The sequence below is a fragment of the Rousettus aegyptiacus genome, unplaced genomic scaffold, assembly GCF_014176215.1.
Source record: "Rousettus aegyptiacus isolate mRouAeg1 unplaced genomic scaffold, mRouAeg1.p scaffold_m13_p_17, whole genome shotgun sequence".
NCBI classification, from domain to species: domain Eukaryota; kingdom Metazoa; phylum Chordata; class Mammalia; order Chiroptera; family Pteropodidae; genus Rousettus; species Rousettus aegyptiacus.
This window is the reverse complement of record NW_023416292.1, coordinates 24921164-25186822: the sequence shown is the minus strand read 5'-3', so window position 1 is coordinate 25186822 and position 265659 is coordinate 24921164. Positions and strand designations below refer to the sequence as shown.

General features: G+C 55.6%; 14 protein-coding genes, 2 non-coding genes and 1 pseudogene across 53 annotated transcripts; 7 read left to right on the top strand and 10 right to left on the bottom strand.

Moving 5' to 3' along the window:
• Window positions 1–6353: 6353 nt before the first annotated feature.
• On the bottom strand, window positions 6354–12298 carry FAM189B (family with sequence similarity 189 member B). 3 transcript variants are annotated; one of them, XM_036234831.1, is made up of 12 exons: window positions 11354–12296; window positions 11100–11156; window positions 10793–10903; window positions 10570–10689; window positions 10325–10432; window positions 9576–9751; window positions 9362–9461; window positions 8951–9020; window positions 8166–8714; window positions 7531–7599; window positions 7184–7404; window positions 6354–7091 (listed from the first exon to the last, which is right to left on the bottom strand). In XM_036234831.1, exons 1-12 carry the CDS (start codon window positions 11576–11578, stop codon window positions 6918–6920), a joined length of 1980 nt encoding a protein of 659 aa, XP_036090724.1. In that variant the 5' UTR covers window positions 11579–12296; the 3' UTR covers window positions 6354–6917. The 3 variants fall into 3 exon arrangements, with proteins under 3 accessions (XP_036090724.1, XP_016021754.2, XP_036090725.1); XM_016166268.2 differs by having other exon boundaries at window positions 7184–7437; window positions 11354–12292; XM_036234832.1 differs by lacking the exon at window positions 11100–11156 and having other exon boundaries at window positions 7184–7437; window positions 11354–12298.
• Window positions 12299–12686: 388 nt separating this feature from the next.
• Window positions 12687–17065, bottom strand: SCAMP3 (secretory carrier membrane protein 3). Its single transcript, XM_016166281.2, has 9 exons — window positions 16802–17065; window positions 16373–16450; window positions 15613–15735; window positions 15407–15527; window positions 14837–14965; window positions 14227–14386; window positions 14021–14122; window positions 13390–13507; window positions 12687–13149 (listed from the first exon to the last, which is right to left on the bottom strand). Exons 1-9 carry the CDS (start codon window positions 16865–16867, stop codon window positions 13003–13005), a joined length of 1044 nt encoding a protein of 347 aa, XP_016021767.1. The 5' UTR covers window positions 16868–17065; the 3' UTR covers window positions 12687–13002.
• Window positions 17066–17516: 451 nt separating this feature from the next.
• CLK2 (CDC like kinase 2) lies at window positions 17517–27172 on the bottom strand. Of its 4 annotated transcripts, none has more exons than XR_001599567.2 (13): window positions 25613–25798; window positions 23880–24049; window positions 23059–23284; window positions 22312–22399; window positions 21897–21963; window positions 21624–21740; window positions 20718–20884; window positions 19884–19978; window positions 19207–19336; window positions 19038–19120; window positions 18844–18923; window positions 18571–18742; window positions 17517–18032 (listed from the first exon to the last, which is right to left on the bottom strand). XR_001599567.2 is itself a non-coding variant. In XM_016166279.2 (13 exons), the coding sequence occupies exons 2-13, from the start codon at window positions 24047–24049 to the stop codon at window positions 17847–17849; spliced, it is 1500 nt and encodes a 499-aa protein (XP_016021765.1). In that variant the 5' UTR covers window positions 27112–27172; the 3' UTR covers window positions 17517–17846. The 4 variants fall into 4 exon arrangements, 3 of the variants coding, with proteins under 3 accessions (XP_016021765.1, XP_016021766.1, XP_016021764.1); XM_016166279.2 differs by lacking the exon at window positions 25613–25798 and adding an exon at window positions 27112–27172 and having other exon boundaries at window positions 18571–18661; XM_016166280.2 differs by having other exon boundaries at window positions 18571–18661; window positions 22312–22396; window positions 25613–25911.
• Window positions 27173–27474: 302 nt separating this feature from the next.
• HCN3 (hyperpolarization activated cyclic nucleotide gated potassium channel 3) lies at window positions 27475–36759 on the top strand. Its single transcript, XM_016166156.2, has 8 exons — window positions 27475–27891; window positions 30660–31089; window positions 31932–32093; window positions 32466–32684; window positions 33090–33236; window positions 33608–33848; window positions 34667–34831; window positions 35237–36759. The coding sequence occupies exons 1-8, from the start codon at window positions 27608–27610 to the stop codon at window positions 35935–35937; spliced, it is 2349 nt and encodes a 782-aa protein (XP_016021642.2). The 5' UTR covers window positions 27475–27607; the 3' UTR covers window positions 35938–36759.
• PKLR (pyruvate kinase L/R) lies at window positions 36433–44899 on the bottom strand. 6 transcript variants are annotated; one of them, XM_036234824.1, is made up of 11 exons: window positions 44702–44899; window positions 43543–43725; window positions 41586–41677; window positions 41362–41493; window positions 40980–41166; window positions 40365–40635; window positions 40104–40254; window positions 39659–39811; window positions 39404–39570; window positions 38579–38802; window positions 36433–38011 (listed from the first exon to the last, which is right to left on the bottom strand). In XM_036234824.1, exons 1-11 carry the CDS (start codon window positions 44796–44798, stop codon window positions 37905–37907), a joined length of 1764 nt encoding a protein of 587 aa, XP_036090717.1. In that variant the 5' UTR covers window positions 44799–44899; the 3' UTR covers window positions 36433–37904. The 6 variants fall into 6 exon arrangements, with proteins under 6 accessions (XP_036090717.1, XP_016021643.1, XP_036090718.1 ...); XM_016166157.2 differs by having other exon boundaries at window positions 38579–38760; window positions 44702–44798; XM_036234825.1 differs by lacking the exon at window positions 44702–44899 and adding an exon at window positions 44295–44668.
• Window positions 44900–51705: 6806 nt separating this feature from the next.
• On the top strand, window positions 51706–59660 carry FDPS (farnesyl diphosphate synthase). Of its 2 annotated transcripts, XM_016166162.2 has the most exons (12): window positions 51706–51854; window positions 52366–52468; window positions 52667–52881; window positions 52961–53120; window positions 54176–54316; window positions 57236–57316; window positions 57416–57538; window positions 57881–57969; window positions 58067–58139; window positions 58658–58735; window positions 58825–58959; window positions 59411–59660. In XM_016166162.2, the coding sequence occupies exons 3-12, from the start codon at window positions 52703–52705 to the stop codon at window positions 59609–59611; spliced, it is 1260 nt and encodes a 419-aa protein (XP_016021648.1). In that variant the 5' UTR covers window positions 51706–51854; window positions 52366–52468; window positions 52667–52702; the 3' UTR covers window positions 59612–59660. The 2 variants fall into 2 exon arrangements, with proteins under 2 accessions (XP_016021648.1, XP_016021649.1); XM_016166163.2 differs by lacking the exon at window positions 52667–52881 and having other exon boundaries at window positions 51708–51854.
• Window positions 59661–60372: 712 nt separating this feature from the next.
• RUSC1 (RUN and SH3 domain containing 1) lies at window positions 60373–68903 on the top strand. Of its 3 annotated transcripts, XM_016166154.2 has the most exons (11): window positions 60373–60460; window positions 61105–62529; window positions 62804–63214; window positions 64203–64301; window positions 64437–64513; window positions 64621–64795; window positions 64883–64988; window positions 65170–65216; window positions 65763–66309; window positions 66831–66959; window positions 68230–68903. In XM_016166154.2, the coding sequence occupies exons 2-11, from the start codon at window positions 61191–61193 to the stop codon at window positions 68396–68398; spliced, it is 3099 nt and encodes a 1032-aa protein (XP_016021640.2). In that variant the 5' UTR covers window positions 60373–60460; window positions 61105–61190; the 3' UTR covers window positions 68399–68903. The 3 variants fall into 3 exon arrangements, with proteins under 3 accessions (XP_016021640.2, XP_036090715.1, XP_036090716.1); XM_036234822.1 differs by lacking the exons at window positions 60373–60460; window positions 62804–63214 and having other exon boundaries at window positions 60947–62529; XM_036234823.1 differs by lacking the exons at window positions 60373–60460; window positions 61105–62529; window positions 62804–63214 and adding an exon at window positions 63549–63935.
• Window positions 68904–70659: 1756 nt separating this feature from the next.
• On the bottom strand, window positions 70660–154333 carry ASH1L (ASH1 like histone lysine methyltransferase). Of its 10 annotated transcripts, none has more exons than XM_016166148.2 (29): window positions 154074–154333; window positions 144068–144587; window positions 129074–133613; window positions 119434–119583; window positions 114616–115354; window positions 112144–112323; window positions 109641–109735; window positions 103630–103734; window positions 101107–101180; window positions 99587–99632; window positions 99362–99470; window positions 95295–95501; window positions 95023–95169; window positions 87596–87704; window positions 87005–87169; window positions 86756–86850; window positions 85043–85200; window positions 84405–84557; window positions 82951–83005; window positions 82740–82872; window positions 81561–81809; window positions 80343–80429; window positions 79535–79625; window positions 78957–79095; window positions 78690–78862; window positions 76228–76394; window positions 74416–74456; window positions 73341–73642; window positions 70660–73062 (listed from the first exon to the last, which is right to left on the bottom strand). In XM_016166148.2, the coding sequence occupies exons 2-29, from the start codon at window positions 144485–144487 to the stop codon at window positions 72971–72973; spliced, it is 9021 nt and encodes a 3006-aa protein (XP_016021634.2). In that variant the 5' UTR covers window positions 144488–144587; window positions 154074–154333; the 3' UTR covers window positions 70660–72970. The 10 variants fall into 10 exon arrangements, 9 of the variants coding, with proteins under 9 accessions (XP_016021634.2, XP_036090710.1, XP_016021633.2 ...); XM_036234817.1 differs by having other exon boundaries at window positions 154080–154097; XM_016166147.2 differs by lacking the exon at window positions 154074–154333 and adding an exon at window positions 153203–153516.
• Window positions 154334–155088: 755 nt separating this feature from the next.
• On the top strand, window positions 155089–173442 carry DAP3 (death associated protein 3). 3 transcript variants are annotated; one of them, XM_016166164.2, is made up of 14 exons: window positions 155090–155230; window positions 158408–158465; window positions 161912–161964; window positions 165294–165416; window positions 166583–166684; window positions 168407–168515; window positions 168670–168762; window positions 169189–169319; window positions 169925–170005; window positions 170099–170257; window positions 170724–170783; window positions 171190–171279; window positions 172350–172467; window positions 173154–173442. In XM_016166164.2, the coding sequence occupies exons 3-14, from the start codon at window positions 161923–161925 to the stop codon at window positions 173237–173239; spliced, it is 1194 nt and encodes a 397-aa protein (XP_016021650.2). In that variant the 5' UTR covers window positions 155090–155230; window positions 158408–158465; window positions 161912–161922; the 3' UTR covers window positions 173240–173442. The 3 variants fall into 3 exon arrangements, with proteins under 3 accessions (XP_016021653.2, XP_016021650.2, XP_016021652.2); XM_016166166.2 differs by lacking the exon at window positions 155090–155230 and adding an exon at window positions 155441–155614; XM_016166167.2 differs by lacking the exon at window positions 166583–166684 and having other exon boundaries at window positions 155089–155230.
• Window positions 173443–179850: 6408 nt separating this feature from the next.
• Window positions 179851–183792, top strand: MSTO1 (misato mitochondrial distribution and morphology regulator 1). Of its 2 annotated transcripts, none has more exons than XM_016166212.2 (14): window positions 179851–179991; window positions 180105–180240; window positions 180680–180749; window positions 180832–180910; window positions 181160–181214; window positions 181301–181439; window positions 181583–181700; window positions 181771–181905; window positions 182005–182157; window positions 182374–182505; window positions 182575–182759; window positions 182968–183072; window positions 183152–183261; window positions 183534–183792. In XM_016166212.2, the coding sequence occupies exons 1-14, from the start codon at window positions 179908–179910 to the stop codon at window positions 183746–183748; spliced, it is 1716 nt and encodes a 571-aa protein (XP_016021698.2). In that variant the 5' UTR covers window positions 179851–179907; the 3' UTR covers window positions 183749–183792. The 2 variants fall into 2 exon arrangements, with proteins under 2 accessions (XP_016021698.2, XP_036090722.1); XM_036234829.1 differs by having other exon boundaries at window positions 182965–183072.
• Window positions 183401–220550, bottom strand: LOC107521487 (GON-4-like protein). 7 transcript variants are annotated; one of them, XM_016166208.2, is made up of 32 exons: window positions 220478–220550; window positions 218281–218784; window positions 214887–215072; window positions 213545–213738; window positions 212843–212917; window positions 212621–212671; window positions 210310–210360; window positions 209900–209995; window positions 208918–209037; window positions 208231–208401; window positions 205239–205431; window positions 203599–203700; window positions 201372–201412; window positions 200723–200826; window positions 198350–198548; window positions 197799–197885; window positions 196720–196888; window positions 195205–195349; window positions 193914–194064; window positions 192878–192994; window positions 190878–192572; window positions 190153–190408; window positions 189471–189652; window positions 188507–188704; window positions 187534–187677; window positions 186977–187120; window positions 186773–186892; window positions 186502–186615; window positions 185879–186092; window positions 184800–185430; window positions 184625–184727; window positions 183401–184270 (listed from the first exon to the last, which is right to left on the bottom strand). In XM_016166208.2, the coding sequence occupies exons 2-32, from the start codon at window positions 218756–218758 to the stop codon at window positions 184121–184123; spliced, it is 6681 nt and encodes a 2226-aa protein (XP_016021694.2). In that variant the 5' UTR covers window positions 218759–218784; window positions 220478–220550; the 3' UTR covers window positions 183401–184120. The 7 variants fall into 7 exon arrangements, with proteins under 7 accessions (XP_016021694.2, XP_016021692.2, XP_016021693.2 ...); XM_016166206.2 differs by having other exon boundaries at window positions 184625–184693; XM_016166207.2 differs by lacking the exon at window positions 220478–220550 and adding an exon at window positions 219534–220011 and having other exon boundaries at window positions 184625–184693.
• On the top strand, window positions 194640–194758 carry LOC118613195. Its single transcript, XR_004955340.1, has one exon. It is a non-coding gene; the product is annotated as a 5S ribosomal RNA (ribosomal RNA).
• Window positions 211017–211134, bottom strand: LOC118613123 (annotated as a pseudogene).
• A 1822-nt stretch (window positions 220551–222372) lies between the features above and the next one.
• SYT11 (synaptotagmin 11) lies at window positions 222373–236210 on the top strand. Of its 2 annotated transcripts, none has more exons than XM_016166301.2 (4): window positions 222373–222406; window positions 226871–227697; window positions 232695–232818; window positions 233243–236210. In XM_016166301.2, exons 1-4 carry the CDS (start codon window positions 222373–222375, stop codon window positions 233551–233553), a joined length of 1296 nt encoding a protein of 431 aa, XP_016021787.1. In that variant the 3' UTR covers window positions 233554–236210. The 2 variants fall into 2 exon arrangements, with proteins under 2 accessions (XP_016021787.1, XP_036090708.1); XM_036234815.1 differs by lacking the exon at window positions 222373–222406 and adding an exon at window positions 222477–222658.
• A 2467-nt stretch (window positions 236211–238677) lies between these two features.
• On the bottom strand, window positions 238678–246571 carry RIT1 (Ras like without CAAX 1). Of its 4 annotated transcripts, none has more exons than XM_036234816.1 (5): window positions 246335–246571; window positions 246113–246169; window positions 243763–243836; window positions 243351–243542; window positions 238678–238885 (listed from the first exon to the last, which is right to left on the bottom strand). In XM_036234816.1, the coding sequence occupies exons 1-5, from the start codon at window positions 246420–246422 to the stop codon at window positions 238871–238873; spliced, it is 426 nt and encodes a 141-aa protein (XP_036090709.1). In that variant the 5' UTR covers window positions 246423–246571; the 3' UTR covers window positions 238678–238870. The 4 variants fall into 4 exon arrangements, with proteins under 4 accessions (XP_036090709.1, XP_016021760.1, XP_016021759.1 ...); XM_016166273.2 differs by lacking the exon at window positions 238678–238885 and adding an exon at window positions 241810–242267 and having other exon boundaries at window positions 246335–246564; XM_016166277.2 differs by lacking the exon at window positions 238678–238885 and adding an exon at window positions 242487–243177.
• Window positions 246572–247657: 1086 nt separating this feature from the next.
• Window positions 247658–261923, bottom strand: KHDC4 (KH domain containing 4, pre-mRNA splicing factor). Of its 3 annotated transcripts, none has more exons than XM_016166269.2 (14): window positions 261813–261923; window positions 261124–261340; window positions 258435–258563; window positions 258026–258105; window positions 256885–256937; window positions 256451–256614; window positions 255477–255688; window positions 254919–254979; window positions 253637–253694; window positions 253150–253403; window positions 251573–251734; window positions 250563–250675; window positions 249830–249921; window positions 247658–248944 (listed from the first exon to the last, which is right to left on the bottom strand). In XM_016166269.2, exons 1-14 carry the CDS (start codon window positions 261848–261850, stop codon window positions 248745–248747), a joined length of 1833 nt encoding a protein of 610 aa, XP_016021755.1. In that variant the 5' UTR covers window positions 261851–261923; the 3' UTR covers window positions 247658–248744. The 3 variants fall into 3 exon arrangements, 2 of the variants coding, with proteins under 2 accessions (XP_016021755.1, XP_016021756.1); XR_001599566.2 differs by having other exon boundaries at window positions 248887–248944; window positions 250563–250647; XM_016166270.2 differs by having other exon boundaries at window positions 248827–249921; window positions 250563–250647.
• LOC118613235 lies at window positions 256025–256153 on the bottom strand. The gene has a single exon (XR_004955364.1).
• Window positions 261924–265659: the final 3736 nt, after the last annotated feature.

The following is a 265659-nucleotide window of genomic DNA, read 5'->3' as shown; positions in this document are numbered from 1 at the left end:
GGGGCAGAGATGATGAAGGCAGTCCTCATCCTGCAGAGGGGTGACGCAGGGGATTCAGACGCCTAGGTTATTATAGATAAAGGCAAAGGGTGACGAGTGTGCCTCGAGGGACGCTCCACGGTGGGGGGTTATCCTGGAAGGCTTCAGGGAGGAGAAGGCAGACAGTAAGCAGCAAAGCACAAGGAGGGCGAAGTGGGCTGAAGGGAGGAGGTGGTCCGCACGGCGCCCCCCAGCCCCTGGCTTCCGGCCAGATGCGGTGCGATACCTGCTTTTCGTTTCTCATGGGACAGGGAGGCTGTGGAAAGCAGCTGGGCGGCCGGATGGGTTGCGCAAGGCCGATCCCCAGTGGGTGTGAGAAGGGGGTGTCGCCGCTCTTGCAGCATCGCGCGCATGGGCCCCGTCACTCATGCCCTGGTGGGAGTGGCGCCCACAAGCAGGCCCTGCCAGACTCCTGCCTCCCAGCCTGTTCCGCCACCCGCCAAACACAGGTGACACCGAACCTCGCGGGGTAGTCACGCCCGGCGCAGAGGATGTGCTCGGCAACGACTTGTTTGTTGTGCCCTTTTGTTTTTCGTGTATCGTCTCAGTGAGTGTTTCTGGATACGCTCCAGGTAGAATGGATAATGTCTCCTTCCAGCTTCCCGAAGCGCTTAGCAGCGTCTCTGAGGCCAGCCGGGCGGGAAACCTGGCTCCCCGCACCTGCTGGCTGGTCGACCTTCAGGAAACAGCTCCATAGCTCTAAGCCTCTGTTTCTCTGAGTGAGGGGAGTGACGGCTCCTACCTCACAGTATTGTCGTGAGGTCTAAACACAATAGCGTGTGTGTCTCGTGCGCTGCTGGGCACTAAATATGACAGCAAGTCAAGCCTGTGTTTACAGAGTTCTGTCAAGGAACATCTTACTCATCGCCCGCAGTTGGCCTGACACGGGGCGGGGAGGTGACAAGCTGTTGCACCACAGGGAACCATCATCACTGTGTCAGTATCTGCCCCATCCAGACTTCCTGTTTTTCCAGGAAATGTGGCACAGAGCGTGTTCCTGGGAGCAGGGCAGCTGACATTTGTGCCTTACTTCCCTCTAGTTCATTCATGCCACAAATATTCCTTAAACGCTTGCCCCTGCCTGCTCAGCTGGGCCCTCTCCCAGTCCTTCTCTGCAGGAACAGTTTGTGAGTCTTGTTTCTTCCTTTTACCCCTCACTTTGTCGAAATCTTTCGGAGTGGACGCCATCACACCTGGTCAATGCCATCTGAAGAGATGATCCGTTTTGAAGGACTTCACCGAGATAATTTACAAGTTTCAAGGGCAAACATCCTTGAGATTTTTATATTTTGTTTTCTAGATGAAGTTGGTTATTAAGGGCTAATATTTGTTGAGTATTCTATGCAACTTTGTGTGCATTAGGCCCTTACCCCACTCTCCCTCACTCTCAGAAGGCAGATTCTGTTATTTTCCGCATTTTAGAAACAAGGAACCTAAGACTCCAAAATGTCAATCAGTTGCCCAAGGCCCTTGGCTACTCGGTGGCAGGGCTTGGGTTCGTATCCAGAGTCCTGTGACACACATCGCATATTCCATGGGTACCTCCGGTGTGCCAAATATGCTGGGCACTGCTTATTTTCAAAAGCTGCTGTGTTTGCTTTGTGGTTTTAAAATTGACACTCGTTTTTTTACAGAGGGTTCAGATGCAGGCCACGTTGGCTTCTGAAGTGCTGACTACATGGCAACATTTCTAGGTTCACGTTTTCCAAAGGCATCGGCCGGGGGCATACCGCTTCGATAACGAGAGGAAACCCAGAAGTCCCAGGTTCAGCGAGAATGGTTGATTTTCAGCTGGGGAGGGGTGGCTGTGCCTCTGTCCCTGGCACCCACTGTCCCCACCCTCGAGACCTCAGCCCTACGGCCTGAGCAGCCTCTTTTCACAACAAGCATTTTTTAACATACTCTTTACTCTCCTGAAATGAACGCATAGATAACGTGACTTACCTACATCCATAATTGAAAAGAATCAATCCTCACAGTTGCCTTAACTGGAATATAAAGGAAAAATAATTGGGCTCTTTTTTTTATGACAAAATATGTTTTCAATAAGTAATGCTCAGGCATGATTACCTAGGAGATGTGATGTACCTAGTCCTTGCACTAACCTACACGGAATAAATTAGGATTTAATAGAAGCAAATGAATTAATAAATAATTTCGATATGTAATTTTCACATCATGTTCATAATACATAATTATCATTGTGCTGCAAAAAATAAAACATATGATAAATAGAAATTTTCCAAGCCAGTTGTTATGAAGAAGAGTCAGTATATCCCACGTATCTATACATTCAATATTGATTCTGAGCCTCAGCATTCAATGAGGACAAGGATAGTCTTTTTTAACAGTTTCTGAGACAAGTAGATATCCATTTGCATGAAGAAAAACTTAGACCCTTACTTCACTCCATAATCAAAAATCAAAGCAGAATAGGTCCTAGACCTAAACGTGGAAGCAAAAACTATAAAACTCCTGGAAGAAAGGACAGGAGTAAATCCTGGGGACCTTGGATCAGGCGCTGGTTTCATCTTTCTCTTTATTTGTTTTTAAGCAACAATCAACATTTATTATCTCACCTAGTTTCCATGGGTCAGGAATTCAGGAGTGGCTTAGCTGGACCGTTCGGATTTGAGGTTTCTTGTGAGATTGTAGTCAAGATGCTGGCCAGGGCTGCAGGCATCTGTAGGCTCGACTGCGCTGAGGATCTGCTTCCAAGATGGGCCACCAGTGAACGCAGCTGGTGAGGAGGAGCTGGCTGTTGGCAGAGGCCTCAGTTCCTCGCCATGTGACCTTATCCACGGGGCTGCTTGAGCATCCTCACGACGTGGCAGCTGGATCCTCCAGAGTGAGTGATCTCAGAGACGGCCAAGCAGAAGCCGCAATGTCCTCGCCGCGGGAGTCGTCCGTCACCATTTCTACAATATCCCATTGGCTGTGCAGCTCTTCCCTACACAGTGTGGCGAGGGGTCCACACTAGGTGTGCACACCAGGAGTGGGGTGGAGATCCCCTGGGGCCAGCAGGAGGCAACCTACCATGGTTTGCCCTCTGGCCCTCAATAAGTCATGTCCCTCCCAGGGTTCCCCAAACCTCATCGTATTATAGCTACGGTCCAGAATCTCACCAGGCGACGGTCTCTTACATATGATTCCAAAACGCGAGGGACAGAAGAAGAGAAAGACTCAACTTAAGCAAAGGGAAGAGTGCTTGTGCTTCAGAGGAGGAGATCGAGAAAGTCAAAAGACAACCCACAGAACGGGGAGAAAATCTTTGCAAACCCTGCATTGAAACTTCACAACTAAAGATCTTAGATACCTGGAAATACTCTACATTGAGTAAGTAGATTGGTGCAATAACCTCAAGACAATGTATTTTATTTAAGCTTCCTTCTCTACAATGATCTTCTAAATTATTAGGTTCCCCACCCTCCCCCCCAAAAAAAAAGTTCTCATAAATCTTTTCTGCATTATAAAGTCCTGTTGGTTTGTATTCAATTTTACATTGGCATATGTTGTCGAGGGGAAATTTCCGAAGTCAAGCAGAATGCGAGACGATTCTTCCTTGTGCAGGACTGTCCTGCGTGTTACAGAACCGTCTACCTTTCTGTCCTCCATCCGTGAAATCCTCGAGCCTCCCAATCCGGTTTCCACTAAAGACACACTTTCCAAAACGTCCCCTAGGGGGCGACAAGAACCGCTGCCCTGGGGAGGCACCTCAAACACCTGGGTCTCGCTGCACGGCCACTAGGGGCGTTCCAGGTAGGTGGCCACAAAGGCGTTCCTCGGTCCCCTTTGCACAGCACTTTTAAAACACTTAGCTGAACACCAAGGGAGGAGGACGGGAATAACCGCGTCCCGGTTCTGGCGGCCCCGGGCCGGGCTGCGGGCTCAGCTCTGATAGCGAAGTCCCGCCCTGGGGACTGGCCAGTGCCCTGTCACAGGCTGCTTGCCAAGGAGGCCTCGGAGCAACTCGCCTAGGAGGACGCCCCCTCCCAGTCCCCCTGTCACCTCTGGCCCAACCACAGAGAGACGCTTTCTCATTCCCTGAACAGCACAGTAAGTGCTCAAAAAGTACTGACCAGACGAAGGAGGGAGCCGGCCTCTCGCTCCACCGCCGTCCTGCCTCCGAGTCCTCGCACAGGCTCTTCCCTCGGTCTGCGGCCCTGGACACCTCCACGTCGCCTGCTCAATGCCTAATTCATCTTTCAGAACTCGCCGGGGGCGTCATTCTCTCCCTCCACACGCACCTGTCCTGTAGCTCTTATCACGTGCACTAATTGCACAAGCGGCGTGACGTCCGTTAGGGCGCCCAGCGGCCTACCTCGCCGGCCTGCGGACCGACCGTCAGGTGCGCAAGCCCAGCCGGCCATGGACCAGTCTGTCCCGGCTCCCGGCGCTACCGGGCTCTGGTCCGGGGCTCACCGAACGTTTGTCGAATGACTGAAGGATAAATGACACAGACCTCGTTCCCACTCCGCCCCTCGAAAAGCAAGCGGTGAGAGGAGGGCGCGAAGATGTTATCCCCTCTTCTTCGTTAGTAAATGACGACCGTCCCTACAAATGACAAGGACAGTGATGGAACGGTGACGCGCGAAGGTAGGCGGGGGAGAGTTAGGGTCCGAACGGTGCTGCACCCGCCACGCCTTCCGTGGGCGAAGCGACTGGGGCGAGGGCAAGCGCCACCGCACCGGGCTGCGCCCCGCGACACGCAGCCACGGGACGCGCACGGCCGGCGGGCGCGGCGGACCGTCAGGGCGCGCCGGATTGGTCTTCCTGAGGACGAACGGTTCCCGCTGACCAGCCGCAGCCCAGATGCGCCTCAAGCGGATCCAGGGGTCTCCTAGGAAGGAGGGCGAGGGGCGGGAAGCGCGCATGCGCCCCGCGCACGCCCGCCAGCCCGTCGTCATGGGTGGGGGGAGACTGAGCTCTGTCAGTGAGCCCGGCCCTCGGAAGCTGAGCGGGATTTCCTCCTCTGGGCACCTCAGGAGAGGGAACATTCAGTGCCCAGAAACTCCCCCGGCGGGAACCCCAATCTCCACCCCCTCCTACCTAATTTTGTCATCCTGGCCGCACCCCAACCTTCCCTGAGGCGGAGTCGTTACACGTTCAAGAAGCTTAGCAGACCCAGGCCACCTGCGGGCAGCGCCCTTCTCTCCTCCCTTCCCTCCTCGTAGGGCACCGCAGCTGTCCCCAAAATCATAGGGTCCCAGAGGTGCCTTCAAGGCCCTCCTCTGCCGCTTGAGTAACTTGAGTTTGTTGAGGACCTACTAAGTGTCAGACCCTCGTTGGGGTGCTCAACGAGACGGCGAGAATGGAACTATGACCCCAATTAGACGAAGGCAGTGGTCATAGGACAGGGCAATGAATGCCCGGCAAAGAGCAGGTGCAAAGGCTCTCGCGTCAGGCGGGCCAGGTCCGGTGGTGCCTGACCACAGTTTCGGGAGGGGCCTGGAGGCAATGCAAAGCCGTTAGGTCTGGGCGGAACCCTGGTGTGCCGTGATTTCGTTATCAGTTTGCTGAGTGGGGAATGGATTGTCAGGAAGAGGACAAATAGATCAGTCACTTCAGAGGCCAGCAGAGACTGGCGGCTTGAGCTGGCTAGCTGGCGAGGCCCGGGTTCAGGATAGGATCGGAAGTGTTGGATGACGGGCAAGAATAAATCGGGATGAGTCCCGAGCTTTAGGAATGTGCAACTGGGTGAGTGGTGGTACCACCCGAGGGGGAGCAGGCGCTGGGGGCAGGAATCGAGAGTTGAGTGGTGGCCATGTTAGGCTGAGATGCCCATTCCGTGCCCATTAGAGATGTCGGGTTGGAGGTCTGAGCCCACGGAGGGGTCGAGGAGGGAGTTATCCACCGACACATCGATGGCATTTAAAACCACGGGTCTCGGGAGAGACCTCTGCGGACCGACGGTGGGAGCAGCAAAGGCCCGAGGGGAGAGCTCCAGGGCCCCTGGTGCTCAGCAGTCCCGCAGAAGTGGCGAGAGCATAAAGAAGCAGGGGGAACCGGATATGTCTCCAAAAACAAGAAAGGTTTTGAAAAAGAGGAAAGACACTGATTTTCTGAGTAAACGCTTTAGAGGTCAAATGAGCTGCAGGCAGAGAAGTGGCCAGTGGGCCTGATGGCTCTTAGTTCCTGGGTGGTGCGTGGGGAGAGGAAGCAGGAGCCTGTGGGGGGCAGCGAGGGAGCCCAGGGAAGGGAGGGGGAGACGTGTTGCTGTGAAAAGGGGCAGAGGTAAGGAGCGGCAGCCGGAAGGAAGTGTCGGTGTCTTGCCCATGAGCGATGCTAGAACAGATTCCAGTGGGGCTAGAGAATGATCCCGAAGAGAAGGGGAAAACTGAGATTTATTGAAGGCGTACTTAGCGTGTTGAGAGCTTTACAAACATTCGTCCTCACAACAGATCAGGCGACTGAGGTTAAATAACTTGCCCAAGGTCATGCAGCGAGAGGGGCCGCCCGGATGTTTGACTCTCCGTCCTCACCGCCCAGGTGCACAGGCACACAGCCCCCTGTGCTGACACACCCGAAGCACGCCTTGCTTGGGCTGTCGCGCCCCCAGCAGGCCGGAGGGAGCCGCTCTCATGTGGGGGGCACACGACGCGGCTGTTTTCTCCTCTGATGCCGTGAGCAGCGGCCTCTCGGCCCACAGCCTGAACACCATGCATCACGGGAGAGAAGCGCTTCCAGGCCAGAGCAGCAGGGGCAAGCGGCAAGGGCCCCCAGAGGTGGGAGGGGAAGAGATACTTTTGGGGGTGTTCGGCGGGGTTCTTTTTGTGCCGGCCAGTGCGAGGGAATGCTGGGGGCTGCTGGTCCCAACCAGCTGGAGCCTGTGGCGCCGGCTTTCGTCCGGATCTGTCCCATGTGGCCAGAAGCCCAGGTCAGAGCCCGGTCTCCCGGCTGCCCCCGTTGAGGCTGAGGCTGTGGGGTCGGGCAGCTCGCTCCAGCCGGCGGCCAGACAGGAGGCGCCGCAGGGAGGCGCCGGAGCTCAGATCGCCACAGCTTCGAAGGTGGAGGCTCTCCCGGCCGGGCCGGCCCCACGGGCTCCGGGGTACCTGCAGCACACAGCAGCGGGAGTCCATGTGGTCCAGCCTGAAGCTCCAGGCTTTCCTGGGTATCTTCCCAGCCCCCCCACCCCGATGCCCACCTGCTTGTGTCCATGGGCTCCACTCCCACTGGGGTCTGGGGCCTTCTTGGACATCTGGAGGAAACGAGTGACCAGGCCCCGGCCTGGCCAGCCGCCCTTCAGGTCCCCCAGGGAGTGAGCAGGTGCAGGGCCTGAGGGCAGGGGGACCTTCTGGAAGGTGGGCACGGGACGCCGTTTCTCGGCTGAACGGGCACGTAGCAACTTGGGGGCAGGGCAGCGGGCTAGACGGGAGAGGCAAACTTCAGAGCAGAGCCCTGGGGAGAGAGAGGGTGGGTGGCAAGGGAGGTGCAGACAGGGCCAGGGGTCACGGCCCCACCCCCACCCCCAGGCACTAGCCACGGCCTGACCTGTGTCTGCGGAGGAAACAGAAGCAGCTTCTTCCTCAAGCACTTTGGTATAAAAGTCCCTGAAGCCAGCTGGGAGGAGAGAGGCAGGACTGAGAGGGGGAACTTGGGGGCCACCGCGCCCGGCCCACCACCATCCAGGGAGAACTCAAGTCCAGAGCAGCTTTCACGGCACCCTCCCCCGCAAGCAAGGGGCATTGTCTCTGCCCAGGGGTGGTACAGTGCGCCGGGCCGGGCCGGGCCGGGGTGGTCTCGTCCCAGCCGTGACCTTGCCCGGCCCGGCCCACAGTGGTGGGCGTGAGCACCCCCTGTGCCCTGCTAAGCTTTCGACTGCATGATGGCATTCCTCGGGTATCTGCGGTTGTGCTATGGCTACACCTGTTTTCCAGGTGAGAACCTGAGGCTCAGGACCCGGCCTAAGCCGGGAGCTGTGGAATTGCGTTCGAAAAACAAAGCCCCCTCTTTTAGCCAAGTGCAATGTGATGATGGTGCGTGTCCGGGTGAGCACTCGAGCAGTGTCTACCGCAGGATGACCGCACCCTCCCTTCCTCCCCGGGATCCCTAACTGTGTCCCAGGTCCTGGTGGGGAGCCGGCCGCTGATTCCCAGCGCCTCTCCTGCAGGGGCAGGGGTGCTCACCAGCGTCGCTGGAAGTGGGGATGCCTGGGTCGCTGTGGGACCGTGGCAGCAGCAGCAGCGGGGGCGGGGGAGCCGGGTGAGGAGGCCGGTACCCCGGCGGGGTGAGGGAACCTGAGCTGTCGCTGAAGCGGCGCGCCGGCGCTCGCGAGGGAGGGGCGGCGGCGGGCCGGCCGCCTCCCCGAGGGGCCCGCCGCCTCAGCTCTGGGAAGCAGGGGCCCACCCAGGGCGGCCAGCCCTCCAGCCGGTGGCAGCTGCGGGCAGCTGCGGGGGCACCCAGTGGGGGCGGGGCCTCGGGCGCCGAGCAGGAGTAGGAGCGGGCGGCCCTCGGGGGCCGCGGGGGCAGCGGGCTGTCCTCGAAGGGGCCGCGCAGGCCGCAGTCCAGGCTGAGGCAGTAGCCGGCGCGGCTGCGCTGGATGGAGCGGAAGAGCACGTAGTCCACGGAGCGCGCGGAGCCCTGCAGCTCCAGCAGGCACGAGTCCTCCGACGGGCTGGAGCCCCCGGGCAGGTCGCCGATGGCCGACAGCACCAGAGACCCGCTGTCCATGGACACTGTGGACGGCAGGGGGTGCTGGGTAGCCCTGGCCGAGCGCAGCCCAGCCTCTGCGGGACACGCACGATGCCGCCAGCCTCATCTCAAAGGAGACAGGTAAGTCCAGGGTTCCCAGAAGCCACCGCCCTGGCTCGTCCCTGCACCACCAGCTCGGCCTTAGCTCCCTTCTTTGCCCCCACCCAGCTCTGCTACCCAGGCAGCCGGCCCTTGTCCGCCGCGCCCACTTCCTGCTCACCATCTATGATGGAGGACACTCGATCGTACATGCAGGAGCTGTCATGAAGCTGAGGATCAAACAGAGTGGCCTGCGGAAGACACGAGGGTCCAGGGTCCAGCCCTACACCCCGATGAGGCCACCCCCATGGGCTGGACAGAGCTCTGGAGGCCTAGATTCCAGGCCAGCTTTGTCACTTTGTACAAGTCGCTTATGTGGGCCTCAGTTTCCACATCTACAAAACAGAAATAATATCTCATACCCCACCCACTTCACCAGGCTCTAGGGAAGATCTAAGCCGACGGTGGATGTGCTTGCTACATAGGGTCGTGAGGGCTATGACTGTCCCCGTCCGGTGCCTGCAGCTCACTCCTCGCTTGGCTTTGCAGGCTCTACCCCGGCTTCCTGGCCCGCACCAAGCCCGGTTCTCACCTGGCTGTCTCCGCGTAGCCCCATGACGGCCTCATAAGAAGGGGGGCAGTCGGTAGGGTACAGGGGCACGGGGCTGTCCATGGAGCCATTGTAGGTGATGCTGGCAGGATGGAGGAGAGGGTCAAAGCCTGGCCCGGAGCTACCCACCCGCCCGGCCCGGCCCCGCCGCCTGCCCCTTCCTTCGTTCCCGCAGCGGGACTCCGCTGGGCCTCACCTCTGCGCATCTGTTTCCGAGCTGCAGGTGTATTCTGGGGGATAGTAGGGAGGCGGTGGCACAGGCGGTACAAATTCCTCCAGGTCCAGCATGGTGTGTAGAAGAGGTGCTGGGGGCGAGGACGCACAGCCCAGAGGCCCCAGGGGGCCCGAGACTGAGCGCTCAGGGGCCAGTTGCTGGGGAGCGAGGGGAACTGTAAGCCCGGTTTCTGGGAATACCACTCCTCAGCGCCCCCATTCTTCCTCTCGCGTCTACATTTTCTGGCCCCGCCCCCTCCGAGAGGCTCAGTTCTGGCCCCTCCCTCAGCCAGAAGCAGCTCCTCCTCTCACCCTGTCCCCACCCAGGCTCCGCTCTGGCCCTGCCCATCTAGAAATTCCTCTTCTTTATGGCCCACCTGCACTCTCAGAATCACCACCTGCTCTCTGTCCCCATCAGAACATCGACCCTGTATTCCCACACCCACCTAGGACCTTCCTGACTCCGCCTAACTTCTAATCTCACGCTCTGACGTCCCCTCTCCTGGCCCCACAGTGGCATCACAGACTGCTCTTACTCTGTCACGCCCCTCCTCACCACCCTGGAGCCCCCCCCCCCCGACATCCCCACAGTAACGGACACGCCTGAAAGGCGACCCACGGCCCCTGGTGCTCAGAAGCCAGCGCTGTGGCCACCACCCCTTGAGCCGGGTCCTAGCACGCACACCCCTGCCTCCCATTATGCCTCTTTGGCCTTGACCCTGGTCCCCTCACCGTGTGCACAAGGTCCAGGGAGAAGATCTGGATGCAGCAAACAATAGCCGAGAGGGTACAGATGACGGCGGCGCAAATGGTGAGGCCGCAGACGCTGAAGAGCAGGTTCTGGGGACGGGAAGAAGGAAAAGGGTGTGAGACGGCCTGGGGCGGAGGGATCCCATGCACTCCAGGCCTGCGAGGACCCCGGGCGGGGAGGCACAGCAGGGGAGGGAGGAAGGGTGGAGGTGGGGGCGCACGCTCACCTTGAGGGCCCCTCGGGCTTCATCGCAGGTGGCGTTCGGGGCAACTTTCAGTTCCTGCCCTGAGTCGGGACAGGGCCGGAGGAGGGGGACAGGGGGGCAGCACACACAGACCTTTCCTTCCTGGTGGAGGTGGGCACGGCGAGGCAGCCCGAGTCAGGACAGACCCAGGTGTGCCGCACACCCCCCAGCCAGCTCTCCCCGGCTCGCCCCCCTCACGCCTCACCATGGAGCAGTCCCGGAAGTCTCGGGCCAGCTGCGCGTTCTTACAGGAGAGAATGGAGCCAGCCATGCTGAGCATGACACACAGCACCGAGAGCAAGGAGAAGAAGGAGATCTGCGGAGACAGGGCGCCGATCAGGGCCGGGGGCTCTGGAGCGCCCCTCTCCACGGAGGCCGCCACCCTCCTCCACACACGCGTGCATCCGGCTGGCGGGAACCGGAGAGCCAGGTCCCTTCTCTAGGGCATAAACGGGCACCCCCTCAGGTGCTGGGCACCTGTCTCCCTGCGGGCACCAGACCCTGGCACCTACCACTAGAGTGAATGGCCGCTTCCAGGACACAATGCCAACCACCCCAGAGAACGCCAGCTGGGGAAAGAGTGGGCACCGGCTCAGCCTGGCAGTGGAGGCACCCGAGTGAGCCCCTCGCCACGGGGTGCGCCCAGCCTTGTAAGGAGGGAGAGGACCAGGAGAGGGAGGAGAGGCCAGGGTTTGGACTGGCAGCTGGCGTGGAGGGGTGGGGCCCAAGGAGCCGCCCCCACCCAAAGACCGTGCACCCAACTCACCGAGAATCCAGCCCAAGATGGGCAGGACCTCTTGATGCTCTCGGTAGTGGTGACGGAGGAGGCCACCATGCTGAAGGTGACCACCAGGATGCCCAGGAGCACCTGGGCCAGCCCCAGCGTGAGCAGGGCCTGCAGCCAGGGGCGGTGGAGTCGGAGGTGGGTAAGGCCCCGAGTGCTGGGCCGGCTGGTGAGCGAGCGGCTGGAGTCACTGGGCGAGGGCATCATGCCTGCCGCCCGGCCGCCTGCGCCTCGCTCCGCACGCCCTGGCGCGCGGGAGCATCTCAGAGGCGCCCAAGGCCCCGTCCTTCCTCCTCTCCACCCGACTCGCTCTAGAGCCCACCCCCTGGCTGGGTCCCCTGGGACATGGCCCAGGGACTCCAGCTGGGGGGGGGCCCGAGGGAGGGGCGTCACGGAGGGGCCGCGGAGTGCTCCCTCGCCAGCAGGGGCACTGGACGGGCACCGTGCCCGGGACGGCGATGAGGACGCTGGGGCACAGGCTCATCGCATCTCCCTAGGGAAGCGGGGCGCCGAGAAGGGCCTGTCAGGGAGTGAGGAGAGGGCGGCGGTCGGAGCCCAGGGAAGGGCGGGGAGGGTAATGACGAGAAGGATGGGAAAGAAATCTAGAGAAGAGGGGAGGGATCGGCGTGGGTGACTCTGGAGACGCGGTCGGTGTGTCCGAGGAGCGTCCAGTGGGATCCGAGGCTGCCGGGTGGGGAGAGGCCACGGCGCCGCTGTCTCTCGGGTCGCCTGCCCCCCTCCCCTCCCCATCACGCTCCGCCCCCCAGCTCGGGCTGCAGCGGTCCAGGACTGGCGGGGATGGGATGGGACGGTGCGAGAGGAGGGGCGTGGTGGCGCGGTGCACCCCGGGACTTGTAGTCAGGGCCAGAGACCCTGCGGGAGGGGGAGGGCAGGAGCAAGCGACCGCGCTGGCAGGAGAACGGGATCTGCCCCTTAGGCGAGCTCTCTCCAGCCCCTGTGTCTCGGCGGACCCAGACCCGAGCTAACAACCCTTCCGGGGCCCACAGCCCCAGCCGGCCCCACCCAGCCCCTCAGGCTCCGGGGCCGCAGCGTTCCCAGTAGAGGCAGCGGCTCTTTCCCGGTCATTGGTGGCGAGGGGGGAGCAAGGCTCCCTGGCGGCTCGGGAATCCCACGCCCAACCGGGCGCTGCCCAGCACCGGGCTCTGCCGCCCCGCCCCGGCCAGCTCGCTGTGCACACTGCAGCCAGCTCAGGCCTGCTGTCCCGAGTTCGCACTCAGCTTCCACTAGGCCCCTCCTCGCTCTCCTTTCTCTTTCACAAGGCCTAGTTCCCTGTAAAAAATTCCAGAAACGGGAATTCGAGATCCAGTTCCACTTTCGTTTTATTTAAATAACCGAAGCAACAGCCTTGGCACAGCAGAGGGAAGTGGGCTGGGGCGTGTGAGAGGCGGCAGCGGTGTGGCCTGATTTGGCGGGGGGCGGTGAGGGTAGCAGTGACGGGGCCACAGTGCGCTCCTGCACCCCTGAGTCGGGTTCAGCAGTCACGGTTGTGGGGCTGGGGGCACTATAAAGGAGACATCAAGTAACGATGTCTCACCGAGTCCCAGAGACCGCAGGGATGGGGGCTAAGTCAGCTCCCTCGAGTGGCAGGGCCAGCGCATCCCAGGCAGGGGTCACGGGGTCCAGAAGGCATTTTCGGCAGCGCCGGAGGCTGCGTTGGCAGCTGCGGTTCGCACCGCAGGGCTGGAGAAGACACCGGCGGTGAATTCTTGCTGGGCCTTCTGGAAGCTGGCGCCGGTGCGGCGGTACAGGGAGTGGATCTGCAGGAGGGGGCGGAGACGTGCCCGGCGGTCCAGCCAGTCGCCCCGCCCCACTAGCCCCGCCCCTGCCCCCCTGCCTGCTGCTCCAGCCCCTCCTCCTGGGTGCCCCCCACCTCGAGGTCCATTAGCTCAGAACGCGCCCATCAGCCTGGCCGTCCCCCTCCTCCTGAATGTCCCCCCCAGGTCCCCCGGGGGACACATGATCTCACTCTCCCGGCCCCACCTCCGACGCTGCCCTACCCGCTTCAGCATCACGATCCCCAGCACAGCGATGCCAGTGAAGAACAGGGCCACCAGCAGCATGAGCACAGCCACGGCCGTGTTCGCCTTCAGCACCACCAGGGCGGAGATCCAGCCGCTGTCGGGAAGATCAAGCGCGTGGCGGTGACTGCGGCTGCTCGCAGCGGGCTCTGTGCTCCCAGCTCCTCCACTGCCTATGTCCCAAACGGCCCGTTCCGCCCTCCCCACACGGGCCGCTCCCCTGTCAGCCTCGCAGCTTTCCACGCACCACAATCCCAAACGACATCCACTTTCCTCGCCAGTTAATCCCAGCTTCTGAAACGTTAGCTCCTAGCCCCCTTCCAGACAGCTTCACTCCAAACAGACCCTTCTCTTCAACCAGGGTCATATATAACTCCTCCAGGAAGCCCTCTCAGATTGACTGACCATTTCCCCTTCAGTCTGCGCCTGTCTAGAGTTCTGCCTGGGCTCCCTACCCTAGAAGAATATCCTGTCTCTCTCAGGAGAGTATATCCTAGCACTTCCCGAGGATAAGAAAACACATTCCTTTTGCTGAACGGCCCCTTCCCCGGCACCCTGACTTGGCCTAGAGAGGGAGGAAGGGGTGAGGGTGGATGGCAGCCTTACGGACCTGAACCCCCAACCTGGGATGCCAATGGCCTGGAGAACAAAAAGCACATCCTGGGCGAAGAAAATGAAGAAGAAAACGAAGAAATTGAATGAACTGTCGCTCCTGCAAGGAGAAAAGTGTGTGGGGGGGAGCAGGAGAAGAATTAGGGCTGGGAGTCGGTAGTGGGGGTCCATCCAAGTTCCCCCATCAGCCCCCTCCCAACTTACCGAAAAGCCTTATACATGGGGCGGTACCAGCAGACGAAGGAGCAGGGCGTGAAGAGGAGAGCCCAGAGGATGGACAGCCCGAAGCCCGAACCATTGTTGGTCTCCACACAGAAGCTGGCCAGGCAGGCGAGGAAATTCAGGAGCAGAGCCAGAGTGCTGCCTGAGGGACAGGGACAGGACGATGGGTCCTTCTGGGTGCGGTGGAAGCTCCTTCCCTGCAAGCCCACTCACAGCCCTCACCAGATGTGGCAGAGTAAGGGAAGGGGGACAGCTTCCGCCTTCACGGAACCCTCAACTCAACAGGGGGGAAGAACAAGTAAATCTCAATCGTGTGTAATTTCCTTTGCAAAAATATTTAAAGGATTCAGAATCCATTTATGTGTGAGGACGAGGCAAAAGGGGAGAGGGTAGACGTACGTTTGCTAAAAGGCTGGAGAATAAGTTCTAAGTCCTATAAAAGGAGTTGCCCAGAAAGATCCTGGAGAAATTAGCCTTCACCTCGAATGCTAAACAAAAGTGAAACACCTAGTTCTAAGTGAGTCGGCTCCAGAACAGAAAAGAGGTACAAGCTGCTGCCTGTAGTCTTCCTCCAGAGCTCCTCACTACTCACACATCCAGAGGTAGTACATGGTGGACACTGTCTTCTGATACTCTTGGGGGATCTCCATGGAGATGTCCTGGAAAAAGCAGGGCTGAACTGGGCAGAAAGAAGGCAGAGGCGGCCAATTGTTCTGTCGAGCTGTAAGGCAGAGAGAGAGCAGGAGGACCCCGGAAGTGAGGCAGAGCCCAGGGTGGGAGTCACTCCCCCACCCTGCCACCCCCAGGTCTGCTCTTCTATCTCTAACCCGGGGTCCACGGAGACAAGGGAGAGGAGCAAGAATGATATTAAGTATCGCTGCCGCCGACTTGGAGCATTGTGCCAAGCACTTTGTCCAGATGGCCTTGTCTAACACCCACAACAGCCCTGTCACACAGGTACAAATGGGGTTCTCATTTTACAAGTTCGGACATGGAAGCACTCGGTATTCAGTGACTCGCCTGAGAGCTCCCGGTTCGTGAGCAACGGCGCCCAAGTTCAAACTCAGCAACCTGGCCCCAGCGCCCATGCTCTTGGGCTTTCCTCTTTTCGCTCCTTCAACACTGTCAGATGCCCGCCCGACCCGCACAGGGATCCACTCACGGGCCGTGCCCCCGAGGGCAGCGTGCTGCAGCTCCCGCTCCCTCCGGTCCAGCTCCTCCGCCTTCCGGTTAAGCTCCTCCTGCTTCTTCAGCAGCTCGGCTGTGGCTGCTGCAGCTGAAGCCTGCCCAGTACGAGCACAGGGAGATGTGAGTCCCAGGCACCAGGGCTGACCCCGCGCCCCAAGCACCACCCACACCCCCCTTTACCTGGGTGCTGTAGGAGCCATAGTTCTTGGGCTCCGTGGGGCTCAGCTTTCTCGAGGACTGCAAGGAGGGGGCCGAGGGTGGAGGCAACGGGGCAGAGGCAGGAGGCTCATAGGCTGGTGGTGGCTGTGGGGTTTAGCAAAAGCCTCAGAGATCATCTAGTCTCCCCCGCCCCCAAACACCGGACTCTGGAGTCTGCCTGAACACCTCCAGATCCAGAACTCACTAGCTAAGGCAGCAGCCCGGCTCTCAGTGAGCGGGTTCCTGTTTTTATCAGAGAACTAACTCCTCCCTCAGCGCCCTCCTGTCAAATTTCTCAGCCAGGACTCAGAGAACTCATCTGCTCTACCTACTCCCTTAACTTTTATTTGAAACTCTTACTATTCCCAATTGCAGCGGGACGAAGACATCCAGTCCCCCTCATTCCCTGCCTTCTAATCGCACACCTAAGCAGGGTCTTTTTCTCAACTCCAACCAGTTCCATACTTTATTTTCTTCAAAGAAGCCTCCGCAGACGAAGGTCAGGCCCTACCAGATACCAGACTCCAGGACCTCCCGGACCCACGTTCAGAGCTCCAACCGGATGAATGGTTGCCCCTGGTGTCTCCAGAAGGATCAGGCACCCCGGGCAGACTGACCTCTCTCGGAACACCGTGCGTCTCCCTTCCTTTGCGTGCAGAAAAGACCCCACTCCCGCACCCCGACAGCGGGCTTATTGGTGCCCCCTCCCCTTCCTCGCCCTCTGTGCTCTCCAGAACCTCACCTCTGGGATCTCAAAAGGGTTGTAGACGTCAAGGGTGGCATACTGCGGGCTGGGTCGGTGCTGGATCACAGCTGGGTCCTGCAGGCAGAGACCTGGGGGCTCAGCTGGCACCCGGTGCCTCTGGGGGACCTCACAGGGGCCTCTTCGAAATTGCCTGTGGCTCCAAGAACCGCACTGTGGGAGCTACGCTGTTGTCCCAACATTTGATCCAAATCCTTAAATCCACACTGCCAGGACCAGCTCCTTGCAGGGACAGAGCAGGCCCGACCCCCCCCCCCCCCCGAGTGCTCACTGGTCTGGAGTCGCCGTCACCCCCACGTGGCGGGCCTTCCACGGATCGAATGGCACAAATGGGAATACGAGTTAACCCCATCACCCAGGACCGAGAAAAGTCAACCCAATTGCCCACAGGAGGCCGGCGCAAGTCACCTGAAAGGGGTTGTCAAGTTCGCCGGACTCGGCGAACGGGTTCCCACCGTCTCTGTTGTGAGCCATATTTGCACCGCGGCCTAGGCCGCCCCTGCCCTCCACGCCCCTGCCGCGGCAGTGGCGGCGGCGGCTCTCGGCGCTCCCTCCGCTCGCCTCGGTCCGCCCCGCTTCTCTGTGCACAGATTGGCTGTACCCACCGGAAGGGTCACAAGGATCCCCGCAGCAGCAGCAGGTTGCGCCTGCGTCTGAGCTACAGGCAAAGCGGAAGTGCCCCACGTGACACCTTTAACCTAGTCCCGCTGGCCAAGCACCGCCCCTCTAACGAACTACACCTCCCAGCAGGCTGCGCGTCAGAATCCCAGGGCGTCCCAGCCTCCCGAGGTGCACGACGGAAGCCCGACAGGCCGTGGCGGCCTCCGGGGAGCGGGGTTGAGCATGTCTTCTCGGGTCGCGTTTCTGGCTCTCTCTGGGCCAGGCCTGACGGCTGCAGAAGCCGGACCTTTCCCAGCCGACATTACTCCGGTGAAAGGCGTGCCGCCTTATGACCCTTCAACTCCCAACCCGCAGGAAGTGTCATCCCCTCTTCGCCACCCTCCCGAATCGCCGGATACAGTGGGGGCATTAACTAGTTGATTCTGGAGGGTAAGACCTCAGAGAGGTCGCCAGTCTTCTCTCATCCCTCCGCCCAACACCCCCAAACCTCAAACTCCAGGGATGCAGGTCGAAGCACATCATTTTATTTCACAAAGACTGTACAAAATTCCTTATAAAACATGGGATGGATGCCACCTGGTTACCTCATTTTGCCCCCGACCAACTCAACTGCGAAGGGGCCAGTGAGGGTGGGAGAGCGTGGAATGGAACAGGACTGTACAAGGCAGGGTACAAGCTCCCGTATTTACACTATTTCACATATTCACAGATACATAGGGAGCCAGGAGGAAGGAGTGGGCCCCGGCTCTGTTCTCTTGTATAAAAAAGCACCAGTGTCCTGGACTGGACGCCCACTGCTGTCAGACATGCAGGGGGGCCCAGGGTCTGATCGTCACCGACTGATATCCCGACTGGAGTCCCACAACTTGGCGCTGGGTGGCTCGGCCCGGAGGCGGGCGAAGAAAGGGTGCTGAAGGGCTTCGCCCAAGGTCAGCCGCTTAGCAGGTTCATACTCTAGCATGCTTTCGATCAGATCGAAGAGCTGGTGGTGTTCCTCTGCCTCTGAGGTCAGATACCGCTGGTGGTGGAGGGCGGGAAAAAGGTGAGGCGCGGCGCCTTGCAAACCCCGCCTTCTTCTCCAAGGCCCTAGCTTCCAGCTGGGCGGGCCGAGGCTCTGCGGGCAACCATTATGGACGCTACCCTACCCCGGCCACAGGGCAGCCGAAGCGTCTGATCTTACGGCCTAACCCACCTTCCCCAGCCCAATTACTCCTTCACACTCTTTGAAAGTTCTTTCTTTCTACTTGTATATCCTTGTCAACTTCGCGAACCTTCTTTAGCTCCTCATTTTACTGTAGGTGCTTCAAAGGTAGTTTATTCTTTCCCGCCTGACCCAAGGAATCCAGGACATGGCTTTGACCTCTGGTGGGCTCAAGAAAGACATGGCCGTCTAACCTTCCCCCAGCAAAACCGCTCCCTCTTCTCTCTCTTCCATTAACCAAAGATGTCTTCTTTCAGTTTTCCTCCCCTTCTGTCCTAACCCTCTGCTCGTGAAAGGCATTCCAGAACACAACACCTCTGGGTGGAGGACACTACTGATTCCCAGCCTGGCTCACCCGCAGCGGTTTGCAGTTTTCTCGAACGTAGCGCCCGGCCGACGTGTTCTCATCCCAATCCAGGCGACCGCGATAAAAATATTTCTGCTTCCTAGAGGGGAAGGGGAGGTTGAGGAATCAGGAGGTTCCTCTCGGTGTGGGATAATTCCCTTATTCCCCCATCTGAGAGTAGCTGGGGGGAGGGAAGGTGTCAAAGAAAAAAGAGAACGACGTGATGTAGACCAATTTTGTGGAGAGGGAGGGAGAAGGGTGAGCCCCCCGCTCAAGGCTCACCTTGTCTTCCGCACCATCCGGGAAGGGATGGGGCCCAGGATCCGTTCCATCATGGCCAGGTGCTCTCTGTTGTCGTGGGTCTGGGGAGGAGAGCCGGGGTGGGGTTGCTGAGGGATCGCTGCCAGGTGGGCGGGCGGGCAGCACGGAGAGCCGGGAGCAGAATGCCGGTGGTCACCCGGGCACCCGCCACTTACCTGGAAGAGGGTGAAGCCAACATAGTACTCGAAGACGATGCAGCCTATGCTCCACACGTCACAGGGCTGAGACCAGCCCAACTCTGGGTATAAACGGGAGGGGAAGGCGTGATGAGGATTAGGGGGTGGCACCCTCACCCCACACCCGCCTGGGTAACTGCCCCCTTACCGAGGATGACCTCTGGCGCTCGGTAATGGCGAGTGGAGACGATGGTGCTGTGGTGTTCGTGGTCAAAGGTGGCGCTGCCGAAGTCCACCACCCGCACGGCCGTGCTCTTCACGCTGCGCTCGTCCCGCTTCTAGGCGCAAACAGGGAGGAGGTGACCCGCTGCACACAGGCCAAGACACCACCGCTCTTCTCTGAAGCGCCTCTGAGCCTTAAAAGAGCAACTGTGACCTCCTGCCTGCTCCCACACGTGCCGAGTCTCCTGCTGCAGCTGCCCCCTCGGCAGCGTGGGGCAGCCGCTGGGGTTGGGAATAACCACCGGACGGAGTCTCCGCATCTGGGGAAGGCGGGGAGGGGGCAGGGCGGGCCTCCTTGGGTGAGAGCTCCCGGCCTCGTTAGCCAGGACACTGATCTTTCCTTAAAGAAGCGGGGGACGTTCAAGCAAAACTTAGCATTTCTGCTCGACTGGAAAATTATCTGCAGTCCTTTCTCCAATTTCTTTCCAATCTAAGTCTTCCTAAATCTCCCCCTTAACGATCTACTCCGGCACCTGGTTTCACTCAGTCAGAGCAAGACGGGGAAAATGTGGGAGAAGAGTGCCAGGACAGCGGGGCTGAGAGAAGGGTGCGGGGGCACGGCGCCTGTCCCCGCCGGCCACGGGGAGGCCCTGCACGCCTTACCTTCTCCAGGTTGTAGGTGAGCTCATAGTCTGAATTCACAAACAGAATATTTTCAGGCTTGAGGTCCGTGTGTGTCAACTTGTTATCATGGAGGACTGCAGGGGAGAAGGCCAGGTCAGGGCTGGTCCAGGCAGCCCGGGCTAACTGGCCCCGGCTGTCCCCAGACTTGGTCACCTAGCTCAGAGCTGGTGAGGAGGCAGGTGCAGGTCACCAGGTTGCTTTGTGCTGTACAAATGAGCTTGGTCTAAGATGACCTGCGCTTAGTAACCTAAGGTATACGTAATTGTCGACTGTGCAGTTTGCTATGGCTTTATTTCTGCGCCGACTCTGACATGTGGGCGTATCTGACAGCCTGTGAACTCAACTCTGCAGAACTGTCACACCTCGAAGCCAAAAGCAGATCTACGTGCTGGTCTGGGTCCCTACCTGGCCCCTGGCTGCACTACTTCCTGCTCCCACCTGCTTCACCGGGCATGGAGAGCGTCTCAGCGCAGATGCACATAAACCTCCAGCCCGAGGCATTCCGCTGTCGCTTTGTGCTTGCTGCCTGCCTTACACTTTCCAAGGAAGGGGAACGAAGGGAAAGAGAGGCATTTAAATGCTCTGATTTCAGAGGCTTTGTTTTTCAGCTCCTGTCTGTCTGGATGTTGAGTGAGAGTGATCAGTGATGGCGAGGACATTAGTCACAGAGCTAAGTAAGAAAGGTGTCAGCTTGACAGTGAATCAAAGAACCACAGGTGAGCAAGCTGTTTAGGGGCTTCCCCAGCGCACAGCTGAGACAGAAGTCCGACGGGGGAGGCTGCCCCAGAGTCCGCCTTGGCCCGCCACACTCACACTTGACAGCCTGGCACAGCTGGAAGGCCATGTGGCGCACTTGGTGGATGGGGTAAGGCAGGTAGTTGTTGTCTTTGAGGAAATCGAAGGTGCTAAGGCCCAGAAGCTCAAAGGAGATACACATGTGACCATGGTAGTCAAACCAGTCAAACATCTGGACACAGAGGCTGAGAAGAGAGATGGGGGAAGGGGAATGTCTGATGAGCTCCCATCTGCCCACCACCCTCCGTCAAGGAGGGGCTGCACAGCGGTCAAGTCCACGCGCTTGCACACAAACTCGCCAGCCAGGGCTACCGCCAAAATCAGCTCGGCTAGAGAACGGCCTTTCTGGTAGACCCAAGGAGAGATGTACTACCTGCCAAGCCTTGGACCATTTTCCTGCAAAATTTTAAATCGTTAATTCTATCTGCTGAGGAGCTGGTGTGTGCCAGGCTCCAGCGTCGACCCTGAATTGTCAAACCCTCACTCCTAAATCCTGACCCTGCCTCCCCCTGCACGCGTCATCAGGTCCGTGCTGACGCTCCTTGTCCTTCCATGTCTCTGCTTGACGCTTTTTCTATATTTGGTCTATAAAACGTGTGTGAACAGAAATATTACACATAACGCCTGTGACCTCATCAGCATAATTCTAGGTACTGGAAGTTCAATTAACTTTTTGACAAAAATGTCGATTTTCAGGGTCATTCTGGAGGCAAATCCCTACCGAGGCAACCCTGGGCCAGAGCCAAACTGCAGAGCCATCTAACTGCCCTGAAAACAAGGGAGCTGGATTAGAGACCCTCCCTTCCGACTGTAACGTTCTCCTCCTCTAAGATGAGGCACAGAAGATGAAGGGAAGAGAAGGGCCAGGGCCCCCCCGGCGGGCGGGGGGGCCTCGCAGACCCCCGTGCTCCTCTGCCCGCTTACTTCTTGTTGTCCGGGTCCTTCTCGTTGATCTTCTCCAGCACGTTGATCTCGAGTCGAGCTGCTTCCTTATACTTCTCCACGTTCTTAATGATCTTCAGGGCCACTCGAGCCCCGCCCCTACGGGTCAGAAGAGGCTTTTGCTGGGTTCTTGAGAACGTCTCAAACTGAACGGGGCCAAGAGGCCCTATGTCCGGCTAATTGGCAACGAAGCCTGATGAGCCTCACTCCCTCTCTGCACCCCGCGGGCACGGAAGTGGGGTGACTGACAGTTACCTGCGATGGTCGACACACTGTACGACTCGGCCGAAGGTCCCCTCTCCCAGGGTGCTTACGATTTCATCTGAAATGAAAAAGAGCAGGGTCGGGGAGAGGGAGGGAGAGAAGGCGGGGGATGAGCTGAGTTGGAAGAAAACGGGGTACGGCGACCTGGGGTGAGATGAAGGAGGGGGACAGATGCAGATGGCCACAGGGGAAGCAAACCCCTGCGTGGCCCCCACCACCTTTAACCCAGGGGCCGTGAGAGCTGGGAGTGGGCGGCAGAGGTCAATTCTCAACAGCAACTCAAACCACCCAGATAAGCACCACCACTGAGAGAAGGCAAGAGAGGCCGTGGCTCGGGTTGGCTCGGGACGTTGGGATGGCTATGGGACCATTACAGGCTATAGGATTGTTACGATTTGGCTTGTACATCGCTCTTGTAGCCAGTCCCCGACGTGGTAGATGAGGTGGCCCTCAGCGTCGTCCTCTACACTCTTGGCTCTCCGGCTGCTGTGCTGCTGGCGGGGGGCGGGGGGGGTCGGAGCAAGCCAGGTGCCGGAGCGGGGGCCGGAGGGAGGCGGGGTGGGTGGTGGAGGGGCCACCGGTCACAGGTGCCCAGCCAGGGGGGACAGACGATGATGGGGGACAGTGGAAGGGAACACGTCAGATGCAGTAAGGCGGATCGGGGTGAGAAGAGAGAGCGGCGCATAACCCCAAGTCCCAAACCCGGAACGGGAACGAGGAGAGGCCCGGGCAGAACAGAGAAGTGGCGTCACTGCCAGCGTCACCCACACCCCCACGCTCCGCACGATGCCCTTCCAGGCACACACAGCTGTCCCCTGGCCCCCACCCAAGCCCACCTGCGGAGGGGGCCATGGAGCCCAGGACTCGGGGAGAAAGGCAGTGCACAGGCAGGACCCCGTGCGAGGGCACGGGCCTCTGGGGCAGGAGCTGCTCCCCGCCCGGCGAGGCCGGCATGCCAGAGAGGGCGCGGGGCCACGCGGGCTCTGTGCCCATCCGCCTCCAGAGCGGACTGCAGGGCCCTCCACGAGCCAGAGAGCGGAGGACTCGCGCCCGCCTCCAAGTCCGTGCCCGCTGCTCGGCTGAGTACAAGCACACTTCGCACGCACCGGGGTCCCGGAGGACTGGGGAGAGGAAGGGCCTGGCGGGCACTCACCGAGGACGAGCGGCTGAACGTCCGGCTGCGCCGCCGGCGCCGCCTGTGCCTCCTCCGGCTGCTGCGCTGGCTGCGGTAGCTGCTGTCCTCCCGGTGGTACTCGTAGGAATGGCGGTAGTCTGCGTCGTAGTACGCGTCGCCCCGATCCCGGCTGTAGTCATTGCGCCTGTAGCTGCCACAGTACCGCCGGTCGTACGCTCTCCGGTCTGACGAGCGGTCATCGTAGCTGCCATTGGATGATAAACACCCATTAGGCCACGCCACACGACGAGGTCCTCCCTCAGTGAGGACCCAGTGTTGCTGGAAAGACTGCTCTCGGACACTCATCAGGTCACCGAGAGGACCAGGAGCTGGAGAGGCGAGGACCAGGCACAGAGCGGGGTGACCGCCTGCGCAGCGGCACGGCCTCTGAAGGGACGGCTGCAGGAGCGCGCCCCTGGGAAGAGCCACTGCACGCCTGGGCCTGCCCTGACGTCCAGCCTTGCTCCACACTGTCCCTCACCCATCCCTCCCACTGAACACGCCGCTAAGTTCCTGAGACCACGCAGAAGTAACCCTCTCTCATCCAGAGGCTCAGTGGCCACCTGCGGCCCGTCTGCGTTCCCTCTGCTTGCGCGTCCCGTTCTGCGGAAGACCCCCCGAATCGCACCTCCCGCCCCGCCCCGTACTGTGCTCTGCCTCCGTGACGTCACTGCACACCACGGTGCCGGTGCCTCATCTTGCCCTCCACCCTGACCATCCCCTCCACCCAGCTGCTTAGCAGGTAACCGATCGATGTCTGGCGAACGGACGGGGGAGCGCGCGCCGAGGCCAGGCCTCACCTCCGGGAACGGACGTGGTAGCTGTCTTCCCGCCGACGCCGCCGTGTCCGGTCACTGCTACTGGACCAGGAGCGGCTTCTTCGTCTCTTATGCTTTCGGCTCCGGTAGTGCTCATGGTAACTGCCCCGGCTGCCTCGCTCTGAGGAGCGGTACCTTCGAGGGTGAGGCATCTGGAAGCGAAGGAAAAGCAGAAATAGTGGGGACCGCCTCCCCCGAGGGCGGGCTGCTCCGCAGGGGCTAGGGTGCGTTCTGGTCCTGCGTTCTTTCCCCTTCTCCCGCCCACAGCCACCTCGGTCTGCCTCCTTAATGGAGTATACATGCCCTGATCACCTCTGGCTGCAAACTCTAGGGAGCCGCCCTTCGCCCCTCGATCCCTGAGTGACGCCCCACTCAGCGCGCTGCCCTGCTCTGACTTTCCTCGGACGCGGCTCCAGGACCTTCAGGCCTGGGCCACGGCTCACTGCAAGTGAGATGGTGCGACCGGCGGAGGCGGCTCAGCCCAGGCTGGGGTCTGAGGCAGATCTGTGCCATCTGAGTTCCTCACAACTCGAGAGAACAAAGCTTCAGCACACGCTATTCCGACAAATGTTTCACAGTTCTTAAGGGTGTTTCCTATCTTTCCAAGGAGACCATCCGTGTCCTGAGGGCAGGAATCCTGTTGACCAGGTTTCCACGCACAGTAGTTCACAGGGATCATAAGCAAGGCCTAGGGACCTGGATCTAGCCCTGTGAACTGTCCTAATCATCCCTCACATCTCTGCCCAAAGTCCCCTTGAGAGCTTTTTATACAGGAAGCCCCAAGCTGCAGTCGGCTTCCCATCTTGCCCCTCCCCTTTTATGCTTAAGAAGCACAGGATAACTGGTTTTTAATTAACATCAGCACTACCTGGCTAAGAGCCAGCCACCTTCTAGTTATTGAAATCGGAATGGCATGGCGCAGAAATCCTTTTCCTTCACGGAAAAAAATCAGAAGGAAATCACTGTCACAGTCCAGGAAGGTGAGGACAGGAGGGCAGAATGGAATAAAATAGGCCCAGAGACAGAGAAGTATTGGAGGTGGGGGCAGGGGGTGGGTAGGATTCAATGTGGAAAGGCAAATGATTCTGACATCCGCCCCCCCCCCCCCGCCACTTCTTCCCAAACCCCTCAAATAGAGGAGGCTGATATTTGATTCATTCCTGGCCGAGCAGGGCCTGCAGGAAACCACAAAGATGAAAGCACAAGATTCTCCCAGGTAATCCAACCTTAACGCAGCCACTTAAATGTCACCTCACCACATACCGAACTGACACCAAAGTTCCCCGCAGGCCTTCCCCCGCACGGCACCTCCAGTCTACAACCTTTCTCGCTCAGAAGATCCAGAACTATTTTCTGGAGTCAAATTAATTCCATATCCTCCAAGTGACACGGGGGTGTCTTCTCCCTCGCCAGCCTTGGTCCAACTTTGACATCTGCTCTTCCTCGTCCCCGGAACCACTCCTATCCCTACTCCATCACGCCTTCTACTCTGGTCCCTCCCAAGTTTCCGGTAGGTCTTCTCGGATACATCTGAGGCAAGCCGATCTTCTTGCACCCCAACTCCCTGCTGCTCACCTCAGCCGCCCCGCAGGTCTTCGACCCTCCTCCTCCCAATCTCGCCCCGGCCCCGTGCCCCCAGTTCGACCCTACGCGCGCCCGCCCCGCGGTCGCCATCTTCCCGCGCGACCCCGCGGCCCACCAGCCCGCGCGCTCACCGTTCTGGCGGCGAGGCCCGTGCGCTTGTCCCACAGGAAGTCCGTGATGGCGGCGGCACTGCGGCCGGAGTCCCGGCACCCCCGCGGCAACGAAGTGCGGCTCCACCCCCCCGACCCGAGACCCTAGGACCTCCCGCCTCGTTCCCGGGCTCCGCTCCAGTCCCGCCCGCCCCGGCTCCGTCCCCGCCCCCAGGATCCGCTGGGCGCCGCTCGCACCGCCCCCGCCCGGGGCCCGATCCCAGCTGGGGCTCCGGCTCTGGCCTCTCCGATCCGCCGCCGCCACCGTGAGCGAGCACGTACGCACGCACGCACGCACGCACGTCCTGCGTCGCTTCCCAGTCACCCCGGGGCTCCGCCCCCGGGCCGCGCGAGCAGCCGCGTCCTCGGCGAGCTCGCGGGCGGCCGCCAGCGAGGGTTGAGGCGGTTCCGGGGGCGGAAGTTCGCGGCGATGGAGAGGGAGTCGCTGGGGCTCAGACCCGCCTCCTGTCTTTTCCTGCCCCTCCTCAATCTCGTGCCCTCCGCACGAGGCTTCCCTGGCTTACTTAGTTAACTTGGAGGTTTAAATGAAAGGCTTCTCATCTAGGGAGTGTCGCCGCTCCACAGCCCTTCGAGGCTTGGCCGGTGAGACCTGATTCTCCAAGGCAGCCTGTAAATGTCCAGTGCTTAGAGCAGTTCGGCTGCCTAAGCACGGCAAAGAGGGACTCCTGCCTTTTCTCCTAAACGAAAGCTGTGTACATGTGCGGTCGAGGGCAAGGCCGGGAAGGGAAGGTTTGAGAAAGGGAGGGATGGAGACTCGGGTGCCGAAAAAGGGGAAATCACAGTAAGAGCTGTACGTTACCTACTTACACATAACACGAGAAGCGTAAGTCGAGAGAATTGAAAAAAGAGAGAGGGGAGCTTGAGACAAAACGGGCAGAGCTAGAGACGCTGTAGAAGGAACTGAGGAGTAGATAAAAAAGAACCTGAGGATAACTAGGTTAAAGTCAGAATATCAGGGGAGCTGGTTAGAGGCTTGTCAGATGGAGGTTAGATCGGTTAACCAGAGATGGTTTAGGAAAAGTGTCCTAAAACAGAGGAGCCAGGGTAATGAAGGCGCTGAGAGGACAGTGGTGAGTTCACTTCCTCCTCCAAGAACATTATGTGTCCAGCACCGTTCCAGGTGCCAGGCTCCTGTCCCTAAGCTCTAAAGTCCGGTGGCAGAGAAAGACCTGTGGACAGCCAATGGTGGCCTTATGGTTGGTTATGGACACTGTTGGAAAGCTCTAGACTAACTCCCGCCTGGGGAAAGGAGATTCGAAATGTGTCTCTAGGTTTCCTGAACTAGCTGTTGTATCCTCAGCGTCCGCTCTGTGACGGCGAGTCCTTCGGTGAAGGTGGGCGGTGAAATACGAGGGCGAGCAGTATGGAGAGCCGAAGAAACGGCCAGAGAGTGCTGACAGGAGAAGGAAGAATGCGGAAAGCGAGAGAGGGGAGCGAGAGTCTCCAAAGCCATGCCTCACCTCTTACATTGGACCCCAGTCCCTCGCCCTCCTTAGTCTCACCAGCTACAACCCGCGTCCGGTTTTCCCGCCACTTTCAGGCGGCTCCACCCCCCTGGCACACCGCGAATAAAAGCTCGTCAACGCTGGCCACGCCCGCTCCGCGGCTCGCGCGGCGTTTCCCCGCCTTCCCCCACTGCACTTGCGGGCCCGCCCCTGTGCGCGAAGCCGCCTCCGTGGCTCCGCCCCGGCGGGAAGGCCCTCGGCCCGCCCCGCCCCCGCCCGCCCGGCCCGGCTTGCGCGCGGCCCTCGCCAGGGGGCGCAGCGCAACCCGCCGGCCGCCCGCGGGAGAGTCTCTGGCACACACCCCCCTCTGCCCCGCGCGCCCGCAGTTGCCAGCCGACTACGCCTCCGCTCCGAGCCCCGGGGCTGCGCGGGCTCCGACTCTGGGAGGGGCGGGGGTCCCGGATGGCCGCGGCAGGGTCTAGGAGGCCAAGCGTGTAAGCGGTGGGGCGTCATGGAGGCGGAGCCGCGGCCGACGGCGGGGGCCGGCGATGGGGCGACCCCTGGGCTGGAGGCGGCGCCTCCCACTGCCCCAGCGACTGCGACTGCGACCTCGGGTCCGATCCCCGGGTCCGGATCCGGACTCGAGCCCAAAAGGAGGCAGCTTGGGACTCTGCTCCAGCCCACGGTCAACAAGTTCTCCCTTCGCGTGTTCGGCAGCCACAAAGCAGTGGAAATCGAGCAGGAGCGGGTGAAGTCAGCGGGGGCCTGGATTATCCACCCCTACAGCGACTTCCGGTACTGGGGGCCCGGCAGGGAGGGCGAGTGGCACAGATCTCACCCCCACGGCCGCGACACGGGGACTGGGCCCTCCTCACCCTCCACGGTCACTTCATTTCCCACCCAGGGGTCCCTGGATGGGGATAGAGAGTCACTTCCACCAACCTAGCCTGGGAATCTCAAAGACTTCTCAGGCTGGGGGCGACGGAAGGGACAAGCAGACACCAGAGACCGGGACTTCCCGTTTCAGGAACCCGGCACCCCACCTGGACCACAGGGACTACTGGAGTTCGGGATTCTTGCCTCCTCCAGTACTGCTTGCTGGCGACCTGGGAAATTATGTCATATTCCGAGGCTCGGGGTCAGCCCAAGGCAGAAACCGAGATCCGCTATTTCCCATCCACCCCACCCCCTACTCTTACCCCCAGCACTGCCGAGTTCAGCAAGGCAGGCTCCCGGGGAAACAGGGACGCCGGGGAGGGGGGCCTGGAAGGACAGCGGTTCTGGTCGCTGTCCCTGGTGCTGAAGGCGGGGTGGGTTTGGGACTCATAGCGATTGAGGCAGGAACGCAAGGGCACGGCCACCGCCCAGGTGACTCCCAGATTGAAAAGGGACGAGGTTGGGGGCGGGGCCACTTCACAGTCCCCATCAGGCTGTACCTCTACATCAAGGTCGCTAGGGGAGGAGAGAAGCCCTGTCCTTGGGGGGACAGGAAGGACAGCTTTCGGAGGAGGAGAGGATACGTGCAAAGCACCTACCCTGGGAAGCGAAATGAGCAGGAAGGATGAGGTGTGAATCGGGAGTCTGGAAACACAGTCGGAGCCTAGACATCACCCGGAATCCACAGACGAGCACATTCCCTAAACGTCCCTTTCTCCCGTTGTTTCTCCCGCTCCCATCCTCTTTACTGCCTCATTCCCACCCCGCCATGCACCTTTTCTAGTCTCCTGTGGCTCTTCCTCCCCTCCCCCATTTCACCCTTCAATGTACCCCCAGAAGACATGTCTCCCCCTTATTACTGTGCTGCTTCTCCGTCCTATCTAATGCATCACCCGCCAGGCTTGTGACTGCCTGTGAGTCAGGCAGTGAAGATGCTCTCTGGCTAGGCGGGCCCTCCTTCCCTCTCCTCTCCTCTTCCCGCTCACGGCACCGGACCCCTCCAGTGGTCCAGGAGGGAGAGGAAGACAGCTCGATGGTTCATTGTGGATTGGAAGCACATAGTCTGAGGGGGCTGCCTGGAGGCCTGGACTTGGGGACCACCAAGCTCCTTTCAGGACCTGAAAGAATTGATTTTGCAGTCAGAGTCAGAGTGGCTGGGTCCTGGGTGGATGCTGTGATGAGATGTGTCCTGGAAGTAAAAGTTCGGACCCTCAGATTATCCAGTGATTTTTTTTATGAGTGAGGGCTTTGTCTAGCTCCCTCCTGACCTCTCCTTTCCACAGCTTCCATGATAGCAGCATGGCTCTCCCCCTGCACATGCCCCCGGGCTCAGCCAGAGTCCCAGCGGGTGCAGGGAGGTTAGGGGAGGAGAGGCCTGGCTGCTCAGGACCTCCTCTGCAACTCCTCTGTATGTGCAGCCCTGTCCGAGGTGCTGTGGGGTGAGCATCCCTGAGAAGCGCAGTTCAGATGGGAGGCGGGGGAGGCCACCCGCACCCTGGGATGCAGATGAGCAGATCTCAGCAGGTTAAACAGGAACCATGGGCCCAGCCATGCTGGGGAGGGCGTGACGTCCCAGACTAGAAATGGGCGGATCGCTGAGATGGGAGAGGCAGCAAGCGCTTCAGAAATCTCGGGACGAGGAGTGGGTGAGTCATATACCAACTAGTCACATCCATTGTCTCCGTGCATATTTTTCAACAACCCCGTGAGATTAGCACAGGGGACTTTATTTTAAACTTTAAAAATATTTAATAATAGTGACATAAAATATATACATAGTAAGGATATTACATGTTCGTTACATATATTAAGATATGTATGTATTAGAGATACACACAATAGGGATATACATATAGTGGGGATATGTATTAGGTGTAGACACTAGATACAGAGTATGTGTATCTATATAGTAGACAGAGAGTAGTATAGTATATAGTGAACCGTATATTAATGCGTATATACGTATATACTTGAAAGAGTAATTCTGCAGCACGCTCCCACGTGACCACTGTCCGGGCCAGTGGAGACGGTGTTGCCGGCGCCCCAGAAGCCTCGCTCTGCCCTCGCCTTCCTTCCCCACACTCACGCTCACACTCGTTGCCTTGCTCCTCTCCGTAGTTTCGCCACTTGCCTGTGAATCTCTAAATGACGCAGCTTGGTTCGGCTGTTTGTGAACTTTGTACAAGCGGAAACGTCCGGTGCCATGCTGCCGTTTCTCGCTTCTTTGGCTCAGCGCGAAACGTGTGAGACGCCCCCATCCAGCTGCCGTGCAGTGTTCCGGGGCGCAGATATATCACCATGTCTTCATCTCATGTGTCTACATTGTTCTACTGATGGACACTCAGATTGTTCCAGACGTAAGGCTGCGCTCCCTGTCCGCAGCTCCTCGAGTGTCCATATACCTAGGAATGGAATTGCTGGCAGTGCCGTGTTTAACTTTACTAGATAATGCCAAACCATTTCCTCAAAGGGTGGTCCCAGCTTACGCCGCCACCAGCTGGCTGTAAGTGGCCGTTCCCTGGTTCTGTATCCTCGCCCACTCTTGCCCACCTCAGACTGGCTCCTGTTTGTCTAGCGGCTGGAGAAATATCCCCGAGGTCTTACTCCCCATCCCGTCCACACCCTAGGTTTTACTGGGACCTGATCATGCTTCTGCTGATGGTGGGGAACCTCATCGTGCTGCCCGTGGGCATCACCTTCTTCAAGGAGGAGAACTCCCCGCCTTGGATCGTCTTCAACGTCCTCTCCGACACTTTCTTCCTGCTGGATCTGGTGCTCAACTTCCGCACCGGCATCGTGGTAGAGGAAGGCGCCGAGATCCTGCTGGCACCGCAAGCCATCCGCACGCGCTACCTGCGCACCTGGTTTCTGGTTGACCTCATCTCCTCCATCCCTGTGGATTACATCTTCCTGGTGGTGGAGCTGGAGCCACGGCTGGACGCCGAGGTCTACAAAACCGCGCGGGCCCTGCGGATCGTGCGCTTCACCAAGATCCTGAGCCTCCTGCGACTGCTCCGCCTCTCCCGCCTCATCCGCTACATTCACCAGTGGGAGGAGGTGGGGCGGGGAGGTGGGCGGGGCTCGCGGGCTAGCGCAGAAAGCGCTGCGGGTGGGGCTCCCCGAGACTTTACGAGGTAGGCGGGTGGGTGGGACCTCCGAAAGTGGGCTCTCTCCGAAGTCGGTGGGGGAGAAGCAGGAACAGGGCGAGGGTTCAGGGGACGGGTTAGTAGAGGGTTAGTAGACTCTGGGGGAAGAGGATGGGGGAGGGGGCTGGGAATTGCCCGGTGTGACAGCGGCTGGGCTGGAGGGCAGCAGAGTGTCGTGGTTCCGAGTGTGGACTCTGCAACCCCATCGCCTGTGGTCAGACCCCAGTTTTACTGTTTATACGGAGACTTGGTTTCCTCTTCTGCAAAACGAGAATGTTACATGTACTTGCGGACATGGGCTATAAGGATTAAAGGAGTTAACACTTAGAACAGTGCCGGCACAGAGTAAGTTCCCGGCAAATTACCTACTATCATTATTATTAGAGGGGAAGAGGGCTGCCATCATCAATCCTTACCCACATGCTCCGGGGACATGACGTTCGGAAAGTCCTCTCCTCTCTCCCAGGCCGTCGCCGGGCAGCTTGTGCAGCAGACCTTTCTGAGGTTCTGCTGTGACACTGTGTGGTTCTGGGCATGTAACTATTTTCCCATGTGTAAGAGGAGAGTCGTTACACAGCCCGCCTGTATTAACCGGATATGTGCGCTGGAAAGCTCTACAGATAATGGCCGTGTTTTTTTTAAATTCATGGGCTGGGGCCAGAGAGACGTTCAAAGCGAGAACCCGCCAGGCTGGGAGGGGAGGGGCCGGCAGGGGGGCTCCTGTCCACAGCCGCCCCTCCTCGGACTCCTCAGATCTTTCACATGACCTATGACCTGGCCAGTGCTGTGGTCCGCATCTTCAACCTCATCGGGATGATGCTGCTGCTGTGCCACTGGGACGGCTGCCTGCAGTTCCTGGTCCCCATGCTGCAGGACTTCCCTCCCGACTGCTGGGTCTCCATCAACCACATGGTGGTGAGAACGCCCACAGCCCCGCCCCTCCTGGGCCTGCTGAGGGCTCTTCTGCCCCAGTGGCTGGATGACTGCTGGGGGCAGAGGTGACCGAGAGAGGAAACAGGAGCGAAGAGGAGGGGAAGCGAGAGGGAGGAAAGGGACCCAGAGGACATGCTCGTGGGGTGGGGGGAGCAGACAGGGTAGGAAACCTGGGCCGGAACTGACGGCCCCAAGCTGCCGAAGAGCCCCCTTCTGCCTCGGGCCACGTGAGTGGCTCCCAGGAGGGAGGTCAGAAGCGAAGGGGGCAGGCGGAAGGAAGAAGGGAGAGGCGAAAGGGGGCAGGAGAAGGGGCGCTGGGGGCCCTCCGCCAGCCGTGCAATCCTCTGCCCGCAGAACCACTCGTGGGGCCGCCAGTATTCCCACGCCCTGTTCAAGGCCATGAGCCACATGCTGTGCATCGGCTACGGGCAGCAGGCGCCCGTGGGCATGCCCGACGTCTGGCTCACCATGCTCAGCATGATCGTGGGCGCCACCTGCTACGCCATGTTCATCGGCCATGCCACCGCCCTCATCCAGTCCCTGGACTCCTCCCGGCGTCAGTACCAGGAGAAGGTCAGCAGGGCCGGGAGCCGGGGCGGGGGGGGGGTGGTGGGGGGTGCTGGCTGCCGGCCGCGCGAGCCTGGCGCGTGCGCTGGCGGGTCTCGCATCCTTCCTGGCCCCCGCGCTTCGTCCCGTTCCCGTGTCTGTGCCGTCTCCTCGTCTGGACCCCTGCTTCTGTCCTCGGACCCCTCCTCTGGCCCCGTCCGGGTTTTCCCGTGACCGCGCTCACGTCCTCCTCGCACCCGCCGTGACCCTCGTGTCCTTCTGTGGCCCTGTGTGTCCTCTTCTGTCTCTGCGCCTCCCCGCCGGGGTGGGACCCATGCCTGCGGCCCTCCTGCGCATTCGCCTGCCTCCGCTGTTCCGGCCCCACGTCCGTCCCTGGGTCGCCTTGCTGCTGGCCACGGGCCGGCGCCGCAGTACAAGCAGGTGGAGCAGTACATGGCCTTCCACAAGCTGCCGGCCGACACCCGGCAGCGCATCCACGAGTACTATGAGCACCGCTACCAGGGCAAGATGTTCGACGAGGACAGCATCTTGGGCGAGCTGAGCGAGCCGCTGCGGGAGGTGGGGCCGGGCGGGCGGGGGCTTCCGGGGCACACTGCTGGGCAGCAGGCGCAGCTGCAGTGGGCAGGCCTGCAGAGGGCCCCGTGGGAGGCCAGGCCTTCGAGGCTTTTAGGGCCTGGGGTCTTTCTCGAAGGGCTATGGGTGTGCAGTGTCCACGGGAGGGGCTGCAGGGTCTCTGTTGGGGGGCGGTCCTTCCAGGCTCATGGGGGAGCTCTGAAGGCAAGGGCCGGGGGATGGTCCCAGGCCCACTGAAGCATCCCCGTCCTTGCAGATCATGACCCCAGGGGTGGGCCTGTGGAGACAGATGAGCTCGATGGGGGTCCCTCGGAGCAGGGGGCTCAGCCTGCCTGACAGGCCCCTCCCCTGCCCAGGAGATCATTAACTTCACCTGCCGGGGCTTGGTGGCCCACATGCCGCTGTTCGCACACGCGGACCCCGGCTTCGTCACCGCGGTGCTCAGCAAGCTGCGATTCGAGGTCTTCCAGCCGGGGGACCTCGTGGTGCGCGAGGGCTCCGTGGGCCGCAAGATGTACTTCATCCAGCACGGGCTGCTCAGCGTGCTGGCGCGCGGCGCCCGGGACACCCGCCTCACCGACGGATCCTACTTCGGGGGTCAGCAGGCCTCAAGGAGGGCGGCGGGGGGCGGGGGGCTGGAGCAGGGGACCGAGGGCAGCTGCCCCCTGGATCAGGGCCCCACCTGGCCATGCCGCGGAATCAGGGTTCCGGTCCCTCCCCAGGCTACTGAGTCCGAATCTCTGGGCCTGGGCCTGCACCTCTGTGTTTTAAAAAGCTTCTCCAGAGAGTCCAGTGCACAGCCCGGTGGGTAGTTTCTGGGCCAGTGGGGCTTTCAGAACCATAAGCAGTGAAATCCACGGATCGTACGAGGTGACGGACAGAGAGGAATAAAGCGCTGTGGCCCCGGGGGCTCGGGCTCGGCGGCTCCCAGCGGTGCGACTCCGGGACCCAGCCTGCGACAGTGGGGGCCGTTCTGCCAGCCGCTGCCCAAGGCGACCGAGGCTCACCTGATCTCTGTCCCCAAACTCCCCGCCAGCCTTTGGCGGCCCCGTCGTGCTGCCCGTTGCCTGAGCAACTGCGTTTCTCCTCTGGATTGTCCCCGGTGTTCAGTCAGCGGGGTGGGAGGGGCGGGCACGGAGTGGGGCGCTGCCCCAGGCCTGCCCCTGGGACAGAGAGGTGGGGCGGGATCAACTGGGACCCTGGGGCCCGCCAGACCGGCCTGCTCGTTAGCTTTGGTTTGGAGCTGCAGGTCTGGGGAGTGACAGTGCTTGGAGCATTTAGGGCCCCTGGGGTGGGTGAGTGATGGTTAGTTTCTGCCCGCTGGGGAGGCCTGTGGGAGCCGGTCAGCCACTGCGGGCCCTGCGAGAGGGCTTCCCGGGGACAGCGGCTCTGAGGGCCTCCTCCCTGTTGCGCAGAGATCTGCCTGCTGACTCGGGGCCGCCGCACGGCCAGCGTGCGGGCCGACACCTACTGCCGCCTCTACTCACTCAGCGTGGACCACTTCAACGCCGTGCTCGAGGAGTTCCCCACCATGCGCCGGGCCTTCGAGACGGTGGCCGTGGACCGGCTGCGCCGCATCGGTGAGGCCTGCCCCCCGCGGCACGTTGGGGCCAGCCGGGCCCGGCCCGGCCCCATGGCAAGGGGCTCCACGTCCCAGGGTCCCCACGTTTCCAGCGTCGATGGTCCATGTCACACCCGCGCCCACCCCAGGGCCAGCGAATGTCCCAGCAGGCCTTTCCACTCGGGCTCCCTGTCCTCATCGATGGGCACCCACCTCCTGCCGCTGGAGGCATTGCCCCCAGGCCCCATGCCCTGAGCCCTCCTTCCCCGAGTCCGCGGCCCCCACCGTCTCCGACACGCGCTCAGCCCCGACCTGTCGGATCGCCCCGCCTGCGCCCACCCCCGGACCTGACCCTCGCACTCTCGACGTCCATCCTTCATCCCGGACCCCTTCCCTGTGTTCACTCCTCGCTCCGGACGACCAGGCAAGAAGAATTCCGTGCTGCAGCGGAAGCGCTCCGAGCCGAGTCCGGGCAGCGGCGGGGGCCTCATGGAGCAGCACCTGGTGCAGCATGACCGGGACATGGCGCGGGGGGTTCGGGGCCTGGCCCCGGGCACAGGAGCTCGGCTCAGCGGAAAGCCGGTGCTGTGGGAGCCACTGGTGCACGCGCCCCTGCAGGCAGCCGCCGTGACCTCCAGCGTGGCCATTGCCCTGACCCACCAGCGGGGCTCCCTGCCCCTCTCCCCCGACTCGCCAGCCACCCTCCTGGCCCGCTCTGCCCGGCGCTCCGCAGGCTCCCCGGCCTCTCCACTGGTGCCTGTCCGAGCTGGCCCTCTGCTGGCCCAGGGGCCATGGGCATCCACCTCCCGCCTGCCAGCCCCACCTGCCCGAACCCTCCACGCCAGCCTGTCTCGGGCTGGGCGCTCCCAGGTGTCCCTGCTGGGCCCCCCCCCAGGAGGAGGCGGACGGCGACTGGGACCTCGGGGCCGCCCCCTCTCAGCCTCCCAGCCCTCCCTGCCCCAGCGGGCAGCAGGCGATGGCTCCCCGGGGCGTAAGAGCTCCGGAAGTGAACGCCTGCCCCCCTCAGGGCTCCTGGCCAAGCCTCCGGGGACAGTCCAGCCCCCCAGGCCACCAGCCCCTGAGCCAGCCCCTCCCCAGGGCCCCCAGCTCTCTGCCAACATGTGAAACCTTTAGTTGAGCTCTCAGGTGCAGTAGTACATGGCAGAAGGCTGTCGCCTCTCAGGGGGGCCTGGAATACTGCCCGGTGGGAACCCCTCTTGTCACTGCTGGGAAGACAGTTTCTGTCCTCCGCTCAGGCACCCCGCGGCCTCCTGCCCCATGCGCCCACTCATCGAGTGTACCGAGCGCCCACCGTGCTCAAGGCGCTGTAGTCTCCACTGCCAGATAGAAGTGACGCCAAGCCCAGTGACGAGGGCTTCCCCCCGGCCGTGGTCCTGCCAGGCGCGGGCTGCGGCCCATGACCCCACCTTATTAAGCACAAGGACTTGCCACCGCCATCACTGCCAAGTGACTAGATGTCCACTTCCCTGCCCATGACCCTGGCCCGCCACCTTCCCGTCCCCCTAAGCACAGCGGGGCGCTGCCAGCTAGCTGTGCCCCCACTGCTGTCAACAGACACCTTGGGTCCTCGACGTGGGTGCCCGCCTTTGCTGCCATGTGTGGACCCCCGTCTGCAACCCGAGTGGGAACACGTCTCCTGACAAGTTCCCTGCACTGTTTCTGTGGTAGGACTGTCTCCTTGTGAACTGGGTGCCACCTCCTCCCTGCCCAGTGAGGTCCCCCTTGAAGGGAGGGTTGGCACCTCCTTAGTGTGCCAGCCTTGATCCCCCCGGGTGGGCGGCAAGAGGCCACATCTTTAGTAGTCCGCCATGACGAGGGAACCGCTTGAGCTAGAGCCGACCCGAAGTGGTGCATCTTTAGGTGGCCTTTTTTCTTTCCTCCCTTCCTTATTTATTTATTCTTATTTATTCAGTCATTTAATAATTGTGTTTGATTTGCTAATCCTATTTATTATAACTTCATTTTCTTCACCCGTCCCTTTACCTGTCCCTCCCTTGGTCTCCTGGCCAGGAGACAGGCAGGGCAGGGCGGCCCCAAGCCAGCTCCCGCGGTCCGGGGGCTGCACTGGCCGAGGCGCAGGACCCTCCCCTCTCCGGTGGGGGCAGGGCAGGCCGCCTGAGGGTGGAGGGCTGTCCTTCCTCTTAGGATTTTTTCTCCAGGGAGATTGCAGTTGGTGCAGAGCAGGGGTGGCCCGGGGTCTCCGCACTGGGGAAGGGCAGGCTAGCCGGCTCCCCTGCCTTCTCAGGGACAAGAGAAACCCCTCAGCCCACCCCTGTCTCCGCGCCTACTCTACGGCATCAGAGAATGTGGGGCCGGGACCCTCAACCTCCTTTTCTCCTGGGCGGAGGGGGGGTGGTTCTGGGGTTCTGCGTGTGTGGGAGAAGTTTTATAATTGCTTCTAAACAGCTGGCTTTAAAACAAATAGAGACACTCGTGTTAGCTCCCGGTTTGTGTATGGGAGCAAAGTGGGGGTGGGGGAGTGACTGGCTGGTGGAAGGGGCGGCAGGGCGCCCCACTGGCGGCTCTGAGAGCAGCGGGGGGGGGGGGGGTGGCCTGCCGGCCAGCGGGGGCTACGAGGACAGGCCGAGGTGGGCTCGCCAGGCTGGCTGCGCCCCTGCCCCGCCCCCCCGGCTTCCCCCTCTCTTCGGGGATGCCCAGATTGCCGCAAAGGCCACATGTGAGCATCAGACTGCACGGATATGAAGCATGTGGAGAAGACAGGAGTGCCTGGCTCCCCTCCTCCCTGCCCCCAGGCGTGGGAAGCCTAGGGAAATAGAATTAACCAGTAAGCTGGGATTAAAGGCTTGGAGCATCTTAGGGTCCAGCTGAGTGCGCTGGGCGCAGGCATCGTACAACTGGCGTGCGGGATGACCAGGGCTTAAATGGACACAGACTTTCAGGCCTGTGTGAGATGGAGAGGGGGAAGGGGCCCCCTGGTGTGGGGTTAGATGGCAGACGCGGCCTTGGCTAGGGAGGATGGACAGTAGGGAAGACAGACGAAGGGAGAGGGGCGGAGGGGAGTGGGGGGAGGGATGGGGTCCAGAGCTGGCTGGGGCTGAGGGGGGAGCGCCTCAGGATATGCTCAGCACCCGCATGATGTTGGTATAGCCAGAACCAGGTCGCCAGCCTGTCACCACGATCACCAGGTCCCCGACATGGAGGAAGCCACGGAGCTTTCCTGAGGGAGGGGAAGGCGACGGTCAGCCACTGAGGGACCCAGGCCAGCCCTACGATGAGGACCAGCCACCACCCTCTGCCTCAAGGCCACCCTGTAGGGAGCGAGGGGCCTGGGGCAAGCCACAGATGGCGCCACAGGGACTCTGACCAGCCTGGGAGAGCCGCGGTATGCCCGTGGGTGGCGTGGGGCGCGTTGCTAAGCAGCAGGAATGTCCACCTGCGTTGCTATGCCGACAGGAAGAGGTGGGGTACTATCGCAGTCAGTCTTAAATTAGATTTATGTTCCAGCTGTGCAGACGGGTCCCCCTTTCTCCTTCCACCCCCCGCGCTTCACGCGCTGCCGACTGCAGCCGCCTGGTGCAGGCAGCAGCTGGGCTGACGAAGGGGACGGCCCTGCCCTCTCTCTGGCCGCCCTCCTCCCTCAGCACGTCCCACAGAGGCCAAACCATCTCTGAGTCCTAGTGAGCCTCACAGAGAAAACGGGACCACAGCAGAGAGCCGAGGCCCTTTGCGCCGGGGCTCACGATGTCACCCAGGGCCGGCCCGGGAGGACGCCGAGGCGGCTCACCACTTTCGATGCCAAACTGGACCCGGCGGTCCACATCGTCCGCCCAGATGGCCTCTGGAGGTTCACGGTACAGCAAGGGGAAGACCCCTCGGCACAGGTGGGCCTGGCGGGCGGCCTGGGCGGAGCGGGTAACAGCAATGACAGCTGCTCGAGGTCGGTACCGAGATAGGAGCTGGGCAGAGCTGAAGGAGAAGGAAAAGACCCGGGAAACCAGAGTTTGGGTTCTGGTTCCGGGTGTCACCAACAGGCTGTGTGACCCAAGCTGGGTAAGTCATCACATTTCTCTGGGCCTTGGTTTTCCTCGCCTGTGAAGTGGGTATGAGAATGACTGCCCTTCTCACCACACGAGGACGATATGAGACAATACGGACACATCGAACGAGACGGTGAGGAAAAACCACCCTGAGGAACATCAAACCCCTCTGTGGAGGGGCCCCGGCCAATCCTCACGAGCCCATGAAGGCTCGGGACCTGGGCGACGTCCCACGGTGTCATCTCAGACCAAAGACTTGAACTCAGGCCTCTGGGCCCTTCCGCAAGCCCTCAGCAGAGGCTCCGCGGGCTGACTGCAGAGGACTTAACTTGCCTCTGGGCCCTGGGAGCCCAAGTGGCCTAGTGACCACTGCTCCCGGGGTGGCACCCCCCATGGCCCCCCACGGGGTTCTTGGCACGCCCTAGGGTCCGCCTCTCCGGACTTCCGGGTCTCACAGCTACCTCTCCTGTTGCCCCAGAACCACACTCTTCATCCCTGATGACAAGACAAAACCCAAGCCTGTGGCCCGCCCCAGCCCTCAGGCCTCTCTGGGTATCGCCAGGCCCCCTCACCGGCCAGTGGTGGTCAGCACGACGATGGCCGCAGCACAGCACTTGAAGGCAGCCTCGACGGCGCCGATGGCGGTGACCTCAGTGGGGTCGCGGCTCAGGGGCGCAGCGCGGCGCAGCTCCTCAAACAGCTGTCGGTGGTACACTGCGGCCTCCGCCTCCCGCGCGATCTGCCGGCGCACAGGTCAGGCCGGGCCCGGGGCGGGGCCTGGCGCGGGGCGCTGCCCCGCCTCTCTGCCCCGCATCCCAAGCCCCTACCGCGTGCTGCATCATCACGGCCTCCACCGGGAAGCTGCCCTTGGCGGTCTCGCCCGACAACATGATGCAGTCGGCCCCGTCCAGCACGGCGTTGGCCACGTCGCTGGTCTCTGCCCGCGTCGGCCGGGGCTTAGTGATCATGCTCTCCAGCATCTGGGAGACATCTGGATGTCACACTCTGATCGGGGACCCTGCCCAAGCTACTTCTCTGGCATCCCACGTGCTCAGAGTGCCCTGAAAACCAGGGTCGCAGTCACAAACTGTGTGACCTGGGTAGTTCAGTCTCTTCGTCTGAAAATGGGGGTCACAGTTGCTCTTCCTAACGTCACTGTTTGAGGATCCAATCCTGGACAGCAAAACGTGCTATGGACTAAGGGTAGGTATTCAACCTCCGGCGGCCCCACACCCGCAGAGTGCCCCGGCCCTCTCCAGGCTCACTCCAGACCTGGGTGGCGCAGACAACCGGCTTGCCCGCCAAGTTGCAACGCCCGATCATCATCTTCTGAGCCAGGAAGACCTTCTCGGCTGGGATCTCAATGCCCAGGTCACCCCGGGCCACCATGATGCCGTCGCTCACATCCAGGATTTCATCGAACCTGGGCGGTTGGGGAGTCAGGGCTGGCGAAGGGCCGGGAGATGCCAGGGAGAGGGGACGGGAGAACAGGAGGGGTGACGGGGCTGGTTGGGGACAAAGGCCAAGCCTCACTTCTTCACGCCTTCGTGGTTCTCGATTTTGCTAATGATCTTGATGGCTTGTCCTTCCGGCCCCAGCGCAGCCCGGACTGCGACCACATCGCTGGCTTTCCGCACAAAGGAGGCAAAGACGATGTCCACGCCATGCTCTACCCCGAAGCGCAGGTCCCGGGCGTCTTGCTCGGACAGCCCGGGCAGGTCCACCTGGGCGCCAGGCAAGTTCACGCCCTTCCGGCTGCCCAGCATGCCGCCATTCTTCACCTCCGTTTCCAGCCCCTTTGGGCCTGCGGACACGGAGAGAGCAAGCCTAGGTCAGGGGCGAGGCCAGAGGCAGAGTCGCAGCCGAGAGAACAGGGCGTTGGGCCCCCAAGAGATCCGGATCCACGTCCGCTCGGTTTCTCCGCCCCAGGTCTGGGCCCCGCACTACATGGGCACCAGGCGGACGCCTGTGGAAGAAACGACTCCCCGCCGAGGCCAGGGGGGCCCGGGAGTGTGGATGTCGGGGGCTCCTGGGACGCGCGGGGAGGGACGCCGGCCGGGAGGGCGGCGCTGGGTCTAAGGGCGAACGCGGGAGCCGCGGAGAGGGCGCGCAGCCGCGCGCGCGGCGGGGCCGGAGGCGCGTCCGCACCGATTTTCTTGACCGCCAGGGAGATGAGCCCGTCGTCGATGTAGATGTGGCCGCCCACCGGCACGACCCGGACGATGTTGGGGTAGTCCACCCACACGGTGCCCGCGTCCCCCCGTGTCCGGAACGCCGGGTCCACGGTCACCAGCACCTGGGAGCCCTTCACCAGCTCCACTTCCGCCTCGGGGCCCTGGGGGCGGAGCCACGAGTCTGCACTCGGCCCCGCCCATGCTCCGCCCCCCAAGTCACCCGTGCGCCCAGCCCCGGCCCGCTGCTCCGCCCCCCGAGTCACCGCTCGGTCGCCGCCCAGTTCCCCGGGCACCGCTCCGCCCCGCGGGCCGCTGCTTCACGTCCTGCTGCCCCTGCACGGCCCGGCCGGCCTCACCCCCAGCAAGACGCCGGTGCGGATCTCCGGTCCTTTGGTGTCCAGAGCGATGGCCACGGGTCGGTAGCCGAGCGGGGAAGCTGCAAAGCTCTCCACTGCCTCCCGGATGTTGGCGATGGACTCGGCGTGGTACTGGAGACGGAACCGAGCCGGGGTTTCAGGGGAAGGCGGCCCGGACCCCAGGCATCTTCCAGCCCCGCGGCCCCCGCGGCCCCTCCGCGAACCTCGTGCGAGCCGTGCGAGAAGTTGAGTCGCGCAATGTTCATCCCGGCCTTAATCATCTCCTTGAGGAGCTCCACAGAGCGCGACGCTGGCCCTGGAACCAGATACCCCGCTCAGACGCCTTTCTCTCCAAACACGAGAGCCAACCAAATCCGGCACCCCCTTCAGAGACGCCCACGCCGCAGAGGTCCTGGTACCTCGCCTTGTCCCCAATGCAGTCCCTGCTCATGGCTCAGGAACAATGTTCCCCTCTGCGCCAACGCCTGCCTCCCTGGGGCTTGGAGGGGCGTCAGCAGCAATGTCACTGCTGCATGTAGGGGTGACGCCAGCGAGTGACGGGGTAAGGCAGGGGACTGGGCCCAGGTGAGGGCGGTTGGGGTTGGGGGCCATAAGCCCGATAGGCCTCATACTGACTGAGGAGAGCCGAGTCCTTCCCCTTCCCGGCTCTGCCAACCCGTCAGCGGTCAGCTGTGGAACTGAGAGCCAGCTGGCCAAGCTGCGCTGCCCCTACTGAAGCCCGCCCACCTGCCCAAGGACTGAGATGCAGCCGCTGCCTCCAGCCCTCTGCGCCGGGGCGTCTTCCTTTCTGTGGGATCACTCGCAGCTGCCTGTGAGCCCGCTTTAGCTCGTTCATCGTACATTCTCCCCAGTTCTGCCTCCAGCCACAGTCCTGCTTCTTTGCGGCAGAGCTCTTTGCAAGAGGGATGTGCACTTGCCGTCTCCAGTCCCCACCCACATTCTCCTTCAGGGGTCTCCGGCCAGGGGTGGCCCCCAGCTCCCTACTGCGTCTGCTCTGTCAAGATCACCAAGAATCGATGCGTTCTTGCTAAGTCTAGAGGCCAGCGCTTGGTCCACCTGTCAGCTGGCCCATCGGCAGCTCGCAGCTCGGCACACGTCTCCCTGACATTCCTTCTTGGCTCCCAGGATACCGCTGACACTTGGCCCCTGGCTCTCCTTAGCCTCTCTTGCTCCTCCCTCCCCTTAGCATGGCACATCCCATTCTCTCCTGTCACGTCACCTTCACTCCCTTGGTGGTCTCTGTCTAGCAGCTTCCAATGCCACCTATATGCCGACAATTTATGTCGCCAATTTCGTATCCCAAACCTGTATCTCCAATGCAGAGCGCTGTCCCGAATGCAGAGCGCCAGTGTCTGACTGTCCACTCCACATGGCACACGGACGTCCCGGACGCATCTCACATGCAGCTGGCCCCAAACGGACCTCCCTGAAGCCTCCACCGTCCCTCCCACTCAGCCGATAGTGCGCCCTTCCAGCGCCTCACGCCAAGGCCTGGGGGCCGCCCTCGACTCCTCTTCCCCCTCGCCCCGCCCCACATCCAGTCCACCAGGAAAATGTCGGCTCTGCCTTCCAGATCCATTCGAACCGGATCACCTTCACCACCCCACGGCCGCCACCTGGCCCGAGCCAGGAACGCAGCCCGCCGCGCTGCGTGTGCCCCGCCCCCCCCCCTCCGGCTCGGTGGCTTCCGGCCACCCCAGCCTCCCTGACCTGGGCCCTCGCGCTAACTGCACTCTCGTCCCCAAACATCTGCGGGCCTCATTCTCTTATCTTCAAGTTGTTGGCTCAGGTCTCATATTCTCAGGAATGTCGCCTGGGACTGCGACCTGCCTCCCGCGCTGGCCTCGGGTGCCCTTCCCCACGCTCTACTGTTCTCTTGTCCCCCTGGTACTCATCCCTCTCTGACTTGCTTAACAAGTTATCGTGTTATTAGTTATCGTCCCACCCAGCTAGGTTGTCAGCTCCTCAAGGGTAGGGATCTCTGTCTGCTTATTTCACCGCTCTGCGCCCAGGGCCCAAAACCTTATCTACCACAAGCGCTCAACAGACATTTGCTGAATAAACGACTCTGTCAAACACAGAGAAGTCCCAAAGGATGAGGAAGCACCCCGAGAAACGCCCGAGAGGCCCTGTGACGCCGCGGGGCCAGCCGGCGCTTGCCGATGGTGGCGATGATGCTGGTGCTGCACGTGGCCACGGGCTCCGAGTCGATGTCCAGCAGGCAGAGGTGCTCCAGGAAGGTGTCCGCCATCGCGGCCGGCAGCTGCTGCTGCTGGAAGGCGGCGGCGCCCAGCTCCTGGGTCACCTGGGCCACGCTGGCCCGCCGCAGGTAGCCCGCTGGCCCTGCAGGAGAAGGGGGCTGCATGGACGCCTGCCTCCGCCCCCCCCCCCCCCCGCCTCAACCCCGCACCGGGCCGCGCGCCGCAGCGCCCCGGCTTCCGGCGAGCCCGCGCTCGGGGCTGGGCATGCGCACACGGCATCTCATGGAGCGCTGCGTGCTCTGCGGCCACCCCGCTGCGCAGACGGGGAAACAGGCTGCGAAAGCGAATACTGCCGGGTACCCCGTGGCTTCTCAGTGGGGGAGCTGGGAGCCAGGCCCAGCTCTGACTAACTCTAGGCTCAAGTTCTTGACCATTCGGCCACCCGGCCCCTGGCAACCCCTGACCCCGCGCCCTTCAGCCGCTGACCTTCCTTGGCCTCAGCCCCTCCATGCCCGGTCCACAGCGGCTCCTCGTTATCCAGGAAGCTTCCAGTTCCCCTTCCTCAGGGTCCCCTTTTTTCCCACCCAGTTGCTGGCTTCTCCACCCCTTCCTCTGAGTTTCCTTCCCCTGCCCCCCGCCCCCCGCCCCCCGCTACTCCAGGTCCTGGGGTCCCTGCAGCTTGGACCAGCCCGGAGCAGCCACCCTGCGTACTCTGCATGCCGCCGCCGCCTGCCTCCGGGGGTCCGCTCCACGCTGTCAGCGCGTCAGAGGCATGCGCCCCGGCTGGGCTGCGACCTGCCTCCCGCGCCTACTGGTTAAAGTGTCACCAACGTCTCCCCTGTCACTGGAAGCCCAGGCACTGGGGTCAGAGTCCAGGAACCACCACGGGAGTACCCTGTGGGTCCCAAGCTACAGGCTCCCCTCTGCCCTGCTCGCAGGGGCTGGGAGGAGAGGCCCAGACCAGAGTCCACACCGAGTCCATACAGGGGAGACGGGGCGCGGACACGACGCCCCAGCCCCGCCAGCAGCACACATGCATCTGCTGCACCCTTCACCCCACTGCTGAATTCTGCCCTCGTGTCCCCCTCTCCTCGCTGGCTTCTGTTGACCTTTCTTACCTCCCGGAGCCCCGATCAGGAAGGACTTTGCCAAGTCCCTAGAGAGCCATGAGGAAAGCTGCGGGGCTTGTGTCTTCTCGTCCTCCTGGGTCGACATGCTTCTCGTCCTCCTGGGGCTGCCGGCTTGGGGAGAGAGGGGCGAGGATGACCAAACTGCTGGTCTTATCGCAGGGAGACAGAGAGAAGAAAGGGGACACACCCCGCAGGCCGCCCCTGGCCCCGCGCGGAGCCCCTCCCCCAGCCCTGCCGCCTCCCCCCTGCTGGCCGCATTCATTCCTCCTCCCCTCCCCATTTTTCCTGATAATTTTTTTGATCCATTCACACTGTTTGGTCATCACCCCGAACAGAGATTTTTTGCCAGTGATGTGGCCCCTTCTTCTTCGCACCGACTGAAGTCAGCCAGGGATGACTCTGGGAAGCGGGGAATGGGGGGTGGGGATCCGCGGGGAGCACTGTGACGGGGGCTCTGGCAGCGTCGCCGTCATCCCAGCGTTGGCTTCCACCTGCTCGCTGACCACTCTCTGTGCCAGGCCCTGAGGGTACGGAGGTGGGCCGCTCAGCCCAGGCCTCTGTCCTTCCTATTGTAAATGGAATTTACCACGTGGTGGGCAGGCCGACTACCAACGAGCAGCAAACAGATCGTGACCTCGGCGGGAGGTGATGGACCAGGATAGTGGCAGTGAGGAGGGAGGGGGTGACGGATCTGAGATGTGTTTTGATGAGCAGACAGGGTAGAGAGATGGAGTGATGCGGGGACAGGGGGACGGGGCTTCGCCTCCTGTGGGATGGCGCTGGGGAGTCCGGCTTGGGCAGCTGGGCACACGGCAGTGCCCCTCACAGAGACGAGGGAGGGAACAGGGTTGCCCCAGTTTTACATGGGCCAAGGGTGAGATGCCAATCGATGGTTCACTGCGACTGGCTCCGATCCCTGATGCTTCCTACACATCCTCTCCCCTTGTCACCCAGAAGGAAGGGGGTTGACAGCCTGCTCTGCAGGGGAGGGGACTGAAGTGGGCAGGGTGAACTGGCCTCTTCTGTGGCCCCTGCAGCCTTTTCTCCACCCTTCTTCACTCCGCCGTGAGGCCAGGAGGCTGAGGGCCTTGCCCCGTGGCTCTGGGGCCTGGCTGGTGGGAAGGGCACCAAGGGCTGAGACAGGAGAGGGCGGCTGGGCATTTACCTGCCCCTGCCCCCATCCCCTGGGGGCAGAAACTAAGCCCTCTGTTACTGTGCTAGAGGTGATACCCTGTTCCCTGAATTTCACCCATATGCTGCCCACGCTTTGTCCACAGTCCCGTTATGAAACACTTTGCAGATGATCTAGTTTGAGGAGCCCTTGCTTTCCCGATGGACCTTGCCTGGTCCACTTATCTGGAGCTGAGGATCCCGCCGGTGGTGAAGTGGGGATTCGGGCCCGCGGAGTGTGGCCCCAGAGCCTGAGCGGTAAGCACTGGCTCTTTCCTGTCAGACTGATCCCTGGAGGAGACGAGAGAAGCCTCAGACTCTGAGTGGAGAAGAAAACAGAAACCGAGAAGAACTTCCCAGGGCGGGATGAGCTTGGGGTTCCAGGCACGGTATACAGAAGGCAGAACTAATAAAGATGGATGACAGTTACAGCCAGAGGAACGCGACAGACTTCAGGGACTGGGGGACTCAAGCCTCAGGGTTTGGGGGTGAGGAGGGGACACGAGATGTTTAAGGCTGGCCTGGGCATTTTGCACTGATTCCAGAACCGGCCAGGAGGACAAGCATCCCAGAGGTTCAAGTCCCGAGTGGATGACAGGAAGTGGGGTCAGTTGCCCCAAGCGGCCCCTGTCCTCTCCAGCCGGGGTGACGGAAGGTTTGACCCGAGATCGATCTGGCTGACCCTGCGTCCACAAGCGACCACGTGAAGGAGTGTGCACTTTGTCACAGGGCCAGGCAGTGGGAGGCCCGTGGGTGAGAGACTCAGAGAGGGAGGACGGAAGGCAGCTCCTGGGGCGAGGTCGCTCCCACGCTCCGCACACACACACACTCTCGTGCCCTCAGACACGCACAGAGCCACGCACGTGACTCCAAACACGCATGGACACGGACGCCAGCACGGAGCGGGCCTGGGCCGCGTGCCCTGCCTTGTTGGACTTGTGGTCACCAAGGCCGCGTCTCTGCCCACACTGGGGAGGGACAGGAAAGCTAGCCCTGGTTCCCTTCAAAGTTCAATCGACGACGTCGGGCGGGTGACAGAGCAGTGCCAGGACACAGAAGGGCCCCAGGGGAACCGGGCCTTGGGGAGGAGGAGGTCAGGGGGGCTTCACAGAGGAGGTGACACAGAGTCCCAGCGCTGGGACACACGCAAGTGCTCACTGACACCCTGTTCCACTCAGGCACACCCAGCGTCTGACCCTCACGCACACGGCCCACGCGCCACCAGCACACGCGCATGCAACGGACAAATGGCACAGACACACCGACTGTCACACTTTTTCTCAGCGGCACGCGCACGCGCGCCCGTGCTCTCACACGCGCACTCAAGGTCCAGGTTTGTCCTCCGGCCAAGGCCGCTGGACGCTGCCGACCAGCGAGCACCGCGCGCGGCCCCGGGGACAGCGCCGCCGGCCGCCTGCGAGGGGCGCCCGAGAGCCGCCGGCCGCCGGAGGGCGAGGCCGGGGCCTCTGGGCCGGGGGGCGACGCGCGAGCCAGGCCTGGGTGGAGAGCCGGTCGCGGCGTCAGCTCCGTCGCCTGCGCCCCGAGATTAGGCACCTCGCGCCGGCGCCGGCCGATAAGGCGCGCGGACGTGCGGCGAGCGCTGCCCCGGCGCGCGGGGCGCTCGCCGTTTGTCCCCGAGCCGCCTGGCGCCGCCTCTGCCTCCCCCACTCGGAGCGTCGCTGGGGCCCTGCGTCTGTATTTCCGAAAGTCCCATAGCATTCGCTCGAAATGCGATCGCACTTATTCGAACAGGTGTTTGCAGAGCCCCCCGCTCAGAGGCACAGGGTGCGGCCGGAGGGTTTCTCGGTTCCCAGATCCTCAGCGCCGCCCCAGCCCCTCGCACGCAAGTTGTCAGATGTTCGATTTTTCTATGAATTCTCCCAGAAATTGACAAGGCAGGAACAAATAATGCAGGACCCCCCCTTTCTAACGCGAAGGCAGGCAGGGGGCCGTGCCCCCGGTCTGTGTCTCCACCCCCGCCCCGACAGCCCCCCACTACTTGCTGACCAAGAGAGGCCTCAGTTTCCCTCGCAGCTTTCACAGGGGGTCTCTTTCTTTTTAAAGAAGTCGTGGTGAAATCTACAAGTAAGATTTGCCATTTTACCCGTTTTTTCAGTGTCCTGTTCAGTGGCATCAGGTACAGTCACAGTGTTGGGCAGCCTTCGCCCCCGGCCGTTTCATGGACCCAAACAGAAACCGTTCCCTTTAAATGGCAGCCGCTGCCCCCCGCCCGCCGGTTCCTGCTCCCCACCCTCAACCCCTGGACCCCGTCTTCCACTCCTTGTCCTCACCGCCACCTACCACGGCCTCTGCCTTGGCTCCTCGGTGGCCTAGACTTCGGAGTCTTCACGGCTGAGGCTCCCCCTGCAGCGGTCCCTCTGGAGAGCGGGTCTGAGCATCCTGCTCTGGCCCAGGACGCTGCTGACTCGCTGGGGTCTGCAGGCACCCTACCATCTGGGCCCAGATGGCCTCTCCAGCCGGCTCCACCCTTTCTCCAGCCCGCAGCCCATCCAGCCCCCTCGCACCTCCTAAACATGGCTTGCTGTTGCCCAGCGCCCTGCACACTGTCCCCTGCTTCCCCGGCCCCTGCCGGCTTGTCCCTACCTCCTCTGTCAAAAGAGATTTCCAGTCGGCCATCTTGTCTGGAGCCATTTTGAGAAGCCATTGTGAGGCACTGAAGACGTCACGTAGCTAAAAGCCATGCTATGGCTGACGAGTTTAAAACAATGGTCACCTTGGTAAGCCTCATAAAGTCACCTTTTAAGGTAATGGAATGTTATACTACCATAGAAATGAGAACATGTAGGATCTCAGGTAAGTGACAAGCATTGTCATAGATATGTATGGCATGCTTTGCTATGGTAATGTGGTGATTGATTATGGTATTCAAGAATCACATAAAAAGGCTATGCTAAATAAACTCGGGGCTGCAGCTCTGACTGTATGCCCTCCCGGAAAGATCTTTCCCGTCTTCTCTTTTTTCCCTTAGGCTTCGCCCCCCTCTTTCAGGTACTGATCGACTTTAGCCGGCTGGCTCCGGCACCATCTGGACTTCGCTTTCTCTCTGGCATCATGAGACGGGCTTTCTTGTCTTCTTCTTCTGTTCAGTTAAATTTAAAACACACATCAATGGCCCCTAAAGCTATGAAGTTTGTAGCCACTAAAAGTGGGCCAAATGGGCCTGTGTGCCTCCTGATATGACATGACGGGAAGTGCACCATCAAGGAGAATTTTGATTCTAACGTGGCCTCAAACCTCACTACCCGTTATGTAGAGAATGGAGGAGAGAGCAGATCGAAAACTTCCTGAATGTGAGAGATTCTACGGTTTCATGAACACTTAAATGCAGAGGAGGAACCGTTCATTCTAAAATGATTTAAGACAAACACCAACCCCATGCAATGTGTGGACCTGATCTGGACACCGACTGGGACAAATCAATTGCAAAATACATTTTTGAGATGACCCAGGGAATTCGAACGTGGATTGGGCATTATGTAATATTCAAGCAATTCTGTTAATTCTGTGCGTTGTGTTAAAAAAAAAATCTCTTATCTATTCAAGATACGTTCTGAGGTGTTTGTGGCTATAATGATATTCATATTGGGGTTTCGATTTAAAATATTCCAGCAAGGAAAGAGTGTGGTGATTGGTGTGGGAAGAAAGTTAGGGCAGATAGTTTAATAAAATCAGATGGACAAAATGTTGACAGTCGTGAAGGCTGGGCAACTGATACACGGGGGGTCCTTAGACCATTTCTCTACTTCTGGGTATGCTGTAGAAAACATCAGAATGAATTCCATACGAGGTGATTATTGGGTTAAACCCTGTGCCGGGTGAAACACAATGATGATGTGTCCCTCTTCTCAAGTTTCAAGTGGGTGGGCAAGAAATCAGGCCCTGCCACCCTTGTCTGGGGATCCTGCCAAGAGTACTTAAATTCATGTAGACAAAGTAGAATGGTGGTCGCCAGCCCGAAAAAGCATCGTATCTACCTGGAGAACTAGAGGGAAGTCCCGGAAAGTGTTGCGACGTAGTAAATTATGACCCAGGTGAAGTGGCCTGACATGGCTATCTCTGGGCAGGTTTGACTTTGCCAGGACAGTCCTCCTCTGTCTTGGGAGTAAAGTCAGTAAGTGGAAAATAGGAGCCTCAAAGGAAGTTAAAGATCAGGTCATCGGAACCTCAGTCGCTAGGAAACGTAGGAAACGTCTTCGGGAAAAGCGCAAAGCTGAAAAACAGGCAATTCTGACTCCACGTTCCCAGACCTACCCTGCAAAGCCCCACAATGCCATGTCACCCCTTCCTTTCCCACTTGGTCCTGTGTAGCTGGCCAGAGGCACCTACGCATGGCTGCGGCTCTGCGTGGGCTAAGGTCATTCGGGAGAAAAACCCAGAGTGGAATTTTGTAGAAGGGGTCACAAGGAGGAGGATGGAGACCAGAGCCCAGGGTGGGACAATCCTCCATGAGTGGCCTGTTTATTTGAGGCGCGCAGAGCATTTTTCTCTGAGTTTTATTCTCTGTCGAGTCACTTGCATTTGAACGTTTTACTTTCGCGCCCACGTGATCTCAGTGAACTGTCACCAGGAATTTTCCCTGTTGGCTCGGATACTTGGGTTCAAGCTTTTCAAGGTCTAAGCCGCAGAATCTATTTTACCTGGCTTTCAGTCTGCACACTTTTCACAACTGACACCCCTGTGGCGCTTGTGGACCTTTCCCCTAAATCTGCCTCTTCCTTTCTTTGCCACATGTCAAGGTCCGAGGTGCTGCTTTCTTCCTCCGCTCCATGGCTGGTACGTGGGGGCGTGAAGAGAAAAAGGGGAACAAAGGTGTACAGGTAAGGGACATTCAGAGGTGTCGTGGGAAGCCCAGAGCAGACCAGAGAGCGAGCGACCCTTTGAGGAAGGGGGAGGACACTAACGGGGGCGTGTGGAGGCCGGGGCGAGGGGCACAGCCTGCTCTGCCAGGGCTGACGGGGGACAACTCCAGGAGAGAGGGGCTCCTAGCCGTTTCAGTGGCCAGCTGGCTTGTCTTTTGTGGTCTGAGAAAGTCAGGGTCAGCAGCCAGCCGGCTCAGCCCAGGAGAGGAGGGCCGTCAGGAGGTCTGGAAAGGCTCTCAGGCCCAGCCCAGCCCCCACTTTCTTGTGGTTTTCTATATATAGGATCATATCATCTGTGAAATACAGATATTTTAACTTCTTTTCCAATTCGGCTGTTTTAAAATTTCTTTTTGTCTTGTAACTGACTAAAACTTTTAGGATGTTGAAATAGTACTGGTAGCACCACTTATTTTTAAACAATAATTTTTTTCTTGTCCCATAATGATGACATCCATTTGTGTTGTAAGTCGTTCAGCCTTTCAGGCAACCTTTCCCTAAGGGTCAAAGTACTGTGACCCACGTTAGCAGAGAAAGAGCCAACGGGGTGAAGCCCCGGTGGGCTCAGTCGCGTGCGCGTAGGGCTGAGGCTTCCAGATGATGCTCTGAGTACTTTACATACATGATCTCATGGTGTCATCCTCAGTGAACGGATCAGGGAAGCCAGTTTCGAGAAAGATAACGAAAACCAAATTTTTACGAAAGGTGATAGCCAGGAACCACAGTGGAGGGCATTCACAGCACCGCCGGAGAACAGCCCTTGCGGCCCCAGCGCCACCCCGCCCTCGGCCCGGCTTGGCTCCTTCAGGCTGACGAATGGGAGCGTCACACATTGGTCGTCCTTACGAGGCCTCATGCTCGTACGAGGGGAAGCAGCCAATCAGCGCGGCCTGGCCCCGCCCACCCAGCCTGCGCCCGGTGGCGTTGTCGGGGCCCTCCCGCTGCATGCCGGGAATTGCAGTCCGCTGAGGCCTTCCTGCTTCGGGCGAAAGAGGATTAAGAACTACTCGCCCCGGGTGGCTGAGCGCGGAGCCGTGAGTCTTTTAAGAATACCCAACCGGAAACCTGGACCGTGAGCCGGCATCCAGGCGCAGGTGAGAGAGGCGTGGATCGGGATGGGAGGCTGCGGGTGGGGTTTCGGCCTTACCTCTGTAGCACAGGGGGCCCGCCTGTTGCGTCAGAGTGCTCCCCGTGTTTGAGGTCGATGGGCCCTACTGACTGACCCTCAGGATGTGCGGAAACTCCCGAGCTCTGTCGTGAGCTTTCCAGGCATCCCTAAGATACCCGATCCCGGGTTACTCCTCTACAGCGCGCCCTCCTTCCTCGCCCGGCGTTGCTCTGGGGCTGTCTCCGCTGTCCTGGCGCCCAGTCTCAGCCCCAGGCTACATGGCCGTAGCACCCAGGGGTTCCGGCTCCATTTCTTCTCTTCTTGGGGCGAGCCTGCACCCCTTGCACCGCCTACGAGGGAAGACCTGGGTTCTAGACTTGGCGCTGCCGCTGCCGTCGTATCTTCCTACCTCCTAGAACCTCACTTTGACCTATAAAATAGGGCTATTTAAGGGTCCTCTCAGTCCCTAGCCCTGAGGTACTTTGCTCTTTCTCCAGGACTTGGAGGAAGAAGCTGAGAGTAGCAATCCCAGAGGCTTCCTGGAGTAGGAATTGGCCGGCGAGGATAACGTGAGGTGGCATTAAGTTCTAACCATCCATCGTAAGTGCGATCAGTGGTGGAGTCTCGGCCGCCCGGCTGTCCTTTTGGTTTGCTGCATTTCCTTTCTGTAAATGCTCTCTGGCTCAGTTCAGCAGAGGGTGGGGCCAGGGGCCAGAAGTAAAGGGGCTAGGGGTGTGCGTGTGGGGGTGACCTGGGGAGCTGCCACCGAGTATCTGCCTTTGGTGCTTGCCCCTGCAGGGAGTGCTTGGTGCTTCCTCCCTATGTCACCCCCACATGATGCCTCTGTCCCGCTGGCTGAGGTCTGTGGGGGTCTTCTTGCTGCCAGCCCCTTGCTGGGTGCACCGGGAGAGGTGGCTGGGTACCCTACGGCGGCCCTCCCTGTATGGGAGCTCATTCCTGGGGGCCTGGCCCAGTGCTGGCTGCTGGTGCCAAGTGTGGACAAAAGAGCCTCGGTGAGTGTGGTTGGTGGGTGTGGGCCTTGGGGAGGGCAGGGCCTGATCAGGTTTCTGACTTGTTCTCTTTTCTCCTCAGGGCACGTTACTCCTCCCTCAGGATGAATGGAGATCAGAAATTGGATGCTTTTGAGCAAGAAAAGCAGAATTTTCTCCAGGGTTTCCCAGAGATCGTCAAGGTGCTGACTGAGGACATAGGACACCCAGAGATAAAGGAGGCTATTGACCGGCTCAAGCAGGTGAGGGACCTGCACCTTACGAGTGAATCTTTGGTCACTCTGGGTATGCGTGGGATCCAGCTGTGGCTTTGGGGGGACTTCTGACAGGTGTAGGGGCAGGCTTTTACCTGGGTGACTCCAGGTCGGCTCTGGAAGGGCCTGTGCCCGGGCAGGTGAGCTTCCTCACCTATTGTCCTGCCTTGTGGTTCTGGAGGGCCACCCACGCTGCTTTGCATGGGTGGAGACCCCTGGGGGTGAAGGCCTTGCACCTCATAAGTCTTTTGTTGAGAAAGGAAATTAGGTGTCCAGAAATCATAAGGTGTCACCTTGGGGACAGGGTGAAGACAGTCAGATACCGGCCTGAGAGAAGCTAGTGGATCTTCAGAAACTCCTGCTGTGGGACAGGGGCCGTGGCTTCGGCACTTAAACTGCTTTTATTCTTTTGGGGTAATCCTCTTTTCTAAGCGCTGTCTCATTTGCCTGAGGGGAACCAGGGTAAAGGAGGTTCTACCCACATGGGGATTGAAAGGGAAGCCGGATTAGATCTGGTCCTTAGCAGGGAGGCGGCAGATGAGGGGTCCCAGCAGGAGACACCACTGGAACCGAGGGGAATGGGTACCCCAACCTGGGTCCCCTCCAAGCTCTCCTCTGACCAACTTGGTGGGAGGGGGACTTGTCTTTGATACAGTGAGAGGCTTTTCATCTGCAGACAGGTTGGGCTGTGGGTAGAAGGCGGTGGCTGGGAAAGGAGGCTGGGATTGGTTGTGAGGTCTAGGGGAGGGGGCATGGGCGGAGCCTGGGTGAGCCGGCCACGCCCACAGCTTGTGCAGATTTCCTGGGTTCAAGTTGGGAGCAGGGTTTAATGTGCGCTGCTAAACTTACCAAGGTACACATGCAGAGGGAGAGCCTGGGGTCCTTGGGGGCCATCCAGCTGTGCTGCAGGACTCGGGGGAGGGAACCAGGGAGTAGCCGTTCCCGGGGCTCCTTGGAGGAGGAGTAGGGGAGGGAAAGGAGAACTCAGAGTCCGGCTCTGCTCTGTGGGCCCTGACGTCCTGTGCCTTTGCTCTCACCTGCAGGTCCTGGAGTACAATGTCATCGGCGGCAAGTATCAGCGGGGCCTGACGGTGATGGCAACATACCGGGCGCTGGCCGAGCCGGGAAAGCTGGATGATGCGAGTTTCTATAGGGCCCTGGTAGTGGGCTGGTGTGTGGAGATGGTGAGAGCCATGCCGAAGGGCTGGGGAGGAGAGGTTCACCAGAGTGGGGTGCCCTGCATGGGGCCGGGTTAACAAATGCGGGGACCTCTCTTGACAGCAGGTACCTAGTTCACCTGCAGACTACCTGTGGGCCAGGGCCTTGGAACTAGGCACAGAGGTGTCAACAATCCGCTGAGCAGTGACAGTTTTTCCATAAGACTAGTCTTAAGCAGAGACTGAAGACAAGCAGCCCACTGATAGTTTTCGAAAATGTTTTAAAATTAAGTCTCCTAAATGTAACAAAGACGAGATTTCCCATAAAAGCCCAGATTTCTAGCATCACTTGGAAAATTGCCAGATCTGGGTGGGTCCAGATCCCCTGCAGCAGCAGTGGGCGGGTGGCCTCCAGTCGCGCCCCCGGCGCCCGGTGCTCTCCTGCCTGGGCCCGTCCTGCGTGGGCCCGTCTCGCGCCGCTGTGCTCTGCGTCCTGCGTTTCCTTGTCCCCTACACCCAGCTCGCTGGGCTCTTGAAGGTGTGTCTGCTGGCCTGGGCTAAGGGTTTCATTAGTGACAGGGGCACTGGGTGCTGGCAGGGGTGCCCGGCCCTGAAGTGGGCAGCAATGACTCTGGAAGGGAAGACGCTCAGGGCTTGCTGGATGGCGGGTGGCACTAAGGGGAGGGGCCTCCAGTCAGGGCGGGGTGAGGAGCGCAGTCGGCCATGCTGTGGTCTTGGTACCGGTGGAGCAGGCGGAGCTGTGCCCAGGGGGTGTTGCAAATGCCAGTCTGAAGCCTGCGAGATGGGGCTGGAGAATGGGATTCACTCCGAGGAGGTAAAGGACGATGACATCACCCAGGGATAGGGCTCTCTCTGTGACAGGGGTGTCCCTGTAGGGATCAGGAGGGGCTAAGGAGCCCATGAACATGGAGGCGACAGGCAAGGGCGGAGGAGGGGAGCAGAGCTGTGGGGCCATGGAAGGTGCGGACCGGAGGGCCAGCAGCTCACCTGTAGAATCAGCTGCACCTGGGTTCACCTGGGCATGTTTTTTAAAAACACGGCTAAAATGCTGTCACTGCTCCACGATGCCGTTTGAGTGCCCACCCTCGTTTTGACTTGGGTGATTTTAGTTATAATTTCCGCTTCTGTCTTCTCCTTCTACCCATGTCCTTCACCCTCTTATTTTTCCGTTTCACTATTTACCTCCTAAAAACAAGGATATTTGCCCATGTAACCACAACACCATTATCACCTCCGCCTTCGTCCCTTTGGGCTGTTAAACAAATACCAAGGAAGGGGTAGTTTATAAACAAAATAAGTTTGTTTCTCACAGTTCTGGAGGCTGAGAGTCCGAGGTCAAGGTACCAGCATGGTGGGGCGAGGGCCAGCTTTCTGGCTCGCAGCTGGTTCCCCACGTGGAAGACGTGGAGGACGTGGGTGAGGGCTCTGTGAGTTCCCTTTTCCCGAGGCCCTGCCTCCTGAGGGTTAGGGTTTCAATATTTGCATTTTTAAGTGTAGGCCTGTCACTAGGCAGGATGGCTCAAGGCTGCATGTGGGAGTGGACATCCCTCAGGTCACACTCAGGCGGGGTCCGCAAGGACACGGCACGGGCGTGTGGCTGGTCTCCGCTGTGGCCTTCCCACTGCAGCCCAGGCCCGGGAGGACCTGGAAGGACTGTCGAACAGCCCGCAGGCTCTTGAGGACTTGATCGGTGGCGCTCTGGCACTGATGTGGTTTTTTTTAACGCCTACAGCACCTGGTCCTCCTAGGGGGTCTTCCATCCAGGTACTCACCAGGCCCGACCCCGCTTAGCTTCCGAGTTCGGATGAGGTCGGCATGTCCAGGGCTCGCCTAATAAATAGAAAGTGCGGCTGGGCCAGAGTCACTTTGGCCAGAGGAGATTGTGGGGGCCACAGAGTGGGCACAGTCCCGGTGGAAACCAGAGGGCTTTGCAGTCACTCTTGGGAAAGGCAGCAGACCACTCCAAATAAACAGCGTCAGTAAAACATGTACTTCCGACGTGGAAGGCCCCACCCTACCCCAGGATGAGGCCAGAGGCCAAGGGACAGGCGGGTGCCTCCTTCCCCAGAGACTGGGTGAGCCTGGCCCTTTCCCAGCAGTCACACCTGAGCCGGGGGGCTGCGTCACGTGCTCTCTCTGAGCAGGGGGGCCCTAGGACACACACAGGTCAGGATGGGCGAAGATTCAAAACCATGTCTCGAAAAGCTGCTTCGAGGGGCCGGAGTGTGTAGCCCAACGGGGAGGAGTGCCATGGGGAAGGGCAGGGCGTGTCGTTCTTTTACTTGCCGATCAGAGGAACATTATGACACCCTGGCTCTGGGACAGGCGCCTGGCTGGACTCGGGAACACCGAGGGTGGCGTCCCTGCCTCCGAGTGGAGTCTCGTTGGGAACCAGCAGGGCCAGGCAGCGTCTGGCGGGTGGCATCAGCTCTTTGCCGACGTGTAAGGACGTCTAGAGGTGCCTGAGGCCCGTGGGTGAAAGTTCCCGGGAGTCAGACTGCAGTTCCGTCCATCAGGCCTGCACCCCCAAATGAGCTTCCTGAGGCAGGGCTCTGCTCCTGGACACTGGCGTGTGTACGCAGAGGGCCCGGGAACAGCATGGGGACAGCGTTCTGCTTCGTTAGTCATGCGAAGTCAAGTTGCCTGAGGAAATCTTACTTCTCGGGTCGTTGAGCGTGTGGGCAGGTGTGCAGCATGTGAAGGCTGACACCAGACGGTCCTGAGGCTGCTCGTCTGGGGATGTCAGAGAACAGGAGCGCTCTAGTCCCCTTTCACGTCTGGGCAGTGCGAGCCCAACGGCTCAGAACTGTCCTCGGCTTCCCTGCCCTGCTGTTCTTCCCTAGCTCTTAGCAATTCCCAAAAGCCTAGGGTGGGAGGGACAATTAGGAGGAGCCCCGAGGGTTTCATGCCATCTCCTCCTCCTAGCTCCAAAGCTTCTTTCTGGTGATAGACGACATCATGGACTCATCCATCACCCGACGGGGGCATCTCTGCTGGTACCGCAAGGTAAAGTGGGCGTGGGGCAGGCCACAGGGAGCGGTTGCCGGGAGCCTCCTGAGGCGTCCTAAGTGACAGGTTTTCCATTTTCCTCCGTGTCCCGGACAGCCAGACATTGGCTTGGGCGCCATCAACGATGGTCTTCTCTTGGAAGCGTGCATCTACCGCCTGCTGAAGCGGTACTGCCGGGAGCAGCCCTATTACCTGCACCTGGTGGAGCTGTTCCTACAGGTGCGCTACAGACCGCGGCTCAGTGCCCCCAGGTGCTCGCGGGAGCCGCGGCCTCCATCGGACATTCTCCCCGAAACCTCACTGGGTTTGCCCGGAAGAGGAAGAGAGTGAGGGGGGCGGTGCTGGCGGGAAGGGAGCTCCACCCCGGTGTGGCTGGAGCCGGTAGCGAGAAAGGACTGCGCATGCGTGCGTGCTGTAACCATGGGCCTTGAGTTCTGGGGCCGTCTCTTTCGCTGCCTCTTTGCCTGCCCAGTTGTCACTGGGGGTGGGATGTAGGGCCCAGGATTTCGGGGTTTCCTAGTCCTAGAGAAAGCCCAGCTCGTGGGCTGTCTTCCTGCTCAGACTACCTATCAGACTGAGATCGGACAGACCCTGGACATCACCGCAGGCCCCCCGGACAAGGTGGATCTCTCAAGATTCACTGAAAAGAGGTGAGGGACTGTGGGGACCACCCGGACGGTGGGGGGGGGTGTGTGTGTGTCCTGGCGGGCATTGCTCCTCTGAGGAGTCATCTTCCCCACCACTCAGGTATAAGAATATCGTCAAGTACAAGACGTCTTTCTATACTGCCTACCTTCCTGTAGCTGCAGCCATGTATATGGTAAGAGCCTCGCCTCCCCTCGCTGCCCACTGATGTGGCCTTTTGGACAGGAGGGGACAGGACAATCTGGTGTCTCCACTGAATGGCTGTGCGACCTTTCCTCAGCCGTAAGATGAGGGTGAACCCCCACCCCCCCAGACTGTAAGGGCTCATGAGGTGTGTGGCGGGGAAGTGGCCCTCCATCAGAGCGTGGGGAGGGCGAAGACTGGGTCCGCAGGTGCCCGTGGGGTCAGCTGTCCCCCTTGACCTTGCTTCTCCCAACTTGCCTTTTCACCTTGAGAGAACTTGGGAATGGCAAAAACATCAGAAAGAAGGATCAGGGCCCCCAGAATGCATCACTCTGCTGTGACTTGTAGGAAGGCCCAGCTGAAAAACAGTGGGGTAGAGCTTGGGCCACCTTGTCACGGAAGCCAGGTGCCTGTAGGGAGAGAGGATCTGGGGCCGCCCTCGGGCACGACCATGCGGGAGGAAGGTGGGGGTGCCTTGGCGCGGGGCTCACCGCCGCGCTTTCGCTGCAGGCGGGCATCGACGGCGAGAAGGAGCACGCCACTGCCAAGAAGATCCTGATGGAGTTGGGGGAGTTCTTCCAGATCCAGGTCGGAGGGCGCGGGGGCGCCAGCAAGGGGAGCGCTCCGTTCTCCCGCCCTGCCTCGGAGCATCTTCATTCCTCCTTTTCTGTGCCCAGGACGATTACCTTGACCTCTTTGGGGACTCCAGTGTGACAGGCAAGGTTGGCACTGACATCCAGGACAACAAGTGCAGCTGGCTGGTGGTGCAGTGTCTGCAGCGGGCCTCCCCGGAGCAGCGCCAGGTCCTGCAGGTGCCGAGGGGACTGCGGAGCCCGGGCCCGTGAGGGGGGGTAGAGCAGTGCTGCTCAAGTGGGGGCGATGTGCCCCCGGGACACCTGGCAGTGGCAGCAGACATTTTTTGTTGTCACAGCTTGATGTCTTGCCCTGGTGCCACTAGCGGGTGTCTGGTGGGCGGAGGCCAGGGGTGCAGCCGCACATCTTACAGTGCACACAGCAGCGCCGCACAGCAATGAATTATCTGCCCCCAATGGGCAGCGCCCAGGCTGACAGCCCTGGGGTGGAGGAGGCCGTGGGCAGGGTATCTGAGCACGTGGGATGGGGCAGGGGACCAAAGCTTAGACACCGATGGAAACTGGGGGCAGGACTCGCGTGAACGTCACTGGAAGTGTTGTGGGGCGTGGAGGGGACCTGCAGGCGCTGGAGACAAGCTGAGCCTGTGTTCCCGCCTGCCACGCCTTCCAGGAGAACTATGGGCAGAAGGAAGCCGAGAAGGTGGCCCGGGTCAAGGCGCTCTACGAGGAGATGGGCCTGCCGGCCGTGTTCGCACAGTACGAGGAGGACAGCTACCACCGCATCCGGGCTCTCATCGAGGACCTTGGCCCGCCCCTGCCCCCTGCCATCTTCCTGGACGTGGCACACAAGTTCTACAAGCGCAGGAAATGAGCCAGAGGCCGCGGCGCAGGAGATTCAATAAACGACACGAGTTCTTGCTCATTGTCCATGGTTCTTGGGAAGGGCGACCCTAACACAGCCCGTGTCAGCACAGGCTGACTGACAGAAACAACAATTGCGGTCTCATGGCGTATTTCTGCTCACAAAAATCATCACCAGTTCTAATTAAGACTCAAACACTTCTTAGAGTAGACGCTGAGGTCAGTGTGCGCTGTACGTGCACAGAGGAAGGTGACTAAGAGCCAGGTCGGTCGCTCACCCGCCTGGTGAGTGGCTGGAGCCCCACCGGGCAGCTCAAGGTGGGGAGCCCACCAGGGACAGGACCCCCACCAAGCGTGCACTCACCCACACCCCCTGACTGGGACAATGTAGACACCAGTTCACAGCACTGCACATCTGGGGTGTGGGAGGAAGCCAGTCCCTGGAGAAAACCACGCAAACAAGGGACCTGGCCAGAATCCTTTTTCTCCCTCACCCACGGTGTGAGGAGGAGGCCGGCGAGAGGGTGTTTCTCCCAGGCCGCTGTCCTGCAGCCCCGGGCTCCGCTCCAGCTCCCGCCGGCCAGGGTGGCGGCGGCTGCGTGGACACCAGGCTTGCTCCCGAGTCCCCTCGTACGGAAGGCTGAGGCGCGTGGAAAACTGCGGGACGGACCAGGGCGTTGGCAAGCAAGACGTCAAGCGCTGGGGGCCGGGTCTGAGCCACGCCACGCCCACGCGAGAAGGGGCGCGGCTGCGCAGCGCTGGCGGGTTGTCCCGGCGCCCCTCCCCTCCAGTCTGCGGGGACGGGCGGGGACCGGGGAGCCGCGGAGCCCGAGGCGGTAGCGGCTGCAGGAGGACCGTGGTGAGGAGGGCTCGGCACAGGGGTGTGGATGAATGGGGCGGGCTGGGGCGGGCGTGCGGGCGCGCAGGGTGGGTCTGGGGAGGGGGCAGTAAAAATGAATAGGGGCGGGGTGGTGGCTGAATGATAGACAAGCGTGGAGAGAATGGACCGACACAGCGGGGTCCCCGCAGGGTGGAGGCGCACCGAGGCTGGAGCCCCGCGGCCGGCCTTTCGGGATGCTCCATCCTTCCCCCCCACGCCCGGCCCTGCCCTGCGCTGGGCAGCGGGGCGCGCACCCGTCCGCTGCCCCTTTCGGAGCATTCGGGCGGGGGCCCCGTGGCCGCTGCTTCTGGCGGCGACTGCGGCAGAGACGACCCGGGTCCATTCTGAGCCGCATCCGTTTCCACGCCCCCGCACCTCCACCGAGATGCAGAGCGCAGCCGCATTCTCTGACCTCCCGCCCCGTTCCCGGGGGGTTACGGCCGACTCCACCTGCAAACACTGCAGAGGAAACTAGAGACCAGTGGATGGCCATTTGCATCTCATTTGAATATTGTCCTAGGAAGCCGGCGCCTTCCCAGGACTGCTCCAGCCGTCAGTCACCTCGGTGTCCTTTCCACGGCACGCACCCTCACTGGCTGGGGTTCACCATCCCTGTCTTCTAGGTCTGCATCTGCGGTTGCCAGGTAGGCGGATGTGAGAGGCCCGGCCCGCCTGATTCTCTAGAGGCCACCCCGTCGCCGCCAGCACCATGCTGTCCCCTCAGAGGGCTTTGCTCTGCAACCTCAACCACATCCACCTCCAGCACGTCTCTCTGGGCCTGCACTTGTCTCGCCGTCCTGAGCTCCGAGAGGGGCCCTTGAGCACATCCCCTCCCCCAGGGGATACCGGCGGCAAGGAGAGACGCGGCCCCTGCAGCGGGACCCTGGTGGACGCCAATTCTAACAGCCCAGCGGTGCCCTGCCGATGCTGCCAGGAGCACGGGCCGGGCCTAGAGACCCGGCAAGGCCCAGCTCAGGAGGACGAGGGGGCTGCCTCCCCCTCGGACCCAGGCTGCTCGTCCTCGCTCAGCTCCTGCTCTGATCTGAGCCCTGATGAGTCCCCCATCTCGGTCTACTCGCGCGACCTCCCTGGCGACGAAGATGTCCATCCGCAGCGCAGCATCATCCCCCCGGAGCAGGGCGCCCCACTGGCTTCCGGGGACCCTGGCACCTGCTCTCCCGACAGCTTCTGCTGCTCTCCCGATTCCTGTTCCGGAGCTTCCTCGCCGCCAGGCCCTGGCCTGGACTCCAACTGCAACGCCCTGACCACCTGCCAGGACCTCCCTTCCTCAGGGCTAGAGGAAGAGGACGAGGGTGGGGAGCTGGAGCCCCCCACCTCCGAGCTCCCAGAGGCGGATGAGGGGAAGATCGACGCCGACGCCGAGAAAACCGAACCCAGTTGGAAAATCAACCCCCTTTGGAAAATCGACACAGAGAACACTGAAGCTGGCTGGAAAATCACTGAGAACAATAACTCTGGTTGGAAAATCAACGGGAATACCAACTCTGGTAGGAAAACCAACACGGGAATAGCTGATTCCGGCCAGAAAACAGAGGCAGGGAAAGGTGATGGGGGATGGAGAAGTGACGTCAGCGAGGAGCCGGTGCCCCACCGGACAATCACGTCCTTCCACGAGCTGGCCCAGAAGCGCAAGCGGGGCCCGGGGCTGCCCCTCGTGCAGCAGGCCAAGAAAGACCGCAGTGACTGGCTCATCGTGTTCTCGCCGGACACTGAGCAGCCCCCCACCGCGTCTCTGGGCGGCTCCGCGGCGCCTGCCCGGGAAGTCACCACCTTCAAGGAACTTCGCTCGCGTAGCCGGGCCCCACCCCCGCCAGTCCCGCTCCGAGACCCACCAGCGGGCTGGGCCTTGGTCCCGCCCCGGCCCCCACCGCCACCCGTCCCGCCCCGGAGAAAGAAGAACCGACCTGGGCTGCAGCCCATAGCGGAGGGGCAGCCGGAGGAGGGCAGGGCGGCCAGCCCCGCGGCTGGCCAGGGGGCCTCCGCCGCGAAGGAGCGGGAGGAACCCGGCGCGCAGGCCGGCCTTGAGGGTAAGGGGCAGCAGGAGCAGGCGGGAGGAGGGCTGGGCCTCGGCCTCGCCCACGCCTCCAAAGCCTACAGCGCGGCCCGTCTCCCCTCCGCTCTGTGTCGCCCGTCCGCCTCGTCCCCTTCTACCAGGGAGCGCTCTGGGAAAGGGAAACCGGGTGGGTCGTTGGGCGACGGGACTAACTCTTTGCTCCCTCTTTCTCCCGCCCCTCCTTGCCTGGCTGCCGGTCCCGCTGCCCTCCTGCCCTTCCGCACCTACCCGGCCAACCCCGCCTGCAGCCCGTCCCCTCCTGCTCCCTCAGCCCCTGGTTTTCCGGTTCTCGGCCGACGGGCGCCCCCTGTTGGAGGGTGGGAGCGCGGGCGCAGCTGGGTCTCTGCTCCTGGCGCCTCTGGCCAGCTGGCCCGGCGCCGGGCTGCGGCTGCTGGGGGCGCCGAGTCCCCCAGAGGAGCAGCTGCTGCCTGTCCGCCTGTCCCCAGTGGGAGCCTATTCGCCTCCGGCTCGAGGGGCTCTCCCCTGCCTGGCCAGCCCCGAGCTGGCACTGCTGCTGTCCCCGCTCTTCCCCAGAAGTAGCACCTTCCCTGCCGCGGCTCCCCCACCCCGCCAGGTACCCGTCCCCCCGCTGCCACCGCCACCTCGTCCGCCGAAGGCCCCTCGCTGGACCAGGAGCCCGCCGCCTCCGCCCAGGCTACGTAAGACGGACACGGCCGGCTCCGCAGGCCACGCCCCAGGCGGCCGTCCCGCCCACTCCTAAGCCCCGCCCACACTTACGTTCCGGTGCTTTCCCGGGTTACCTGGCTCGGCCCCGCCCCTCGACCTGGGGCCGCCTCCTAGGAAGTACTGGGGAGCCTGTACTCGCTCCTGGGCAGAGGGGAGGCTGCTCCTGTCCCCTCCGCGCGTCCTGGCCCCTCTCTCTCGAGGCCCAGGCGTAGTGGACGCGGACCTGCCCAGCTTCCATACTGAGTTTAGGGCGGTCCAGCAAGTTTATTGTTAGAGACCTTGGATAACACCCTCTGTGGATTCCCTGGCCAGTGTGGTTTGGGCCCGACCTCCACGTCGGTCGGGAAGCGTGGAGGGTGAGGCTCCCGGAGCCTCTTGGCCGAAAAGGACCTGAGCACGCCGTCCCCACGAGGCCGGCCCCACGTGGGCCACGGGGGTGCCATCCACCGAGATGTTGCTGCGGGACCCGAGTTTCCCCTTCCCGGCGCCTTCTAGCCTCCCAGTCCCTGGGTCCCCTGTCCCCGTCTCTCCTCCCATTCCCGTCTGTCTGTCTTTCCATTGGTCTGGGTACCCCACGTGCTCCCCGGGTCTCCGTGGGCGGGACAAGGGCCTGGGGAGGGCACAGGGTGCCTCTCCCTTCCTTTGCCTGTCACCTCCCGATCTGGTGCGAGCAGGACTTCCGCGATCGAGGAGGTGGGATCTCGGCCCGGCCCCGAGGAAGGGAATGGGAACGGGGAAGGGCCGGCGGAGAGGGGCGGCGCGTGCTGGGATCGGGGCGGGACCTAACTACGGGGGCGCCGGGGTCGAGCTGACCCGTGCTCTACCCAGCCCTGTGTCCCCTCTCCCAAGACTGTTCAGGGGCGGGGGCGCTGCAGAGTCGCAGGAGGTGACCTGTGCAGAGAAGCCTGGAGTCCTGGGGTAACCCTTAGTAAGTGTCGCCGCATTCTTCCCTTCTCCCAGTCCGTAGTTCCTGGTCGTTCGCCGGCGTCTCCGGGGCCCAGCGACTGTGGATGGCAGAAGCCCAGAGTGGGACAGGCCAGCTCCAGGAGCAGAAAAAAGGTAGGTCGCCCTGCCTCAGGACCCCTGGCTTGGGCCCTCCTCTCTAAGGGTCAGATTGCATTAACCATCTCTAAGTCCCTTGGGTACACCGGGAAGCCACAGGGGGCTTGATGCTTCTCCATCCCCCCCCTCCAGGTCTCCTGATAGCCGTGAGCGCCTCAGTGGATAAAATCATCTCGCACTTTGGGGCGGCCCGGAACTTGGTTCAGAAGGTGAAGGTGTCTGTGGGAGGGTGTGGGGTGACATCTAGGGGCCAGAACAGTTGGCGGGGAGGGGACTGGCGGCATCTCTGGACCCAGGCCCCCTGCACTGCCTCCAGGCCCAGTTGGGGGATAGCCGGCTGAGCCCGGACGTGGGGCACCTGGTGCTGACCACCCTCTGCCCGGCCCTCCACGCCCTGGTGGCTGATGGACTGAAGCCTTTCAAGAAAGACCTCATCACTGGGCAGCGCAGGAGCAGCCCCTGGAGCGTGGTGGAGGCGTCTGTGAAGCCAGGTGCAGGGGAGCGCGTGGGACCAGGCGGGGACTGGGGCTGGGACTGTGGCAGGACTGGGGCGTGGCTGACAGTGCCCGTGTCCTCAGGCTGTGGCACTCAGTCCCTGGGCACGCTGTATAGCCAGGTCAGCCGCCTGGCCCCGCTGAGCAGCAGCCGGAGCCGCTTCCACGCCTTCATCCTGGGCCTCCTCAAGTGAGTGGCTCTCTTTCCGCCTCCCCCCCCCCCACCCTGGCCCCGCCGCCCCTCGCCTGGGCACCGCAGGGGTGTTGCAGGTGGGAAGGCTGGCCCTCTTCCAATCTCGTCTGCTGCCACCACCGGAGGGGGCTGGAGTCCTCCCCCTCCCTGAAGCTCCGCCCGCTCTTTCCTCCCCCAGCACAAAGCAGTTGGAACTGTGGTTTTCCAGTCTCCAGGAAGATGCAGGTCAGAGGCTCAAATGGGAGAGGATGGGGTTGCTAGGCTACAAGGCAGGAGCGGAAGGGAAGGGCTCGGTCTGCTGGTTCTCAGTGATGCCAGAATGATCTAAATCTTTACCCCTGATCTGCTTACAACTCTGTCAAGGAGTCCCATAGCAGGGAAAACCCAAATCCTCACTGTGACCTCCAAGGGCGTGATCCTCACTGTAACCTTCTCCCTTGTCCCCAGGACTGGGGCTTCCCCTGGTCCTGCAAGCCTTCCTTTCTGTTCCTTCCCTCTCCCTAAAGTGCCCCACCCACCCAGTTACTTTCATTCATTCTTGGGGCTCTCCTTCAGTGGGGTCCCATGCCCACTCTCAGACCAGGCTGACGCCCACCCCCATTTTGCTGCCACGGCCTCAGGTCCTCCCTTCCGTTGCTTGGCCCTTGTCACCATTCGTTCCCCACAGGTCTCCCACTCTAGGCCGCGGTTCGCCGCGGGCGGGGGCGTTTGGGCTGGAGCGGGGAGGGCTCGGCCCCAGGCAGGGGCTGATGGCCGCCGGCCCTTCCGCAGGCCTGCTGTCTGTGCTGTACCTGCCCACCGGATTCTTCTCCCTGGCCCGGGAAGGCTGCCCCTCCCTGTCCACGGAGCTGCTGCTGCTGCTGCAGCCGCTGTCGGTGCTGACCTTCCACCTGGACTTGCTCTTTGAGCATCACCACCTGCCCCTGCGGCACCCCCAGCCTCCCGCCGCGCCCCGCTCGCCTCCTGCCCTGCAGCAGACGGTGCAGGCCCTGCTGCACTGGGGGGGCCGGCTGGCCCAGAGCCTCCGCGGGGCTTCTGGGGAGAACCCCCCCAGCCCTTCGGCCCCCTCGGCCCCCCAAACAGCAGGCAGCTGGTGGGAGCAGCTGACCCAGGCCTCGCGGGTCTATGCCTCCGGAGGCGCTGAGGGCTTCTCCATTCCCCGGTGGGGCGCCAGGGGTCAGGGGTCTGCGGCCGGGGGCACCCAGGAGAGCTCACTGCCCACGGAGGACTCGGCACCTGGCAGAGGCGCCTGGCTGGGGAGGCTGTTTGGAGTGCCTGGGGGCCTCGCCGAAACTGAGAGTGGAGCTCTGAAGTCCAGGTAATGGGGTACCTGCTCCCCACCCTGACTCTGAGCCCCTCCCAGAGCCCCAGTCACCCCAATTTGAAACTTCAGAGTGAGCGTGGACGTTGGCTGTTGGTTTTTCTACAGCCAGGAGCTATTAAAACGGTAAACGCACTGTCGTGGGTGTGGACGTAGCTACGCGCTCTCCGCGGTGTGTCTGGCCCTCAGAGCCGCAAATGTCCACTCTCTGGTCCTCTGCTCGGCTCTGCCTGGGCTGGACCGTCCACTCCTTGGTGCCTCAGGCGCTCTCCAGTGGGTCTGTCCTGCCCACTGGCTCGTAGGTCCCTTCTGTGGTTTTTGGTGTTCGGGAATTTTGTTATCACCTCCCGAGTCACCCCAGAGGCCCCTGGGCCCCATGACCGACTCCTGACTGCTTTTAACGCACCGTGCAGCCCCTCAGCTTCTTCCTGCCTCCAAAGCCCTGGGCTCTTGGGGTCTCTTTCTGGAGGTGGGGCGACCTCTGCGACGCCCCCTCCCCCCCGCGTCCTTTCCTCCAGGAGACCATCGAGCTGGCTGCCTGCGACAGTGAGTGTGTTGGCTCTGGTGAAGCGGGGGGCACCTCCCGAGCCCCCCTGCTCTGCCGAGGAGCTTGAGGCCTCAGCCCCCAGCATGGCGCAGACGCACAGGTGAGGATCGGGGGTGCCGGGTGTGCGCGCGGCCTGCGCATGCGCGGCGCGGATGCGCCCGCGAGCTCGCGGTTCTGGCTTCCCAGAGCGGAGCGGGTAGTGTGGAAGGCCTCGGGCTGGAGGCGCTCCGTTGGCCCGTCCATCGGTAGCGGTGTGCCTGCCGCTTCTTGCTCTGTGAGGAGAGGGACCTTGGTTTTGGTCGTCATAAAGGCCGACCTGGGCACAGAGGTGCGCGCTGGCTGCACCGGGGAGGACCACGCTTCCCTTCCGCGGGGTTTCTCGCTCTGGCACCAGGGGCTTTTTTGGGCTCTGGCTCCCTTTGGCGTCTCTCATGCACTGAATTAGGCTTCTTGACGTTTCATTCACGCAGCAGTACTTTTCAGGTGCTTGCTGTGCTCCAGGCCTTACGCGGGGTGGGGCGGGGCACGGGGAGATCTGTCGGAGCCGCCTTCGAGGGGCTCGTGAAGTCCAGTGAAGACCCCAGTGAATAAACAAGCGGCTAAAATTCGGTGTGGTGGGCCCGGGGAGAGGAAGGCCGAGTCCATAGACAGGGCTTCTTCCCCAGGTTTGGGGACGCAGGGAAGGCCCAGTGACGGTGTGGGCTCCGCATGGGCTAGAAGGGACAGGGTACAAAGGCAGAGAGGCCCGGGGGCCACCAGGAGGAGCTGCGGGCACCTGCCATGGCAGTGCCTGGGCCGTCCGGGGGCTGGACCTCCACCGGGGCAGTGGGCGCCTCCACGGGGTCTGAGCAGGGTCTGGTCTTGTGACCTCCCTGCCTGTGTTTCCGAGGGCAGCGAGGATCACTGGCCGCTGTGTGTGTGTGGGGGGGGGGCCGCAGGGGGGGGGGCGGGGAGGTCACGAGATCCTGTGCCGGGCCTCAGGCCGTGGGGCAGGGGAGGAAGGTGTCCGGAGCAGCGGGAGGGACAGACAGCAAGCCCGTTGTGGTGACTGATAGAGTGAGACCCCTGGCGCTTGCGGTTCAGCAGTGCCCAGGACAGGAGGGGCTGGTGTGCAGGGTGCGCGTGAGCCACCGAGTTTGCACACGCTGGGTCCAGCACCAGAGAAGCACGAATCACATCTAGTGAGCTGCCGAAGGGTGGGCGTGCGGCTCACGAGGGCCGGGGCCCCGGCTGGCATCGGCGCGGCGGGAGCCAGCCCAGTGTCCCCTGAGCTGAACCAAGGGGACAGTCCGCACGGCGGAGCGGCGGCCCAGGGACAGCCGGGTGCCTCGCCTCGCCGCCCCCCAGCACAGTCCCCCGGCTCGCCACAGGGCCGTCCGCGCGCTCTGCGACCACCGCGCTGCAGAACCGGGCCAGCTGAGCTTCCGGCGTGGGGACGTGCTGCGCATCGTCTCCACCGTGGACGAGGACTGGGTCCGCTGTGCGCGCGGCGCAGCGGAGGGGCTGGTGCCCGTGGGCTACACCTCGCTCGTCCTCTAGGCCGGCCCCGCCCCCTGCGCCTGCCAGCTGCCAGCGGGGTGGCCTGTGAACACTGACCAGGTCAGCGGACCATCCCAGGAGCATCTTCCCTGTCGCAGAGCAAAACGACAGGCGCTTCCTGCCCTCTCCTGTTTCTGCTCTTATGTAAAACGAGCTTTCCTCCCGCGCCCACTTGTACGCTATGATCTGCTCTCCTTCCCAATATATGAAAGGAACCCCCCCCCACGCAGCCCCCTCCTCTTCCTCGTCTGCACAAGGGCCCCCTCCCCTCCCACCCCCTCCGACACGTGTTGTGGGCTCTGCCGGCCCATGCGCCTCGGCTCCGGGCCGGAAAGCCCTCTGGTGCCCTGTGTCCCTGTCCCCCCCCCCCCCCCCCCCCCCCCCCCCGTATCTATCATGTGCTCATGTTGCGCTGGGGGCCGGTGTCCGGAGGCCACTGGCGGGGGGGCCTGTGGTGTTGGTCTGCCTCTTTCCTCCTTTGTCCTAATAAAGTGCGGGAGTTGGATGTGTGTGTGTGCACGGGGGTCACTGCTGGACTCGGGACACAGGCTGCGGGGGAGGGGAGGGAGGCCCAGGTGTCCTCGCCGTCCCCAGAAGAATGAAGTGGCCCCTGCTTGCGCCTCTGTTCTGAGACCCGATGGCTGTTTTGTGAGACGGAGGCTGAGCCGCTGTGGGACAAGAGGGAAAAGACTCCAGTTGCCCTGGAAACGGCTCATTGGCTCCGCATCCCAGGCGATGGGCGGGAGCATGGGGGTGCCGCCCCCCCCCCCAGCTTTCCCTCTGTCATCACCACTCCGAGGTGGAGGACCGGTGGAAAGCATGCTGACACCTGTTACTTCGTCAGCATGACGAGTTCTCTTCAGCCTCCTGAAACGAGAGGGGCCAAGATGGTCTGGAGCTTCCAGGACACAGTGGTGGAAATCCCACCAATGACGGCCCAGCGTCAGGGGCCCAAAGGTGACAGGAGGAGAAGGCCGTCGTCATGACCGGGGGACGGCTGGGGCAGCTGGGCGCTGGGGCGAAGCGCCGGGAGTCTGACGTCTGCCTTCGCCTCTGGGGGCCAGGCCGGCGACAGGCGGGGCCAGGAGGGGAGGGACCTCGGGCCGAAGCTTCGCAGCCCAGGCCGCGCCGCGCTGCCTGGCATTTCTAAGAGCCGCACTGGCCTGCCCTGCGCCTCGCTTCGGCTTTGCTTCCGCCCGTGTCTGCCCGTCTCCCATCTTCCGCGACCTCCGCATCTCGGGCGTGTCCTGGGCTGACGCCTCCGGGAACTCCCAGCTGTGTTCGCTGGAGTCCTCAGACTCCGGCGTATGGCGTGTGACGTGTCGGCCGCTGCTAGTCACTGCTGCAAAGGAGGCCGGATTTTCACGATGTTTGCGGTTACGGAACAGGCACAGATGCGTCGAGCACACTCTGGGACGGACGCGTCACCACGTGCGGTCTGCAGGGCCCTCGTGTGGGCCGCAGCTTTCCGGGGCCCAGGAATGGCTTGTTTCCCACGGGGCGCCCTGCACTCCCCTTTCCGGACCGCGTCCCCAGGGCCCTGTCCCCGGGGCCCGGGTTCAGAGCGGTGGCTGTCCCAGTGAGGCGTTGCGGGCTCAGTGAGGCAGGTGCACCCAGACCGTGTCGCGGGACATCACAAAGTAGGCCGCACACTGCTGTGACATTGAGTGTAGCTCCGCCCTACTGCCTGGGACGGACAGCTGCAGTCCGGCGAGGTGCCCCGCCCGTCCTGACCCTCCCACCTGGGATGAAGGTAATGACTGGTGTGCCTTCACCGGCCCACGGACCGGGGGCAATCACCGGGGGCTCCGCGAGGGCTGACTAGCTCCGATCTCGGGCGAGTTCCTTCGCCGCTTCAGTTCCCACCCTGGTCAAGTGGGCTTCGACCCCTGAGAGGCCGCTCTGAAGACTGAGTGCATGCATGCATACACGTGACCTGCTTCCGATGGCAGCGGTCTACGTGGCGGGCTAAAAAATGGGGCCTGACGTTACTGCCAACCTGGAGGCTGCTTACGAGGAGCGTGTGCGGGACAGGGAGAGGCTCTTGGTGCTGATGGGGTGGGCAGACAGGCCCCGGCCAGGGCAACCCCACTACTGAGGAGATGGCTTTACCCAGCAGTCAATGGCGGGAGCCCACACAGGGGCCAGGATGCTGATGCTGAGGTTTTAAAAAGATCTCTCCGGAAGCAGGAGGGAGAAGATCCTGGAAGATAAACGGAGAATAGGAAAGGGGGAAAAATAGCAAGCTCACCACTCTGTAGTTAGGAAAAGTTTTTTCCATTTAATACTAGACTTTCAAGGATTGAGATGCAAGCTTTTTATGCAATTACATCCAATGTTAAAATTGGTAATACATAATTTACAAAGATTAACATCAAAACAATCATCTATTTAGATATGCTTTTGTAAAAAGGAAATATATTAGCAGCATTTATATTTTCCGCAATCACACAGCCTACAGACATGCAGACTAACTGTCTCTATTTGCAGTGATGTAGTGCTTTGCCCCGCATTTCAAACACCAAAACCCGCCTGGCAGCTAGGGGGTTCTTTTTATTTCGTTATTATAAAATAACCGAAAAATAAAAAAAGGCATTAATTTCTACACCAGTAAGAAAAAACAAGTTTTTGCACTTACCTAACATTTGATTGTCTAAAAAACATTTCAGTTTTTAGTCTTTCAACAAAAGAAAGATAAAATGACAGAGCGTAGTGTCTTTTGCTTCTGTTTTCGCATTTTACAAAGTTTTTTTTTCTTTTTTCGTCTTTTTTAAAATTTTAGTGTTTAACACTATTAAAGGAAATATTGAACTTTAAACTCTTTCTTGTCACTTTCCTGCTTTTGACTAAAAGGAGACCCCCAAAGTGCCCCTGCCCCGCCTCCCTCCCACCTGGCTCCCTGAAATGCAAACCAAAAGAAACCACGCCAACGGCTCGGACATGCGATTTTCCCAGCTCCACACGTGAGTATCTCATACCCAGGCCTCTCAGTAATGTACAGTGCTTCTCTACAGTAAGAAAATACTCCAAACTATTTTCTTAATTCTCTTTTTTCTTTAATAAAATATTTATTCTGCGTTTTCTCTGCTCGAGGGGATCTTCGGCATCCCCTGTTCTCTTTTGTTCTGTTTTTTTTTTTTTTTATTATTTTTTTAAATTATTTCCCTCAAGATAGACACAGAAAGGAGGAAAAGAAAAAAAGAGTCAATGGAATGGAAGGTGGTCAATGTCTCTACCCATCAGGTCAGAGCGCCGTCGTCATGGGGAAACGCAGTCGGGGCGGCGCTGGTCCAGAGCCGGGGGAGGGGACGGGGCTCGCGCTCTCGTATTGCTTACTGGTTGGGCGGCAGGTATATATACACATACACATACGTACATATGTACACGCACGCGGCTTGGCACATTGAAACCATCTTTCCTCTTATAAGAACATCTAAAACGTATATGCGTATGTATGTCTGAGAGAAAACAAAGCAAAGCCTTTTCGAATTTACTTTTAAAGAGACAGCATTGTCTGAACTTCCGGCCAAGAGAATGGGAAGGAAGGAAACACCCTGGATAGCCCCCTGACGCGAGGAAGTCATCAGGAGGGTGGAGGAGACGGGACTGGGGGTGGGGAGGACACACTGTCTCTTTAAGAGATGGACACTGAAAACTGTACAATTCAGAAAACAAGAGTAGTGTTTTCAATTGCTAATCTACACTCACAGCAAATACTCTGATAGGCGAATACTGTTCAACAGTCTATGTAGTGACTTTCGTTTGGCGGGGGTTAGAGTTCGTTTTTATGTAGGTTTTAAAATGATTTTCCTTTGAAATGAATCTCCATTCGCACAGCATAGCAGAGACACACTCGAACCACAGCGCATAAACCGCCCATGTGCCGGCGGGGGCCTGGCCTTCCGCTAGAAGAAATACGTCTGGCAGATTGTGAAGGTTAAAACAGGTGATTACAGTAAGTACTGTGCCCTTCTGACCCCATGGGGGCCTGCCCTATTCCATGATTCCGTTTTGGGGAGCAGAGGTAGGGAGGGGGCAGCAGTTACAAGTGCTTTGAGCTGTCAACTCATGTTTCGTTTTGACCTGTCAGCAAGAAGGGAGTGCGGCCCGTTGCTGTCGGGGGCCTGTGGGGAGGCCCGGCCACCGCTCGGGCTGCGGAGGACACACGGGGGCCAGGTCAATCCCTGTGGGTTCTGAGTTACACCTGGGTACAGGAAGCAGCTTCTGAGCAGTGCCTGTGGGGTCAGAGGATGGCACAAGACGCCCAGGCCGGGGGAGGGGCAGCGCTGCGCCGTACCGAAGGTCTCGGTCATTCCCTGCATGCTCCCCTCCTCCCCGCACCCCACGAGCCCTCAGGGTGGAGCAGGAGAGGAAAACGAGATGAGCCGAGCTGGTCAGACAGACCCTCCTCTTCCTCTCCCTTAGCTCCAAGGTTTACTAAGTACCTAATGTCACCAACATGGCCCCGTGCCCTTGCTGGACGGACCCGTGCCACCCCTGTCCACTCAGAGGACAGGAGGCAGGGCTGTACGCGCCGCGGGGTCCCAAGGCCGAGGCCCGCGTGGCTGAGGTTCACTTCCGGAAGCTACTTTCTGGGACGAACAGAGTGCGCCTTCGAAGCTTCCTGCCTGATCCTTCCTCCAGCAAGTAGGTTACGTCGATGGCTGAAAACAGAACCAAGAAGGCTCATCAGATGCCAGCTGCCCCCCTTGTTTCGGACTGAGTGCTAAAGCGGCGGCAGGCGTGTGGTGACCTCCTTCCTCGGCCCCAGGTCAGCAGGAGACCCTGTCACGCCCCGGCCGCACTGCCAGGACGACTGGACGGTGTCCTCTTAGGACCCTTTCCACGCCGGGCGAGTAGCGGCAAGTTGTTCCTCCCCTGCTCTCCCCTCCCCCTCGCCTCCCGTCCTCTCCGACCCCGACGGCAGCCGCACCCCTCTCACCGTTTTTCCCAGGGATTTTGTCCAGGAGGCTGAGCAGGATGTGGTTGAGCCGCTCCCGCTGGCTGTGCCGGCGCTCCTCCGGGGAGCAGGCTGGCTGCGGTTCTTGGTGCTGCTCCTCCGGCTTCCGGCCCCCCTCGCTGGTGTCGGCTCCGGCCCCATCCCGTTCCGGCTCCGCCGGGCTGGGCATCCCATCGGCTGCCTGCTCCTGGCTGGCCAGGACCTCTTCGATCAAGGGCAGGGCATCGTCCTCCTGGCCCAGGTCCTTCAGGGGAGGTTTTGCGCGCTCGGACTTCCAGGACGACCTGCCGGAAGGACGTGCAAACCTGGAGTCAGTCTGAGCAGGTCACTGGCGGCTGGAGGGGACGATGGGCCAAGGCCTCAGGACGGCTGTGACCAGAGCCCGGCAGTCAGCGCCGTGGCTCGGGGCTAGGGAACCTGTCTTGGTGCCCCCCTTGTTATTTCTGAATGAACCACCCCACCTCAGAGCGGGAACACCGCTCGGCTGGCTCTGACCGGCCGCTCCGTGGGCACGGAGAAGCCACGCATAGCCTGGCCGGCCGCTCCGTGGGCACGGAGAAGCCACGCACAGCCGTGCGACACCAACGGCCCGACGCGGGCGCATGCCGGGCGAGGTGCGCGTCTCCTGCACCTCTCTGCGCCGTTCACTGAGCGCTCTGCCTGCGGGGTGAGCTACTGATGGAGGAAAAGCACTTGCTGTGCCCCCGTTCAAGGGAAAAAGGACCCGAAGAGAAGCCTCCGTGCTTAATTCGAGAATGCCTCCCACGTATGGAAGGAGCCGGGCACGACGACCCGGCCGCCCTGCTGCCCCGCCGACCGCAGCCCCCGGGGTGACGCGCCCTGGGATCATGGGGAAGCCTGTAGAAACCTAAAGAAGGGGCTTTTCTGACTCTGTCCAAATCCTCTTCTTTTCCGCCTCCAATCCTTCAAACCTAAACCTGCCCTTGCCGCTGGCTCTACACTAGGCTCCTCCATGGGGAAGTCCGGGCCAGGGGGCAGCTGCGCGGGCAGGGGTGCCCTTGCTCCACGCGAGGACCCTCGCATCCCCGAGACTCACCGCCCTCCGTTCCTCTTGTAGTTGTCAGGGACATAGTGAGGCTGCAGAGAAGCAAAGGGAGCAGTTAGCATGTTGTAGGAGTGGGCGATGCTGGGCCAGATGATCTGGGGCCCACTCAGGGTTAGGGAGGTGGGGAGGGAATGCGGAAAAAATAGGGCTAGAGCGCTTCCAAGCCGGGTGACTGCGTTTACAGCCAGAAGCTCCGTAGGCCACGGTGGCAAAAGACAGGCTCACGACTCTTTTTGCTCCATCCCAACTTTTACGTAGTTAATGCTGGCGTTTCGAAGCTAATCAGTGAGCAGGTGACTGCGCAAGCAAGACCAGAGAACTCCAGATGAGAGGCAGGGCTTGCTGGTGGGCAAAACATGTTAAATAAACACTGTTTAGGAAAATCTGGAAATAATGGGGAAAACAGGGCCATGAGGCTTGCTTTCTGGTTAGACTTCCAAGCGTTTAAATTCCAACAGGCCCACTAGAGCAGACTCCAGGGTGAGGACCGCATCTCCCAGGGCTTCATCACAGCAAAGGGAAGGGTGACCAAGACCACTGTGGGCATCGCGAAATGATCTGAATCCTGTGCTTGCAATGATTTGAGAAATAATTACGCACAGGAGAAAGGCTGGTAATGAGCATGTCAACACGGTTACTTCCGGGGTGGTGGGATGACAGTCACGCGCCACCTGACGACAGGATACGCCTAAGGGATGCGCCGCCGGCCGCGGTCGTGCGAACGCCACAGCGCACGCGCACTGACCCCGCCACGCGGCCTGCGGCACCCCTGGGCGGTCAGGTCCCGCCCCTCCCGGGCTGCGGCCCGGGCGGCAGGTCACTGCGCTGGGCGCTGCAGGCAACTGGAATCCCACGGTGAGGTGTGTCTCTAGGCGCAGACAGGACGCAGTGAGGACCCGGCGGAAGGGCTGGAGGACGGTGCACCCGCGCGGGGCGCCGCCCACGCACGCGGCCGGCAGGCCCGGGGCTCGCTCTGGGGGCGCCAGTGCGCGAGTGCAGAGCGGACGTGACCGGAGCCTTCACACGCACTGCGCGCCTCGGCCACACTCGCTTCTCAACACGACGCGCGAGTCCACCGAGCACGACGCAGACGAAGCAGGCGGAGGCGCGGGGCGCACGGCCGGCGTCGCACGGCCCACCGTTCACGGCGGGCGCTTCCCGTCTGGGCGGACAGAGCGCGCCACGACAGCGGCCGCAGAGCGCGGCGGACGCGTGAGCGGGTGACAGTTCGCGGTCACGACCGCGCCCCGCGGGCCCCAACCGCGCGCGCTCCACGCCACGCGCCCGGCGGCCCAGGGTCTGCGCCGGCATCGCCCCGCGGCGTGGCCGCGAGCTGTGCTATCAGTCAGGGTGTCACTAGGCAGTGGACCTGCTCCAGCTGTGACAATCCTATGCGGCACGTGACTGTACACAATTTTTCTTCTTAATGCTTCTGTACCTTTCACCTTCTGGGTGAGAACGTCCTACATTTCAAATCCAGGGACAGAAAGAAAAGCAGCGAACTGTGCTTGCCACAGGTTTCGCGGGTTCTCGCCAGTCCTTCTCCGCACTTTGTAAAGTTACGGGTGTGGAACACAAAACAAACTCTAATGTGGAGCTCAAGGGCAAAAAACAGAGGTGAGAGAGAAAAAAGGAGGCAAACCTGACTGAAGTAGCATCAGGAAATGGAAAATTTCCTGAGACACAGCTCATGCCAGACTTTGCAGAATAAATGTGCTCATGGGGCTCAGACACCCCACAGAGGGCGAAGCGGTGGGGAGCCCCCGGGGAGCCGCGGCGGGGAGGGGCGGGGCGGGCACTTACGGAGAAGTCTCTCCTGGGGGTGAGCCTCTTGGGGAAGTGGTCGAAGGCGTAGGGCCTGGTGCACACGGGGTAGCGGTTCCGGTGGATCTTGTAGAACAGGTGCGCGGACTTGTCGAGCCGGTAGTCGCAGATGTACACGTCCTGCTCCCTCACGCCTTTGGGTCTCCCTGCGGGCCGAACACTGGGGAGTAAGCCTCCCATCTGCCCCTGCGTCCCCGAGCCACCCTGGGAGCACCACACGCCACCGGGGAGGGAGCACTCGGCCCCTCAGAGGGGAACAGTCAGCACGGCCCGCATCTGGTGGCTGGAGGACAAAGGGAAGTTCCCAGACGCCAGCGCCGGCAGGAGAAAGGGCGCCTGCGGGCCGCTGGGCGCACTGCGGGGCGGCAAGAAATCAGAGACGCAGGTCGTTTGAGCGCTGCGGGCATTCCCGAGGGGGGACTGAGGGAAACACAGAGCGGCCTGAGGGGGACGCTGGGAGAAAAGGGGCAGCGCAGACGAGCAGAGCACGAATGGGAATGCACGCTTCGGGCGGCAGCCGCGGCGCTGAACCGCGTCCACGTCGTCTGGACTCCGCTGCCGTGAGGCCGAGGGGAGGCGCCAGGTGACGAACTCAGCGACAGCCGACAGCCGACACGGACCGACCACCGCGAGCCACAGACGGGGCTGCGTGCCGTGGTGGATCACTCGTCGCGACGGCATCTCTCAGGTCGGCGCTACCCTGACTTTCACCGGGCTGAGCAGCCGGCCCCGGGCACGCGGGGGAGCGCGCTGCGGCCCGGACACGACGCCAGACCGTCCGACTCCACGGCCTGCACCGCTGACCCTGACGCTTACAAAACGACCGTGCTGCATTCGTTTATTGAATAACATCCGCCCCTCGATTGATGCGTTTTTTTTTTTTCTTTTTTGAATACACGGTAAATATTCCCATTTACGCAGACTTTTCATATGCGGTTTCCATTTACATGGTCTCATTTTTGCAGTTCTTTTTCATTTCTGTTACTGGCGATTACTCTTTCTAAAAAACAATAGCTTAACCCAGCAACGTACAAAGAACTAATACTTACTAACACAATTATCAATGATCTTCCTGTTCATCGGATGGAAAATAAAAAACCTTGGATAACAACTGATGTTTTCCGGGATTTTATAAGTATTTTACTGTAGAAGCTGAACATTGCGTGAAGGAAAAATGTCTTCCCTTTAAAATACTTTTACTTTTAGGTACTGCACCTGGTCACCCACATGATCTAGAGCATCCAAATCTACACGTTGTGTATTTGCCGCCAATACAACTTCTTCGATCCTACCTTTAAACCAAGTTATCATTTCTACCTTTATGATTAATTGTATTAAGTTTTAACGGTTCTTTCAATAAATCTGAAAATAACGAATCACAGTTACAGAAGCATGGAATAAACACATCATTTTAAGCAATTTCCAGGACACTGCTTCAGCTGTGAGTGCCGGCTGGAGAGTGGGGCGGCCAGAAGTGCTTGCCCCGGACACGCGGCTCCGAGGACTGCGGAAGGCGGCACTGGCTTTGCCAGCCCATTACATACGCTTCAGGAAGAAGGCTCTGACGGTTTGAATGTAGATGTTAATGAATTACTGGCTGATCATAAATTAACCAATAATAAATTCACTTAATATCTGAAGCCCATGCTGCTGAATAGATATGGCAGTGACCTTGAACCAGCTTCATTCACTGCAGGAAATACTTAAGAAGCTCTTCAATTGGCCACAAAACTTCAAATCTTGGTATTGATCCAAACATCCAAAGAGCCTTAAAATTTCGAACAGATTTTAAAAAATGTTTCAGTGAATTATCAAAGAATCGATGAAACTTTAGCAAAAGATGGGGCTGGGAAGAGAGCATCTCAAAGCGCGAGCGTAAACAATGAAGCCAAAGTTGTGCTTCCAGGTCTTTCCTGCGACGAAGACGGTGACTCTGTGCCAAGTGGAGAGAAGGCGACTGCTTTAGGCCACAGCGCAGACGCCGACAGCGAACAAAATCTACTTTTTTCTTCTGAATTTTCATGGGCATCACTTTGTGAAAATACCTGAAATAAGTATTTTGATACCGACCTATTTCTTTAGTTTTTTTTTTTTTTTTTTTTGGTCTGGTGGACTCTTTTTATGTGGTTTTCTTTCGTGTAAACAAAAAGATGGATGATCCATGTAAATCAGGGACAGACAAATGGAACTGATGATGGCCTTAAGGACCATGGAACGGGTGAGTGAAGGACCATCCGCCCACAAGCAGTAACAGTGCTAAGTATACAGTATTAAAAAATGCTAAAATAATAAAAAAAAAAGTATCACTGAGTACCGGCACAGTTCTCCGAAGCGTCACTGCTGGTCTTGGACAGCGCTTTACCAGACGAGCGAGGAGAAAGGCGTGGGCAGCGGCAGCTCGGTGACAGGAGAGCGCTCCTCGAGGAGCCCCAGCCACTTACCTTTGCAGTACGTGTACAGGTCCAGGACACAGCAGGTCCCCACCACAGCCTCCAAGGGAATGATCTCGTACAGCGGCACCCGGAACAGTTCATTGTGATAGAAACGGCGGGATGGAGAATGGTGGGTTTCGTGGGGCCGGAAATAATGGTGGCCGAAGGCGAAGCGCTCCTCTCTGAAAAAGGAGAACGGGAGAAGGTTGCGGCTCGACGGGCGAGGCCGGAGCATGCTCGGCGCCGCCAGGGGAGCGGCGGGCCCGCGGCACGTACTTCTCGTTCTTCCAGAGCTTCTCGATGCGGAAGATGTCGAGCTTGTCTCTGTTGACGTGGGACAGCAGTCGATAGGACTGACGGACGGGGTGGCCATCAGGGGTGCGCCGACTGTCCCTCATGAGATACACGCAGTCCCCTGGGAAGGCAGAGAACACGCGGGAGGCTGAACGAGTCCTGCGTGAGCGGTCGGGCCCCGCTGACCTGACCCAAGGTCTTAACGGCAGGAATGCACATCTACGACGGCACGACAGAGCTCCGGCCGGTTGCCGAAGGCACATGCTGAGCGCCTCCAGACTGTGACAGGGACACGGGGGGTGGGGGTGGGGTGTCTGTCCCCTGGAATCCTGGATGTCCTTCCCAGTCTTAAAACTTGCTTTGTAACACCCCGGGCTTTCCGAATCAGTTTTATTTGGTGGAAGGGAAAGGCGCATAGGCCTGAGGACCAAAGGACAGAAACCCCTTTATTCTGTCGCTCTCAGAGGCCACACAGGGACAGTAAATGCTATGTGGACAGCAGATACTGCCCGCCACTCAGAAAGTCGGCTGTGACATGAGGGCGAGCCCTGTGCACGCACCTTGACGCAGCAGCAGGTCGTCCCGCAGCAGACAGATGAAGTAGACGCAGCCGGGCTGGGCGTAGTGGGGCCGCGGGATCATGGGCACCTCCTGAGGGGAGCAGAGAGCTGGTGGGGCCGGGCTGGGGCCACACGGCCAGCCCGCGGCTCGCTATCCCAGGGGATGAGAACTGAGACCGCGAATTCGCGGCCGGTGCCGACGGATGGTGAGTCACGCTGACATCACAGGCATAAAAAAGACGAAAGCGCCTGGACTTTGACACTTGGGAAAGTGAAGGCAGAGGACAAAACGGACAGGCCGAGTGGCCCGGACTGGAGGCGGTGGCACCAGCCATGCGGCCGCCCTGCGGCACCTAGAGGGCATGTGCTGTGCGCGAAGGGGACTTGGTCGCCACGACTGGGGAGGCTCCGGCACTGGAGCCCCGGGGCCAGGAGACCAGCGCTCGGCAGCGCGTCCCTCGGGACGCCGAGCTGTCCACTCAGACGGTGCTGCCTGGACAGCGGCGACGTGTCCGGTACCACACGTGTGAACAGGACAGAGCCGAGATAAAAGCCCACACAATACCGTGGCGAGTCACACAGCCGCCGACCCTCCCGGAAAGCGGCCCGACTCAGAGCCCAGGGCCGCACGGGCTGCTCTGCGCACGGGGAGCCGGCGGCGCTGGAGAAAGTGGGCCGCGTGTGGCGCCGCTGTGCCCACGGCCCACGCCCCTCCACGCAGTGCTGAGAAACTGAGGCGGGGGGGGGGGCTGAGTGCCGCATCAAAGGGCGCCAGGGCACCGGCAGCGGGGCGGAGGGGCCGGCTTACCCGGTCCACGGGCCGCGGCTCGCAGCGCTCGCACAGGTAGTGCTCCACGTCGGCGTGCACGCCCATGCAGTCGCAGTGCTGCCACACCTGCGGGAAAGGCGCGTGTGTAGCCGGGGCGCCTCCGGCCTGCTGGCGCGCGGGGGACCACGAGCGAGCCAAGGGACAGGGCAAGCGGCAACGAGCCGAGGGCGGAGCGGGTGAGCGACAAACCAGAAATGGAAAACGGGAATCAGAGGAGAAGGACCTGTCTGGACGCGAGCACGGAGACTGGGTCACAGTGCACAGGTCTGGGCAAATGAAACGTGGGGACAAACGGAGAAGTGCAGAACGCACGAGCAAAGCACCGTGTCCTACTCGCCAACACCACACGGCAGGGACCCGGCTGCGGCCAGAGCCCGCGCCGTGACGCTCCTGCTCGCTCTCGCCTGGTCACATCCTCCCAACAGCCCTGTGTGCAGCTCCCTTTTCCTGCCAGGTAACGCGTTCAGACACCCAGTGGGGCTGCTCGGGTCCCGCCTGGGCTGCGCCCCCACCCCCCCCCCAGGAACTCTCTGCCCTGCACCCCCGGACCGGCGCGGTACAGAGCGCGGTCCTCAGATGCCTGTCGGCTAGCGCGCTGGCCTGCACCCTGCACCCCCTGACCCGCGCTGTGCGCGTCAAGAGCAGCGGAAGGCGGGCAGAGAGAACGGGAGGCAGAGGAAGAAGGGAAGGCGGCTTCTGGCCAAGACGGCGGAACAGGCGAACGCTGGGCTCGCCTCTTTTCACAACCGCGTCAAAATTAAAACTACAGAACAGACATCATTGGGTGTCGCCTGAAGTCTAGCCGAACGGAAGTCCTGCAACTGAGGACACACGGAAGAGGCCACCCTGAGACTGTGAGGCTCAAGGCTCTGAGACGGCCTCCGATGGACAACAAGCGCAGACGCCGCGCGCCGACAGGGCGCCCTGCCCACTCCCCGGAAAGCTCTTTGCGGCAGGTGGAAATGACACGACTGTCTGGAAACCAAGTGAAGAACAAAAGGAGGGAAAGGCAAAATGAAAGAGAGCGATGAGGAGGGAGCAGCACGATTTGGTGAAGGGTGAGGCAGAGCGGAGCCCACGGCAGAGGGCCACCTCACGCACGCCCACCGAGCGAAGCCGCAGGAGGCCCGGGCTGCCGCCCTGAATGTGGCCCCACGCCTGCCAGGGCCGGGCCCCGCTTCCCCTCCCGGACCTCACCATGCACTTGTCGCACTGGATCATGAGGCCTTCGTCCTTGTAGAGGCCACAGATGCAGCGGATGACATCGTCGTCCTTCTCGTGGCCGTTCTCCTTCTCAGAGACCGAGGTCTCGCTGCTGTCTGCCTCGCTCGCTGTCTCTCCCACAATCTCGTCGATTTGGGCCGCTGCCTCGTGCCGGGCGTTGTAATAGGCCTTCCGGAGGCGGCAGACGTCTCTCCCGATTGGGGATTTACGTCCGTAGTACTTCTGAAGAACGCAGAAGAAAGAAGCCATGTTTAGCCTTGTCGATATGGCTTACAAACATACCCGAAGAGGAAGCAGGGTTTGCTTAACCCTCCCACCTCGGTTAACGGATCTCCAGTGCCATCAAAAAACAGGGCCAGGCAGCTGAAAACAACTTAAACGGAACTAAAATGAATTAACGTCACGACCTGCACGGTAATTTTTTCCACTTGGTTTATTGTTCTGCCATTGGACTTCTTTCACGGGCCTTACTGTCCACTCGATAAAATACACAGGGACCAAGAATATGAATGTCCCAAGAATGACGCTGTAGAGAAGCTCTGCATTCGCCTGTGCCTTGCAGGTCTCAGGGACAGAGCTACGAGTTTAAATGCACACGGAAGCCGAGTTCCGGTAGGATTCGCCCCCTAATTCGCGACGGCTCTAGTTCTCCTCCCGCCGGTCTGTTTTCCTCATTCCTTGTCTTCAACCTCGATTCTTCCCTCACCTAGTAGCCTCCTTTACTCTTCCGACACCTGTCCCAGGTATTTCGAACTCACTGAGTTTCTTCTGTGCCGTACAACACTCCGCCCTCCCCTTCCAATCGGGTCAAACCCACCTTCTGAGTGTCACCCATTGCACACCTGCTCGCGAACACCCCCACTGCGGTCTGAAGACACGTTTATAACTGAACCTGTGTGTGATTTAAATGCAGTGAGATGTCCGTCCTGTGCAAGTTACTAAGGTTTAATACAAAATGAGGCTTTTACAAAAAGTGCTTTTTTGGGAATACGCTTTAACCTTCCATTTTTTGTCATATCATGTCTCTACTGCACGGGAGCCCACGATATTCAGCCTGCCGTAACCCTTAGGCTGAGGGCACTCGGAAAGGACCACGGACAGAGGAGGTGGCAGCCCCGGAAGCGCTCTGTCCGCAGAGGCGCTGGGAGCTACCTCGGCGTTCCGGAAGACCTTGAGCATGTCGGCGTCGAACGCCTCCACGGTTTTGTAGCAGCCGGTGAGGAGCTGCTTCTCTATAGTGGACAGGTCCAGGGGCTCGGCGATCTTCTCGTAGTAGTCGGCGTTCCTGGAACGCAAAGCCGGGGGTCAGTCCGGCACACAGCGCGTTTCTAAAATGCACATGGTTCCCACGCACGGAGCTTACTTTTTCTTTGGGGGGAGGTTCAGGAGCGGTGCCGCCAGCGCCTGTCGGGAGGAGTCTGCAAAAGAACGCACGTGTCAGCAGGGTGCTCGGGCGGCGAGCCCTGCGTCTCACCCCCCGATTAGAAGTTAGGGGGGAAAATCCAAGTCTTTCTGAGGCCTGCCTATGAAAAACGCAAGGATGTCCCAGAAACGTGGGCAGCTAACGGCAGGGACCGGAAGTCCTGAGTGATGAAGGACAGAGCGTCCTGCAGGCGACGTTGGCGGGTCACGGGGAGTGAGAGGTGGCAGTGGACTGAGGCAGCCGGGCCGCTCAGGGCAGATTCCGAGTCGACGAGTCTCGTTACGAACCCTAAACTGTCACTGTTCTCATCCAAAATGTGTTTCCTCAATCTTGTTACTATTATGCTGTTGTTTTGGATTCGACGCGACTCCAGATAATGAATAATTTAGTATTGTACCAGATAATGAATAATTTAGTATTGTAAATATTTTCTGGAATCCTTTTTCTTGTAACGGTTACTTTGTATTTACAAAAACAGAATTCATGTGCCGTGGGGCTACTTCTCACTCGCTACCTTACTTCCTTTCTAGCGACTTAAGATGTAGAGAGAAAAAGCCTGTTGCTTCCTGCCCAGGGTGCGGTGACATGTGGATGTGATCTGCGGTTTCTCACTGGGCAGGTGGGGCCAGCTGAGAAGGCACAGCGGGCTCTTTTGGGAATGTAAAGGCTATAGGTGTCACAAAACTTCATGTTTTAGGACAGGCTGGTCTTCGCTTTCATCTCTATTACCTTAGGTTAACTATAAAAAGCCACTAGAATGCAAGTATAAACAACAGACAGAAAGAAAAGGGAAAAAAATTTCTTCAGAAATTAGGGAAAGGAAGAAAGACCAGCCGAAGCTGATGGCAAAAAGCAGCATCATTTGTTAAACTCTCTCTCGTCTTAAATACCTCCAGATTTTTTTTTTGGTGGTAAAAAGTCACGTACATTACCAAGCCACCTGTCCAAAATGAACTCCCCTTCCCCACCTTCACCCTCTGCACACACCCAGAAGGGATATGGTAAAGGGGGTGAAGGTGCTTGCACAAAAACGCCTTTAGAGGAATTTTCTTGCAACTTTATTCCTGTTCCCTGATGCAGACCTTAGGGCCTGTGAACCCTCCAAATACGTGCAAAATTATGTACGTGCATTTTTGTAGGGAAAGGATCCACAGCTTTCACGCTCACAAATATCTGTCCAGAAAACTGATGTGTTAGATCTAGCGATGCAAACGCAACAGCCCCGAAGACCTCGACCGGTCCCGACTCTAAGCTCCGGTGTGAGGAGAACTGAGTAGCCTCCGGAACTCCTAGCCCTGAACGGCCGTTTGTTTTGGGTCCTGGATGCCTCCGGTGGGGGCAAGTGACACGAGTGTTTAGAACGGCCACGAAGAGCATCCGGGGGCCGCGGTCACCTTTGTAAGAGATGATGCCGTCGCAGATCTCCTTGAGGATCTGGGCCAGGCGGGCCGCCCGCGCCACCTCGACGTTCTCCTCTGCGGCCGCCAGCCGCCGCGTGCGCACAGACCGGGCTGTCTGCAGGGCGGAGAACTGGGTCATGAAGACGTCTGGAAGGGCAAAGTGACAATGAGCTTCAAGAAAAGAGGAGCTTGCGGCGGCTTCCTCTCTCCTTCCAGGAAACCGGGAAGCATGGCTGGCACCAGACAGGCAAGGCTGCGTCCCGGCCTCCCTGTCGCAGGCTGTGTGACCTTGGGCAAGCCACCTCACACTGTGTCTCGGTTTCTTAACTGTGAGGTGGCGCCTGCGGCGGGGCTTCCCTCGGGAGGTGCCCATGCGGGTTGAGGATCTGCTACGTATCCCGCATCGAGGGGCCTGCAGGCCACGGTGAGGCCCGGGCCCCTGGGGGAAGCGGGTTCCTTCTCCTTCCCAGAAGTAGGAGGAAGCCGAGAGCTGGGAGGGGCAGTTGCTGCCGACCGACACCTGTAGGACACCTGGTCGTGCGGATCTTAACTTGTCTGGCCCGGACTAAAAGGAGCCGGGGGAAGGCTGGCGGCGGCCGCGCTCAGGGCCCCCGGGCCGCCCGCGGGCCTACCGGACTTGATGTTGCCGTCGTCCCGGCAGATGCCGCTCCAGCGCGCGTACAGCGCCGCCGAGTGCACGCTGTCGCCCGCGCGCTTCACCTCCTCCTGCTTCTGCCGGATCTTCTCCCAGTTCCGGACCAGGAACACATGGTGCTTCAGCACGAAGTTCCTGCGAGGGGGAGGGAGGCGCGGCCCCGTCGCTCACTCCGCAAGCGCTCGCGCGCCTGCGCCGTGTGAGCCACGCGACGGCGCTATAAATGCTCAGACGGTGCACACTTGCCATCTTACGATTAAACAACGAAACGTGATTCAGTTTTGCATCTTGATTCCCCCCCCATAACGTTTCCTCATATTATTTACAAATACCTTCCAAATACAATTTAAAAACTGCAAAAATTTTAGCAATTGCAGCAGCCTGACTTGAAGGTGGAGCTTTATGGAGTGTTTGTACATCCTGGAGAGGAAGCGGCCAGGATGAAGGGCCGGCTTAGCATCCGTTAGGAGAAGGAACCGAACGGGCGAATGAGAGCAGAGGCCCTTAAGACGGGGGCGCGCCGGCACACCGCGCTGGCCGGCCCCTGGCGCGGCGCTCTGAACACGGGCGGCCCACGTGTCTCTCGACTGACCCTACACAATTCTGATGATTCCATAACTCGGTTTTCCCCCAGTACACATAAAAAACATGTGACCTTGAATAAATCTCAAACTATGGGCCTCAGTAAATGGAGATTACTTGTGACGTCACCTTTATAAACTATCAATGCCTGGGTTTCGCCTTCAAAAATTCTGGTTTAAGTGGTCTGGGTTGTGGCCTGGGCATGAGGAGTTTTTAAAAGTTCCTTAGGCAGAAAGTTAAAAAAAAAAAAAAAAAAAAAGTTCCTCAGGCTAAAGTAGAGAAACACTGGATTAAACCATCTGTTTTACTTAAGTTTAAAATGTCTATCACTCAAAGTAAAACAGGATAAAAGGGGCTAAAATTGTAGTAAAGTCACAAACAAGGATAAACTTTCTAAGATACTGGAGTGTGCAGTCAGGGGAGATGTCTACATCTTGAAGGACAAGATGTGTACGTTTACTTTGCTTCCGTCCGTCATGAACAAATCTTATCTGAAAACATGGAAGAGCAAAAATGGTCACTGAAGAGCCTTCTTATTGCTCTGTCACTGTGTTAACCAGGCAGACTCGGCACCTTCTCTGTGCCGTCAGCCCCTCCGGCAGGCTGGTGCAGCCCACGCGGCCCTTCTCCGAATGTTTTAGAAGCATTTTAAAAGTAACTTATGATTTTAAGTAATTTTAATACACAGGATTAAAACAAAACTAAATATACTGAAATGTAGTTTTCAGAATGTTAAAAAAAACCATGGAATTGGGACACAGAAACATGAATTTTTAAAACATGGTAAGATCTAGCTGTGGGTTTACGACGACAGTGGCCGAGGCAGAGATGAACGCAAGTGATATTCTGAGGTGTTTGTGAAACTGCAAACACTACACACACACGCTCGTTTTTGTGCCTACAGGTCACATCGGAAGGAAGGCTGAACTTCCGTTAGACATTAGGGAAAAGAGACATGATTCCCCCCATTTGAGTTCACAGACCCCCTGAGCCCCGCTCAAAGACGACCTGCACGTAAGAAACGGCTCAGCCCCACACACGCCTGGCCTCACACCGACACGCCAGCCACGTGCCGCAAAGCGCTCAGGAAAACGCGAAAGCTCTTCACCTCTCTCGATTGGACATTGGCTTCATCTGTAACTGGGGGGTCAATCTCGTTGGAGTGTTGACATTTTCACTGGGTTCCTCGGAGAGGTGGCCTCTCTGAAAAACAGATGGATCAAGCCGCAGGGGAAAAACCATCAGTCGGGTCCCCCCGGATCATGTGAGAGCCACTGTGAAGGCGCCACCCTTGCTAGTGCCCGTATTTCACACGCCTCCCGCGGCTCAACGAGAAAAGGCCGAGACGGTCACTCACCCTCTTCTTCAGCTTGTGCTTAGATTTCCTCTTCTCTTTGGACCGCGTGGACTTCCTGTGAGCGGCCACCGGCTGGCTGCCTCTGCTGCTGGCCAGGCCGTTCACGCGCTGGCTCTTGCCCCCGATGATGCCCCTGCACTTCTCAAAGCCGCACTTGCACAGTTGCTGTGAAGGGAGAGACGCTGTCAGCCTGCGGCCCCGGGGGCGCATCCCCCAGGATGCCCGCGCACCTGGACGCCCGCGGCACGCCCGAGTCCCGGAATTTCCACGCGGAGGAAAACACTGATAGAAAGCAAAATAAGCAAGCATGGGCCTCCACTGCAGCGGAAAAGAAAGAGCACACACCGGGAACCCGTCACCAGAGCAGGAAGGGACGGACTGGACGCTGAAGGGCGAGGGCGACCTCTTCCCGCAGAGTCCGAAAGAACGCGGGGCCTCTGTGCCCCTGACACGTGGCGTCAGGAGTGAAACACTGTCTTCCCCGAGGTGCTTCCCAGTGGCTCCAGTCAGTGACGGCTGCTGAAGGCCCGCGCCGCACAGAGCGACGTGACCCCCCCCGTCCGACCGCCCTCTTGGGTTTGTTATTCGTACCTGCTTTTCAACGTTGAAGGAATGGAAGTTGTAATCGTAGGTGAGTTCGGTCCCAGCGGGCATGTCCCTCAGAGCATACAGTCCGATCCGGTACACGCCGTTAACAGACCTGCAGACGGAGGCGCGGGCGGAGACTCAGCGCCGCGCCCGGCTCCCGGCCCGCCTGCTTCTGACCCCGGCTCGAGTCTCCCGGCCAAGCTCTCCACATTCCGTCTACCTTCCATTCCATTCCACCCAACGTGCTTAACGCCATCAGTTTTCTGGAACACGTGCCCTACGCGGTCCATTAGGATAGGTCATAGGGTTCCTGCTTGGGAGTCGGGGTCCCTCTAAAACAGGCTTCAGTCTCCTCACGATCTCCTCCAGCTCACCTAACCCTGTCCACTCCTGCCAGCTTCCGGCCCCCACTGCTGCGCGACTGCCTCTTCTGTTCTACTTCACACGAAGTTGTTAACGACCTTCTGCGCACTGTCCTGGATGCTTTATTCGGCGGTCCCCAACCTGTGTGGCACCAGGGACCGGCACTCCTGCGAGAATCTAAGGCCTGACGGTCTGAGGCGGAGCCGAGGCGGGGGAGCTGGCGCTGGGGAGCGGCCGCAGACACAGAGGCGGCTTCGCTCGCCCGCCCGCCGCTCATAGGCCGTGGACTGGTACCGGTACCGGTACCGGTCTGTGGCCCAGGGGTTGGGGACTCCTGCTTTAGATATACTAATTATGGCATTTTGTTGTACTAACTTATTTAATCCACCCAACTACCATGTAACAAAAGGTACTACTTACTGTTGGCTAGCACTACAACCCCCATTTTCTAAATGAGGCTGAGGCAGAGAGGGTAAGTAACCTGCCCACAGCCAACAGGGCCAACAGACGGGGACGTCAAGTTTCAAATCGAGGCCGTCTGGCTTCAGAAGCGGACTTGCCACGCCACACCGATGACAGGCCAGCTCACGAACCCTCACGAGCCCTATGAGACCGGCACTGCGAGTTCTATTTCATACGCGAGGTACTGGCGGCTTATAGGTTTCGTTCACGGTCACACACAGCTGCATTCAAAGCCAGGGGGTGAAGCCTAGGCTGCCTGATCCACGGCTGCCCCCCTCCCTCCTGCCTCCCTGACATGCGGGACGCACTGAGGGCTGGCCTGCATACTGCCCTAGCAAATGTCGATTTCTCTCACCTTCAGTTTTTGGTATTTTTTAAAAATTCACAAAGCATTTTGTCTATACATACAGTGGGTAGCAAACTATGGCAGACAACCTCACCCCATGTCTTTGTAAATTCTTATGGGCACACAGCTAGATCCCTAAGTTTGCTGATGCCTGGTCTACGCCACGGTATTTAAAATCGGACTCTATTCTGCACTGTATTACAATTTTGGAAGGAGGTATAACTTACATGGAGTGGAACACACAAATCTTAGCTGTACGGCGTGCTGAATTTCACAAATCTGTACACCCCGTCATCTCCCAGAAAGCCCGCTCTCTCCCGCATCAGCACCGTCCCCAAAAGCCCTGCCCCCACCCTGCTCCCTTCACAGACCAGTTTCACTTGTTTTGAACTTCAAACAAATGGAACCGCACAGAGCACACCAGAGTACGCACAATCCCACACCCATCTCCTCACCCAACACACCGCTGTGTAACGCTTCAGCACACAAACATAACACAATGTATATGCCTGTCCCACTGTGGGTAAACATTTGCGTTTACCCACCGTTTCTAGCTTTTGCTTAGAAACTGCTCACGTGAACACTCACACACGTCTTTTGAACATGATGCACTCCTCTGGTCAGGCATACGCTGCGGAGCGGGGCTGTGGGGCTCCTGGGCACATTGGGCTTTGGGAGGTGCTGGGGAACGTTTGGGAGAGTGGGTGCACCAACTCGCACCCCAGCCAGCGCCCGAGCCAACACGCTGAGTCGTCACTCTTTGATCACAGCCATTGTGGAGGGTTCGACTAATGCTTAGCAACAAGCACTCCTCTACATGCTGAGCGACCGTCCGGTTTCTCTCTCTCGTGCCTATGCTTCTACCTATTTAAGAAACGGGACCTTTTCTTATTGATTTGTAGATGCTGGATTTTATCCAGAAGCAAGGCCTTGGTCAGATGAACACACTGCAAGTATTTTCTGAATGGCTTGTTTTTACGCTCCAAATGTGATCCTCTGATGAACAAAGATGGTTAATTGCATCAACTCTGTCCCTTTACAGTGCTATTCACGCCCCGTTTAAGATACCTTTATGTCAAGTCTATGAACACATTTTGTATGTTTCCTTCTAGAAATCTGTTTTGACTGCGATATTTAGGTCTACGATCCACCTTCGATTACTTTTTGTGAGTGGACTGAGGTAGAAGCTAAACCGACTCAGCATTAGTTATTAAAAATCCATCCTTTCCTGATTTGCAGTGGAACCTGTCGTAACTCCGGTGACAAAACGTTTATAGGTGTTTGCCTGAACCTTCATCTATCAATCTATCCCAAGCAAATTCCTACTTGAATCAGTGAACCACTACAGTAAGTCTTGAAATTTGGTAAAGTCCGTAAGTTTTGTTTTTCTTCAAGATTATCGTGCCTTTATTAGGTCTTTTGCAACTGATGTTTTAGAGTCAGCTTGTTAATTTCCATAAAAATTGGATGTTGACTGGATTTGAATTTTATAGATCTACTTGGTAAGATCCGACATCTCAAAAATATTTTTAACCCATAAAAACGGCATATTTTTCAATTAATTTAGCCTCCCCCCCCATGTCTGGTGTTTTCCAGTATGGAGGTCCTACAAACTTTCGTTAGATTTATTCCTTAGGTGACTGTCTTTTAAATTTCACTTTCTACGTGGATGAGGGTAATATATTAAAATACATTAAGCATACTGATGTTATACACTAACCTTTCCACCTATCTTGCTAAAGTCTTATTTATAATAGTATATGGACTTTTATTTCCATGTATACAATCACGAAATCTGTAATGACAGCTTAATTTTTTCACTTCTAATCTTTACCTCCACCCCGCCCCCTTTCTTACTGCATTGGTTAGGACACCCAGCACAAACTGGAACAGGAATGCTGATAGTAAACATCCTTATAGGTTTATTAGAGTCCCTTTGGCAGGCTTAGTTCTCTTTGATTCCTAGTTTGCTGTGTTTTTATGACCAATAGTGTTAAATTTTGTCAAATGCTTTTTCTGCCCCTCATGTTATATGATTTTTTGCCTTTATTCTGTTAATGTAGTATAAATTAAACTGATTTTTCTGAATGTTAAACCAACCAGCCTTTAAATCCTGGAATAAACCCCACAAGGTCATATTAACCTTTTTATATATTGCGAGATCTGATTTGCTAATATTTTATTTAGGGTTTTTGTGTCTATGTTCATGGGAGATACTGGCCAATATGTCTTCTTTTAAAATCCTTGTTAGTTTTTGGATGAAGGCCATGCTGGCCTTATAAAATGGAAGCATTTATATAAGATTGGCAGTATAGGCATTATTTTTTTAAGTATGTGGAAAAATTACCAGTGAAGACATCTGAGTCTGGAGTTTCTTGTGTCAGAAAGTTTTAATCATAGATTCAATTTCTGTGGTAGATATTCAGATTTTCTATCTCATGTTGTTTTTGGAATTTGGCACACTTGTCAAAAATCATTTGACTGAATACGTGAGGGTTTATTCCAAAGCTCGCTCCATCCTGTCCCATGGGTCTACGCCTGCCTTCATGCCTACACCACATTATTTTGATTGCTGCTGGTTTGTAGTAAACTTTGAAATCAGGAAGTGAGGCCTCCAGTTTTTTTTTTTTTTTTTTCAGGACTATTCTGGCTATTAGGGGTCCTTTGAGATTCCACATGAACTTTGGAATGGGGTTTTCTGTATCTACCGAAAAAAAAAAAAAATGCCATTGAGATTTTGACAGGGGCTGTACTAAATTTGTAGACTGCCTGGGTAATGTTGACATTTAAACAATATTGTCTTCCAATCCACAGATATGGGATATTCGCATTCATTTATGTCTTTAATTTCTTTCAGCCATGTTTTGTCATTTTCATTGTATAATTCTTTCACCTCTATGGTTAATTCCTAAGTACATTGTTCTTTTTGGTTTTTTTAAATAAATTAAATAGTTTTTGCAATTTCCTTTTCAGATTGTTCACTGTTTGTGTATAGAAATGCAGCTGACTATTGTGTGTTGACTTGTTTCCTGTTACTGTGCTGGATTCGTGAGCTCTAAAGGCTTCTGTGTGTAGCCTTTAGTATTTTCAAAGTATAAGACCATACCATATGAGCACAGAGATGATTTTACTTCTTCCTTTCCAGGTAGGTTGCCCTCTGTATCTCTTTGTGGCTAGACTGTTCAATACCATGTTGAACAGGAGTGATGAAAGTAGGCTTCGCCGGGTTCTGATCTTAGAGAACAAGCGTTCCGTCTTTCATTACTGAGTATCATGTCCGCTGTGGGGTTTCCACATTTTAAACATTATTTTAAGGTCGCTTCCTTCTCTTTCTATTTAGTGGAGCGTTTGTATCATGACGGGGGCCCTCTACACATTCTGGCTGTGAACCCCTCAGCGGGTACACGACCTGCGCGGGTTTTCTCCTGGTCTGCAGACTGCCTTTTCGTTTCGCTGTTGGTTTCATTTGCTGTACAGAAGCCTAAGTCTGTTGTAGTTGCGCTTGTTTATTTTTGCATCTGCTGCCTTTGATTCTGGCGTCAAACCCAAACATCATGCCGAGACTCCCGTCGAAGAGTGTGTACCTCGTCACTGTGCTGTCAGCTTCCTATGTGCCTTCCGGGTTCCTTGTCCTTCACCGCCTGTATTTGTTTTCTATAGTAAACAGCTGATTTTTTGTAGTGTGATGTTTAAACTCCTTAATTTCCTCTTGTGTACATCTACAGATACTGTCTTTGTGGCTACCACAGGGATTACATTTAACATCTTAAAGCTGTCACATGTAATTTTAATTTATAGCAGCTTAACTTTAGTAATATAAAAACTCTGTTCCATTACAGCTGTCTCTACCCCCCCTTCTGGGTGTTAACGTCACAAAATTACATCTTTATATATTGTGTGCACGAAAATATAAACAAATAATTCTTTGAAATGCATTAGTTTCCTAAATTATGTAGAAAACAAGAGCCGGAGTTACAAACCAAAGTTACTAACATACTAGCTTTGATACTAATAATTGCATCTTTTCCTTCAAACGTGTTAGTTTCTTAAATCATGTAGAAAACCGAAAGTACAGTTACAAATCACGGTCACGCTAACGCTGGTTTTCAGAACTGCCTAGTGTTTACCGTTGTTGAGACCTTTGTTCTCCATCTGGCATCAAAGGACTATCTAGTGCCCTTTCATCTCACCTACAGGGCTGGGAGCCTTTCTTGCAGGGCACGTTTAGTGGTCGTAAACACCCTCAGCTTTTGTTGACCTGGAACATCTTCGTTTCCTCTTCAATTCTGAAGGGCAGTTTTGCCAGATATAGGAATCTGGGTTGACAGTTTTCCTTTCGGCAATTCAGATCTACTGGCCCACTCTCTTCTGGCCTCCAAAGTTTCTGATAAGAAATCTGTAATGTTTTTAAAAATCTCTTATATGTGATGATGTGCTTGTCTCTCTCTGCTCTCAAGATCTGCTCTTTTTGAAAATTTGATTATAATGAGTCTTTTGGTTTGTGTCTCTTGGGACTTCATCCTAATTAGAGTGTAGTGAACTTCTTGGATGTTTATCACCATGTCTTTCATCAAATTCGGGAAATTTTCAACCAGTATTTCTTTGAATACTGTTTTTTCCTCTGTTCTCCTCTGGGCACCCATGAAGCATACACTGGTTTGCCTGATGGTGTCACAGGGGTCCCTTAGGATAGATTTTCTTTTCTTCAATTTTTTTTACTTTCTGTTCTTCGGGCTTGGTAATTTCTATTGTCCTAATCTTCAAGTTCGCTGATTCTTTTCCCTGCTCAAATCTGCCGCTGAATCCCTCTAGTGAATTTTTCCTTTCAATTTTGTACTTTCTAGCTCCATTTTTTTTTTTTTAAGGCTATCTCTTTATTGACATTTCCATTTTGTTCACACATTGTTTTCATGACTTTCTCCACATCTTCCTTTAGTTCTCTGAGCAGCTTTAGGGCAGTTGTTTTATGTCTTTGTGTGATATATCTGCCATTGTCTTTTTTAGGGACAAATTCCGTTGAATTAATTTTTTTTTCCTTTGAATGGGCCATTCTTTCCTGTTTCTTTGTATTCCTTGTGATGTCAATTTGAACACTGAATGTTTGAATCTAATAATGTGGTAACTCTGGCAATCAGACTGTCCCCTTCCCCAAGGCTTGCTGCGCTTTGTTCCTGTTTTTGTTTCTTGTTTGTGGTTGCTGTAGGTTATCGCTGGGCCAAGGATCAGCCTGAGCTGTAAACTCAGTGTCTCCTTATGTCCTTTCTGAGCCTCTCCTTGGATATGCACAGCCATTTTGCATTTACCCCAAACATGCAGTTGTTTCTGAATGTTCTAGTCTTTACTGCCTGGCTCCTGGAAGGGGAAAAGTGAAACATGAAGGGGGGAAAAAGAAGACACTGGCCCTTGCGATTTCCTGTGGGTTGGTTACTTCGGCTGAAGGGAGAGGGGCTTCCGGCGGTGGCAGCAGACGTGACGACGGCTGCCTGCCACTTCTGTGCCTCTGTGATCAGAAGCAGGAACCGATGATCAGAACAGAGGTCCCTAGTGTTTGGAGCACAGGGTCCTTCTCACCCACCTGGCTCATGCAAGCTGCTCTAGGAATGCTCGGACAGCTGCTTGCCATCTGGCTAGGGGTGGAGGATGGGCAGCTGCTACTGCTCTGAGAACTCATACTGACTGAAACAAACGGCAATTCGTGATCTACGCCTTCCCCTGGAAGTTGCAAGCCTTCAAAAGACTTCGGAATTCCAAAACTGTTCATTAGTCAGATTGCGCTAACGCAACTGTCTAAGATGAGATAGATTTCTCGTGCTTCCTACTCCACCATCTTTCCAGAATTCTCTATCCTACTCTCCTTACTGAATTGTTTCTTACGTACTTTTTCCTTCTCAATTACATTCTAATCCACAGTACTTGTTTTTATTTCTCATTATGACAAATCCAAGTGTAATGAATATGCTGAAAAAAACTGATATGAGAAGAACCATGTAACACAGTGCCTGGGAGATACTAAGAAGTCAACAGATGCTGAGTATTATCATTATGCTATTATGTATGTAATTGCGATGTTCTGGGGGTGAGCAGTTAGGATGAAGTGAAGAGCGGGCAGCGGCTCCCTCTCGGCCTGGAGGGCCGGGTGTAACCGGGAGCTGCCCGAGCTGCTCCGTGCGAGCCGGCTGGCGTGAGAGAGATCAGTCCCTGGATGCCCTCGACTCCTGCTCTGCTGGGTTCTTGGCTTCCCCGTCCCCTGCTTTCTTACCATTTCTGCATCTCACAATTCGGGTCACAGCTGTGGTTGATGAATCGCGCCTCATTTCCCATGCGGTAACTGTCAATCACCATCCCACTGTCCAGGTTCAGACAATAGTGGTCGCTGTGATTATGATACTGCTCGATCATCCTGTTCCTGAGGAGGAGAGAAGTGATTGAAAGCCGCTTAATGATCGAGCTGACAGTCGCTGCGAGCCTTCCGCTGTCCACTCCGAGCTGGCCCCTCTGCCGTTTCCCGCGGAGCATCACGTCCCACTGTACCTGAACTCCTGCTCGCTGACAACCTCCCCTAGGTATTCAATGATGAACTGCCCCGCTTTTAGGGGTTCTTTGGTTCTGATTCCCCAACCTTTTTCTTCAGCTCGAAATCGTTCTAGACACTGCACCCACTCATGCCTCTGTATCCTCTGGTTACAGCACTGCTCACCACAGGGGCAAGTGTTGGGGGAACACTCAGCGAAGATCATTCTAGAAAGAAAAGGAATAACTATATTAATTAACACATGCCTTCATGAACCCAATTTATGTTTTACAAGAATCTTTTAAATGAATATATGAAATTATCTTAACAAGGTTAGACTGGTTAATAAGGTAATAATATATAACTTCAAATTTTAATAATGCTTAAAACTTCTAAGCCAAGTTGCAAACGCTGAGTGCTTCCTGTAAATGATTAAGCTAGCTGTCCACTTGGCATCCAGGTAAAGCCATCACACGCAGCTCTGTGCTCAGGGCAGCTGGACCGGCCCGCAAAGGGGATGGCAGTCCGTGGTCACACTGCACTCTTGTTGTGAAGTAGCTCATGGCCATCCACAGAGGTTTTGTTTAAATTGTGGTAAAAAACACATAATTTACCATCATGACCATTTTTAAGCGCACGAGTCAGCACACTCACACTGTTGTTTTATGGGAATTTCCCATCTCATCGCTGTGCACGACATTTCCATATTAGAAAAAAAGCATCTGCTGTCTATACGACCAGCTGAACAATTTATGATCTCTGGTGAATAAACAAGTAAAAAAGTCTGAACACAGTGATGAAAGCTGTTAGCTTACATCTTCTCGCTGTTTCCCTTTGTAAATTTCTAGATCTTTAATAGAAGCCACTTTGCTTTGGTGGGTGGTTTAGAATCCCAGTAAGGCTATGTAGCATGATTAGAACAAGGGAGGACTGAAAATATAATGGTAGAGCAAAATATCCCATTATGTTTATATGCATAACTCACAAATCCTGTAAAGAAAATATTTAACAGTATACAATTTAAAGTACTTCCAGAGTCCTTTGATTTCTTCTTCAAACAAATATCCTCATCTAAAGGGAAAACAGCACCTAGTGTCAAATCACATAATGAGGAGTTAGCAAAGTATCCACTGGACTGTTTTTCAACTTAAGACAATCAGCTTAACTTGCGAAAGAGACGCTGCCTTACTGTCAAATTCGCCACCTTTATTCTTTCTTTTGCCAGTTTCTTTGCTGCGAGAATCCTGTTGAACACCCCTCCTAAAACTGCCCTCTTTTGGGGGGCCTTCCAGATCTACGATAATGGATTTCCCATCTCTTCAACAATGACTCTTCTCCTTTTTTAAATACAGGAAGCCCTTTTCCCTGTCTATCTTCCGTGGCATATTCCTCATTCATCTTTTCTTTAGAAGCTCCTTCCTTTCGTGGTTTCAACTGTGACCCCCATTCGTAACACCCTGCTCGTGTTTTCATCACACCTCATAACACACACGCTACACTTGCGGTGAGTAAAAAAGAACTGAAATGCAAATACAATAGGAAGCTGCGGGGAAAAGACTTCGCTTTTTAAAAGCTTCTGCCAGAACCATCATTCAGCGACTGCTAAAAATCTAGTTTCTAGAGGTGAAGCACTGAAATGCAATCCGTTCGTTCTGACAACCAACGTAAGCCCTTTATTTCTTTATATAAAAAGTAGAACATGTTTCTATTCATTGTGCCTAAAAATCAAAATTGTAAATTTACCAAAGACCGAAAGCAGACGCTGCAAACTAAGATGTGAAGTCTCTCATTCGGCAATATAAATTTCCAGTACCTTTAACCAGATACTGCCCTTGAAAACGAGAGCCTCTCCCCCTCTGCGTGTGAGTCCAGACTGGGAGCGTCTTCCACACGGCGAGACTGAAGGGTGGCCCGCCACGGGGAGCGTGCTGGTGTGCCCGACTGCACGCACCTGGCCACACTGTTCCCTGTGCGCCGCGAGTTTCTACCTGAACGAAATGCACATCCCCTACGAACCGCGCCAGGTCAGGAAGGCGTCAACCTCGGAGGTAGTGCGCACACGGTATCAAGTTGGCAGCACTGTATCCGAGTATTTTTTTCTTATTTAGTTTTTTTTTTTTTTTTTTTTTCCTGAGAAAGGCAATGCTATGGGAAGGGTGAACGTGATGTCCATACTGACAAAATGATACAAGACAACCAATGCGATTACGTAGAGGTAAATACCCAGATTTCAATTTTTAAGTGACTAAAAGACTACTTATACATTAACGAGCGTGGGACAGCGGAAGAAACATGGCTTTTGAATCAGACCAATGTTCAGGCTGTTGCGTCACTCAGTGGTGTGTGACACGGAGCAATTTACCATCCAAATTCCAGGTTCCTACCGCCTGCCTCGGGGGTCTATGTGAGAGGGAGGACACGGTCACCCCGCAGGCGATGGGGCGTAGAGAACAGCACGTTAGCATCTGAGGAAACGTGCGCGCAAACAACCTTGCGAACATGTACTTCCACGGACTTCCAAAAATCAAGCCAGAAACACTGAAGTGCCGACGACCAAGCGAGACGTGAAGGCCCAGAGGAGGTGGGCCCGCGGGGACGCCCGTGGCGCCGGGCGCGCGCTCCAAGCGTCGGGAGAGGGAGCGGCGCAGAGCGCCCCGGCTCGGCCGCTCTCGGCGGGCAAACAGGGCAAACGCCGGCCGGGACCGCGACGTGCAGCAGGAGAGCGGCGGCCGCGGCGCGCCTGGGAACGACGAGCCGACGCGCGGCGGTGTCTGCGTAAAACGTCCGAGGAGACGACCTCGGCGCTCGGAACGCACCGTCTGTGTCGCTGGCCGTTACTGCCGTGTAACGCGCGTGCAACGACACAACACGAGCTCACGGCGACACCGCGCGCACAGAACGTCCCACGGCTGCCGGAGCGGCAGGCGCCGACGCGCGGGCTCCCTCGGCCGCCGGGCGGCTTCCGAGCCGAGGGACGCGGCGTCTTTGGCCAGGAAAACCACACGGAGCAGCAGGTGCTGGTGTGTTCACTGGTTCTTTCTTGCTGTACATTTGCTCATGTCACTAAAACCAACAAGCTACCTCCACTCCTTGTCCCTATCGGGAACTCCCACTGGGAAACCTCAGGGTCACGTTTAAATCGATGGGCCCAAATGGAAAGCGTCACCTTCATCCCGCGCCAGAGTCCCCCTTCCGTCCGACGGCCTCCCCCTCTCGTCGGCACCACTGACTCTGCGGTCACGGAGGCACCTGGCTCAACCTGGTCCGCCGCCCCCCCGCAGCGTGCTGCGCCCCTTCTCCTTGCTCGCTGCCGTCGCCCTGCTTCGCTCTCTCATTACGGATACTGTACACTAAAATCCAGGGAGTCTTCTAGAACCGCGCTTAATTCTTTCTGAACGCTGTCTCATATAACCCTCGCAGCCCCCAGCCCCCTCCCCATAAAAAAAAAAAAGGTATCGTTTTTGGTAGAGGGGATAAGTAACGAGTTTCCCCAGGGATCAGAAACGATAAAAGGACTTCGCCTGGGTGCGCACGACTAAGTCTCTTTCTTTTTCTGTTACTCTCTCACCCCGCGTCCGGTCCGAACATTCGTCCCCGCTCCCTGCCCTGATTCAGAGCTGATGCCCCGCTCCCGCGAGCTGCTCCTTAGCCCGCGGGAAGTAAACTTATGTGGAGTCGGAGGGCGGGAGCCTCATAATGGCATCAGTGCCTGCTAAGAAGACGGGGAGGGAGGCCTCCTCGCTCTCCCCTCATGAGCACGCGCCGGGGAAGGGCCACGTGAGCACAGAGAGAGGACAGCCGTCCATACATGAGCCAGGACGTGGGTCCTCACCGGGCCCCGAATCTAACACCATCTTGACCTTGGATTTCAGCCTCCTGAACCGTGAGAAATAAATTTCTGCCGTATTAGCCGCTCAGGTCCGTGGTATTCCGTTACGGCGGACTGAGCCAGTTGAAATGGCCCATCGTAATGTTTTCTGCATCTCTGCAGCATCCTGAGGAAGTCAGAGCCTACCTAACGCTTCCCCCAAATGACGCGTCCTGCGAGCCTGAAGGCCGACTGGCGCGGGCCAGCCGCGCACGGTACCTGTTGAGGCAGTCGTCCACGCAGCCCCTCCTGGCGGCGTCGTCGGGCCTCTTACAGTTGCACGTGGGGGCCTCGTAACCGGAAAGCGGCTTGACGTCGACGTACACATCTTGAGAGAAGACAGCAGAGAATAAGTTGTGAACACGCAGGATAATTTTTTAAGTGCTGGGCTAAGAAGAACACTGAAGGTATAGAGGCAGAAAAAATAGATCCCCAGTTACTCACTTGAACGGATTTTTTTATATAGTGGGACATCTGGCTTTTTGTACAGCTAGAAGAAAAAAAAAAGAAACATCTTGATATAGCATTTAACTTCAAATGCCAGACAGCAGCATTAATCACTGAAAACACGGGAACTCATCCACGTGTTCCGCCCACATGGAAGTGTCTGCAGGACCTTCTGGGCCGGATACGTGTGAGGGAAACTCTTGGCGTGATTGCTTTTTACCCTGAAATAAAAAGGTCACTTACTAGATCAGGGGAGAAAGAGAACTAGGTTCAACAGGAGAAATATAAACGTAAAATAGTTTAAAGAACATGCAGTTTGAATGCTGTGTCTCTCCAGCATGTTGGTGAAGAGACCAAGGAAAGCCACAGGGCCGACTGAAGCCACGCACCGGGAGAAACGCAGTCTACCTGCTGCTATAAATGAAAGGGAAAACTTGCTTGGAGTTTGTTTAGATGGCCCAGGTAGGCACGCGAAATTAAAAAGACGAGTGCCCTAGCTTTATCAGGGCGGGTGCTGTCGGAAAACACACCTCACATTTTAATTAAGGCAATTAATTTAGTGAAAGAAGACAGGACAGGCGGGAAAATGGAGCTGTCACATTGTAATCAAGAATGAACGAGGAAAAAAAAAATATATTAGAAGAGAGGCAGCCAGTGGGCCAGCGTTTCACCATAGAAGACGGTACAGACACCCGGCGACCTGGCCTGAGTTAGAGCGTCTGGATCTGTCAGGAGAATCCCACGGCCGCCCCTGTGTGAGCTCTGGGACCAACGCCTCAGACAGAGATCCGGTCACCAGAGCAGACAATGCGGGGGGAAATGGCCACCCTTCTGGCTTTCCCAGATTAACCTCTGGTGGAATTTTGGCAAGACGCAAGAGCTTATTCGCCTCATTTGCATGACTAGTTTTATTTCCCAATGGTTATTCTCAGTATAGGGTTTGGGGACTATAGCTTAATATAAAAATTACTGGGGGAAACTCTTCAATTAGGGAAGCAAGAGAAAAATAGCACCTTTCTATTTTTAGTTTCCAATATATTTAAAGATCTTTTAAAAGTAGAAGAGTGTTAAACATTTTCCCTGTTTCCTTTAGTAGAAAATTTTCTTTTGTACGTGAAAAATAAATTCCAAACTTATGAGAAGGAGCCAACAAAAATAAAGCCTGAAATTTCTTAGTGCTGCTGGCAGCACATCTAGATTCTCCGGAGACCTGCATCGAACAGGATTCTTACAGCACAGACTCTGCTACCAAAATAAAAGCCCGGAATCGCAGCGGAAGGCTGCCGAAGGAGGGCGGAGCTCACTGCTATTCTGAAGTATGAGTAAAGGCAAATAGGTCACATTAAATATGGATGCAAATTCATTTTTCCAGTCTCTAACCTTCACAGGGACACTCCTCTGCACCTTCGCAAATGAGAGCATAACAAGGAAGCAGAGAGAACGCCTCCCCCCCCCCCCCGCCCCCTCCCGCACCCCAGCGGAAGAGTGTGATGCACCTGGCCAGGTGCCTCGCCTACCTGATTGTGCTTCCACTGCCAGAGGATGTCGTAGGGGAGCTGGAAGTCGATTCTCTTCTGCCTCAGGTACTTCCCTGCAACCAGAAACACCATCGGTTCAGTATCCGCTCACACAAAGGGCCTCGGAGTCACAAGAGCTAATGTGCGCTGACTAGAAAGACAAAGATTGGACTTTTACGGATTTTTCCAGCACCCATTTTTAATTCTAGCTACTCTTTTCTATTGTGTAGTACACACTAAAGATACACACACACACACACACACACACACACAGAGGACTCGGAGGTGGACAATCTCTGCAGAAACAGTCCCCTGACAGTCATGCAGCTGGGCAACGAGCAAACCAAAGGAGAGCGCGACGCTCGAGGCAAAGAAAGTCGCTCACGGCTTTGCTGCTTTCCTTTTTAAGACGGTTCATTAAAATCTGACAAAAACTTGGCTTTTTTTGAAAAACAAGGGGGCTGACTGCAAAAAAGTCTGGCTTGTTTGTCCACAGTCTGCGTACTGGATCGCAGTGCCACTCACGGTAAGAACCACTTCCCCCTTGTCATTCTGTCTGCACGGTCCCCACCCTTCCCACAGAAAAGCCGCCGTGGCCATTCTGAGAGAAAGTGGCAGTGCCGGAGAGAAATGTGCGTCGTCGAGGGGTTATACACAACGATCGAACACACTGAAAAGAATCTGTTTGAAGTTCACTTAACGAAACACTAGTAGGACTCAAGGTTTGACTGTGCCGGCCTGAGGAAAGGGAGGTGAGACCCGGGAAGGCAGGGGAACTCTGATTTTTGCCCCGTTGGAAGAATGTCAGCTGCAGGAGGCCAGGGTCTTGTGTTTATGGGAGTTTTGCAAGCATCGTGAGAACCGTGAGACCCAAGAGTAGGCACTGAGCACACATCCCCTGCCCCGACGCGCGGATGACAGCGCTCACGCCGCGGCACGAGCTTCGCGGTGCTCCGCTGAGTGCTCCCTCTCGACCCCATTAGGCAACAGCTTCCCTTCCCTCCTCCCTGAATTCTGCTCTTCCTAAGCACACTATTTTTCTTTACTTTTTGATTGGTTTCCTGATTATTTTCCCTCGGTTTTACTGAGATATAATCGACATACGTCATTGTATGGGTTCAAGGCGTGCAGGGTGACGGTTTGACCTGCAAGTGCTGTGCAATGACGGCTGCTGTAAGATCGGTCAGCACCCACCATCTCTTACAGATACAATAAAAAGGAGAAAGCGAAAGAAGAAAGGAAATCTGTTTTTTTTTTTTTTTTTTTTTTTCCTGTGATGAGAACCCTTGGGACTTACTCTTGAGCAGTTCTGATTTTATCACTCTGAGTGTTAACCAGTCAGGCTGTGGACACCGCCCCAGTACCCGCTGACCTTGAACTGGAAGTTAACTTCTGACCACCTCTCTCCTATTCCCCCAACCCCAACCACAGGCTCTGGAAACCGCGAATCTGATCTTTTTCTGAGTTCGGTTTCTTTGTTTTGGATTCCACATTCATGTGAGATCATACACTGTTCGTCTTCCTGTCTGAGTTATTTCACTTAGCAAAATGCCCTAAAGGTCCATCCATGTTGTTGCAACTGGTAGGATTTTCTCCTTTTTCTTTCAAATGGATGATTAATATTCCATTGTATATAGACATCACAAATTCTTTATCCATTCATCCCTTGATGGACACTTAGGTTACTTCCATGTCTTGTCTTGGCTGCTATGAACATGGAACATAGGCATCTTTTGAGTTAGAGTTTTTGGTTCCTTTGGATATAATCCCAGAAGCGGAACTGATGAATCATATGGCAGTTCTGTTTAATTTTTTGAGGGCCCGCCACACTGTTTTCCGTAATGGCTGTACCAGGATAATTTCTTAAACACAACCGGCTCCTTCCTGCCTTTACACTCTCATGTGCCATTCCTGTCTGCTAAAACTGAATTCTGTACGCCAAAGTATGCCCCTTGCCTTGTCCTAAACCTTATCTGAGACTTTACCATAGCTACTATAAACAACTGCATCCAACCCTGATTGCTAGACCTGCTTGTTCCAATATAGCAGTTAATGTCATTAAAATTGTCAACCTCTTCCTCTGGTGTTTATACTTTTGGTGTAAATTCTTTATCACGTCATAAAGACATCGTCCCATTCATCACACATGTGCTAAGGAAGCAATATTCAGAATATATAAAGAACCCCTAAAGCTCAAGAACCAAAACACAAATGATTAAAAAATGGACAAGGACTTGAAGAGACTTGAACAGATTTCACTAAAGATATACACATGGCCAATAATACGGAAAGAGATGCTCAACGTCGCTAATTATTAGGGAACTGCAAATCAAAACCAGAATGAGTTTCCCACCCGTTAGGATGGCTATTATGAAAAAAAACAAAAACAAAAACAGAAAATGACAAGTATCATCAAGGATGTGGAGAAACTGAACCCTCAAGAACTGTCGGTGGGGATGTGAGATGGCGCAGCCACTGTGGAAAACAGTGTGGCAGCTCCCAAAAAATCAAACGTACACTTACCGTGCGATCCAGCAATTCCACTTCTGGGCATATACATAAAAAAATTGAAAGCAGGGTCCTCGACAGAGAATTGTAAACCAAGGTTCATAGCAGCATTATTCACAACTGCAAAAAGGTGGAAACAACAGAAATGTCCATCGACAGATGAATGAATAAACGGAACGAGGCGTGCGCGCGCATGTGGGTGCGCGCGCGCACACACAAATCCTATTCGACAGTAAAAGGAATGACATTCCCACACATGCACCGACAGGGAGAGCCTCAGAGACACTGTGCTAAGTGGAATAAGGCAGACGCGAAAGGACAAACACTGCAAGATTCCACTACATGAGGCATTTAAAACAGTGAAGCTCGTACGGATAGAAGAACGGTGGCTGCCGGGGGCTGGGGGGGACTGGGGGCACTATCACCCAGTGGGTACGGTGCTTCGGCTTGGGAAGGTGAAAAGTTTTGGAGGTGAGTGAGGGGGACGGCTGCACAGCAACGCGAAGGTCCTTAATGCCACTGAGTCTTACAAAAGCCATCTTTTCAAAATGGTCAAAATTCAAATGTTAAGTTATATATATTTTACCAAAAGTTAATAAAGTTGATAATATACCAAAGCCAGCGTACACTTTAAATTGTAGACTATGTGAATTGCGCCTCAATAATTTCTTAAAAACATATGTCGGAGTGGAACTGTTTTGCTTTATCCATCAAAACCTCTCTTAGAAGACCCGGAAGGAGAAAGACTATTGTCCACGTCCACGTCTGCTTCCTGCACTTCCCCGAGCTTCCTGACGTCCCAAGGCTCCTCACTGCTGTTCCGTCTAGAGAACTGCCCCAGCCCGCAGGGTGACTAAGTTTGCTGGAAGCTAGCTTAGTTATTCTTTGTCTTCGGATGCTTTCATTTCCTATTAATTCCTGAAGGACATTTTCACTGGGTATAAGATTCTGGTTTGACAGTTCTTCTCAGTATTTGAACAACGTGCCATTTCCATGGATTCAGATGAAAAATTTACTGTTGTTTGAATTTACCCCGATAGGTAAGGAGTCGTCTCTCTCATTGTTTTAAAACTGATTTGTCCCTGGCATGCGGAGGTTCGATTATCAAGTGTACTGGAACAGACTTCCGCGAGCACATCCTGTCTGGGCTTCACTCGCCTTCTCGAATTAGTGGGTTTACGTCTTCTCCCAAATCTGGGGAGTTTTCAGCCGTTCGTTTCATCTCTATCTCCTTTTCTTCCTTCAGAACTGAGAATACGACATTAGCTCTTTTTTCATGGTCGCACGGCCTCTGATTTTATTTTATTTTTATCTATTTTCTCCTTTGTTCAGATTAAGAAACAGTCCACCACCTAGTCACCGACCCTGCCTGCTTCTCCTTCATTCTGTCGGTTCTGTTCCTGAGCTTGTTCTTTCAGTTACTGCATCTTTCAATTCTAAAATTTCTATTTGGTTTTTCTTTAAATCTTTTATTATAAAAGCTGAGGCTTTTCTGTTTTTTCATGTTTCAAGCATGTTCATAATTATTTGCAACTTTTTAATCATAACTGCTTTAAAATCACTGTCAGATTTTAAAGCCTTAGTGTTGGCAAATATTAATGGCCTTTTCAATTCAGTTTGAGATCTCCCTGGTTCTTGGTGTGAAATACAATATTCAACTCAAACCCAGACATTTTTGTATTAGAAAATTCTGAATTTTTAAAAAGCTTTTATTCTTTTTCCAAAACTGCTCCACCGGATGGAGGGAGGAGGCTGCGGCATTGCCGGCTGGGGGACGGTGTGGGGAGCCATGCTGCTGCGGGGCGATGGTGAGACCCCGGACTCGTTGCTAGACCTCCTCTGAGATGCCTGATCAAAACGACTTAATTATAATACGCACTTCCAAGTCGACAGCTTTATCGAGGCTTAAGTCCCACGCCATGCAAGTCCTCCTTTAAGTATAGTATTCGATGGGCTTTAATATACAGAGCTGTGCAGTCATCACCATTGTGATGGTTAATTTAATGTGTCAACTTGGTTAGGTTACGGTACCGAGACATTTGGTCCAACGTTATTCTACACGTGTCTGTAGAGGTATTTTTTAGGTGAGACTAACATTTAAATGGACAGAGCTGAGGACAGCGGATTATCTTCGGCAGCACGGGCGGCGTTCGTCCCTTCAGGCGGGCGCCGTAACCGCAGACTGACCGGCCTCCCCGGAGGGGCCGAGGCGGCAGGACGCCTTCCGCTGCAGCGTCAACTCTTTCCTTGGTCGCCGAGCTGCTGGCCTACCCTGCAGACTGGGGACATGCCAGCGTCCACAACTGGCACGGGTCAAGTAACAGAAATCTCTCCGTGTCTGTTGCACTGGAGACCTGATGTAACCGCCATCTCAACATTTTCGTCATCCCCCAAAGAAGCCCTGTGCCCATCAACGGCCACTGCTCACTGTCCCCTACCCCCAGTCCCTGGAGACCTCACCCGGGTTTGCGCGGCTGTGTACTGTCCCGTCCTGCACACTCGCATGCGTGGACGCACAGCCCGGTGGCGTCCTGCGACCGTCCTCCTTCGCGGGCACAGCGGACTCACGCTCCAGCGTGCTGCTGCCCCTCTCTGTGCCCCGGCTCCTGCCAGCGACGCTCCCACCTGCGGCCGCGCGGCCTTCTGCCGCTGCGGTCACCCGCCCACGGGGACTTGGGCTGCTCCTCCCCTTTGGCTGTTATGAAACTGCCACTGTGAACATGTGTGTCTAAGTTTCGGATGGACGTTTTCATTTCTCTGGGGAACATACCTGAGGGCAGATTCTATGTTTCACTCTTTGAGGACCCTCCGCAACATCTTCCAAACAGGTTTAGGCCACTTCGCGCTCACTAGCGCAGCATGAGGGCTCCAATTTCTTGACATCTTGTTAACCCTTTAATTAAAACTGTCCTAGTGGGTGCGAGGTGGCACCTCGCTATGGTATTGTCCTTCTATCCCCCGAATGGCCATGATGCGGCATTTCTTTTCATAAGCTTATTGGCCATTCGTGTATCTTTTTTGGAGAAATGTCTCTATTCAAAGAGTTTACTCATTTAAAAATTGTGTTGTCTTTTTGTTATTGAGTTACAATGGTTTTTTATCTGCATGGATTTTTGGATACAAGTCTCTTACTTGGTGAATGACTTTCAAATGTTTCTCCCATTCCACGGGTGGTTGTTTCAGTTTCTCGATGGTGTTCTTCAAAGCACAAAAGTTTTAAATGTTGATGAAGTCCAATTTGTCTCTTTTTTTCTTTTGGTGCACATGACTTTGGTGTTGTATCTAAGAAATTATTGCCTAATCCAAGGTCACGAAGGTTTACTCCTTCGTTTTCTTCTCGGAGGTTTATGGTTTTAACTCTTGTATTTAGGTCCATGATCGATTTTGAGTTAATTTTGTACGTGGTGAGGCTGGAGACTCACTTCGCCTTTAGTATGGCCATATTCAGAACTATCGAGAAGATCACGCTTTCCTCGTTGAACTGTTATGGCACGCTTGCCAAAAATCAACTGACCATAAATAAGGGTACAAATACACATTTTGATAAAGCAATATTTATCATTAAAAAAGTAAAGTTTTACTTGAAATGTGGTTCTCTAATGACATAAATAAACTTGATTTCATTAAACAGTTAAAAATATTACTTTCCATTTACAGAATCTGACTCCATTAACGTCAGATGCATTTTTACTTTGCTTATACAACTATACCCAGAACTAAGATTGTAGAGACAGACGAACTGACTCAAAGTCGTGCTCCTGGTTGACATGATGGAACTGACCTGTTTAAAACAACTGACTGAACCTTGGCCGACCCTAATTATAAAATATTTGAAAATCAAAAATTGCACTGTCAGGAAAAAAATTCTATGCTGTTAACATGTTGACTTTAAGCCCTGTTTAATAGGGGAAAAAAGACACATTACTTAGATAGGGTTTCCATTCGTTATTCATTTTGCAAACCGCTGAATACAAATAAGTCTTACTGAGCGCTAACCTGGGGACTTAGAGATAAAATCTTTGCCTACATTAAGGGATTTCCATTCTGGACCTCTTAACCACTATTCGTGCAAGAGATGTGACAAAAATATTGGCCCACCGCCATTCTCCGTTTTCCCTTGGTGTTATAATGGACTCTTTCGTCCCCTTAAAGAGGGAGAGCTTCGCCCAAGACCTAAGCCAATTTCACATCTGGGACAAAACCAGTAAGACCAAATGGTCATGTTTTCCTTCGATGGGACTTTGAAATGACTTATTTTCAAAGCCTACTTATCATTAGTAGGTTCTAGGAAACAGCTAAATCTGCTGAGAATCTGCTTCCATTGCTGTGACCTCACTAGTAAAAACAAAAGGCTTTTTCAAAAGAACGTTGGCATTGAGCCCGGAGCACATGGAACTTACAGCTCACCTTTGTTCCACGAGGGCTCGCGGAGTGAGGTAGCTGAGAGCTAAGCCTTGCAACTCTGTGCTGAAGTTAAACTGCCCTCCAGCTACCCAGTGCGAACAACGAAAGCCACCTAATCCTCACTGCGGAGCTTGGCCAAGCCTGCAGCTTTGAACACCCTGCTGGCGCTGGGCCCTCTGGGGAGCGAAAGAGGAGGAGATGCCGTGCCACGGACAAGAGCCCCACAGTCAAGAGGGACGAGAGTGCCACGGTCGAGGGGTGCGGCATAAAGCGCAGGGTCAGCGTCTCCAAGCAACAAAGTTGTTCCTGAGGAAACACCTGTCACCTACCTTCAGCGACTTGTCCTAATTCCTCCTCCTTTTCTTTCACTTACACAATAAATAATTGCTGAAGTTCTATTATGTACCAGGCATTGGGAAATTGAAGAATAATAAAGACAAATGATCCCGTACTCCTGGGGCTTATGATATAATGGGTGAGACAGAATGAGTAAACAAATATAATAGTTATAGGTTATAGAAAGGATAACAAGGTCCTGTGACGTAAAGGAAGGAATCCTCTTTGGTGGGGAAATTGGGAAAACAATTTTAAAGAAGATGCTATTTACACTGGTGCTGACGCTAAGCTCACCCTGAAAGGATGAGAAGAAAACAAGACCTCATGGGGAGGGGGAAGGGGGGGTGCAGGCAACACGAACACTTAGCGCGGTGCCCTCTGGTGACAAGAGCATGGGCGGCCCGGGGTCTGAAGCCAGGCCTGCAACCGCCTGCGGGTGACTGAGGAGGGACCGCTGGGGACGGATACTGCGGAGATTCTTAACGTAGGGTTAAGGAGTCTGCTGCTGACCCCAATGGCAAGCCGCGGACAGGTGTTAAGTGTGTCCTGATGTAAGTCAAACACCTTTTCGCTCTTGCTGTCTGGAGAGCAGATAGGAGGTGCATAGGTGGGCTGGGAGGCCGGCTGGGAGGCCAGTGCCACAGCCCGCGCCGAGGCTAACGGCGTCGCGGGCCTGAGGGGCGGCAATGGACTCTGGGGAGAGCAGCATACGTTTCCAGGATGCAAATGACAGAACTTGGAGAGGGACAGGGTGAGGCGCTGAAAAAAGGGAGGTGTCTAGGATGGCTTCTAGGGACCTTTTACATATCTGACAAGCTTCAGGGCAGGAGCCCAGGAGGTATTAGTCCCCAAACGCTAAACGAGCCTTGACATTGCCTCCAAAAATCAACAGACAGAAAAGGCTTGCTCTGCTTTCAAGCAGATAAATGATCAAGAAAATGACTGGGCCTTGTCCCTTTGATATGTACACATCCAGACATCATCTCCCTCTCTGTGGCCAAAGGAAATGCCGGAAACGGAACGGATGAACAGCTGCGTCTTCCTGGATGACGTCCTTAGGGAATCAAACGCTACAGATATGTGTTGTTCACTGAAAGATTTACATCGTTTTGCCTCACAGACAGCAAAGAGTTTCCAGAATTCTTGGGAGTGAGTATAAATGCTAAAAGAAAGAGCACGACCCCACCGAAGACACAGAGATGACAACGAGAACAGCAAGGACGCTTCGCCCCAGCCGCAGAATCGGCCGGGGCCCTGGGCGGCGCGTGGCGCGCGCTGACACTCACCGACGTGGATGGGGGCGGGGAACAGCCCGTAGTCGTGCTCCCCCGGACAGTACTCCAGCTTCTCTTTCTTGAGTTGGATCAGTCGGCTCTTTGGGCTACGGTCAGAAAAGAATGAAAAGCCAGTCAGAGGCGGTGAAACTGCCTCCGGTGGGTAGTTACAGAAAACAGGCCCCTGTGTCAAGAGCTTCTGCTGTAACCGTGGCTTAAATCTTGAATGTATGTTTGGGGGAGACAGATGCCAAGTACTTTCAGATTTTTTTTTTTTAAATCTACATTTCTGGAAAAGCCTTTTAGAAGTTATACATAAGAATGAGCCTTGTTTGCATTCACCAATGGTTTTGCAAAAGAAACTTCAATTTCAGATTTGATATAATGATTACCTTGTACTTAGTTAACGATTTATAGTTCATAAAGTCCTTTCACATGTAATCATTTATATTCATCCTGTCAAGTAGTTACAAGGAAATGTTAGCTCCAGTTTATAGATTTGAAAACAGATGCTTTATGAGGTTAAGTGACTGATCTTAATTTCGGTTGCTGGCAAGGACACTTAAGATAGAAACCTCAGTGTCTTACTCAACTCCTACTCACTCACTATTCTTTCTTTTATTCCATGATGTTCCTGTAGGCTTACCTCTCATTCATTTACTGATTTGTGTCCCTAATGTTTGGTATGAGACAGTCTCAAGAGATTTCACAAGCACATAATAGACAGAGGAAAAAAGAAAAAAAGAAATGAAAAAAAAGAGAGAAGAGAAAAAGGCTTCAGGAGTGCCTCGTTTAGTCTACTCTGACTTTATTTTGGCTTAAAGTTCAAATAAGACAGGCAAGGCTGATACATTTCTTTTCTCTATGCATGACAAAACGCTGCCTTTAAAAACAAAAGCCTAACTCTGCTATATCTTTGCAGATGAGAAAATCTGAGGCACAGAGAAGGCAGGTACTTGTAGACCCTAAAGTTCTTAAACCTGAAGACTGTTCTTCCTAGTGGGTCGTTCGGTTATGTACCCGGCAGGTACGGACACTCAGGAAGTCCAGGTCATGTTCTGTGCTAAGAAACAGTGGTGAAGGAGACAGGTCACACTCTACTTGGGTACCCAAACAAAAAGAAGATAGGAAAAACAAGAAAATCAGAATACTAATAAATGCTAGGCAATAATTAAAATGTGATGAGTAGAGGATAATTTGGGAAGGTTTTTCTAAGGAAGTGACATTGAGCTAAGGTGTAAATGTCACCGAGATGTCGGTCACGAGGATCTGGGAAATGGAGAGAGAACAGGCAGAGGGACCGGAACGAGACTGGAAAGAAATAACGAACAGCAGCCGCCGCGGTCCAGGCGGAGTCAGCAGCCAGGTCACGTGCGATTTTTAAAGCAGTGGTGAGGAGTTTGGGAAACAGTCTCAAAGGAAGAAAGGAACATACTAGACTGTTCTACTCAGATCTAAAGACCACTCTTAGCTTTAAAAACTTAATTAAAATAATAATGATTGTGAACAGAGAGATGAAAATTTTAACCCAAGTTATATTTTTTCATCATCAAAGTTAAATACGTAGATTGAGACAACTACTGTGTTTGGAACCAAGCACTCTATGAATGAAAATGTGGTCTATATTAGATTCAAGATTTTCACAAGCTAATTAAACGGAGAACAGAAAAGTTTTAATTGAGCTAAAACAGAGAACAGAAAAGTTTTAATTGAGCTAAAACAGGAACAAGAATTGTCAATGTCTTCACTTTCTATAATGGTTTCATTCTCGGAGTAATTTTTGGTTAAATCTTTATAGATGATTTACAAACAACTCTACTTCCATTCATTACGTTATCGGTAATTATAATAGGTTAACCAAAGCCATTTACTGTTATCATCAAACGGTGGTTTCTGATTTTCTTCATAGAATTAATTGCCTAAAAAGCCAGAAGAAATATGAAAATGGCCTCAGTAAATGACTATCAGTTATGTGCCAGAAATGCCCTTCTCCTCCTTGCAAACTGCGTGTGCGTCTCTAAAACCCAACTCAACTATAATCTATGGAAGACTTCTTCCTCAGTGAGATAGCTAGTCTGTATCTCTTTGGGGCTTTACAACTTCTCAGAGTGCTTTTCAAGCTGTACTTTCCCCAAGAGAATATGAGGATTTTAAAAGTAAGGACTATTTTATTCATCTGGCAAAGTGTTTGGAACAGAGGAAGCATTCAGTTAGTTAATGAGGAATGAATTGCTGAAAATCAGCAGGATTGTTTTAGATACGTGTACAATGCCATTTTTCTCATTTTTAATCAACAAAGAGCACTGTCAGAATCCAAACCACACAAACGTAATCCTGCAAGAGGGAAGATCGTGGAAGATGTACTAGCCCTGAACGACACGGCGCTGTGCCACGAGGGCCGTGAGGGGTCTGTGATGGATTTGTACTTGTGCGCGCCACATTCATATCATGTTCTCCGTCGGAGTGTTTTTCAAAACAGGGCTTGAGATGCCAGCTGGCAGGTCCTGTGACTTACTCGGTAGTTTTGTAAACGTCGGAGTACAGCCCTGCTTTCTGATACTTCTTCTTCGGGGGACGTGGGGCCTTCTTTTCCCTCGGGGGGAGCGAGAGCACGGGCTGCACGGTGCCTTCAGGCTCGGGAGGTTGGCCTGGGGTTTCGGGAGGACTGGGAATCTCGACTGCTGCTTCAGCAAAGCTGCAAAGAGAAGTGTGAAGATAATCTTACGGTGAAAAAGATGTTTTCCTACAAACAACTGTCTATTTAAAAAAACATAACAGCAATTAATAAGAGATATGGAGACTTCCTCATCTGGGTATGCTGGAGTAACGGACCTGTCCTGACAGAAACCGACAGTAATGCCGTCAACTCTGGGATGTTTACAGGGACCGCACGGAATCTGTCGTCTCTTGGGGCACTACTGACACCTGTGTCTCTCTCTTCGTAAGCTCTTCAAACTTCATAATTTTGTGGAAAATAAGTGTTTAGCATGGCTGACCAGGACACCAGGATTCACTGGAACACAAAGGCTGATCTGAAACAAAACCTTTCCTCTGAAGCGCACTCTTAACGTGGCCCTTCGCCTGCCTGAGATGGGCGATCGAGGTGTCACGAACTGTCACGTTCGTACTACAGCGATGGCAGAAACTGTTCTCTCTGCGGGCATTTTAGAGCCTCAGTAATTAAAATGGAATAATGCTGACACCAAAACGGGTTGATGGGAACAGAATACCGAAATATAAAAACCCTCTAACACCCGAAGATATGTGAGAATTTCATATACAATAAAGGTATTATTTTCAAAAAGCAGGAAAAGGATAAATTAAGAAATAATGGTAGGCCGCCATTTAAAAACTCAAAAAGAGTAAATCTTTTTTAAAATTAATTTTCTTTTGCCTTTCCAAAAAAACAAACCAAAACAAAAAACATTTTACTAGAATCCACTGGGAGTATGCAACTACATACAACATAAAAACGGCCGGGCCATAAATACGACACTCACAGCTTACATGAAAGGAAATTTCAACTGATTTGAAGTCCTACATGTAAAAAATTAATATGTAATCCATCAAAGGAGAAGACTTAAATAAATTATGATATATTCTTAGCATGAAATAAGGCAATTCTGTATGTACTAAGCGCAAACTCTCCAAGACATATGAAGAGAAAAAGCTGCAAAAGTTAAGCCTGTCACATCGTCAATCACAAAGAATGGCTCTGCCTGTGCACGCATTTGTGCATGGGAAGGCAAAGTGTCACAGGGCACACCACGCCCTTCCACAGATCTGCCCCCGAGCAAAACAGGATTTGAGAAGAAATGAGATCTTGTGCAAAGAGACTCAATTTTTCAATCAGTAAATTTCAAGTTTCACTGATTTATTTACAAGCATGTATTATTATTCATGGAAAAATTTAAATCTCATATATTCTCTAGAAAAAAAGGGTGACAATTTTTTATTGATGTATGCATAGAGAGACATGAAAAACCTCTCTCTATAGGATTCGTCAAGCCACATGATATCGAAAAAGGAGGAATAACTGTTCTGTTGATGTACTGCAAAAAAATGTAAAGAAAATCAAATGTCAAATAACAAACAAGAAGTTTTAATATTCTTACTGTATACAATGAGCACTTAAAAATAGAAAAAAGTAGGTAAGGAACAGAAATACTAATCTTCAATATGCAAACAAATGCAAATTGAACAAGGAAGAAATAATATTCAGGAGATACATTTCACAGATGTCACACTGATAAAAATTAAAAAAGATAATTTCCAGGGTAGACAAGAGTGGAGTAAACAGTATACCACGATTACTGTATAACGTTAGTAAAGCATTAACAGGTGTGGCTTTCAGAAGGGCAATTTGACAATATATATCAATTTGACAATGCATGTTAAAAGACTTCAAAAGTACCTAGCAGCTTTAATTTGTATTTCTCTGTCTGTGAGAGAGACAGCAGGCTGTATTTGGTAGAGTTAAAACCATTTACAAATAGCCAATACTGTATTGCTTCATTTAAAAATATCAGATAAACCTTCGGGGAAAGAATCTGATTAAATACATAACAAAAGAATTAAATGGCCCTTTGTTTTGATGACTTTTGGCTTTCTAACATGCAAGAAGGCTCAAAACGTATTTGATAAGATGAAAACTTTCGAGCACAGCGAAGGCAGGACAGACGGCGTGACAGTAACAACGCCACTCGCTGGGCTCTATTCTGCGTGAAATGCATCCTCTCTCCAGGCCTTGATTTCCGTCTCTGTAAGGCGAGGGCTTGAACTGGATTGTTGCGGCCCCTTTGCGTCTTAGTTATTTATGATTCTGGACAGCTATGAACGAGAACACTTAAACAGAAGAGAAAAAAAGAGGCCTCACGCAGTGGAAGGTTTTGAGAGTAACTGAGTGATTCAGCTGCAGAGACATGTCACGTGCGTACGAAAGCTAGTCCCTCTGCTCGGGCAACGTGGCAGACAAGGAGGGCATTACCTTTCCGGATTCTCTGGCTCCTCCTGCTCCGGGAAGGGCTTCTGCTTCTTCTTGGTCTGTTCTTCCAACAGCCAGCTCTTCCGCTTCAGTCCCTTCTTGTGTTCTGGATTCAGGTTGACACTCTGAACAACGGCTTCGATGACGTCCGTGACGGTGTCAGGGCCAAGGTGGAGCGCTGCCCCCTCCTCGCCCGCACTCAGCTCCGGGCCACCGAACTGGGCTGCCTGGAGCGCCTGCATCGATACCACGGCCTGGAGCGGGCACTTCCGAGGCCGGCCGGGTCTGCGTTTCACGAAGTTGTTTCCTGTCCTGGCCTGTCTCTGAAGTTTCTTGGCTTTTAAGATTTTATTGACATGGTCCAGGTTCTTCTTCGTAGCCAAGATCTTGTCATAATTGCACATTTTCCGAGCCTGGCGCTGCATGGCTTCCACCATGCTTCTCTTGATGTGACGGGGGGAGCAGGTGCTTGGCAACTTTTCGGGAAGAAGCGAGATGCTACTGCCGCCGGCATCGCCGGGGGCCGCGGGCACGAGGAGGCCGTCCGGTTTCCCTAGGGTTCGCTCCTTGCCGTGGCTGTGGCCTGCGCTCGGGGAAGGCGGCACGGGGGCAGACGCGATCACGGCATCGACGTTCTTCTCCAGGGCCTCGTGGTCCTCGCGTCCCATCCGCTGCAGCAGGCTGTCCACAGACTCGTCCCCGGAAGCGACCAACCTCGGACTTCGAGCGGGAACTCCGTTCACTAAACAAGACAGAGCACACGTGGATGACAGCTGAACACAGCTGGTTATTTAAACACTTTGCACACAGGAGAGAGGACGGGGACCACTGCTGCACCCTCCCTAGCAAGGTCGGACAGCATGACACCCTGAGCGTCTGCCCTTCGCAGCAGGCTGGCAGTGTACAGCCAACACAACAAATCCAAAAGTAGCCTATATTTCCCTAATAACGTGGATTAAATAACAACAGCAGTTCTCACTCTCTGAAATGAGGAACAGAAAGAGCGAGTTTATTTCTTTAAAAATGAAGGTCCAGTTAAAGGACTTGAAGTTAAATCAATCTTGGATCTTGGATGAAGAGCTAAACTTTAAATGCAGATATTTCTAGTTCAGTGCTTTTTCTGATGTTTAAAAACAGAGAGAGTGAAACCCTTCTTGGGGAAAGCTTTAAAATCAGAATAGAAAACATCTGTATTAACTAGAAGACAGACAAGTTGACAGCGAGACAGAAACCAAGTGGTCTCGGACAAACCGTGTCGTCTCGGTGGCCCTGCGGTTGGTAACTGTTTCCTCAGGTGCCACCCGGCAACCGCCTGGCAAATTTTTATGACAATGACCAGCGTGGGAAACACTCAGCTTCCTCTGGCAAGCCACGTTAGTTTCACGGCATTATAAAATCGGATCGTCACAGGCCACCTCTCTAGATGCCCAGTTTATTACTAAGAATCACAGGTGATCCATTCCCAAAGTTAACTGAAGGCTTTCTTATCCGCATGACTTTAAAATGTGATGCTCTTCTAGACACTCCTTTCTGAGCCCCAGGCATTCTGGATTCCAATCTCAGACTACACTGAAATATTTCTCAAATTACCAATAACTTTCCTCCAATAGTATCCAACAGCCTTGTTTAAATTCAGTATGTTTTAAAACATCAAAATCTCAGCTATGCTTCACGTTATTACCCGTTACAACCCTTCCTCCACTGTCTGTCTGACGACGCACCCCGACCACGTTCCGGTCGCCTGGACCCCGCAGGTAAGGTGGCCTGTCGCGCAGCAGGGCAGGACCAGAACGCTGCCCCCCACCTTGCTCCGCTTCCCAGCGAGCGAGTGACACAGCAGCCCGAGCGAGCTTGTAAACGCGGACGTAATCAGGTTTCTGCCTCTGTTTAAAGCCCTTAAAAAGTTCATTACTACATAAAACAGCTTTGCAATGATCACATTTTCCTCCAGCTTCGCGTCATATTAGCACTCTATCTAGAACCCTTAATTGCAGTAATAATAAACTTAAATTCCTCAAACTCAACATCTTCCTTCTCCGACTCAGGTATCTGAAACATTGTTACCGTCGAGTGGAGAATGTTTGCTCACAAATTGACCTGCTTCATTACATCCGCTCTAAGGTTACAGTGGGAATGTCGCTTCCTTAAGGAGCACTTCCTAGGCCAGCCCTGCCCCGCCATGCTATTAAGAGCCACCATCGTAAGCAGCAATGGCTGAACCTCCCTTTGGAGAGATGGAGCTTTGCATGTGAATCCCGCCCGTCTCCTTTATTTGCTGCAAGTAAATGAAACTACCTAAAAACAAACAAAAAACCTGAAACCCCCAAACAAAACATAACCAACTCCTCCCGCCCCGTCGACATCACGAAGTCTGATGCTGTCACCAAATTCACTGTGTCTCCGGCAACCACAGCATCACCAATCAGTAAGCACAGAGCTGAAGCGTCAATCCCGGGCTCAGATTCCCAGGAATTAGTTTCGTCTCCTCCTTCCCTTCATCGGCCGCCCAGAGCTGCCGAATGCGTTCACTTCGCGAGTGTGATTTATCGCACGCGCTGAGTGTCGCCACCTTCCCGAACCCTCGCCCGACAACTGCTTTTTGGTGGCCTGCTGAGCAGTAGGTTGCAGATGGAAGACCGTATCTGGTAACTGTACAGAGGTGAAGTGTGGTATAAGATCAAGCGCGCTTTTCACGTGGACATTTTTCTGAGTTCTGACAAATTTACCACACACGCACCATCACGACCAAGACACAGAGCATCGCCGTCGCCCTCCAAGGGCCCGGGAGAAGCCGCTCCTCCGCCTGAGCACTGCGGAGCGAGTCTGCTTTGCTGCGACTTCATGCGAAACGGCAGGACGGGCCGCGCACAGCACACTCCCGGGCCGGTCTTGCCGACAGGAGCTTCGCACGCACTGCCTCCACCCTCACTATTCTGGGCAGTGGATCTAAGTAGCCTCAGTTTACACATGAGAAAGCTGTGGCTCAGTTTACACACCTGGCCCTAGAGGACACACTATCGCTGAAGCTGAATACACCAGATCTACCTCGAAACCCTGGTTTTCCTGCCGCGTCACGCCTCCTCCTCCCGCGGACAGCGTCCGGCCAAGCCCTGGCTGAGACACCTTCTAAGTCTCAATCCGAAGTTCACGAGGCTGTCTTGTTTAACTGCGTCACACCAGCGTGTCTGCCGAATCGTGGTCTGGGGACGCATCGACATCATTCCCTCCTCACTAGCTTCGAGAGCCCCCCCGGCAGCGGGCAGACGCCAAGCCCGCGGGCCGCGCCCGGCACGCCGCGGCCAACGCGGCGAAGGCGGCCAGCAAGCACGTCCGCGAGCGCCGCACCCACACGGCTCCACCGAGACGCCGGGCACTGACGAAGGAGTTACGTTTTCGGCCCATAAATCTCGACTGATCGCCTAACCAAAGACACCTGGATAGAAAGCTAAGACATAACGTGTCGCTTCCTTGGTTAAAACGTTCCGTGTTTCGACGTGTTACCAAGACTACGTGCCTGGTCCCCAGACTCGCACTCGCTCACTGTCGTGACGGCGGCCACACTGGCTCTTTTATTTAGCTCCTTGAACTCGCTGCTCTCCCCCTTACTTACATTCCTCCCACTACCTGAAAAAAACACTCCCATCTGCCCTGGTAACACTGATGAGTGAAAAATGATCTCTCACTCGCCGGTCCTCAGCAAAGACAGCAGACAGAGAGACACAGAGCATCCTCTCTCTCTTTTTTGGAAACACACATACTATCATCGGTGAAAATCGGGAAAACCACCTAAATCTATGAACCATGAAAAGTGGTCACACTGTAGGAGATCACACACATTTCGGCCCGCGAACGCTGCTAGCGGCAGAGTTCAGAAACGAGCATTCGCAGAGCTGCGTCTCACAGCCCCGCGGGCGCCTTCGTTTCCCCGCGGAGACCGTCTTCGCTGACCGACCTGTAACTCAGCACTCGCGACCTCCGTTCCTGGGTCTGCCCACTCTCATACCTCCTCATCTGGAACCACTCCCTGTGGACTGAAGGAGTCCCCACCCGCACCTGCGGTTCCAGCGACCTGCGGTCAATGGCAGTCTGAAAATACTACATGGAAAACTTCAGAAATAAACAGTTCACGAGTGCTACATTTCACGGTGTTATGAGCAGCAGGAAGAAGTCCTGTCCAGTCCCGCTCTGCCCCACGTGGTGTGGGAATCACCCCTTTGTCCTGAGTGTCCACGCCCGAAAGCCACCCAGGAGCTGGCTATGGGATCAGGTCAGCTGTCTCCACGCTGCGGCGCTGGCCTAGAGTCACCACGGCTCTGCTAAATAACGACCCCACGGCCCAGGAGCAGCGGTGCCAGTGGCTCGGATAAGCTGAAGGGAGGCCGCGAGGCACTTCCTTTAGGTGGAAAGGTGACAGTTCTCCACTTAACGGGGAGAAAAGCAACCCCGTGCTGAGGCTGCCAAGATCTATGGGCGACTGTGAGGGAGGAAGGGGGCTCGTGCTGGTCCTGCCGTCACTTTTCAAACCGGAAAAGCCGGGGCCGTGGGGTGGCGCGGGCTTAGGGATGATGGGGAAGGGGCCGCGTGTGTAGGTGGGCAGCACGAACCGGGACGGGTGTGTGGACAGGGGCCAGTCCTGCCCGGGGTGGCTGGTGTCCGCTGGCTGGACATGCAGGGGCGGAGGGCGGAGGCCCGCATGGCTTCGCTGCGCGCTGCACCCCCGCCCCCCCCCCCCGTGCTCTGCTCTGCCCTGCCCTGCAGCGCTATGTTGTGCGTCAACATCAACTCCCGCTCCTCTCCGAGGTCTATGGGACCCTCTCGTACGTCTGTTCACGAGTGACAGGCGAGTCTCCTCAAATGAGCAGCACGTGCCTGGGGAAGAAGTGCTCTCGGACGAAGACCTCTTCCGGGCAGGGCTGCAGTTTGTGCTCTCTGACGGCCGCTGGGAAGACTTATCTGAGGTTGGCTGGGAACCTAGGAAACAGGAAAAGAGAGAAATCACAGGACAATTTGAGTCTAAGAACCATGGTAAGTCATTCTGTCAGCACCTAATCACTCGGTGGTGGCCACTGCTGTTCCCGGGAATAACACGACCTTTCAGACAGTAGGACAGGCAGGAAGAGGCGATAAGCAGAGGGCAAACCACGCTAGCTGCCGGCGACAGAACCTCGCGGGCCCCAGACACGTCGTTTCCCCCGCTACGCCGACAGAAGGAAAACTGCTTTAGTGAAGAATGAACGGAGCGAAGGAGCCAGGCTGTCTGCAGTGCCACTAGGAGGCATACAGCTGAGGTATTTACTGATAAAAAACACGAACAACATTCTAATCCAATCTGGTCCTAATTACTGATTCTAACTGGTCACATTAAACTGACAAAACTTCCAGTGCTTAGGAATGAATGAGAGCAGGTCGAGCTGAGGGTTTCATTAAATAGAAGCAGAGATCAAAGTTCAAGAGTTGGACCTAAAACCCACGCGTCCTATGTCATCCTCAGAGATTACCTTTATAGTCTGTTTTTCCTCTGTAGCATTTTCCCGAAGAAGCGATTAAGGTACCCACGGAATAGAACGAGCCTCTTGAGAAGCTGTGCACTCAAGGTTCTTTGCTCACACACACAAAAGCTCATGAAAACAAAGAAACTCAATGTCCTTTTAAAAGGTCTCATACTTTTACCAAAACCCCAAATCGATGCAGCATAATGTAACACTTCTCTTACTCAAAAGCATGTCACTCAGGAAAGATTATTTTCCTGATAAATATTCCTGGTTCTGCTACTGGGTTCCTTATGATCTCAGAAGCCAGCTGTTCAGACTACATAATAAATATTCATTTCATGTTTGTCAAAAAACTAGTAGCACTCTCAAATACCTGCTTTTAACTTGAAAAACAGTGGGAACAAAAAGCTGCAGGCACAAAGGTGCAAGAACTCAAATACCTGAAGATGAGATTTTTAAGATCTGCCTCCGAGTGAGAGCTGACTTTGTAATGAAGTGACTAAATTCAGTGAGGGACAATCTGGGCACAGAACTGAACGGAGCGAGGTTTCTGACGCCTCCTCCTCGGAGGGGCAGTGAGCGACGACCCCATTTTCACAACGGGACGCCTGACGCCCACTGCCGTTAAGCACCGTCAGCACCGCTCGGGTGAGCCCGAAGACGCGGCGTCACCATTCCCGACGGAGTAAAAACAAGTTGGGCTCCTGGGAAAATGACGTCACGGCCGGAAATCCTACTTCTGTGATACGGAGCCAGCTAACGGCAGATCTCGCCGGGAAGCAAGCCCGCTTCCCAATGAAAGTTAAAAAGATACAAAGGGATTTCACGGCGGTACAATCAAGCCCCCCAGACTGGTCAGATCAGACTTCCATTGAAGAGCCAGATACCACGGACAAAATACCTAAGAAGTAAAAGCCCAGGCGTCACTGAAGACATAACTCTAAGTATTAATGCTCCAAAACGCAGAAGACCAGGAGAGCACGGTGGCCAGGCGGCGTGAGACCACGCCGAGCTCCAGCGCCACTCCCGGGACAAATGGCGGGGAGCGCTTCCTGTGCCGCCCCGCGGCCACCCACCACCACGTCCTGAGCACGGCGTGTGCGCCCGGGCCCAGGCACTGCAGCGGCGGGGGAGCTGAAGAAACTGCACGACAGTCTCTGCTCGCAGGCGCTTACTGAGGGTCTGTATGTCATCGGGCGTCACATTTCAGGTGGCACTTCCGCTGTCCACGCTTCAGCTCCGTCTTCAGTCTCTGGGCTACCTGGTAACCTTTCCCGAATGTCCTGGTCATCGTCAGGGAGGTCTCGAGGAAGGCTGCGACTGCACCTCTGAGCACCGGGATTCCCTGAGACTCGCCCTGCCCGGCCTCACCCGCCTCAGAGGGACAGAGGGTACGGGCACTTTCTTCTGAATAATTAAGTACTGCAGAAGTAAACAAAATATAAACAGGAATTCCTCGATTCACAAAACTATGGGGGAGACGATGTTTACTTCGCAGCAAGCCCTTCCTGAAGCTCGGGGCCGTTGCCGCCTCCGACAAGCACTGCCAAGCAGCCGGGAGCCTGGGCGCCGGTCTGCAGGGCGAAGCACGAACACAAAGGCAAGGACGAAAGCCCCAGTGGACGACGATGGTGGTAAGAAGCACGTGCCCCCTCCCAAAGGCCTAGACCTGGAAAGGTCAGAGCTTCGCAAAACGCTCCGTGTGGCCCCGTCACACAGCGGCCACGCTGCTTCTCCGCACGCGAGCGGCAGGAGCAGCGGTCCCGGATTAACCGCGCAAGCGGCACCTACGCTGTTGGCACTCGACGTCAACGTGAGTCGTGACACAAGCGTGCTTTTTCTTTGGTTAGAAAAGTCGAGGCCTTCGTGTAAAAAACGAGGCCGATTACTAGTAAGGAGAGAAACTGGAAAGAGAATATCACAGATTGGGATAACGACGGAAATGAAGAATTAAAAATGAACTTGGAGATGCGAGGGAGCCTGGCTTCTGTCTGGAGCGCAGACTCTCTGGGCTGAACCTGGCCATCACTCCACGAGCTTTTACAGATACAGGCAAGTTTTGAGGGAAACCTGTGTCAAATTAGATGAAAACGGAGAAAGATGGTACCTTTGTAGCACATCCATAAGATGAAATCGTGAATAAGAATGCCGGCAATTTGAGAAAATGAAAAAAGAACACACTGGAACTTAAAGGTAAAAAGGAACAGCACTGCATGTCCAGATGCCCGGGTGTGTGCGCAGGGGGCAAAGATGCCAGCGGCGAGAGGGAAGACCCCACAGATGAGAGTGTCCGGGGGGGGGGGGGGGCGTCACAAAGACAACATGGGAACAGAGACTCCCCCTAACTTCGCTGAAGCCCTGAGCAGCCCGGACTAAGAAACGGGAAATTTCCAAACGTAAATTAGCAAAAGAACATGGTGAATGGACAGCTGTTGGATCAAATGTGCATTTCTTCAGCCTAAATCCACTACTAAAAGTTTCATAACGTAGCATGAATTCTGGTCGCACCGTGCTGGGAGTTCAACGCTGAAGACCTAGGCCACCGGGGGAGCGGTCTGAACGAGCAGGCTGTTTGAGGGTTCTCACGCCAGAAGGATCTTTGGGTGAACGAAGGTAAAACAACGTAGGCCAGATTTGGAAGGGAACCATACAACGGTCCATTAGAAGACGGCATCAAAACAAATCATTTAAAACTAATTTCTAACATTCAAATCACTCCTTCCAACCAAAACTAAAGCAAGTTGCACAATTTAACACCAAACTATCAGGAAAGCTCTGGTCGAGATTTCCTGGTTCAAGCTATGGGTCCTGCGCCGGAGTCTGGGGCTCACAGGAGCCCAGGGGCTTCTGCCCAGCAAGGCCAGTGCTGGGGCGGGGAGCTGGGTCCGCGGTTAAAACGGCCGCTTCCAACTGGAGGAAACACACTTCCTGAAGGCGACGCCGTCCCTCTGACTCACCAGCTAACCGTGCTGACTCAGAGCCCATGCTGGCCATTTTTAAGCTGCAAAGTCTGTTTTCCTCCCTCTTAATTGGGCGATTGCTCATAATGCCCAAATCAGCTCACTCACTGCAATGGAATTCTTCTGGAAATTCCCAAAACTGTACTAACCACTACAATCAATTTTCCGATTTCATCCCCACACGTTCACACTTCACTTATGGGCAGAGCCTGCGTGCCGTGCTAGAGAAATTGTAAGAAATTAGAATCTGATTGATGCTGACATTCTTCAATTAAAAAGAAAACAAAACTCAGTATACTTTGGTTCAACCAGTATGCTTTTACAGTGAATACTTTTTTCAAACAAAATTTACCCCTAATTTATTCTTGGGGGACAAAAGAGTTATTATCGATACCAATAATAACGTCCCACTGTCTGCTTATTCTGTGATTTGTGACCTGTATGTGTAAAAATCCTCTGTGCTACTGCTCGCCCCATCTCTGAAATCGGTTCACAGGTCCTGGCATACGCCGCCAGCCGTGAGTTGAAAATCCCAAAACGCAGGCACGAAATACGACGCCAGAAGTCAGAAACGCCTTCTCACGAGGCTGCTGCCACGCCGACCTAACACAGAGACCTAACGAAATAGAATCGGCGAGTAGGGTTGGGTGAAGCCAGAGGCACCGGGCCTCACCTCGCGACGTGTCGTTCCTTACAATGTCACTCGCACATCAGGCTGGTTTCAGACCCCTGGTGTATGGCGGCTAACGTGGAGGACTCTGCCTTTGGATTTGGTTGTCCTGTCTCCTTAATCTCTGATCTGTGACAGTTTCTCAGTCTTTCCTGCTTTTTTAGGCCCTTGATACTTTTGAGGTATACCAGTCAGGTATTTTGTATGACATCCCCCCCCCCCCCCCCGCTTTTTAATGTTTCCTTATGGTGAGACTGGGGTTATGAGCTTTTGGAAAGAATTTCACAGGACTGAAGTTCCCTTCGAAGTGCTATCCCTGAGGGCACATGCTGCCTTCATGACTTCTCACTGGTGACGCTGACCTACTTGGTTACGGTGCTGTACGCAAGGCCTCTTTGCTATACTTACATTTTCCCCTTTCCGTCCTCTGTTCTTCGGAAGTAGGTCACTAGAGCCAGCCCATAACAAACCAGAGGAGAATCAAGCTCCACCTCCGCGAAGGGAAATCCCCGAACGCTGTCAGGACGATGCGTCCCTCTCGTCTGTCTACCCACCTACTTATTTATTTTGGCCTGGACTCACGGATATTCACCTGATTCTTTAGTTTACAATCCAATACTGTCATTTATTTTGTTGCTTACACTGTTCCAGCTTTGGCCAGCGAGAGCTGCTGTAGGCTAGCAATGCCCCGAAGGCAATGGACAACGTGGTAATACATCGCATAGTAAGCAGATTTTGGACATTTCAAGTTATATATGGAACACGTACAAGCGAAGACTGAGAAGTTCAATTTAAAATAACATGAAGCTTAACTGTGCTCTTTTTATACTCGGAGAAGAAAAACTACGTGACACTGAGATAACCAGACTGAGAAGACGCAATGATTTTCTTGACATTATAAGGGTAAAAATAATGAACCAGTCCGGAGCACTACAAGCTTTACAGCTGGAAGGATTTTAAGTGCCTCCCTTTCCTCATTTCCCTTCCACTCCTTAACCCCCGAAATCCAACATTTGCTACTGCACCAACGGCTCTTGGGTCACGAGAGACGGTCTGCCAAAGCGGTGTCTACTTCCAGTCGCCCCTGCCGGCTCTGCACACATGACGCCCCTGACCACGGGCCCTCAGGAAACCGCGTGTCCGCCCTCAGGGCGACCCACCAGCCCTCTCAGGGCTGCGACAGCCGCGTCTGGAACTTTGTGCTCAGGTTTGATTTCCCTCTCGTGCTACTGACCTGTCTCTGTCTGAACGGCGTAAAACCCAAACCCATTTTCCATCTGCGGCCTCCCCTTTTGCACGTGAGCTTCCACGGAATCACGTCACTGTGCCACCAACTGCCCGAGACGGGGCACCGTGAAGACGTCCTAAAACCTCCTTTACTGACCTCTCTTTAATACTTCTTCTGCACACCTCTCTCTAGCGCCACCTTAGTTAAAGCCCCCACATTATTCTGCTGGGACAATTTCCGAACCGGTGCCTCAGATCTTTCTCGAATCCATCTACAGAGTGGTCAACACAAGCTCAGCAGACCATTCCTCTGCTTTAAACCCTTAACCTCCCATTGCCTCCAGAGGAAACTCCAAGTCCTTGGTATCTTAGAGAAACAAGAGGCTTCACAACCCGCTGCTGTCTGTCCTTCCTGCCTCATCCCCTGGGCGCCACACCAGGCGGCTCCCAGTTTCCTAAGGGCGGCATCGGACCCAGAGAAGCTGACTTCCCTGTGGGAAAGTCTTCGACCCTCTATTCCTTGCACACTGAAATCAAAACATCTTCCTAGCCCCTTTTAAGCGAGTCCCTCTCTTCTGCGCTCACCAAAACGCACTGCAAATTTCTCAATTTTAGCAGCTCTCAGTAATTATTTATATACATGTCTCTGTTCTCTGCTGAACTGAAATTACTTAAGGGCAGAAATTACCTTATTCACGTTTGTATTCCTTGTACCTGGCAAACAGTGGACACGATTGCTGAAGTGGACAGCTATCATCGTAAGTTAAGATAAAAAAAAATCAAAGTTTTTCCTAAACAAGTTCTGACTTTCAAAGTGACCCAACAGAGACTGGACCTGTGCCTTTCTGAGCCCCAAAATCGAGCTCGCTTCATCCCATGTCCTGCACCTGGCCCCTCGGGTGACTTTCACAACCATGTGGGTGACACATCCGACCTGTCATCTCACCTCACCTCCACCTCAATTTCCCCACCTGTCGTGAGCGCCTTCTTACAACTCTTACATTAGGGACCGCAAACTAAAGTGTCCCTTGGAGCCAGATTCACTACTTAAAGAGCCGAACTGGGCCCTACGTGACACCCAGCGGCAGGCAGCCTGAGGACCGAGGCAAGCTGGAGGGTGGCTGTCCCAGCTAAAGTCGGAGGGGACAGGGCGCGGCCACCGAGACCCGGCCACCAACGTCACCCGGAACACGTGCACTGTTGTCGGATGTTCCAATTTTTTTTTTTAAAAAAGAGAAGCACAATTCTGAAATCTTATGTGAAATCTCCAGATTTAAAAATTTTAGTAATTTCTTAAACACTGCAGAGATCATCACAAAAGGTCACGTATCAGCCCGAGGCTGGTGGGTTTCAGCCACTGCCTTAGGAGCTGCAGCTCCTCAGAGCCGTCCGAGGCCCTCGCTCGACGTTCTCTCTGTGGGGACGTCACTCGTGGCAGCCGAGTGACAGGCGACTCACGACCAACGGTGTTTTTCACGGGGTTTCTGGAAAGTGCTCGAGCACCACTGATGAACAGGAGAGCGGGATGACGGGCAGCTGTGTTGTTCACGCGTGGCTTCTCAGGGCACACGCGCGCCTCGAAGCTCCCAGAGGGCGGCTGGACGAGACGTGCTAACACGCAGAAACGCAGGGAAACGCCCCGTCCGGCTGCTCGCCGCCGGCACCTGGGTGTTCTAGAGGCACCCCGAAGCTTCACGTGCTAAAAAGCAAACTTGCACGCTCCCCGAGTCTGCTCTTCCCGCCTTCTCTGTGTTTGGGGACAGCGCCACCATCTCTCAGACGTGCAGACACAAGTTCTGCCACCGCCTCCGTCTAAGTAACATCATCTCCTGCCGACTGGTTTCCTGTGACCATTTTTGTCCTCTACGATTCAATGTTCACGTGTGAGCCAGAACGATCTTTTAAAAATGCAGATCTAAAATCAATACTCCTGTGTCTTTTGCTCTTAGTATACAATCTAAAATCTTTAATGTGTGGTTTGGCTTCTTTCTTCCATCCAGCTCGCCCATCGCCTGCCTTCTGCCCTAAGGATCGCACGCTCTCGCGGTTTATTAAATACCTCAGGTCCCTCTCTGTTCGGGATCTGCAAACACGCTTGTCACTTTGTCCTCTGCTTGGGAAGCTAGTGGCTTCTTACCTTTCAAGTTCCAATTGTTTATCCTAAAGCCATAACTAGTAACTCCCATCTAAATAGGTAGCCCTTCCCCTCCCCTTAATTACCCACCCTCGCACTGTCACATGGACCCGATAGTATTTTTCTCCATTAGACGATCATGTATGTGGTCACAACTCTGCTGTTTATCTTTCTTCACTACACTGAAAGTTAATGAGCCCAAATCCCAGATCTTTACCCTCCACTGCGTGCCAGCTTGGAACAGCGCTAGATGCTACCGGTTCTCTGCACCCAGCCCCCTGCTGCGCCCCCTGCGGGCAGCCGCTGGAGGGCCGTTTCCAGGGAAGCCTGGCTGAGCTGGGTCCCCATGTCACATTCTCATGGAATCTGGCCTTTCTCCCTTTTAAAATACACCCGTATTAACAATCGTAATGACATCCAATGTATGACTCTGTTGTTCATTCCCCATCTCTCCCACTATAATAAGCTCCATGAGGCGCCACAGAGTAGAACGCCTGGCAGAGAGTTGATATTCAGACACTGGTACTGATTAAATTATTTGTCAAAAGTTTGTCGAGACGATTCTTAGACTTATTATGGTGATCACTAACTCTGTAAAGTATGTAATGTTGAATCGCCGTTATACACCTGAAACTGACAGTGTTATATGCCAACTATAATTAAAAATAAATTTAAAAAATAAAATCTAAAAAGAGTAATGAGGGAATTACATCCTATTTTCTCCAAGAATATTATAATTACGAATCATAATTTACTAATATAATTATAAATAAATTGCCTGTTTATTAAAAAAATATTAAAAATGTAAAAAAACTTTGTTTAATGAACATAATTAAAGTTTAGGATTTCCCCCCCCCCCTTTATTATATTGTTAAAAACTAAAAAATGCTCAGCTTCTCCACCAAGGTGGCTTTTATTTTTTAAAAGTTTATAAATAATGAAAATCAGGAACAAAAATTCTTATCTTTGAGGGGCTTATCATTTCCTCCAATGCATAGTTTTTAATCTTTAGGGAGAATAAAGTCAATTAACATCTGGGTGATTACTTTGTGCAAATCACTTTAACACTGTAATCTCATTTTCTTCTAATCACCCTACTAATCCCATTCTATAGGAAGGGATATTGAAGGAGCTTGAAGAGTTTACTTGGAGATCAGATGAAACGTATGGACTTTCTCCTGCAAAAATACACACAGGCATACAGACACGAAGTTAACTTACAGCGTCGGAGGTTTTGTGGACTTCCTAGAGTTAATTCGCAAACCTTAGGGTTGAGATCTTTAATAAAAAACTCCTGACTTAGAGATATCTTCTGAGTGGACGGGCAATGCTTCCTCTTTCTTGTTTGTTTTCTGTCCTCTTTTCGATTCTTAAAAGACACTTTTTAGACATTACGAATGCGTCACCTAGATTTGCTCCATGTCATCTCGTACCCAATTGAAGCAGCATTCGTAAAGCCACTTGAAGGCACTCTGCACAATGAAGTCCCTCTGAATTTTCAGTTAAATTTTATGAAGTCAGTAATTTGAATGCTTATATTTTTATTATGAAACATACGGAATGACATTTTCCTGTAACACAGAAGCATTTATAATTATTAGGTTAGTAATAATTATTAATTAGTATATACTAAAAATCCCCACAGCTACTAACAGATAGCAATGAGCCATTTCTTACTAAAGAAACTATGTAATAGCTGTTTTGCATAAGAAAGAGAAAGCATTTTCCCCAATTTCCGAAACATGCTACTTTTTTTTTTTAATATCTCTTCTCAAAATTCGAACTTAATGCCAAGACCTGCCTTAGCTCTCTTCTCACATCTATTGAAAACAAAAACTCTGAAGGCATTTCAAAACACGTACAAAAACGAAGACCAGGAGACCTATGAAAGTTCACATACACGCAGCCAGTGGGCAAAATAGCTGACTTTTCAGACACGGATGACACGAGTGACGGGGCGATGCGACAGCCCTCTTACCTGCCGAGGTGGCTACCGCCCTCTCGCTGGAAGGCAGGGGCTCCTTCCTGTGAGGCCGACTCAGGGAAGTGTCCTGTGCAGAAAACAGTCCGGGGCTGTCGGACACCTTCTTCCGGCCACCGGAGCTGGGGTTCGAGCCTCTGCAGCTGCCTATTGCACTTGTGAAGAGGTTTGTGTGCTCGTCGCTGCTGGCCCGATCGGGGCTGGGCGCGAACCCGCCGAGGGACAGACTCGGGGAACTTTCCGAGCAGTCGATCTGCAGCGGCGTCTGCAGGCCCAAGGCCAGCGGACTGGGCTCCGCCGGCTCCCGGTGGGCCCAGGGCTCCTCTCTGTTCATCAAGCCCTTGGCAGGAGAGAGGTGGGGGCAGGCCATGTGACACCGGTGCTTCTCCTTATGCTTGTACCTTTCCCCGACGGCGTCCTTTCCGAAGCGGTAGCGCTTCAAGGACTCCAGGACGGACCTGGAGGAGCCGGCGTCCACGGGGACCGGGGGCTGCTCCGAGGACCGGTGTTCCCTGTGCTTGTGGCGGTGCCTGTGCTTGTGCTCCACCATCCAGCCGTAGGCCACCTCGGGGGGGACGCTCGGGTAGGCGCTCATGGAGAGAAGGGGCGTCCGGCTGGTCGTGAGAAAGGCCTCCTGCCGAAGCAGCTTATGCTTCTTCTTGTGGTACTTGGCGGGGTTGAGCAGCAGGTGGCCGGCGTGCACGTAGGACGGAGGCGGGAGGGGAGCGCTGAACGACGGGGACGGGGGCGGCGGGTAGAGCGTGGGCGGGTACCTGCCGTAGTAGCCCAGCCCGAGGGGGGCGGCCGTGAGCGGCGAGGGCGAGTAAGGCATGCCGTAGGACGGGTAGAAGCCGGTGCCGGAGAGGGGGAAGCTGAGGCTGTGCACGAAGGGCATCTCGGCCATCGCCTCCCTCATCTTCGGGGGGCGCCCCCTCTTCTTCTTCAAGTCGGGCTTTCGAATGTAGTGCAGAGGGTCTAAGGGGAAAGAAGGGTGTGTGTAGAAGCTGTTGAAGTTGATTCGAAAAATAGTGGGCAGGAGGTCTCGGGGGATGAAATGGTGGCTCCTATGGGTGATTCGAATTTCACTTAGACGACTTATTAATTCCTCCAGGTCTGCAATAAAGCCTGGGTCCTGCCTGTTCCGGAGCTGGGGGTATTTCTTTTTCCGTCTTCGTTTCTGCCGCTTCACCTTGTCGTAGCTGAGGTAATCGTGACTCCTGCGCTTACATTTGTGTTTGTGTTTTTCTTTAAGACTGCTCAGGACCGTCGAGGGCTCGGGGGGAATCAGAGAGACGTGCTCGAAAGAATGCCTCCTCTTTTTCTGCCCACAGAATTTCTCTGCCCTGTCTGAAGTGCTGTTGTTATCTGTCCCGATCCCGCTGTCGCTGGGAATGGTCTCGTCGCTGTGGGACTCGCTGATGGGAGAAGGGGTGGCTTCCTTCAGAGACGTGAGCTCACTCAAGTGCGAAGGAGAATTCGGCAACAGAGTGGGAGGCGACAAGCGCCGCCTCCCCTTGGAGGCCTTCTTCATGGCAAGAGTCTGAATCATGCTGCCTGGCCTGGAGTGTAGATGCAAGTACGGCACTGAGCTGGGTTCCACGAAGCCCGCGTCACTGCTTACGGGGCTCTGGCCGCCGCTGGTCCCAGAGGACTGAGAGCAAATGGGAGACGGAAGGATCTCGGGGCTACTGGCAGACGAAGGCAGCAAAGGGGGAAGGATCTGTCCTAGCGCGGACCCGGCCGCCTGCTGAGCCGTCTGCTCGAGGACAGCGAGGCTGGCGGGGCTCCCAGAGAGAAGGCCGTTTAAGACGGTTTTTGGTTTGCGGCCCCTCCTCTTTCCTATGTAGATGGTCCCTTTCTTGCTGACGTTTATCTGCTGGCCCAGCGTCGAGCCGAACGTGGCGGCAAGGCTTGACACCGTGCTGTGGAGTTTGGATTGCACTTTCCCTTTATTACTTGGTTCTACGGAGCTTGAAAGAATCTGATTCAGCAGCTTCTTTCTCTTTAAAGTCTTCATTTTATTTATTTTGCGGATAATCGTTTTCATCAATTGTCCATTGTTCCTCTTCGTAATCTTTTTATCTGGTTCCATCTCGAGATCACTCATGCTACAGACAGCTGGCCTGTGCCTGTCGTCCAGATCGTCTGGATCCTGAAGTTGGTCCTCGCTCTCAAAGAAATCACTGCCACTTCTCTGGTTGTCACTTTCAGACTCCAGCTTGCTCGGACTTTCGGTGGCAACGAACGGAGCCACTGATAGGACGGGTGGCTTCATCTTGACGGGCGACCTCATTTGCCTCTTAGGTCTGCCTCTCTTTTTTGGAAAAGGAGACACAGACAGACTTTGTTTGAAGGAAGGAATTTCGATTTCCGGCTGTAAAATCGGGGGTTCCTGCTCCTCCTTAGACTGCAGAGAAAACACTTTAGACGCGGGGATTTTTAAGGTCCGTTTGGGTGGGCCCTCCAGCTGCGGCATCTCCTTAGACTTCGGTCTCCCTCTTTTGGGCTTATAAATATCAGACAGAAGGTCACTCGAGACGCACATACTGGAGGACAGCTTGTGCGTGGCGAAGGACTTACGCGACGCTTTCTCGCCGTCAGCCAAGAGAGCCAGGGACGGCGCCGCGGCCGTGCTCAGCTTCGGCAGCCGGCGCTTGAGGAAGGCGCGGTCCATGAAGGACGGCGGGCCAATGCCCTTCAGGAACTTGGCGGGCTCCGAGCTCCCGCCCGGCAGGGGGCCGCACGCGACGTTTTTAAAAAGCTCTGACCTTTCCAGTTCGAGGTCTTTGGGAGACCGGCATGAGCTTCTTGCCACCACTTTGGTCCACCGGGGCTTTCGTCCTTTCCTCTTCTTCAGTGGCTTGGACTGCAGACCGGCGCCCAGGCTCTCGGCTGCTTGGCAGTGCTTGTCGGAGGCGGTGACGGCCCCGAGCTTCAGGAAGGGCTTGCTGCTGAATAAGCTGGTGAAGTTGACGACCGAAGGGGTGACTGCGTGAATACTGGATTCGGAACCCAAACCTGGCTTTTTTCCCAGAGAAGAGCTTATTCGTGGGATGTCTATGTGAGTTGTTTTCGACTCACTTAGCTCTTTATCGAGTCCTTTACATTCGATGTTCATGCCGTGACCCACAGACCTGTGACTGAGGGTCAAGTGGGGACTTTCAGAAACAAATGGGGTCTTTCCGCCGGACTCTGACATTTCTTCCATCAGTTCTGCAGGCGGACTCAGAAGCAACGGGTTCGGAGCCAACTGTGAGGCAGCCTGGGGCGGACTCCTGGCCACGGGGTTCACGGCCACGGCGGGCGACGGCGGCGGGAGGGCGCCGTCTCCCGCCGCGAACGGGGCCTTGGCGGCGGCCGCGTCACCCACGCGGAAGTCCGGGGACGCACCGCGCACGGGCGGTGGCCTCTCGTGCTTCGCGGGCTCGTATGGGCCCCTGTCACCGGGCAAGAAGCTGTCCTGCTGAACACACGTCCCTTCAGTAAACATCTCTTTCTCCAAATTAATGATTTCTTTTCGAACCGAGAACTTATCCAGCACACTTTCCTTACTCTGCCGGAGAACACCCTTCTCGAAAGTTCTGCCGGCAGCGCAGTCCCTCAGGGCTTCAGGCACCTCCTGGCTTTCATGGCCGCCGCCGTGCGAAGCCTTGAGCGGGTCCTGGGCGGGGAGCAGCGCTTCGGCTTTCAGGGCAAGGGCGTCTTTGCCGAGCAGTCCCGCCACGGGACAGCCGACGAGCTTCTTGCTGACGTCCCTGCTGACGAAGCCCAGGGCTGGATGGGCCACCAGCTTCTTCGTGCAGTCCTTGGCCGCTAGGCCCGCGGCAGGGCCCAGCTTCTTGCCCAGGTCCTTGTTGACCAGTCCGACCACCGCGCCGAAGCCCAGCTTCTTGCCGGCATCCTTGCTCACCAGGCCGGGCACGATGCCGATGCCCAGCTTCTTCCCGGGATCCTTGCCCAGCAGGCCCACCGCAGTGACCGTCCCCGGCTTCCTGCCCACGTCCTTACTGACGAACACCGCCGTGGCGCCGGCCCCCAGCTTCTTCACCGAGTCCTTGCTGACCAGCCCCACCGCCGCATTGAACACCGGCTTCTTCCCGGGATCCTTGGCTGCCAGCCCCACGGCTGCGCTGACGGCGGGTTTTTTGATGAAGTCCTTCCGTATCATCCCGGCCACGGAGCCGACGCCTGCCTTCCGGATCAAATCCTTGCTAACCGACCCTGCGGCGCCGGAGCCTAACTTCTTCGGTTTCGTCTTGGAAGACTTGGAGGGAGGACAAGTTGCAATGAGTTGGGCCAACTTTTCCGTTACACTCGTTCCTCCATTAAGCAACGCTCTGTCCTTCAGATCAGGATCCCGGCTGCCGACGAGGGTAGATGATGTCGCGTTCATGTAATCTGTCATTTCTGAGCGGACTGGAGAGAGCTTCTTAGACAAAGGACTGTTTTCGCCCTGTGAATGAAGGTGGAGGCTGTCTGTAGACTGGCATTCAATGGCTGCAACGTCACCGGCTTTCTTGAACAACTTTGAAGGGTCCTAAAATTTGAATAAGAAACAGGTTTCAGAGGAAGTGAGCCTTATACCGATTTAATGTATTATTATGATCGAACAAATTAATTGATCACATGTCCGATGAGACAGGCAATAGTGCTTTTGAAAAAATTTAACTGAGCTAGAACAAATAATCCTAAAATTTATATGGAATCACAAAAAACCATGAACAGCCAAAGTAATCTTGAACAAAGCTGGAGATATTGTAACCTCTGATTTCAAACTTCACTATAAAAGCTATAATCGTCAAAGCAATATGGTTCTGGCATAAAAAGAGACATGTATGCTCAATTAATCTATGACAAAGGAGGCAAGAATATTCAATGGATAAACGACAATAATTCCCATAAGTCCTGTTGGGAAAACTGGATACTTGCAAAAACATGAAATTGGACTACTCTCTTATAGCATATGCAAAAACAAACTCAAAATGGATTAAAGACCTCAAAGAAACCATCGACAAAACAAAAAGACAACCTACTAGAGGGAATGTATTCGCAAATGATATATCTAAGAAGGGCTGATACCCAAAATATATAAGGAACTCGTACCACTCAATAACAACAAAAAAAACGATCCAATCAAAAAATGGGCAGAGCAGAGGAAAAGACGTTTCTCTAAAGAGGGACATACGATGGCCAACTGCACATGAAAAAATGCTCCACAGCACTACCCATCAGGAAACGCAAATCAAAACCACAAGGAGATACCGCCGCACACCAAGCAGATAGTTATTACCAAAAGGTCAACAAATACCACGTGCGGGTGAGGATGTGGCGAAAGGAAATCCTTGTGCACTGTTGGTGCACACACGGGGGCAGCCACTACGGAAAACAGCATGGTGATTCCTCAAAAAATGAAAAACAGATCCGCCATATTACCCAGAAAGTCTACTTCTGAGTATTTATATATATAAAAACACAAACATAAAAATATACATGGACCCCTGTGTTCACTGTACATTATTCACAACAGCCACGATATGGAAGCAAGCTAGGTGTCTATTGATGAATGAATAAAGAAGCTGTGGGACATATATACAACGGAATATTACTCAGCATGAAAAAAATGAATTCTTGTCTTTTACAATAACGTGGATGAACTTGCTGTATTATGCTAAAAGAAGTAACTCAGACAAAGGCAAATATCATATGGTTTCACTTCTATGCCGAACATAAAAAACCCAAATAAATAAAACAAATGAACCAACAGAACAAAACTAAAACAGACTCACAGAAACAGAGATCACACTGATTTTGCCAAAGGGGAGATGGGTGAAAAGGTGAAGCAGATTACATACAGTCAATAGTCCTGTGATACGTTCTCAGGGCGACAGACGGTTGTTACTAAGTGTGGCGATCACATTGTGAGGTACATAAACACCAAATCACCATATTGTACACCTGAAACTAATACAGTATTGTATACCAATTATATTTAAGTAATTTAAAATTAAAATTAAATACGAAATTTTAAAAACTAAAACTGTTACACTAAAGTCAAAGTATGTTAGTTCCTCTGCTGCTGTATGAGAGACTATCGAGGTGTTATTTCGGTTGACTTTCAACCATAGAAATCTATGTTTTTCTGGGTATTTAGAAATATCCCTATTTTTAAAAGGTAGATTAACAGTCTCAGAGTGACTCAAGGTGACTAAATATACATCGGCATTAAAATACGCTGATTTCGAAAGCGAAATATTGTTGGCTACGATGCCCCACGTGCGCCGCCTCCCTCCTTCATCGACTTCAGTCCCGAACAGGCGGCCTCTGACAGGCTCCCCAGGGCTCTTGCAGCAGGCGCTGCCGTCGCCCCCGCTTACGGGCACGTGGGCCCCCGTCACGTGGGCTCCTCTGGAAGAGCGGCGCGGCCCCCTGATCGTCTCCGAGGCTAAGGACGGATCGTGGCTGCCCCCTTAGCTATCTGTTTTGTGTGTGTAAAGGGACACGAAAAAGGCTTTACTGAAATACGAAGACCCGGGAGGATGCGCGCCGCCGCTGCCGCGAAGCTGGGCTCTGCGCCAGCTCGCCTCTTCTCTGCTGCAAAATGACGTGCGCGAGCGGCCCCCAGGGTGACCCGCCAGCGTGAAGGTGTGACAACGAATTCCAGCCAAAGCAGGAGCTGGAGACGCCTGTGGGCCCTCGGAGCTCCCGGCCGAAAGAACTGTCGCCAAGGGCATGGGCGTGGAGGAGCTAAGTTTCCTAAGCTGGTGTAAGCAAGACCACGGTCAGAGATGACACTCGGCCCACGAGGTGCGGGTGAGACGAGAAAATGCGGCCGCTCCCCCCTATTTCACAAGTCTCACATCCTCCGGTGAGAGCTCAGGAGCCTAAACACAGCAAATTTCGTTTAAAAGAAGCACTGGGGCCAGCATCATCCCCACAGCAGAAATGACACCGTTTCACTGGGGTCAGCCTGGTATCTTAGTGGACAAGTCGCGAGTCACCGAGATGTGTCGAATGCTTTCAAAGGCGTTTGACGTCTAAGAATGCTTCCCTAGGGAAGAACCGAATGGGACGGTTCCAATGTCTGGCCCGCCCTGAGAGGAACGGGCGTCCTAAGGGCTGTCGCCAAAGCCGTCCGTTCCCGGGGACCCACGAAGCGGCTACCGGCAGCAGCATCGCCACCAACACCGCCAGTTTCTGAAAAGCAGCAAACTACAGATGGTTCTAAACAGACCTAGAAGCTTTCATATGCACTCCGAGTGAGGGAAAGCATTTATGAGACGTTCAATTACAGAAGCCCATGCGAAAGCGCCATCCTGCGGCTAGGGAAGGAGGCCCTGCTGTCCCCGAGCCACACTGTAAGGATGACAGTTTCGGTGCCGCTGCTGGCATTTCTCTTACACGCACAGAGCTTGACCCAATGTCCATAATCTGACCGAACTATTTTAAAAGCATGTTCTGTGTTGGTCATGAAATGCAAAAACTAAAAAGGCCGCCCTGCCACTCAAGGAGCACGCGCTAGGAAGAGCCAAGTACATGGGTAGTTGCAGTGTGACGCGGCACGGTCGCAGCGACCCCACCGGGAGCGCGCCGGGGACACGGCACAGGAGCCGCGGGCCCTGGCCAAGCCCTGGCCAAGCCCTTCCCTCCCCTCCCGCCTTCCTCTCTCCAGCAAATGTGGAAACCTCTCTCTCTTTGTTTAGGAACTTAACAACCTTAACTTTGTTTTCTAATTTTCCGTTTTATCTCAGATAATGTACCTCTTGAGGCCGAAACAAACAGAAACAATGTCACCAAGAACGCTTAGGAGAAGTTCCCCTTGCTTGATAGTTCCTGCCGGTCACGAGCTCCCTGCCTGTGGCCTGTGATTTCAGGCCCTGCGGGTGACTCTGGCCGCAGTCTTCTGGAGCCCCCCACTCGTGTAGTCGAGGGCGAGGCAGGGGCTGCAGGATAATCGCACTCAGCAAGTCTGCCAAACGAAAAGGTGAGGTTCGGAAACAGGTCCCGCCTTGCTCCGCGGCCCCCACTGGGAAAGTTACCACTGAAACCCGTGGCTGCTGAGACCATCTTCCTGCTTTCGCGTGTATCCTCGGGTGGCAGAATTCTGTGCAGCCTGGCTAAAAATAGCGAAGATATCCTAGTGTATATCTCTACCATCTGTGCGTTTGTGTCAAAATGCTTGTGCACACCTCCCAAACTCTGACTTCCTAATATAGTAGCAGAACTTTGTCTCGTAAGCTTGTGTACTTGACTGTGAGATGTTTTCCAAAAAGGAGGTAAAACATATGTACGTCGGGATGTGACTTTAAGAAATAAAGAGCAGAAAAAGCCCAAATTTAACAGATCAGAACCTATTTTGTTTACAGAGTGAGCTCTGGTTACTATCATTAGTTCACTGGCTATTGTTTTACTTTAATAATTCTTATCATTTCTGACATCTTTGTTGACATTACCTTCTTTTCATAACCTGTAACCTCTCAATTTAGGTAACAGATTTTGGAGAAACTAACGCCTTAAAAACACCACAAATCCGGCATGAGGAGACATCCACGTTTGTACTAAGGGCTCCAACGAAGCCAGCTGAGAGGCAAATCGCCTCCACTTCCCTGGTGGGTCCCCACCCAGTCGTCACAGTCACCTCTCTGAACTGCTGACATCGGGCACTTGCTGTTCCAAGTGCCTCGTTTATATCGAAAGGATCCTGGACCCTCTCAAATTTTCCCACCTTTTAGTTAGAGGGGGCTATCAGACATATGACAAAAAGGCCCTTTTCTTCTTGGAAGAGAATTCTTAATTGCTAGATTCTGAAGCACACACATCTACAGATAACCTTTAAACACACCAATGACACTCGAGAGTCAGCTGAGCTCTGCCAGCTGCGCCCGGAACTCCGCACACCTGGCCCCCTTCCTCCTCTCACAGTCAGATCCCTGCAGCTCAGCCTCCGCCCTGATCTCTAATGCCACCTGCTGTCGGAGCTGTCTGCAAGGAGCTCTACCCAATCTGCCCTGATCTCCCTCCTGCCTGCCTTTCACTCCTGCATGAAGACCAAGGCAGTTCACCATTAACTAAACAGATCTGTAACTTAAAATCCAGGTACTACCTACGTCTTTGCTAAGACTTAACATTAGTTATAAATGACAGGGCTCCTCTTACCACAACTACAAAAATAATCCCAGATTTCTGAACTAGAAAAACTTGCCCCCAATGCAATTTTAACTCTAGAATGTTTCTTCTTTCTAAAATAAAGTCAGATTACAAAACCTTAAAATTTTAAAAACAAAGAATCCTACAAACAAATGAATATAGTCATGCAACTTTTATTTTAAACTTTATAATGTTAAAAACACTATATGATTTAAAAAATTAAAACTCACTTTTTAAGTTATAACAGAGAAGAAACTTCAACCCAAGATTTGTTAAGGAAAAGCAGATAAAGGATGACTCAGAGGCTCCCTAAGTCTTTAAGTACAATTCAAAAGGTGGATGATATAAGTCCCCCAACTTGTCCTCTACTCTTGAGATTGTCTTAGTACTCACCCACGGAAGAGGGATGTCAAATTCCTGTTTTACAGCACAGTGACAAATGTCTGGAAGCTGTGCCAACTGTGCCTTTGCCCTTTACTTACTTTGCCCCCAAAGCCCTTCTCTTTATGACGAATTCTAACAAAGACGTCAACACCCAAGTTTAAATACTACGAGTTCCTCGGGAAGGCTTTCCTTGCATTTACTCTGCTCACTACTTTCTCGCAACGATCCTGTGATTCCATAAATGCTCTGTGTATTTCTACTGTGAAAGTTTTATTACGTCATAATTACTTGTTTAGTAAACGAAACAGGTACTCAAATACTTTATGGAGGCATAAATAAATCAAAAAATACCGTGAGTCTAGATTAGAAGTGATGTTTAAAATTAAGTAATACAAAACTTGATTCTTTGTGAAAAGTATAAAGTAGACTGTGAGTCTTTTGATCAGTTATCGCGAGTAGAATAGATACAATAAAAATACATATTTAGGGCAATGAAAATGTTCTGAAATTAGTGGTGATGGATGCACAACTCTGAATTACATCTTAATAAAAAAATATATACATTTTACCTAAAACTGCACTAATCTAACATAGGGCACAGTTTAAAAACCTCATATACTGTTGCTATTAGCAGGAATGCCAAGGAAAGGAAAGCCAAGACCTAGATAATATCAAACCCATTTTTCCCCCTCAACGTTTCATTTCCAAACGATTGGAATGTGTGTGCAGCGAGATAAAACCTGCAAGGCGAATTAACTATACTGAGCAAGAACTGAGGTCCTACTACTATCTGTATACTTTCCTGCTAAGGAAACTACATTAATCTATCGAGTCTACAATTTAATAAAAATCTCAGGCCAACCAACAGGCCTTCATCAGAATACTTGAATTCATGTGGGTTTTAATAATTCTCCATGAAAATCACCTCACTGAAATTTAAAAATACATCTCTAGTGAAATGTTTCCTACATAATCTATTAAGTTGGTCTAGGCATTTCTTTTCGAAACAGAAAACTCTCTTTAGTGTAGATTTTGTTAATAATTCATTGTGCATGTTACAGCCACTCGACGAGGCCACGTAAACTATTCACTGACGAAAGGTCCGTCCACACAGCGCCACCGTTCGACGTCATCCGACCGATCCTGTCGTCAGGATGCAGAAGCGAGGATACGTCCCCGTCCATTTCTGCTCACACAAGTTTCCGTTTTTAATCACCGGGAATTCCAGGAAACAGGCATTTGGTTATTTTTCATTTGTTACAAAAGTACTTTGTTTCTTTGGGCTCAGCAGCTTACATGCCAGAAAGAAAAGCAGCGCTACCTCTTCTAAGTCAGTGTGTGATAAATAAGTAAACAGTACGATTCCGCCTCTACCCTAAGACGCCGCTACAGAAGAGTATACCATGCCGACGACTCAGAAGATGCCAAAGGCAGCACCTCGCAGAACGCTGAAAGACAGCCAGACCTGAGTTTTTACAGGAAATTTAAAATTTCTTCTTTCTGCTACAGAGAAAGAGACAGAAAAACCTATTACAACATTAAAAAGTAAATGTATTTCTTATAAAATAATCAGGTGACTTCCCATCCAGCCAGACGGCAGGCTAAATAACATGAAGATTCTTCTATTACAAGAAAATAACTCAATTCCGCATAAGATGTAATGTTTCGTGCACTGTTTACCTCATAGGAACTAAGAAAAATATCTAAGGGTACCGAAAGGGAAGGAAACGCGGAGGCCGGCCAGACAGGCGCGGTGCCCACAGGGTAAACGCACCCAGCCAGCCCGGAGGCCTGGGCACCCGGGCAAGGTGTCAGGAACCGCCCTGACTCCTGGCAAAGCAAACTCTGAGCTTCTCAAGGAAACCACTCTCCCATCAGGTTCCAAGTTCAAATGCAGATAAAAGTGAACGCTATGAACTATATAAATGGACAAGTTCTAGCAAAAAATTCTATTTTTACTGAAATACCATTCGGTTTTTGAATTAATCAGCAAGAATGCAAGGGGCACTCTTAAAACGTTGAGTAATGCGAACATTTAGCCCTACCACGTATAAAACATAATTAAAACGATCAGACCGCCAAACGAACAGGGACATCGATGACACAAGACGGGAAGTCAGACTCGCCCCAAGTCCATGCAGAACTTCGTGGGCACTATTAAAAGAGGCAAAACACACGGAAGGGGGGAAACGCGTCCCCGTCACACAGAGTATCTAAAGAACCCTGAAAACTCGGCAGCAAAAACCAACACAACCCAAAACCAGTCATAAGATTTGACTAGAAGTTTCTCCAAAGAAGACATGCTGATGGCCAAACACACAAGAAAAGACGCTCCACATCACGAGCCGCCAGGGAGACAAGCACATGGCAACCGCGGTGACATGCGAGTCCACACCCTTCGGATCGTCTATTAAAACAAACACACACACACACACACACACACACACACGGGTCAGCAAGCGCCGGCGCGGACGCGAGAATGCGGGACCGCCGTGCGCCGCGGCAGCTGCCCCAGTCAGCGCGGCGTCCCTCGCAAGGCCACAGGGACCTCCCGTGGGATCGGCAACTCCACTTTCCAGGACAACGGTCCCAAAGGGCCTGAAAGCAGGATTTCAACAGACATCTGTACACCAACGTCCACACGATTCACACCGATATCCACGGTGGCTGAAAGCCGGAAGCCATCCGAGTGACCACAGGTGACGAGGAAACCAATAAGACGTGGTCCTGACGTACGATGGAAGATGACAGGGCCATAAAAAGGCAGAATACATGCTACACCGTGGATGAACCGTATGCTAAGGGAAATAAGCCAGACGCAAAAAGATGAATACGATTCCACTTAGATGAGGTGACCCCACAGGGACAGAGCGTAGGCCTGAGGTTGCCAGCGGCTGGCGGAGGGGCGACAGACATGCACGGCTCGGTGGTTAGCGTCTGGGGTGATGAAAAGGTTTTGGAAAGAGAGGTGATTGATGGCTGTACAACACTGTGAATGTAATTAATATCATTGAATTTACACTTAAAAATGGTCAAAATGGCAAATTTTGTATTAAATATATTTTACTACAATTAAAAATATGTTTTATACCAAAAACCACTGAATTGTATACTGTAAATGGGTGGACTGAATGGTATGAGAAATATATCTCAATAAAGACATTTAAAAAAACCCAGACACACACGCTGAGTCAGAATCAACGAGAAGGCATCAGGGATCTTTTCCATGCGTCTCGGTGCACACTTGCGAGTATTCCGTAAGGCAGTTTCTTAGAAGTGACACTGAGGTCGAGGACTTGTCCTTTCTAACTGTGACAGACACGAGCCCACTGCTCTCAGAAAGTGCGTCACCAAGTCGCCCCCCACTGCAGCACATGACCGCCTGTGTTCCCTACATCCTTGCAAATACTCAACGTTATGAAATTTTCTGGATTTGCCAAAATGTAATAGAGAAAAGCCTCAAAAATTAAAAATGAACCCGTACACATTAAACTTAGATAGTACAGTATGTCAATTATATCTCAATAAAACTGGAAAAACACATTAAAAAATGAAAACAAAATTAGGACTCTTAAAATCTATAACTAATATAACTTTAAGTAAAAGACATTAAGAGCAGTTACTCCCTAATATTTTCTCAGAGAAATGAACCAAACTGTACACTTTAGTTATCAATGTGCCAGTTCCTAAACTGCGAGTGGAAATGTTTTTTTTTAATGACCCTTTTTTGGGTCACCTTAAAAAATCACCCTAAGTAACAGTCCATGGGTAAATGACTATAAATTTAACAGTATGTCACATAATTTAAGAAAGGGAAAATCTCACTCACAGAACTGAACTTGAACACTGCTTTTAAAAACAACACAAATAGCCATTCGGTACTAACCAAGACGGTGATCTCTTCTGTTTCAGAGGGTCTTGTTTTTGCCTCTGAACACTGCTGAAAGAAATATTATACTAAGAGATAAAGATATGTAACCTGTATTTGTTGTTTTTAGCAGAAATTTTGCTTTAAAAGCAGCACAGACAAAACCTATCTGCTTGTGAAGACCTGGGGTGGGGCATGTTTGGTGTGTTTGGTGAAGCCATGCTCTAAAACAAATGAAACAAAAGCCCGAGCGTGCTCAGACCAGCAGCACTGCCTCGTGGTCCATCTGTCCCTCCCCAGCCACTGACGCTCTTTGGGGAGTCATGAACTCTTTTGAGAAACTGCTGAGAGCTCTGTACAAATAACCACTTAAAGCAGGCACCGGGTCCCACGACATGAGTGAGGCCAGCACGGCCCAGCAGGAGGGAGCAGCCTGCCGGGGTCACCAGCGGTCTGGAACACACCGCGGGAAGACTGCCGAAGACAACCGTCCCGGAGCCTTTTACAATTAGCTGTGCAAACAAACTATGACACTGTTCCAAGTAAAAAGATCGAAATAAAAATATTTTTTCAGTCAACCTCGTGTAAAGTCTTGGGGTCGGCAGAAACGGATGTCATCTTCACTGCAGAGATGAGGAAAACGAGGCTCAGGATTGGCTGATCAACTCGGCCACTTTTTTCCACGAACTGGTACAATACCCCCTTTTCCTGACTCATAATCTAACTCGTTCACAGCTGATTCCGTCGGTAAAGCTCCCCAAGCCACAGGCTGCTTCCATGCGCTGCGGACCGGCGCCTGCCGACGGCCGCTGGGCGCCTCGCCAGCCTGGAGAGCGGAGCCCGCGTGGGCCCGACGTTAAGGAACTGACGGTAAAAATCACGTTACTTCACACGGTCAGGAATACTCCAGAATTAAAGCCAAAACGTTCAGCAGTTCTTCCTGCCTGAACCCCCGTTTGGTGTCGGTGCGCACACATTTAAACCTGTGTGTGGCGCTCACGGTGCCCACAGCCTAGAATGAGGCATTAGAGCGACCAACACTCGAGGTTAACGCAGGATCTAAAACGAACTTAATGTCTCTATTAGGCCAAGTAAAAAGTTAAGATATACTTGGATAGCTGGCAGAAAAGAGGGGACAAATTGCATAAAACAATTCACTTAACAAAAGCTTTCAACACACGTTAGTGACCCGGAGCCTTACGACACAGGTGGTATTATGACCATTACGATCACTTAACACCCTTGAGCCTCAGTTTTTCCTCTATAATGTGTCTACAGTCGCACTGTTAATAAATAGGAAGGCAAGAGTCGAATCTAGCTTTTCCAACTACAAATCCAGCATCCTCTGCACGAAGCCACTGGGAGCAGGAGCCTGGGCGAGCCCCATCTCAGACGCCTGCCATCATTCCGCACGTGCAAACACACGCATGTTATCCTATCACTCACGTCTCCGACAGTCCTCAAATCAGACTAGGCGGAAATAACACATAAAGATTGAAGTTAACCTTCCTGGAATATGTATGCAGGCGAGACAAAAATTAACTGAGAAATCCGAATACCGTCAATGACCACATATTGCTGGGACTTCTACTCACCCGTTTTGAAGGACAATGCTCATTCTTTTCATCTGTCATCTTCCCACCTTTAAGTGCTTTCCTTGGGTGCTTGATAGTTGTTTTTATGGCAGGTCGACACACATAGTTCTCCAAGTTCTTTGGAGGTTTTTTAGTTCTCTTAGCCTGAAGGCCAATTTTCAATTTCAAATTTCCCTCTGAAAAGTTAGTTTCTTTCACTGAAAACTGCTGCTGTGCATCGGTCAGACCATCGTCCCTCCCGGCTTCGACGCTTCTCTCCCGACTCCACTTGCGAGGGCCGTCCGCCGGCTCCGGGCTGCTCTCGAGCTCCACGTCCCGCTTGCTGAGCAGAGTGCCAGCACCGACGGCAGAGGGGCTCTTCCTTGAAAATCCTTCGGACTCAGAACCCAATCCTAACATAGCAGTACTTCTAGGGTCCATCACAAGTGTCGTTATTGCCAAGGAATCCTATGAATATTTTATAGAACTGAGTTCCAGAAAAAACGGGGCTCTCCGAAATGTGCAACCAGCATCTCTTTCTCTGCAGGACAGACCATAACAAAAATTTATCAGCACAGAGGCAACTACTGAGTAACATGAGAAACGGGCATGGGGGCGGGGAGCAAGCGAGTCAGGAAGGGCCCAAGTCACAGTTAAAACAAATCAAAATGGAGTGCGAAGTGAACCTAATTTCATTTAGTTATAATTAATAATTTCGGGATAAGTTAGTTATACTCTACCATAAACAAGCTATAGTGGTAGGGTACAAATCAGTGTTTTAGAAGACTGTTATAACTCAACCAAAAAGCTTCTGCAAACACAAGCCTAAAAATAATCTGGAAATTTTAGCACTCCTCAGTTTCAAAAGAATCATGTTTTGGGCTGATCTGAGTGCTCCAACTTTTTTTTTTAAATAAGAGGTGACCAGGCTCTTTACGTTAGGACTCTTTAGGCTGGAATCACCTCTGCTGTACAATTCAACTATGAACTCATTCACAAATAGTTCTGAGCGCCTATCCTGTGCCAGGCATTACGCAACACCCTGAAAACAGTCTCCAACAAAACAGATCCACAGCCTCAACTTATGAGCCTTAACCAACTACACAAGTGATTCATAACATTGTCATAAAAACTCTGAAGACTAGAAATTTATTTTTTACAAGATCTCCTAATAGCAAATAGTAGTCAGTTGGCATGCTTCAATTCCCCAATCCATAAGATATTTTTAAGCCAGCATGCCAATTTATTATTTTGCAGCAGGCGGTACACCTTACTTGAGACTCTGAGTGATCTACACAGAGAAATCCCCAGGAGACCAGATTACCGTCCAATCGGAAGGCTGACTAGAAAGCACAACGTCAGAACACAACAATTCAGTACTCTCGAGGACTGACAGGCGAGTCTTTCTCTCACGCACACATCCAAAACAAGAGCCACGCGTAGTAGCTGGGGGAAAAAAGAACGTCCTACCCCTTAGAAAGTTCCATTTATGGAGACTATTTTAAACTATGCGCCTTCAGACTTTTCTTTCCAATATAAGATTCTCAGGGACAAAAGACCACGTGACAGAATTGTTTCGATGCCTACGAGGAATGTAACTGAAACGCATCGCGCCGGGAATGGCACCAAGGAGCGGCTGTCGTGGCTACAAGGAGCAGGAGGTCACTCCGCTCTCTTCACTGTCCCCCTCCCCCCACGAGCCCGCCCCTCCCGCTCTGCGCCGCGTGCTTTCTTCCCTGGGCAAGTGCAAAGTTCCCTCTTCTCCACGACAGCGTCGCGACCCTGACACTCGAAAGCCTGAAAACCAAAGGCTTTCTCATGACGCACTAGTGACAGAACCCGATCTCACCGACCTGGATCTATTTTGGTCGTAATTATGATTTCTGTGAATGGTCGTGCGTTTCAATGGTGAAACGGCTGTGCGTGTGAGCAGCGGACGCTGAATGCCACGTGGAAGCAACCGACCTACGTCACACTCCTCAGAGCCACAGCCTTACGGATGAGGAACCGTGGGCCTCTGTCCTCGGCCTGACCCTTCCGGAAAGCCCTCTCCCGGTGTGGGGTCGCAACCTGGACAACCGCTGTATCGTTTGTGCCCCCACATTAATCGGCTACATCCCCAAGTGCACTGTGATTACGATGCAGCTTCGTGTGCGGGGACCTTTTCCTGGCTTGTTCACCGCCACGTCCCCAGCACCTGAACAATGAATATCACATATTTTATTTAGTACCTGATAAGAGTTGAATAAATGAACAGATGGGTGAATTTTAAGGCCCCTATAGCTTCTAACATAATGTTCAACTCGCAGCCGGCTCCTGCCTCAAGCATCACAATGGCCTCCTCACGGCCACCCTGGCTGCATCGCGCCTGCCTTTCCGAGTGCACACACCGTCTCGAAGCTTCCCGCTGGCTTCCTACCTCACCTAGAGCAAAACCGAGGCATTTGGTTGTCTCCCGAGTCCCCCCCTCATCTGGCCCGCGGCTACGTCACCCACGGCCCACCATGCTCCCCCGCCCCGTGAGCGCTGTCCCAGCCCTGTCCCAGGTCCTGACCGTGGCGGACACACTGCGGCCGCAGGGCGCTGCACGGCCTTCGTTTCACCAGGCCCGGGGCTCCGAACGCCTGCCCCCTACCTCGGCTACATCTCCTCGAGCGCATCCCGCTAACGTCCTGCGCGCCGGAGGGCAGAGATTTCTGACTGCTTTATTTACACCTGCGCAATGGAAACGACTGTTCCTTCTGGTAGAAGGCACAGGAGGCGGAATGCTGGTTTTTACTGGACTCTGAACAGAGGACTTGACCCACGGACACCCTAAAGGGCTAACTGTCCCACGCAGTGCCTGGATAAACCACAGGCACACAAGGGTGCAAGAGGAAGCGATTTTTGTCCTAGAACTGATTTGCTCAGGCACAAAATAATCAAACCCCAAGACATTCCTTCAGAAACCTCGACCACGTGGGCCTTCAGAACCGAGTCTCGCCTGCAGCACGCGTAACGCGACAGAGGCAGCGCCAGACCCTGACCCGGGCTGGAACGAAAATGCCCAGCGCCCTCCTTCGGGTCGTCACTGCATCCCAGTGCCTGGCACACAATGAACAGTCAGAAAATTCACGTTGCTCTTGTTTCTGAATCAAATGAGGTGGTTTAGTGGAAAGAGATGGGTTCTACTTTAGAGGAATCCACTGGGCTTTGAAAAATCAAAGAAAATACTGAACCCACTTCTAAACCCACTCTGGTTCCAAGAGTTAAAGTTCTCCACTCCAAAAAAATTTATACAGTAAGAGACATCCCTGTTCACTTTAGAGACAAATCCTTGATTTGGTAAGAGGTAAAAAGAAGTCAAACGCAAAAGCCTGACAGTTAAGTGGGAAAATACAAAAGAATTCACATGTGAGGAAAATAAGACAAAATCAAATTAAGAATTAGAAAAAACATATACGTGTAAGAAGGATGTTTATATACACTTTCGAAAATGTATTTTGTATATTACCTCCTACATGAAATATATATAAGTGAGGTCATTTGCTTTGCTAAATAATAATTTCTTTTCAGGAAATGAAGAAGAGGAATAATAATAGCAAATCTGTATTATGCACTGCTACACGACATACGTCAAGTTCCTTCTACACATTATCTCGTACAATCCTCCAATAACCCTATGCTATATTATCATAATTTTGCAGTTAAGGAAACCAAAGATCTTAAGTATTTTGCTAAACATTACAACATCAGCAAGGAGCAAAATTGGGATCTGAGCCGAATCAATCTGATTTCAGAGTCCATGATCTTAATCTGTTTGGAATTTTCAACGAATTGAGGGGAAATATCCTAATGTGGAGGCGGGGATTTGTTCATTATTGAGAAAAGCAATCATATATTTTTGTATTCGGCTGGATACTTATTATTTTCAAGGCTTGATTAACTAAACTGTGACAGAGTGGGGTGTATTCTAGTAAAAATTTCTGAGTAACTAAAACAACCAGTTATTTCCTTGATCTTAATCTTTGTTAGAAATCACCTTTAACTGTAACAATATACTATTTTGTCCAAGCAGAGTATCCTGAACATAGTTCCATCTTTATTTTGTCGATGATTTCTAAGTACAAAGGCCGGTCTTAGCACTACGAACGCAGGCCCTCAGTGGAGAATGGGCGGGAAGTATGCTGATCCCAACTACGGTCCCCTGAACTCATGCTGCTACGTCACACTCAGCTTCGCGCTTCTGCAGATGATCTCCCTCTACCTGGAATGCCCTAAGCCTTACCGAACACCACGTCTGTCCTCTAAACCCGGCTCTTCCCACGCGTAGGAAAGCATCCTTACCCTTTCCCTTCTCCCCACAGATATAATTCCCTTATCCCCTCTCTACCTGGGAGGGGATAAGGGAATTATCCCTTATCCTGTATATTGTGATGTTTGTTAACATCACACTGTATATTGTGATGTTTGTTAACAAGATGTTGTTCTTACTGGATTCATAAGTCTAAGGCAATAAAAAAAAAAAATCATCTTATTTACCAACGCCTAAGCAGAAATGGGGATGGAGTAAACTTTGGAAAAATGTTGGCTAGTTGAGTGATGAACGAATGAAATGATGAACAAATAAAAGAATGGAGACAGACATGGTAAACGGAATTAAACCCTGCCCTTGTTCTACGTCCAAGTTTTTCCTTAAACGCACACAAACACAAATAAAATTAACTTAAATCTCTGACTCACTGCAGTTTAAAGATGACTTTTTTCTGATACGCATCTGCATAAACTTCAAATTCTCAACCTGTGTTATCATTTAGCTTGATGGGCTCTCTATTTTACTTGACATTTATATCCTCCAACTTTCTTTGAAGACCTTTATACTATATATACTCTCACCCAGTAATTATTATACATGATTGGTTCACTCCCCATTTTCTGAAATGTCAGAGTTGGCAGTTTTTTCTTCCAAGACAATCTTTTAAATTCTCTCCATTCAGCCCCGTTAGGCTTCTTACATTGGTAAATAACTAAACTCTGGAGCTTTCATTTTCAGCAGTGCTGAATTTAAGAAACCTTATAATAAGGAATGTCTCCTCCACATTCTAAATTATGTCATTTACACCAAGAAGCCACTATACAGCTACTTTATAACCAACCACCTGTGGTCTTAGCACAAATAAAACTGAATGAGAAGTATCAAATGTGGAAAAAACAGAGCCATAAAACAAGATTAAGTCAAAGACTCATACTTTATCTACTGTGACATTAAGATGTAACAAAACAAATTAACCAAACTTTCACTAATGATAGAATTCACATTTATCTGAAGCATAACTGTCTTCCTTTTGTGGAAGGAAAGGATACATATCTAAATTCTATTTTACTAGCAACCACTTCAAATATCTATACCCTGATTCATTTCAGTAAGTCAACAGGAATATTTACTTTCTTTTCCAACAATGTTTCCACTCATGATAGCCCTCCTCTGTAACACCGTACATTTAGCAACTTCAGGAATGGTATGGGTTTTCGAATGTCCGCAATTAGAATTTTAACATGCATTTTACTTTCATTAAACAGCAAGCGTTGATTTTAGAACAATTTCAGCGCCTGTTCAACATCACCAGTATCATCTGATTTCTTTGTGGTAACTGGATCCAGCTAGAAAATCGAGAGGAACTAAGAACTGGAAAATGATTTTACCATCTTGTCACTATGACTGAAAAAAAGAAAACAAAAAACTATAAGAGATACATTATTTATCACTTGTCCATTTAAAAAAGCTGATAAGCTTTTCTGGCAAATATAGAAACTGTTGCATTTTTTTTTTTTCAATGCAAACACCTAAAAACAGTGAGGTGAATTTCTTCTTAGTTTGCAGATGCAATCCAACTGACAAGTAGTAGAGATTAGAAGTATTAGGTAGAAGTAGTTTAGTTCCAACCATAATTAGATACTTTAAAAGTCATATAGACCAAACTAGGAAGAAAAAAATTCCCCATTTAAGAGTGAGTGACATGAATGCGTACACCAAAGTGTTTATGGATGAAATGCTGTCTGGGAGATTCGATACGCAAAGGCAGAGAGGCTAGTGGATGCTGATCAACTGGGTGTTGATAAATGCCCGGCCGGCTGAGGGGTGAATACCCGAGAGCTCATTTAACTGTTCTCTTCACCTCTGCATGTTTCCCATTTTCCACATTTAAAAAATGAACACAATAAAATGGAAAGAAAAATATACAATTCTGTTATCAACTTGCATACAACTGAGAGCAAATGACTAAAAACTATGAAAAGTAAAACAATTAATGCTACAAATAAAATTTTATAGTCTTCAAACGTGAAAAAGTTTGATGATCCACAGAGGAAATACAACTCTGAAATAGTAAAAAGTTTGTTAAATTTCTTGTCATCACCGAAGCCATAATTTATCGATTATGTTATGTCAACCGCACTGCCATTAACATCCCCAATTAGGCTGTCGCTAAAAAAGGTGATTTCTAAAACGTGAAATGTAGGCTTGATATTTATTAACTAAGATGACAAATCGTAAGCACGAAAATCTAACCTCTACCTACAAAAGAATATAAATGAGAAAAAAAAACCACAAGTAATTCAGAGGAAAAAAAAAACCACTATAGCACAAAACAAAACAAAAACTCATTTCCCTCTCCTACAGCAGCCAGGCTTAGGACATCTCATGCTCTGAAAACGGCGGCACCAAGAACATCCCACCGTGACTTCAGTAAAGTTGTCTATTACCTTTGAAAGACTCAGACCAACACACACAACTCAAATTGCGACATAAAATCATTTAACTGGAGACCCGTCACCTACACGTGTAGTGAAACTTCACCACTGTGTGGAGGCAGATCATCCGGGGGAGGGCTGAATGTGGCCAATTCCTTACTCACAGGCACAGAAGACTTAGAATAAAGCCTCGAGCCGCACTGCTAACACTGTCAAGATGCAGTGCCTAGCGAGAGAAGCTAAGCTCCATGTTTTAAAATACAACTCAAGAAGAGAACACAGAAATCGCTTTCCATTCTTGATCCTTAGAGATCCTGAGTAATTTTCTGCGATCATTACAAGCATTTTTTTAAGTGTCTCATAAAGAGCGTATCTCCATTTGTATCTACATGCACAGATATATGTACACTACACACATGCATGGAACATATATTTTTAAAAAACCATAAGCTACTATGGTTAAAAATTAAATAAAATGTTAAAATGTTCAAAATTTACATGACGTCCTTACACAGAGGCCATGACAATAAAGAGGAGACAATGAAACCATTTCTAAGATCTGTCCCATTACCTGGCTGAATCCTGTATTCTGTCCAATTAAAATACCTTTCTCAATTTCTTGTTCTTTAAAATATGCAGTAATCATTTTTAATTTCCCATACTAGTTAAATAACTACTGAATTTTACCCCAGAAGTGTTTCCTGGATATCCAAAATGACAGCGAGACTTTTTTACATAAACTCGCTACAGAAATAAATCCAAAACAAGATAAGGAATGCAACCAATTAAAGTTTACTTCCTTTTCACACCAGAGGGTTCCTTCACCCAAAATCCTCAGGTCAATCATTTGATACCAAAGCACATTTTTTAGCTACAGAGTTGCATATAGAGTGTGAGAACTTTATAGCATCCTAAGAATCAGTAACAGCAAAAACTCTGCAATGAAGTCATGAAACCTCAGTTTCTGGGAACGAGCTCCCCTGCTCCTTGTCCTTCTGAAGCTCGACTACACAACTCAGAGCTTCACCTGGATGAGCCCCTCTTTAAGGACAGAGGCCATATACTGTCCATCTTGTGTCCCCTGCACAGAATTAACTCCATAATGTTTGTTGTAACTAAAACAAACTCCAGGAAATGAGCTTCAAAACAGTTTGGTCCCCTCGCAAAACTAGAAAAATTAGTCTAATAGATAATGATAAAGAATAAAACTATAAACATTTGTGCTATGTTATATTCTCTGATTCACAATCAGGTACTAACACTGTGGAAATAAGTTTGCAAAGAATAAAATAAAAATAATAAAAAACATAAACCTTAAAGTTCTCCTTCCTGTCAGCATGTTCAAATACAGTCAGAAAATCTTTCATCTTAAATTCATACTTCATATACCAACTGTGCTTAAATAAAAAAAAATAATTAAAAAAAACTCATATCAACATCTTCACCTCCAACCTATAAAAAAATAAGGCTTTTAAATGAGACCTGAATATAAATTGATTCTCCTCATTACAATTTAAGTTCCTGGAATTGTATGCATAATGCGTGTGATTGTGCTTATGCTAATTTTCTACAATGAGGGTCTTTCATCAGATTCTCAGAAGGGTAAGGGACCCAAAAACACTTGAAGAACCGCTAACCTAGCATATAAGAAACATTTCGTCTTCCAGAGAATTAAAGTCAAGTTGGCTTCATTCAAGTATTCTCCCCTCGTATTCAGAGAAGATCCTTACTATAAAATTAGTCTTTCGAAGAATTCCTTCCGTCAAGCCAAAAAGTTCCAAAATCCACAGGCACATAAAACAATTCCCAGATCCCCAAAACAGTCCACTCGTAAGTGCCAAAAAAAAAAAAAAAAAAAGGCGAATGAAGGCAAACTCTATCACAAACTGGCTGCCCTATTAAGAGTCTTAAATACACTTGTATCCCTCCATATTAAAATGCCTGGAAGATCTAAATTTCTTCCAAACTGAACAGACTTTTTAGGAAGGTTTTCTAGTTCCATTCCGCACTGACTTGTCTGCCTCGCTCGGGTTAACGCGAATCACTGTCACAAGTCACCCCTCAGATGCACCCGGGCTATTCCCCAGGGTCACCCTGCCGAGTCTCACCCCAAGGCAGGGCCGTTTATTGAGCAGTTATTCAATAAATATGGGTTGAATGAAAGAGGGCCCCCCCACACACGGGTTTAAAGTTGAGCCGAGCCCCGCGCGGCTGCCCAGGCGCACCCCTCCCTCAAACACACACGCTCAGGTGTGAGAAACGCTCTGCTTCCTCCATCGACAAGAGATCGCGCTGCCACGGATGCCCACTTCCACTGGCGAACCTGGCAAGGACAAGCTGCCTCCCCACGCACGGCTGACACAGCCGAGCGCCACCAAACACAAGCCAGCAGGTCGCAGGTGCCCCCCGCCCTTCCCATAAACTCACGTCTGCCTGACGAAGTCCTCCTGAGGCCCCGTGGCAGAGCGAACATACTCCTGCACTAGTGGCCGAATGTCTGAGTTGCAGTCCCAACTTGGTCCCCAATTTAAGGTGTGACCTTGGAAAAATTATCTTTCTGCCTCAACTTCCTATTCTGTAAAACGGAAGATAACCTCACAGGTATCTGGGGTCACAAAGAAACTGAAAGCGCGCTCCGCAAAATGCAAAGCCCTTCCCCTGCGACGGCGTCCCTGTGGCGGGGCCGACGGAGCGGGCAGAAGGGCCGCGCGCCGCACACTCCGCTCCAGCGGGAACCGTCTGCCGCGAAGCCCGCGGCCGCCGGGGCCGCCTTCCCGGCGCGCGGCGCGGCGCTGCCGAGCCCGGCGCGCACACGGCCGCCAGCAGGGCCCGTCCCAAGTTTCACGTCAAAAATGAGCAAACTTGGAAGGGGGACTCCGCGCAGCCTCCCGGGGCGCCGTCCGTGCTGGCGCGCGCGCTGCCGTCGCACAGCGGCAGACCCTCTGGCTCCCGGGCCGACCCGGGCCCGGCGCGGCAGGCGCGGCGGCCGGTCCACAGGTGAGCGGCCGCCGCGCGCGCCCCCGGGGCCCCGGCGATGCTCGGGCCGCGGCCGCCGCTCGCACACGGACCTGTCAGGCCCGGCCGGCTCCGCCCCCGCGCCCCCCGCCCGGCCGGCCGCCCGCCTGTCAGGGCCGCCCCGCCGCCCCGCCGGAGGGACTTCCCGGGACGCGCGGGCCCGCGCCCCCTCCCCCTCCCCCACCGCCCGCCGCCCGGCCCGGGGCTGACAGGCGCTCCGGGGCGCCGCGCCGCGCGGCCGCGGAGGGGCCCGGGCCCGCGGGCCGCCGGCGGCGCTACTCACCGAGGCCGAGGCCGCGGCCGCGGGCGCCGAGGGCCGGGAAGCGGGCGAGACGGGCCGCCGCCGCCGCCGGCGCCCCCGCCCCGGGGCCGCCGCGGTCCCCGCCGCCTGGCAAGAGGCGGCCGGCGGCGAGCGGGCGGGCGGGACTGCGCGGGGCGACGGCAGAGGCGCGGGGCCCAGCGGGGGAAGGCGGGGAGGCGGGTCCCGCGGCCGAGACGGGGATCGTCTCCCCCTCCGCAGAGCGAACCCAAAATGGGCGGCGGCGCGGCGGCGGCGGCGGAGGCGGAGGGATCCATAGGAGGGGGGAGGGGAGGGGGATGAGAGGGAGCAGAAGAGGAAAAAAGAGCCGGAACAGAAAGCAGGAGAAAAGGAAGAGAAGACAAGCAAAACAAAGAGATGAAAGACAGAGCAGGAAAGAGGAGGTGGGAGAGAGGAGAAGAGGAGGGCACAGAAAAAAGTAAGAAAGCACGGACGGACAAGAGCAGCAAAGAAGGAAATCGCAAGCGCAGAGTCGAAGGGAGCAAAACAGAGACGAGGCAAAAAAAGAGAAAAATAGGCAAGGGAGGAGGAGCGGGAGAAGGGAAAAGACGCGTACCTACGGCGGCGCGAGCCCGGCCGCTACGCCTACGCCTGGACGCGCGGCCCCCCCCCAAGCCGCCAAAAAACCGCCAGCCGCGGCCGCCGCGCCCCCGGCCGCCCGCCGGCCCCGCCCCGCCGCGCGCCCCCAACAAGGCCCCCGCGGCCGGTTCCACCGCTGCCGCGCCGCGGGGAGCCGCCGGGCCCGACGCCGCCGAGCGGCGCGCGCCCGCCGCAGCGACCCGGCCGCCCCCGCGCCGCGGGCCCGCCCGGGGACGCCTCACCTCGGCGGCCGCCGCGCGGCGCCCGGCCCGGCCCGCCGCGCCCCGCCGCCCGGCGGGACCGCGCCACCGACCGCGCGCGCACGGCCGGGCGCCCCCTGCGCCGCGCGCCGGGTGGAGGCCGCGGCGGCTGCGCGCTGCGCCGCTTCCTGTCGCCCGCGCCGCGCTCGGCCCTCGCTGCCCGCCCGCCGCGCCGCCCGCGTCCGCGCGTCCGGAGCCTGGCGCGCCACCCCCGGCGAGGGCCCCGGCCGGCGCGGCGCCGCGCGCTCCAGGGACGGCGGCGGGACCCCGCAGCGCCAGCAGGTAGGCGGCCCGGCCGCCGCGGCCCTGCCGGGCGTCCTCCCGGCGCGGCGCGGCGGGCTGGGGACCCAGGAGGAGCACGCGCGGCTCCCTCCCTTCCCCTCCCTCCTTCCCCCCCCTTTCCCCCCCCCTTTTTTTTTTTTAAGCCCAGCTTAGATTTCTCGGATTTCACAGCGCCGTCTGCGCGCGACGCGTTTCCGTGCACTGACTAGTCGTCCCTGGCGGACGGAGCGTGCGGTTTGCGCCCCGCGGCGGCGACCACGCTGCTCTCCTTCCCGTCTGGCCTCGGCCTCCCGCGCCTCGGGTGTCCTTCAGAGAGCTGCGGTTCCTTAACGAGAAACGAAACACCGGACCCAGAAATCAGCTCACGCCAAACCTGCCTTCGGGGTTGGTGTGCGAGATCATAATGTTCGTAAAGTGGAACTAGCTCCTGGGCACAGGGAGTGCCGCGTCGTGTGTTATCGGTCGCCGCGCCGCTGATGTTGATAAGCTTTGTGGGCGTAATTGTTAGTGTGTGTCCCGTTCTTCCAAATCGTTAGTGAAATAATGCAAAACTACGCTTATCGGATTTCTGTGGCTACTGATGTTTCTCAAAACGCTGCACTGGACACTTACTCTTTCTCGATGAGTGAGTTCAGGGGAACTATGGACTATTAAAATACACAGGTGATCCCGAAGTTTATGTAGCAGTTTTTAGTTTCACCCAGAGAGTAAAGCAGAGGACACGAGGGACGCGATCCACTCGGGTTGCCCTTTCCTTCATCTGCGGACTTCCAGGGATCAGGGAATAGCTTGAAAATCACTGTACGAGGCCGATCCCCAAGGCCTGGACAGCCTCTAAAGTTCAAGCAGATGCGTAAATTTCCCCCATACGTATTTCAGTATGTGGATCTGGTTTTGTTTGCTTGCTTTGTTTTTTAAGGTAAAGAGGAAATCAGTTTTAATTGCCTCGCTGTATGTTTGCTTTTTCTAACCTTGTCTCAGGTCCCAGCTCTTTCATGGAGCCCATTTAGGTTATGTCGTTGCTTTTCGATTCTGTTAGGTATGCAAGTGTGTTATATTCTTTTATGATCTGGTGCAGAGTGAGTCATGGAAATGTTGACTGTTAGATACTTAGAACGTGAGAAGGGATAGAGCATACCATGCCAGGAGGTCATGTGTTCCTGTCCAATCCTAGGAATAAACAACACTTGGAGATGATCATCTTATACCATTGTACAGATAAGCCTGAGGCTCAGAAGTCCAGTAAGTTTGCCTGCCTCTTAAAAGCCTAAATTGTTTCACTATACCACATTGCCTTCATAGTAAAATTTCTCATTAGCAACAGAACTGCATATAACACAAAGAGAATAACACTTTCTAATGGAATTCCACCACGCCCCTATGTGAAGAAGGTCACTTGTCTCTCTGCCACTGTTCAACTAGCGTTAAGTAACGGCAGCGATTCATGAATGTCAGCTATGTATATGCAAATGAGATGGTACTGTGTTCTTTTATACATGCCCCGGTGCCTACAGGAGACCAAAATATATTAAGTGCTCGATATTTTGAGTGGATTATACTATTGAAGGAATGAATGCTGAAATATTTGAACCAAGGAAGGGATGGAAGACAAAATCATGGTTCCTCCAACAGTGTCCATGTCCTCATCCCCAGACCCTGTGACTGTGCCGTCACATGGCAGGGGGACTTGGGGCTGCAGACGGACTCAAGGTTGCTAATCAGCTCACCTCAAAAGAGGCAGGTTGTTCGGGGCTATCTGGGGGGCCCCCCTGTAATTAAGAAGAGTTCAGCAAAGGTAGAAGAGGCAGACAGAAGAGTCAGTGTCAGAGTGACAAAGACTTGGCCAGTTAGGCTTCGAAGATATCGGGGTAGCCTTTAAAAGCTGAAAAAGTATAAAAACCGAAAAAAACAGATTCTCACTAGCGTCTCCAGGAAGAAGGCTCAGCCTCCTTTCTGCAGACGCTTTTTTGGACTTCTAAACCACACAACTCTGAGATGACAAATGTGTGTTGTTTTACGCCACTTGGTTTGTGGTCACTTGTTACAGTGGCAGGGGGAAGTGGAAAGGGAGCCCCGTGGAGACTCCCGACGGCCCCGCCTTGGGTCGGGTGTGTGCGTTAGTTTAAGCAGAGGTGTGGTGTAACTGAGAGTTTGCTTTCAGCCGAGGGACAGGCTCTCAGCAAAGCCGCCTGAACTCCCAGTGCAGGCTCACTGGTTTCATTGTGCTTCGTTCACTTTGTTGCGTTTTTTTACAAGAGGAAGGCAAGACTCTCCACCAGCAAAAAGATCCGACTTGCTTTCCTGTGATACTTGCTTTGTTACGGTGGTCTGGACCCAGAGCTGCAGCATCTCCGCGGTCCGCCTGCGTTTCTCTGCCGCTTTGCTCCTGGCCTCGTCCTCCAGCTGCAGACAGCTGGCTGGGCTGAGTGATCTTGCTGCCCGCAGACTTCCCCACTGGGACGGGGCAGGTGGACATCATCTCACAGAGCTCCCTCGCCGGGATGTTGTCTAAATGCGACATAGATAAATAGGAAAGGCTCTTCAATGTAAAGTTTTAAAATAATGTTTCAAGTCTTAAAAGGAATTTTCATCTATAAGTTCTTCTACCAATTCTATATTTGGATATTATCATTATCTCCAGTTTAGAAGTGAAACACATAGTGCAAGTAACTTGCTCGAGGTCCTGCAGCTAGTGAGGTTTTAGATCCCGGCGGTGCGATGGAGTCCGTGATTTTAACCGTGCTGCCGTCCTGGCCACTGTGTCCTTGCCTATGAGTTAGAGCTAATAACATTACCGTCATCGTGGGATTGTGGTGTCGCATGAGGCACTCTGCACTCTGCCCGACGTGGGAACAGTGCTCGGCAAGTGTCAGCTGTCGCTGTCGTGCTTGCTTGAGGTTTTGGAGCCCGAGGCGGCTTCCGGGGGTGGCAGTGGCCAGAGGAAAGGGATTGGGAAGCCCGTGCTCCTTACCCGGCCCGGCACCCCGCCCGCCCTGCCAGCACAGCCCGCGGATCTCTCTTCTGGTTAGTGTCGTAAACTGCCCTTGGCCTGGTGAAAGTTCTGCTCCCGGAGAGGGAGGTGGCTGGGACCTGCACTCAAGTCCATGCCCTCGTATTACAGACGGGAAACGGCTCCAGGCGCAAAAAGGCTCAAAACCGTGTCATTTTTTCCTGTAGAGACTGTGATCTGAGAGGTGCCCACGCGAGAAACCAGAGGATCTGTCACACGTTCGAGGTAGGTTTAGATGTGTGGTTGGAAATGGGGACCTACCGTGATGCGATTTGATGCATCAGGGTCTCCTAGAGAGAGAAATGTACAGAGTGACTCACACAGGAATGTTCATGCAGAATGGCTACTTGTAGCTTTAAAAGATTCACTAGGGGTTTTCTCAATTTTTAAAAATGTACTCTTTGCCGGGGTAGTAGCCCAGTGGGATCAGCAGGGAACCCCAAAAAGCCCCGACATCTGAGGCTTACTCCCAGAGACCGATTTACCTGCTGCGAGACACGGTTTGGGCACCAGACGTACCCCGACGCGGCCGCGGTGAGGAGCCCCGGCCGGGCTGCACGCTCCTCAGGAGCTGCCTGTGAAATCGCCACCGAGGGCGTGTTTTTCACATTTACAACTTTCAGAAAATTTTAAGGGACAGGTAACGAGCGTGTGATAGATTTAGAGAGACAGAAGGATCGCCACATGTGGGATCCTGTCCCCGACAGCGGACATGCGCAGAGCAGGTGGGGAAGTCCAGGTCGGGCCTGCAGTCGGGCCGGCGGCAATCACGTCTCAGTCCGGGCGCTTGTGCCGGTCACCGACGAGTTCACCGCAGGGAAGCCCCCGGCTCCCTCTTTGCAAGTGCGTTAGTCTCAACTTTTTAAAAATGAAAACTAAAAAGCCACTATCAGGGATGGTTACCACTTGCAACCACACACCTGTGCGACACGATTTCTAGAGATTTCTAGTACTGCGCTGCAGAATAAACCGAAATTCACTCGATGCTGAAACTGACGTGAAACCGCAACTCTGATTTCCATTTTCACGTGACCTTTTGGTTCTCGTCGGTTAGCTTTAGAACTAAATGTTTAAAATTGTGAATTTATATAATTCATTAACAGAAAATATCAACAAACTGAAATACGGGTCAAAATCAAGTGAATTCTAATAATTCACTTATTCTTCGCTAAGATCAAAATCAACAATAGCAGCACAGATAAAAGATGGCGGCCACCCGGGAAGCGAAGGGTGTGGGACACGATCGCAGCCCCTCAGGCCACGGCCGCGAGCACGCGCAGGCGTCCCCGTCCCCAGGGGGCCGTCGTGCAGTTCTCTCCCTGCCGTGGTGCCGTCTACTCCCCGCCTTGGAGTCCGGGCAGGCCAGCAGTCGGCTGCCGTGGGACGCCCAGGAGCCTGTCAGGTTTCTGAGCCACGTTTGAAGAGGGCGTAAGTTATTCTGGTTCCCTTGGACCTTTTCCACTGCCATGACAAGTCTGGGACACGCAGCTGCAGGATGAGAGACAGTGTGGAGCAGAATCAGTCATCCCAGCTGAGACGGACCTGGGCCGGCCAGCCGGCCTCAGACACACGAGGAAACCCAACAGAGACAACCAGACCCGGGCTCAGAGTCCGAGAACTCACGGGCCTGTCGCTGTAGCCTTGTGAGCAGTGACAGTTGTTTTAGGCCGCTGGGTTTTGGGGAGATTTGTCATGAGCAACAGCTGATACAGTGCTTCAGAGGATGCTGACGATCAGGAAGCATCGATGTATACAGCGCACTGGCCGCAGTGGCTCAGCAGTTCATGTTGTTTTAACGTGGCTCACTAGCAAGTTGTTAAGTCATACCTTTATTGAGATTCACATACCACAAAATTCAGTGTATTTAAAGTGTGCAATTAGGTGAATTTTTCGTATGGGCACAGAGCTGCGTGACCACCACCTCATATTAGAACGCTGTGATCACCCCCAAAAGAACCCAATCGGTGGTCTCCGTCATTCCCCCGCCCAGCCCCCGGCAGCCACTAATCGAATGCCCACCTCGATGGCTTTGCTTGTTGTGGGCATTTCATATGGCTGGACCCACTCTGCACGTGGTCTTCTGTGACTCTGTCCCTTCGTTTGAAGAGCCGTCCCCGGTGCGGCACGTCTTGGGACGCCACGTCTCGTCTTGCTGAGTCGCCACCCGCCGGGCGGCGGCACCGCGTTTCCCGCCAGCAGCCGACGGTCGCGCGGGTGGCGGCCCCGTCCCGGCCATCGCGACTGCTGCTGCTGTGCGTGTGGTTTCATTTCTCGGGTTACGAGCAGGGGTCGCATGCAGGTGACGCACCTGCGGGGCCATTGGGCAGCTCCGCGGTCCGTCCGCGGGACACTGCGGGCGGGGTGCGGAGCGGCCCGCAGCACTCTGTGGGTGCCCGTGTGGGGGGGGGGCGGGGGCCGAGGCGGAGGAGCAGAGTTGCGGTTAAGAACCTGAGCTGGTCAGCAGCGGGCCCTGGGTGCCGGGCACCGGGAGACGGCGTCGGTGGCCGCCAGGACCGCCCCAGGTTCTGCGATTCCTTAGGACTCGTGGCCGTGTCCCAGCACAGCGACCGGGCCATCTGGGGGAGCCCAGGGGCCGGCTTCCAGGGGTCCTTTCCCAGGGGAACCAACCACACAGGACACGCAGTTCCTTCAGCAACGAGTCGTGACAGCCCGTGGGGTACTGCTTTAGAGACTGGGGTCGTAGGAAAGGTGAAACTTATTAGCGAAAATGAAGCGTCACCTGGAGATTTTCACTTACGCCGTCTCTGCTGAACATTGAGAGTTGCATTTACGTGAACATCTTGTGGCTTCCAAGAGATTAGTTTTTAAATTATTTCCAAGATATAAATGACTGTAACACACGATGTAAAAACAAAACAAATTCTCGTGTGTCCGTTTTCCACCAGAAACATCAGTGCCAGTCCGTCTGCCCCGCCCGGCTCGGCCCTCCTCCTCCCCAAGAGGAAGCACCTCCCATTCTCTTACCTTCTTTAAATTTTCCTAAAAATATTCACCAAATAATGAATCAGGTTTTGTAATGTTTTTGAATTTTCTAAGTTACGCCATGCTGTACAGAATAGTTTTCACCCGGTATGAGTTTCGAGGCTCACACAGGCCACGCACGTGGCTGCAGCCTGTCCTTCTGTATGGCATTCCGTCGTGTGATCCGTTTCTCCACACCTCTACCAGGGCATTTGGGCTTTTGACAGGTTTGGATGATTTTTCGCACTCTGCTACGATGAACGTCATTAACGCGTATTTCCCAGCGTGCGCGTCTAAGTGTTCTAGAATAAATGCCAGAGCGACTGGGCCTTAGACCGGTGCGTGTGCAGCTCTACAAGGAGACGCCAACCTCGGTGTCCAAGACAGCGCCGCCTGCACGCCCCCTGCCCCGGCCTCGCGGCACCGGCTCGCGGCAGCCTTGCCCCCTCCCGCCGTGGCGCTGCGAACCGTCTCACTGGCGGATTTAGTTTACATTTCCCTGACTTGTCATGAGAAAGGGAACCTTTTCGTGAGTTTACTAGCCATTTGCATTTTCTGTGAAATGTGTGTTCCTGTCTTCTAACTTTTAAAATCAATTTGTAGGCATTCTCTATATATTCCAGACGCTAATCCGGTGTGCACATACCTTTCCCCAGTTCTGGCTGACCTTCTCCCTTTTTTTTTTTAAGGTGCGGGGACAATGCTGAAAGCAATGACAAGGCTAACCTCCAGGGTCCGTAAGGTGAGTCCTCACTGACCTAAACGCTGTCTTTAGGTGGATTTCTTGTTTTTGGAGGGAAGTATTATACCCAGAATGAAATGTTCTGGAAAACTGCAGCTGGCTAGTGCAGTAATTTATAAGTTTGCCCTCAAAGGAACAATCACAGTTCCATTTCTCTGCCCATACACTTCACTCACAGCCACCTCGACCATCTTAAAATAACAGGTCTCAGTAGACATAGGAGAATTAATGTGTTCTTAAGGGGAAAAAATAAAAATAAAAGGCTTGACTGTAGTTATCTTCGTTAGCTTTTATAAAATTTTCTAGTTAGAGTAATAATCATCTCTTAATGAAGTATTTAGAAGAAAAATATGTTGCCAATTTAGACCTTAAGCATCTGATAGTTGAATAAAATAAAATCACATATGAAACAACTGTTCTGTCGCTTTGCTTCATTCTTCCATTTATTTAGCAAGTATTTCAGTCACTTCCATGCAGCAGGAACTCAGAGTTTGAAGGTGACATGCCTCACTAACAGCTACTGCTTGCTGGGCATTTGTCACGTGACAGGTGCTGGGCCTCACGCTGCTCTAACGCCTGTGACCAGCCCGCGAGGTAGACAGTGTCTGTTCTACAGACGCGGAGATGGAGGATCAGAGCGGCTAAGCTCCTTGCCCAGGGTGGCAGGCTGTGAAGCTGCAGAGCCCGGACTGGGTACCAGGTCCGACTGACGTCACAGCCTGCGGCCGTGACCCCTGCAGAACCCTGGGTGAGTGATGGTTGCAGTGGGTGCTGCCACCGCGCCCAGCAGGAGCACCTGCTCCGGGCGAGCAAGGCCCAGCGGACCCCCCAGCCAAGTCCTGCAAGAGGAGAACTGGGCCAGGGGGGCCTGGTCGCGTCCATCGGATCGTTGAGTGACTAGGTGTCCCAGAAGAGCAGCCGTCCTGCCGCAGGAGTCACCTTGCCGGGGGTTCCTGAGAAACCGAGGAACGTAAAAACCCAGCTGTAAAACGAAAGCAGAAGCCAGGCCCGACAGAGGGATGGATTCCAGCTTTGGCCGACGACATGAAAAGGCAGAAATGTCTTCTTTAACAGCCGACCAGGAAGCCGCGTGCACCCGCAGCCACGTCAGCGAGAAGAGTTGTGCGCCAGGCGGGCTGGTCAGTACCTGTCGGGGGCTGCGTGATGCTCAGGCTGGAGCTGTGCAGACGCAGCTGGCACGTGCTGCTTTCCCTGGACGCGAGGCTCGCTGGGCCGTGCCAGACAGCGCCGTAAGGAGCGCGGGATCCATTTTGCTAGATCTTAATTTGCTGCAAAAAGCAGTTAACAAAAAAGCCGTAGGATTCTTACAGAAATAGCGCCACCTTGTGGCCCGTGAATACCTTTGCCGTTCCACTTGACTGCTATTTTGTTCCAGAGATGGAGCTTTCTAATAGAATTGAGAAAATCGAGCTGTGTCGGTGTCGGGGTGTGTCCAATCACCGTGCGAGGAAACGGCACTGGGTTCCCACTGGCTTACCACAGCAGGGGCCGCGTACGGCCGTGGCGTGCACCGTGGCCTGCGCGCGGTCTTGTTCTGGCTGCTGCCGCACTTCCAGAGTGGTTTGCCAGCACGTGAGGGAGGGGCGGACTCAGGGACGAGGGCTCGTCTCAGCATGTAAATCTTAAGGCTGCCACAGAGGCGAAGAAAAGAGAATTTGGATCCACTCTCAGCTGGCTCTGACTAGAAAACGACATGAGTTACTTCCACTTAACAGCTCATTATCCAGAAATAATCCAGTCGCCCCAGCCTGCCTTCAGGGCGGCGGATGGACCCTGCTGTCCGTTTGCAGCCCGTGGCTCTGGGGTGACCCGCGCGTGGCAGCCCTGAGCTGTGCGCACAGTGCGCTGGCTCGAGTGCGGAGCCGTGCATGCCCCTGGGTGCTGGACGCGCTCCCCACTACGCATCCCTGATGAAGGGCCGCCCGTGCCAGGCACGAGCGTGGACTCTGCGTGGTGTGTTCGGTGCTTCAAGAAGGAAATGCGAAGGTGAAGACAGTCTGATCTCTTCCTGGTGCGTGTGGCCGGGAATGGGGGACAGGCCTGGGCCTGAGATGTCGTGACATGAAAAGAACAGAGATTCTGGAGTCAGACAGGCTTGGATCTGAATTCCAGCTCCGCCATCTACCAACTCCGTGACCTCAGGCAAATGACTTGATTTCCCTGGTCCGTGGTTTCGCCCTCATTAAACAGCCATGGCGATGTTCTCCTACCTGTCTCCAAGAGTCTCGGCTCAAAAGTAACATGCAGAAAACACCGTACTGCCAAGCACGTGATAGGTACCCAGTCAGCAAAAGCCACGAATGCAGTTCAAGGCCGAGTGAAAGCCCCATGCGAGACAATGTGCCGTCCTCAGAGAGGGGCTGGAGGGGCCTGGCGAGCTGGCAGCAAGGACCTGACGTTCGAGATGCGCCTTAGAGGAGTACGAGTCGAATGGGGCGAGAGGGAAGCTGGGGAAGGAGGAGGACGAGGCAGAGACAGGGAAACAGGTGCAGGACGAGACCGGGAGGCGGACGTCGGGCCTTGGTCCCCGTGCTCGGGGCCGGGGGGCTGGTTCCCACAGCAGGAAACCACGTTTTTGATTAAACGATGGTTACACCTATTATTTGGGAGGACAAATCTTTTGGACTATGGAAGGTAAAGAGGCCAGTTAGAAAGTCGTTATGGACTTTAAGGTCTTGATAAATGGCCGTCAGCGTTCAGAGGGGTAGTACCAAAATAATACACGTTCTTCTGCACTCGCGAGGCTGCTCGGTGAGGCTGCGCGTCGCCGCCGCCGGCTTCCCGTTACCTGCCGATGCCTGGAGCCTCCCTCATCGCGGCGGCTCCCACGTCCCCGTCCTGCTTCTACTGACTTCTGTCCTGCTCTTCCCCTCGGAACCGGCCTCGTTTCACTTCTGCACAAGGCCTGCTATCCGCAAGCTCAGTTTGGGGCTCCTCCAGTTCGCATTTTGTCAGATTTGCCTCCTGAATCATCCCCCCCACCACCTGGGGCCAGAGCGTCCCACGTGCAGCGGCCCGAACTGCCCGCAGCGCGGTTTATTGACGCCTTCCACACTCCCTCGCTCTCAGCAACAGAGGCTCTTCATTCGCGGGCCCGGCTAGCGGGGACATTGTGGCGGGGGTGGGACTGTACCCGTGGAGGGGGAACATGGCACTAACCCCTAACCGAAGCGACCGCGATCCCCGGGCAGCCGAGCAGTGTGTGTGAGTGACATTCTCCCTGCTGCAGACACGGCTCAAACCCTCAGCGCTGTGTCAAGCGTAAAAGGCCCCATAACAGTGCAGCACGGAAACGGCTTCTTTTGTAGGTGGACCCTGGGCGCTTCTTGTGCACGGAGACCAAGGCGGCCCAGAGCCTCGCTGCCAGCCAGGGCGGCCAGGTCCCAGCGGAGCGGCCCCGAGCGCTGCCCCGCACCAGCGAGAACGACCCGGTGAGTCCCTGACGCGTGCGTGCGGATCCTTCCTCGGGGCTTAGAATTCGCGTTGCCGTCATTGTACATATCGGGGACCCTAACACCCAGAGAGCTAAGAGACGTCTGTGCGCTCGGGCGGCGCACCCGACAGCGTTCTGAGGCCGTCTTCCCCGCCTGCCGGGGACCACGGTGACGTCGGGCACTCGGGCAGGCCGGGCCTCCCGCGCTCGGATTTCATCCCTGCCACTGAGCTCGCCTCGCACTGAGGAGTTCGTCGGGCACACAGTAGGTGCGCAGTAAATACGAAGTTATTACCGATCTTACTGTGTCATAGTCGGGAACTTCCCCTTAAAGGGCTCATGAGCCAAAGTGGTCTCTGTCACCGCTGCTTAGCTCTGTTGTGAACAGGTGGGTGTGGCTGTGTGCCAATAAAACTTTTAGAAGTACAGTAGTCAGCCATAGTTAACAAACCCCGGTGTGGCGCGCCCTAAAGAAATCACCCTGCCCGCGGTCACGGCAGGGCAGGGACGGACCCAGTCTTCCTAACGACCGACCCGGAGCTGTCGCCACCCTCCCCGGGCTCCCTGGTCCGGCTGGCTGGGGAGAGGCCCGTGCTTCGGTGTGAAGGAACCGGAGCTTTTTCCTCGCTTTGTCACAGTCCCGCCCCCCGAGTCTCCCTGTCTTGACATTCGCCACCGAGGGGGGCGGGGGGAGGATAGGGTCCCCCAGCACCATCTTGGCGCAGTGCTGTGTACGCCCCTGCTGGTCACCTACTTTCACAAGCACAAGACGAAACAGAATAAGTGAATTAAGCCCTCTAAGTGTCTTCCATGTCCCTGTAATTGTAGTCCCTTTCTCTGCCAATTCCTCTGGAGTTTCTATGGAAACAGCAGTGTGCAGATGATCTGGTCACGTGACTGGAGCATCTCTATGCACAGCGCAGAAGAATCCAGATGGCAGGACTCATCCCTGCTACCTCCGTATCTCGGGTTTACGTTGCTGAGCAACTGGCTTTGTCATTAGGGCCAGCGCCAGCTCTGCATAGACACTGTGGGCCGGGGGACAAGCACCAGGCTTTTCTGGTCTAAGGAAGGAACGGGACCTCTTCCGGCGCTCAGCGTGGCCCAGGGGCCCTTTCCGCCAGTCGCGCGCCCGTCACACCTGTGTGCCCTTCCCTCCCCCAGGCCAGGCACGAGGAGCAGCACGAGGGCCAGCACTACCGCGTCCCCCTCCAGGACCTGGAGACGGTGTTCTCCCACGGCCTGCCGCCTCGGTTTCTGAAGCAGGTGCTCGAGCGGGCGGGGCCGGCGGGGGCGGGGGCTAAACAGAACTCTAAACGATGAAATTCGAATCTGAAAACAGGCAGGTCCAGCTCCGGATTGTCTTGAGACTGGCGCAGGTACCGGCTTCCTGCAGGCGGTGCTGTGCTCGTCTGCGCAGAACCCCTGGCGACCCTCTGGAGCCAGGCAGATCAGCCCTAAGTAGCAAACACACCCTGCCGCTTCCCTCATTGCCCGGCAAATTTCCAGAAACTCTGGTGTTCGGATAGTTGTTAAAGACAAACGTAATGTTATCCTTAGGAAAGTATCATGGAAGTAGTGAATATGCTCTAAAAAAAATCGTTACAAAGAAAATTGGGATATACTGCTGAGCCAAAGTAAGATGTTTGGATTAGATGCTTCACTGTTCTTCAGTCTCATGGATTTTCAGAAACTGTAGTGTCGTGGTCGTGACCCCAGCCTAGAGAGTCACTCGGCCGGCTGTACAGCCGTTGGGAGGACTCACAGCTGACCACCAGCATAGCTCAGCGGCACGACTGGCCCTTCCGACTAACCCCTGCTGCGTCATCCTCGGCCTGAGCAGGGATTCCTTCCTAACGAGATACCGAACTTGACCGGAGGCGACGCTCAGCGTCGGGCCAGAGGCTGCCGTTGCTTCAGTGTGCTTTATTTCAGGAAATGAGATGCGGCCCCAGTAAGGGGACTCAGCTAGACCGCAGCCAGCCCGTCATCTCAAACTCTGTTTCGTGGGAGATAGGACATAACCCGAGGCGTCACCTCCAGTGTCACTTTAAACGGGCCGAGGACCTTCGCAGCAGGGCTGCGCGGGCCTCCGCGGAGCGTTTCGAGTTGCGGGCAGGGTGGCTGCACGGCCGGGGCCGAGGGGCCCGCCCCGCGCCGCCCTCTGGCGACCGCCGCGTGCAGGCCGGCACCCTCGCCGGCGTGCGTGCGTGCGGTGCTGTCGCGTTGCCCAACGGGGCCTTTTTTTAGATGCCTGTACCATGTTTTCAGAGGTTTCGCTTTGCGTTAGGGTATGCTTTCCTGTCGAGTTCCTCTCTAATCTGTCGTTTGCTTAGGATGTCTTTTAAAACAACCGGTGTTTTCCTCGTGGTCTAGTGTAACTGCGGGCGGCGTCTGTGAGGCATTTCCCTGTCGCTAGACGTTATCAAACGCTCCGCTTGCAACTCGCTTTCCCACAGCGGTGCCCCCCGCACGCCCCCACCGAGGCGCTCCTGGACTCCGTGTGCCAGCCCTCTGGTGTGCCGGCGGGGCCAGGTGTGGCCTCAGCTGCCGCGGACACGGTTCTAGAGCCCACGTGGCCACGGTAATAGGAATTAGCTAAGACTGAATGTGACGGCGTCAACGCTCACTCGCGGCTTCCGAAACGCCCGGGGCTGGGCCCGGCATCTGGCATGCTCTTGCCGTTGGCGTCGGTCCTGAGCGGCGCTCACGGTCTGCGTCCTGGACGGATCTCCGCTGCCCGGTGTGTCGTGCTTCGTTAACGGACACAGTCAAAAGCGGCCTCTTCTGTTCCTCGGTGTGAGAGACTGTGTTTCGGTTTTTAGCTAAGTTATATGGATATATTTCCAAATCACCAACCCAGCCTTTCCTAACCGCACGCGTGAAGATGACGCGATTTGGCGCTCTGGGTGCCCCCTTGGGCTCGCGTGGGCACCAGGGGCAGCCGAGTCCCGCGGCCCCTCGATCCGCTCCTTCCCACTCCGCTAGGTGAAGACGTTCAACGAAGCCTGCCTGATGGTGCGGAAGCCGGGCCTGGAGCTGCTGCGCCACCTCAGAAACACCGACTTCGCCCGCCCCGCTGTGCGGTACCTCCTCTGTATCCTTCCTGCTGCCGGCCTGCCCGGGGCCGGGGCTCCCCCGGCCCCGACCCGGTGCTCCCCCGGCCCCGGGCCAGGGCTCCCCTCCATGTGGGGCAAGGGGAGGTGCGGAAGAGGCCCTCCTGGCAACGTTTTCTTTAACGAGCCCCTGAGACGGGGAGAAGGGGACGGGGAAGACGCTCAGTCTCTGCCACAGCCTCCACTTCTGTGCGACGCAGGGCTGGCTGACACTGCACGTCCCGGATGGTGAGGACGGCCCCGCCTCACCGGGGCGGGGGGCGGTGGCCCGTGCCATGGCAGCGCGGCGGCTGAGGCAGCGGCCACTGGCCGGGGGGGGGGGGGGGGGGGCGGGCAGCACCCAGGGCGTAAACTCCCGCCCTGGGCCAGCCATCCCGAGGGCCCGGAGCCCCGGCACGGTGCGGGGGGCGGGTTCCAGAGCCGCCAGCGAGGCTCCCGCACGCGTAAACTCTCGTGCTCTGCTGTACCCCTCGCGTGCGGCCCGTCTCTGACCGTCCCCGACGCAGCCAGGAAGCCCAGGCGGCCCCAGCACGCTTCGCACGGCGTCGGGGAGGGCCCGACGGAGCGCGGCCCTCGGGAGCGGGAAGCTCCCCACCACTGCGGAGGCGCAGCGTGTGTGGCGCTGAACAGTCTGTTTCCTTGTGCCTGTTTCAGCTCATCTTTGGGTGAAAAACTGCCGGGAGCTCCTGCAGTCCACCTACAACAGAGCGCGCTTCGACCAGCCGCTAGAGGCGTCCAGCTGGCTGAAGAACTTCAAGACTGCAAACAGGCGCTTCTTGAGCCAGGTGACTGGACCGCCAGCGTCGGCTGCTCCCTGTCTGTAGACGGGTTGTATCCACTGTGCCCGAGTCCCGGCGACCGTGGGAGACTGATGTCGCTCAGGTCCCCGCACCCCTCTGCTTTCACGTACTTTGCACACGTGAGCTCACAACCCGGAACTCGCTTCTCCGCGTGAAACTTGCCATCTTGTAAAGTCCGGGTTGACTCACTGCCTCTCCCAAGGTCACAGCCTCAGCCCCTCTAAAGCTCATTTTCGACTACGTAATTTCCTCCAGGTCATTGTTTGAAGCAGGAATGTACGGGTGACTTACTCTTTGGTGATTCTTGAACATGATCTCTAAGCCAGGGGTTCTCACCTGTATTTGGGTATAAATCCAAATCACCAAGGTGCCGAGGCCTCATCCCGGACCTTTTTCATGAGGACCATATACTTGCAGCCCCAGGCGGAAAGGGGCCCCAGAGCGTTCGCTTCCATGCTGAGATCGCTTACAGACCAGAAAACACACTGCGCCTGGTGCCGCCCAGCCTTGGCCTCCTCCCTTCTCGGCGAGGGACGGACTCATCCTTCGGCTACGTAGCCATCCTTGGTTTTTATTTCCTTTGTTTTTAGATAAAAACCCAAGAGAAGTACGTCTGGAATAAGCGGGAGAGCACGGAGAAGGGCCGCCCGCTGGGGGAGGTGGTCGAACAGGTAGGAGAGACAACGCTGCCGGCGTCGGCCTCGGCCGGGGCCTGCCCCGCGTGGTGCCCCGGGCCGCGGGCCACAGCTGCCTCCCTGCCGCAGGGCACCACGCGGGCCAGGAACGCCACAGACGCCGTGGGCGTCGTGCTCAAGGAGCTGAGGCAGCAGAGCACGGCCGGGGCCTTCCGCCTCCTGGTGGCAGTGGACGGCGTCAACGCGCTCTGGGGCAGGACCACGCTGGCGAAGGAGGACAGGAGCCCGGTAGGAGAGCCGCGCCGCCCGCCCCGGGTCTGGGTCCGGAGCGGTCGCAGCGGCTGGGCCGTGGTGGACCCGCGATCGGCTTCCTTGCCCAGGACTGTCTGCGTGCGGGTGGGCAGTGAACACAGCTTCCGAAGGGGCCGGTGCCAGGTCCCGCCACCCGCTGGCAGCGAAGGCGGAGGGCAGGGCGGCAGGAGCCGCTGCGTGAGCGCTGCCTGCCTGTCTCTCCAGAACGGGGCTCTGCTCCCAGGGACGATCAGCGGCCCAGGGGCGGGGGAGCGTGGCTGGGGCCGCTCGTGGAGGCCCGGGGAGGGCGTGGCTGGGGCCGCTCGTGGCTCGGGTCCGGGAGCATGCCGGCTCAGGCCGGGGCTCACATCGCAGCGAGGGCTTTTCAGTTGCCGTCAGTACCGTTGTCTCAGAAGCAAAGCAAGTAACGGTCCCCTCCCTTCCTCCCGCCCCGGCCGTGCAGATCGCCCCGGGGGAGCTGGCGCTGGTCTGCAGCCTGCGGAAGATGGTGCGGAATGACTGGGTGAGCACGGTGCCCGTGCGGTGGCCCCGGCCGTGGCTCAGGAAAGGCCACGTGGTCATCGTGCGGACCCCTGGTCTGGACGCCTCCGGGCGAGGGCTCTCGGGTCTGAGTCGAGTAACCACGCCCAAACCCATGCGGTTGGTGGGTTGGTGTCTGCTCTCCCGCCTGACCCGAGCGCCCTTGCGCTAAACCAGCCTGTTCCACTGTCGCTGTAGCTCTGCACTTGTGCAGAGTGTTTTATCTTCTTATCAACTTGGGGAAAGATCTGGACGGATTAAGATCACACAGCTCTTTGCTGTCAGAGCGAGGCCCACGCTGGCCGCGGGGCAGGGGTCCCCGGGCCGTGTCCCCGGGCGGGGTGGGCGCCATTGCCCAGCCTCCTCTGACCGGCTGCTTCTCCTTGCAGAGCGGAGGCGCCATCGTGCTGACCCTGAGCCAGACCGGGTCCGTCTTCAAGCCCCGGAAAGCCCATCTGCCCCAGGAGCTGCTGGGAGAGGTCAGGCCCCGGAGAGGCTCCCGAGTGCAGCCGAAGACACGGCTCATTGCTTTTGGGTTTTGGGGTTTTTTTTTGACATCGTTTCAGACTTGGAGCAAAACCACATTCCTGTGTAGTTTCACCCAGGTTCCTAAAACGTTAACACTTTACCATATTTGCCTTACTCTTCCTCTGTCTCTTCATCTTTTTTTTTCTGAATAACGTGACACTAACCTGAGACATGTCTGTTCATTTCTAAATCTCATGAACTTCCTAAAATCAAAGCTAATCTAATACGTGACCACAGCGGTTATCAAAACCAGGAAGTCGACATCGGTGTGATACTGGCACCCAGCCGGGACTCATTCTGATTTCGCCAGTTGCCCCAACATCCTTCATGGAATCGAAAGCCCCGGGTAACGTGCCGCACTCAGCTGCCCTGGCTGCTCAGCGCCCTGTAGCCTGGGACAGGTCCGCAGGCCGTGTCTTTACATCCTTGACGTTTATAGTTCTGTTTCTGAGGAACACGTGCCAGTCGTGTTGGGGGTTTCTTGGGCTGTGTGAGGCTCAGGTGGCCCTCGTTTCCCCTGCTGCTGACCCCAAAGCACAAGTGTGGTGACGCTGGCCCTTCGGCCCCGACATGCGCTTCCCGTACGTGTCTGGGAAGGCAGAGTGCACGGCGCTCGGTGCTGCCCGAGGCCCCGGGGTCCCCCGGGGAAGGGGGCTGCGACACCGTGTGATTCGCTTGTTTTGGTTTATGTTCCCTTCAGAGGGTCCTTTCCACACCCCGCTTCACTTGTTTTCTGTTTTGAATATATGAACTGTCACAACTGTCGACTGAAGTCAGACCTGTGAGAATTAAAGTAGATGCCTAGGTGTGCTCAGGTACACGTGCAGACAAGTGGCCCTCAGGCACGATCGGCTTCCGCCACCCCAGCTGGGGCCGTGGCCCACGGAAAGCCCTGAGCAGGGCGGGACACACGAGGACAGGAGCAGAGGACTGGGACGAGCCCCGCGCGCATCTCCCCCACGCTGACCCCCCTGCCCACCTGCCACGTGGCGACCCCCGTCTGCGTCCTTCTCCCCCCCAGGAAGGATTCGATGCCCTGGACCCCTTCGTGCCCATCCTGGTCCCCAGCTACAACCCGAAGGAGTTCGAGAGCTGCATCCAGTACTACCTGGAGAACGACTGGCTGCAGCACGAGAAAGGTGGGTGAGCGGCGCGCCCCACTGCCCCCGACGCCCTCGAACTTCACCTCCTTCCCCTTCACGCGACTCCTTTCTGACTGGAGGACGCGGGCGGGCGGGCGGGCGGGGTGCCAGCACAGGACGCTGGGGCGGAGGGCAGACCCAGCCGCACTCCCCTTCTCGCATTGTCCTTTTTTCTTTTTGCGCATTGTTGCACTTACTCACCATTCAGCAACTCCCAGGGAGACTCGCGCTGGGACAGCCCAGCACCAGACCCACCCCCGCTGCGCCCGCCCTTTGTCCGCTGGTGTGCTCGGCACTCCCGCGGTGGGGGGTGGGGGGTGGGGGTGGGTGAAGGCTTTGCCCTCACGGGGCAGCTGCAGGCGGCAGGGCCCTCCAGGGACCTGAGGGGAGGGCGAGGGGTTAGGAAGCACAGTGTCTGCAGGGAGGTCTGACGGTCCTAAAGCCCAGAAGAGACTCCTGGGATGGGGGAGGCAGATGCTGCGGGGCCGGGCCGGGGCGGAGTTGAGACCGAAGGGGGCGGGCGCGTAGGGAGTGCAGCAGTTCAGAGGCGAGGTCCCTGGCTGGCGCTGGCGTGCTGTGCCTGGCGTGCTGTGCCTGGCGTGCTGTGCCGTGCAGGCTGCACGGCCTGCTGGGGGCCCGGACCCGGGCCCCAGCAAGTGGCCGTCCGCACCTCACCCCTGCAGCACGCACAGAGGCGGGCCGGCGGGAGCTGCTGTTCCTGAGCCACGCGAATCCGGGGCAGCTGGAGCGGCTCTGCGCCCACCTCTGAGCCCACCACGCGCCAACGGCGGGGAGCACGTCGAGGGACCGGCCAGGACGGCCGCACAGGACACACAGGGAGCTTGGCCCGGGGCGGCGGGCGGCTCCTGCCGTCACCGGAGTGGGTTCCTGGAGAAGTGACTGGAATGGCCATGAGAAGCGCCGTCGGGCCTGCGGCTGACACTGGCTCATTAAACGTGGTCTCCACAGTGACCAGTCGTCCTTCTCTTCCTTAAACCTGCGTCCGTCTGGCTCACGGGGTGGGAAGAGCCTTCGCGGTGCCCAGAGACCTGAAGACGCCCACGGGAATTCCCAGCCTGGGCCGGGGTCCTGCCCGAGGCCGGCGGCCCCCGCCAGCACACACTGGCACCGCCCAGCCTGTCCCCATGCCCATGGGGAGCACCGGCCGCCCCGACTCCGCTCAGCTGCGGTCAGGTGCAGCTCCCAGCAGACCCAGGCTGGCCCGGACCCGCCGCCACGGGTGCTGTCCAGGCCCCTCAGCCTGTTCCCTTCTCCAGGGTCCCCTCAGCTGATAGTGACAGAAATGCCACACTGTCTGGGGCTTTTTAAGTCACGCACCACGTCGGAGGTGCCCCTTGAGCGGCAGGAAGCTCCCATTTAAATGCGGGTTTTATGACACCCAGTGGAAGTCCCCGGAGGGACACGGTCTGGGAACGCAGGCAAGCTTGCGGAGCACAGCCCGGCCCTCGGCGGGTGTCAGGCAGTGGCTTCACGTGCCTTCGTTCTGATGATTTTTGCCACGTGTGTGTCAGAAAGTTCATACAAAAACATCATGGAAAATCGTATTTTCCCTCTAGAGAAAAGTTCTGCTACCACATTGTAGAGACAAGAGTCTACGTGTTTTTCTAGACACAAAAGAGCACTTGCCATTGCCACCTGCAGGTGCCCCTCGGTCCCTGCAGGACAAGCTCCACGGATGCTCGAGCCTCACGTAGAGGCGTCGGTCGGCACGTGGCCCCCGCGCACCCTCGCGCACGCCTGAGACCACCTCCAGGTCGTGACGCCTGGTAGGGTGTGAATGCCGTGTGAACCGCTGTCACGAGGCTCCGGGAACGACGGGGACCGGCAGCACGTGTCAGCAGACAGCCGCCGCGGGCCTAACTCCGTGGCCTCCTCCCCCAAACGCCCCTGTCCAAGGTGGGCCGCGTCCACGCGTGCAGCGGCCACGCGCTCAGGGCCAGCTGCGCCTTGGCCTGCTCAAAAGAGTAACGTAAAAAAAAAGGAACTGGGCAGCACACGGGCCCGCCCAGTGCCGCGAGCTCGGGGGCCGCAGCCGCACCCTGACCACAGCAGGCGGGGGGCGGGGGGGCCTGCAGTCAAGTCGCCAGCGACCTGCAAACGGCACCACAGTCGGTTCCAATGACGATGGCGCCCCAACCCCAGAGACTCCAGTGCTACTGCCCCCGCGCCCCAGAGGGGGCCGGGCTGGTCCCCGCTGCAAACGACGCGGGGGGCTGGGACCGGCTTCCACCTTCAAGGGGCTGAGCTCGTGACCACGACGCCTCATTCTGACGCACATGGCACAGTCGGCCGTGTGGATGCCGGGCCCACAGTCCTTCCTGGGGAGCAACCACATTACCTCTGTACGGATCCTCACTTTCTCCCCAAATACTCGATCGCAACCCGCCCCACTGAGCCCTCTTGCTTCGCCAGCTCCTTCTGCAGACCTGACCCTCGTGCCCCAATCCTCGGGCCTGGGGCATGGCTGGGGTCCTGCCGCCTCATCGCCAGTGCACCGGATTCGGTCTAGGGTGGAAAGTAAGGAGTACAAGCGGCCCTGTTTTTTGCAGATGACTAGACCTTAGACAGAAAACCGTAAGAGCTCTTCGACTATCCGCCAGAACTCAAAACAGTGGGAGGTTAACGTACGGAAACAGCTGTGCTTCCCTGGACTAGTGATGAGGCGACGGGAACCGAGAAAGCGACTCTTCAAAACGGCAGGAAACGGCTCTGAGCAACCTAAACAGAAGGACAAGGCGCACACCAGCGCTGTCACACGCCACCGAGGGGGTTAAAGACGGGCCACGGCTCGCGCCGGGAGGCCCGAGGTGCGAAGACGTCAGTCCTCCCCACTTGGTCCGTGAACTCAGCCGGTACCCAGCTTTCAGCAGGCATGCTCGTAGATACTGACAACTCACCTTGCAGATTGTATGGAAATAAAACCTGGAGGAGCCACGATGACTTTTTAAATAAGTCAATTGGGAGGAGTTATCTTCCATCTTTCAAAACGTGGCATAAAGCTACGTTAATTAAGACAGTGTAGTGCCGACACTGGAGAGACGTGACGTCCGTGGAACAAAAGTGAGTCCAGAGATGAATCCTTAGATTTACGGTCAATTGACTTTCTACAAAGATTCTTAATGGAGAAAAAATAATTTTCAACAAACTATAGTGGGAAAATCAGGTATGTACCTGCAAAAAAATGAATTTTGATCCTTACTGCATATCACTAAAATGGATCATAAGAACTAAATGTAAGATGTAAACTATAAAATATTTAAAAGCAAACATAAGAACCTAATGCAATATCTGTATGCCTTACTGTTAAGTTATACACCTGAAACTTACTGGATTTCACTAATTAATGTCACAAAAAATAAATTTAAAAAAAATAAAAAATAAAAATAAAAGTAAACATAAGAGAAAATCTTCATAACCTTGAATTAGGCAAAGATTTCTTATCTCTGATACCAAAGATAGGATCCCTACAAGAAAAATCTGATGGGCTGGACTTCAGCAAAATTTAAAACTTTCATTCTTCAAAAGATACCATTAAGAAAATGAAAATGAAAAGCGAGAGACTGGGAGAAAATATCTGTAAATCATGTCTGATAAAGGACTTGTATCCAGATATATAAATAACTCACATTAATCATGAGGTAAACAATTTGAATAGACATTTCTCTAAAGAAGACATCAATGGCCGGCGAGATGACGAAAAGATGCTCAGCATCACTAGTGATCAGGGAAATGCAAATCGAAACCACAGGAAGACACCTACTAGAACGGGCTATAAATCAAGAAGCCGGTAACAATTGTTGGGGAGGATGTGGAGAGATAGGAACCTTCAGATATTGCTGGTGCACAGATAAAATGGAAATATGAAATTTCCAAAATGTTTCCACACTGGAAAAGCCTGGCAGTTCTCGATGTTAAACACAGAGTTTTCACATGACCCACCGAGGCCACCCACAGGTATCCACACCCTAGAGAGATGAACTCATGTCCACACAAGGACTCATTTTTAAGCAGCGTGAGACTGTGCAGATCAGCATTATTCGTAACAGCAGAAAAGTGGGAAATAATCCAAATGCCCATCAACTCATTGATGGAGAACTACAGAGGAACCAGATACTAGCACATACTGCCACAAGGGGAACCTCAAGACCTTATGCTGCGACTCCGGACACGAAGGGCCACATGTATGATTTTGGGAACCGTCCACAAATGGCCAATCTATACAGGCAAAAGCAGATCAGTTAGTGGTCGCCTGGTGTCAGGGGCAGGGACTTAACTATTCACACGAGCCATCTTGGGAGGGTGATGCAAACGTTTTAAAGCTGAACTGCAGTGAGGGCACACCTCCAGATTTACACTTAAAGTGGATGCAAATGATGCCTCAGTGCGGAGACTGCAGTCGGATCCCCTCTCCCCTGCTCTCCTCGGGGTGCGGGGTTCGCACCTCATCACGCTCAGCGGCTCTCGCTGCAGGTCTCTTCCTCCCCACACGGCCTCGCAGGCTTCCCCCAGCTCCCGGCACACGCCGTCTCCACGAGACAAACTTACAAGGGAAGCGAAAATGAAAAGGTGGCTGCGCGAACGCCAGAAGAAAGCCGTTGCGTGAGGACGCCGACACAAACGTAAGCGGCATGCCGTCTGACAGGAGAGCCTAAGGAAACAAAAACTGCCAGACCCACCGGGAGATCGAAGCGGCCAGAGGGAGTTAGTGCCTCCGTGACCAACGGGGACGGAAGAAGCAGAACACTTGAGGAACACGATCGACAAGCTTGTCCTAATGAACATGTGCTTTTAAACCCCCAGACTTCTGAATATACATTCCTTTTAAGCACACATGCAACCCGTTCAAAAATTTACTATTGCTATACCATAAAAGAAGTCAACGAATTTCAAGGAATTTAATTCATATAAACCATCCTCTCTGATCCCAATGCAATTTAAGATAGAAATTAATAACAAGAGGATACACAGAAAATCCCCAAGTGTTCGGAAATTAAATACATTTCTAATGTGCCCATGAGTCAGAGGGAAAAAAAAATCAGAACAGAAATGAGAATGTGATTCAAACTAATTGAATCTTTTACCTTTAAAAGAAGCAGTATCAGACATTATAAAGGATATCACTACAGATCTTGCAGACATTAAAAAGATTAAATGGGTATATTATGAACAATTTGATGGCAATAACGAAATTTGAAAATGAAATGGACAAGTTCCTAGAAAATTTACAACTCATCAAAATTGACACAAGAATAATTTAAATAGTCCTATAACTATGATAGAGTTCAAAATCGAAAACTTTCTACAAAGAATATCAGGCCCATATGACTTTACCAGTAAACTCTACCAAACGTTTAAATAGGAAAAAATGCCAATGTCATACAAACTCCCATAGAAAATAGAAAAAAGGAGAGAGAGTTACCAACTTGTTTTTTGAAGCCAATCATATTAAAACCTAATAAGGAAGGACATTAAAGGAAATTACAGCCCAATCTCATTAATAAACATGGATGCAAAAAATCCCAAACAAAATGTGTGAATCAGACCCAACATTTTTTTAAATTAAGTTTATTGGGGTAACGTTGGTTAATACGATTACACAATTTTCAGGTGTACGTTATAATTTGACATCTATATTCTATTGTGTGTTTACCACCCAAAGGCCAGCTTCCTTCAGCGACCATATATTGATCCCCTTTACCGACTTCATCCCCCCGCAATCCCCTCCTATTTGACCCCCTTTAACCATCTGCCTACCGCCTCCTCCCCCACCTCCTACCCTCTGGTAACCATTACCAGAGTAATGTCTGGTAAAGTCTATTGTCCATGTCCATGAGTTTCTGTCCTATTTGTTGCTTTTAGGATTATATCCCACCTATAAGGGATAGCATGTGATTTTCAACTTTTTCGGTCTGGCTTATTTCGCTTAGCGTAATTAATACAACATAAATGAGTCAAGGTTTACTCCGGGAATGCAAGATAGCCATTTTAGATTCCAAGGATCACGCATTTAAGCTGAAATACCTCTTTAGAGTCATTTTATCTTCAGTAGACCCTCTGAAGTTTTTTTGTTTAGTCTTTTGACATTTTTGAAAATGCCAAGCCAGTTGTTTTATACTGTGGACCCGGAGATTTAAGAAATTTTAAAAACATGGTGTTAAAGACTGAAATTGGAACAGACCAAGACAGATCAAGAGCCCAGAACAGGAAGGACTGGACTCGGCTGGCGAAAAGGGCCGACCAGAAGTGGGGGCCATCAAATTGTTCATAATGTATTAGTAATATTTGAAAATATCAATAAATGTGACTATATATATTTTAAAACTTTGTTCTTCAAAAGGCCCCATTTAAGAAAATGAAAAGGCAACCATTTTCAGTGGGAGAAGATATTTTCAACACATGTAACTTGACAAAGGGCTTGTATCCTGAATAAAGTACTCACTCCGACAAAACAGTAAGAGACAACCCACGAGAGATACTCGAACATGCACTTCACAAAAATGGACATCCAAATGGCTGATACGCGCATCGCAAAGTGCTGTCAATCTCTTTACTGATCATGAAAATTAAAACCAGTGATGAGAACTACAACGTTTAAGTGTCAACAAGATTTTGGAGCATCAACTGAAAACTCCCCGACGCTGGTGTCGTGGAACTGTAAATTGGCTAAGAAATTCAGGCAACAGCTTGGTGTTATTCACCAGGTCGGAGCACACTCATCCCTGACCCAACAATTACACTCCTGGGGGCGTGCCCAACAGAAATGTGTGCACGGGCACACGCACGAGAACGTTAATCGTAGCACCTGACAGCCAAAAACGGGAAACGACGCCCAAGTCCGTTACCAGCAGATCGTCCGGGGCATAGTCACACGACCGACTATTCTGAAACGGTGAAAATGAACTGCAAAGACTTGAAGAACTGGGAAGAACTTCGCAGACGACCGCGAGCAAAAGGCGGGCGCAAAAGACACGCCCGACTTATCTACGTGACAGACACTTAAGCCAGTCCACGGGGCTGGAAGCCAGGAAGGCTGTGCCCTTCGCGGCGGGCGGAGCGGGCGCGAGAGGCCTGTGGACTTTTCCGGCTGGGCTTCACCTCTGCCCGAAGCGCGGTCGCTCGGCGGAAGCACCGCGCGGGAGAGGAGACGGCAGCCGCAAGCGCAGCGAGCGGGGAGCCTCCCGCGGACGCCGGACACGCGCCGACGGCGGCGCGCACGCTCGGCGCCGGCGACTTCCGCCGGCGGCCCCGCCCCTCGACGGCCGCGGGGGCCGGGCCCAACGAATCGTTCGTCCCCGGACCGACGTGCCCGTGGGCCAATGGGGCGCGGAGGACGAGGCCCCGCCCCCGGGCCCGCCCAGCCAATCGCCGGGGCGCAGCGCGGGCGGCGGCGGCCGCGCGAGCCTGCGGAGCCGCGGCATGGCGGGCGGGGCCCGGGAGGTGCTCACGCTGCAGTTGGGACACTTTGCGGGCTTCGTGGGAGCGCACTGGTGGAACCAGCAGGTGAGGTCCCCGGGCGGCGGCCCCCACGGAGCCCTCGGGGTTCCCAGCCCCCACTTCCAGCCGGCCCTGGTCGCCGGCCGAGTCTAGTCCTTCCTGCGCGCCCGCCTCCCCAGGATGCTGCGCTGCGCGAAGCGGCCGACGCCAAAGAGACGCCCGGGGAGCTGTGCCCCGACGTCCTGTACCGGGCCGGCCGGACGCTGCACGGCCAGGAGACCTACACGCCGAGGCTCATCCTCATGGACCTGAAGGGTGAGGCGGTGGCGGGGTGAGCCACTTTCCCCTTCGCGGGCGGGTCTCTAGCATCCATTCCTTCAAGACCCGCCGAACACGCGAGGAGTCCAGGGAGCCCCAACAACACGCCAGCACCCGAGGGACGCAGAAAGGCCAGTTCTGTTCCGTTCGAGAGCCATCTCTAGAATGGGCTGCTAGTCCCCGGAGACAGCAGTCTGTATCGACTGTGGCTCTCCTGTAAGGCCGCCGGTGTGGCCTGTGCCCCAGGTCCCACAGCTTAGGAAAGGATGGAATCTAGATTCCCTTCGGCGAGCGTTTCTTTGCAACTCACGTATGCGCAAGGAGACGTGGAAGCACCAAGTGCGGGAGGGATGGTGGCAGCAGGCTGTCCAGTGATCAGAGGATTAGCTGAAGGGGGGCTGGGCTGTCACCCAACACTGCCTGTTGTTTTGCGCAGGTAGCCTGAACTCCCTAAAACAAGAAGGTGGACTCTACAGGGACAAACAGCTGGACGCAGCAATCGCGTGGTATTTGTGGTGTTGGGGGGAAAGTACACGGGAAGCTGGCGAACTCCGGGCAACCGTGGCTATGATCTCCAATTTCCTTCAGGCAGGGGAAGCTCACCACACACAAAGAGGAACCCCATCCCACCACGAACCCTTATCTCCAGGACCTGCTGAGTGCAGAGGTGAGGGCGTCTGCCCTGAGCCTTCAAACCCAGCACTCCCACCAGAGCCCTCACCAGGCGCGAGGGGTAGAGGGTTTGAATCTCACAGCCTGGGACTGGTTTCTGCGGAGAAAGCACCCTCCTTCCTGAAGGCCTGCGACATGCACAGAAGACAGGCTGCAGGGCGTGGCCAGAAAAATCAGGGAGGGTAAACCAGGTTTGCCTTTTGACTGCCTGGAACTAAGCGGAGACTTTCCTCTTGGCTCCCAGGGGGCGCCGAGTAGAGATGGCATCTGGAGGACCAGATCCGTCCCCAATGGCAAAGGTGAGACTTGCCCAGGTGCTGGCAGGGTGAGGCGTGGGCGCAGCAGGGCCATGGGGAAGGGTGCGTCTCCTGCACTTTTTCTCCAGGTCCCGCTCCACTCACCACCGCTACGAGTCCGAAGCCACTTATGCCCACAGAGAGCAGCATCCGGGTCTGGTCAGACTTCCTCAGGGTCTCCCTCCACCCCCGGAGCGTCTGCATGATCCAGAAGTATAATCATGACGGGTATGGGGGACCATGACCATGAGACAAGAAACGGGGTCCACGGCGACGTTGGACGAGGCTCCCCGACGACAGGATCTCTTAGGGGGAGGGGTGGGGAGGAAACGGGGGTCATCCAAGTCTGGGTTTGTGTTTCCGCGTGGCAGCGAAGCTTGTCGCCTGGAGGCATTTGGCCAGGGGGAACGTGTCCTGCAGGAGCCCGGGTACCTGGAGGAGCTGGAGGACAGGCTGCACTTCTTCGTGGAGGAGTGCGACTACCTGCAGGTGGCTGTGCGGTGTGGGGCCCCGGGCTGGATGCGCCCGTCCCTCTCGCTCACAGTCCACCTCCCTCCAGGGCTTCCAGGTCCTGTGTGACTTGCATGACGGCTTCTCTGGGGTCGGCGCCAAGGCTGCAGAATTGCTGCAGGACGAGTACTCGGGGCGCGGGATCATTGCCTGGGGCCTGCTCCCGGGCCCCTATGCTCTCGGGGTGAGAACCTGGGGGAGAAACATCATGGCGTGGGGAGGGAGGCATGAGGGGCGAGACCCCAGGGGGGCGGCCGCTGAGGACAGACTCTGCTCTCCACAGGAGCCGCGGAGGAACATCTTCCGCCTGCTGAACACCGCCTTCGGCCTGGCACGCCTGTCCGCGCACAGCTCCCTGGTCTGCCCCTTGTCCCTGGGCGGGAGCCTGGGGCTGCGACCCGAGCCGCCCGTCCGCTTCCCTCAGCTGCACTACGACGTACGTCGGGCCCCGCACGCGCGAGGCAGCCTCATCTGGGTTCTACCCGCAGCCTCGGCCTGAGCTCAGCCACGACGTGGCCTCTTAGGTCACACTGTCCCATGCCCGTCCAGCCTGGGCCAAACACATCCCTGCTTTGTCCCAAGGCCCCCATTCTGCCTCCACGCTCTCCCAGACCCGAAAGGCCAAGCGCCCTTCCCCGTGTCCCCTTTGCAGGCCGCCCTGCCCTTCCACTGCAGTGCCATCTTGGCTACGGCCCTGGACACGGTCACTGCCCCTTATCGCCTCCACTCCTCGCCAGTGTCCATGGTTCACCTGGCTGAGATGCTCAACTACTCTGGGAAAAAGGTACGAGGCTCTGTAGAGAGGGGTCGCGACTTGGAAGAAGCTCCAACTTGACCTTGTCCTTACCTTTAGGTGGTGACAGCAGGAGCCACCATCCCCTTCCCCTTGGTTCCGAGCCAGTCCCTTCCCGATACCCTGGTGCAGCTCGGGGGGGCCACCCCGTGGACCCCACTGTCTGCATGTGGGGACCCATCGGGAACACACTGCTTCGCCCAGTCGGTGGTGCTACGGGGTCTGGACAGAGCGTGCCACACCAGGTGAGGACCGGGGTCCTTAGGGGCCTGCCCAGCGTCTGCTTCGGGCCCCCTTCTCCCTCAGCCCTCTGGACAGTCTCGTGCACTGCCCCCTCCCTCTGCCTCGCCTTGGAGGAAAAGAGCGTCTGAGTCTGCGGGCGGCCCGAGAACGCAGTACTCAGCTGTCCTCCGTGCCGCCCCAGACTGAGTGGCTCCAGCTTTGTCCCAGCAGCCAGCACGCCCCGGGGAGGCCGCTGCCCTCCCCACTCCACGCCTGCAGCACTGGGGAGGAGGTCTTGGCCCTGTACTTACAGCAGCAGCAGCCCAGGGCCAGAAGGTCAGTGTGACGCTCGTGCCTGCTTGCCCCAGACCCTGGCCTCCCTGCCCTTGTCTCACGGCTGTTCTCTGGCCCTCAGTTCTGCCCATCTGCTGCTGGCTCCTTGCAAGGTGGCACCTCCTTACCCCCGCCTCTTCTCACGCCTCCGCCAGCAGGGCCTGGTTCCGGACGCTGCCCCAACGGGGCCAGGTACGTAGGAGGCAAAGATGACCAAGACTCCAAGCCCAGGGCAGGGAGCTCTGACTCCATTCTCTCCTGACTAAAAGTTCCTAAAGTTCACAGTCCAATGTGGTTCCCGAGAAGGGTCTCCCCTGGAGCACGGGCAAAGTAAGGGGACAGCACACACGATTTATTGACCTTACTTTACACCAAGTCTCCCAAAGGCCCAGCCTTCCCTGCCTGCCTCAGCCCCAGGCTGGAGACCGACCCAGTTACAGGTGACCCCCCCCTCCGCCCCGCAGCGGTGGACAGCATCCCGGTGCTCGGCGCCCTCTGCTCATCGTCCTCCTGGAACCGGACGCTTGGGGACTTGGCCCAGGAGCTGAGCACACTGGACCTGCGGCGCTGGGCCAGCTTCCTGGATGCGGGAGTGGAGCGGGACGACTTCCAGGAGCTGCTGCAGGAGCTCCACGGCCTGGCCCAGTGCTACCGTGCTGGGGATGGCCTCGAGGCCTGAGGTCCCAGGAACAGAGCGCTGACAATAAAAGTGCCGGAGTGGGAGCTCTGTGTGGGGGCTGCGTGCGCACGCGCCGTGTGCGGAAATGGCTGAGACGACAGGAAGCGAACGTGCGCCGTTGGGCCAACGGGGCGGGGTGGCCATGGCGCCGAGCCCGTCTCCCCCAAGCCCCTCAGCACTATTTACAAAGCAGACTCCAAGGTCTTCAAAACAGACCCCGCGTAGCGCCTGCTTTTGTCCTGGTCCCCGGCCCGGCGGCTGCAGCCCCACATGCTGAGCCGGGGCGTGCTCACGCAACGGCCGCACCCTGGCCATCTTCAGGCTGCCCGCGGGGTCTGGCCCTGGGCAGACGACGCCCACACGCCCCGAGTCTCACTCGTCCAGCTCCTCCTCAGACAGCAGGTCCCCGCGGTCGGAGAGCTGGTCTGCGTTGCTGGTGCTGGCTGCGTCGTCCTCGTCCTCAGAGCTGGCCTCGCAGGCAGTGTGGAAGAGCTGCATGAGTTCTCGGAAACGGTGCGCCACCTAGGGCAGAGGAAGGCTGTGGCCCTGTCCCCGAGCTAGTGACACTGCACACCAAGCACATGCCGAGCTGAATGAGCTCGTCACAGCCAGTGAGGCTGTGAGGGCCACAGCCCTGACACACGAGACCCTCAGGCTGGGGCCGATGGCGTGGTCCCAGCCACGCTCCCAACACCAAAGCGGACCAGGGATCGGGGGCCTCTGTTCCACCCAGAGCCCAGCGCCCGCTTCCCGGGCCGCCTCATCCACCTGGCCAGTCAGGCCCTTCCTCGGGGGCACCGTGCCTTCTTGGTGGCCTGCTGCACCTTGTCCGTGGCACCCCGAAGTCTGACATTTGGCAGACCCGCCCCCACTTACCTCGGCCGGCGTCTTGTTTCCCAGCTGCTGGGAGATGACGCGGAAGGTCTGTGGCTGGGCCCCTTGCTCCTGGCACACGGTCAGAATCACGCGGTCGGCCTCCCTGTAAGCCAGGTGCCGCGATGAGTCCCAAACTAGTGACTGGTGCCCCCCACCCGCCCCCGCCCCTACTCACCTTGTCCACAGCACCACCTTCTCCCCAGTGGAGCTGACCTTGCTGTTGTTGGCACATACTGTGACTTCGGCGGCCTTGGGCGGCTGCTCGCCCTCTACACCCCTGCCCTGCAGTCCACTGTCTTTAGCCAGAAACCCCCGAGGGGCTCTGGGAAACATCTCTGTAGTGTCACTTCCCGACTGAGAAGACTCGTGGGCAATGGCCTCCTCGCCTGAGGTCTGCGCCCTGGCCCTGCCCACAGGCAGCCAGCCCTCGTGACACTCTGGCTTCCCGGACACTTGCCTTCTTCCAAAGTCTCGGGTCCCTGGGGGAACAGGACTCGGGAAGGGAGCGGGGGAACCCACAGCTCCAGGCCGTCCCTCAGTTTCTGAAGTGCCCCAGATAGGCATGGACGCCTCTGACTCGTCTGCCGCACTGAGGCCCAGCCCCACACCCTGCAGCCTGGAGGACACATCCGGGCAGGAGGGTGCCTTAGGCCCAGGCTGGTCGGCTGTGGTGTCTGGTGCAGCTCCAGCATCGGGGGGACACTGAAGAGTCTCTGGTGAGGAAGAGGGTGGGCCATCCGGGAGGAGCTGCTGGTCCGTGAGAGTCGCTTCCTGAGGGGACAGTGAAGTGCTCCCCATGGCCAACCCTGTGCAGGAGGAAAACAAGGCTTTGAGGTCCGTGTGGGACCGGGAAGCCAGGGCACATGGCTCACCGTGGGGTCGCTGCAGCGTCACCCCTTGCTGTGGAACGAGTTCCGAGTGGGAGGGCAAGGTGGCTGGGGCCCAGAGCCCTCCTGTGGAGGCAAAGGCCGGCGGCCGTCTGGGCAGCCGAGTCTCCAGGATGCAGTGCGCCAGCGGCCGGCACACTGAGGACCCGGAGTGGGGTGCAGGAGCGCGACAGCTGGCTCCACTGCGTCCCCACGTCCACGAGGCACGAGGCCACAGGGCCACGGGGCCACACTACACGGGTGCGGACGTCCTAGGGGTCATCAGGACAGTGCGGTCTGTCCCTAGAGAGGTCACTCCTAATCCAAGTTCAGACAGTCGAAGCCAGAGCCAGGCAGACACAGGCAACAGGGCTAGCGGATCGCTCACCTGGGGCTGGCGCGTCTCCCCTTCGGGCACTGCGGCCGGGCCTGCCCGGGGGCGCCTCCGCAGCGTCTCGCCCCTCCGGGGCTTCCTCCTCCGTCCCGTCCTTGCCCGGCCTGGCTTCCTTGGCACCAGGCGGAGGAGGGCTGGCCTCTCGGTGGGGGCTGCCACTCCCCGACTCATGGGGCTCCTTGCTCTTGTAGGACTTGCTGTCACAGACCTGCAGGGATGGCCTTCTGGGTCACGTGTCCTGACCTCCATGGTCTTAGGGGCCGACCAAAGGAGGAGGCCTTGCCAGACGCTCGCCCGGTCCCGGGACCGCGAGCGCCCGGAGCCGGAGGCAGCCCCGGACCGCTGTGGCACCCCTGCTACCGGCCAGCGCAGCTCGACGGAGCCGGCTCACAGCACAGCGTTTTCCTGGCCAAGGTTTATTTCATTTATAAAAACTAAGAGGGAAATATTTGAACTGATTGATTTCTTTCCAACTGCAAAAGCTGCACACACGGTTCTCTTTAAAAAGCACAGCCCGAGGCGCATCCCGAGAGCCCGTGCCCTGCATGTGCGCGCCCGCCTGCGGCCCACGGGGCTGGCTCGGCGGGGCTCCCGGCGCCAGCCCCCCCCCCCCTCACCTTGCTGCTGCAGTGGCTACAGTTTCTCCGTTTGCTCTTCTTCAGCTTGGAGTCGGGGCCTCCTTCGTGGCAGGAACAGGCACAGTCCTTGGCCCCGTCTGGCCACTCCGCCTCCTAGGAGATGCCTGGGCTTGCTCAGCGGCCACGCACTCCTGGTGCCGGGACGGGAAGCTCAGCCCGCCCGGCCCAGGCCCCCACGCCCTGCTCTGCACGCTGCCTGAGCGCTCCAGGCCGGACCCAGGCGCACAGCAACCCCCGTAACCGGGTCTACCTTATCGTGACTCTGGACCCCAATCTCCTTTCTCCTTTTGCTCTTCGAGGCTGTGGGTGTCTTGGGAGCTTCCTCCTCCTCTTCCACATCAGGCAGTGCCACTTCTTCAAAGCCATCGAACTGGGGAGAAGGCGGCGCCGCTCGGCACGGACTCTGGGCAGGCCCCCACTGCAAGCCCCCCGCCCCCGCGGCCTCTGGCCCTACCTCATACTCCTTCTCCTCGGTCCAATTGATCTCTTCAAAGTCACCCATGCGGCTGGCTGCTGGGCGCAGGTGGTCAAAAAAGACGGAGAACTCGTCCTGCAGGTGGTGGTGGCCCTTGAGGAGATGCCACATCTGAGTCTTAAGCTGGGAAGAGTTGCAGACGGACAGATGAAGTCAACAGGGCCTCTGGAGGCTGCGTTCAAAGTCAGCACCCTCTACTTTCGAGATGCCCTGGTCTGCGGGAGCTGCGCGGACACCCGAGAGCTGAGAATCCTGGACCTCCCTCTGCCCGGCGCCCGGCTACGTGGGAGGATGCTCCCCGCAGGCCGCGTTCCCATGCCGGCGCGCCCTGCCCCACGGGCTCCCAGCCCATCGCCTCCTTCCTGGAACTTCCCCCCACAGGGCACTGATGGCACCCCTGAGCCTGCGAGGACCGGTCACCGCCCCACCCCAGGAAGTCCACAGTGCCCCAGAAGCCAGAGGCTGCAGACTAGATCAGAGCGGGAGGCAGGGAGCGCCTACGCCCCGACGACGGACGCGCGCGGGCCGGGGGGCACCTCAGTGGCCTCCTGTGGCGGGCAGTCCGCACAGCTCTGCAGCACCCTGATGATCTTCTGGTGATGGGAGGGGTTTTCTGCAAAGCAAATTTCCAGCTGCCGGAGAAACTTGCGACTCTTCTCGAAAGCCTGCTGCTCCTCAAACTAGCAAAGCAGAGAGGTGGCGGGGGGAGGCGTCACCTACACAGCTGGAGCAGGGCTCAGGGCTCCAGGGCAAGGACCAGGGACATGGGCGGGGCACGGGGGGCCCTGGCTCACAGCTCCATGGTCCTTCCTGAGGCCCGAGCCTCCATCCTTGGTCACAGGCGTCTAGTGACACATAACTAAGACGTGAATGCAAGACTCAAAAGATGCACATGTTGCGACTTGTTTACTGTTTCCTGGACTGTGACATCAGATACTCAAATCCATGTGGCGTCCCACAGTTTACAAGGACTTTCACACATACCCTCATCCAATCCTCGTGACAAAACACATCATCGCCCACGGCCACGTAGCTGCCTAGAGACCCTCGCAGTGATTTCACTATACAGGACTGTGTACTGTAGTTTACTGTTTACATTTTATAATTTTTGTAATACATATATTTACAACGTACGTATGTTGCTGTTCATCATCTAACTCTCCCCACAAGGAAACTGAGACCGTCCACTCCGTGAGGACCAGAGTTGTAGCCTTTCCTGATCACTGCACTCCTGCACCTGGGGCTCCGCCTGACACACGGCAGACACTCACGACGCCTGCTGCACACCAGCGACGAGAGCGAAGGGCGCGCGGCTTAACGGTCCTTCGCCGGCCACTGGAGGCGAACCCCACTCCACACGTAAAGAAAACGGGGCACGGGCTGGGAAGTTCTTGTCACCTCGGGCTAGGAGAAGGCGACCGACTGGACACCTCTGGGGTACTGGACCGGGTTCATCGCCCGCACGTGACCCATGTCGCTGAATCCCAGCGTCTTTGCCCGCCGACTCACCAAGCCGCAGGCCAGAGCCTGCTCGGGCAGCAAGAAGGCGGCGAAGTCCTTCAGCAGCTGCGGCCAGTCCCGGAGCAGGAGCCGCAGGCTTCCGTACAGCTCCACAGCCGTCTGCCTCTGCGGGCCCGACTCGAACCCGTGGATGACCTGAAGGAAGTCCTCGTACCTGCCAGGGACATGCTGCAGGGCTTCTCGCACCTGCAGACAGACCACGGTCACTGGTGCCCGCTCCGCGCCCAGAGACGCCCCGGCACAGGAAGAAGGACGTGCTGTCAGAGGCCTGGAGGCCATGCCTGCGACGGGTCCCCAGAGCGCTGGGGACGGACAGAACCACAAGCAACGCACAGGCAGCTCCTTTTCCGGCAGTGGGCGACTAAAGCCCTCCACGTCCTGGGGACCACGGCCCTGCCCGCGAGCCAGGAGGGCTGTTCTCCAGCCCGCAGCCCACACCCGCCTCCCGACGCCAGCACCGCGGACGGTGAGCAGTGTGCTGCCTGCTCTCCGGCCGGCATGGTGCTGAGGGCAAACGACACGGCGGCCAGGAGACAAGCAGAAGCCATGACTGTCCCTGCTCGTGCTCCAACTTGCTGGGGGAGAGGGGTAAAGGAACCAGGTGGTCGGCAGAATAACAGCTACCCCGGGAGCTGCCAGGGACAGGCTGCCTCGTGTCTCCGGAGACGCGCCGCTTCCCCGAGAGCCACGCTGGCCAGCGTCTCCGGGTCGATACAGGCCCTAACGGGCCTGCCCAGCGACGGAAGCCAGGCCACCCATGACGGCCGCGGCATCCCAATTCCTGGACGGCAGAGGGTGATGCAGAGGCACTAGCAGTGAGCCTGCCTGCGGCTGAATCCCGTCGCCATGGGGCTCCCCAGCAGCCCCGGAGAGCAAAGGCAGGGGCGTGGAGCTCCTATGCGGCCGGCAGGCAGGCCGCACTGGACGGGGGACGCACGGGGCACGGGCCTACCCTGCTCAGGTACGCCTGCGCGAAGGCCAGGTCCTTCTGCGCCCGGAGCGGGTCCCGCTCCAGGATGTGCTCGTCGTACAGCAGCAGCAGCTTGGACGCGTCCTTGCTGGCCCGGGCTCGGCTGCCCCGCCGGCTGCGGGCGCGGTGCGAGCTCCGGCCCCTCCCAGCGGCTTTGGTGCCCTCTGCTCAGCACATGGGGGACAAAGAAAGAGGCCGTTCCAGCCCTGTGACCCCGCCTCGCCCCAAGCCTGCAGGCGGTGGCCCCACCAAGGCAGAGCGCTGCTGGGGAGGAGCTGGCTGCGGCCCAGCTGTGTGTCGGGTCCGCAGTCCCAGAGTGTGCGCCCTAAACTGGGCTCCCCGGGGGCGATGGCACTGAGGGACCCGCAGTGCCTATGAAGTGAGCATAGCCGCTGGGCACCATGCCCGCGGGTGGTCACGGGCCAGTGCACAGCTTGGAGGGGCCTCACACTCCTAGCAGATGAGAAGAACCCACTCACACGTCGGAGCGCCCCTTCCCTGCGAAGGCGCCAACTTAAACCTCTGCTCTGGGGAAGGCCACTGCGGGGCACCCAGGGGACTTCTTCCGGGAACACGCCACCTGGCTTTAAAGCTCGCCTCTCTGTGCGTATCCTCTGGGCAACGGGGCCGACCGGGACCTGGCCCGGACATGCTGCAAACCCACCTGCTGGCGTCCTGCTGGTCTCCGCTTCCGGGGCAGCCTCCGGCGAGGCGAAGGGGGTGGGGGGCTTCTCGGCGAGGCCCCCCACGGCTCCACCTGCCGCCCCGCCCTCCTTCTGCAGGCTGTCCACGCCATCCGCTTCCTCCTCCTCCTCCTCCTCGGGCTCCGAGTTGTCTTCCTGGGAGTTCTCCTCCTCGGACTCGCCCTCCTGGCTCACGCGCCGCTCGGACGCCAGCCAAGTCAGCTTCTCCATCGTTTCCTGCAGGCCCCGAGAGTGCGCACGGGAGCTGGCGAGGGCTCGCCGAACCCGCCCGCTCTACTGGGAGGAGCTGACGCTAACCAACTGGGGGTCCCCCCAACTGTCAGAGCCCGGCTCCCCGCACCACGGAGTCATAGGGATTGCTGCCGGACAGCAGTGCCCCGGGGAGGCATGCTCCGACGGGCCCCCTCCATCCTGGGCACGCTGCCCACACTATCTATTTTTTAGGCACTTACAGTGTGCTCAGGTGATTCAATTTATCGTTTAAACGAATTTAAGTCAAATATGTTCCGTAAAATTTCTCCTCTTCCCTCTCCTCTCACCTCAAACCCGAACTGTGTCCCATAACGCATTCAAAAGTCGAAAACGATTTTAGGACTACCTCCGGAGCAGCGAGCAAGCAGGCGGCCTGCCCATAACCTGCGCGTGTCCCTGAGCCCACGATCGTCCGAGGACGCCCAACACGCACCTGCAGCTCCGGGACCGAGAGCACAGACTCCTCGGAAGCTGAGGACATCTCGTCCTCCTCGTCCTGGGTGAGGTCGTCAAAGTCCTCCTCTTCCTCTTCCTCTGGCCCATCCTTCTCTCCCCCGGCATCGGGCCCAGCTGTGGTCCCCACTGACTGACCATCAGTGCTGGGTACATCTTCGGGCCTCCCTGTGGGACTGGTGAGCACCCCATCGGGGTCGGTGGAGGAGGGAGCGTTCCTTGGAGACTCTCTGCTCCCGTCTCCTGAGTCCCCTGCTGTGGGAGCCCCTTGAGAAGTTGCGGGGCTTTTAGCTGGCCGACCCTTCTCCTCCCTGTGTGAAGTCTGTTTCTTCGCCTCTGTAGCACCGCCCGGTGCCTCGCTTGGGAAGCCAGCGTCCAAGTCCACGGAATGTTCTTCTTTGATTCCACCACAGATGGCCGGCTCCGGGGAGCCGCTGGAGACTTCCTCCCCAGGGTCCTTAGGCTCCATCTTGACCACTTTCTCCATGTCCCCAGGAAGAGAGTCCAGAGACGGCTGGAAGCCCTGGGCCAGTGGCTCCACAACCTGCCCGCCCCCCTCTGTCTTCACGACCGTCCAGACGTAGGCACCACTGCCCGACAGGTCTTCCCGGCACACTCTGTCTGCAGCTGCGGGCCCCGGGCTGCACTCCTTCTTGGGGCAGACAGTAGCGCAGAGAGGAGACAGTTCTCGGGGTTCCGACTTGGGTACCAGACCTTGAAAGGCACTTTCCCCTTCTCCCAAAGAACAGCCAGCGTCCAAAACCACTGGGGCCTTGTCTGCAGGGGAAGGCCGCACAGGAGGCTCCACGGAGCCACCAGAAACAACTAACGGCGGGGTGGGCGAGCCCGCCAGGGGCTGGTTCAAGGGGCAGGGGAAGGGGGCGGGGCTCACCAAGAGCGCGGTGATGGGGATGGTCTGGGGACTCTGGGCCACAGTCGCGTTGACAGGCTGGATCACGTTGCAGCCACTGCCAAGGCTCACGACCTTCACAGTGGTGGCGGGGACCGTGAAGATGACAGGTGCAGAGTTGATGAGGGGAACAGACTTCAGACAGAGAGAGGCCTTGACCCCCTTTCTCTTGGGGCCTCTACGTTTCACATAGGGCTTTCGAAACTTCGAAGTGGCAAGCGAGGGCAGCATTACCTTGGGCGTGGGAGCAGAGAGCAGGGTCTGGGGCTCGGGCAGAGGGAAGCTGCTCCTGGCCTCAGGGGGCATCGCAGGCAGAGCCGCTGGAGACTCAAAACTATCACCCCCGGTAACCCCCAGTGGAGGACCACCTGGCACCGCCTGCAAGACGGCGGCCGGCTGGATGGCGGGAGGGACGCGGACCATCGTTTTGCCCGGCGGGGCCTCCGCCTGCGTGGCCCGGGTGGGCGGTCTCCCGGAGCTGGAGCTGGGCTGCGCCGCGGGGCTGGGCCTGATCAGGAGCGGCTTCAGGGCGGACGAGCGCGGCTGCCTCCAGCCCCTCCTGGAGAAACAGTTGGCCACCGGCTTCAGCCTCAGCACCACGGCCTTCGGCAACAGCAGCGGGTACCGGGTCTCGCCCCCTGGCCCTGAGCCGCCCTTCCCCAGGTCTGGGTCCGGCTTGATCTCGGCGGTGCCAGTCACGGGTCCTGGCTCTCGCGCACTGCTGGCCATGCGCTGCAGCTCCTCCTGGATGGATGGCAGGCTGGCCTGTTGGGAACAAGGACACTCCGATCCAGCGCACGTCGGCTTGGGAATGGAGAAAACGGGGGTTTCTACATGTGGGTGGCCTTTCTCAGGTCACCTTTCCAAGGATGATTCTGCAGGACAGCACCCGACTGCACCCCCCAGACCCTGAGTTTCCCGCAGGACGCGCTCCTCCCACCCCTGCGGAGAGGCTGCGGAGTGCGGGACGTGGGGTGAGCGCGGACGGGCGGTCCCCGTGCCGCAGGCTCCGCGCCGGAGGTGGGAAGCGGCCCTGACGCCCGCGCGCGTCCGCCGCGGAGCGGGCCTACCTTCAGCCAGAAGGGAAGCCGGTGCTCCTCCCGCTCCACCGGCGGCCTCCACTGGTGCGGCTGGATCTCGTCGCAGCACCTCCCCAGGACGGGCAGCTGCTTGGTCTTCTTATAAAACTGGGCGTGAAGACGCACAGCCTGAGCCACACTCCCTGCGGCGACACTGCCCGCGGGCAGGCGGGGCCTGGGGTGGCAGCGGCTCGAGACAGAGTCCCGCAGGACAAAAACGACAGAACACCCAAAACGTCTGAACACACTGATGAGAGATTTCCAAAACTGAAGTCGGCTTCAGTGTTGAACTGGCAATAAACACGCACTAAAGCTGGCCCCACCCACCCGCTAACATGCGCTTCTGAACCCCGGGGGGGGCGGCGTTCAGCAAGCAAAGCAAAGCGGTCACGAGCCACCACGCAGCTCGGCCCGCACACCGCCTGACCGGAGCTGTGACGTGACCGCAGCGAGGAAGCCGGCAGGCAGGAGGCCCTCGCGTTTGCGGGCAGCCTACGGGAGCGCGGAGAACGCTAAGACTTCACCTTCCACAGTTTAAGTTCTATCAATGAGGCCTCATCCTCACAGAGCAGGAAGCAGCGACTGTGAGCATGCCGCCTAGAAGGGGGCACGCGCGCCACCCCCCGGAAGCCCTGCTCGGCAGGAGAGAGGGACACACACTTTCTTCGTGGCCAGCCTCACGAACCACTGAGCTCTGCAAAGCGCTGAGGCCGTCTGCCTCCGTAAGACATCTACCCTGTCGTTCTGACATAAATCTCTACGCGAGGAGAGTTGAGGACGAAGCCGCAAGTGTGCGCTGTCCCCCCGCCGCCTCACGGCCAGCGCGAGAGAGACAGGTGGCCAGAGGGACGCTCTAAGGCGTCATCTCCCATGCGGCGGGGAGACCGCCCACGACGGCGGCGGCAGACGCTGCGGAGGAAGAGGGCAGGCCGGCGCCCCCGGGAAGGCGAGAGGACGGCGGACCCCTCGTCGGCGGGACCGGGATGCGCAGGGCGCGCAGCTCACGGGCGGGGTGCGGGGCGCTGACCTTGAAGATGTTGTCGGGGGCGCGGTGCATGCTGCGGTTCTTGATGCGCACGGTCAGCTGGTGGGCGGTCTTACAGGGCAGGAGGTACTTGCTGATCAGCGGCTTGGGGAACTCGGTCCCTTCGAAGTGCTTCAGTCCCAAAACCAGCAGACTGAGAAAGGAGGGGCGGTGCATGTCACTCCGCGGGCCAGTCTTCCAAAGAGCCCCCCCAGACTCGCCCCCACTCTCCCCCACTGCTCCCCACCGGATCCCCGGCACACCGGGGGCTACGTGACAGGAAGTCGGACACTCGCTGGGTGCTAACGAGCACCATGAACAAGTTCGTGATCGGGTGGGAGAGTGCAAACAAAGCGTAACTCACTCATAAACGTCAGGCCGCGTGAGCTTTACACCAACACACACCAGCTCAAGAGGAGGTGGTGGGTCTCATGAACCTGGGCACCGTGTTAGGCATGACACCAGCACCGACCCGCCCTCCCGCCGCGACACGTTCCATGCCAGCCACCTCCACACGTCCTATCGACGGCAGGGAGCAATACACATCGAGAGCCGTAAAAATGACCGTAACCTCCACAAGTCATCTCACTCAGGGGGATGTCCCCAAAGAGAGAAACTCAAAGACTTCCAAAAGCTCTGTGTACAAAGACCCTGGGTGAAGCCTACAAAACCGGGGGAGGGAGTGGCAAATAAAAGGACTATCATGATATGGCCTTAAAAGACAATATAGTCTACGGCCATGCTGCCCTGAACGTGCCCGATCCCATCTGATCTCGGAAGCTAAGCAGGGTCGGGCCTGGTTAGTACTTGGATGGGAGACCATCTAGGAAGACCAGGTGCTGCAGGCATTAAAAAGAAAGAAAAAAAAGACAATATGTATAGAAACAAACAAACAAAAAAATGTTACAGCAATTTAGAGAAGGTAGGCTTAAAAAAGCAAAACAAAATTACACTTAAATTGCCAATAATTACATAAGAAATTCAGAGAAAAGTCACTGGAAAATTTCCTCTAATAGTACATATTATGAGACTGGTTTTTACAACATATCAAAGAAAAAAACAACGAAAAATCTTAAAATGTTGCTGAATTGTGCACGTTATTCCCAAAAAGAACCGTATCCGGCACTGAGAAAAGTGCGGGCTGCAGAGCCGCCCGCCCACCGCGGAGGCCGTTCTGCGCGTCCTGTGTGTCCCCATCTCGGGACGCACGCCCGTGCCCCCTAAGCTAGCGCAGGGGAAGGACGCGGTCTCCTCCTCGGGCTCCTCTGTGCCCCTCCTCGCAGCACGCCCTTACTTGTCCTCAGCCTTGGTGAACGAATTCTTATCTTGGGGGTTCTTTGCCTTCAGGGAACACACTGGAAGTAGCTCCGGATACATGAAAACCTTGCTCGTGGCCAGAATCCACGCCACTTGCTTTGGCAAACAGGGATATTTACAGGCTGTGAGGGAAAAAAATCTGCGATAAATGGAATTTAGAACAAAGAGGCCTTCACAGAAGCTTCCGGGTGCATTTCTGCATTTAGATAGAGCAGCCCCCACCTACCCTGATGTCCTCCCACCTGGAAGCTGTCACGACTTTCTCAGCTTGACATACACCTGCAGGCTGTCTCGTTCAATGTTGTGAAAAGCGTGGAACGTGTAACGCGCTGATCAACATGCACACCTACAAAGTGCCTAGTCGTAACCGGCGCACAGTGTGTGCTCAAAGGGTTTTACCTCCTTCCTACCTCCTTAAATCCCTGAAAGACAAGTGACCTTGGACAACGCTTCTTTCTTCCAGGATGAGACCCCAACTTCTTTAACCTCCCTCAAAATCCTGGCATTCCAAATTTTATCTGACTTGATTCCTGCTTAACTTTCATTCAGTTCTCCCAGATCCCTCCTGAGCCTGGGAGGGAAAGACCCTGAAAGGAAGGGGACAACTCGGTCCCCTTCATCCCCATCGTCCTGGCTGGGCCCCGCGGTTCCAGGCCCTTCGGCCTTCCCGGAGAGAAGCACAGCTACAGCCACTGCCCCTTCCCCCGGTGTTACTTTAACACCCCCAGGACACACGGGGCACGGCGTGCACAAGTTACTGCTGCAGTTTGGTGGCAAACGAAGTTCAGGGCCGGTGGGCAGTGACTGCAATGGGCTGAGGCCCGTGTCTGGGACCAAACACACGTAAGTTCAGCTGCACTCGATGCAACTCTGAGTCAGGGACTGAAATCAGATCTGAGGACAAAGCAAGCCCAGAGCAAGCCCCAACCAACCTGCTGCACCAGGACACAAATCGGAAGCAAGAATTTTCTCAAAAATACTGAACCAATGCAAGGCAGAAACCAAACCTGCAAATCTCTTTAAAATACTGAATGCAGCAAATGGACATCTCTAATTTGTGTCCCAAATCAACGTTCATCAAAATGGAAATAGCACTACAATCGTTTTCGGGAAATAAAACGATCCTAACGAGGAGAGTAGAAACCTAACACAACTCAACGTCAGCGCTTGGCTTCCACCCTTCCCAGACCCTGGTCTGTCTTGATCCTGCCCCCAACGCTCGCCCTGTCTACCCAAGGCCACTCGCCAGCACGGAGTCCTGCCTCGCTAGCCCTCACCCCCTTGTCCTGTCCACTGCCTCCATCCCTGACTTAAGCCCAAATGGTATCATGCAATTCTAACTCAGGTAATGAGTACAAAGGGAAAATAAAAGAGGGAAGGAAGAAATTACAAACATCCTGTCTCCTCCATCCCTGGCAAACTGTCCATGGGCTAAGACCACCCCCTCCCCCCAATTCCAGGCAATGGCTCGGAGTGGACACGTGTCCCCTACCAGTCTTGACGGCTTTACGGGGGCTCCAGTCAACGGTGACGTGCGTGTTGAAGTCTTCGATGAGCTGCACGGCTCCCATGAGGTTACAGGGTTGGAACAAGGTCTGAAACTTGGGGTTGAGCGGATGGTGAAGGGTGATGGAGCTCTGCGCAAAGGTTCCCAGCTCCTCCTGGCAACCAGACGTGAAGGAGAGCAAGTTCCAGACCGTGACACCAAACCTGCCCTCAGCCTCTGAGGGAAACTGTCCTTCCTACTGCCGGACCAAAACGGGGGCTCGCACTGAAGTCTCACACCTAACTTCGCCCCCCACCGCCCCCCGGCCTGTTCTGCCGAGTCCTCGGCGGTTGTGAAACGGCCCTTCTGCGCTTGTTGTGCGCTCGGCCCGAGTGTCCCGAGCCTGCGGGACTTCAGTCTTGCCCCAGCTCAATCTAAGTCTCCCAGGAGTGAGAACCATTACTTTTTAAAACTGTTTTGTGGTTTCTCAAATAAACTTAGAACGAAGTCGTTCTCATGACCCTCCGAGCACAGTAAGAGGGGAGTCGGCCCTGCTGACTGCCGAGGAGGCCTGGTGACCGGCCAGCGAGCTACTCATACTCAGACCCTGAAGACACTTACCTGGGAGGTGAGGGCTGCCATCGTCACCTGCCCCGAAGCTCGGGGGCAATCTTCATGGGGTTTAACACTTTTAAATTAAAAACCCTTCCTCCAAAATACTTCCAAATGTCATGAGCAAAGTTATTCTTACCCATAAATCACTAACACTGATACTGAGCCCCATGAATGGACAACGAATCAAGAAAAAGAACAAAAGTGCCAAAAACCACGTGAAGGTGATCTAAGGATGAGGAAGAGGACCCAGTGAAAAAGGCAGAGGAATGTGTCTGGGGACAGTGAGGCGGCCCGCCCTCGCAGGGAACTCAGCTTGTCCCCAGCAAACGTGGGGAGCCACGCGGACGGCCACTGGGGCATGCGGGAGAGAGGAGTAAGTGCGGCCTCGCGGGTGGGCAGCTGTGCGGTGACCTGCCAAGCTGACCGCACACGCTGGCCTTCGGGGGCGGGGCGGGTCCTGGGACGCTTACGAGAAATATCCTGGTGGTGCTGGCCTCCGAGTTCAGACTGGGGTTGAAGGTGGACAGAAGGTGAATTTGTGTCAAGAGCTGAACATGCTGGGGAGTGAGAAAAACAACAGGGACATGTACGTGGTGGCATCGCGGGGACCCCGGTCTCACCCGGCAGGACGTGCGCCACGCGCTCACTCGTGCTCCGCTGTCGGGGGGACGAGCGGCACGGCGTCTCGGTACGAATTCCCAGACACGCTCCCCTTGAGCCGAATGCTAGAACCAGGGGCGGCTTAACCTCCGGCCGCAGAAACAGACGAGACGGAAGGACGACCCTGGCGGAGAGGCTGTTAAGCCCAGAGGGGTCACCGCGGCGTCTCTGCGGACCATCGGGGTCCCCGCGTGCATCCTGCCCGAGCCACAGGCACTCACGGCCACGGCGAGGCCCTCGCCACTGTGAAGGCCCCATGGCCCCACGGCGTCAGCGGGACCAGACGCCTGGCTCTGCCCGGCGCCAAGCGGCTGGCTTCGGGCTGCAGCGTCGGGCCGCGGACGACCCAGCATGGCCTCACCTGCTGCATCTGCTGCTGCAGCCGCCTCCTCTGCGCCGGGTCCAGAACCAGAGTCTGCTGGGCCTTCTCGCCCTGCGGCTTCGCCCTCTCGACCTCCTGCTGCTGTCTGGCCGAAGGCCTCTTCATCTTGAGCTGTTCCAGCAGCTCCTTCATCGTGCGATGCTGCTCATTGAGCAAGTTGGCCAGCGGTTCTTCAAACCTACCCCCCACAGGGAGACGGCTGAACTCGGACCCGACTCCGCCCAATGGAGGGCTGAGGCTCTGCGCAATCTCCGTCTATGCTGAGCACCAACGAAGGGGAAGTTAAACAAAACTCGACAGTAGAGAAGCAGCTGGATAACAGCTGTCGTGGGGCTGACGGACGCACGTCCTCCTGCATCACGCCGACGCCCACGCTGCCCAGGGCCTGGCCTCTGGGCCACACGGCACCTTCCCCGAGTGCGCGCTGCGTCTCTCGCAGACCTGTGCCTCCCACCCCAGGTCCAGCTCCTCCCGCCCTCTGCTCCCACCCGGCCAGGCTGCCCTGCCCGCCTTTCTGGAGAAGGCGAGGCGTCCAGCAAGCAGCAGGCAGGGACACACTGGAACGCTGTGGTCTGAATGAGCGGCGACCAGCTGACTCCAGGGTCACGCTACTGCCCTCCACGAGGCGACCTCCTCGTAAGCCGTCTGAATCCCTCCTCCGAGATCTCTCTCTAACTCTGCCTCCCCGCCCCACGTGAGCTCTGGGTCCAGAGCTGAAGCGGGAGTCCGAACACGCAGCTCGCTGGGTCTGCGGCCGAGGCAGAACGAGACCCTGGGGCGAGCGCGCGCTGACACCCACGCCAGCGCCTGCTCAGGCAGCTCCGGCCGGCAGGCCAGCGTGTTTCAGGAAATCCACCATGTCGTGGCCACGGCGACACGGCAGTAACTGTTTTCCATAGCCTCGGGGAATAAAGATGACGCTTCCCCTTACAGCATCTTCTGCGAGCGTGGGCAGATGATGCAGGCAAAAACCTAAGGATGGGGCTGCCCCCTGCACGGGCTCCGCCGAGAACCAGCAGACGCGCCTGCCCGCAGCGCCAACGCTGGAACGGAGGGACGGGCATGAAAAATCAGCCCGCACCCGACTGGGACGTGCGTCTGGGACAGCTGCGGGGACCACGGGGAACCCGCTCTCCCCACGGTGTTTTATTTAGTCAGGGACTAAAGCACGGTGCACTTCCGGCTGAAAGAGCAGCAGCAGCAGCCCAAGCAGATGGACTAACACCAGAAGGCGTGAATCCGAACGAGGGTTTTAACCGAGTTACGTTACCCCCAAATTTTAAAACTTCGAGCACGGAGTCGGTCAGTGGACCTGAAGCAGGTCCACAGGTCAGACCCCAGCAGGAGGCTTCCACCTGCAGCACCAGCCTTTTGCTCTGAATCGTGGCTTGAATTAGTGGGTCAAACGGACTCTCAGAAACCCTGGAAAGGTTCTAAAAAAAAGCAAATATGTGAGGTGACAAAAGTGTCATCTCACTCAGTGGGGGGGGGGGTCCTTTGACTACGTATATTCGTATCAAATAATCGTGTTGTCCGCTTTCAATATCCTATAGCTCTGTCAATCGAACCTCAATAAAGCTGCACAACAAAAAAATCGTGAGTTTTTTTTGTTGTACTTATATCATGGCATCTCCTGTAACAGGGCATGGCCGATACTTCTGGCTCTCACACTGCTCGCTGAACTCGAGCGCCTGACGGGCCAGCCTGCAGGGCCCCAAGCTCTCCCGTGAAAACGCAGGACTCAGTAGAGGGTGGGGCTCCCTTAGCTTTGCTTTGTTCCAGCCATGGCATAATGCACACCCTGAACTCCGCTGCTACTCAGAAGGGCCGACAGTAACGTACAGACGAATTAAGCAAAACACACCACAAAAACGGGGCAAAGTGAAGCCTCCGCTTGGTGGGAGAGCGAGAAGGGCCAAGCTCACGCTCCCGGCCGTCACGGCAGGTGCTTCGTGGTTTGCTCCACGAACGCCCAGGTGACTAACCGACTTTCATTAACGTGGACTCGATGGTGACGGCAAACAAGACGGACACGCCGGGCGTGACGCCCGGGCTGTGCCTGTGGCTGGCCACACGGAGCCCTACGCCTCCCCGGCACCACTCGCCTGGAGAAGCCGCACGGATGCCAGCTGCTGCTTTGCCTCCCTTCCCAAACAGACGCAGCTTGGTCTATAGCTGCTCCGCCCCATGATGAGGAGACTCGCCCAGGTGACGCCACGCGCCCCACAGGGCTCTGCGCCCCGGAACAGAAACGGCAGGAAGGGCGGATGGGAAATCCACCAACACATCTGAAAACCTGCTCAGACGCCCTCTCTCCTCCACCCTAGGTTTCCAGGTGTCTAGCGAGCCTACCGCAGGGCCTGGGGGGTGTTGAAGGTGGGCCGGGGCTCGGCCGCACGCCCCTCCTCCTCCGGGCCGTCCTCTTCCATGTTGGAGAAGCCCATCTCATCCTGGAACTGGGGGGAAGGAAAGGAGGACTGTCCTGGGACGGCACTGGCACCATCAGGAGGGGCAGTGGGAGCACGGCTTCAGGACGCCGAAGACTCCAGCACGAGGAGCTGCAGCGCGGCAGGCCCCAGGGCCCCGCGACGGGCAGGCGGACGTCAGCGCCCGGGGACATGCCTGCGCGGCCAGCTGTCAGCGGCAAGGACAGAGCCCACGCGGCTCGCGATGACCGTAAACACGTTTCAAGAGACAAACACGTGAGTAAGGTCACTGTGCTCGGAAGAACCTAAAACTAGTCTGCCAGCTTCAAGGGTGCACCGAACGACACCTGGGGGCCATGCACAGTTTGCAAGGAAATCTTCACCAAGAATAACCGAAATACGAGTAAGCGAAGGTTGTCAGCAAAACTCTGCTGCCTCTCTGTTCTCCCCTGGGAGGGCTGAACGGGGTGCTGGGTCACACCGCCCTCTGCAGGCAGGGCCGGGGGCCGAAGGACAGAGCCTGCTGGACAACCCGCGCCACCATCCCGACCTCTCACTCGAAGAGCATTACTTACAGTTTCAAACAGCTCTTCCATCAGTCCGTTCACTTCTTTTTCTGCAAAAAAAGCCACACGGTATGTTATTGGCACAAGTTGGTTTCATTTTTCAATACAGGGGAATTCCAAGGAGACAATGCACGTCGTCTCCGGCAAAGCGTTTGCCGACACCCTCACGCCTGTCTCTCCTTCGCTCGCAGGACACGCTCACCGAACACCGCCCGGCCCCGGCCCGCGTGCCTGGGGCACGTGGTGGCGCCGCACGGCCGGGCCTCCCGAAGCCGCATCCCGGCGGGAGATGCGCATCAGACGTCAGCAAGATGAGCTCACAGCGCCACGAGTGCGTCGTCTGCTGAACGGAGTCGAGAGAGAGGTCTCGAGCCTGTCGTGGGACCCTGTCATTGCACCCAAACTGCTCAGCAACCCTGTCAATGACCCAGAAGGCCTGGGAAACACACCTGTCAAACCTGTAAATGCCTGGAAGCTGGAAGAGAGTCCAGACCAACTGACGACGGACTCAAAACCCCATTTTCTCAAACTGTTTAGATGGCTCACCACAGAGACAAATTTAAAGTCTTACATTTAGGGTTTAAAATTTCAGTTTCTTAAGTGTACATAAAGGTGACATGGCTCCAAATCAATGCATCTGAAAAAGATCTGAATGTTTTGGTTGACTGAAGTTCATTTGGTTGACAAAGTTGCTCCAAAACAGTGCTCACAGGCGGGAAGGCAAGCGTGTGGGTGACCAGAGCAGGCCCCAGGCCACGTCGACGGGCGAGGACCATCTCTGCACAGGCCCTTCAAGAGGCATTAAAAAGCGAGAATCCAAATGCCGGTGAGGACAAGGAGCAACCGGAACTCCCGTGAGAAGGACATGGACAGCCGCTTCGGTACGAGGCCTGGGGACTTCTGACACAACTAAGCGGACATTCACCCTCTGACCAGCGGTTCCTCCCCTGGACACCTGACCCAAGAGAAATAAAACATCTGCCCACAAAGGCCTAACCAGAAAGGTTCACGGCCGCTTTACTCAAAATAGCCCCGAGTCAAGAAGTGACCAGACATCCCACACCTGTAGATAGATAAAAAATAAACAAACTGGTATATTTGTGCAACAGAATCCTACTCAGCAGTAAAAAGGAACAATCTAATGATATGTGCAGTGTAGATGTCAAAAATAGTATGCTGAATGAAAAAGCCTTAAACAACAGCACGTACTGTGCGACTCCAGTTACACGAAGTCACGAAACAGGCGAATCTCATCTGTGACGGGAAAAAACCGGAACAGTGGCTCCCTCCGGGGGGATGGCACGGGGGCTGACTTTGAAGGGGCACAGGAAAACTTTGTGGGGTGACGATTCTATATCCTGACAGGGGTTTGGGTTACACAGGTGTAAGCATGTCGAAACTCACGGGGTGGCACATTTAAGATTTGTGTAATACAACTGTGTATAACTCTACTTTAACAGAGAAATTATAAACAAACACTGAGCTCTAATTCACGACATGCAGACTTAAATGTTTAGGAGCAAAATGTACTGATATCTATAACTCACTCTGAAATGCATTAAAAAAAATCGTGGGTTTATAGAGAGGCAGACACGTAACTGAATGACAAAGTGAAAGTATTAAAAGTTGCTTCAGAAGCAGGTGGTGAGTATGTGGACGGCTTTCAACTTTTCTATATGTCTAAAAAGTTTTATAATAAAAAGTAATGAGAAAGAAATTTTAAAAAATAACAGACTAGAACCCGAAGAAAGATAAGATGGGCGGCGGGAGGCCTGGAAGCCACGGCATTCGGGGAGCTGGAGGTACGGGGTGCGTCCGGCCTGGCCTCTCCTTCAGAACTAAGACGAGACCTCCCACCCGCATCCCCCCCTCCCCCCACTCTAACTCCACACAGACGCGAGTGTGCCGCCAGTGCACCTTCCGCACAGCCCCGGGCGCCACCTGCCACTCTGCACCGGAGCTTTTCCCGTTCGTCCCCCCGACTGAGCTGATGTCCCCGGGGCAGAGGCCCTGTCTCACTCTGGTTTCCTGAAAACAAGCCCCGGAGCCTGGCTCAGTCCGTGACTATGGGCTGTACGGATGCCTGACTGACGGGCCTCTCGAATACGCGCCTGAATTCAGAGAATTACTGAATTAAATCAGTAGAGGGAGCTTAAATGTCGTCGCCTGAAAGGGCTACACGCTTCGCCCTAAAAATTCCACAAAGGAAACAGGCAGCCGAGCAGATGCGACTCACTGGTGATCCTGACGGCCCGGTCGGTGCGGAAGTCCTCCGTGTCCGGCTCGTCGCGGTCCTCCAGGAAGTTATACTCTGGGTCGTCGTCGTCATCTGCCTCGTCTAGGAGGAAAAACGTCTCAGACACTAGGAGGAAAAACGTCCCGCCTCTGAACTCTCATCTCTGGCAAAAATTTAAGATGCTTGGCACTACCAGATCTGTTTCAATGAAGCACATTTATTCTCCAGGTTTTAGATAAGTTCTTTTTTCCTCTGCAAAGATCATTCCCCACAGCTGGCTCATCTCGCCTGTTCTCTCCAATAAGCCAGGTTCCTTCCTTCAAACAAGAGTTAAATCTCTCAAAATGCAGCAAAAGCCAGAAAACTGAACCTGTCATTTATTTACCTCAGTAAACCCACTTGGAGCAGCGCACTTTATGAAAAGACCTTTGTAAAACTGTTTTCACGAGGGCGCTGACGGTGAAGACAGGAGCGACCCCCGCCCCCGCTATCGGGGAACAAGTAATGCCGCCTCACGTGACGTCGTGGACGCACACAGAACACATGCACGTGACCAAGGGTGACGAGCATCACTTATCCTCACCACCACCGGCCTGCCGTGCCCACCCAGACCGTGCGCGCCCTCGTTCGTCTTAAAGCATCGTTCCTGTCAACACCTATCTTAGTGGGTAGCTGGTCTCAGGACACAGGAAGACAGGTGTGCTTGCAAGGTATCTGTAGTCAGATCTGACAGGATGTGATCTGATCCAGAAATGGGAGCAATGACCTTGGCATTGAGACAGACAGCAGACGACTCTGCTCACATAAAAATGCAAGGAAGACCGTGACCTTGGCTCAGTTATATAAATTCCTTTAAAACATGTGACTCTTCTACAACACAAAACAAAAATACTCTGGTCAACCCCACTGAGGAAAGTCAGGACACTGAGCCTCTGTCTGGCTGATACCCCTCCCCCCCACCATGGGAACGCTGTGGCTTCTCCCGAGTGGCTGCCCACCCCAGCTGCTCTCCTCCACAAGGAGCTGCCAGTCACGGGCCCACGCTACACCGAGAGCGGCCATGGAATCAGACCGAGCCAGTCTGATCACTGGAGCCTGCAGGAGAGAGGCCTGATGAGGGGACAAGGCGAGAAGTGAACAGTGTGCTTACGAGCCCGGCCCTGCCCTTCCAGAGGAAAGCAGCCTGGAGAATGGAGCTGACTGCCCGAAGCAGAAGAGACGCCGGCCGCGGAGAGGGAAGCAGGGCCCCGGCAGGGCCTCGGCCCGCGGCAGGTGTCCCTGCCCTCCGTGGAGCCGGGCTCCCTCTGACTCCTGCCAGCGGGGGCTGGGATTCCTTCGTCGTGTCACAAAGGACCTCGGCTAGCACAGCAGTGTGAGTGAGTTGGGGCGCGCTCACGGACGCTGTACCAAACTGTGTGCACCGTGTGTTTCGGAGAAGGATGCTGAGCATTCGAGAGATTCCCAAAAAGGTTCTTGACCAAAACGAAGGGGAATTTAACTGCTGATTTAAAGTAAATTGTTGGTCAAGTACAAAATTAAATTCGATTAACCAAAAACACCCCTTCTTCGGGCAGCTGATAAAACCATCACCACAGAGGCAGCGGGCAGGACAGACAGGGAACGCCCGCGCGGTGGCCAACCTTCGTCCCCCACGTCGTCGCTCATGAGCCCCCCGAGCCACAGCTTCCAGTCCTCGTCATCCGCGGTGTTGGGGTCGTACATGTCCGGGGTGATGTCCGGGGCCTGGAGCTCCGCCTCCAGCTGCCCCAGCGGGACGTCCTTCAGGGGCATCTTAGAGCGCGTTCGGAATGCAATGAGACTGTCGTCCATGGGCTGGCCGCGGGGGAGAAAAGCATGTCAGCAGAGGCCCAGCGCGTGCGGACCCCACGCCGCCGCAGAGCCTGTGCGTCTCTCTCCCTGGCTCACGCCACAGGCCCTGCGTCTGAGCGCTATGAGCGTACTGTGCTCTCCCTGGGACACTTTAAGGACAGCGACATCGGTTTTTATTTACTTATGTATTTTTGCAGCATCAGTTTTAAATCCAGTTATTTCAGGAACATTTATGACAGCTTTATTAAGGTATCATTTACATGCCAAAACTCACTCTCTTAAAATGTGAAACTGAGTGGAACTACTGTACTCAGAGCCGTGTGAGTTCTCATCGGCAGCGCCTCCCATCCGTCCTCCACCCACTTCTGAATTGGGTTGTGTTTTTATTATTAAGTCACGAGTTCATCGTGCAATATGGACACAAGTCCCGTATCAGACACGGGCCTTGCGATCCTGCCCCCCATTCCGCGGGCTGTCTTCGCTCTGTCTTCGCTCGATGGCATACTTCCAAGAACAAAGGGACACCTTCTAAGTTTTGATCAGCCCAATGTGCCTATTTTTTGTGTGTCGCTTGTGCTTCTGGCGTTGTAGCTAAGAAACCACTGCCTGATCAGAGGTCAAGGGATTCACGCCTATGTTTTAAGAGTTTTATACTTTCAACTCTCACATGTGGGTCGATGACATATTTCGAGTTAACTTTTGCATGTGGTGCGAGGCAGGGGTCCAACGTAATGCTTTCGCATGCGGATCTCCAGCTGCCTCAGCGCCGTTTTAAAAAGTCTATTCCTGCTTCATAACTGGTTCCAGGACGCTTGTCGAAAATCAGCTGACCGTACGTGCCGGGGTTTGTTTCTGGGCTCCGAATCCTGTGTTACCGATCTGTGCCTATTCTTACGCCAGCACCACAATCTCGATTATTTTAACTTTTAGTACCATCTGAAATCAGGAAGTACAGACTTCCAGCACTGTTTTTTTTTTTAAGATCGGTTTGTCTACTGTGGGTCCCTTGCATTTCCATGTGAATTTTAGGATGAACTTGGCAATTTTTGCAACGAGAAGAGCAAAAAAAAAAAAAAAAAAAACAATCTGGAAAGCGGCCAGGGCTGGGACAGGACTGGGCTGAACCCACAGATGGGTTCCCACAGGCCCCACCACTGCCTGAGCTCCCAACAGACCTGCCCCTCCCTCTCCTCCACCCACCCCGCCCTAATCCCAGAGAAAGTCTCACCATGGCTCAGAAGCCATCACGAAAGCTCTCCTGAGCATTGAAACGAGGCCCAGATGCTGCGTCAGGGTTCCCAGGCCCCTCGTGGCCCAGCCCGCTGACACCGCACCCCCGCCGCCCCCCGCCCCAGCCCCGACAATCTCTAGTTTTTGTCCCCTGACCATGTCACAACTGCTCCCACCCTGGAAACACGGCTCGTGCCACCTACTCTCCACGGGACGCCTTCTCCCAGATTTTCTAGATGCCAGGCCCCTTCTCATTCAGAACTCGACTCACACGTCGCCCACTCTGGGAGGCCCTTCTCAACCGTCCTGCGCAAAGTGCTCTCACGGACACGACTCCACTTCCTGGTTCCCACTGAGCTCGTGGCACCGGCCCCACTCACAGTCCCGTGTCACCGTCTCTCTCTCTGACCGACCGCGGGCGCCACGGCCGCTGCCTCGCACTGCTGCTTCCCAACGCCAGAATGTTCGGCGCGTGTGGGAATCGACGGCTGCATAAGCCACCACCCTGGCACGGTGGCGCGCTCGCGCCAGAGAAGACTACGTCAAGTGACCTCTGATGGAGCTGCTCGTTCAATGCTCTGTTTCCCAATTTCAGGGCGGACGTGTTTTTCGTTGACCTACAAGACGTGGGAGAAGAACCTGAACCGTACAGAGAACTGGCAAAATGACGGCGCTGAGAACGTCACCGCCTGACGACGACCAGAGTGATGGTCAAGATGTTCCGCTCAAGAACAGCAACAGGGCCAAAGCCAGTGAGCAGAGAGAGGCTTGGGCTCAAAACACATCCCGAGAAACATACGAAGTAATGTCAAAATGGAAAAGTGAAAATATTACAGTGAGGAAATCAAACAGACGCCACCTTAACTCTGCGATCAGAATTGACAAGCAGGTGCCGCGCACCTCCTGACCGGACCCACGGAAAAGGACACGTCGCCGCTACGCTGCTTGTGCCACGAGCGCATGACCCCAACCTCGCTGCGAGGAAATTCCAAAACTGAGGGACACTGTGAAATAACTCGTCTATAAGGTTTAAGATTTCCAAGGCTATGAGAAACAAAGATTGAGCAACTGTTCTAATTTAAAAGAGACTAAGAGACAAGATCGCTCATACAACGTGTGATCCTGGACTGGATCCTGGATTGGGAAAATTTTTTTTACTTTGCCATTAAGGATGTTATTGGGACAACTGGTAAAATCTAAATCAGGGCCGTACCAGACAAGATGCTGTCACTGCACCCTTATCCTGAGCTGTGTCCCCACTGTCAGGGTGCGCAAAGGGCAAAGGTTTGTGCAGAGAGAGAAAGGGGGGAAATAAGGTGACAGGGGTGAAAAGTCACTATGTGGGGGAGTCCGGCTGAGGGCTGCTCGCACGTCCCACGTTTAAAAGGCTCTGTCGCACAAGAGCCGCCATCCTCACAGCAAAACAGCACGAACCAAACGGAGCACCAGAGACCTACAACTTCACGATTCTTCCTCATTGTCGGCACTCGGTTCCTTCCCCTCCCGCTTCCCGACCTGAGCAATGGCCAGACGGCTCCGCCTGGCGCTCTCAGCGACAGAGCCACTGCTCACCTGGAAGGACTCCACGCACACAGGACTGGAGGCCAGCTCCTCGTCCACCGCGTGCAGCTTCTCCATGAAGGCGCTGTCCCTGGTCTGCCGGGGCTTCGGCGGTGGCGGGGGCCCCATGGGCACGACCTCAGCACTGATGTGCCTGACGGCCGGGGGGGCCACCTTCTCAGCCTGATTGAAAGAGGCAAATGTGTTAAAACATAAAAGAGGGAGAGAAGGATTTTTTTTTAAAAAAGGCAGGGAGAGGCACATCACACGCTAGTGACCTTCCTCTTCCCATCTAGAGAGGGAAATGAAACAAAGGCGCATCACATATACTAATGTAATCGGGTTTCACCCTCTTTCCAACGAAGCCAACAGGATGCTACTCAGGGTACCAAAAATGAGGAACCTAAGAAAAGTGGCTTTAGGACAATACAAGAAAACAGGGGAAAAAAGAGACAGGTGGAAGAAGAGAGACCCCACTAGTCACTCGTACTCGGCCCCTCCACGAGAACTCGGAAAAGCTCTCTCCCTGCGCTAAGCTTACGCTTCTCTTAAATGCTCGTGGACTTGGGAGACTTGAACAGCAAACGGCCCTCAGCGGTCGGGAACACCAGGTGTCACATTTGGTGGCCACTCAGGGTCGCCACGGCAAATAACTCACTCGTGCAGCTACAACTTATCTCTCCTGTGCGAAGCAGTCACCTCTGACAACATGCCACTCTCCTCGTCGGTTTCGGCCATCTCAGAAGACTGCCTCAGTCTGGATTTCTTCGCCCCGCGTGGAGACGAAGCAGTGCTTTCCACATCGCTTTCCAGTAAACTCTACAAAACGAATCCAATTCGCTTTTAAACGTATGCCTCTACCCCATGCCACCGGGTCTGAAGCGTCTCAAGAGAATGAATCACAAAATCTCACTCACTCGATGACTCACTCAGAGCAAGAGAAAATACAATTTAAATAGCAGCTTAATATTCTGAACAGCACTGCAAACTTTACAAAACTGTAAGGCATTCATTTAAAATCCTTTCCAAACAAGTCGAAAAATACATTAAGAAATAGAATTATTACACGGCAATGAAAATGAACTATGGCTACAAGCAACAGTAGAGATGAATCTCAAACGATTAATACTGAACAAAAAGAAAAGTCAGACACAAAAGAATACATACACTATAGGTCCCTTCACATAAGGTTGAAAAACAGTAAGAAACTGAACTCTATAGAGTGTAGAGCTGCATATTTAGGTGATATAACTATAAAGAAAAACAAGGAAGTAATTGCCAAAAGTCAGGACAGGGGTTATCCTTAAGGAGAGAGAAATCATTTTGAGTAGGAAGGGCAAATAAGGGGTGTCCTGGCAGTGCTGTGTTTAATTATTTTGGAAGGAAGCTTCATGCAGGTGAGCTTTATAATTCAGCTGTGCATTTTTTTTTTTATGCACAGTCTGCACGTCATAGGCATGTTATGTTTCACCAGAGAAGATGTGAAAAAACTAAGGTGGTGTGAAAACAAAGCACCTCACGGTCTTGGGTTTATGCAAAGAAATGCGTAGAAGGAAGAACTGTGTCTTGCTCCTCGATAGAACAGATGACGGTGTGCACTAAGGAAGCGGAACACACTCCGCCTTATTGAGCCGAACTTTCCCCGTCTTACCCACCAACACTCACGAGGGTCCCCACTGACCTCTTCAGCGGTCTCGTCTTCTTCCTCATCGTCTGGCTGGTACTCTTCATCTGAGGAGTCATCTTCTTCAAGGTGGATGTCCACAAACTGAGGAGGCTACACGGAGACAATTAAAGAAAGAAATGAATAGGAAACATAAACCGGATGGATTTGGAAAGTAAGGGGGGAAAGGCAGAGCCAGAGCAGGGGAAAAATCCTAAGGGCACAATGAGCTACAGCAAGTAAGAAGCAGGGGTTGACGAGATTCCCGGCCAGAGAGGCAAATCTAAGAGTAACAGGACGGAAAAACCAAAGCTTAAATTTTAAAAGCTAAAAGGCCCAAAAAATGCTAACAAATAGAAAGGAAGTACTTAGGTTCCAAAACTGATGAAGTTCTGGAAAAGAATAAGAATTACCTCTTGTAAATTTACCTTAACTTCATTGGCCTTCTTAATTGGTGAAATATTCCATGTTGGAATTACCTACCAACAAAGAATATAAATAATTAAGCTCCCTTAGCTGAAACGGACTTTTTCCTTTTTAATCTCTCTTTACACCATAAAGAGCCATCCACCTAGCTTGGGGCTGCAGTGAGCTAGGGGTGCTGACCGTCCCTGAGGTAAACTCTCCAATACCTGTCGCAGCCTGACGGAGGAGAAGGAGAGAAGAGCCTGTCTCCATCGCTAGAGCTCCTGACGTGAACCTCGTAAGGCTCAGTGTCATTTAACAATAAAGAAGGTATCTGTCCTGCACAGCTTGGGTTCACGCGGAATAACGAATGTGAAAACTGTAAACTAAAACAGCAAACGTACAATGCTGTAAGTAACAGCAGCCTTCTGACATCAGTATTTCATTAGTCAGTCACGTAAATCCACCATGAGCATGCCTCCAAAATGCCAGCCACGAGACATTCTCAGGAAAGGATTCAGGGGGAAGCGTCCAGCTGTCTACAGCTTATTTTCAAGTAGTACAGGAAAAAACAATGACGGATGTAGAGAGACGTAAAGCAAACATGGCAGAATTTCGCAACTGTTAAATCTAGATGGAATCTAGAGTCGACAAAGTTCTTTCAACAATTTGTATGTTTAAAACAATAGAGTTAGGGAGGAAACGATTTTTAAAGATTTTTTTTTTTAACGCCTAAGGCACCTGGTATTCCCGGGCGGTCTCCCATCCAAGTACTAACCAGGCCCAACCCTGCTTAGCTTCCGAGATCAGAAGGGATCGGGCATGTTCAGGGTGGCGTGGCCGTAAAGATATTTTAAAGTTCCTAACTTTAAACTGCAAACAAATGTCGCTGGAGTGCATAATTTCTTGAACATTTGTGACTCAATCTAAATCATCTGATGAACAAAACACCTCAAGGCCAGGAGGCTGTGTGTCTAGGAGAGCATCAGGCTCTCCATGTGTCCTCGCCCGCCTGCGCCTGCCCCCCCCCCCCCCGCTGACTGGTCGCCTGGCCGGGGCCCACCCCGGGAGGGTAAAGGGGAGGGCAGGATTCGGGGCCCTTCCCCGCCCACATCCACTCCAAAGCGGCTGCCCCGCTGCCAAAGCCAGTAGGCCGGTGGCGGGGCTGGAGTCCGGCCTGCTGAGCATTACAAAGCCAGACCTGGACTCTGCCCTTGCTCTCCACACACACCGTGCTCTCGGGAGGTCTGGCTTCTCCTCGCCTACATTCGTGATCAGCAGACATCATCCAGTGCCTGACGGGGTCTCCTCCGTCTTTTTTCCAAATTAAGTATGGAATTTAAGTTAATCCACGCTCTAAGTCAGACAGACTTCCTGTAACTCTGTCTCAGTGACGGCTGCTCATCACCACCACCACGTTCATTTGCATACTTCCCGCGGAACAATGACGTTTCACGTTACGTAGTCCATTAAACAAAAAATACATAACATGCTGTCGAAAAAAGCCCACGCATCCACAGGCTGTGTGGAGAGGGGGCCTAACTCTAATCCGCACTAGTTAAACGGGGGCAGCAGGGCCGCGTCGGGTGGACTTTTGAAAGGCAGACAAGCCAGGCCCATTCGGAAGACAGCATCGGACGGGTGAAGGAGCACAAAGCCTTGTCCCATAAAGTCCAATCGAAAGCCAGGGGAGGTTTAGCAGGAACGTTACAACAACACACAGCAGTTTCCTCGGCAAGAGGAAAGGACCCCTGGAAGACGGACGGCCTTATTTCTTCTGTAAGTCTGCAAGGAACAGAACTGGGGAGATAGACAAAAACCACACAGGGCATTCTGGGCCCATGCTCCCCACTGTCAGAGGCAGGACAGGCTCCCTCGGCCCACCGCCTGCCTTGCCATGGAAGGGGCACACAGAGCGGACCAGCGCTCGTTAGGCAGGGCTCCCCACAGTGTTTCTGGCTGTGTGGGTCCCTGGGCCCGCCCATGCGTCCAGGTTCCTAGGTCCGAGGCAGCCTGAAAACACGCACTTTGAAAAACATGACTGTCACCCTGCCCCCCCCACCTCATGACATGGAGAAAACCTGACCTCCCACGGCTCGCCACCACTCTGAAGGGCTGTCTACCTAGTATCCCCAAAAATGCAACACTTCCAGACCAGCTGAAATGAAAACGAACACTGATGATTTCGCACAACTTGTCTCCACTTGTCTTTTACAGATCTTGGAGGAGGCAAACCCAGACAATAAATCTTCCCTCTATTTTTTTCCTACAAATTACCCGAAATTAGATCTTATTCACCAAGCTAAACAAATAAAGAACAAACAGAACACCCACCACGCCTTTCTCCACCACCTCCTTCAGCTTGGAGCGCGTCATTTTCGGCTCCTGAGGAGGGCAAAGGAGAAGAGTCAGTGAAAACCATCGAGTGACTCTCGGGGTGTGAGATGCTAACTTGGTCCCCAACCGTCAAACTAGTCACAGACTCCCAAGTGGCCCCCTCCACACAGCCAGCTCACAGGTGGCCCGCCCACGACACAAGCACAGGCGACTACTCACAAACATCGGCATGTCCTCCGTCTCGCTGATGGCTGCCTTCATCATCGCCACCACGTGTTCGTTTGTGATTACTTCCTGGAGAAAGATGAAAGTTCGCTTTACGCAACGAAGATGCGTCACCTAGGTAACAGTCATCTCTGTAATTCTGCTAGGCAAACGGCCTCCGGCCAGGGCCCTGAGAGCAACGGGAAGCGAAGAGGCACCTCTGGGCAGAGGCGCGTGGCTTCGAACCAAGCGCCAGCGCGAGGGCGCGCCTCATCGCTGCTCTGGGGAACAGGAATGGCTTCCGCAAAAAGAGGTTCTGAGGTAACCACATGCTTAAGAGAAACAGTAGTAAACGACAAAAGCTCTGTAAACAGCGTGTTGCTGCGCATCGAAGAGAGTATTTGCGCGTGTGTATTTCCCTTAACCTGCAGAAGAGCAAATCCAGTGTCAATAGTGTCATCTTGAATCTGCTAAACAACACAACCGACCACCAAATCAGTGACAGGAGCCAGGGGTCCAAGTCACCTTCCGATTAAGTTGTCCTCGAATGTGTGCCCGGAGCTCACCAGTGCTGAGTGCAGAACGAAAGCGACCTCGGAACGCTCCGCGCTCTGCCACAGGCAGCTCGGGACCGGTGATGCCCGCGGCGGGGTCAGGCGCCGCGGGGTGTGGCCGCGCCTCCCACGCGCCCCCCGCCCCGCCGCGAGGCCCACTCACGTGCAGGATGTTCCGCACGTTGACGGCCGTCAGGTTGTGCTGCTTGGCGCCATCCTCCAAGGTGCGGTCGAGCATGTCGTCCAGCTTCAGGTCATCAGCCAAAGTCCCGTCTCCCTGACCCCTCCCGTCGCGTTTCCTCTTGGTCCCCTTTTTCTTTTTTTGCCTTTTCTCACTTTCTTCTTTGTCTTGCTCTTCTGCAAATACACCAAGAACGTCACCAGAATCTCTAAAACTGCTCCCAGAACGTGACCCCAAAACCCAACACAGTGAAAGACAAATGAGCCACCAGCTGTCCGGCCCTGGAGGGCCAGGTGGACCCGGTGGCGGTGGTGCTGGCTGGGGAGCTGCCGCGGGGGTGAGACCCCCGCTCGTCACGCGCCCCATGACGGGCAGACGGTCCCCTAGGAGGGCACCTGCGGCGACCCACTCACCTTCACAACCACCATAGGAGGCAGGGACTACGCTTCTTCCCATTGGACGGATGGAGAACCCGAGGCAGAGAGAGAGGAAAGCTCCCCGCACGCCATAACGGCAGAGCTGAGGCCGCGCCTGCCGGCTCCAGCGCCGCGGCCTCCTCCCCAGGGACCAGCCCAACAGCACGGCTGGCTCACCTGGGCACGAGTCTCACTCTTTTCTTTTGTAAAGTACAGACATTTGCCTGCAGCAAGGAGGACAACTGAACGCCTTCCCCGAGCTCAGAAGCAAGACGCGACGTCACTGCCCCTGCTAGAACCTGCCCGCCACCGACGTCTAGTGTTTGCGACACGAACGCGAGCTCCGAGGTGCTCACTTCGAAAGCATGTGTTAAGCTGAATAAAGAAGTCTTTATTCACTTGTCTGCAGGTGCTAAGTTCCCAATAAAAAGTACAGAAGTTAAAAAACATTTTAAGGCCTAACCAATTCCACCCATCGAAAATCAGGTGCGTGTGCTCCCGAGGGCTGTGTGCGGGGACGCCCCGGGAAGCACCGCACGCCCCCCGCAGCCAAGTGGACGAAGCAAACGCCGACCACTCAAACGGCAGGGCGCCACGCGGGACGGAAGTCAACCGCCTCCGGGCGCGTGCACCGACGTGGAACGACTCCACAGACACGCTGCGGCATGGGAAAGGCAGTCACAGCCGGATGGGCCAACCTGGTTGCCGTGGGTAGGGTGGCGGTCACAGCTGACACAGAGGACTTTCGGCCACTAACGTACCGTTTCCTGACCCCCCCGCTGCTTGCACGGGTGTAGTCCATGTCTGAGAACTCAGCGACCTTGGGTGTCTCAGGACAGACGCAGCTGTCGGCGTACTGTACTGCTGCAGAGGGTTAACTTTATAAAGGAAAGAAAAAGGAAGCCTACCCATCGGAATGAAGAGTCCACCATCCTCGCCCTCTTCCTCAGCCTGGCGCGCGCACGTCCGGAGCGGCTTCTCCGGAGCTGGGGCGCGGACGTCGGGCTGGGCTGGTGGCCCGGGTGGCGCTCCCCTCGCAGGCTGGCCGTCCTGCAGCCACGGCAACGGCCCTGCAGAAGGCGCCCAAGGCCTGCCTGGAAGGACACGGGTGCCACTTCACACCTCGGTTCTCAGCCGCACTGCGAAGCGGCCCGGCCCCGGCACAAGCCCCTGGGTGAGGTCACTGCGTCGGGGGTGGCGTTGGGCGCCAGCACAGCTCTCCGGTAAGGGCAGTGTCTGAAGGACACTCACTCACCTGTGCTGTCAGGGACCTGACGCAGGTAACTGCTAAGGTTTTTCCAGTTCTGATACCCTGTGAGCTACACATTTTTTTCCCTATGGAAAATGAGATTCACAACTGTAGGGTGGGTGGCTGTAGTCCCGATAACAAAGGGACAATTTATATAGACAATCATTATCATCGCACTTAATCAACTGTCAATGTTATGTATTATAAAACGTCCTGAACTTTCTGATGCTGTAATTCAATTTTGTAACGCAGTAAAATGAAAATCGCCATAAATACAGTTTTACAGTTCGTTAGACACCTTGCCCCTTTCTCCCCTCAACTCTGAATGAGTGCTACCTCTTTTGGGGGGAGGACACTGAAAAGGCAAAAAAAATCCGTGCAGCCTCAAAAGTGAACATGAAAATCGCCGCGGGAAGATGCCCAGGCTCGTGCACGCCGGACGCCCCTGGCACGTACGTGAGAAGCAGGTAAACGGCGACTGCTTCCGCGAAGAGGATGGGAGGAGCGAGGACCGACGGAAAGGCCGCCTAGCTTTCCACTGTGGGCTTCCTGTTCTTATGCATTTTTTCCAGGTTTCTTTATTAGTTGGAAAAATATTTGTTTTCGAAAAGAAGTCAAGTTATTTGTCACTGAGCTCCATTCACACTTTTTTACACTATCTCATCAATATTAGCGGTTCCAGCCGGCACGATTATGGTTCGAAACTGGAGGATCCTCCCCTCCAACGAAGAAAAAAGCCTTTATTTAAAAGACTTTGTTTAAAAACATGCACCGATCCTTAATGGCATTTACTTTCCACGTCCCTTCCTTTACTTCTGGAGCCGTGATTCCTTCATGATGTCAAAACACCTAGAGGCTTGGACTTTCCGGAGACAGTGTGACAAGGGTCTGTCAAGTCGAGAGCCCCCCAGCCGGTTTCTTGTAAGAGGGAACGCCAAGCAATACACGGCACGGCGTCCTCATCTAACCGACAGTCTGCGGTCACCTTCAGACTTAATGCTGTCTAACATTTTAAAAACTGAACTGACATAAATGACTTTTAAATAAACATACCGGAATCTTCACATCTACGGGAAATCCGGAAGCTCACCTTGGCAGGCAGAGCCTCCCTCCATACTTTTTTTTTTTAGCTCCCTGACACGGACCTGGCACCACTCTGCACTGTCCCCACACCAAGCCCCCAGAGAAAATGCCGCTCCCTCTGCAGCCTGTGTTCCCTGACCGCATCACGCTGCTTCTCAGCGGAACGCCCTCTGAAAGAACCCCCCTGGGGCCCGCCCAGTCTCTTTCGCTGTCCACATGCACAGTGCTGAAAGACCGTGGAAAGGGACCACGAGACGGGTAAGAGACAGAGCAGGAAACGCCTCATTCAGAGCATGTGTGTGATCCGTTTAAATTGATAACGTGAAAATAATTAGCTGAGACTTGTACAGACCAAGTAACTATAAGCTGAAATCAGCCTACTGTAATCGTTTTTTAGAAGTCAAAGAAAGAAAAAGCTAAGCAGAAATTAGGTATATAAATCAATTTTAAGAGAACCATTAACATTCTATTAGAATAAACACTAATGCAGCGCAGTTTATCACGAGCACCTGCAATAACCTAGAAACGAAATACGACAGTGTATCAACTGCAAAAGAATGCTGATACTTCAAAATAACCAGTGTTTTTCCTACATAATCATAATCAGAAAACTAAAACGTTACTTAAAAGCAAACAAAACAAAAAGAATATACATTAAATTTTAATAATTACTTTGAGTAGCAAGATTATTGGCAATTTTTATTTTCTTTAAACTTTTCAATATTTCACAAAACGCCCATATATGAATTTTCGATCTTTCTTTCTTCCTATTTTGTATGTTACATTTCTCGTGAGCAAAAAAATTCTATATAAACATATTTCCTTTACTGGTATTACTTGTATATAAAATCAATTAAAGTGCAAGGTGGTAGAATCGATTTTCAATTACCTAGCTTAATAAAGCACAGTGGTATTACAGATAATCCTAAATGATGTTTATTTATAGTTATCTACACTTGATATCTGTAAAATGACCATTAAAAATATCTCTATACAACTAAACAACAAAACACCAATCTGACTGAAAGATGAGCAGAGAACCTGAAGAGACCCTTTTCCAAGGAAGACACACAAACAGCCAACAGACATTTGAAAAGATACTCAACGTCACTAGCCATTCGAGGAAATGCAAATCCAAACCACTGTGAGATGCCACCACATACAGGTTAGAATGGCTGCCAACAACAGGACAGTGACAAGTGCAGGAGAGGTGGGGGGGGGGAAGGTCCCCCATACACTTCTGGCGGGAATGTAAGTTGGTGCAGCCACTACGGAAAACAGCATGGCGGTTCCTCAAAAAGTTAAGACTAGAGTTACCACATGACCCAGCAATCCTTCTTCTCAGTGTCTCCCCAAAAAATTTGAGAACATTTATTCATAAAGATACACGTACACCCATGCCCACTGAGGCATTATTCATGGCGGCCAAGACATGGAAACACCCCAAGTGTCCTTCGATAGATAAAGATGTGCTGCATATACAATGGACTACAAGTCAGCCACAAAAAAGGTGAAATATTGCCACTTGCAAGAACATGGACGGATCCTATCAGTGAAATCTTGCTACATGAAATAAGTCAGATGGAAAAGGACAAGAAGCACATGATCTCACTCACATGTGGGATACAAGACAGAGAGCAACAAACAAACAAACAAAACACACCAACAAAAAGGCAAACTCACAGACGCGGACAGCAGAATGGCTACGGGTGGGGGGAGGGGTGGGGGGGGTGACGAGGGTGAAGAGGGTCCAGCGCATGGTGATGGGAGGAGGCTAGACTTCGGGCGGTAAGAGCAGACAGATGTCATGTTATAGAGTTGTGCACCTGAAACGTGTATGTTATTAACCAATGTTACACCAGTAAGTTTGATTTTTTAAAAAAATCTCTTGATTCCGCTCGAGAGCTGAGTAAACCCTGAACCCCTACTTAATTATCCATTTCCTCTCCAGCACTTTAATCTCGGCTCACCTTCCTCCTGCACCTCTTCATTAGGTTCTCCTGGAAAGGGCTCCTTTGTGCCGGGAAAGTCGCTTCTGTCTTCTTGGGGACCCGACCGGGGCCTGAGCATCATCTTCTTCCCTCTCTTTGCACCAGAGGCCTGGAGGTCCTCTTTGCCAGTGTGCGTGTCACGGGGCCGGGAGGACTCCGGGGAAGCCAGGGCACTGCCCTTAGGGACGGCCACGCCGACGGCTTCTGGCGCTGGTGCCCCTGCATCCTGGGTGAGCAACCCAGAGCTCAAGGACAGCGCCTCCACGCCGCGCAGATGCGCTGCGTCCTGCGCAGATGCCGCTTCGAGACCCTGGGGCAGCGACAAAGACCCCAGGCCTCCGGCCTGCTCAGATCCTGGGGTATCAGCCGACTCCAGGTCCAGGTCCCCCTCCTCCTGGATGCCCTGATGCTGTGGGGACTCGGTCACTGCGGTTCTTCTCTTCTTACTGGGCACCATTTTAAAAGTCTTACTTTTGTTCCATCCTGAAAGGACAGAAGCAAGTTCTCATCACCTTCATATTAATCACGATAATCATATTCCCTCAAGCATCTTCCCACTCACGTTCAATCACAAACACAGTACTTCACGCCAAATGCACAGTGCTCCCTGAGGTGGGAGTGCAGAGGAGGTGGTTAGGGCGCCTGATCGAAATCCTCCCTCCATCACTGATTAGTAAGCCGCCTTGGCTGAGTGACTTAACCCCTCTAAACTTCACTTTCAACTGTAAAAAATAATTACTCTTACCTCACAGTTATTACAAGAATCACACAGTAAGTGATTAGCGTTAATTACCATCAAGAGGGTAAACCAGCATGATGCTGAGCAAACTGTAAGGCAAACTGGACTTGTTTCCCAAGCCAGCTTCTCTCCAGCTTTATGACCTTGTGTAAGTTACTTAACCTGAATCTGTTTCCTCGACTATAAAAATGAAGTAAAAATAGCACCCACACCATTAGAGAGTAACTTATTAGATCGATACATGTTTTCTATTGTTGTTTTCATAAACGGAAACAATCCAAAAGCAAAGCCTGGTTGTTTAAACAGGCTGGGCTAATTAACGGAAATTTTGTGTCCAAAGCAAGAGCTTCCTACTGTTCTCTATACTATGTTACCTCTGGTGTCTTGGCTTCAATTCCAGTGACCACATTTTCAAAGCAACACTAACCTAAACTGGAGAGCATCTTTTATGTTCTTATAGTGCCTACTTGCAAACCTCTTTGACGGTACTTACCACTTTTGTGATTGCCTCTTCCGTCTCCTTGCCACCCCCGCCCCTCAAACTATGTGCTTTTTCGGGAAAACGCCTCTTTCGGCTAGTACCTAGCACTCCGCAGCATGTGCCTTACTGTACTCAGCGAACGTTCCCTGAATAAATGAATGAATGGAAGTTGGCATGAACTTCCTAGTCTGTGCTTATTCTATGCAGCATCTGGACCAAGAGTTAAGCATTATATGAAGACTGACTGCAGCTTTCTACCTCAAAAAACTTTATTCGGTACAATAAGTCCCAGAGTAGAATAAGATGCCTTGTGTTGCAATGAGTTCTCTGTCAGTGGCAATGCTCAAAGTCTGAATGTCCGCCTATCCGGGCACTAGATGGAAGCTTGGAGCAGAGGATTGCAAAATAAAGTTCCTCCGAACTCTTAAGAGTCGGAACTACAAGGTTAGTTTTAAACCTCCCTGACTCTGTTTCCCCAGGACAGTAGCACAGGTCTTCCCCTCAGCCACCCGCCTCACCCCCCCCCCACCATCCGATGCCCTCATCTTGGTAATTAAAGCTCGAACACAGGTAAGGACTCCGCCGATCCCTGTAACGAAGGGTGGCGAGTGGGTCGAGTGCAGTGGGGGTAGCTGAAGCGAGTCCTGTATTCCACACGTGAATTACTGAGGTCCAGGAAAGGAAGAAAAAGAAAGAAAAGTACAAGGACCGGCTCCAGGCTCTGAAAACCCAGCAGCGGCGCCCCCGCCCCCTGCGGGAACTGGAGTCGACCAAGAGGGGGAACCCGCCCGCGCGGGCCCTCCAGGAAAGGCATTTCAAAAGCGGTCCCGAGGCGGGTTTCACCTCGGCAGCCCGCGCCCCTCGCCTCCGCCGCGCACCCCGCGCCAGCCCTGGGCCCCGCCGCCCCGCTCGCGCCGCCCCCGCCCGGCCCGCGGCGCACGGCCCCGCGCCCTCACCAGCCGGCCGGGGCCCGCGGAAACTCGGCGTCGCGGCCGCCGGAAGTCAGGCAGCGGCAGCGACTTACGTGCGCGACCCCGAGACGCGGCGCGCGGCGTCGGGCGTCAAGGGGCGCGCGCAAGGCCCCGGGCGCCATGCTAGTCTCGGGCAAAGTGAAGCCGTCCAGATGGCGCGTCAGTTGTGGGCAAGAGAATTTAAAGGCAAATACCTCGCTTTCTCGGTCTAGGGAGCTTATCGTACTGAAAGCCAAGCTGAGGGGTCGAGATTCAGACAACTAACCCTTCTCGCCACGAGACATTTGGAATACGCGACCAAAGACATGGAGTTTCCCCAATAAAGCTGTCATGGACTCAATATAGTAACCACTCCTATCTGCATAATACTCTGCATTTTACGAAACGCTTCCACTTACGTTATCGTGGGTGATTTGATCTTCACAATAAACCCTACGGTACAGAGGATATTACTCTACCTTCCAATTTGCACAAGACAAATCTCCGGCTCAGCTGTGCAGGTGATTCCACAAAGATACCCAGCTATCCAGGGGAACAGGGGATGCTGGCTCTGGGTGCTAATGCATTTATCCAGTGCCTAAGAAGGTACCTGGGGCATAGGCTATGTTCAATAATTCAACACCTGCGTTTTGAACGAATGAATGACTCCTAACACCATGTGCTCTCTACTTTTCTAGAAGGACAGAATGTCAAAGCTGGAAAAACACATTCGGCTCTCTCATCTTACAGAGGAACCGCCAACAAATATTTGTGCACTTAAATAATCTATTCGCCCTGATCCTGTCTGTAAACAGAATCCGGCAGGCTGATGGAAGTATCCAGTCCAAACGAAGTGTGAGATTGATGTAATCACGGACATACCCGCCAGTAGTCTGACTCTAACCTGAATCACCCTAACTCTCCCAAATGCCAAGGAAGTCTCCAGCAGCTGGGCGTTCCATCTGTGTCCTGCTTTTGAACCTACAGAGTATGTTGATCCGCTGATTTGCTCCCCCTCCCTCTCTCTCCTCTCTCTCCCTTCCTTCTTCCCTCCTTCCCTCCTAAGCAGCCCTTAGCACTTGAAACTTCTAGAGGAGAAATATCCGACATGGATTAACTTGGGCACTCTTCATTAGTCTTTTCATAAAAACAACTTTAATTTACATTCCACAAAATTCGTCCGTTTTATTTGTACAATTAAAATTAAGTAAATTTTCAGAGTCGTGCAGCTAACTATAGCAAGGTTCGATTAGAGTTTCTTAAGTTTAAGAAAGTTTCTACAACCTTTAGTAGTCTCAGAAATGCGTAACGATTATGGTAATTGATACTGAGATGCAGGCAGTATAGAATTTTGTTTCTCCAAAATCCTGGGCTCCCTCTCACCCAGAAGATTCCGTTGCTATATTAAGCCCAGGAAACCGGAATCACAGGATCTATAGGATATGAAAATGTACCTACACACTTCTTACTCAAGGCTCGGGGTTTTCTCCTTAACAGACCCACAGCCCGACAGTGGGCGGGGTCTCATTCTTAGGAGGTCTTGGCGATGGGAGGGGTCACCTCCCGAAGATCTTCCGGAAAGGGGCGGGCCCTGCCTTCCGGAACTTTTCGGACGGAGGCGGAGTCTTCTGCCGAGGGCCGTTCGGAAGAAGGCGGGGCCTACTTCGCATCAGGACCAGTCTGGCTGCACCTGCATCCTTAGCTCAGAGCATCCCTGGAGCATCTTAAGAGGCGACCGCAGCTGGCAACCGGGAATCAGACTGTCGCAGGAGGCGTCCGCCAGATACCTTCCCCCTCCCCTGACCTAGCGCTCTACAGCGGCGGCCTCGGTACTGACCCGGGATTCCCAGGGCTGTCCGACCACCGCAAAAGCATTTATAGCAATAGCCTCTGATTACGACATGGCCGAGATCACCAATATCCGACCTAGCTTTGGTAAGTACAGTCGGGCAAACTAAGCCTGGGGTAGTCTAAACCGTTGCAAAGTCAGGGATGGGGGCGCCCAGCGGCTGGACAGGGGATGCAGCCCAGACCAGGGCCTTCAAGGGTCAGCCCCGCTAGATGGGGCCTGTGGTGGCGGGGAGCGGGCAACGGACAGCGCCTGAACTTGAGCTACGGGCCGCAGGGGCTGGGAAGGCCCGAGGCACACGGAGGGCGAGAGGTGCAGGATGCTAGCACCTCGCAGAGGTGAGAAGCAGCCCGCGAGCTTGCGGAGGACGTGCACCCCTCCTTCTGGGGGCGGAGGAGAGGTGGGGTAGGCCGAGCCCTCCCCCGTGGGGCGCGCAGGGCGGTGCCCCCTCCTCCCCCTCCTGGTCCCCGGGGCTGCGGGGGAGGGAGGTGGCAAGGGGGATGGGGCAGCAAGATGGCAGCTCGGAGACTGTGGGCTGCGTGGCTGGCGGCCAGGGGAGGCGCCCGGCCTCCGGGGAGAGGGGTGCGGGGGCGGGGAGCCCGGAGCAAGCCACTCCTCGAGCCGGTCAGCTGGGCGCCGAGCTGCGAGCCGGCGCGGGCGCCGCCGCTCCTATTCTGCACCGTAATGGTCGGGTCCCTCCGGTGCTACCAAATGGCGCTCGGTGCCGCCGGGCCGCGGGATGACGTGATGTCTATTTCTGGGCCTCCTGGCAGCGCCCGGGCGCTTCCTCCCGGGCCTTTGTTCCCTGCTCGCCTGGGCTGGCTTTTCGAACAGGGGGACTCACCCGCGCTGGCGCTGGCGGGGCCCGCGCCGGCCCGAGGGGGAGGGGCGGGAGAGGCCGAGCCCGGGGAGGCCGCTTTGTGTACCAGGGAAAGCATTACGTCACCGCGGCGCGGCCGGTCCCCGACCCTGCCCTGGGGGCCCCGAGCTCAGACGCGGTCCCTGGAGCAGAGAGGAGTGAAAAATAGGGAAGAAAGCCAGAAAGCAAAGCTCGAGAAGCAAGTTTTTTCCTCTCTGGGGATCTCTCCAAAATATGCTAGGGTAACAAACTTCCTGCGCCTTGCTTTCCCGGTACAAACACAAGAAAGCGTTGCCCTGCGCCGCCGCAGTTTGGGTGCTGGAAGCCAGCCAGGGGTGCTGTGGGCCCAGGGTTCCCTCCCAGACCCAGAGAGACTAACCCTCGGACACCCAGCGTTCAGGGCGAGGCCGCAGCCCCACCAGGAAATGCTTTTCCCACTCCCCAGTAAGAGGTCCGCGAGCAGAGCTCAGTGTCCCCCGTTACCTCAAAAGCAGGAGGAGTCGTGGCATCAGGGAGAGCTCCCAGGGAACAGCGGCACCCCCCCCCACCGGCGCTGCTCCCGCCGATGCTCCCGCCGACCCCCAAGGCTGCCTCTCACCCCGGCATCGCCGTTCCCCAAGCACTAAATTTCCAAAACAGACATGGCTGTCGAGGTCGCACGAGCACCCCGCGGCCCTCTCTCCGCTCCTTCCTTCTCCTCTCACGCCGACTTTCCAGCGAACTCCCTCTGGCGTTCCACGTTCCTCGCGGGGCGCGATGGTGTGGCGTGTGACGGAGGAATCTCCTTTAGAGGAAATGCTGGCGGAGGAGGAGAAAGAAATTATACGAGCCTCTTACGCACCGCGTCTTAGTATTTAATCCTCACGAGTCGCCTCTGGTGTGGGTATGATTAGTGTGCGTGTGTTTGCCAGATGAGGAAACTGAGGCTCATGAACGTAAGTTAAATAAAAGTCAAAGCAACTGGTGAGGGCAGTGCTAGGATTTAAACCAACGTCCGGGCGATGTCACAGGTCAGTCTCATTTCGCCCACCGCCCTGGCCCACCCGGCAGGGTCAGCCTGCTTTAGCCCAGGAAGCGGCAGGAAGCGGGTCCGGTCAAGGCCGACATGGCCGCAGCCCAGAGGCGTCTCCTGGGTCTTTCGACCCCTACGGAGGGTCTCCTACTTAGAGAACCACCACTTCTGACTTGTTCGTGCCTCACAGGGTACTTCATTTCAACTGCCGTAGCCCTTGGGAGACACACCGAGCCAACCCTTAATTACCCGTGACCCCGGAGGACAAAAGGAGCGAGCGGCAGGGGTCCCCGCGATTTACAACCCCTTTAAAACACTCGCTTTGGCCATGAGTTCCAACTTCCTTTTCCCACCACGCTTTTGACTAATGCAGGACAGAGGGTCCTGACTTTCAAAATCCTGATGTTTCTGGTTCACTGCCCTGAGCGTGGGGGCGAGAGGCCGGGGGGGGGCGGGGGGTTAACGAACGCTCGAATGCCGAAGAAAGTAGGGCAGAGGTGGGAAACAAAGCCGGCGAGCGAGTCCTTCCCTGTCCTGAAACGGGAGACCCCTTGTCTTCTCCTCCCCACACCACCTCCACTTTCCATCGGTAAAAGTCGAGGCTTGGGAAGCAGCCCTGGCTTCCCTCGGGATCCGAGTAGATTCATGGCAGAGCCGAAAGGATCCCTCGGATGTCCGCCAGTGCGGGCCTTCCGATCTCCCTTCCAAATCATTCTCGACGACAGACCTGTCTTGGTAGTTGCCTGCTCTCCACTTCTCGTGGAGACCATCGTGGTCAGTGGAAAGCCGTTTCTTCAGCTTGTGTTCTGGTGGAAACCAGTGGAAACCAATCATTGTTCACGTGGACCTTTAATGAGCTCGTGTGAAAAGCAGGGGACTCAGGGACTCGGAGACGCACGGGATGCTACTCTGCTTGCTCTCAAGGAGCTGAGCGCCAAGGCCGCCCCCGCTTCGTGAAAGCTCTCCCGAATGACTCTCTTTCCGCTAACGCTCTGAGAACAAACGCTGTTATCATTCAGTGTGGCCATGGACATGGTCACCTTGGTAACTCTTTGTCTATATTATCTTGACTGCTGGGTGACTTACGCTCGTTCTTGTCCGTCGAGGTCTCCCATTGCTTGCCGGTAGGTTTTGCAGACCAAACAGAACTTTACGTTCATCACTGGTACACCTGGCCATGTCGACCTCGTCCTCTTTTTTCCGGTCCGTGGAGGCTGTTCTGAGTCCACTGACTCATTGGTTCACGGAGCCCTGGCAACATGCCACGCGGCTCCAGGACTAGGGCAGTGAACAAAGCGGACAGTCACCGCTCTTGCTAAGTGTATCTGGTGAGGAAAAACAGACAAATAGGTACATGTCAGGAATAACACGCGCTGAGAAGAAAAATAAAGCAGGCTGCTGGGGCGGCGGGAACGCACTTCTCTGATAAGGGGACCGGCGGCGGACAGAGGCCTGCAGGGAGCCAGACGGACACCTGGAGAAAGGAAGTGCCAGGAAGAATCTGGAACACGCTGGAATCACGTTGCTTTCCTTATTTCTCCCTGCCCTTCCCAAGTCTTCCCCTGAAAAAGTAAGGTGGGAAATGAGGGACCGTATCTAGACAAATTGGCTTCGGGTAATTCAAGAGGGGGTAGAAATAAACCCAGACCCAATTATGCAAGTCAGGGGCCCAACTCGAGTGAGAGGAGGAGGCGAGACCAGACAAAGGGGAGGAGCCCGCCTGCTTCTCTTCAGGTTCTTGTTCATTCGACAAACATCGATTAAGTACCTGCTGTGTGTTTTTAGTGCTGGGGATACAGAAATGAACAAAACACATTCCAGTGAAGACAGACAATAATAACTAGTAAAACGACGTAGGGGTGTGTGTGTGTGTGTGTGTGTGTGTGTGTGTGCGTGTGCGCGTGTGCGTGCGTCCACACGTATTCCCGAGCCTGTCTGTGAGAGGGAGAGGGGCACGTGGGGAGATCGAGCACTCGGGGGTGGAAGAGATCGCACGCTTGCTTTGTACTTATTTACTTACTTTTTAGGTTGCGCGTTTAAATAGGGAGGTCAGGGGAGGTCTCGCTAACAAGGTGACGTCTGAGCAAAGACCTGACATCTTCCATGGCCTGTGCCGTTCCATTGAAAATCCTTCCATTTTAAATACCTGGGAGCCGCAATTCGGAACGTATTTTAAAAGTACTTGGCCCGGAGTTCTTTCTACCACCCACGGCTTCCACCACCCCTGGGTGCCCTGCTAAAACCACCCAGAGTCACAGCCACGTCCTTCCGCCCTGCCTGCCGGCCAGCCTGCAAACCCCGCGCTGGACGCGGGGGAAGAGCCTGCCGAGACCGGACAGGCTCGTGCCCCTGTCTAACGGTTGAGGTGCAGGGCGCCCGTGTCCAAAGGTGACGTGGTAGCACTCGCAGAGCGGGCCGAGTCCTCGGTGCCCGGGGCCGGCCGAGCAAAGGCCGGGAGTCAGGTGGGGCGTGTCGGGCGGCTTCTGGAGAAGGTGGGCATTTCGCCCAGGCCCAGTGGAGGGGGCGCCATGGACAGCCGCAATAGCGTGGGCGAGGGGTCCCCAAGAGAGGGCGGAAGTCAGGCTGTGGGGGCGGGGGTGGGGGTGGGGGCGCTCAGCGGGGGTGCTGGGGCGGGCCGAGGCTCGCCCGCCCTGATGCCTCTCTGGCCTCCGCCCTCAGATGTGTCCCCAGTGGTGGCCGGCCTGGTCGGGGCCTCCGTGCTGGTGGTGTGTGTCTCGGTGACCGTCTTCGTCTGGACGTGCTGTCACCAGCAGGCTGAGAAGAAGCACAAGACCCCGCCCTACAAGTTCATTCACATGCTCAAAGGCGTCAGCATATACCCAGAGGCCCTCAGCAGCGGAAAGAAAATCATCAAGGTGCAGAGAGACAAAGACGGCCCGGGGAGGGGAGGCGGGCGTGGGAACTCGCAGGCGGGGGCCGCCGAGGCCGGCCTGCTGGGCCGAGACAGGGGTCCCGCGGCCCCGGGCTCCGGGTCTTGCATGGACCAGCTGCCCATCAGAGCGGACGATGGGGAGGAGCCGAGGAGCCCCGTGCCCAGCCTGACCCCTGGGGAGAGCAAAACCACGTCTCCGTCGTCCCCGGAGGAGGACGTCACCCTGGGGTCCCTCACCTTCTCCGTGGACTATAACTTCCCCAAGAAGGCCCTGGTGGTGACCATCCAGGAGGCCCACGGGCTGCCGGTGATGGACGACCAGACCCAGGGCTCCGACCCCTACATCAAGATGACCATCCTGCCCGACAAGCGGCACCGGGTGAAGACCAGGGTGCTGCGGAAGACGCTGGACCCCGTGTTCGACGAGACCTTCACCTTTTACGGCGTCCCGTACAGCCAGCTGCAGGACCTGGTGCTGCACTTCCTGGTCCTCAGCTTCGACCGCTTCTCGCGGGACGACGTCATCGGGGAGGTCATGGTGCCCTTGGCCGGCGTGGACCCCAGCACGGGCAAGGTGCAGCTGACCAGGGACATCGTCAAAAGGAACATCCAGGTGAGGGGGCGCGCGTGCTGGGGAGGGACGGGGGTTGAGGCAGACGAGATCTCGGGGGGCACAGGGGATGGGGTGGGGGGCCACGCGGGGCCGTGGGAAGGGAGCGCACAGTTTTTAAGACTAAGCCGTGGTCGCAGTAAGACGGAGGGACAGGCGGTGACAGCTCCTGTCGGAAGGTGTAGGAGCCAGGACAGTTGCCTCCGACATGTCACCTGGCGGTCGGCGTCCAGATGCCGGCCGGACGCCCAGGCCTAGACCCTCGCCATTTCAAGGGTGTCAGGGCTCATTCGCTCCCCAAAAAGACGTGTAGCCTTCCTCCAGTGAACTAAACTGTTCAGTAACTTTTCCCCAGCCTCACTTTCCAGCCCAAACCTCGGATGCGATGGGTCACGTATGTGGCTTCTAGTAACCGGTTTATAGACGCCCCCACCCGAGCCCAGACCTCGGCCACAGAAACTTCTCTCCGTACCCCCTGTCCTCCCACTGGCCCTGGAAGGGGAGGGGGCCCTCCTTCTGCCTTCTCCCCAGCGGGCCGGCACTGGCTCTTCAGCTGTAAGTTCAGGGGTGCAAGAAACGTTGCCCCCCGTCCTCCACTCATTCCTTAATTTCTTCCACAGCTTGGGAGGCAGTATCGTGCATGCTGGGGCCCTGGAGGTGAGCCGCCTGACCTCACTTCCGGCAGGCGATAGGTCTTGGGAGGGGCTTTCGCTGTAGTGGACGAGAGAGGCCAGAGAGGCCAGCGGTCCCAGCAGTGACCACGTGGCGAGCGTAGCAGGGCTTTGCACGGAGTTGGGAACATCTCCAGCTTGGAGTTTCCTTCTTTTCGGGGGGGATAAACGTAAGTAGTCGCTAGCAAGGGCTCTGGAGTCGGACCTACGTTTTTAGCACGAACGCCACCAGCCCACTGACCCTGGGCAAGCAGCTTAGCTCCTCTGACTCTCGGCTCCTCGTAAGGATTCAGCCAGGTCGTGGGGTTGCCTCGTCCCAAGCACGCAGCAGACCTCCACTAAATCATAACCACTAATTATTATTAATTATTATTATTATTATTTCCGCTTTTAATAAAGTTTGATCCCCAGGAGATCTATGGGGTTTGGAGACACCTGTGTTTTGACAAAGTCAGACGAGGGGACCCACATCCGTGGAGAGCAGGGAGCGGGCTCGGAACGGACATCAAGGTCACTAAAAGCACGTCACCTGCAGAACGGAGTCTCGGAACCGGACGCGAGGCGTCCGGGCCAGCAGGGGCTGCGTGTGCCCTGCGCTCCGGGAACCAGGCGCGTCCTGGGAGGCAGGGTGCCTCACTGAGCGGGGGGAAGGGCAGGGGGCAGTTCCCCAGGGAGGGTATCCTTACTTAGCCGTGTAACAGGCCCTGTCTCTCTGCGGTCCCGACACTCTGGAGAATATTAGAGGCGCAGAGGCTGGTCCAGCGCCAGGACCCAGTGAGGCTTCAGAGGGCCTAACGGGCGGGGTTCTCGGCCCCCGCGGCTCCGGCACCTCTTCCGCAGGCTGCCGCCAGCCCTCCCCCCTCCTGCCCCCCTCACGGTGGTCCCCACGCCTCCCTCCGGCTGCTCTCGCGGGCGCCCCTTCCTCTGGGTAGCGCCACCAGCGGGCCCGCAGCCCTGACGGCCCAGGGCTGAGAGTGCGGACGGCTCTGCGCCAAGCCGCAGTGGGGGAGACGGCCGAGGGGCCGATCGGGACTGGAACAAAACAGCCTCGAGCCCAGGACCCGGGGCAGGGCGCACAGACACCGCCGGGGCTCGGGGCGAGGGCCAGAGTTCTCTCCACACTATTGACTCCCTGCAGGAGGGGTGAGCCAGGGCTGGGGTCCTGAGGGATGCGTCCCCCGGGAGGGCCCCTGGACAGGACGCGGGAGCCCGTGCGGCCCCACCCCAGTGCCTGCCCGCCTCCCAGGCTCCCTGAGCCTGTGTCTCCCAACCAGCAGCGCCTGTGGGCGGGGCCGGGTCCCATGGGCTGTGGCTGTCCCCTCCTGAGCCAATCCGGAGCACTGCAGCCTCCGCGTATCTTCCCGAGCTCCTCTGCCCGTGGCCAGGAGTCTGCCCACCCCGGATCCCGCCTGAGCTCATCCGTGAGAGCCACGTGGTGTGTAGAGCTGTTTCCGGTCTGCGTGAGGCCCCCCCCTTACAGCACAGGGCCACGTGTCCCCCGAAGGCTCCACGATGAAGAAGCCCAGGACTGGCCGTGCGACTTCTGCTCCTGTCCGTCCGGCTGCCTCCCTGTGGGCGAGCGGGTGTCCGCCCCGGGCTCGGACTCCCTCAAGGCCAGCGGGAGCACTCCCAGCTCTGGCGACTCTACGAGAAGATACAAGCAACGCAAAAAACTAACCCCGGATTATTTGTGAAGGAAGGTCACAGTAGGAACCCTACGAGGCCCAAAATCTCTGAGCTGGACTTTGGGACTAGGTTCTGTTGTTCGTTTATTTTTAGTGACAGCTCTTTTCCTAACACTTTGTTCAGACAGAAACTGAAGTGAATTTACATTCCCCTAAGAAGCCCCTCACAAGGAGCAGGGAGGCGGGACCGGGGGGCTGTGGAAGGGGAGGAGACGGCGGGAAAGGGGTGATTTGCAGCAATGCGGGGGGTCGGACCACCTCTTTTCCCCAGGACACGGCCTTCCAGACCGTTTCTGTCTCTCCACGGCCAGGTCTGGCGTTGATGACCGGGGACCGAGGTCATGGGAACGAAAGGAGTCTTAAAATCGCAGAGTCACGGGGACCTTCAAGGTCGTCCATCCAGCCAAAGGGACTGAAAGGAAGGAAAGGAACAGGGGCGCCGGCTCCAGGGGCGCGAGGGAAGGTGGCCGTGGGCGCGCGTCGGGGAGGAGGCCACGCGCGGGGTCAGGCGGAGCTCTTGCTGCCCTTGTTTGCCGTGACTGTGACACCTGTGGACGGAGGGGCCGGCCCCGGGACCTCTGACCCCAGTCACGGTTTATTGGGGCTGGTGGGTCCACCTCGCGAGAAGCCTCTGTGACTAGTAAAATCGCTCTGGAAGGGACTAATTCCATCAATGAGAGGAAGCCGACTTCTGGTCGCCTAGGCGTCCCCTTCCCCCGAAGGCCTCTCTGGGGACCCCACTCTCTGAGAGCAAAGCCGCCCAGCTCTGCCAGGCGTGGATAAAGCCCCTGTTCCCCCCTCATCCTCCTATTTGCTGGCCCCCCACAGGGTCTTTGCCTCACAGAGCCAAGGGGCTGGGAAACAGCTCGCTCCCAGCCCTTGACAAAGAGTCCTTGAGAAAGAGCCATTGAGAGATCTGTGCTGCTCTGAGTGGGTGAGGAGGGGAGGGGGCGGGGGGGGGGGGGCGGACACGACCTCTGCTCCTCGGCTCAGGGCGGACGGGCATTCCGGTGGCCTCGCGGCTGCAGGCTCGGACGTCACAAAGGGACAGCCGAGTGCGGACGGGCGTTCTGCCCATGCCAAAGGTGAAGAGGGATCGGGTGGAGGACCGTTGCCTGAGGAGCGATTTCAGGGAGAAAAGTATTAAACGGGTAACCGGAAGTTGCCCTCTTTCTCGAAGACCTGGGGAAGGGGGTGGTTTAGGTTAGGAAGATTCTCCCATGATGGATGATTTCGGAAACAGTTTTAAATAACTGGGAAACCTAAACTATCATCTTGTAGCCAATGTGATTTTTACAAATAACGCTGTTTTCGACGTTAAAGTTTCCTTTCGCCCTACCTACCCTTCCGTCGGTAAAGTTAGAATGTTATTTAAAGATCGCATATTTAATATTTAGATACCAGTATTCAAAGATGACCCCAGAAACAGATAGCAAATCTGGTTACTATTTCATTATTCATGAAAACGGCAAGGAGCAGCGGCCCAAATAATCCCGAAGCTCTGTCAAGCTCCGAGCCTAGGCTGGGACTCGCTGTGGCGATGGGACCTCCCCCTCCCCCACCCCACCCTCCACCCCACCCCCACCCCATCTCCACCGTCCCCTCTGGCCACGGCGACTGAGGAGCTCAAATTTTAATTGTATCGAATTTTACTGAATTAAAATGTAGATAGACACAGGGAGCTGTGGGCTCCTGTCCGGGGTGGTTCAATCCCGAATGTTTGTTTGAGTTTATTTTCCTGAGGGGTGACTTCCCTGGTGCCGTTCCACCGTGGATAATGGGGAAAATGAGTCCACATTCTTGCCCAGACGGCTGCCGGCAGCCTGCTGGTCGCCAAGGCAACCGGCGGTGACTTCAGCCCCGCCGCTGGCGCTGGCGCGTGACCTGCGGGAGCAGACGCGGGGGGCTGAGCAGACGCGGGGCTCCCGCCCAGCAAGCAGGAAGGGCCGCGGGGCCCATCCGAAAAGCGCGTTCGCTCTGTGTTTCAAGCCCGAAAAGCGGAAGGCCCATCCGCGCCGTCTGGGCGCACGTTGCCACGTGCTCCTGGCGGACACGAGCCCCGGGAAATGCTTTAAGCCGTGCAAAGGAGCATCGCGGTTTCCTCCCGCGAGATGGCTGCGGCGTATAATCGAAGCGCAGACTTCTAGGGGTTCCCCTTGTTCGCCGACGAGCCGCTCGGCCCGCGCAGTCAGTCGGCGGCCTGGACGCCGGGCGGGCGGTGCGAACGGCCTGTTTTTGCTCAACCGGAGTGGAATTCCTGGAGCAGGTGACAGGCATGTGGGGCTGTGGAGAAACAAGGAACAGGACTTGGTAGGAGGAGGAACGATTTCGTCCCGAACGTGACCTACTGTGCGCTAAACTTTTCAAACGCTCCCTCCTTTGGTTTTCCTTCTCCCAGCCTCGGCCTGCGCTCCAAGCTAGAAACTCGAGAAATGGTCCCCTCCCCACGCGAACGGCTCCGCCGAGTGTCGGGGCGCAGTGGGAACGTTTCCTTCCCGGCCCCCCCGCAGCGTGACAGCGACTCCTGGCGGCCCGAGCACCTGCCCGCAGCACCCCGCTCCTGCTCCGGCTCCCCACGCTCAGCACCCTGCTTCGGCTCCCCACGCCCCTGTGGGGCCTCTCACCTGCCCTTTCCTCTTCACAGAAGTGCATCAGCAGAGGGGAGCTCCAGGTGTCCCTGTCATACCAGCCGGTGGCCCAGAGAATGACAGTGGTCGTCCTCAAAGCCAGGCACTTGCCGAAGATGGACATCACCGGTCTGTCAGGTAGCAGCTATTTACTCCAACCGTCCTCGCTGCCTGAGCCCCACCCCCGCCGGTGGCCCAGGCACACACCCGCCCCCCCCCCTTTCGGGACCAGGGGCCTCCCGCCCCGCACCCCTGCGCCTCTGTCCACCCACGTCCTGGTGAATGCCTGGGTCGTAGATTTTATTTTTCTGGCCGGGGGAGAGGGGTGCTCTGGCTGCGCAGACGGGGGCCTTCGCATTCGGCGAGGCGCCCGAGGGGTCCCCTCCCCACACCCCGGCCTGGGTTCCTGGGCCCCTTGGCCCTGGCGCGGTCAGCGTGGGCTTGCTGTGCCCTCGCTGAGCCCGCGGGGTGGCCGCGGAGGGGCACGGCAGCATGAGGCCCGGCCCAGCAGGGGGACCGTGTCACAGGCTCGTGTCCCTCTCTCCCGCCTCCCCCGGGGGCCCAGACCCCTACGTCAAGGTGAGCGTCTACTACGGCAGAAAGCGCATCGCCAAGAAGAAGACCCACGTGAAGAAGTGCACCCTGAGCCCCGTCTTCAACGAGTCCTTCGTCTACGACATCCCCGCCGACCTGCTGCCCGACGTCACCATCGAGTTCCTGGTCATCGACTTCGACCGCACCACCAAGAACGAGGTGGTGGGGCGCCTGATCCTGGGGGCGCACAGCGTCACGGCCAGCGGCGCCGAGCACTGGCGGGAGGTGTGCGACAGCCCCCGCAAGCCCGTGGTGCAGTGGCACAGCCTGACCGAGTACTAGCCCCGCGGCCGGGCCGGGCAGCCGGCGGGGACCCAGGCGGCGCAGGCGCGTGGACTCAGAACCGCATTTCAGTCGTAGGACAAAATTTCTTACGCGACGAACCCCGCAGAGAACACCCGCGACCACAGCTGCGGACGGGTTCTTAGCGATGACGATTTTTCTCCTTTGCAAGGCACTAGAAATTCTTTTTTCTTTCTTTTCTTTTTAATGGGGAAGAGAAGAGAGGGAGAGACCTCCACGAGTCTATATATAACACTGTAACCTTATACTTGCATGTCTAACACAAACGAAGAAATTAGCCTAACCGCCAATACCGAGTTAACAGATTTTAACCCATGAAAATCGTGTTTTGTGCCGACTTGTATTTGCTGATGCCCTGAGGTTGGCCTCTTTCTATCAGGCTTCTCTGGAGAGTCGCGCTCACTCCCCTGCTCCGCAGAGTGCTCCGCTCCTGTGACAGCTCTCGTCTCACGGTCCCCATTTCTCCCTCTCCCCTCGTGCTTCTCCGCTCTCTGACCGAGCTCCTCCGGGCCCAGAGGTGGCGTGGGGCAGGCAGGGCTGGCGGGGGACGGCGTCTGGGAGACGGGGCGTTGGCGCTGTTGGCGCTCTGCTGCGCTGACGGGGTGCGTGGGAGCCCGTCCCTGGGGCGCGGCACCCCGGGGCGCGCCAGGCTCAGAAGGGGCAGCTGGGCTTGCGAGACGCGTTGATGTCTCCAAAAGGAAAGGGCCTCGGAGACTTCCCACTCCGCTCTAGGGTGGTCCCCAGGGACACATCCGCTGGCCCCAAACGCTGCTCAGTAGGTACGAGAATGGGAGGTCCGAGTGAGATGACTGTGACCCCCCCTTGCAGCTCTGCATGGAAGTGACAGCCACTCGCTGGCCGGCGGGCGAGAGGTCATCAGAGTTCCGAAGGCTTCAACTGGCCTTGGCTTTTCCAGAAACTCTGACCCTAGAGAAGCTTCAGCCTTCTCGAGCAGCTTAGATGCGGTTAACTTTGCTTGATAAGGCAAAGGGCCTTCGAAAGTTCTTTGCCTTAAATTTTCCAGTAACGGCTCTTAACAGCTCTAAGAACAGTGTGGCTAAGCGGGTCGTAGGGCGGCTCGGATTCTTGCAGGACGTCCTTGCCCTCAAAACAAAGTGCTCGGTTCTTGGAACGTGCTGGTCTCAGGACGAGGCAGAAGGATGGGGGAGGGGCTCAGTTGCACCCTCCCGCTGCAGGGGGCAACAGGGAGAGACACGCTGGGCCCTGCTGGGGGTGGAGGTCAGGCCTCCTGCTCCGAGTCGCTGCCGACGGCAGAGATGTCCCTGGCGATAAGTGAGTGTGGGTAGGCAGCCCAGGTTTTCGCTGACTAGAGGAATTCAAATCGGTGGCCGCTGGAAGCCAGGCCCAAGGGCTCAGTGGGGCCCAAAGGTCCCTGCCACTGTCTCGCTTGCTTCTGGGGAGGGAGCCGGAAAGTTGTGTCCCCACCGAGAGACGGGCTGTGTTGCCTTTGCCGTCCCCTCAGCCCTGGCGGACTGCAGACCACCCCGTGCCCCCCACCCCGCCCCCCGCCCGTCTGCACCTGGATTCTGGACGAGGCGGGCACAAAGCGCGCGCGCTCACCCCGGTCCCGTCGGCCCCCCGCTGACCCGCACCGCGGCCGCTCTCCGGGACTCCATGGACTGTAAATACTGTATCATACGTAGAAGAAAATAATTTTTGTTTTCTAAAAATGCATTTTGAGATAGTTTAATGTAAATCCAACAGGAGCGCTCTGAAGCCCCACTAGGAAAAAACGTTCCCTGGTTCCTCTTCATCGCCTTAACGTGGATCAGAAATCCCTGGGCGGCCAGGTGCCGCCTCCTCCCGGAGACGGTGCGGAGCGGCCGGGGGCCGTCTGGCCGGGCCCGCGGCCTGTGCCTCCCTCGTCCCGCCCGCCGCCCGCCGGGGCGCAGCCTCGGCCCCCCGCCCCCCGTCCCGGCGCTTTGGCCCTTGCGTCCTTCGCGTCTGCTGAGCGGTGGTGGGGAGGTGACGGGGAGGGACCCGCCGTTCTGTCGCCCGGGACCTGCCTCCTCGGTGTTTTTCTCAGAGAATGGCCAGGAGGCGGACGGGACAGGGCCCCTCCCTCCTCCCTCAGGCCTGAGCCGTCGTGCCCTTGACCTCGCTGTCCCAAAGTTCTTAGCCGACTTCGGCTTTCACATTCGTCCCCCCCAGAGCTGGGAGTCGGCTGAAAGACAAGAGAGTCGCGTCTTAGGTTTGCACAAGGCACTCGTGGCCGGGGATAGGTGAGGGCATGGCCGCTGGTGGTTTTCCGAGAGTCAGCCCTTCTCTGCTGACCCCTTGACTCCTTTGAGAAGACGAGAGTTTTCCTGAATAACCAAGTCCCTCTGCGCCTTGTCCCTTCTTTTCATTCTCCTTGGTGGGGCACGGCCCAGACGCACAGGCTTCTCCGTGTGAGGCCCCCGGGACTGGCTTGCGGGCGGGGCGACTTGCCCGGGACAGGGGACGCGGCAAGTCCTGCTGCCTGGGAGGCTCTGCTTACGGCCACCATAGTGACATTCCTCTCGCCATGGTCCTTCTCCACTGTGGTCGTCTTTCTTGACCTTGTGTCTTCTCTTGTAAAAACGAAACTCGAGAATAAAATAAACGTGTCAAATTAAAAAAGAAAAACCTGAAAAGGCGAACGTGCATCGTGTGACCTTGCGTAACGCTGTCATGCCGTCGGGGGCGTGGGGTTTGTTCACGCGCCAGCAGGTGCGAAGTAAAACCCGGTTCTCGCTGGAGACACTGGGGGACGGCCCGGGCTGCGGTGGCCAGGGCGGCCGCGCCTGCGGCTGACGCTCGGGCTCTGGGCTCCCCTTCGCATCTCATAAAAGCTCTGGGGAGAGCCTCCTAGTCGCCTAATCCCCTGGTGGGTCAAGCGCCACCTTCCAAGCACCTCAGAAACGCTCAGAACCCTGCTTGGCATTCGGGGGCAGTCCCAGGGGAGGCCTATGGACCCAGGAGTACACATGCTGGCAGAAAAGTCCGGAGGCAAGCCTGCGAGCCCAGGTACCGGGGAGCTGGGAACCCACCTCACGCGTGAGCGTAAACCTCAGTCTAGCCGAAAAGCCCCTACGGGACCATCAAGGGTGACGCATTTTTAAAAATAGCAGCAGCAGCAGAGAGAGCTCACGAATGGGCCGTCCACCGATACCGGGCACGGTGTAAAGTGCCTCGTGCATGTAAAACCCACGGAGTCCCTCCGAGGGCCGCGTCGGGCTTGTGCCAGTATCATCATTCCCACGTGACGGGTGAGAAGGCCAAAGCCCAGCGTGGGCACGAGCGGCTCCGAGCCACGCAGCTCGTGGGCAACGGCACCTGCGTGGGCGGCTCGGCTCCCGAAACTGCTCTTCTGCCGTCGCTGCCGGGCTGGTGGGGACTTCGAAGAAAGAAGCAAAGGGCCTAACGGGAACTGGCGCCAGCTAGTGTGCTCGCGACCTTGACGCCAGCGCCCCGAGAATATTTTAGAGGAGGAGATGGGAGGGTGTAGGGGGGCGTGCTAGCCACGGTCGCACCCACACGTCCTCCTAAGGAGCCTGAGGTGAAGGTGAGCGGCCGTGGTGACGGCTGTGTGGTTACTGCTGTCTAAACAGGTGCGCAGCACACCTCCCGGGCCGGCGGACACTGTACCTGGTGTGTCTCTGCGTCTGAGGGTGTTTGCGCCCACCTGCCTGCACGCCGGAAGCCCCCCTGCCTCCAACCCCCCCTCCACGCCCCTCTGGAGGGAGCTGGGCTCGGCATCTGGTGCAGGCGGTTTGGGGAGCTGAAGACTTTCTCTCGGCTCAGAGCAAACTGTAATGAACGGCAACGTCCAGCCCTGCGAAGGGCAGGAAATGACCGGTGTCCCCGCCCACGCCAGCAGCTTTTGTTCATAAACCTGGGGGACCTAAATGATCACGTGCGCTTAGGAATGTAAGCCCAGAACCAAAGGCTGCTCACCACGGCTTCTGGGCTTGGGCTTGTCTCTAAGCGAGGCCTCTAGACAAGGCTAAACGGTTCGGCTCGCGTTCGAGAGGGGACTGGGATTTCAGAACCCCCCAGCGCTAGGCCTGCCGCTCCTCTCTTCTATCCGGTGGCTTCCTTCACAGCAAGGTGCGAGTCCATCTTCTCGCCTGTCCTCGCCGGCGAACCCCGTCTGCCTACCTGGGAACTGAGGCCCCCTCTAGTCACTCACCCCCAGCTGCCCGCCCCCCACCACTGCGCAGATGTCCTGAGACGTCCCAGACCTGAGCGGGACAAGCCACTTCACACAGTCCCCGTGCTCGGCCAAGCCACAGCACCGTCGGCAGGCCCCGCCGCCCAATTCGGGCACGGCTGTAAGCAGAGCCACCTGGGGCTTCGTGTTGAGGCCGGTTCCTGGGTCTACCAGAGGCCTCGGGAACCAGCCTCGCGGCTCCGCCGACAGGACGAGGACAGACGGAACCGGCTGCCCAGTTGTTTCTGACTCAGAATGACCGGGGCCTGTGCACCCCGCCCCCGGCCTGCCCCGCTGTCCCTCCTCCCGTGACCCAGCGGGCCCCTCGGCGCCCATCTGCGTGTGACACGACCAGGCCCCGCCTTCCGCCTCACGCCCCGCGGCACAGCCATCCCACGAGCGCGGCTCTCGGCTCTTCTGTTGCTCTGAGTCACACTCTCCTCCTCGCACACCTTCGTGGTCTCACGCCACCGACCGACGTCGCCCCAGACCTTTCCAAGTATTGTTTTAACCAACGTGACGTCTGTTGTCACGTCGCCTCGTCTTCCCAATCGCTCGAAACCCCCGAGGAGCAGAAACGGTGTGTTTGGGGGCCGTTAGCCGGTCAGCTCGCTCGTGCTGACCACATCTTCCTGAAACCCACGCTGGTTCCTCCAGGCCAACTCCAACTCGGTCCCCTGCTCCAGGACGGCGGCGCCAAACAGGCAGCCAGTCCGGTGAACTCGACTCCCCAAAGCCTCTGCGCATCGGAGCTTTGCTCGCAGACAGGGCACTGCCTGGCCCAACGGCAAGCTCGCGCCGCTGCAACCGCCGGCCAAGCAGCAAACCAGCAAGGCCGCCGGCGGCTCGTCCCGACTCTCACTGCAAAACACTGGCCGGGGCTGCTGAGCGAAACACACACACACGGCTGCTGTTTTCTTCCTTTGTTTATTCTCGTTTGCGTTTTACCTAATCATTTCACAGCAGTTCTTAGCAGGGAGAGAGACGAAATTAGTCTGCGCAGCGAGATCGCTGAGAGGCGTCGCGAGGAAGGAGGGGGCTCTCTTCAGCCAGAGAACGAGGCTGTCCGCTGGTCCCCTGCACGGTGGTGGCACCCAAGTCTCAGTTCCAGCTGAGCTGAAGAGATGCAGGATGAATAATGTGAAAAAAAAAAAAACTGAGGTGAAGCTGAGCGAATCCGGGATTGCTGCAAAGCCCACGTTCTCGGTATCGGACCCGCCTGCTAAAGCCGGGTGCCTGTCGGACCGAGCAGAGACGCACGTCCCTTCCTCCCAAGATCGAGCTCAGAGACGGCACGACACGACCGACTGTTGTCAGGAGCTTACTGAACACATAGAAGAAAAAGTGTTTTTAAGAAAATAAGCAATAAATACCAGGACTGAGGAGAAACTTCAGAAGTTACGTCTCTTTATTATTCCATTCAGGTCAAACTCGAGCCCCCCTCGACCTGCCTCCCCCCGAGCCCTTGGAGTCGGCGCCCCATCTGCCCTGGCCACACCCGTTCCCCCTCCGAACCCCTGCAGCACCCCGCGGGGGGCCCCGATGCCATCAGGCATCTGCGCACGCGCGTCGTGTCCAAGCTCGGGGTGGCTGTCACCCCCCCCCCCCGGGGACCCCCACAGCCCCCACAGTGCTGAGCACACAGAAGCGGCTGTGGCTGCCACTGCCTTCCCGCAGACGCGGCCTCGGATGACACCCACGCCCTTGTCCCCGTTTCGACGGTGGACCAGGGCGACAGTCGCCGACCCACTGGGGACCCGCTGGACAGCGAGGGCACAGAAATGCATCCCGCCGACGGCCCCTGGCAGCGGAGAGAAAAGCCGCGACTGTCGCACGAGAACGTGCTCTGCGCCGTCTCGCGCTTCGTGTGCGCAGCTGAAACTGCCCCACCGGACCCTTGGGCGGTCGCGAAGGCACCGCAGTGTGGTCCTGTCTCCGCATGAAGGGGGGCCCACGACGCGCTCCCCGGCACCCAGCCCCGGTGTCCTGCGCACGGCGGGCCCCGCGTCGCTGGGCCGCGACCTCCCAGGATGTGAAATCCCACCGCGTTGTTCTTTCCTGGCACGGCCCTCGGCGGGGATGCCAGACGCCTCCACCCCCCTGGGTGAGTGAAGGGCCGACAAGCTGTTCCTCAGTTCTGCATTGTGTCACGCGGACTGTCTTCACACACAAGGGCGACGGGGAGAACCGCGTCCCCCGACCCCGCAGCGGGCGGCGCTGGCTGAGACAGCGTGACTGACGGAGAAGCGCAGACCCCGCTCTGTGCACTGAACGGCTGGTTCCGGACACTGGCTTCTGCCTGTGACTTGCCAGTGTGGTACTGGACGGGGGAGACCCCGTGCTTCTCAACTCGTCCCTGAATTTCTCTTCGAAGATGAGGCAGTTATTGATTTTAATGCCCACGAGTTGGAGAAAGCTGACCGCGCAGAGCTTATCACTTACGTCCACCGCGTGGTCACTAAGTAGAGAGCCACGAGCCACACTTTCCGCCCCTGAGTACTCAGCGCCACGGAGAGGGTGCTCCGTGCCAGCTGCTGGGCGCATGCGGCCGCTGGGGGTCTCGGAGGCGCCGGTCTGCCGCTGCCCGCACGGCAGAGCAGGGCCCCCGGGTCTCACGGGCCTCCCACGCCCCTCGCTCCAGGCCGACGGTTCCCGCCTTGCGCTCAGGCGGCTCCGAGCTGGTCCCGTGCCACAGGGCGCGGCCTTCTTTCCTGCCTCGCGCTCCTCCCGCGGCCGCAGCTCCTATGAGATCTTTGTCCCGCGCGGATTCGAGAGCCGGCTCCCCACTTCGGGGTGGCTCGAGTACCACGAAACGGGACTTGCCGGTAGAAAAGACATTCCCAGGAGTTCCAAAAAAAACCTCTATTCAGCTAAAAAAGTTACAACCATGGCTTCTCTTTAAACCTGGAACGTTTACCGTTGATCGTACAGAAAAACGCACCGGCCCCGTCCTGCCGGTGCCCGAAGCGGAGACCAGCGCTTCATGTCAACACGGTCCCGTCCGCAGCCGTCACGTCTGCCGCGAACGCTGCTTCGGGGACGTTTAGTGTTCAGTGCCTGCCACACTACCCTGCCACCCTGCGCTCAGTCTCCTCATAGGACAAGTTCAGATGTCAAGGTCACCTTGACTCTAAGAGAGCGAGCTCGCCGTCGACACTCGGAGCTGCTTCTTCCCGGGACACCAGTTTCCCAACCATGCACGGGTTACCAAGGTGGCTTTCTCCAGGCTCGGAGCGCCCTGAGGTGGACTTAGCCAGGTGCCGGTTCGGACACCTCCAATGAGAAACCCAACACGCGGGGATTTTAAAGCTTCGAGCCTGGCCCAGCAAAGGAGGCCGCGGGCTTTCTCACAGCGCTGAGCCTAGCGATCGTCAAGGTCAAGGAGGCGCACGGACGGGTTCACTCGGAGCCCGCTGTCTCTTCCGCGTGGCACGTGCGGTCGGTCTGCCAGGCCCAGCTCTCGTGTGGGGCACAGGGAGCCCAGGCAACGCACCGGGGAGCCCCCCCCCCGCGTAGGGGCTCGCTGGGCGGCCTCTCTGGGGGAAAGCAGACCCGCGCGAGGTGCGGCCGTCCGGGCCAGGCAGCGGGACCAGACGGGAGCCTGGGGACCCAGCGACGGCGCCTCCGAAGGTCGGAAAGGCAAAACCCTGCAGGGCAGCAGAATAACCTCGCACGCCGCCGGCCCGCACGCCTCCCGACAGCCGAGCACGCCGCCCCGCCCCCACGCCGCCGCCACCTCCCCGCGTCCCAGCAGCGGCGCCACCCCGAACCCGCCACGGGACCCAGGCCCACAGCCCCGGGCCGAGCCGCAGCCTGGCCCTCCGGCACAGGCCTCCCCCGGTGACGTCCTTCCTGTCGCCAGGGAGCTCGGTGCCAACGGAGACCGAGGTCGCAGGACGCAGAGGTCGAAGGGTGACGTGGAGCCATGCGGGGCCGAAAGGTCCTCCTGTGGGCGTGGTCAGGCGCGCACTCCCCGGGTCTGCACGACTCACATTAATTAATTAGCTAATTAATTAATGTCGGCGACCGAACCCCAGACGTTCGTAGATCAAATTCTAATGTGACAATTTAAAAGCAGACAGTGCTCCACTGGGTTAATAAATCAGAATTAGCGAAGAGACAAGGTTTTAAATACCACATCACTGAAAACTCCTAGCAGGCATGTCCCCGTCATCGGTCACTTTCACACTAACGGCCGCACTCCCGGCAGGTCGCCGGACTGCTGGCACACGCTGCAGTTCACAGGCCAATGCCTCGCGACGCCCCCTCAAGTGACTGAGTCCTTCTTCTTCCGGAAGGGCGACGTGAGCCGCGCCCACACGCTGCTCCTGGGCGCCGCCCTCTTCCCCGCGGCCAGCGTGGCCTCCCGCTCCTTCCTGCGGATCTCACGGACCAGCGCGTGGAACACATCGTCGATGTAGTAGCGGTAGGCAGCAGACGTCTCGAAGAAGGGGCAGCCGAACTCGCGGGCCAGAGCCAGCCCTTCCTCCCTGCTGACCTGCGGGTGAGGAGGACAAGCGCAGTCACCCGAGAGAGGGAAGGGACCTCGTCAATGGGACGAGAGCGCCTCGCTGCTGGCGGAGAGGCACAGCGCGGGGGCCGTCACGCGGGGGGACCGTCACACGGGGGCCCTGTCACGCGGGGGGGGGGCCGTCACACGGGGCCCGCACGAGGTCTGGGCTTCCTTCTGCCTTCACGTTATGCGAATGTACATCTCTTTTTGTTGTTCAAAGTAATCTAATGGGTGATGCTGTTTCGTGTTGAAGAATTAAATGGACGTGTAACTTCTACTCGGTTTTAAGGATAACTTTTGGGAACAGGGAACGATCAGAGAAATCCGATATGTAGCCTTAGTCTGCTTCTTACTTTTCGAGAAAGTAAAACTCAAGGCGACAGGATGTATACTCAAACTGCAATACTGAAAACGAAGGAACCCAAAACCGACCCCATTATAAGTGCGCCAGAATGTCTCCTACTTTTGGACACTTAGAGTTTTCTAGCTTTTTGCTACCGTAAGTAGCCTGGCAATGCGTATTTTACAGGTAAAGCCCTGAATGGACGTTTCCGACAGGGATCAACTGAGACGCGTCCTGCATTTCCTGTCATGCCACTCCCAAAAGCTGTGTCAGGCGGCCTCCGCCAGCAGCTATGAACATGGCCGTTTCACACCTTCAGAAACTCTACGCCAGAGAGCAAAGTTTTAAAACATCGTTGCTACCTTGAAAGGCATCGCTTACGCGCAAATCCTCCGCAGTTTCTCTGATCCTCCCCTCCCGGGGCTCACGGCCGCCAGCGGAACACATTCGCTCTGAGGGTTTCGGACCTACGGTTGCATGAGCCCTCGCTAGATGCACAACCCATTTGTCATCTGATCACTGTCCTGCGGCTTTTGTCCTGTAAACTGAGCCCTGAAGTCCATATTTTATCCAAAATGTTACCAAATTAGCATACGCAGGGAGACCGAAGGTTAAGACGCCAGCCCTGGACGCGACATGAAGGCAGAGGAGCCGACAGACAGGGAGCGGAAGGCTCCACACAGTCCCGCACAGCGCCTCCGCCTCCGCCTCCGCCTCCGCCTCACCTGTCTCAGCTGCCGGAGGTCAGACTTGTTCCCCACGAGGACCACCGGGGTGTCGGCGGTGCGTCGGACTCGGTAAATGAGCTGCTTGAACTCGCGGACCTCGTGGAAGCTGCGCCGGTCCGTGATGGAGTAGCAGATGATGAAGCCCTCCCCTGCCCGCATGTACTGGTCCCGCATGGCAGTGAACTCCGCCTGGAGGGAAGCAAGGGTCAGCGCGCGCCACGGCCCCGCGAACGGCACGCGGACGGCCATTCGTTTCAGGCTAAAGAAGAGACGGATCCGTTACCTGCTGTCCTGAGTCAGGGTGCATGAAAAATTAAAAGACATGGACTGGTGATCTCTCTGGGCAAGCCTTCCCCTCCCCTTTACTGGAGTGAAAGGCCTTTGCTTAGAGCATCCTGGGATCTGATACCTGTCCAGCCGTATCCAAGATGTCCAGGTTGGCAGGCTCATCATCGATGCGGATCCGGATTTTATAGGCATCCTCTACAGGAGGGAAGGAAGGTGCACTATAAACCCACAAACAAGGGAGTATGAGACCCTACTTTAAACTCCATCGAATGAAAAAGCAGACTACCACACAAGTTCCTCAAGCGACATCCACTGAGATGCATAAATTGGGTCTTGAACTAAAGTCCCCCCCCCATATAAGCTTTGATATAAGTTTATTCATACCCTAAGTTTATGAAACTTTGGCTACAATTCTCAGTAAAAAAAAAAAAAAAAAAAAAAGATTGGAGAGAGCGTCCTTTTAAAAGATATTAGGCCAGAAAAGTAACTTTACCATTTATTACAGTTATTAGATGCTGGGCACTATATTAAGTAATTTATACACATTAACTCATTCAATAGTCACAATAATCCAGTGAGGGAGGTATTATTATCTCCATTTTATAGATAAAGAAATTAAACTCTAAAACATTAAAAGTCTTCCCAACAGTTAATTAATGGCATTAGCCAGAATTAAATTACAGTTTATTAATGACACAGCCAGACCAAAAACACAGGGCTCCCTGACCCAAAAGTCCTCCGTGTATGCTACAACTCCTCGTTTGACTGCTATAGAAAACAAAACAATTCTACCTTTCTAGTTTCTAAATAATCCATGTTGTCATCCTTTCTCCTTTATGAAAGCAAAGTTCTTTAAGCATATTATTGTAGTAACCTTGGAAAAAACAAGGAAAAAAGAAGAGGAAAAAACCCACGGGGCAGTTCCATCGTTAAAACAACTGCTGCTTACATCCCGATGCGTTTCCTTTTAAAGATTTTTTTCCTTGAGTCTGCTGCTGACTCTTCCTCACAGGTGAAGAGCTTCTCAGACTACTGACCCACTAGGATCAGTGGGCTATGAATGAATTTCATGGGTTGGGACCAGCATTAAAATAAACAAGCAGAAACCTCAAAAAGAGAGAGAAAATAGCAGAACGCGGCATGCGTAGTGCGGGAGGCGCAGTCCCCCGACGCCTTCATCGCACGCACACACGTGCGTGTGCACACACGCACGTACACGCGCATACTCACATGGGCACTAGCTACGGTGGAAACTTTCTCTTCTTGGAGCTGGCAGCCAAATCCGAAACAAAACAGACTAAATTACAAACCTGATGAGAACAGACACACGCTACCCTAGGGCCTACTACAGTGTTTGGGACGGAACAGGAACTCGAGGGACATAAGTATTTATCTGCTGGTGAATCAGACCAAAAAAAAAATTGATCGGCTTAAAAAAGTAACTCTTTCAGGGGACAAGAATATGAGTTTTTATTCTAAGGGTTTGGTCTAAGGAAAAGACACTTGTGGAGTTCTAAGTAAACTATCCTGAGCCCTGCCTCCACGTTCTTCCCGGCATTCCCAGTGTTGGGCTCCCTGAACTACAGTCTAAGTGTAATACAGTAGGGGAAGAAGCGAGAACTGTTTCTCCCTCCACGGCAGTATCAGCCACATAAATTGACCCCCCACCCAAAGCTGGCTCCGCACAGAACACCCGCTGGCTCTGTGGGAAACAGCAGCTCGGGCCTGGCCCGATGGAAACCCTCCCAGAGTCCCGGGACCGTGCAGGGTGTCGCAACCTGAAAACACTTGTAGTGTGGCATTCCTGCGCCTGCCCCTCTCCCCACCCCTCTTCTCCTGGGACAGGAGCCAGAGGTCAAACCCACTTCCTTGTGCCGGAGGGATCCGCGTTTGCAAAGAAAAGTAATTTTCTCAAAAAGGCAAAGTAAAGTTACTTACTCTAACAGCGTTTTGCCAACAGTAAGGGACTAAGGACTATGAGGGACAGAGAGAGGCCGCCCTGTACGAACGTGGCCTGCAGAAGCGCGGGGGACCCCCGGGGGAGGTCAAGGCTCGCACGCCTGGGCGCGAGGCGCGCGGCGGGCCGGCTCTGCTTGTTTTTCTGCTTCCTTTTGTGGAAGTTCAAACCGGCTGACTCATAGTCAGAGTCAGTCTCAAGTCAACCCTTAGAGAAGCGACAGCGAAAGGTTCTGCTAAAGTGGCCTTTAAACTTTTCCTTTAACCTAGCAATCCAGTATACGGACCATAAAAACACGACAGTGTCCCGTGACCGTTCAATAAAAGAGACTAAAGATGGCTCACGCACAGACGGCGCTGAGGACAACACAAACACCCGTTTGCGTAATGACATTGCTGTGGTCCCCCCGGCAAATAAATCTGAATTAGACACTCGAACCGGCTCAAAACAGAGTTACGGAGCGTGTCAGGAGCTGGCGCCAGGCCCCTGCGAGGGGTTCGCGCCGCCGCCTTACCGATGGTGGGGTCGTGGTCCTCCGGGAAGCGGTGGCTGATGAACTGCATGGTCATGGCTTGGAAACAAGAAGCGAGAGTTAACACCCGCCCCGAGGCGACCCGCGCGGGCCCCAGCGTCGCCCCGGCCGGCGGCTGGCCTGACGCTGGGGCGAGCGGGCGTCGTCCGTGCCCAGGCGCCTTCCTGCCGGGGTCCCGCGAGGCGGGAGGAGGGCGTCACCTACCGCTCTTGCCCACGCCGCCGGCGCCCAGCATCACCAGCTTGTACTCGCGGGAGAAGCCGCCGGCGCCGGGGCGCGCGCCGCACTCCATGGTCGCCGGGCGCCGGCCGCGGCCTGCGGCCCAGGGCGGGGACGCGCGGCGCCGCCTCACCTCGCTCCGCTGCGGGACGCTGCGGCCCTGCGACACATCCCGGTTTCCCGGGGTGAGGACACAAAGGCGTCGGGGCTCCCTTCGCTCTGCGGCCCCGGCGCAGCGGGGAGGCGGAGCCAGGGCCGGCGGGGTCCCCTCGCGCCCCCGCCCCGGGGCCCGCGCCCCTCCCCGGCCGCGCCCGCCGCCCGCACCCTGGGCACGCGGAGGCCGCGCCGCCCGGTCCGCGCGGGTCCTGCGCTCGGCGAGGCCGCGGCACTGACCTGTGACCCCTCCCGCCGCCGGGGAAGATGGCGCCACCGCGGGCGGGGCGGGGCGACCCGTGACGCAGCGCCCGGCCCGCCCCCTCTGGGGAGGGACGTGTCCCCTCCGGGTCCTCAGACCCCGGTCCGCGGCTCCCCACGAAGGCCTGGGATGGCGCGGCACGAGTCAAAGAAGGCGACATGGGACACACAGACCTGCAAGTAACTGGGCCGCTGACTACTCGTGATGGCCTGACCAAATGTCAGGGTGAACAGGGACACCCACCAAACTCTCCCCAAATGGGCCGAGATCAAGTTTCCAGCTTAAGGGCTGAAGTGAACGTCCCCAAAGGCACAGCTGCCGTGGCCCAATCGTGAAACGTGCTCAGGTCTCAAAGACGAGATGTCCACAACATCCTGGTTTAACCAGAGTTCTGTATTTTAAACGTGGAAACAAGATATTGAAAAATTAAGCTGTCCTGTGAACAATTGCACTGCCCTCCGACGGGCGGCCTTGAGTCAGAGAAATAAAGGCGCGATCACTCCATGCCCACTTGGGGCGTACACACAGGTGCCAGGGGGAACCTAACACTGAGAAATCCTCCTTTTGAAACTTCTGCCCACCCTTCTTCCTTTTTGAGAATGTTCTCCCTAGAATAATGTGCACTTCCTCTAAAAACGTTTCATTCGCTCAGTGCCACGTTCAGTAGAGAGCCAAAACGTGAAAACGGACATCCACTCAACGGCCCTTTCCGCTTTCATCTGAACTTCCCAGGGCTTGCTTTGGAAAGTCGTAAAACTCACGGGACTGCAGGCACGCTTTTGGGTCCATGTGTTTTTCGGATGGCGTTAGAATTTCATTGTGCTTTATGAGTAAACAGGTCTGTAATTTTAGTGTATGGATGGGTTGTGGAAGAAAAGAACGGGGAAACCATGAGCGGAATATTTATACATTTATTTATAGTGAAATTATGGTCTAAATATTTACAACACATAGGAAACCAGAGAATAAGTTTATACAAAGGCAGCCTGCAAAGTATTCAAATGTGCAAAAATGACAGTTCAGTATCTCAAACTACTGGTTCAGCAGACTAGCTCCTTCACTTCCACACGTCAATATATTTGATACAAAAAAGTTCTTTTGGCAAAACCTGTAATGCCAAGGAAAAAAAGGACGAGGTGCGAGTTCAGTCCCTAAGTCCGCCATCCTATTCGAGCAGTGAAATGTTTTAGCTGCCACCAGTTCTGAGGCAGACTGCTGTGTTTCGCTTCTGTGATTTCCGCCCAGCTTTTGAACAAGCAGTTTTTCTCTGACCCATATGAAGACAAGGAGCTTAGAAGGGCAATAAAAACAGCAATGGCTACGCAAGACAAGTGTGCCTGAAGGTGACGGCTTTGGGTCATCCCAATAAAAGACACGATGAAAAAAATACCTTTGTTTTCCTCCCCAGGATCCAGCTGTATCCGACAATTTTAAATTAGTAAAACTGCACTTTCCAAAATGGAAAGAATCCAAAAATGAAACAGGGATGAGGAATTTGCAGATGGAAGTACCGAACGGAAAGGGAAGTTGGTCTTAAAATCATGTCCCCACTAGTGAACAGTAAGGCTCTGTGTATAACCAGTTATTATCAAAATTGACCAAACAGTAGTAAAAATACAAAGAAAACTTTCTTTACGTCAGAAGAGGAGCTATTCATTTGGAAAAGGCCGGATCAGGTCAAACACATACTGGAATGACCCCGCTGGGATGCTGTTGACCAAGCACGTTTCACCAACTGTTAAAAAAACGGCTTCTGAGACAAATTTGTGATCCTAAGTAAATGTTAACAGATGCTATGCCGCCGCAGAAAAAACAATGTTTTAAAAAGAACGCGACCCCTTTAAGAAAGGGGACACTGCGTCTCTAACTTCTGCAAAGGTCCACAATGGCTCCCAGTACAGGCCACAGTCTTGTCAAATCAAATGCATGCATTATTGCTAAGGACGAGTCATCGAGGGTCGAAACTCTGTCCCACTGTTCCTACGGGGCCATCCAGAATGGCATCTGCTGCTTAGCCCGTGGCTGTGACGAAGGGTACTGATACCCCAAACTCCAGCCCTGTGGAAAACTACTTGCATTTTTATGGCCTCCATGATCCTCTTCTTCGTCGGATGAATCTGCAGCGTAAGCCACCAAGCCAAATCCCTTCTCTGTAGTTTTCATCTTCTTGACTGGATAATCTAGAATAGAGAAAGACAACCCCAACCCCATTCCCCGCCAAAAAAAAAAAAAAAAAAAAAGGTAATACCATAAATTCGTTAATAAAAAAAAAAGATGTTAATTTTAAGTGGTTAGTTGGACACCATTTTGAAGTCACAGGGTCAGTGGTCACCCAAAAACGTTGAAGATCACACGAAAAACAGCATCAGCATCAGCAAATGTGAATCCACCAGAACCATGTAAGAAAACAGAGAAAGAAAAAGAAACACAAAAAAAAAAAAAGAAAAAGAAAAAAAGGAAAGTTAGCAAGTGTATCTCTGGAGGTTGCTATTTCACCTTTTAAAGAGTTAAAAGAAAAGAAGAAAAGAAAAAAATTATTTTCTTCTGTTCATTTTTATTATGACTGCAGACAAAGAACAAAAACGGCCCGTGGACCGCAACGGGCTCTAGCATTCTGGGATGCTAAGGAGCGACATGTCCCGTAACGGCCACAGACCGCCGGTTCCTGACCAACAGAGCATGAAGGGACGCGGGGCTCCGTTTTTGGCACAGGAATAGCAGTCTCTTTAAAGTCTGCATCAGGTTACCTTCAGGTACCTCAACACCAAGGCAACAAAATTCTGAAGTGACCTACCAATCGTTAGTATTTCCTAGGGTTTAATGCTGCTGATGCTACATATAAAACGTGTCGACTGACTTTCCTAGACACACGTCGGATGGAAACAAAAGGCTGTGTAACTATGTGCCGCTGTCCACATGAACAAACAAACAAGAGAGTGTCCGCATTAGGTCACGGAGGCTGGCTCGAACGGCTACATGAGTCTTTCCTAGTGAACGCCAGGTTAGCAAACTGAGAGCCCAGGCCCGGGCCGGGCCGCTCCCTCGCCCCGTCACGCCTCACTCACCGTGGCTCCCTGCTAAGGTCCCAGAACCACTCCTTTCCTCAGACTCTGTTTTTATTCCAGTCACTGGAAAGGCTGGTGGAGGCATCAACTGCCTGTTGGAAGAAAAAAACGAAACACTCTTTCGGACAAATTCCATCCATTTCCAACTCCCCGGGAGAAAAGGAGAACAACAGAGTCTGCAGGCCATCTTTCGTTTTCACCATTAATTCCAACCCTCTCCCCACGACCCTCCATCCTTCAAGGTATCTTCAAGCCATGAGACTGTGAGGCCTTGTCTACACAGCCAGGCCCACACCAGATGGGCTGTGGTGCGGAGTGAGCGGCCACTCACAAAGGCTCACGATGGCAAAGGGCGGGTGAAACCCAGCACTGCGTGGCAGGCTGGACTGCTATGCACCCAGCCCCGCCCTTGACATCCTATGATTCAAAGCAGCAAAAATGGTTCGATCGTGTCACCCTCTGTCACTGCCCCCCTTAGGACAACGGCCAAGACGCAGACAACGAAGGTAAAGCAAGACACCTGAGCAAGAAGCGCTGAGTTACTCGAAGCTGAACAGAACCGCTTCTCAGACAGGAAGCCCCGCCACCCTCCGTGACTGCATGGACCACACGCGCGGAGGCGCGTTAGATCCCGTTGACTTCAGAGCACGGATGCTCACAGCAACGACTGTTATTTACACGACAACGTAAACAAAGACACCTGAATTCCCCGCACTGCTCTGGCCCAACTTACCTGTCCCTCTCTCGCTCTTTGCCTGAGGAACTTGCTGGCTTCGATCCTGCACCTTCAACCTCATTCTGGCTGGAGAAGCCTGTACCTAAATTAGTCATATGAATGGGTCCATGCTATGAGCAGAAAAATACAGCGGCATTAGCACATCTACCACTGCTGTGTGGACGTCAGCTCCTTAATGTTTAACTGTCAGTTTCTTGTCTTTCTGATAAAGTAAGCTGCTCTGTGGCTCTCTGGGACATGGAGCCTAACGGCCGGCGAGGCGGACCGTTTTCCTGTGGGTGTGGTCAGGGATGCTGAGGGATGCTGTGATTCGCTGCTCCACACCTGCGTTTCGCCTCCCATAACTCAACTGGTTTGTATAAACCTAGTTACGAACTATAAAAATACTTCCAAGTTTGTCTGGAAGAATGCTCCAAGGATTCCAGCAAAAAGTAACGCTTCTGATAAAACTGCACCCAAACTATGTATCTTATTACTCCTTTTTTTTTAAAGGAGTGTTTAGTGAACAGTCTCTTCAGTGAATGACTGTGCTTACAATTTGTGTGTGCACAGAATCACTGTTTCTGGCTATCTTTTTTGGGGGGTGGGGTTAAGAGAGAAAAATCACCCTCTTTTCAGGGAGGAGTGGAGAACAGTAAAGCGAAAGCCAAGGTTTGAAATGCAAACCACACATTGGTAGGACAGCTTTCGGGGGCTGCGCCAGGACTAAGAACTGTCACAGGCTTCGGGAGCCTGCAGAGTGTGAGGTGACAGGCTCGAGCCCTTGCCAGTGCTGGAGGTCAGGGGACCTCTCTTTAGGTGGAGGGCTTCCGACTCCCTCAGCACACTGACCCCAAAGAGAAACCCACCCCAGAGGAACCGCTCTTGGCTACAAACGAATCCCTAAGGATCAAAACCTAAGCTCTGTGGACCCCCGGAAGCCGAGGGCGCCCTAGTGCTGGGGAAGGCCGGTGCGGACGCGCTCCTGTCTGTCGGGGAGGACACCGGGAGGCGGGCGGCCATTTAACCTGGTATCCGAGGAGTCCGGACTCGCGCTCGTCGGGCAGCTCCTCCGTGAAGCGTCTCTTCTGCGCCTGCGGCTGCGCGGGCAGCGGCGGCGGGGGCGGGGGCCCGGCGGGCAGGGCGGGTTTGACGGGAGCGGCAGGAATAAAGGGCCCACTCATCGAACTCTGAGACCAAAACAAACCGGGGGCCAGCGTGAGGACGCCGGCCCGAGAAGGCGCCGGCGGTCACAGCGCACGGGGTGCCCGCTGCGCCGTCCGCCCCGCACAGCTCGGGGGCAGTGCCACTGTCCCCTCCCGCCTTTGTGGGACGGGAGCACAAAATCACCATCCGTGCGGCACTGCGAACCCGGGGGGAAGAGGCTGCTGTGCGTTCGAGCTACCGGGAGCGAACGTGGCCGCTGACGCCCGCTCGGGCTTCACGTGGTGCGCATGTCACCAGCGAGAACACTGGCTTAACGCCCTTCCGTCGCCGCGACCGGCTCACGTCATCGTGCGCACTGAGTCCCTGCGGCAAAGGCAGCGTCACCCAGCACGTCCACGAGCAGCTGCCTGCGTCGAGAGCGAGCCTGCCTAGCCCTTCGAGAGCCTGTTCCAAAAAGGAACAAGCGCATCAAAAGCCAGCCTGTAGCAGAAACGAGCACTTCAAATGTCAATGGCCCACGGCTGACGTCTGCCGATGGCGTGGGTCACCTCTGGGGTTCGCGGCGGCCCGCTGGGACAGCATCGTGACGCCGTCTCACACTGAAGGAAACCGAAGCCCGGACTGGCCGCGTCACCTCCTGCACCGCAGAGCGCAGCCCCGGCCCCGGCCCCGGCCCCGCCAGGCTGAAGGGCAAGCTCACGACCAGGGACCTGGGCCGGGACGCAGGTCACAGGCCCTGTCTCTCACGCTGTCCGAGCCTGTCAGGCGCACTCGGCCCGCAGGCGAGGGGCCGGGCAGCGGTTCAAGGCTGCGGTCACTCTGGCATGGGTCCACTGGGAGGGGCCCACAGAGCAGGGCCCACCAAAACCATGTCCGTGCACCTCGCCAGTTCCTCCCCCTCGCTAAAGTCCTGGTTCCTCGGTTGGGGACGGAGATGCCAGTGCACACAACCTAAGCGCGCACGCTCTCTGGCTCGTACACCTACACGCGGCTGACACTCCTAAGGCGAGCGGGGAACCCCGCCGCATTCTTCAGCCCACGCGATGACGCTGGCCGGCCACCTGCTTGTCACGGAAGACGGGCACGCGGCCACGCGCTGCCGCTGGGTACTGGCTGCGGCCGCCTTGCTGCCCCACCAGCTGAGTGGCCCACACGCCTGCGTGTGCGCGGTCGCCACCCGGCCCCCCGTGGAGAGCTCGCCACTGCCGCTCTCCAGGACCCCGGGAGGGACGGAGGACACTGACTGGACTTCGGGTGTGTGCGGCCAGGCGCGCGCCACCCCCAGGTCCTCCACAGACCAGCGGTGTCACACGGACAACAGAACAGCACCTCATGCGACGCGCGGTCTGAACACCAGCACCGGCCGGCACCGCCGGCCCCCGCCCGGCCCGGCGCGCCCCAGCTCGGCGGCGCCGTGCTCCCCGGCCCTGCGTCCTACCTGCGCAGTGCTAGCCGGGGGCTGCACTTGGGTTATCGGGTACTGTGTTGGCACAGGTGGGACTCCAGTAGGTAACGCTGGCAAGACTCCAGGTGCCAACGACACGGCGGGAGGCACCATGCTTGGCACTCCGTAGGGAGGCTGAACTGGCTGCTGAGGGGGGGGAACAACAGGGTAACCAGACTGATAGCCACTGGATGGGTAACACGGTGGCTGAGGAGGGACATTACTTATAGCAGAGGGTTGTGTGTAGCCTGAGGGGGAAGAAAAAAAGTGTTTAATCAGCTGCAGCAGAATGAGACAGTTTAGCCGAACATTAAACTAAATCTCTAGGGAAGAAACACACTGAGGCTCAAATGGCTTTCCTCATCACCCCAGCTGAAGGGAGCATTACGAGAGCCCTGGCACGCTGACTCTAGCCTCACGCAGCATTCTCCTCACCAACATCACTAGCAAAACACTTTAATACACTTCAGGACATACACACCTGGTAAAGGTACAGCAGTATTAATCTGATTCACAAATCTAGAGTATTCGGCGTGGACCTAAAAGAAGAGAGTGACCATGTTAACGTGGGGCAGTCCTGTGACCGAGTGTGAGGGTCTAACGCTACGACTCCAGGACGAGGCGCCTGGGATTACACTCTTCCCGCGGATGTGTCCGTCGAGTGCAGATGTGTGCTCCCTCTCAGTTCCCTAGTGGCGTGCCTGTCCTCGAGGAGCTCAGGGTTTAGCACAAGTTGAGTACTTTCCCTCTCCAGTTCTTTGTTATAAGCATCTTGGTAAACCCAGAACTTCAAGCAGCAACAAAGAAAAAGGTGGGGACCGGTCCGGGAGCGATCTGGGACCAGGGCTGAACGTCAGCTTTCTGGACAGAGGCATCCCGGAGGCGCGGTCGGCACGGGCGGAACATGGCCAACCCCCTAACCCGGTTTTCTTCAGGGAAATCTAACTTTTGGCTATTTGTTTATAAAATAAAAACAATGGATGATCAAATAAGCTCTCGCCCCGACAGCGCTGCGAACCAGTTGTCAGCTACTGCGCTGTACCCCCCGCTCTGGCTGCAGCCGGCGTTAGGAAGAACCCGGAACACCCATCCTGGCTGACCGGACCGAGATTACAAGCATCATGTAAATAACTGACCACTTTGGGGCTTTACCACACTAACGTACTCTACATTTCAAAGCCGCACACTGAAACAGCTCCCGAAGCAGAAACACATGTCCACCGGGACGCCGGCAGGGACCGTGCCTTCCCTGCAGAGGACGTCAGTGGCCAAACGGGGTAGTGGTCTGAACAGTCGCCCCCAAGTTCGTGCCTGCGGGAACCTCAGAACACAACCTCGTCTGGAAGCAAGGCCGTCGGCTGCAGGTCACTGTGATTAGGTTGTACTGGGCCAGGGACCCTGAATCCAGTGACTGCTACTCAGAGGGACAGACATGCGGAGCAGGGCAGAGGGGAGGTAGAGGCGGAAACGAGTTCCCAACAGGGCACACAGGCCACGGGCGGCAGCTGCCGGAAGCCAGGCCAGAAGCCTGGGATGGATCCTCCCTTGGGGCTTCCAGAAAAACCACCACCCCACCCACACCTTGACTCTGAACTTCTGGCTTTCTGAATTGCGAGAGAATTTCCATTTTTTAAGTCACCCAGTTCGTGATTTTTTTAATGGCAGTCTAGCAAGCTGATATAGGTGGGAAAAATAGCTAAGACGCAGCCCAGAAGGGCAGTAACCACTGGGACCGAGAATCGTCAGAGACAAACGCAACTCACTGTTTGTAAGAGGTTCTCACAGAGCTTCTTGGCAGCAGCCAGGCCTTCCGGTTTGGGGTGACTGCAGAGAAATGAGAACCGGGAAGTCAAACAGAAGGAAAATAAAAAAGACGGGATTCTGTCTTCTCTTCGCATGCTATTTTGTATATTCGACGTAGCACAGACTTAAGCTTCTGAAAGCCACGAAAAGATAGAACGAGGTCACGAGCCCTCTAAGACAGAACTGGTATTGTGACCGCACGTTTCATTGGTCTTTCTGAGTGACGGTACTTCTTGATACAAAAACATTTTCCAAAATATTGTCACAGTTTAACTGAAAGTTGTTAAAGGGTCATGGCACCTCATCTTAGAATCACAAACTTGTATAAAACCCAAAGACCTGGATGCTAAGAAAGATGATCTACCTCCGAGACCGGACGCTTCGGTGACTCAGCACGCGGTGCACATCCCCCATGTCACCCCGCCTCGAGCCCGCGTCCCCGCCCCCGCTCGCTCACGGGTCTGCGCCGACCCGCCGCCGCGGACCCGCCACGCGCAGCCCCAGCCCCAGCCCCGTACCTGATGTAAATGTACATGGGCTCGAAAGCCTCCCGGCCCGACGCGGGCTCGATGCAGCCGGAACCCCTGCCCCGCAGGAACACTTTGGCACCGGTTTCAATCTGAATGTGCTGCAGGTAGGAGCAGCCCGGACCTTCCACTTTCTCCTTGACGTTGAACGTGGGCACAGCGTGTTCTAGACCCACGAATAATTTATCTTGAACATAATGCATCTATAGAAGAGCAGAATAAATCAGGTTAAACAGAGAATACATAATTAAAACCCTATCTTGAAAATTTATAAAACGTTTTAATCCTTACTTCCAGAATAAGGACCCCCCCCCCCAATTTCTACCAAGAGCCCATACAAATAAATGTTATCAAGAAGCTTCACTTAAACGAGAACACGAAGCCCCCGCGCCTACCTAAAACGCCGACACTATGCTCTGCTCAGAAAACCCACTCGGGAGGTGGAAACCCCAAGTCCGACAGCAAGCAGGTACTCCCACTTCCCCGACTGACGGACACTAAGCAATGGCCGCCAAGATGGCCTCCCGGGAGGCTGGACTCGGTGTTGGGTGGCGCAGTCAGCCCCGTGACGGTCTCCAGTAAGGGCTGCTCTGTCCCACCCGTTTCTCTAGGAGGATTGTATCAGCAGAGTCTTGCTTCATCAGACTCAGCCTTCTTAGTCCTCCAGCTGCCATCAGCTTCCCAAACACAAACTCCAGGCACTGCCTGCAAAGGCTCGACGGGCACGCCCTCCGGGCTGCCGCACCCCTGTCCAGAATAGGCCGAGGTCAGCAGCGAGGGAAGGGCCCGTAGATGTTCCTTACATCTTGGAACCCTAAATGGTCCACTGATAGGATATCAAACGGAGTCACCTCCAGGTTGGAATGTCAGGATTTTATCTTTTTCTTCCCGCTTTCTGTGCTACTTGGCTTACGTCACTTTTACAGAAATGAGACACCTGTTCACGATCGCGCGATAAAACGTACCCCTGACTGGAAGGGAGGCTTCTGGCCAACAGCCGGAGACAGCGGCACGATGGGCGCGGGCTGATGATACACTGTGACCGTCGCGCCGTTGAAAGTCGGACTCGTCCCTGTGGCAGCTTTCACCACCCCGTTGGTGATGATCTCTTTGATTCGGTTTACAGCCCCTAGAGAGAAACCCAGAGTAAGATCCAACACCAAGAAATGCATGAACTGACTATACCCGATGATAAACACAGGCCCGCAGTCACTCGCTCAAGTATTAATTACAGGTCACCCAAGTGCCTGGCCCCCAACCTTGCCAAACCCTACACACACTCATCGGTAGTTCAGAGAGCGAGTCAGAACCGCCACGAGGGACAGTCTGCCAACTCAGGACACACAGCCCTGCCCTATGCCCTTCACAGAAAGCGACGTGGGAGCCAAACGCTACTTACGGTCCACTAGTTCCCGCGTCTGACCCTGGACGTGAAGATACAGCGGACGGTCCCTGTGAAGAGAAACGAGATGGTGACCCTGACTGGCATCGCCAGCGGAGCCGATGGCTCGCGTCACGCGAGAAAAAGGGCGATGCAGCACAGAGAACGGCGCAGCCACCTTCCGGGGGCACGGTTTGAGGCCAGGGCAGCGAGCAAACTCCTCCAGCCGCTCGAGGGTGACCAGCGCCCAGAGGGATCGAGTCTGTCGCGACGGGCTCACAGGTGTCAGCTGCCGGTCAACTCAGACAGCGCCCCTTTCCGCTAACAGGCTGCGGGCGAACATGCTCTCAGCTCCCCAAATCAACGGGGCAAGCGACGGCGACACACAGTTAACTTTAAGGGCCCACGCCAACTGAGCAGATATGAGCCCGACAGTGGCTTTGCAGATTTTGATTATAAAGCCCAAAGTGATCAATAACCACGGTTAATAAAAAGCCATAAGTAAGAAATAACTGTGTTTAAAGACAAAATTGTTTGAAACAGCAACCAGCAACTCTACAAGGTTGATACATACTCTCGGTTTGAGGAGCAAATCTTGCCTCCTAATTGTATTTAGTTTAAGCCAAAGCAAAAAGATGTCTTGCCTGAGTGCCTGCCCTGAAAAACTGAAAACTGGAAGGGATGAAACTAAACTGAGGTGAACCCTTTATCTGGATAGCATTCAAAGCACAACCATCAGAAAGGCCTACGGAACCTGATCAAAAATTTTTATAGGAAAAATACAATAGAACATGAGCCCACTTGCTGGGGAAACGTTTCCATGGGAAAAAACCTGCATGTAAAACGAACACTTTTAGAAGTAAACACATTAAAAATTCCTTCAACAACATTAACTGCGCAATGGAAAAACCAAAGTGCAACAGAAAAGACACAACCACAACACCTGTTCCGCCTGCAGGGTAGGTGGCGACCTCCTGGGGGGGGGGGGGGACGGGACGGGACGTGCACGCACACCGAGCCCGAGCTCGCCTGCCGCCCCAGGCGGCTGCCGCGTAAGCTGCTGGGCTCCACGCACTCCCCAAAAAACGCTGACATGCGCCGCTGGTCCAGCCCGCACCCCCCACCCCCCGCCCCCAAAGCAGAGGACATGAGTACACACCCCGGTCCCACTTTGGCCTTCTCCTCGGCAGTCATGAACCTCCCTCGAGTTGACACCGCAGCCCCGCTAAGTCGGCTGATCTAAAGAGAAAACAGTCTATTAGAAAAATGATGTGGCGGCTGACGGACGTCAGCGACAGGTAGCAGGATGGATCTGCCCCACCCGCTCGTTTCGCCACCAAGGCGGGGACACGTTTGCACTGGTCTCTGAAATCTTGGCTCCGCCGCTTCTCAGGCAGGGACGCCACTCCTGCCCATTCCTTCACTACGGTTTTCTGCCCTTAAATTAAACGCGCCCTTGACTCTGCAGGCTCTGACCCAAATCCACTAATAAACATCCGATTCCGGTCTGCTTTTCTGAACCCACGCCCAGCTGCCGGCTCCCCGAGGGAGGCCCCTCGCCCATGCACCTCGTCTTGAGTCTGCCCTCGAGTCAGCAAGTTCCTGCACGTGAGGGGCACGTCATTGATCTCGACTTCGGCTACCACCAGGTCATCCTTGCTTTTACTGCTTGTTAGCCCTTTGCCAGGGGCCTGAAGCTACAAAAAGAGAAGTCAGATTAAAAAACTTATACGATGAAATATTTTTTCACTGTCCGAGTCACAACTACCCCTTCCCAACCTGCCTACCTACCTCTCCCTTCACCTGCCTGCAAACACCTGGAAACGCTCTTCGGTCGTTCTCCATAAACGAAACAACACACAAACAAACCCTCACGAAAATGAGACCGAGTGCAGTCGATTTACTAGAAGGCCATCATCGGCCTTCTCAACAACCTTGGCCATGTGTGCATTTTTATGACCACGTAATTATAGAAACTCTACGGATTAGAAGCTGCACCCTCCACGAGGAAAATGAAAGGGCCCAGTCATGATGTCCGCCAGTGCCACAAGCCAGCTAAGTCTAAGGCGCCACTGCTCGTGGAGCGGAGTTGCCTTTGTGCCAACGCTACAGTCACGGCGTATCAAATTCAACCAACTCAACCAACCCTGTCCCCGTGGTATCTCAGAAACCCTTAAACTGTATCTGATTGACATTCTAGCCCATTACCCTCTATTAAGAAAGAACAAAGACAGCAGATGAAAAGCCAAGTACGAGCCTAAAACCTGACCTGATTTTTCTCCATTTCAACTGCACGCAACTCCAGATCACTGGATGTGAATGTCATCTTTAAGTTTTTTATTTTCAAGATGGCCAGTCCCAACCTTAACTCCCCTGGGGCAGATGTCCAGCCAATCTATCAAGGTAAAATACAGCTCGCTTCTTTGGGTGTTAGATGTTTTTTAAAACGTGGAGGCAAAATAAGCAGACGTGCCGTCTCCTCAGCTCCGCCCCTTTCGGCACCAGTACGCCTCGCCTCACTGAATCCCTACGGCCACCTTTGAGGTGCGCCTTCTGTGACGATGGATGTGTTCTCTGGCAGCTCGATATGGGTGCCACGAGCCACGTGTCTATGGAGCAATTTACACGTGGCTAATGTGACCAAGGAACTAAATTTCAAATTTCATTTGAAATTCCAGTTTTTACGTATATAGCTGTATGTGGCCGGGGCGACTGACGTGCACAGGTGTGCATCACCAATCCCATCACAGACGAGGCAACAGGCTCATCTGCCGAAGCTGCCCAACCAGCAACTGAGGGTCCTGGGTTTTAAACCTAGCCATCCTGATCCTTAATTCAGTATTCATGCACCATGCTGCCTCCTGCTGAGTTCATTTACCATGTTAAAGATTACTTTTATTGAAAAAGTGAGTAAATAATTGACATCAGTATTCAGAATTTTAACATTCAAGGAACATTCCATCTTCATCAGTATCCTTTTACTATTTCCTTGTAGACTTTGGAAATAAACAAATGACTCACATAATCTTTGCAAACCATAAAAATACAGTGAGTAATAAACTTCCAGTTCACTAAAAGTTCTCACTGATTCTGCAGAAATTGGCTATTTCGGCATCCAGACAGGTTATGGCTTACTGACAAACATTCTGCCAAAGTTATCTACCGATACACTGGAAGACTGACATTTTCTTTCTTTTTTCCTCCAGCTTTATCAATGTATAATTTAAAAACAAACATTGTATATTTAAAACACACAACTCATCGTCTTGCTCTACGTATACATTGTGAAATAATTGTGACTTGCTAATGATCATATCGATCACCTCACGTGACCTGCATCTTCAAATACAGACCTCATCTCTTCCCAAGTACATAGAAAGACAAATTTTAATTGAAGCCGAAAAATGTTTTTCAAATGACAATTACACTGGAATGGGCTGACTCCGAACAACACCCAATTCTACAACTCTACAGGCTTTCAAGCCAAAGGTCAAAAGCCAACTGTCCTGGGTGACGCTGAACCAGACAGACACCTGTGCCTACCACTTGCAGATCCTGGACAAGTTGCTTTCCAGTCATGAGCCTAATTTTCCTCATCTGTAAACTGGTGGCAAAAATCCATGTTACACGATTGCTGTTAAGGATTTTAAGGGCAAAGTACACATTCAAGCCACTCAGCCGGCCACTAGGCTTGTTACCCCGGAGGAAGACTCCTGCACTCTATGGCAGAGGTGAAGGCTTCAGAGTTCACATCCATTCTAGTCAAGGCTCTAACTACAGCAGGGATTTCATATAATGACCAAATATTTTCTCTCTTGTGCAAAAACAACATAACCACCCATATCTACATTATTCACTTACTTCATGTTTAACTGCACTTCAGTTAGGCTGGTAACAGAAAATTGAACCTATAGATTCTAATTAGAGATATTTTAAAGCTCACTTGATTTACTTGAACTTCTGACTTTACGGAAAATGCACATTATCAAAAAACATATTACATGTCTGCTTTACATGATTATAGAGCTATAACCTAAGCTGAACTAAGACAAAACAATTTGTTCCAGAAACATAATCAGCCCATCAAAACTGCCTCGTAAAAACAAATGACAAAACATCCAATCCGATACATTTCAAAACCAAGTGATATTTACATCACCTTTTTTCTCCTCAATTCACACAAATGACTGTGAGATTACAGGATGACAAAACCACCCCTATTAAAATTGCAACTAGAGTCCCTTCATCTTCAAATACCTTCTCGGCAGCATTTTGCGCTGGTTTCAGCTTCCCTTTGGCCATCAGCATGGCATTGATCTTGGCGGCCACGGCAGCGGCAGCATCCAAGGCTCCAGAGGGAGCGGCAGTGGAGCCCCCTGGGCTTCCCCCGCTGCTGGGTACCTCCCCGCCCGGGGCCGCCGGTGGGAGGAAGAGAAGGGGGGCCGGAGCTGGCTGGTCCCATTTGCTGCGGCGCCTACGGTAAGTTAAAAAAAAAAAAATAGGACCCAAAGCTCTTATCTGTAGTATCCTTCCCTTCTACGCCCTGGCACCCGTGTTCCCTCTACCATCTTCCCTTTACACTTCCGAATCGACTAGGTGTTAAAACTACCCCCAATTACTGCAACATTGCCCCAAATTCTCACTTCTTTCGACTCCTTTCCACAATCGACTTCTTTTCCATCCTGTCGTCCTTATGAGACTCCGCCCTGTCCCACACGCCCTCGTTTGCGCCTTCCCCTCGGCTAGTCCATCCCAGAGACCCCGCTCCCCTCGTCCCTCTGGCGCCCGCCGGCCTCTCCCGGGGGCCCCGGGCCTGCCCGCCCCCTCCTCGCCGGTCTGGCCCGCCAGCGTGTGCACTCCCCAGGCGGGGCCCCTCCGCCGCGGCCCTCCGTCTCCCTCGGACCCCCCGCTCGCTGCGGTCCCCTCGCCCGCCGAGCCTTCTTTACCCGCCGGCTCCAGGATGTGTCGCGCTCCCCGCGGACATGGCGACCGGCTCTGCTCAACCACCCGCCAACTACCCCAGTACCAGCTTCCCGTCACTTCCGCCCCAACGCCCTTACGCACAGCCTCTTCCGGTCGTCAGGGGAAGCACTTCCGGTTAGAACGTCTATTCCGATTGGCCCCTCGCCGCTTCCGCGGCGCCCGGCGTCGTCTGAGCCGGGGAGGGTGTGACCTTCGCGCGCGCGCTGCCCCTGAGCAAGATGGCCGCCGGGCCGCGCCGGACGGCGGCGCTGCGCGCCGGGCGCCCATCTTTGTCGCGGGCGGGTCGGCCCCCCGCGCGCCCGGACGCAGGAGTCAGGGGATGGAGCGGGTTTCGGCCCGGTTCGGCTGCGTCCGCGCGGAACCCCGGCCCGTGGCGGGGAGCGAGCTTGCTCGCCACCCTTGCCCACTTCACGGGTCAGCCCCCTATTCAGGAGAAGGGAAACGATTCGTCCCAGAGGGCGTTGGGAGAATTCCTGCTGCGTTTTGCTTTGTGTCCACTCCTGGGCGCCAAGCACCGTTTGAAGAGGAGGGAAGACCTGAAGTCGTGACGATGAGGACGCCACGGCCTCGCCGGCAGCCACCGTGCGGCGGGCCGGCGCGCCCGCGGATGCGCACGGCGGTGAGCGGAGGCGCAGGACACACGTGCTCAGCCCGGGGGCTCCGACGCAGGGCCGGAAGCCCGCCGCGTGGGCGAGGCGGGAGGAGTGGCCGGGCCGGGACCTGGGCACCTGGGGACCTGCGCGCTCGCAGCGGAGCTGGCTGGCGTGCGGGGCCGGGGCAGCGGGGGCAGCGGGGGCCTGGAATTCCAGGGGACGCCCGAGTCCGTTCGTCGATGAACAATTCTGGGGGTTGTCCCCGCCTCTTGGCTATTCCGAAGTGCCGCAATGAACATTTCCTGAACAAGTTTGAAGTACCTGTTTTTAATTCTTTCCGGTTTTACCCTGGAGTAGAATTGCTGGGTTACATAGTAATTCTAGAGTTAACTTTGGTGCAACAACCAGACCCAGCCCCAGCAGCGGCACCATTTTACATTCCCACCGGTAAGGGTTCCTAGTCACACCCTCTCCAACACTTTATTATTTTCTGTTAAAAAAAAAAATGTATTATAGCCATCCTAGTGGTATCTCGTGATTTTGATTTGCATTTCCTTAATGCCTAATGAGGCGGGGGCGGGGGGGGGGGCGCTAGCCTGGGGAGAAGCAGGACGAAGGAGCAGGTGCGCCGAGAGGAGAGACACGGACCCAGTGGAAAGCGAAAAGGGTGGAACTTGCTTCCCCAGCGCTTCCCGTTGTGTCTCATGTGAATCCATTCGTATCTACTGAAACCAAAAATGCATCTTGGCCCTGCTCTCCGGGCCAGCGTCCCCACCCACCGCAGCGGAGGGAGGGAAGAGGCAGCGGTGACGGCTGGGTGGTGGGCGGAGGGGGCAGGAGAGTTCCAGGACCCCTGCGTAACCAACGTCATGCGTCCTTAGATACCTGTTTCACCACCAGAAGCAACTCGGGGTGGGGGGGGAGGTCCTGTTTCTTGCAATAAAAGAGGTGCAGTCACTGTCACTGTCACGGCCCAGGAGGAGGGGAATGGCTGCTGGAGCAAGACGGGAGGGGGGGGGCGGGGTTTCAGAACAAAGATGGAAAGATGGCTCTTGGATGGGAAGCAGAATGCTTCTTCCTGAAAATTAAAAAATAAAATTCCCACACACTCTTTAAGAAGATGATTTGACTATTCTGTAGCCAGGATAATAAGCCTCCATCAGAACCTATGTTTAACCTGTGGAGTCAATCAACAGCTTGCCTAAGTGAACATCCAATCCGTGTCAGCCCCTCTCCAGTAAAAGCCTTGGGGAGCCAAGCAGTCAACCACAGTCTCGCCAGGGAACCACCTTCTACAGATGACGTCTGCCCACTTATGCCTATGAAATCCCGCGCGTCCCTGAACTCCAGCTTCCCTGAGTCCTGTCGGAACAAGATATACGGTCTGCTCAAAGAGGCGATGCCTGACCAATGTATCTCTCCTTTACATTTAAATTTAGTGGACATTTCTAGAAACACCATTCGCAGGCCTCACACTCCCTTCTGGCTTGGACCAGTGTGCTCCTTGGTCCAGGAAACAGGAACTCGAACTCAGATGGCTCACGCGATAGCCAGCGCATCCTCTGGCGTAACTGGAAGCCCAGACCTGTGCGCTCCGCTCCTCTGCTCTCCCTGCCCCACAGGAAGGCTTTGTCCTTAGACTGGCTTCCTTCACGGTCATAAGGTAACCGCCAACGTCAACTAAAACACATGCTTCTGCGTTTAGGTCCAACAGGAGAAAGAAATCCTCTCTGCCACTCGAAGCACAAAAATCCTTCCCCCACTTCAGCTGGATCGGACCGCCCTGTGGACCGAGGACACGGGGTGGCACGATGCCACGTGCTCACTGGCTGCCTTAGGCTTTGGCTCCTGAACCAGTTCCGGTCAAGAGGATGGTTGTGATTGGCTTAAACCAATCAGGACCGACCCTGAGAGCTGGGGACTGGACTAGCTTCCTCCAAGTCACCTGGGGAGGAGCGGATACTGGTTCCTTAGAGGGCGGGGGAGGACACGGTGGCTGCGGAAGCAGCCAGCAGCTCGCAGAGGCACTGGGCCTTCTCTCTCACGGTCCACGCATCACCACCTGCCGCCGGGGCCCACGAGGTCTTCGACCTGCTCTTCCTCCTGTAGGTTCCAGTGCCGGATGCGGTAGTCCCATGCCCCGGTCCAGCCCTCTCACAAAGTTTGTTTTATGAAGCGAGGGCCTGTTATTATTTTATCTCAGAATCCAGCACAGTGCCTAGCACAGAGTAAAGGTTGGACAAATGCTGTGATTAGTGAATGAATGAATGAATGAATGAATTAAAAGGAGGGAAGGAGGAGAGCAGGAAGGAAGGAAAGAAGGAAGAAAGAAGAGAGGAAAGGAGGGAGAAAGGAAGACACCCTGGAAAAAAGCAAGGGCCCAGAGCGAAGTTCTCAGACTTGACCAGCAGGTGGCATCACCGCTCTCCATAGCGCAGCGGCCGTCCGGAGTCTCAGACTGAGGGAAAGGATTTAGATTAGAAATTAGTAAAGGTAAAAAAGAAATGATCAGAGGACCTGATATTTCAAATGGATGACAGAACCCTGGAATTCTGACCCAGCTTCTTTGCTCCAAGCCAAGAGGGAGTTAAGGCATTAAGCAGCCATTTCCACTGCAGGATTGGCAAGGTGACCTGGACAGGTAGAAGCGTAAGTGCGGCCAGTGCCTGGGGCCAGGAGGTAGCCCGTGGGACTCACCTGAGCCTGGGCTGGGCACGCCCCTTCTGCCACCCCCTTCACACCCATTCCTTGCCGAAAAACCCAGACATCCTGGCACCCAGCCTGGATCTCTTTGCTTCTCTGTGTCTCCTATAGGGTTCGGCAAACCCGCTGCGATTTACTGTCCCAAAGGGCTTACCTCCTACCCCAGCCCGCCGAGGGAGCGGAACACCCAACATCTTGATTAGTGGGCAGAGGACAGGAAGGTGCTGAATGTTTTGGAACGCTTGGAAAAGCCTCACTCCCCTTCCTGCCTGCCACCTTCTCTTTCTCCCCATCGCGGAGAATTCGGCGAAGGACAGGGATGTGGGCCCAAGAGGGAGGGCCCAGGGCAGTCTGCTTCCCAGCCAGAGCTGAGATCACGAGGAGACGGGATGAGGTGTGAAGAGGGCATATCTCAGGGTCCACAGCTCTGAAATGGGGTTTGGGGACTGGAGAAGATAGCAAGGGGCACCCTCGACCTCTGACTCAACGGACTAGAGCAGGAAAGGCTGAAAAG

Bases quoted from the DNA above. Each gene is read 5' to 3' on its own strand.
- FAM189B (XM_016166268.2), bottom strand. From the start codon at position 11,578: ATGATGCCCTCGCCCAGTGACTCCAGCCGCTCGCTCACCAGCCGGCCC. The intron at 7,600-8,165 runs GTGAGCACCCCT...CTCTCCTCCCAG, and splicing joins CCCCACTTCCAGCGACGCTG to CTGGCTTCAGGGACTTTTAT. The intron at 7,438-7,530 runs GTCAGGCCGTGG...CTCTCTCCCCAG, and splicing joins TGTTTCCTCCGCAGACACAG to GGCTCTGCTCTGAAGTTTGC.
- SCAMP3 (XM_016166281.2), bottom strand. From the start codon at position 16,867: ATGGCTCACAACAGAGACGGTGGGAACCCGTTCGCCGAGTCCGGCGAA. The intron at 14,966-15,406 runs GTGAGTGGATCC...TCTGCCTTACAG, and splicing joins TGCCCTCGGGGGCACGGCCC to CTCGACAGAACAATTGGCCG. The intron at 13,150-13,389 runs GTAGGGCAGCGT...CCCCTCCTGCAG, and splicing joins GGATCGTGATGCTGAAGCGG to ATCCACTCCCTGTACCGCCG.
- CLK2 (XM_016166279.2), bottom strand. From the start codon at position 24,049: ATGCCTCACCCTCGAAGGTACCGCTCCTCAGAGCGAGGCAGCCGGGGC. The intron at 23,285-23,879 runs GTGAGGCCTGGC...ATCCAATGGCAG, and splicing joins TACCACGTCCGTTCCCGGAG to CTACGATGACCGCTCGTCAG. The intron at 19,979-20,717 runs GTGAGTGTGGCG...TCTCCCCTGCAG, and splicing joins GCTGTGCCAGGCTGTCAAGT to TCCTCCATGATAACAAGTTG.
- HCN3 (XM_016166156.2), top strand. From the start codon at position 27,608: ATGGAGGCGGAGCCGCGGCCGACGGCGGGGGCCGGCGATGGGGCGACC. The intron at 31,090-31,931 runs GTGGGGCGGGGA...CGGACTCCTCAG, and splicing joins ACATTCACCAGTGGGAGGAG to ATCTTTCACATGACCTATGA. The intron at 32,685-33,089 runs GTCAGCAGGGCC...CCGGCGCCGCAG, and splicing joins GGCGTCAGTACCAGGAGAAG to TACAAGCAGGTGGAGCAGTA.
- PKLR (XM_036234824.1), bottom strand. From the start codon at position 44,798: ATGTCGACCCAGGAGGACGAGAAGACACAAGCCCCGCAGCTTTCCTCA. The intron at 41,494-41,585 runs GTTCGCGGAGGG...TTCCGTCTCCAG, and splicing joins TCTCGCACGGCTCGCACGAG to TACCACGCCGAGTCCATCGC. The intron at 40,636-40,979 runs GTGCGGACGCGC...CCGTGTCCGCAG, and splicing joins CCTGGCGGTCAAGAAAATCG to GCCCAAAGGGGCTGGAAACG.
- FDPS (XM_016166162.2), top strand. From the start codon at position 52,703: ATGATGCCTCTGTCCCGCTGGCTGAGGTCTGTGGGGGTCTTCTTGCTG. The intron at 58,140-58,657 runs GTAAGAGCCTCG...CTTTCGCTGCAG, and splicing joins TAGCTGCAGCCATGTATATG to GCGGGCATCGACGGCGAGAA. The intron at 58,736-58,824 runs GTCGGAGGGCGC...TTCTGTGCCCAG, and splicing joins GGGAGTTCTTCCAGATCCAG to GACGATTACCTTGACCTCTT.
- RUSC1 (XM_016166154.2), top strand. From the start codon at position 61,191: ATGCTGTCCCCTCAGAGGGCTTTGCTCTGCAACCTCAACCACATCCAC. The intron at 65,217-65,762 runs GTCAGAGGCTCA...GCCCTTCCGCAG, and splicing joins CAGTCTCCAGGAAGATGCAG to GCCTGCTGTCTGTGCTGTAC. The intron at 66,310-66,830 runs GTAATGGGGTAC...CCTTTCCTCCAG, and splicing joins AGTGGAGCTCTGAAGTCCAG to GAGACCATCGAGCTGGCTGC.
- ASH1L (XM_016166148.2), bottom strand. From the start codon at position 144,487: ATGGACCCTAGAAGTACTGCTATGTTAGGATTGGGTTCTGAGTCCGAA. The intron at 119,584-129,073 runs GTAAGAGGGCTG...CCTGTTTCCTAG, and splicing joins GGCGGTAGCCACCTCGGCAG to GTTCCCAGCCAACCTCAGAT. The intron at 95,170-95,294 runs GTACAGTGGGAC...TCTCCTCCTCAG, and splicing joins GTCAGCGAGCAGGAGTTCAG to GAACAGGATGATCGAGCAGT.
- DAP3 (XM_016166164.2), top strand. From the start codon at position 161,923: ATGCTGAAAGCAATGACAAGGCTAACCTCCAGGGTCCGTAAG. The intron at 165,417-166,582 runs GTGAGTCCCTGA...TCCCTCCCCCAG, and splicing joins GCACCAGCGAGAACGACCCG to GCCAGGCACGAGGAGCAGCA. The intron at 171,280-172,349 runs GTCAGGCCCCGG...TCTCCCCCCCAG, and splicing joins CCCAGGAGCTGCTGGGAGAG to GAAGGATTCGATGCCCTGGA.
- MSTO1 (XM_036234829.1), top strand. From the start codon at position 179,908: ATGGCGGGCGGGGCCCGGGAGGTGCTCACGCTGCAGTTGGGACACTTT. The intron at 180,241-180,679 runs GTGAGGCGGTGG...TGTTTTGCGCAG, and splicing joins CATCCTCATGGACCTGAAGG to GTAGCCTGAACTCCCTAAAA. The intron at 181,906-182,004 runs GTGAGAACCTGG...TGCTCTCCACAG, and splicing joins CGGGCCCCTATGCTCTCGGG to GAGCCGCGGAGGAACATCTT.
- LOC107521487 (XM_016166206.2), bottom strand. From the start codon at position 218,758: ATGGTGCCCAGTAAGAAGAGAAGAACCGCAGTGACCGAGTCCCCACAG. The intron at 192,573-192,877 runs GTAGGCCCGCTC...TGTTCCCAACAG, and splicing joins GGCTTCCCTTCTGGCTGAAG to GCCAGCCTGCCATCCATCCA. The intron at 187,678-188,506 runs GTGAGTCGGCGG...CTGCTTTGCTAG, and splicing joins AGGCTCTGGCCTGCGGCTTG to TTTGAGGAGCAGCAGGCTTT.
- SYT11 (XM_016166301.2), top strand. From the start codon at position 222,373: ATGGCCGAGATCACCAATATCCGACCTAGCTTTG. The intron at 227,698-232,694 runs GTGAGGGGGCGC...TCCTCTTCACAG, and splicing joins TCGTCAAAAGGAACATCCAG to AAGTGCATCAGCAGAGGGGA. The intron at 232,819-233,242 runs GCAGCTATTTAC...CCGGGGGCCCAG, and splicing joins CATCACCGGTCTGTCAGGTA to ACCCCTACGTCAAGGTGAGC.
- RIT1 (XM_016166273.2), bottom strand. From the start codon at position 246,422: ATGGAGTGCGGCGCGCGCCCCGGCGCCGGCGGCTTCTCCCGCGAGTAC. The intron at 246,170-246,334 runs GTAGGTGACGCC...CTTGTTTCCAAG, and splicing joins CGGCGGCGTGGGCAAGAGCG to CCATGACCATGCAGTTCATC. The intron at 243,837-246,112 runs GTAAGGCGGCGG...TCCCTCCTGTAG, and splicing joins GGACCACGACCCCACCATCG to AGGATGCCTATAAAATCCGG.
- KHDC4 (XM_016166269.2), bottom strand. From the start codon at position 261,850: ATGTCCGCGGGGAGCGCGACACATCCTGGAGCCGGCGG. The intron at 258,564-261,123 runs GTATTTGAAGAT...CTCTTTTTGTAG, and splicing joins CGCAAAATGCTGCCGAGAAG to CTTCAGGCCCCTGGCAAAGG. The intron at 256,938-258,025 runs GTGTGTACTCAT...TTCTCTTCACAG, and splicing joins AAGGCCAAAGTGGGACCGGG to GGACCGTCCGCTGTATCTTC.